At 36.6% G+C, this 283,843-nt stretch overlaps 1 protein-coding gene across 4 annotated transcripts; it reads right to left on the bottom strand.

Moving 5' to 3' along the window:
* Positions 1 to 62,290: 62,290 nt before the first annotated feature.
* LOC131431195 (EGFR adapter protein-like) lies at positions 62,291 to 242,669 on the bottom strand. Of its 4 annotated transcripts, none has more exons than XM_058596765.1 (6): positions 242,390 to 242,669; positions 201,103 to 201,167; positions 159,308 to 159,337; positions 73,331 to 74,255; positions 63,159 to 63,767; positions 62,291 to 63,004 (listed from the first exon to the last, which is right to left on the bottom strand). In XM_058596765.1, the coding sequence occupies exons 4-6, from the start codon at positions 73,604 to 73,606 to the stop codon at positions 62,813 to 62,815; spliced, it is 1,077 nt and encodes a 358-aa protein (XP_058452748.1). In that variant the 5' UTR covers positions 73,607 to 74,255; positions 159,308 to 159,337; positions 201,103 to 201,167; positions 242,390 to 242,669; the 3' UTR covers positions 62,291 to 62,812. The 4 variants fall into 4 exon arrangements, with proteins under 4 accessions (XP_058452748.1, XP_058452745.1, XP_058452746.1 ...); XM_058596762.1 differs by having other exon boundaries at positions 242,358 to 242,669; XM_058596763.1 differs by having other exon boundaries at positions 242,261 to 242,669.
* Between the last annotated feature and the right edge of the window lie 41,174 nt (positions 242,670 to 283,843).

Here is a 283,843-nt window from a genome sequence, read left to right on the forward strand (position 1 = left end):
AATGCGATTAGTGCATAAAAACATATACGTTGTCGCGATAAAAATGAAGTGAATGTTATTTTTGTGAAAGTAATTCGATTTCTATAGACGCGCCATTTTTTTGCTCCAGTTTCCTGGTAACGTAACGAAACATGAGAGAGAAATAAAATCGGCTCAGCAAGGCTGCCAAATAAGAGGTAGCTTTATTGGATGCAGACACATTTTATGCAAACTTGTAAACGAAAATATCGAAACTTTTCTTGTCACCCGGCCCATTGAGAGTCATTTTGTACATATGCGAGAGAGCATGGAGAGAAATGTAATACGTAGAACGAGACACGTGGTTATACGCGACCTACTAGCCTCAGCCCTTGAAGTAAGATCTATTCAAGTTAAAAGGAAAAATAAGAACAAAATCAAAATGGGTTTGTACATCCACGATTTTTTTTTTAATTTAGATCCTGCAAAAAAAAAACCAAGATAAAACTATAACAGTTAGGTATGTATTTTTATGCATTAAAATTTATTTTGAAATATGTAACGATTATAGTGTGAAAAAACGAAAGTACCCTCTCAATATCAGATATAGTAAAATAGACGTCAATCTTTAATTTGTAAGAAAATTTCCGTTTGCATGAATATTCGTAACAATATGAAAGATTGTTTCTGTTATTTCGAAAATCTATCTGTGCCCCATAAATCAACCCAAATTGCTACTTTCCTGGAGGAAGAAAAACACCGCCAAATCGAGCAAAGCACAACAAACTCGTACGCTGATGAGGCAAACAATTGTTCGTTAAAACCTGCCCAAGCGAACATCGGGAACATTAGGGAAAATCTTAATTCCTCATCGCCGTTTTAGTTCTTGACCCGCTGACAAAGCGTAGCGAGGACAAACAAACAAACATTTACAATGCGTCATAAAATCTCGCACAGATGCAAAAAGCACTTGGCATACGATGATACGAGCATTAGCTTTCGCGATGGAGATGGAAAATCATGAGCCCGACCCTGCCATGAGAACTGGTCCAATCTAGCGACCGGTCGGTGCCGGTTTCCGAGAAGCAACGACTTTTGAAACAAAGTACATTTTACCGTCCGAAATTTGCATACATTAGTGACAAAACCGACAGACAGCACCGGATAAAAGCTTGGCCACATAAAGCTGGCTTATCGTCAACTGGCAGCGGTTTTCCGTTTTGTTTATGAAAATCTTCAAAAACCTAATCTCCGACTTCGGGCTGTCGAGCAGCCCAGTCAACTCGGGTCCGAGGTTTCTCCTAAACAGTTCAGTTGACTCAGATGGACAGAAATCAAACCGCAAAATGATATAATATGGCAAACAATGTGACCTTTATCGAGTCACTGTTCATATTTGTGTCTGCGCTCATCCATCGTTGTGGAACATTTATGATAATGTCCCAGTCAGGTCACTCCTTCTCGACGGTCCATTGTCCCGGACTCGGGTCAAACAAGAAGCGTCAAAGTCAAATCATCCCTCAACCGGCTTTCTCTCCCGACGGGCGGCGACGAAGACGAAGGTTGCTCGGTTGCTAGCTGATCTTCCGAAGCTGTCATCAGCTGTATAATACACCGTAATAATGACAATAAACATGATCATCTTTTATACGGGATGAAATCCGTGCAACTGATGGCGTGTGGTTCCTCCCACGGATTCACTAGGCCAGCATCTGTGAGATGCTAGAGCTCGGTGTTTGCTGGCGCTCGAACGGTTATCGAAAAAGTGGTTTCGTTTTCGAAAGGATCATAATTTAGAATAAGTGACTATGATGGTAGCATTTGAGGTTGTGCACCAAATGAAATATTCATAAAGGATTTCTCTCTAGGATTTCGAGGGGGCACAGCTGTGTTGTAGTGGTTCCGTGTTCATATGGTTCACTTAATCTTGGAACCCGCTGATGGGAACGGGCATCACACGAGCCACGGCTAATGAACCGAAAACTCTGCCGAACCGTCGAAGAATATTCCATTGTTCTCGACACACTTGGTATCGCACAAGACTTCTTCGTTCTCAGCGATGTGGTTCAGGGTGTGGACTTTTACCGAAGCGACCACATTCCCCCCCGGCACGTCATACATCTTACAATGAAAATCAACGGTTCCACTATTGATAGAAAGGTACGATTCTATTGCAATAATAACTCATTAGCCATAAATCAAGAACAATATGCGGATGAGCAACGGCACTCCCATCCTGTAGGTGGTAGCGTAGAAGCGTATAAAAATGTACCTGAAACATCACCGCAGTGAACTTCTAGCGGGGGAGGCAAGTGAACCGTAAAAGAAGCATGTATCAAGGTCAGTAGCAAAGTCCATGGTGATTGGATTTAGCCTTGTCGAAGAGTTATCGGAAAAAAATTGTTGCTGGGGGACAGAATGTAAATTTGATTGATGATTGTATATGTATTTATCTCTTGCAGAGTACGTACAAAGCAAAACTTGTGCAGTACTTGTTTTCAATTGGGATGACTTATGGGTTCTGTTTCGAATTCAGAGTAAAGGATGTATTTGATAGAAAAAGTAAACAAATATTTAATCATGAAAATTACACCGGTTATCAGACTTTCTTGTAGTTTGCAGGGAATTAAAAACTTTCAATGAGTCAGTCAGAGGTTGTCAGATCTGGCCAAACCAGAGGTGATACCTTCTGTTTTCTTATAAATGGTAAAATGCGTTTCTTAAGGTATTCTTCCATGTAAATCGAACCGATAATTGTTCCGGAAGCGATGAAAAGAGCTCTTATTTCACAATTTCCACAAATCGCTTGCCGGAAAAGGAACTTCTTTGTTGATTTTGGTAATTTATCCATTCGATCCGGAACATCGAACTTAGTTAGCAAAAGTCGGCCTTGATGGAAGTTTCGGCATTTATCACGATGCAACATGGTTTGGTTTGTAAGGTTTCTGGAGTGGTTTTCCGAATCTAATTTATTTTTATTAACTTATATATTTATTGGTTAACAAATTTAATGAAATATTTCTTCGTTATTTATTCATATATTTCCTTATTTATTTATTTGCTTGTTCATTCACTAGTATATTGATTATTCACTTATTTATTAAATTATTAATTTATTTATCAATTTATTTTCTTATTCATTGATTTTTTCATTTATTAGTTCATTTATTCATTCATTTATCAAACTTGTAACTGTTTTTTATGCATTTATCTCCTTATATATTTACTTTGATATTCATTTACGAATTCATTTTTTTTTATTATTATTTATATACGATAAAAAAGGTTCACACATATTTTACCGTTAAATTTATACCAATTTATGTATTTGATTGTAGTTTGCAGGGAATAAAAAAACTACTAATGAGCAGGGCTTGTGTTGTGAATCCTCAAACGAACGAAGCAACAAAAAATACATCTGCTATGAACACTATGCTTGACATAGCAGAATGAGAGACCTATATTAGAGAGAAACTGAATGCGTGAGAGTATATGCTACTGAGCAGATCAATTCCCTTGCCTATAGTAAATTGCCTGTGCTCTCAGTTTCAGTTAACACATGAACTAAGCAATTACTGGCAAAGTAATGAAATGTAGGTTTCGCTCTCGTTAGTATTGTATGAAGGCCTTGCTTCACGGCGTGCTACATGACGCGTAGCAAAGTTAAATAGACAATGTTTGCGGTGTTTTCACAGTGTAGGTTTACAGAAATCATATTTGAACATAATGTTCGCATTCTAAGACCAAATTTGATCACATTTCAAACATACTTTAAACATTTTATGGCATAAATTTTGCATTTGAGCCCATTTTCAGAACGATCAATTTGTTTCTTGGGAGTTTACACTCTGTACATATCCTAGAAACATTAAAAGCAATGTTCTTTAAATTAATATTCATCGGAACTAAAAGTTATGAATCTAGTTTCTTCATAGGCATCTTTAATATAAGAACCATTCATCAAATGCTAACCTCGTGAAGCATAGGTCTCAGATAGCGGGCATATTCATGAACTAATGAACGAACGAAGCAGCTTTCCTTGCTTGGGTTGCGCTGTGAATTCTACCTGACATACGAATGTGTGTGAATAGCGCAGATGGTGAAACCATTTTGTTAATATTCGTTGATTCAATTTGCAAGCCCTGCTATGATTTATAAAACATGTTTTAAGAAATATCGTCTCCTATTTATTTAATTTTTTTGCTTTTATAGTTAATTTTCCCCCATATTAATTAATTTATTTTATTATATTATATTGTTCATTGATTTACTTTTTCATTCATTTAATAATTTTCTATTTTTTAATTTTTTTATTATTTATTTATTTATTCATTTATTCATTTATATATTTATCTATTTATTTATTTATCTATTTATTTATTTATGTATTAATTCTATTTCATACTTGTTAATTTAATTATTTGGTAACTGATATTTTTACTCATATATTCCATATGTATTTACGTTAACATTAACCTGCAGGTTCAGTTTTTTTTTAAATTTATCTATTTATACAGCTTTATGCTTATTTATTTAGTACTTAACACGTAATAAATTTATAAATTATGCAACTTATTTGTTTTTATTTGATTATTTATCAATTTGTTCACTTTTTCGTTTTTTCATTTATTCTCATGTATTTTTTTCATCTATTGATTTTTTGAATCCATTTCATTATAATTTAATTCGCCTATTTATTTATTTATTTATACATTTGCATGTTTATTTAGCCATTTATGTTTTTTTGATTACTAAATTTATTGATCCTTTAATGCATTATTCGTTATTCATTAATTTGTTTTTATTGAGGAGTTTGCTCACGTATTTATTCGTTTGTTGATTAGTTTATCTATTCATGTAATAATTTATTCATATGTTTATTCGTGATAATTGTATTTATTTAATTATTTTTATGTATAAATTCTAGTATTCATCAGCTCATTTATTTAATTATTTAACTTCATTCATTCATTGATTCGTTTACTTTTCAATTTTTGTATTTATACCTATTCATATATCTATTCATTCATTTATTTATTTATTTATTCATTGTTATTTTTAATATATTTTTTAATAATTTTATTTAATAATTTGTTTCTTTGTTCATATATTTAGTGATTTATTTATTTATTTATTTTCTCATTCATTCATTTATTTACTTGTATAATCATTTATTAATACTAAAAGAAAACCGAGCTCAGATAGAGCTTTTGAATAAATCCAATCAGTATTGTATATAATTATTTGTTTGTTTTTATACATATTGTTGTGACAGGTAGGAAACAGCAAACCGGATAGTACAAGCAGCAGGCTTCTTTAGATGGTCTTCACAAGACAATTGCTTAAAACTCAAAAGAGGCTTCAACACACAGATTTATTTCTTCATGATCTTAACTACGTTGTGGTTTAATTACAAGTGAGGTTTTATATTTTCGTATAACCCTATTCAACTAGTTTCCTATCTCAGAAATGATGTACTAGAATAGAAAATGCGCAGGGTATGATGCCATCTACTCTGTACTAAAACTCTCAAGCTTTATCCTACCTTAAACATCATCCCCACCTTGGAATGACAATTTCAATATTTATAATTCCAGTTTAATTTTGATTAACTTATAAATAGAGCAAATGGTATTGATATTTTATTCTAACATTTTTCAGGAGGAATTTAACTGCAACCTTCAAACAGGGTTCGTATTGTTGTTGTCTTTTTCTGCAGTCGATTCTGCGTGTGTTGATTCAGCTGTATCTACTGGCAACAAACAGATTTTCACGATCGGACGTTTTATGATGCCTTTACTAGTTCGTAAGGTTACTACACGAGTCAGATTGTCCTCTCCAGGATGTGTCTCCAGAATTCTAGCAAGCGGCCATTTAAGTGGTGCCTGAAATTCATCCACTACGAGGACCATTCGGCCCGGCTGAATGCAGATGTTCGCATCGCAAATTTTATGATCCCGTTGAAGTTCTAGCAAATATTCTGTTTTCCATCGGTGCCAAAATTGTTGATGAAGTTGTTGTAAGCGTTGATAGTGATCCAAACGACTACTTGGTACACAATGTATATCGGGGTCTGGCAACGTATGAATCGTGGATCCAATGAGGAATTGTGCTGGCGTTAATGCCGTAAGATCGTTTGGATCATCCGACATTGGCGTTAAGGGTCGTGAATTCATACTCGCTTCGATTTGGGATAAGACCGTTGACATGTCTTCAAATGACAACCGAGTGTTTCCTAGTTGACGATGAAGATGTGCTTTTGCAACCTTGACGGCCGCCTCCCAAAGACCACCGAAATGAGGAGCCTTTGGAGGAGTCATGTGCCAAACTATTCCATTCATGGATAAGTTTGACTGGATAACCTCAATCGCTTGTTCTTTCTGTAGCATGAGATAAAGCTCTCTTAGTTCGTTCCGAGCCCCTTCAAAGTTTTTTCCGTTATCAGAGTGGATATGTTTCGGCAAACCACGACGCGATGTAAAACGGCGAAGAGCAGCGAGAAAGGCAGACGTTGTCAAGTCAGAAACGAGCTCAATATGAACTGCTTTAGTTGAGAAGCATACGAAAATGCAAATGTAGGCCTTTGCAGGGGAGGCACGTTTGTGCAAGGGTTTCAAGTAAAGCGGTCCAGCGTAGTCGATGCCGGTGACTGTGAATGGTCTGCTTGGTGTGACACGAGAGACGGGTAGCTGACCAGTTTGTTGTTGTGCCGGAACGGGATTAGCTTTTACGCATGAGAGACAGTTTCTAACGATATTGCTTATCAATCGTCTGCCACGCACTGGCCAATAGTTTTCACGCATGGCTGCAAGTGTTAGTTGAACACCTCCGTGCAACATTTTTAGATGGTAATGCTTGGCAATCATTTGGGACAATGGATGAGAGCTGGGTAACAAGGATGGATGTTTGCAGTGAAATGTATGATCTGAATATCGAAGCCTACCCCCTACTCTTATCGTTCCTTGTTCATCAATGAAAGGATTTAGTGATCGTATTTGTGATTGTTTTGATACAGCTTTTGTAGTTCGTAGGTCTTTTATTTCCTGCTTGAATTCATCATGCTGGGCAAGTTTCACTAAACGCATTGTTGCATCTTCCAATTGTTCCACAGATAACGTTTTGTTAGAACCTTCACAATTGGACGGTTGCGGTAATGTTCGATTTCTTGTACGAGCATTGTGAATGAATCTGAGGCAATAAGCTGTTACATGGACTAGTGCATTGAAAGAAGAATATCGATTAAATATTGGGTTGATTGCAGTTTTTGTGTGAACGACAGCTGCTACGACTTTACGAAGTTCGATATTTTCAGTGAATAGCGGTAGATGCTTAATTTTCGGCCATTGATCTTTTGGAAGGTGCAACCATTCGGGGCCATACTTCCACAAGTCGCTTACCAACAATTCCTCTACATTTATTCCGCGAGAGATCAAATCTGCTGGATTAGTTTTACCGGATACGTGTCTCCATTGGTACCCGTGAGTGTTAGTCTGTACTTCCGAAACTCTGTTGGCGATGAATGTTTTCCAAGTATGTGGAGGTGCTTGAAGCCATTGCAGTGTTATCGTAGAGTCTGACCAGAACCAAGCATCTGACATATTCAGTTCTAAAGCTTTCATTACGTGCAAGAAAAGCTGAGATCCTATTACGGCTGCACATAACTCGAGTCTAGGCAGTGTTATGCGTTTCAGAGGAGCTACACGCGATTTGGATGTCAGTAGCTGAACCCGAATGTTGCCGTGTTCGTCGACAGATCGCGCATAAATGCATGCCCCGTAGGCAGACTCTGATGCATCCGAAAAAGTATGCAGTTCAACTTTAGAATTTGGCAAAAAGGCGTATCGGTCGGTTTTGTATTCAACAATTTTGTGTAGTTGTTTGTGATACGCATCCCATTTTTGTTGGACGATTTCTGGCACTGGTTGATCCCAATCGCTGTGTAGTAACCATAATTCTTGAAGTAACATTTTGCCACGAATAACGACGGGTGCAATTAATCCGAGTGGGTCAAATAATTGTGAGACGGCTGACAAAATTTTTCGTTTGGTATCAGCTACTTCCGTTCGTATAATTTTAGATCCAAATTGTAGTGAATCGGTGTTTGGCTCCCATCCTATTCCCAGGGTGCTTACTGATTCTTGGGGAGCAAACATGATGGTTGATTGCGTCCCGATCTGGTGCTGTTCAAGTCCCTTCAGTAAGTCGAGCTTTTTTGACGTCCACTTGCGCAAAGTGAATCCACCTTTGGAAAGTAAATTATTCAGTGCTTCACGCAACTGAATGGCTTTTTCGACAGTCTTTTGCACCTGCTAAGCAATCATCCACGTAGAATCCCTTTCGAAGAGTGTATTCAGCAATTGGATATGCTGCTCCCTCGTCACGTGCTAGTTGTTCGAGTGTGCGGGTTGCCAAGAATGATGATGGCGCTAGACCGTATGTGACTGTCAACAGCTCGTACGATTGGATAGGATCAGAATTATTGAATCTCCAGAATATGCGCTGATAGGCGGTTTCATCTGAATGTATAAGCACTTGTCGGTACATTTTCTCAATGTCTGCTACTAATGCCACGGGGAATGTCCGAAAACGAAGAAGTATCGAAAATAGGTCGTCTTGAACAACCGGTCCGACGCGTAGAGCGTCATTAAGGGAAAATCCAGTAGACGATTTGGCTGAACCATCGAAAACAACACGTATCTTAGTGGTTGTACTTGAGGTTTTCACGACGGGATGATGCGGAAGGTAAAAGCATTTTGCGGATGATTGCTTCTCAGGAACAACAAGCCGCATGTGGCCTAGCGAGATGTATTCATGCATGAATTGATGGTATGCGATTTTTAACTCAGAGTCCCGTGCCAATCGTTTCTCTAAATGTTTAAATCGTCGCAAAGCGACAGATTGTGATTCTCCTATCATTGCATCAAAATCAGAACGGCGAGGGTTTCGTACACAGTAGCATCCTGTAGGGTTTCTTGTAACAGTAGAACAATAATATTGCTCACATTCTCTTTCTTCCATAGAGTAATCATCTTTTGCTGATAGCTCCTCAACTCGCCAAAAACGTTCTAATTGTTCTTCCAACGTGTCTAAGCATACAGTCGTTATGTGACAATTAATCGTATTTGAAGATGTCACATTCAAATGACCAGAACCAGCTACAACCCAACCAAAGACACTGTCTACTATTTCGGGAAGTCCGCCTGATAGGACTACTCGTGCTGATGATTTGAAACACGCAAAAAAATGCGATATGCCGATTATCATATCGATTTTGCCTCGCTTATAGAAATTTGGATCCGCCATGAAAAGATCCTTAGGAAGGTTCCAGTCATCGATGGGAACATCGTGCTCGGGCATGTCCGCTGTGACCTGTGACAGGACAAGAAATTCAATCTCACGGGAGAAATCTTCTTTTCGAGAACGAATTGTCGTAAACACAGTGTCTGTTGCCCGCATTGTTAGTCCTCCTGGTCCTTGAAGTTGTATATTCACTCGTTTACGTTTCAGTCGAAGAATTTGCACCATACGATCAGAGATGAGGTTGGGTTGAGAAGCAGAGTCTAATAGTGCCCTGGCTAAATGCTCCTGGCCATAGGTATCGACGACACTAAGAACAACAGTCAGCATGAACACGTTTCCTACTTGCTTTGCTTGGGTGGAAAGTGCAGAATAAGAAACACTAGTCGTAGAAGTGTCAGTTATTATTGGTGTGTGATTTACATTACAGGTTGTCGCAACATTTGTTTTGACTGACATTTGTGGACGATTGCCGGTAGCGGTAAGGGTCTGAAACGGATTCTCTTTCGAAGTGCCTTCTGCATAACCCGGATGAAGAGTGGTATGATGATGTTTATCACAGGTACGGCAGCCAGTCTGACTGGGACAGTTACCGACAAAATGATCGTCACGCAAGCAGTTGAAGCAAAGTCGCTTCTGGTTGACCAACTTTAGCCTATCTTGTAGCGACATTCGTTTGAACTGTCTCCAAGGAATACCTGAACGACTGATGTCAGTTTTCTTCAATGAATTTTCTTCAGTAATGGCATTGGTAGTAAAACTCAGTGAAGTGTTTTTTTGCTTGTGTTTTGCGAAGGAGGCCGCGAATGATGTAGGTTTTATAAAGGCATTAGAAGTAGCCAACGACTGTGATGAATCATGGTTCACTAATGTCGTTTTCGCTTGAGAACACTGACACTGACCCAGGGCAGTTTCATCAAACAAACACTTTTCACGAAACTGTGTTGATTTAGCACTTAGCAACGGGGGTTTGAGCAAACCTGATATAACAACCAGGTTCGAAACTGACTCGATTTTCAGTTCAACAACGTTAAAACTAGGTTCGAAACTAGCTTCAAACAAACGGTTTGACAGCAGTTAGAGTGGAAACTGGGTTAGGTTTGGCATCAAGCGAAAACGACATAAGATGGACTCAAGCACGCGCATTCTTCGTTGAAGGAACTCGATCAAATTTGCATACGTTGGGTTTTCAAGAGTAGAAGCGTGATCCTCCCAGGACCGAAGTGTCTGATCGTGAAGTCTAGTGCACAGTAAGTGTTCTAATATTGTGCTCCAGGCCTCAGTCGGCTCGCCTAATTGCCTTAATACCTTTGTGTGTCGCTCAAATTCGTCTACAAGTCCATGTAAAGTGATGGCAGATTCTTCTCTCATTCTTGGCGTTTCAAGTAAGGCCTGTAGATGGCGCTTTTTGAGGAGATATTCATTCGAATAACGGGATACAAGGGCTTCCCATGCAAGTTGATAGTTTGCCGTACTAATTGATATCGACTCGATCACTTGGGCAGCATCACCTTTCAATGCAGCACGCAAATAGTGGAATTTTTGTATGTCGGCCACCTCTGTATTGGAATGAATCAGAGCGTAAAATGTATCATGAAAAGCGAGCCAATCTTGGTAGTCGCCAGCAAACTCGGGTAGAGAAATCGTCGGTAATTTTAAACCCACAAGACTAGAACCTGTTCGAGTAGGGGGATTTCCAGGGAGATCAACCATCGAAGGAGTAGAAGGTTTCTTAGAAATTAGGCCAGCTTTTATTCTGAAAAGTTTCGTCTCAAACTCCGAACGAAACTGCAAGTTGCTTACCATTCCTTCATCTTTTGTTTCCATTTCTTCCAGCTCTGTTTGTACTTCCTCAAGTCCCTGCCATAGCACATCCAGATTGTCTAGTCTCAAAGACAGTTCAAAGGCATCCCGTTCGGCCAGAAAACGTTGCAGAAACGTGTCAGTGCGATCAATTGCAGCAAGCAGTGTAGTTCTTCGTGCCTTTAGCTGCTGTTCTCTTCTATCGTTGCTCATGTTTTCCTTAACGTATAACGGCGAGGTTGGTAATCAGCACCTGAGAAAATAAGACCAGGTAGCACTGACGATAGAAAGAATTAGGCTTGGAAAGGTACTAACCTAAACCAAGGCTGAATATGCCTTGTACAAGAATATGTCAGCTCCTGCCAAAGGTGGCTCACGTGTAGATAGCAGCAAATCGTTTAAATTTATGGAAGTTGAGATATGCCGGTCGATGATCACGACGTTATCCTGTGAAGGTATAAAACGTTGTTGGAAAGCCAATTACCTGGTGGCTTTAAGAACAAAGCCTTGTATGTTATAATAGCGACAGCGTAATTGGCGAATTACATCCAAATCGAGCGTGATGGCGGTCGATTCAATAGCCGATGATGGCGTCTTATGAAGACTATTGTGCAAAACAATTTTCCAACCTGATATTTGATACCAATGGCGGCTGTCAGTTTCTAAGTTGTAGATTCTAGCTAATCCTGGTCACGGCACCAGTTTATGTTGTGACAGGTAGGAAACAGCAAACCGGATAGTACAAGCAGCAGGCTTCTTTAGATGGTCTTCACAAGACAATTGCTTAAAACTCTAAAGAGGCTTCAACACACAGATTTATTTCTTCATGAACTTAACTACGTTGTGGTTTAATTACAAGTGAGGTTTTATATTTTCGTATAACCCTATTCAACTAGTTTCCTATCTCAGAAATGATGTACTAGAATAGAAAATGCGCAGGGTATGATGCCATCTACTCTGTACTAAAACTCTCAAGCTTTATCCTACCTTAAACACATATATTTATATAATTAATAATTTTTTTCAATTTTAGTTTTTAATCCAATTTTGAATATAAATTTATTTATTTATTTATTTATATTTTTTTTAGAAGCATGGGAAAGTCTGTGGAAGCTGAGGTTTTAATTCTTCTTACTACGTTAGAACAACTGTTCTATATGCGACACATACTGGAAAATGTTTCATTGAATCCGCAGTTCGTTCTAGCACAATAGTTTGGACAAAAAAAAATTGAAAATAAGTGCACTAATTTTTCCCAGAGGCGACTGAATCGATTCTCACAAACTTATAATCAAATGAAAGGTAAAATCGTCTCATAAAATTTTTCTGAATTTTATGTGGATCCGACTCCCGATTACGGAATTACAGAGTGATTAGTGTAAAAAATCCAATTTAAAATTACTTCCTAATTTTTCTCAGAGATGGCGTGACCAATTTTAACAAACTTAATTTCAAATAAGAGGGCTCATGGTCTCATACAAAACTTCTCAGTTTCATCTGGATCTGATTTCCGGTTTCAGAGTTATAGGGTAAAGTGTATTTAAAATTTGATAGCGCCGAAACAAAAAACGTAAAAAAATCTAAATTGGCCTCTAAACTACTGAAGCCATTATCAGTAGGCAGCCAAACAAACCGATTCCGGCTATCCTGGTTTTTGGTTTTCGATTAACGGCGGGAGATAATAGACATATACTCAAGAAATGATTTCACTTGCTTTCCTCAGAGATGGCAGAACCAATATTCTAATTCTTAGGTTTAAATTAAAGATCCTACTGAAAATTTGGCATATTCTTCGAATTCAACCAAAACTAATACCGTCGTTTAAAGTACGATGTCAGAATCATAAAAAATCATCAAAATTTGAATAAAAACTAGTAGAGTTTGAACGAGTTAGTTGATGGCTATACGAACCGGCTGACTTCGATTATACCGTTTCTCGGATTTCGGTGCCGGAAGTACCTACAATAGTGGAACTCACTTCATTTTCTCCTGGATGGCCGAACCGATCAGAGGTCTGTTTCATTCTGTAGGTAATACTAGTTAATGAACAAAGAATCTCTTTGGTTTCTTTGAAGAATCGAAGAAGAACATTTTGAATAGAATACCACAGTATTATATATGAGAATATGATAGATATAAGAAAGATATCATTACACCACTAGGTGGATTCAAACCGCGTCTTCACAGCTATTTCCTTTAATTCCGGAATCGAAAACCGGAGACCGTTACGGTTAAAGCCGAATCGTTTAGCCTTCAACCAGAAAAGAAAAACAGTTCATCGGAACAGCTTTCAGAGCAGTTTCGCAAAGTTTTGACATTTTTCATTGTCACTTTGAATGACAGTTTGAACAGTTAGGAACCTTTTTATTTTAATTTTGAAGTATCGGATGCGGATTAAACTGTGCGAAGTTCTGTAACATGTTGATCAGTTGTCCCACGATGTCGAATCTTTTACCATTTTTCAGTGAAAGCTTAAGTATTCATTAACTAGTCTTCTCTGTTCAATCGAATAAATCATCCGAAATTGGTGGCCAACATGCCTACGTGCTGGCGGAATAATTCGTTAATGTTCGCAGCAAGCGCTGATTCAATCCACAAAATCACGATGCGTTTCGATACGGTTCCTGTGCCAGCCTGCTTGGACTCATCAAAAGACTGCGCCCATGATAAACTCATCGCGCAAATGTCGGGCAACTAATTATACCTTACGCTAAACTTACGTATCGGAAATGCCATATTTCTCGCTTACGTGAGCATGATGCTATAATTACAAGCTTCCTCTAGTCCCTATTCCCTTCTCCCGTACGCAGTTGCGTACACAACCAACAACATCAACAAGAACAACACTAGCAATAACAGCGTCCGAAGCTTCTTCGAATCAAGTAGAAAAAGGCAAGAAACAACGAACGACTGAAAACAAGCGCATTCTCCCATAAAAATGTCGAAAATCATCACGACACGCAAAACGCGCACCACGCACAGTTTTATGACAAATGGATTTCTTTTGTTTATGCTCGGCAGTATGCGCTTTTCAGTTTTCTTCGAAGGCCCCCTCCGGAACGGACAGAAACCCCGATGACGATGACGATGATGATGATGATGGGTGGGTTTGACGAGAAGCCACCCGATCAGGGAAGCAACCAGCAGAAATTGATTTGAATATTATACACACCAAACCGGGGCCGAACCCTAAAAAATCGCTCATTTCCTTCTGCGCCCGGCTCATCAACGGTTCCCAGAGGCGGAAAGTGCATGGAAGTGCGGTAAAATAACGATCTTCGTCTTGGAAATAATAACAATAAAACGACACAATCTTCCACGGCAAACGTACAAACGACGGCACGTCAGGTCATAAGTGCGCATCTCCTCCTCCTCATCCTTTAAAACTTTCGGCGCACCGCAACAGAGGCTGTCATCGTTGTTCCGCCGTGGCAGGTTCATCCAAGCTGAAAAACTGGAAACATCATCTCTAGACGGTCGTTTGTCATCGCCTTGGTTCTCGCGCGGCGCGGCTACGAGGAAATTGGGCGGCACACACAAAACAATGGAGATATATGCGATGGGGCCGGCCCAGTGATCGTAGCGAAGGGAGGTGGAATATTTAATTTGGAAACAATGAACTAATTTTTATGCATCAACGAACAGGTTGATGATTCAAGTGGATCGGTTTGTGTCGTCTTCGGAGCGTGGCTTATGGGATTTTCGGTTCCATTGGTGAGGGTGCTTTGCTATTCGAAAACTTCTTATTCTATTTATCAGGACTCTGTAGTGGAAAGCTACAGCATTGTACTAACGTTAGATAATAACAGTTTCATAATCTTTTCGAGCTCAGTATTAATTAGCTAAATACGGAAACAAACTCACACACTGATCTAAAAGTGAAAGGTACCTCGTCGTCGAGGGGCATCGATTGGAAATAGTTGCATCCGATAATACCCCCGTTCGATTAACCGGGCGGAAATAAATTGACACCTCCACGTTTTATATTGCTGTCCGATTATGACTTAATTAGCTGATATAGTGGTTTCGATTGCACTCGGGCACTGTACGGATCACCGTTTGGATCAGGTAGCGAAGCAATTAAAACTCATTTGCGTAAGATTCCAAATTAAGATATCAAACCGTTTGTCTGAGGAGCTGGAACCAACCCAGCTCGGATATGTGGCATGCAACGCCTCAATCGGGCAAGTAAAAAATGATCCAAAATATCGATTACAGAGACGATTCATTAATCAAAACTATCGCCTTTGTTTTCTTCTCCCGATCTTCGGGACTTTGGGAAGTGGGGCACGTTGTGTTGATTTCTGTGATATTTTTGCATTCCAACAAGAAGCCTGGAGTGCATCTCCCGATGGGTAGAAATTTTAATTTGAACATTTTTAACAATACACAAACATTCTTGTATTCAGTATTCAAACAATATCTGATCTGTAAAAAAATTTCCTTATGAAAAAATAAGTATCTTGGCTCTATAACAACTACAATAACAACCCAGTGTTTCCGAATCAGGTGCAAAAACCGATTCCATGTCATTACATCCGACTCAGGAAATCATTTAAAACTCATAATGAATTTTTAAATACATAATTAACTTTGAATCAAATTTCAAACTGGGAATGTGTTCAACTGCCCGAATCAGTGCAACACTTCAAAACACCTGTTGGATGTTGTTTGCTACAAAATAGTGTTGCATGACATTTCAGTATATAAGTTGACATCAGCGTGACTGTTAGTGACGCAACAGAGATAGCTTAACACATCGAACGCCAGAGATCAGAGTTTTACCAGTAAATGTGTACATTCTGCCACCTATTGGACAGTAGTGCAACATACCAAAATGCACGATTATCGGATTTTAAATTAGTACTGGGTAGATATTTACACGCCATGGACTGAAATGTTTTTTCTCTCATATCATGCGTAAAAAAGAAAGATTATCTGACTTTTATGATGGATTTAGCTTTTGCTCTAACCATGCTCTTCTGGTGGATGCTGTGAGAAATGAGGTGAGAATTTCAGATGTAAGAATTTTGCAGTAAATTCATATATTCGCCGTTAAAATGAATCAATCAACACACGGTGCAACACTTCAATGACAGAACTGCTACGTGATCCAGTGGTAGCCAGTGGTGGTAAATTGCGAACCGAACGCCGATGCTTCTGCAAATTTACTCAAAAATGTTCACCGAGCGTAAGCATGCGATAGGTTCGAAAACTATTCATTCCCTCGGTTAATGCGAAGGTGTTCTGTGCTCGGTGTTTGGCGAAGCAATCTGATTCGAGCCGTTCGGTTGGCGGACCATCGGCGAGGGCCGAGTAAACTGCGTTCGATACGATGGTTTGTTGATTTCAATTCTCGCATCCTGGTTTTGAAATTATCAATGCACACGTGATCAGCAAAAAATAAAATTGTTTTGTTCGATTGATAAATCGATCAATAGCAATTCAAATGGTATTATTTTGAACATTATCAGTGTGCGCAGGGTGGCTCGATATGGAAAATAGTAAGTTTTGGATCTTTTGCAAATTTTATGGTTTTGGTTATAGAATCTATAACAATAAGAATTGAATATTTTGGAACATTTCAGCAATCGTAGAGTGGCTCAATACGGAAAGGGATTTTTTTACTCTTGCAAATTCGATGTTTAATAAACTGGTGAGTCAATAGCAAAGAAAATTTAGTAATCTCAGGTATTTTCAACTGTGGCAGGTTCTTTCTTATAAAAAAAGTAGTCTAGTTCCCATCTTGGTTACCGAATGAATGTTCATTTATTTTCCGCATTTTGATTTTTATACAATGTGCAAATTTTCACTGTGTACGTGTAGGTTTGACGAGAAGTCTTGAGAATTGACAATTACATATATCGAAAAGGTTTTGGTAATGATTATATGGAGAAGGCTAATGTTTAATAAACATCGCTCGACCCGTAGCGATGGCAAGAACAATTGAAGTTATTTATTTTCCTTCGCGCGAGGCGGAAAATCCACGCCAGCGGCGCGCATGGTTTAAAGTGTTTATAATCATTGCGTTACTTTGCTTGTGCGCTGTAAGCAATTCAAGTGTTTAAGATAGGAGGACCGTTTTTGATACCGAGCATAATATCGGTCATATCGGTCTTACTCATGAAATATTTAAAGTTTATGATTTGTAAAGTGCTGATGCATCAAATCATAATACTGTATGTGCTACGATGTATGGCTGGTTTCCGTACAAAGTATTCTCAAGAAGACGTTTACAATGTTACTACATTGTGTCGAAATGAAATGAAATGAAATGTAATATTGAAATTGTTCTGAGGGTTTAACGTGGAAAACGTTGTGATTTTGTAATTCCGCCACACAACGAGCGTATTTAAATTTGATGTTCTATTGATTGTTGAATCAATAGCAGTTCAACTTGGATAATTTTAGACATGTTCAGAGAGCGTAGAGTGGCGAAATTTGAAAATTTTGATTTTTTTACTAATTCGATGATTTATTAAATAGTAAAAAATCTTTGGAAATTATCCGCCACCGTAGGGTTTTTCTATTTAAAAAATTGTAAATTTTTTGACTAATACCAATTCGATGGTTTGTTGATTGTTGGATCAATAGCAGTTCGAATTGAATAATTTTGGGTATTTTCGGTGAGTGTAGGATGGCGCAATATGAAAACTTGTAAATATTTTGGCTTTTGCTGATAAAATGTTTCATTTAATGGTGAATTAATAACAATTACAAATTGCTCATTTTTTAGATTTTCAGGGACCATAGGATGGTTCTATCTGTATACTTGTAAAGTTTTTGACTAATGTCAATTCGATGCTATATTGATTGATGAATAATAGCAGTTCAAATAAGATGATTTTCATGATGATGATAAGAACATTTTCAGCGACCATAGGGGGGTTTAAGGTCTGAGGATCACGTGGCTCGCTCAATTCCCTTTGCGCATCATATTTCTCTTGTACTCTCTCGTATATGAGCAAACTGTACCGGGTTGCCAGCTCAATGAATCATTCTGAAAATTTCACAGAACATTCTCAACTAAATTTCGAAGACATTATCAGGTGGGTTTTTCTATATTCTGCACTGTATCAAAGAAAATTTAATTTGAAACGGGAAAATAGCAAAAAAAAACTACCACTTTACGGTGGTACGGACACCCTCAGCTCTTAATATAAAAAATTGAAAATATTTTGATTTTCGCTATTTTAATGTTCAATTGATGAGCGAATCAGTAGCAGGTAGTATTACATGATTTTGGACGTTTCTAGCGAGAGCGAAGTTTGTTAATTTTGGATATTCTCAGCGAGCGCTGGATGGCTTAATATAGAAATAGTAATTTTTAAACTATTTACAATTCCATGGCAGCGGTAAAGCGGGAACCGAGCACCAATGCATTGTACATATTTGTTTAGAAATATTTTCCTAGCAAAAAAATGCAAAAGCTGTTCATTCGGTTTATGGTAAAGTTCGCTTGCTGTTCTAATATTCCAATTGCTATCATTTAAACATTGAATTAGCAAAAGGTAAAATATTCCCATATTTTTATATTAAGTCACTATTCGAACTTAATTCATTCTCCAATCAATAAAGCAGTGGATCTGCAAATTCAAATACTAACATTTTTCAAATAGAACCACACTACGCTCGCTGTAAATTGGAAATCCTATTGGAACTGCCATTGATTCACCAATTAATAGGACATTGAGTCGACATTAGTCAAAAATTTCAAAATTTTCCAAATAGCACCACCCTACGCTCGTCGAAAATGTCCAAAATTATCAAATTTACATTTCTCTTGATTCACTATTAAATGGAACATGAAATCAGCAATAGTCTAAATGTATACAAATTTTCATATTGCACCAATGTCCAAAATTGTTAAAATTTAATTGCTTTTGAACCAATATTTAATAAAATTTCAAATTAGTAAAAATCAAAAAATTTACAAATTTCCATATTGCGCCACCCCCGCTTGCTGAAAATGTAAAAAATTATCCAATTCGAACTGCTATTTATTCACTAAACAATAGAGCATCGAAATGAGATTAGCCAAAAAATTTCCTATTTTCCATTTACAGGCACCCTACGCTCGTTGTAAATGCCCAAAATTACTCAATTTTGATTGCTATTGACTCACCAATTTATTCAATATCGAATTTGTAAATGTTAAAACATTTTCAATTTATCATATTGAGCCACCCTACGCTCGCTGGAAATGTACAAAACTACCATTTTCTGCTAAGCTACCCAAAAACTGAAACGTCCAGCCGCAGCTGACAAAGTTCGGTTCATCCGAAGCAACCACCCATCTGACACCGGTATGTGAGCACCAACCATTCGAAAGTATACCGATTACGTTGAGCCCCTCGCGTTTCGAGCCCCAAACACTACGATGTTTTGATACTCATCTCGACTCTCAAATTGTGAAAATTATCTCCCACTGATGTCCCAAAACACTGTCTGCTGTATTTTAGGTAAACCGACAAGTTATTGTGAGAGAGTCGACCCAAAATTCACTCATGTTCGTACACTAAACAAAGGTAAACGCATAAAATGTATTACTGTTTGTTTGTTTACGTTGCAATCAGCTGATTTTGAAGTTCCGATTTTGATCTCATAAAGATGGCGTCGTGACAGGGGGCCGGAAGCAACAGCCTATAGTACTCGAATCGGATGTTCATGAACATACTAGTAACGATAGCCTCACAAACTAGAGCATCGGTTCCTTTGCCATAAGCATCGGTTTTTGGTTCGGCGATGCTTGCTCGAACGATGGTATCGGCAAATTTATACTCGCGATGGTGGTTCGCTTTTTGGTTCGGAACGAGCACGTTTTGCGTGTTCGACATCGATGCTTTACCACCACTGGTGGTAGCTTGAAATTGACAATATTAATAATTTACAGCGATGGCAAAAACATATCGATTTTCGATATTGAAACAATGGAGTCAAGTGAAATTATAATTTCATATGTTTATTTCGCTTGCGTAGTTTTTATTCAATGAAAAATATTCACACTTTAGTTCTAAATAAGTAAACCAGATTTTACCTAAAATTAACTTCCTACACACAGACCTTCTATATGGCGAAAAGTACCTTATATTAAGTAACTCTTTGCCAGTGTGTATGATAAACAGTGGTCAAGCAAAGTACAACTAATGAGCAAACTGATACTTTTAGCTAGAGAATAAAATAATGGTTAAAGAGTACATACAGTAAGTATTCCGAACGCATCTGTAAGTAAACTCCTACGCGTCTTCAACGTATTCTGATAGGGATCTCTAAATATCTTTGAACGTTCTCAAAACGGAAGGAAAATGCGGCGATTCATATTTAAGGTGTTTCGAAAAGAGATGGTCTAATTTTCCTCCCGTTTTTTAAAAGGTTCGAAAATTCTGTGAGACCCTAGAAAAATTAGCTTGAAGACGCGTTCCCTGGGCATGTGTCCACAAAAAGTACACGAGCATACGTGATGTGTATATAAGCACTATTGTTTGCAAGTATTCTTAGAATTAGAGATAGTATGACAATTTTTCACCTTTATCTACATAAAAATAATAAAATAGTTGAAGAACCCGACTTTTGATCGGAGATCCGGTGACCCCTGGTGTTATATACTATTCGACTCAACTTGGTGGGATCGGAAAATGTTTGTTCATAGATTTTTATCCGCCTAATTTGCTCGAAGATCATCCGATTTTTACAAACTTAAATACGTTTAAAAGCTAGTCTTGGAGTGCGAATCAATTTCGCAGATCTTTTGGCTGTCCATTATGTTTCCTAAGATATGATGATATAAATGAAGTAACCGAAAAAATGATCAATCTGAACGAATTTTTGTCGAAAGTCAGCCCAAATTCGTGTCAGGTGTTATTGTAATCAAAACAATATTTTAAGGAGACTGCTTGAACGACTATAGAAAAGGAATTATCACAACACTAGTTTTATCAAACAGAGGTGTTTTTGCCTTCCTCACATAGAAGGGCTGTGCAATCACTGTGAAACTCGACTTTCTGATATGTCATTCTATTTTAATAATTTATAATCATTTGTAGATCTATTTATTTATACGTGTGGATGACATTGAGTTTTAGCATCAAATATACTTTCTAGTTTTTATAGATTTCGATTTTGGTTCATAAATATATCTAAATTTTTCTGCGCCGTTCCAGTGAGTCCAGACCAATCAGACGACAGCGATCGGAATACGGTAGAAGATCATGCGGATTTTGCCAGGGAAGATTCCTCAGAGCGAATCGAACAAATCTTTTCTGCACGCGTTCAATTCGTAAACTCCAAGCTAGCTGATACGGGCTCCAAACTATGCTAGCATTTTCAAGTATAGGCCGAACTAGCGAGCAATATAATGCCTTCAAACAGTGAGGATCTTTAAAATCCCGTCCGATTTTAGCGATAAAACCTAATTGTCGAGTCGCTTTTGTAATTAGTGCAGAACGATACATATTAAAAGTAAGTTTAGAATCCAACAAAACACCAAGGTCATTAACACGATCAACTCTTCGAAACGTTTGTCCGTCAATTTTATAGTCGAAATGTAATGGATTCAATATTCGGTGGAATGTTATGACCTGACATTTTGCAATGCTGACTATAAGCCAGTTCCTTCGACACCAGGTAACGAATTCGCCCAGAAGCTTTTGAAGACGGATGCAGTCGTCAATAGAGCGTATCTCAAGGTATAGTTTCAAATCTTCGGCGTAGACTAATTTGCAGCCTCCACTGAGCAACAAAATAGCGTCATTAAAAAACAGCGAGAACAGAAGTGGACCCATGTTGCGGCCTTGAGGTACACCAGATATGTTAGTGAACGAAGCTGACACACAGGAATCTAACTTCACTCGTAAGACTCTACCACTTAAGTAAGAGCATAGCCAGTCAATGAACTGTGTTGCACCGAGACGCGATATCTTGTATAAAAGAATTCGGTGATCAACACGGTCGAACGCCGCTTTCAGATCAGTGTATACGACATAAATTTGTACTTTTTCCTCCAGACGCGAAATACAGGTCGAGGTAAAATCCAGAGGATTAGTGCTGACCGAACGCCCGGGCATAAAACCGTGTTGATCAGCGGAGATGTAACTTTTTGTACGAGTGAACAGCTCATTACTCACTATTATTTCGAAGACCTTTGAAGCAGTCGACAAATTTGCTATACCACGGTAGCTCCTTACATTGTTACGATCACCGGTTTTGTACACAGGAAACATGTAAGACTGCTTATAAATCAACGGGAAAATTCCTTGCTCAAAAGATTTGTTAAATATCATGCAAAGAGGCTCGGCTAAAACAGTTGCACAATGACTGTAGACTGCAGCGGGTATGCCATCTGGCCCCGCCGAGAATGATCGTTTCAATTTCTTTGCCGCTGCAACCACCATATATGGAGTGATATTAAAAGTATCAATGTATACTACAGGGTCCGGCACTCGAAGTGTAACCAACTTCAGACCGGTCGCGCAGCTGATGCACGGGCATCAGCTCTCTAGAAATTTTCTAAATGACAGTTCGGAGTTGTATTGTTTACATGCGCAAGAAAGCATTATGCCAAAAGTGAACGCGAAAAAAAAATCAGTGATGGATTTAAAACGTAATAGTGTGATTGCTTTATATTTAGATGGAAAATCACAACCAGCGATTGTTCGTGAGCTCAAACACCTTAAAGTGAATAAAGTGTTTGTTTATCGCACCATAACTCGTTACAATAATACTGGTAGCATCGCAAAACGTCATGGAGGTGGTCATCAAAAGACTGCAACGTCACGTGAGATGGTTCAAAAAGTGAAAAAGCGACGAAGTGCCAATCAAATGGCAAAAGAACTGAAAATATCCGACCGTAGCATCCGCCGCATACTGAAAAATGATCTGAAGGTCAAGCCTTACAAGATCCAAAAAGCGCATGATCTCACACCGAAGCAGCAACAAGTTAGACTTGAGAGAGCGAAGGAGTTGCTTCGTTTGGCCGGAAGCGGTCAATTTCCGAACATTGTATTTTCTGACGAGAAATTTTTTCCAATTGAGCAATTCGTAAACTCTCAAAACGATAGGGTTTACTTGACCGACCGTTCATACGAGAATTTGAGTCATCGATTGGCCACCAGGAGGCAGCACCCGCAACAGATAATGGTTTGGGCCGCTGTAACCGCAGATGGGCGCTCTCCAATCGTTTTCATCGAGCCTGGCGTCAAGGTAAATGCGACATATTATCGGGAAAATATTCTGGAGGTTGCTTTGAAGCCGTGGGCAGACAAACATTTCGGTGGCAGACCATGGACGTTTCAGCAGGACTCGGCACCGTCTCACAAAGCTCGAGTGAACCAAGAATGGCTGAAAAATAACGTTCCGAACTTCATCACGTTCACACAATGGCTCTCGAATTCACCAGATGCGAATCCAATGGATTATTCTCTTTGGGCCATTTTGGAGAGCAAAGTCCGAACTAAAAGATACACCAGTCTCGAGACGCTGAAAAAAGTTATTGTCCGCGAGTGGGCCAAAATACCTGCAAGTCACATTCGGGCAGCTTGCGATTCGTTTTTTGACCGTCTCAAGGCCATAGTCAAGGCAATAGGTGGTCATATCGAGCAAAAGTGAATTGATTCTGAATTTTGTATTATGTTTACATATTTTGTACTTTGAACCAAGTAAAAGTAATTTTCCAAACTGAATTTATGGCCTTTTTAATTGGTTACACTTCGAGTGCCGGACCCTGTAAGTTCTCAGGAACATCCAACGCAGCAACCTTAGCTTCGATGTCATATGCTATTTGTTATTCATAGTGAAGTTCACCCAGGCCCGTACCCAGGATTTCGTTTCGGGAGGGGCCCAAAGATAAAAATTAATGTTACTGAAGATTGCTTATGTACCTAATTCTCGGTGTGCCTTCTACGGGTGTTTTAAACAAACACTTTAAACTTTTCCACTGAAACTGTTATTGTGTTACATTTCTTTACGTTCACTGTCTTGTTATTTCTGCAACACATGTCTTAGACCTTCTAAATAATTATATATCTGTTTTTGATTTCGGGAGGGGCCCGGGCCCCTCGGGCCCCCCCTCTGGGTACGTGACTGAGTTCACCATTGAAGTTATTGAAAACTTGCGCATCTTCGATATTCAGGTTTCAAGAGATTGATATGCAATTAATGTTCATATTTTCGTTCATAGCATAAGCAATTTGGAGTTAGGAATTCGAAACTAACTTAGATAGAGTATGCAAAATATTGAAATAAAATAAATAAATTATAAAAAAGAATCATCATTTAACCAAACGCAATGAACAGTAATACAGTAATATTTTGCGAAATCATGTACTGGTGGTCATTTGCATTAGTTTTGTTGAAAGAATATTACTACACATGTTACGCAATGCGTGACAAATTTATAGTCACAAAGGTCAAAATTTCAAAATTTTCTGATATGATTTTTCCTGTTTTGTACTCGGATACGGTTTTGGTGATCATAACAGAATAACAAATTATCATCAACGAGTAAGTAATGAAAGCTTTATCCAGTTTTATCGCACTTGAAAGAAGTGCCATCCATTTATGTGCGCGAGAGTAGTTTGATTTTTATATTACATCGAAGATGCAATGTGAGTTTATGTAATAACAATTCAAGTGGTAAAAGTAGAAGATTATTGCTGTAATTCTTACTTTAGATCTAAATCATAAATGCTGGTATTACGAAAACGAAAAAGGTAGGTGTGTTATGTCAGAGGCATAACTGGATGACGTGAATACGAATAAAACCGGCACGCTTCCTTCACACTTCCGAATATCAGTTAGTTAGTCGAATGTGTGAATTGTGCAAGCTTGACCTTTCTTCACTACTAGAATTTCCGGCGAACGACCGTAACAAGGCATAAATAAATGATATATAAATAACTGGAGTTTAAAACGATACACCTATACCAGAGTACGAATGAGTTACATCAAGCATTCTAACAATTGAATATTACGAAATAATCTGAATAGTGGTATAGTTATAATGAAAAATGAAGACATAAAGACGTTAAAAAACTTCTTTATTCGATATCATTCAAAAAATACCCTTTAATCTAATGCAAATGTAATGAACAATAAAACATTGACATCACTTGCACACTCTGAAGTCAACAAAACGCATTCAAACCAATGCAATTATAAAGAGCCGAGAAAAATATGGGAAATTTTTTTATGGTCAGAATCTATCAGACTATAAACCTTCACTATACTGATTATATTCACTTCCGGTTTGCATATTTCGACAGGTAAGTAATTCTTATAGTTCTTTAGATAATTATAGCGAAATTATAGCTAACGGTTCAGTCCTACGTGTAGCATGCCAGAGGTAGTTTGTTGCTAGTCAGCAGACAGAAGGTGCTATAAAAAAAAATTTGAAGCTTCAATTGATACTCTTATCTTGTGTCGAGTTTGGATGAAATTCCACGTTATGTCGTTTTCGCCTGAGAAATTAGAGAAATTTAACGCTATAAAAATAAATGCGTTCATACAAAACTTGAACACAAGCTTGGCGAAGAGAAGCTTAAACTTCGAAATCCGTATCGCAAGTCACGAGTTTTCTTCTTTGATAATCGTTGATACCAACCATATCAGAAAACTTTAATTTTGGAATTACTTGTGTTTATGTCATAGAGCTGAAAATGTTATCCTAAATTGATGGTCATATTTCCGATGGCATGAAGCAAAAATTTTGGCGATACGTTAGATACAGCAAGAGATATTCACGACCAAAAACTTATCACTCTCGTAAAGGGTAAATTTTAAAAAGGCGCCCTATAGTAAAGTAAGTCGTATTCACGACAAAAGTCAGTTTCTCCATAGTCAATCCCATATAAACTTTAAATTTCGTGCACGAAAATATGGTTTCACCTATCGTGCTAAAATTTTGAATAGTTGTTATAAGGCCCGAAAGGAACACGAAAGGTTTAATAGAGCGAGAAAATAAATCTTTTCATCATTTTCTCCATACAACTTTGTCCCACTCTATGGTGCATCTTATGCAGTTTTAGTAGCATATAGTCAAGATCGCTAGTCAATTCTCGTTCACAGCACCCGGCGCGCATAAAAATCCATGCCGTGAGTCATAAGTCTTAAAATAATTGCGTATTATTTGATTTCTTTTAACCTAACTTCGAGTTGTTTTGAATGTTCTCTCTCTTTCGATATCGCCATTGTTGTCTAAACACAAAGAGCAAAACTACCTAACGGTGAGAGTTTTCTCTTGTAAGCTAAAATTAAGTAAACTGCATTCAACCTGAAATTGAGTCAATATGAGTCAACCGTTAAGTAATAATAACTGTCTGTTGAGTAGATATTATTCGCTTTCCAAAATATTTTTGCAAATGCATTAATAAAATTTTTTAGAAACCCCATTATCTACAATTAGAGTTCCGAATGGAACTCCGATGTTTAGCTTAAGGGGGGTAGGGTCTAAGTGATGAAAAAAATCATCATTTTTGCGATTTTTGTCTTTCTTATATAGAAAGGTTATGCACGCACTGTGAAAGCCGACTTTTGAACCGAGGCCCGGAGGACCGAGTCTCATATACCATTCGACTCAGTTCGTCGAGTACGCAAAATGTCTGTGTGTATGTGTTTGTATGTGTGTATGTGTGTGTATGTGCGTATGTGTGTATGTAACGTTTTTTTGCACTAACTTTTCTTGGAGATGGCCGAACCGATTTTCAAAAACTTTGATTCAAATGAAAAGTCTTGTGGTCTCATGCAAAATTCCTGAATATTATTTAGATCCGACTTCCGGTTTCGGAATTATGGGGTAAAATGTGCAAAAAATTGTGAAAATAAGTGCACTATCATTTCTCGGAGATGGATGAACCGATTTTCACAAACTTGGATTCAAGTGAAAGGTCTTGTGGTCCCATATAAAGTTCCGGAGTATTATTTGAATCCGATTTTCGGTTCCGGAGTTATTGGGGAAAATGTGCAAAAAATAAAATATTTGTTCTAATCTTTCTCATAGATGGCGTGACCGATTTTCACAGACATAGGCTCGAATGAAAGGTCCTGTGGTCTCATACGAAATTCCTGAATTTCATCCGGATCCGGAAATATAGGGTAAAGTGTGTAAAAACTGTGTTGAAAATGGGGAAAAAACCTTAAGAAGTTTTCTAAATCGACGTCAAATCTTTTCAATTTGATAGTTTTTATCAGAGATAACTTCGGAAGTGGAAGTCGGATCCAAATAATATTCAGGAATTTTGTATGGGACCACAAGACCTTTCATTTGAATCTAAATTTGTGAAAATCGGTTAAGCCATCTCCGAGAAAAGTTAGTGCAAAAAAAGTACGGGTGTGTAATGTCAGAGACATAACTGTATGTCGTGAAAACGAATAAAACTGACACTCTTTCTTTATACTTTCGAATATCAATTAATTGATCAATTGTGTGAATTGTGAAAGCTTCCCCCTTTTTACTACTAGAATTTGAAACGATACTCTTAAACTAAAGTGTAGATTATTTACATTAAACATTCTGACACACAATTAAATATTACGAAATAGTATAGTTCTTTATGATAAAATAATGGTGGTTCTGAAAGGAACCTTTCATTAATGGCTTCTAAGCCGGTGCTATGCATTTTATATTTCAAATAAGCAGAAAGTTCTACTACAAACTACAAGTGGTTGAAAAATGGGCCGTATACAGTATAGTGAAGAAAATTTTCCATAATTCTTTGGGTATACAATTATTGTTCTAAACAGAAATACACATAATTTTTTCGTCAATTATTTCGTTTCGGATTTAAATCTTGCAGTGAAAGAAGTTATCAAAATGCCGTACCAGATAAATTTCTGGCATTCAGAAGGACCAAATTGTGTAATTCTCTAAGATATTCTCTGATGTAGATATTTTATTTGAAGATTTCCTTTTATATTTGTTCAGTAGAATCTGATATGTACCTGACTACCTCAAAACCGTCGTCCGGATGCGAAAATGATGCGTGATGAATTTTCCTCATTATTTCCAAAAGTTTTAGAAAACTTTGTTTTTAAATTATTTTTAGGGTTTTTACGCTGTTAGGGGTTTTTCACGCTTGTAGAAAAAATATGTAGTTGGGTTAAGTACATCAAAAGACATTCGTGGTAAAGTTCTGCCAATTCTTGTACAGGGTAAATTTTGTAAAAGCGCCCCATAGTAAAGTTAGTCGTATTCAGGACAAAAGAACCGATTTGAAGAATTCTGGAATTAGGAACTGGACCTGAGCTCAAGAACTAGATTCAGAACATAGAACAGACTCAGAATTCAGTTGGATTATAGTAGACTACAATTTCAAACCTCAGTTCCGGAATCTTTTTCCAGAATCCAGATCAACACGCTGACTCTGAACTCTAAACCCATATTCCGGAACTAAGCTCTGAAACTTGAAAACGATTTCTCGCCACGACTACCAAAATGGGTTGCATAGAATGCAGTAAAATGTGGCATAATTCTTTGGGAGTATTATTATGATTCTTAAAAGAACCGAACCTTCTCCAATTGATAGTTTTTATTAGTAGACGGTCAAACAAACCGATATCGGTTATTCTTTTAAGAATCTAAGAAAATTATTTTTAAGAATACCACAGTATTATATATGATAGCATGATTGATTAAAACAGGTTTTTCAGAATTATCGTTCAACAAAATAAATTCAAATTTTTTGCATGATAGAAAGCATCATTCGAACAACCTTTTTTTAATTTTTTCGTGGAAAACTATTGAGAAATAAGTCGGTGAAGAGGTATTTTCGAGAACGCTTCTTAAAAATCATGATTTGCAGTGTCCACTGTATCCCTTCGCAGATTAATCAGAAGTGAACAAATTTAAGCAGCGTAGTTAGAGTAGAAGTTTTTCTAGACCCCAACGTTTCTGTTTGATTTTTTTAAATTTTTAGTGGTTGTTCAATGTGAAAACGAAAGAAACCGCCATTTTGTAGGTGTTAAACCTCCCCAAAGCAACGTACAACGAAAATGAAAACGTTGGGGTCTGGTTTTTTATATGTAGAAAGTGTGTGCAAAATTTGAAAAAATTGGTGCATTAATTTTTGAATGACGATGGACACGGACTTTCAAAACCTGCTTTCGAGATAAATGCGTTTAAAGTTTTTTGTCTATAAAATCAATGGATACAATTTATTATTCAAGGGAGCCCGCAGGTTTTAACATTTTCAAAAAATCATATTTTTTCTTTCAAAGTTTGTTATAATGAAACATTTTAAGAATGTTTTGTCAAGTTTTCAGGTCAATCGAAGCAAAAATCTTGGGCCTGTGCGCCGAGCTCTCACTTATTCGCAGTGTGAGATACGCAAAGATAATGGCCCATAACGTGCTGAGTTTTGTTCCGATAGGCTTGAAAATTTCACAGAATGTTCTAGAAATGTTTTACTATAAGAAAATACAAAGAAAAAAAATGATTTTTCGAAAGTGTTGGGCCCAACCCGCTCTTTAAATTTAGGTAGTTTGTGGTTCCGTGTACGTCAGCATAGCGGTGTAACAAACCTTGAGTTTTACCATTCACCACCAGAATGCGCTTTTTGGTAACACCGATCTCCTGCCATCTACAAATCAACGGATGGATAAGTAAATCAAAACCATTTCGTTTACACTGACTGCTGAAAGTCTTGCAAAATGAGTTTCGATTCCTTTATTCGTCTATTCGTACAATATTAACAATAGTGTAGTCGATCAGTCAATTTATTGTTGTCTAGAAGCTATTTTTTAACATCTGAATTCAACATTTAGAATAACTTTCTGGTTAAATAGCAATCTGTTGGCGAGAAAGATGTTTACTGCGCTCAATTTTATTACTTAAATCAATAGACTTTTCTCAGCTATTAATGAAATGATTTCTCTTTGTTTGCGAGTAAAGTTTCCGCATTTCAGTCTCATAAGGAATATGAACGATTTCATTATTATTATCTAAGTTCCACTAACAAAATGTTTAGGCTTGGTATTGTTGCATGAAATATCTGTAATGCACCGCAAATATTCCAATTTAACCTGAACGAATTTTTCACTATATAGGACAGTTATGCGGGGACTTGGCATATGGGACAAAAGATAAAAGGTGGTTTTTCCCCATTCCACTAAACAATGCCTTAATCAATATTGCAATTCGTTAGAAATATGTAATTCAATATAAATGTTACATTTTACTTCAGTTTACATACAATTTTTATGCTAGAATGCAACTCCGTCCCCTTCGTTGATCTGGAATTCCAAGCCCTGAGTTGTTAAGCATTTATTTACAGTTTCTTACTATGTTATAGAAAGAGATACCTCTTCATTCGTGCATTCAAACTTACCTTCAAGACTATCTTATTACAATTAGAAGATTTCGATCCCCGCCTGAACACTGCTCAAACAACTCAAATCGAGCATAATTAAAACTGCATCAAGTTAAATAATTATTCTAGCGAGATTGCGAAGGGGATGGAAACAACTTCTGCCAATGTCATTAGTACAACAATCCTGTTGAAACTGGAAATTTTGTTTACCAACTTTAGTGGAGCTTCAAAAACCCGAAAAGTTCTCAACTTTCCTTCCAAAGTTACTAGGAAAATTCTGCAAGTTTTGCTTCACCAGTTGGCGAATGAACCGTTTCCAGCCTATTTGTTTGATGCACCCGCGTTCGAAAGCCGGCAAACAGGAAACAGAAACGGGAAACCTAAGCGCAATCCCAGGTCACCTGAAATAACAACATCCGTTTTGGGCTGACGGACTGGGAGCGGTAATTTTAAATTATTTTCCTGGCAGTCTTGCAAGGGCAAAATGAAAATCATCAAATGAAAGTAGGCCATGGGAAAAAAACTGCAAAAAAAATGCAATGCGGAATACTTTAATAGATTTTTTATCGTCACGGTAGGCCTCAATCTCGGTGACCTAATTATGATTTTCATGTGACAAAACACAAACAAATTTAGCTCTTCAGGTAAGTGGTGTGAAGCTTAATGAGAGAATATTTTCTTTCTTATTAGAAAGCTACGCGTACAGAAGTGGATGAAATCACGGTGGAAGAAAATCACCTGTTGATCCGGTTCGCCCACTGGAATGGGAAACTCACCCTTTTTGCAACGTTAGAAGGATTTATTCACCACAGAAGCTGGAAAGTCGTATGCACACAAACACGTTTTCTCGCTTCGAACCGAACATACGAACGGGCAGGCTTCACATAACAAGTCATCCAAGTGCGTGAGGTAGCTTGAATTAGCCGCCCTCTCGTCGAGTTCCAGCAGGAAATTTTCAGCAGCCAGTTCACCACGTCAAATGAGGCATGCGGTGCACCCGCAAACATGCACTCGGTCAATTACATTGCGGTGTGGTTTGTCGGAAATTGTACCCACTCGGTGCGTTTGAGTAGCTAACGAGTTGACCGAGGTACGTGTTTCAATTCTTTCTGGTTGGATGTGTAAATCAACAATTCGTTGAGCACGCAGAAACGTGAATCCGTTGCGTAACTGTGCCAACATTCGGATCGACGGGTTGAGCAGAGTTGGAAAAAGTCTCACGGGTTAACAGTTGTGAAAGGCATTTTAAAACTATCAACTGGAAAATTGTACGCAACGATTCGAACGGCAAAATTCGATTGTCTGCTATAACTAAGTATAAGACCGCTGGGCTGGTTGCAAATATAATTGCAAAATATGATTGGCATTTTTAATTTTTCAATCTCGGGTCTCATGCCAGCCGGCGGCGGTGACGACTGTGCCACGATCCATTCCGTTTGGATTGATGCGATCCAATTTCCTGAGATGTTATCATTATTCGATACACAACAATATCATCATCGACGTCATCGTTGTCGTTGTTTGTTGTTCATGTAACTGTCTTACGGCTCTCTAGTTATATGTGCCATACTGCTGTGGGGTCCCTTCCTGCAGCTGCTACAGTAAGTGCGTTGCATGGTTCGATATGGGCTCTTCGTCTAGTCGTAGGATTTCCTTCTTCACGGCAGAACTTTGCTCGTCAATTCTCTTCCAGTAGCGGTAGCAACAGCTAGGAGCTGGAGGCACTGGTAGTGAATGACAAAGGCAATGGGACGACAATGCAGGCATTTTCAATAAAATGTATTCGAAAAGGAAATATAGATGATATTCTCTATCCCTTCCGGATTGCGAAAGGGCGCGGTGCGTTAATAAGTTGCTTTCCAAGTGAAAATAAACGTGTTTGAATTATTCATCTCAGTAATTAAATCAGAAAATATAGATTGTAAGACAAAAATAACACATAATTTATAGAACTCGATTTCTCGATTTTTCGAATTCTCGATTTCCCGATTTCTCGATTTCTCGATTTCTCGATTTCTCGATTTCTCGATTTCTCGATTTCTCGATTTCTCGATTTCTCGATTTCTCGATTTCTCGATTTCTCGATTTCTCGATTTCTCGATTTCTCGATTTCTCGATTTCTCGATTTCTCGATTTCTCGATTTCTCGATTTCTCGATTTCTCGATTTCTCGATTTCTCGATTTCTCGATTTCTCGATTTCTCGATTTCTCGATTTCTCGATTTCTCGATTTCTCGATTTCTCGATTTCTCGATTTCTCGATTTCTCGATTTCTCGATTTCTCGATTTCTCGATTTCTCGATTTCTCGATTTCTCGATTTCTCGATTTCTCGATTTCTCGATTTCTCGATTTCTCGATTTCTCGATTTCTCGATTTCTCGATTTCTCGATTTCTCGATTTCTCGATTTCTCGATTTCTCGATTTCTCGATTTCTCGATTTCTCGATTTCTCGATTTCTCGATTTCTCGATTTCTCGATTTCTCGATTTCTCGATTTCTCGATTTCTCGATTTCTCGATTTCTCGATTTCTCGATTTCTCGATTTCTCGATTTCTCGATTTCTCGATTTCTCGATTTCTCGATTTCTCGATTTCTCGATTTCTCGATTTCTCGATTTCTCGATTTCTCGATTTCTCGATTTCTCGATTTCTCGAACTCTAAAACTCTAAAACTCTAAAACTCTAAAACTCTAAAACTCTAAAACTCTAAAACTCTAAAACTCTAAAACTCTAAAACTCTAAAACTCTAAAACTCTAAAACTCTAAAACTCTAAAACTCTAAAACTCTAAAACTCTAAAACTCTAAAACTCTAAAACTCTAAAACTCTAAAACTCTAAAACTCTAAAACTCTAAAACTCTAAAACTCTAAAACTCTAAAACTCTAAAACTCTAAAACTCTAAAACTCTAAAACTCTAAAACTCTAAAACTCTAAAACTCTAAAACTCTAAAACTCTAAAACTCTAAAAACTCTAAAACTCTAAAACTCTAAAACTCTAAAACTCTAAAACTCTAAAACTCTAAAACTCTAAAACTCTAAAACTCTAAAACTCTAAAACTCTAAAACTCTAAAACTCTAAAACTCAAAAACTCAAAAACTCTAAAACTCTAAAACTCTAAAACTCTAAAACTCTAAAACTCTAAAACTCTAAAACTCTAAAACTCTAAAACTCTAAAACTCTAAAACTCTAAAACTCTAAAACTCTAAAACTCTAAAACTCTAAAACTCTAAAACTCTAAAACTCTAAAACTCTAAAACTCTAAAACTCTAAAACTCTAAAACTCTAAAACTCTAAAACTCTAAAACTCTAAAACTCTAAAACTCTAAAACTCTAAAACTCTAAAACTCTAAAACTCTAAAACTCTAAAACTCTAAAACTCTAAAACTCTAAAACTCTAAAACTCTAAAACTCTAAAACTCTAAAACTCTAAAACTCTAAAACTCTAAAACTCTAAAACTCTAAAACTCTAAAACTCTAAAACTCTAAAACTCTAAAACTCTAAAACTATAAAACTCTAAAACTCTAAAACTCTAAAACTCTAAAACTCTAAAACTCTAAAACTCTAAAACTCTGAAACTCTAAAACTCTAAAACTCTAAAACTCTAAAACTCTAAAACTCTAAAACTCTAAAACTCTAAAACTCTAAAACTCTAAAACTCTAAAACTCTAAAACTCTAAAACTCTAAAACTCTAAAACTCTAAAACTCTAAAACTCTAAAACTCTAAAACTCTAAAACTCTAAAACTCTAAAACTCTAAAACTCTAAAACTCTAAAACTCTAAAACTCTAAAACTCTAAAACTCTAAAACTCTAAAACTCTAAAACTCTAAAACTCTAAAACTCTAAAACTCTAAAACTCTAAAACTCTAAAACTCTAAAACTCTACTAAAACTCTAAAACTCTAAAACTCTAAAACTCTAAAACTCTAAAACTCTAAAACTCTAAAACTCTAAAACTCTAAAACTCTAAAACTCTAAAACTCTAAAACTCGAAAACTCTAAAACTCTAAAACTCTAAAACTCTAAAACTCTAAAACTCTAAAACTCTAAAACTCTAAAACTCTAAAACTCTAAAACTCTAAAACTCTAAAACTCTAAAACTCTAAAACTCTAAAACTCTAAAACTCTAAAACTCTAAAACTCTAAAACTCTAAAACTCTAAAACTCTAAAACTCTAAAACTCTAAAACTCTAAAACTCTAAAACTCTAAAACTCTAAAACTCTAAAACTCTAAAACTCTAAAACTCTAAAACTCTAAAACTCTTAAACTCTAAAACTCTAAAACTCTAAAACTCTAAAACTCTGAAACTCTAAAACTCTAAAACTCTAAAACTCTAAAACTCTAAAACTCTAAAACTCTAAAACTCTAAAACTCTAAAACTCTAAAACTCTAAAACTCTAAAACTCTAAAACTCTAAAACTCTAAAACTCTAAAACTCTAAAACTCTAAAACTCTAAAACTCTAAAACTCTAAAACTCTAAAACTCTAAAACTCTAAAACTCTAAAACTCTAAAACTCTAAAACTCTAAAACTCTAAAACTCTAAAACTCTAAAACTCTAAAACTCTAAAACTCTAAAACTCTAAAACTCTAAAACTCTAAAACTCTAAAACTCTAAAACTCTAAAACTCTAAAACTCTAAAACTCTAAAACTCTAAAACTCTAAAACTCTAAAACTCTAAAACTCTAAAACTCTAAAACTCTAAAACTCTAAAACTCTAAAACTCTAAAACTCTAAAACTCTAAAACTCTAAAACTCTAAAACTCTAAAACTCTAAAACTCTAAAACTCTAAAACTCTAAAACTCTAAAACTCTAAAACTCTAAAACTCTAAAACTCTAAAACTCTAAAACTCTAAAACTCTAAAACTCTAAAACTCTAAAACTCTAAAACTCTAAAACTCTAAAACTCTAAAACTCTAAAACTCTAAAACTCTAAAACTCTAAAACTCTAAAACTCTAAAACTCTAAAACTCTAAAACTCTAAAACTCTAAAACTCTAAAACTCTAAAACTCTAAAACTCTAAAACTCTAAAACTCTAAAACTCTAAAACTCTAAAACTCTAAAACTCTAAAACTCTAAAACTCTAAAACTCTAAAACTCTAAAACTCTAAAACTCTAAAACTCTAAAACTCTAAAACTCTAAAACTCTAAAACTCTAAAACTCTAAAACTCTAAAACTCTAAAACTCTAAAACTCTAAAACTCTAAAACTCTAAAACTCTAAAACTCTAAAACTCTAAAACTCTAAAACTCTAAAACTCTAAAATGCTTAATTTAAAAAAAAACTCTAATTGTGAAATTTTGACTTCGAAATTTCAATCTTCAGAACTTAAACTAAAACTCTAAACTGTAAGAAACAAAAACTCTAAAACTCTGTGAATTTCATACTCCAAGTCACAAACTCTTGATTTCTCGAATTCTCGAACTCCAAGTCCAACTCTTTATTTTCGACAAAACAGAAACCTTTTGTTGCTAAATGTGTATTAGTTTGTATTTGGTAATTTACGTATTACTTTTAAGATTAATAAGAATATAAATTGTTTAAAATTTGCATGAAAAACTCAATTTATCAATCAATAAACTAACAAACCAATACAGTTTCTTTTCATCTACTCTAGTAATTGCTAGTTCGGACGATTTTCCTTCTCGCAATACCCAAGAGGCAATTTGTATCGCTGTTATTGCCCGATCTAGAAGTAAATCAACTTCTAATTTGTACTTATAAACAGTTCATAGTGAGTACCGTTTCCATCCAAGCCGGAAAAGGATCAAACAACAATACTCCATGGAACCGATTTCCTTCCGTCGGATTGCCCACTGCCAGACCTACTGCGGCTGGAAGTGAGGAGCTGCTAGACGGTACGCTTATTTGGTTCGTTTGCCGTCTACTGACAAATCCCTCAATACTGTGTACCATATCGGCTCGGCTGCAGGGACGTGGGGAGAACCACACAGAAAAATGACGAAGAATTTCTTCCCCGAGACTGCAACGGATGTTGTTTTCAAGATTTTCACTTCGTTTCCGTTCAGTCATATTTGCTTTGTGCCCGAAACTGGTCCATCCCACAACAGTCAGTGCGCGACCGGGAGTAAATCGAGTAAAATACCCAACAAGCAGGAGCTGGTCGTTCGATGCCAGAGACAGAAGGGAAAAGTTAGGATACTTATAATTTGAAAACATCTCCCAGATGGCTAACGACGGCGGGTTCCACATGTCTGCGCAGTGTGGGTTGGATGCATTGCCGGGTGAAGCATGTAATGTGACTTGTAATGCTACGGAAATCGAAAGGATGCTCGTGCCGTGCAAGCGAACGTCAATATTATGATGTTCCCGTTTCGATTGACATCGAAACATAACCAAGCAAATGAGCTTCCATTGCTTCACAGAAAATATTTGAGATCAGATAAATTCCTTACGGTAGCGGTTATAAAATTTAATTATCAACCAATCATTTACTTTGATACTTTTAGCGAAATTCCATCAATCATTAAAATCTCCCCGACAGTTGACGGCAAGCTCGAGTGGGTCCTGTTCAAATATTACTAGCCGTCGAAATGTTAGCTTGTTAGCCGTACCTTCTACAATGGAATTCCTACCCGGAACACGAAAAAGCTATTCAATTAAACTGAAGTATGTCGGCCATACTTCTTCACCCCGTTGTGCAAGGTTCAGTGCTGAAATCGGACCGGAGAGCTGTCGACTTTGGGATCCGCATGCACCGGCACTTGGTCCAAACGGTAAAAGAGCGTTTTTCTTCCCCTCGGTTCACCGGTGAAGAGTTAAACAAGAAGACTCCGATGATGTTGACAGTAGCAATGACCAACGAATGTCTGGACGCAGACAGCGCCGGAATGTTTTCCTTTCGGTAAAAGCACTTCGGTCTGGAAATGTTTACCTAGGTTTTGGATGCGTAGGACGAACCGTCAGTCTAAAAAAAGGGGTCTTAGTATTGTTTGAAGCCGAAGATCGAAGTATGGTATTATTCGGGAATTTTAAATTATACTACAAATCCATTTTGCTTGAATCCTTGATGAAAACAACCTTAACGTGTCAATTATATTGCAAAAATTAATAAATAACTTACTTCGTCATCCATTCTAAAGTCATAAGTTTAGTTTTACTTTTTATCACTATCCAATAAGAAAGTGATTGAAATCTGAAGAAGACAGTAGGCATTAATACAATCGAAACCTTACCCTTATTCTACAGAGTATCCGTATCTTAAGTGGCCGACGACTAGCAGGACACCCAGGACTATATCTACTAGGTGAGGTAAGTCGAGCAACCTTGCTTAGAAGAGAAGTTCTTCTTAATTAGTGAAGTTCAAGAATAGCTGCCCGTTTCGCCAGTTCCGTTATGAAAAGTTATGCAATCATAATACAAATCGACTTTGCGAACCAGGTTGGAAGACCGATTTTCACGGCCCGATTTCCATAAACTTGAATTCAAAAAAGAGTCTCGTAGTTCCACAGCTTGCTGTTGAGTTTTTCGGAGCCAACTTCGGGTTCCGGAGTAACGAAGTAAAATGTGCTGAAAACTGGCAAATTTTCAAGGATACATTTTAAGACACGCGGTACACTGTCAGAATTATTGGGAGTATAACACATGGATCAATAAGTCCCGAGACTAACAATGGAAACAACTTTCTTTTGCAAAATTTTTTTTTATTCATCAACATAATCACCTTTTAGGGTGATACAATGATTCCAACGTTTTTCCAATTTTTCAATACCAGTAGTCACTGGGGGCTAAATCTGGCGAGTATGCGGGGTGTCTATGTTATACTAGTTAATGCACAAACAATCTCTTGGTTTCTTTCAAAAATCGAAGAGAAACACTCTGAATTGAATACCACAGTATTATATGAGATAGGCATCATTACACCACTAGGTGGATTAAAACAGGTTTTTTCATGCGGTTTCTTGTTTTGTCTGAGAAATGCATGAAACGTCGAGATTTGGTGTAATTCTGAAATTTGTGTATGTCTGACATTTAGAAAATTTTATATTTAGTAAAAAGAAAATATGTTTCGAGGTTAAACTATAACTCGACGTTTCATGCATTTCTAAGACATTTGGCATAAAAAAATCGAATTCGGAAATCTCAAAAGTCAAAATGTCGATTTTTTTTCGAATAAATTTTTGTCGAGCACCCACCAGATTTCGATGACGCCATGACTTTGCCAGCTGACTGCTGCGTTTTCGGACGCTTCGGACGGCTTTCGTCAGCTGTGCGCCACTCAGATGACTGCCGCTTCGACTCTGGAGTGTAGTGATGTATCCATGTTTCGTCCATGGTCACGTAACGACGCAGGAAATTTTTTTTTTTGTTGCGAGTAAATAGCGATAAACTGCTTTCTGAATCATCGACTCATTGCTGTTTTTGTTCCATCGAAAGCAATCGCGGCACCCACTTGGAAAAAACCTTTTTCATGCTCAATTTTTCATGAAGGATAGTAAATACACTTCCATATGATATCTGTGTCATCTCAGCAATCTCACGGAGCTTCACTTTACGATCTTTCATTATAATTTTTGTCACTTCACTCACATTTTCCGGTGTAACGGCTTCCACAGGTCTACCCGAGCGTTCCGCGTCATTTGTGTTGGTACGACCACGTTTAAACTCGTCGAACCACCGAAAAATCATTGCTTTTGATGGACAAGAGTCCGGATAACATTTTTCAATCCATTGTTTCGCTTGCACGGTGGTTTTACCCATTAAAAAACAATGTTTTATCAAAACACGAAACTCGGTTTTTTTCCATTTCTTAAACAAACTCCAAAACGATTTTACTCCAACCTCGATAACTCAGCTGTTTCTTGTCGGATCGACTTAAAATTTTGACCCGTTTCAAGCAAAGGTTCGTACTCTAGAAAGACGTGGTTACTGGTCTACTACGAGCGCCATCTCTGCTTTAGTCTCGAGACTTATTGATCCATGTGTTATATTAGTTCGGTCCGATTCCAAAAGATGGCTCTAGCTGGTTATGAATATTGAGTTTCAAGAGGTCAGACATCTATCATAAATATTCAGATCATATTGTATCGAGTTTTGCTTTAAGAAACTTTGTTTTTCACTGTGTTTTTAAGAAAAATTATGTATTAACCATGAAGCATTTGAACTCAGTGACTGAAAAAATCACTTCCAAAATCTTTATTTATGAAACAAGCACACACAAAACTCTGAACCAAGAAATTCACAAGCGATTTTTTTTCGTGGCAGCGAAACATGGTGACAAGTTTTCACTCACAGAAATATCACCAAAGAGATAATCGAAAGGGAGAAGAGTATTCGGTGATATTTCGATGTGATTCGTGCAAGATTCAATTATTTCATTTTTATCTATCAAAATATCTTTATTGAATAAATTCACAACTGAGAAATAATTACTGCGATATTGTCATCAAGTTTCGCTGCCACAAAAAAATCGCTTGTGAATTTCTGGGTTCAGAGTTTTGTGTGTGCTTGTTTCATAAATAAAGATTTTGGAAGTGATTTTTTCAGTCACTGGGTAGGGTGGTAGGGTGGAAACTATGAGCAACAATCAACAAACGCTCCAAATAGTGATGAAAGAGACGAAAGGCTGTTTTAATTTCAGCTAGTGGATTACACTGTACTCTTTAGATTGAATACAATAAAACGCTATTTAGCAGGAATTTAATTTATGGACGTAACAGGAGCGCAGAATTCTGCATGTATCCAACACACAACAGGCGCAGGGTTTGAATTGGCGATGCGATAACTACGCTCCTGTTACTTTTGCGAATGATATTTAAACTAAATAGCGTAATACTTTTCAATCATGTGTGTGTGTGTGTCAAATAATCTCACTAGGATTTCTCGGAGATGGTTGAACCGATTTTGACTAACTTAAATTCAAATGAAAGGTCTCACGGTCCAATACGGAATTCCTGAATTTGATCTGGGTCCGACTTCCGGTTTCGGAGTTAAAGGGTTAAGTGTGTTAAATATTGTACATCATCACTTCAAATCGGCGAAACAAAAACCGTAAAAAAATTCTGTACTAGTCTCAAAATTACACAAATCGGTAGCCATGCAACTAAACAAACCGATTCCGGCTATCCTGGTTCCCGGTCTCCGGTTCCAGAAGCACCGGAAATAGTGGTCATACATTCCAAAAGGGATCTCACTCACTTTTCTCAGCGATGGTTTGACCGATTTCCATAAACTTAGATTCAAATGAAAGGTTTCATCCGGATCCGACTTCCGGTTTAGGAGTTATAGGGTAAAGTAAACCGACTTCGATTATACCAGTTCTCGGGTTCTGATGCTGGAAGTACATGTAATAGTGAACCCACTTCGTTTTCAAATGGATGGCATAACCGACCAGAGAACAGTTTCATTCTCTATGTTATACTAGTTAATGCACAAACAATCTCTAGGTTTCTTTCAAAAATCGAAGAGAAACACTCTGAATTGAATACCACAGTATTATATGAGATAGGCATCATTACACCACTAGGTGGATTAAAACAGGTTTTTCCATGCGGTTTCTTGTTTTGTCTGAGAAATGCATGAAACGTCGAGATTTGGTGTAATCCTGAAATTTTTGTATGTCTGACATTTAGAAAATTTTATATTTAGTAAAAAGAAAATATGTTTCGAGGTTAAACTAGAACTCGACGTTTCATGCATTTCTAAGACATTTGGCATAAAAAAATCGAATTTGGAAATCTCAAAAGTCAAAATGTCGATTTTTTTTTCGAATAAATTTTTGTCGAGCACCCACCAGATTTCGATGTTTTATAAATTTTTAAAGACATTTGATAGTAATTTTTTTATAGTTTTGCACGTTTTTATTACACGGATTTCCCAAGTTACGTCCTAACAATTTTTTGTGCGGTACGTTTCGTAAGAAAAGACATCAGTGTATTGTTCATAGTTTGAACTTTATTCTCATGACTCAAATGTCTGAATATAGGATATCAGACTGGAATTTGAAATATTTAATTAATCCTGAATACTTACTGATTAAAGATATTCACATAATTATACTGAGGACCTTCTCCACCCATGATCGCTTTTTCCTTTTAGTTCCAATTTTAAGCCTAGCAACTAGTAATTTATTTATTAGCAATTTATTCTATTGAATGTAAGCTTGCTGGCTGGAATGCCAGTCTCGTTTCAATTGTTGGTATAATTGTCTTCTTTAGATCATGTATGATACGGTTATCCTTATGCTTTTCCATTTCTGTGTTACTCAACTAATAATTTTTCGCCAATGCGAGCATTCATTCTGAAAATAGCAACTATATGAATAAAGCCAAAATCAAAAGTTTTTGTAATATACAACTTACAACTGGTAAACGTTATATTTTGCTAACTAAAGTCTTTGCAATTTAATGTTTTCTTATTTGTTCTAAATTGATAATTCGGTGAACCATGCATTGAAGAGCCGTTTGTATCTAGCCTAGGCGTATTTTATTTGTATTTGGTTTCATCGTATCATAAACTGCTATTGAATTAGGTCTTCCGGTTCTGAAGTGTCATTGTAAAAAGTGCAAAAAATAAACGAAATTTTACAAAAGTGTACTTAAATTCATCGTTCTTGGAGATCGCTGCATCAATTTTCATAAACTTAAATTCAAGTGAAACGTCCCTGTCTCAAAGCCAGTTATGAAATTTAATACGGATTCGATTTCCAGTTTTGCAATAACCGGATAAACTGTGCATAAAAGATACACTTCATTTTCACAGGAGCCAGGACCGATTAGGACCATAGAACTGCTACTTATTTAAATTCTAATCTGACTTCTGGTTCTAGAATAACAGGGTAAAATGTGTAAAAATAAGCATGCAATTTTCCCCAAGACTACTGAAACGATTGTTGCATACTAATATACAATGTACGGTCTTTTTGGTTCCATAGTCTACTATTGAATAGTGACCTAATCTGACTTTCGTTCCAGATTATCGAAATAAAATTAGCAAACCGAAAAACAAATTGTCATGATCATTCCACCGAAAGCCATTTCATTGAAAGCCATTTTGCCGAAAGGATCATTTCACCGAATGACATTTCGCTGAAAAGGTAATTTCGCCGAATTTTTTAATTGTCTTAATATCATAATTGGAATTCATTCTAGATAAATCCAAATGAAAGATGATAATGTTTACGCTCGTTTTGTTGGCCTACAATCCAAAATATCATATATTTTACATAACGGTTAAATTCATTTCGATGTGATCGATCGATCCAGAGCCATGAATATTTTTTTTTAAATTGGTTCATGATCCTCAGAATGGAGTTTCCAAGAAAACTTGTTGACTTCATTAGCTACTAAGTATTAAAACATTTGCTTTGGTGTATCTACTAGGCAAATGATTGCGATATTTTCCGTTAACTACATTAGATATCTTTTCATTTGAGTGCAAATGAAAAGATATCTAATGTAGTTAACGGAAAATAGTTTCGTCACATCGTTTTTGTTCGTGTACTATCCGACCTTGTTACCGCTCGTTCGGACCTAACTAAAGCAAAGAAAAGAAACTAAAGATTTTAGTATACTGGGCAAAAGAGCACGGAAAGATATCCGTTACTGCTGTCATGATTAGAAAATCATGAAACCAATCATTTTAACTTCTCTTGAAACCATAAGCAAAAAGTCTACTCCCATGAAAATTAATCATGGTCCGAAAATGCATTAATTGAGGAATGTATTTTCTTTAGAGCTCGTAACTCCAATTTTCTATCCGGATTTCACTTTGAACCCTCTGCCTCAAGTGATGTGATGGATTGTTTAATAGATTAATGGTAAGACAAAAAGCAGACATTGAAAAGCATGAACTACTTAAAATTTTTACTTGATCCTGAGGCATATTCATTTTATAATTGTGTTGGTTTACCCACCAGCTGACAGAGAATTGACAACATAAAGACAATGAACCGAACATTGACGATGTTTTGAAAACAAAAAAAAAATATTCGATCCGCGGTATTTGCAAGAATTCTATATAGAGTATCTTTTTAAGAGGTTTAATTTACACGTGTATTTTCGTGCAGTTCGTTTATGTTTTCCCAATTCTGAAACAAAAAATCAAATCTGGAGCAATGAACGCAAGTAAACACGTTATTTTAGGTTTCGTGGTTGTTCAAAAAAATATATAAATTGTTGATGCTTCAGATTAGAAGAAATTCGTTGCGCTTTTCACTTTTTTGCTATTCAAATGTACATTATTTGAGACATTAGTTGAAATCGTATAAACAATACGCCACACACTTTCACATCATTCCATTTAATTCATATTTAAAAAACTTCATATTTTAAAACATAACGCCTGAATTTATGTTGCAAAGATTACCATCGTAGCAGAAACACGCCTGAAGTTATACCCAACAACGTCAAATGCGTTACGTTAAATTTCAACGAAATCAGAACAAATGGATCATGTTCCGAGAACTTTTAATCATGGTGTATTATCATAACATGAAAATATACTATTTTCCCCAAATCATGACTCGTTTTGCTCATTCCTTGAATCGGAATTTTGCCCGTGAGGCGGTTAAAAGTTTGTATGGGAAAGGCCACCGCTTCCGACGGCGGGTCGGCGGCCAACTCAGCTGGCGTCGTCTCAGCGGCTTTATGCCATCTTGGCTTCGGATTCGTGGAGGATATAAAAACTAATAAATATTTTGGATGAATAGCCAGAAATTATTGTTTTCTAATTAATAATTTGATGTATTCAAAATTACCCTTTCAGCAAAATGTACCTTCCGACGAAATGACCCTTTCGGCGAAATGACCCGCTCCCGTAAAAATATAACAAAAACTGCACTCGATTATCTTGAACAATTTTTTCATACTTCGACTCTAAAATAAATGTTGTAGCCCTCCACCTTGCAATTGAATTTTGTCAAAATCAAATTTCCCAGTTCGCTCGTACATCTCATCCAAGTCAGTCGATATAACAAAACCGCTTACGTTCGGAACAGAAAATACCAAGTACAGTATTGTGTAGTGAACAATAGAACGACCTCGACATGAGTGAACCAAACGAACAAAAGCTACCGCCGACACGAAAGAATACAATTGTTGTTGACTTCAGGCAGTGCGAAATTCGACCTACGATACGAGAACTTGAAGGTTTGCTTAAGGAGCAAATGCATCTTGACATTAAACGTGTGCATATACTTCACTGTAATAAGGCGAATAATGTTGTTTACATCCAGTTTTCTAAAGAGTTGGATGCAATTCAATTCGCAAAAGACAATAACAATGTGCACTATGTGGAGCACGAGAACATTAAGTACAACATTCCAGTATATATGTAACAGTTCGGCTGAAAAGTTCGTATCGTTTAATAGAAACACACATTTTTTTGCCAAAATTCGTTTTTATTATTCAACAGAATTGCCATCAGAGGCGATACAGCGATTATAGCGATCTTCCAACTTTTCGATACCATTTTTGTAGTACGATTTTTCCTTTGCCTCAAAATAGGCCTCAGTTTCAGCGATTACCTCTTCATTGCTTCTAAATTTTTTACCAGCGAGCATTCTCTTGAGGTCTGAGAACAGGAAAAAGTCACTGGGGGCCAAATCTGGAGAATACGGTGGATGAAGGAGCAATTCGAAGCCCAATTCGTTCAATTTCAGCATGGTTTTCATCGACTTGTGACACGGTGCATTGTCTTGATGAAACAAAACTTTTTTCTTCTTCAAATGAGGCCGTTTCGTCCTTCAAACGCTCTAATAACGCTATATAATAGTCACTGTTGATGGTTTTTCCCTTTTCAAGGTAGTCGATGAAAATTATACCATGCGAATCCCAAAATACAGACGCCATAACCTTACCGGCCGATTGTTGAGTCTTTCCACGCTTTGGGTTCGGTTCATCGCATGCAGTCCACTCAGCTGACTGTCGATTGGACTCCGGAGTGAAGTGATGGAGCCATGTTTCGTCCATTGTTATATATCGACGAAAAAAATCGGTTTTATTTCGATATAACAGCTCCAAACACAGCTCAGAATCATCAATTCGTTGTTGTTTTTGATCGATTGTGAGCTCACGCGGCACCCATTTTGCACAAAGCTTTCTCATATCCAAATATTCGTGAATAATATGTCCAACACGTTCCTTTGATATCTGTAGGGTGTCAGCTATCTCGATCAACTTCACTTTACGGTCATTGAAAATCATTTTGTGGGTTTTTTTCACGTTTTCATCGGTAACAGCCTCCTTTGGACGTCCACTGCGTTCATCGTCTTCGGTGCTCATATGACCAGTACGAAAGTTTGCAAACCACTTACGAATTGTTGCTTCGCCCGGTGCAGAGTCTGGATAACACTCATCAAGCCATTTTTTGGTATCGGCGGCACTTTTTTCATCAAAAAGTAGTGTTTCATCAACACACGAAATTCCTTTTTTTCCATTTTTTTCACAATAACAAAAGTAGCTTCACTTAAAATGCAATATCTCACAAACTAATAATCAGACAGCTGTCAAATTTATACACGTATCTTTTGAAGGTTGGTACTAACTGAAAATGGTATGGATTTAATTCTAGTGGCGCCCTCTCATAGAAACGATACGAACTTTTCAGCCGATCTGTTAAGATAGTGCTATAGAAGTGCGTGTGCATGATCTTCCCTCAAGCGTCACCGATTCATATATTCGCAAAACTATGTCCCAATACGGAGAGATTCTCTCTATGGATAAAGAAAATTGGAAGAATTTTTTCCCCGGTATTTTAAATGGCGTACGTTTATTACGCATACACTTGAAGAAGCCTATACCTTCTTAAGTGATTTTCGGTCAAGATTCCGTTCCGTTCAAATCACTTGTTACCTATGACAATCAGATGGCCACATGTCAATATTGCCAAAAAGCTGTTCACCACGGTAAGCCATGTGATAAACTGGACAAGGAGACAACTACACCAAAGGACAACGGTGCTTCCTTCACACCAACCCCAACCAACCCCAGTACACCTGTGACAGTCACCAACAACAATGAAGCATCCCCTTAAACGAAACCATCCAACGTATCCCCTATAGAACAAAGTACACCAGCTGCAGTTAACAACTTACCCTCCAACCAACCAGCAACTGCAACCAATGTACAACAAGGCGCATCTACAGCAAATCTCAACGATCACAAGACTACGATCAACAAGGACAACGAAAAGAAAATGGAAATCACACACAACACCGACGATGAAGCTGAGATAAGCCGCGGACGAAGTGACCCCCGATCCTCGTTGGATGGAAATGGAAACTCATCTCCCCCTAGAAAAAGGGTGACAACGAGATCTAACAGCAAAAAAAAATTTAAGTAACAAAAATGTAAGCCAATCGGTCACGTAAAGCTTTTACGCAAAAAGGCCAGAATAAAAATTTTATTATAAAAACAAATCTAATTTCCGATTCCCGATCAATGCATAGTGGTTGGAATCGATAAAAACGTGTACTTAATTCTCTAGCTGCTAAATCGTTGATCCGATATAACAGATCGGCTGAAAAGTTCGTATCGTTTCTATGAGAGGGCGCCACTAGAATTAAATCCATACCATTTTCGGTTAGTACCAACCTTCAAAAGATACGTGTATAAATTTGACAGCTGTCTGATTATTAGTTTGTGAGATATTGCATTTTGAGTGAAGCTACTTTTGTTATTGTGAAAAAAATGGAAAAAAAAGAATTTCGTGTGTTGATGAAACACTCCTTTTTGATGAAAAAAAGTGCCGCCGATACCAAAAAATGGCTTGATGAGTGTTATCCAGACTCTGCACCGGGCGAAGCAACAATTCGTAAGTGGTTTGCAAACTTTCGTACTGGTCATATGAGCACCGAAGACGATGAACGCAGTGGACGTCCAAAAGAGGCTGTTACCGATGAAAACGTGAAAAAAATCCACAAAATGATTTTCAATGACCGTAAAGTGAAGTTGATCGAGATAGCTGACACCCTACAGATATCAAAGGAACGTGTTGGACAAATTATTCACGAATATTTGGATATGAGAAAGCTTTGTGCAAAATGGGTGCCGCGTGAGCTCACAATCGATCAAAAACAACAACGAATTGATTATTCTGAGCAGTGTTTGGAGCTGTTATATCGAAATAAAACCGATTTTTTTCGTCGATATATAACAATGGACGAAACATGGCTCCATCACTTCACTCCGGAGTCCAATCGACAGTCAGCTGAGTGGACTGCATGCGATGAACCGAACCCAAAGCGTGGAAAGACTCAACAATCGGCCGGTAAGGTTATGGCGTCTGTATTTTGGGATTCGCATGGTATAATTTTCATCGACTACCTTGAAAAGGGAAAAACCATCAACAGTGACTATTATATAGCGTTATTAGAGCGTTTGAAAGACGAAATTTAAAAAAACGGCCTCATTTGAAGAAGAAAAAAGTTTTGTTTCATCAAGACAATGCACCGTGTCACAAGTCGATGAAAACCGTGCAGAAATTGAACGAATTGGGCTTCGAATTGCTCCCTCATCCACCGTATTCTCCAGATTTGGCCCCCAGTGACTTTTTCCTGTTCTCAGACCTCAAGAGAATGCTCGCTGGTAAAAAATTTAGAAGCAATGAAGAGGTAATCGCTGAAACTGAGGCCTATTTTGAGGCAAAGGACAAATCGTACTACAAAAATGGTACCGAAATGTTGGAAGATCGCTATAATCGCTGTATCGCCTCTGATGGCAATTATGTTGAATAATAAAAACGAATTTTGGCAAAAAAATGTGTGTTTCTATTAAACGATACGAACTTTTCAGCCGAACTGTTAGTGCAACATGGGCAAGTTGGTGATTTGCTGCACAATTGTTTTAGATATACCTAAAATTGTTCTATAGTGATTTTTTCGGTATTATCGTGAAACTCAACAGGTATAAGTTGCACATCCGGTTTTAGTATATTTAAAAATCTTTTTGAACATATCTAACATAAAAAACAATTGTAGAACCTCTTGAAATTTCTACAAGTTGCATTTGCTACTTGGGTGCTACACCAGTGGTATCGGTGCAGAAAAAGTGTAGCACTGGTGTAGTGCAATTTAAAAACGAAAACGACATTATAGAATTCATTCAAATAAATATACCTCGAGATTTGATCACAACAGAAAATGTTCAAAGCCGAGAAAAAAAAAATTGTCGAATAAATTATAGGTCTAACGATAAAAAGTTTTGGATATATGAAACATTTTCGTTTGAAACCCCTTAAAACAATTTTGGTACATAACTTTTTTCGCTATTGTTTTCAATATCTACTATGCTAGAGACAATTACTAAGAATTTAAAATTGCACTTTTTTGTTGAAGACTGTGTACGATTTGTCCTTTTCCTTAAAAAGGTATTTAACATTTTAACTTTTATATACATTACCTTTCAATCAATTTCAATCATTACACCATTGTACCAATGCTACACTAAAATAGTAAATGTTTTTCCTAAGAAAATGGTAAAAAAATCACTCTACATTTCGTTGTCTTATTTACACAATTCAAAAGAGCTACGTTACGTAGTTTTACAAGAAATATATGTATGTGCCTTTTGGTCTGCGACCCTGCTCCCTATAAGTAGTTAAAGTTAATCCATGTAAAAGCTAAAATGTTAAATAACTTTTTAAGGAAAAGGCCAAATCGTACACAGTTTTCAACAAAAAATTTGTAATTTTAAGTTCTTAGTTATTGCCTCGAGCATAGTAGATTTTGAAAACAAATGCGAAATAAGTTAGGTATGAATGTAGTTATTCACAACCAATTCCCGCATAACTATATGTAAAGGTCAGGTCTTATAGTGTCATAGACTGGGAGAAAATTTCATACGGATCCGATTTCCGGTTCCAGAGTAACGAATAAAAATGTGCTCGGTGTGTTGATTTTCTTGGACACAACTGAACCGATATGCGCAAACTTGGAATCAAATAAAATATCTTATAGCTATATGTTCCAGTCAATTTTATTGAAGATTATTGAACTGATTTTCGATTTTGAGTCCCACTTCTGGCTTAAGAATTACATCGTGCTAAGCGTTAGAAATTTTCGTACCGTTATATGCGACGACGCAAGCACAATCCGAAATCTTCTATAGCGTTTAGTGATCCCAGATGAATAGTTCTTCTAAAATTCGACGAGCAAAACAAGGACATGAAGAGAACAATAGAGGGTCAAACTAACTAAACAAATGTCGGTTTGGACTAACTTTCCTAGCCTAAGGAGTGTATCGAAAATAAGCTATCCACATCAAGGGGAGGACGCTTAGAACAATGTGCCAATCACACATTAACACAATGCGTTGGTGCATCTATCCAATATTGGCACTTTCGTTTTCATACAGTTGCACAGTTGCGGCACACAAAGGGCTCAGTTTTGACAAGTAGCTGTTCCATGGGGCACAGCATGGCACACTTAAACTCACAGTATATCACGTGTTTTTTAGAGGCACAATATAGTTTGTGTTAAGCGACTCTCCCCTTGATCCACATACATTCGTCTTGTTCAGATCACAGCATGCAGTGTGTTTGGCTGTTAGCTTTCGTATGTTTACTTGTTTGTGCGGTTGAAATTCCGCGTTTTCAAAATGTCGCGTATTGAAAAGGGAGTGAAAATTAAGGTTCTGGACACATGCCTAAGTGAGAAGAGTATTACTATGCGAAAATTGGCCAAGCGGTTTGGAATTCATCATGCCAGTGGTAAAACCATCATTAATAAGTTTGAAGAACACTATTCGTTCGATGAGCTACCAGGAAGAGGCAGAAAACCTGGTTTTTCCAACCCGAAACTTGTCCAGAAATTGGTATCTCTAGTCTTGAAGAAAAAATCAATGTCAATACGTGATTTGGCCAAAAAAGCAGGAACGAGTGTCGGAATGATCCAGCATATCAAGAGGCGAAATCACCTGAAGACCTACAAGAAGTAGAAAATCTCGAAACAAAATGTAGAACAGGAGAAGCGAGCAGTAACAAGGGTCCGGAAATTGTATTCGCATCTTTTGCAGTGTCCGGATGCATGCGTTTTGATGGACGATGGGACTTATGTAAAGGAGGACTCAAAAATCCTTTCAGGTCCACAATGCTTAACTGTCGTTGTTGGGGAGGATGTGAGCGATGCGGACAGGTCGATTCAAGTAGAGAAACTCGGTCGAAAGATACTGGTATGGCAAGCAATATGTTCCTGTGGTTTGAAGTCAACCATTTTTTTACACTACCATAACTATGAATGCAGAAATCTATCCATCTAAGTGTATCCAGGAGAGATTGCTGCCTTAATATAAGAAGCATAGTACACCTCCACTGTTTTGACAGAATTTAGCGTCGAATCACTATGCCAAAACCACTTTCAATTGGCTTGCTAAATAGGGTATAAATTTCGTTGAAAAAAATATCAATCCACCAAATTGCCCTCAGCTTCGATCCATCGAACGTTACTGGGCAATCGTGAAGAGGGTCTTCTGGGAACATGCAGGAGTTAAAAAAAATTTGGTCTAAGCGTCCAAAAAATGCGATGCAACACTTGTCCGGAACTTGATGAAGAGCGTTCGATCAAAAGTTCGAAAATTTTTGAAGGAATAACTTAAATTTCATTCGGTTTTCATTATACTCAAGTTTAACCTCGTACAATAAAAAATCAATTTTTAGTTTGAATAAATATCGTTTTTTATCATAATTTGAAAGAAAAATTTGTGGATAGCTTATTTTCGATACACTCCTTAGTTAACTGAATGTCAAACAAACCAAAATCGGATGTGTTCCGGTTCCGGAAGCACCGAAAACAATAATCACAAACTTCAAACTGAAACACACTGCCCTTCCTCAGAGATAACTTAACCGATTTTCACAAAATTTAGCTCAAGAAAATTGAAGAAACAGAGTGTTTGGAAATTTTAACCGTCATTTTGAGCAAATTTTCTGAATTTGGTTTAAAACTGTTCCAATTGGAAGGTTAATTTATTGGGCGGTTTCTTGATTTTATTCAAGAGTCAACGAAATGTATTTTGTAGAATAATATCTGATACGAAATTATGAGAAAGGTAAATTAAAAAAGAATTTTTTAGCAATTATCCACACTTTAAAGTTCAGTTTATTTTCCTATTGACCAGATATCGCAGCTTGTTTAATATTCAAAGTCCGCATTTCCACAATGTTTTGCATTATTTCTAGAACCAAGTTAGAGAACAATCTTAAAAGTACATAAATAAACTGTAAATATTGTAAATTACTTGATTGAACTATTTACAGCTGCTCTTTCGGTGGCATCAAACGAGGCTCCCAAGCGGAATCAGTAACCACTCCAATTCACTTCTGAGGAAATCAAATCTCAAAGAAAAGTGCCACCATTCCAAACCTTATTCATAGTTCCTGTTAACGAACTTTATCACTTCATCGTGCATCAATTTCTTCCGACAACATGGAAAATTCGAAACTGGAACAACTTTTCGCAGTAGTTGCTCCCGAACCCCGTACTTTGCCTCAAGTTGCTTCCACCTTTCAGGAGCTTCGATAACGGCATCGCAACATTACCGTCCGGTTTTTTGCAAAGCATTGCACGGAAGAAACAGGAAAAAACTCTTCATATTCGACTGAACACAAAAATTATGATCCTCAATTCCAAGCTATAACTTATCCATCGCCCTTCGATGGTGAGCTGGGAGGAAACGGGACTCCACATTAAAACACTACTGAAAGTTGTAAACAAAACTTCCCATTTCTGGAAAATTGCAACTGGAGGCTGCCTTTTTATCCGTTTCATAGAAACGGAAAACTGTTTCCACAGCCCGGCAAGCAAGGGAAGCCTTACCAGAAATGCCGAGAGAGAAAAAAAATGAGCAAGAAAATACACTTTGAAACTGAAAAGTGGTGACAACGTCTTCCCCCCGGTAACGTCATCATCATCACCCCTTACGGGCTGAAGTGGCATGAAAAGATTGTCGGTCGGTGTCGCTGCGGCGGAAAAGAAAAAGAGCGGTAAATTTTTCCTTCTTTTTTCCCGGACAGAATGATGAGGAAGCGTGGTGTCAGAAGTGATGATGTTGGCTGTAAGGCTCGTACGATTTTTTCTCACTTTCTTTGAATGGGAAGAGTTCTTTCTCTCCCCGGGTGGCGAAGCGAAGTAAGGTAACTCCGTCTTCATCCGACGCAGCATATTGGAAACCATATTCAAGTGTTGCACATTTAATGGCTTTGCTCTTTTTCGATTTGTGCACGTTCGCGGGTAAAGATTCGATCTGGCTCTGTCACCGTCAAATCGAAAGCATTCTTTTCTGAAATTACTTTGTCGTACTGAACGATGGTCCTTGAGTTGGTATCGAGTGTTAACATCAATCGCACCCCAGGAGCTGGCAAGTGTTTCTTTCATGATGCTGCAATGTAACATTCGGTTTCCGACCGCTTATCACTACTAAACATCCAATTTCAATCAAAGATTACTCGAAACTCGAAGGCAAAATCTTTTGAACTACTAGCAAAAGCTCATTATTCTTTCATTGACCTTTCAGCATTCCATCGGAGGAATGCGACAACTTCGAAGCGCATGTGTAATCCGAACTTCGATGATGGGGATTCCTTGCCAACAACGATTTGCATACGGCCATCAACAGGACACACCACAGGCACTTTTCATTATATCGGTCCATCGTCCTTCCGAGTACAGCACACAGTCATACGAGGCTGAATACATCAATAAGCTACACATTTCGCTGAACATCTACCCGTTCAACCGTGCCATCTCATTTCATCTGCCCTAGAAATGTTCTAGTGAACCCCACTCAACTCGGCCACGTCGTCCATGGGCTGAGGAACTAGTCAGTGTGTATGTGTGTCGGAATTTTATTGACTTCCAGTAACGTAGAAAATAAAATTCCACACCCAATTATGCCACACAGCATAGACTGGCCGGGGAGCCTCGCATGTTGCCAACTTCGTGTGGAATGTTGCTCAACTCTCTGCCCGTCAAGCATTCGGTCGGTCGGGTGGATAATTCAGCCGGTTCACTTGTTGCGCACATAAAAAACAAGGATGCTCCAAAGGCACTCCATTAACTTCAAGGAAAGGGTGCTCGTCGGGATCCTAAAGGATGTGCTGGTTCAACTGCTTCAAAGGGTTTACCATATAACAAAGTGTTGTCCCTCTCTCGAGTGATCCATCATCAATGACGGATATGTGTACCAATCGGGATAGCTAGGATAAGCTTGTCGTTTTTTTTGTTGTTGTTGCTGGTACTACATCTCCAGTAAAAAGTGATCCCAAACTTACTGTATAATTTCATAGTAGAATTATGTACCTTGATTTTTGCCAGACTCGGAAAGGCTCGAATAGTTTGAAAGCTTTATTATTCATTTAGTTGTTCCAGATTAAGTATTTTTTTTTGCAAATCATGATGTTGGACTGAGGAATTATTTCATTTGTTGATACAGTTGCAAAAAAGTTCAGAGGCAGGACTCGACCTGAGTTCTTATGCAATCCGTGCATACGCATTTTACCACTTCTGCCACCCTTAGCTGTAGTAGACAGAGTTCTACAATAACACCGAGTTGGTAAGCGTGCATCGTATTATGATTATTACTATCCTAAACTCTAACCTAGTATGAATATAACATTTCTGCAATATTATCATGTTGATTGTTTCCATAGACATCCTCCCCAGGAAAAGCCAATTGATGAGAAGAGGAAATGTGGATGAGTCACTTAGTTAACAAGAGGACAACGGCTCATCTGACACTTCCATAGGTGGTGCGGAGTAGGCTATTTAGATCATGCAATAAGACGCTAATTCAATCACAATCTGGACAGCTGGCTGCTGAGAGTTAATACTCTGTATAGACGAGTTTCGCGCCATATTGTATTCGGAATTGGCAGCACTCTTCCAGACTTTGTCACAAAAGGCTACTTTGCTTACACTGTTATAAACCATTCGACTCTGTTCGATGAGATCGAAAAATGTCTGTGTGTAAGTGTGTGTGTGTGCACAGTTTTAAAGATGTTTCTCTTCGCACATTTTTATCAAAGATGGCTGAACCGATTTGAACACACTCAGACTCGATTGAAACCAACTATTGCGTTGTAAATCGAAGTTTGAAGATCAACTGGCTGCCTCTTTCGGTTCCGGAGATATAATGGTATGTGTGACGTAACCGACAGAACGCGTTTTGCCTTTCTCATATAGAAGCTATACAATCACAGTGAAAATCGACTTTTGAACCGAGACCCAGTGAAAATATATGAGAAAATGCCCACTCAATTTTCTCAGAAGTTTCCAAACCGATTTTTACAAGCTAAGATGCAAATGAAAGGTCTTGAAATTCTTTAAAAAGTCCCCAAAAAGTTGATTCAGATCCAACTTCCGGTTCCGATATTACAGTGCGATTAGTAAAAATGTTCAATTTCAGGAGATTTTTTTTACAAGCGATGGCGAAACGAGGTGCACATTTTTATAAAATTGTTTGCCACTTTTAAATCTATATTAACTTGACATAACTATTTTCAAATTGTCTCGCCATGGTAAGTGTCGCAGCGCCAAACGAACAAAGCGTTTTTGAACTCCTTCAATTCGTATACGGCCGTACAAGTGAACAGTACAACGCCTTCAGACAATGAGGATCCATGCAATCCTTAGCAATTTTTGAAATGAAACCCAATTGACATAATGCCTTAGTGATTATAAGTGATCGATGCAAATCAAACGATAGTTTTTCATCAAGCTGTACTCCTGAGTCGCTCACCTGATTAACTCTGAGTCAGAACTGAGCCATCAATATTGTAGTCGAATGTTACAGGACTCATTGTTCGGTGAAACGTAATTATCAGACATTTTGAAACATTAATGAGTAGTTTGTTTTTGCGACACCAGTCAACGAAAAGCTGAAGTTGATGTTATAGTCGACGACAATCCTCCACAGTTCGAACAACTAAATACAATTTCAAGTCGTCCGCATAAATTAGTTTCAAACAATCTCCAATAGCAAATGAAACATCGTTGGAAAATAAAGTAAACAGTGGGACCCTTGCTACCTTGTAGATATCCTGAATTGTTCGTGAATTGCGATGATGTGTTACTATCTAGTTTCACTCGTAAAACTCTGCTAGAAAGGTATGAGCCAAACCAGGACATAAGCTGTGCAGAGAAGCCAAGACGAGATAATTAAAATTAAAAAGGGTTTTTTTTTCTATTTGCACTTTTTCAGAAAGTTACAGATAATTGAGCTCAAATGTATTAATACTGGTACTTCTGGTTTCAAGAATGCTGTCAAATATGTGCCATATGCGTTGAGTCTCACTTTTCTGAACTAACAAAAAATCACAATGAATTTATGTTAAAAATCAGCCCTAATTCGAATCAGATATTATCTTAACGAAAATTATATGCTTGAATGAAACTGTTTGAAAGACAAGAGAAAGGCTTTATCACACCACTAGGTGGATTAGGAAGAGGTTCTTCAAATGGCTTTAATCGAAAAATGGCAAATTCCTGAAAAAAAAATTTTTATAGGTGATTTTTACAAAATTAGACAAATTTTCCAATAAAAAAATTGAAAAAAATTATTTATTGGAAAAAGCTATTTAAAAATTAAAACCTATTTTAATCCACCTAGTGGTGTAATGATGCCTTTCTCATATTACTCATTACATCATAAATATAACCGTGAAATTCGAAAAAACAACTGTTTATTGAATAGGAATAGGATATTTTGTTCGGATATAATCTCACAAACTCTATAAATCCTGTTCAACCTGTAGTTCCGGAACCGAAAGTAGTATCCACAATAAATTAAGGAATTCCGTATGAAACTGTAAGACTTTTCTTTTGAATCTATAAGTTTGTGAAAATCTATTCGGCCATCTCCAAGAAAAGTGAGTGAGATCCTTTTTGCAGTTTCTAATCACTATTTCCAATTCTCCCGAAATCGGATTCAGATGAACGGAATAGCCGAAGTTGGTTCGTTTGCTACCAACAAATTAGAACAGTTTTGAACGTAGTTAAACTTATACTTACTATCTCATGCTTTATTTCGTTTAAACCAATTAAACTAAATCTAACGAAACGAACCTGCGTTTCTGTTACTACTGCGTGCTAAACAGCATGAATCAGCAGCATGAAACATGTAGTAGGATTGTTATTATTATTATTGACATCACTACACAACATGTACGAAATAGAGCAAAGCACACCTTGTTCGTTTTGTGTTTTCTTCTTCTTTCGGTGTTGTACATATTGTCACTCTATATGGCGATTTGAAAACTTTGACACTCATCGCCCTGTAACTGCGGAACCGGAAGTCGGATCCGGATGAAATTTCACAGTAGGTTTAAAGACAGAGTGAACTTTAATTCAAATCGAGATTTGTGAAAATCGGTTCAAGCATCGCAGAGAAATCGAAGTGAATTTAGTTTTAGGAGTTTTTCTTCTCCACTTTCAGTGCTCTCGGAACAGGCAAAGAGGGGACCAGTAGTGCCGAATTAAGTTTTTATGCCCACAAACTAACAAGCTCTGCAAACTAGAAGAATTTATCAGACAGTTTTATGGGATTTGTACCTGTTTTTAACCATCGTTAGTGGAAAAATACTAATAAAAATGGCAATTTTCCACTTATCACGCTTTAGTTCCGGAACCGGAAGTCGGATCCAGATAAAATGTTCCACAAATTTTTAGGATATTCTAAGACCTTTCATTTGAATCTAAGTTTGCGAAAATCGGTTAAGTTGTTCCAGAGATAATTGAGTGTAAACTTTTTCTCAAATTTTCACATATTACCATATAACTCCGGAACCAGAAATCACATTCGAACGAAATTCAATAGCAAGCTATGGGACCATAATACCTTTTATTTGAAACTTAGTTTGTGAAAAACGGTTCAGCCATCTCTGGAAAAAGTGAGTGCATATTTTTTTCACTTTTTTGGTACATATCATCCTATATCTCCGGAACCGGAAGTCGGATCGGAATGAAATTCAATAGCAGGCTATGGGACCATGAGACCTTTCATTTGAATCTTTGTTTGTGAAAATCGGTTCAGCCATCTCTGAGAAAAGTGAGTGCATATTTTTGTTACATACACACACACACACACACACACACACACACACACACACACACACACACACACACACACACACACACACACACACACACACACACACACACACACACACACACACGGACGGACACACACACAGAGACATTTGCTCAGTTCGTCGAGCTGAATCGAATGGTATATGACATTCGGCCCTCCGGGCCTCGGTTAAAAAGTCGATTTTCACAGTGATTGCATAGCCTTTCTATATGAGAAAGGCAAAAGGCGATTTACAAAAAAAACTATTTGGAAGAAATTTTGATTAGGTCATTATGTTTCCTAGCTACCGTTCAAAACTCAAGTTGGGCACTTTTAAGCAAAATAAGTTATTTGAAAAAAAAATACATTTCTTTGTCCATACTGATTTTTTTCTTTGTCCATACTGATTTTTTTCTCGGAGATGGCTGAACCGATTTTCACAAATTTAGATTCAAATCTTAAGGTCTTAAGTTCTTGAATTTCATTTGGATCCGACTTCTGGCTCGAGCATTACAAGGCAGGAAGTTTTCAAAATTTCAAACCGCCATAGAGAATAGTTAAACTTCTTCCAATTTGTACGTCATGATAGTTTATGGTCATATGAACTGTATATAATTATACTGGACCCGTCATTTATTTCAAACCTTAATTTAAATTGAAAATGCAGAAAATTTTGGAAATAGTTTTAAACTGTTTCAGTTTGTAAGTCGTATTATCTGATGGTTTAATGATCCAAATTTCACTATACCGGTATCCATTTTTCGGTTCCAGAAATTCCGGAAATAGAAGTCGAAATCTTTAAAAGGGTGCACTTATTTTATCAAATATGGTTGAACCCATTTCCACTAACTTTAATTCAAATATAGCATTGAAATGTAGTAGTATTATGCAAAAGAAGTCTTCAAAACTGGTTTCTAAATATTTTTAATTTGCAGTATTTGGAAGAATCTGGCTGCAAAAAAATGAGAAATAATGAATAATTTAATATTGGAGTTGGATAATAGAATCATATTTTAGTTATAAATTTGATGAAAATGTTGCTCTTAATGTTAGTAGGATCGCTACACTAGCCACACAATTACCCGGTACACCTACGAATCCGTTGTTGAGCCTGTTTATACTGATCGTTAAGGTTCTACTTACAATCGCAGAAAACCAGCCATTGTTGATAAATGCGAAAACAGTTTCCTCCGTTATTGGTTAAATAATCATTAAGAAAAAAACCTGTTTTAATCCACCTAGTGGTTAATGATGCCTTTTTCATGTATATAATACTGTGGTATTCTATACAAAATGTTTCTCTTCGATTTTTTAAAGAAATCAAGAGATTCTTTGTGCATTACTAGTATAACGTACAGAATGAAGCAGTGCTTTACTCGCGTAGGTCATCCTCAAGAAAATGAAATGGGTTCACTATTATATGTATTTCCAGAACTGGAACCCGAGAACCGGCACAATCGAGGTCGATTAGTATGGCCACCAACTATCAGGAATCTGAACAAATTGGCTCAAATGGCACGTTTCCCTTGATATTTGGAGATTTGTTCCATAAACTAACATGAAGTACAAACTCTACTATTTTTTTTTTCAAATTTTGAAGTTTTTATTCGATTTGGCCATCGTACTCTAAACAACGGTTTTAATTTTCGTTGAATCCGAAAATATGCATTAATTTTTTGTAGGACCATAAGACCTAACCTTTCATTTGACTTCGGAAACTTCGGTTCTGCTAACTCTGAGAAAAGTGAATGATATCCACTTTTGAGCATATAACTATTTTCTCCCGTCGTTAATCGAAAACCGGGAACCAGGATAGTCAGAATCAGTTTGTTTAGCTGTCTACTGATAATGGCTATCGATTTGTGTTGTTTTTAGTATAATTAAAAAAAAATACTTGTTTTGTTACGCCGGTTTAAGTGACGGTGTAAAATATTCAACACACTCCAGAACCAGAGGTCGCATCCGGATGAAATTCAGGAATTCCGTATGTGAGACCTTTCGTTTGAATCTAAGTTTGTAGAAATCGGATGAGCGGTCTCTGAGAAAATCGATTGCACGTTCATTTTGCACATTTTACCCCATAACCTCCGAATCGGAAGTTGGATCCAGATGAAATTCAATAGCAACCTATGAGATTACAAGGCCTTTAATTTAAATCTTAGGTGAAGAAAATCGGTTCAGTAGTCTCTGAGAAAATCGAGGGCACTTTTTATTCTTTTTTGCACATTTTACACTTTCGCTCCCGAGCCGGAAGTCTGATCCGGGTAAAATTCATTAGCACTCAAGGAGCAAGTGACCTTTCATTTGAATCTAAGTTTGTGAAAATGGGTCCAGCCATCTCCGAGAAAATCGAGTGCACATTTTTGTTACTTACACACACACACACACACACACACATGCTGCCGCTTGTTTGGCAGCCTTTTTGAGCCGATTCTATTTCTCTCTCATGTTTCCTTACGTTAAAAGGGAACTAAAATGGCGCCGCCATAGAAATCGACTTACCTTTACAAAAATAACTTTTCTCTTCACTTTTATCGCGACAACATATATATTTTTATGCACTAATCGCATCTATATTAAATGGTCGTCAAACGGTGAGATAACTAAGTCCTCACAAGTTCCTATCTCATGCCTCCCCGTGTGTCTATGATGACATTTGGTCAATAGAACGGCGTCGACTGGGTGCTATCGCCTTCTGCGTTAGTAGCAGAATGAGAGGGTGCGAAATGACTCATAAGTTAAAGCCCATCCTAAAGTGCAATGTTTATCATAGTATATTACAACATATGATTCTGTTGTTTATCACATCATGTATTATTATTATTATTATCACTATTATTATTATTGTTATCATTATTATTATTATTATTATTATTATTATTATTATTATTATTATTATTATTATTATTATTATTATTATTATTATTATTATTATTATTATTATTATTATTATTATTATTATTATTATTATTATTATTATTAGAAGAGCGTAACTTACACTGCCACATTAACTGTTATTTGCATCATAGCATATTATTTCATATATTATCGTCTTACATGTTTTTTTGTCTTTTATGTTATTATATATTATGTTGTATGGTATTATACTGCATTGCATTATATCATATTACATTGTATTATATTATATTATAGGGTTTATTATGAGTAGTACTATGTACCTCTGCGCAAAATATAAATTTGTTTTCCTTATAAGTTATCATTTTTAAAGTAATCTTTTAACTAAATATCAAGGTCGTCACAAGGTGAGTTTGGTCCTCACTGGTTCCTGTTTCATGCCAACACGTGTGTCTGTGGTGACAATTGGTCGATGGAATGCGTTGATGGCAGAATGAGAGGATGAGAAATGACATATAAATTCAAGTAATATTAAATCATAGCATATCGTAACATATCATTTTATTCATTCCATTAATTATTATATATCTCATTGTACTATATTATATTCTACTTCCTGCAGTATTACGAAGATAGAAGAGCATAACTGACACTCTACATTAACTGTTATTTTATATCATGTTTTATAATATATTATATTATTTTGTAATCTATCATTTTATGTTATATTAATTTCATTACACTATGTTTCAATATAAAACATTTATCACGGGGACGTAAAGGGGAGGGAGCATCAGGGCATCGGACGAATTGATGACTGGACGAAGAATTGTGGATAGCCAGCCCAAGTCACTTGAAGGAAACTTGTTTCCTTCTGAAGGTTTGAAATGAGTCTGACGCGCCCTTCTCAAACAAACCATCAGGCGGGTTCAAGCATGTATAGCGATATGCTTCATCCATGCACTGGATATTATGGTTGGAAGAGCATCTTTTATTCTCGCGGAATACGAGTAAGTGACTCTACTTACATATCCGCCCAACCCTTTTTGTTCGCTTTTCGGTAACAGCTATAGTAAGAAGGTGAATGGATGAGTCATATCGGGGCTACTGTAAGTCTACCCGCATCCACTGGCAAGTCCTTGAACTGATGGTAGCTTCACTTCACATCACACACTTCACATCACACTAATCGCATCTAAATTAAATTATCTAGACATTGTCAGGATAGATTTTTGATCCATGCTTTTGAAGGTGAGATATTCAATGAACAAGTTGAAAGTTTCCGGATTTAGCTATGCAATTCTTTCTTCAGAAAAAAATACTTTCCCAACCGCTAAAGTCAAACAATCATTCTGAAAATTCCACGGAATAATCTAAACTAATTTTCTAAGAGATTGTCAGTTGGGTTTTTTTATATTCGTCACCGTTTCTGAGAAAATCAGATCTGTGCTATTTAGAATAAAATGTTCAGTTTTGCATTTCTCGTTTAGAAAGGATATGCAATCACTGTGAGTTTCAAATTCAGGTATCGTACCATTACGCGAAACCGGTGACAGAGTGGCAAGAAATCATGAAACTGTGTCCTGTACATCTTCGAATTGGCTGCTGCGTCGGTCCGCATCGGAATGTATTATCCTGACATTGCTTTTTGAACCAAATCGGTGACCGATAACTGATTCACACCCAGTACAGTAATTAGTCGGTTCATGGATTCTTCACATGGAACACCTGCATGGGTATAAAACGGAAACAGAACTAAGGTACTAAGAAACAAACCACGTCAAATGCAGAAACTGTTTCTCCTTCGATAGAAAAACTAGATTATCATTAAATTATTTCTGTCAGTTCTATTTGCAGGAACGTGCTCCTTCTACCAAAAACAAAAACAATCAAATACTCGTTAACGGAAACCATTTGCAATTTCAGCTCTGCCAACTCGAGCAGGTACTTACCATCATCTAACCGAACAAAACGCATTCCATTGAATTGTCATCGAATAAAAAGCAAGAACAAAACTGTGCCACCCGAAAGCCAGCCAAGTCAAACACAGAAACAGGTACGTTTTCAATTCGACATAACTGTTAAGGTAATTTATTTTCAATTTCGTTTTTCCAATAGGACCATTCACCTTTTTCATTACGTGTCAGCTATAGTGCTTTATTCTAACCAATCTATCGCAATCCGCAGAGAACGAACAGAGCTTTTCACATTTACATTTAATTCTATATCACAATATCAAATGATTACAGTTGTATTTTCAATTAGGTAAAGGGGTTTCGATTGTAAACTTAGGCAACGCTGCGCATCCATGGTTGTCGGATTTTCAATTTTATTTTTTTTCGGGTTTCCATCGACTTCGAGAATAGGACTTGATAATATTTAGGGCACTTCCTGACACCCTGTCACCTCCACAGTTACGCCCAGGTAAGTAACGATCGAATGGGATATTTACAATCTCGTCAAAAAGTATCAAAAGTACCCGCCAACAGGGGATCCATTTCCACTCGGGCGGAGTGCTTTTTCAGGTTATTTTCTTTTTCTTTTTTTCCAAAGCCACAGTAAAATAAAATGGTTTACCATCATAGATCCAAATCGGAGAACAGTTTGGAGAACTCGTGCAGTTTGCTGTAGCTGTCATAATCGTCAACGCGCTTACATTTGATGGGAATGTTCTGGGGCCGGGGAAGCGACAGCGGAACCGGAAGCATTTCCGGCATCACCGAATGGTGCGTTATCAGTGCTCTCAGCGAGGAAAACTCCTTCGTAAAGCCCTGCGGAGTTGCAGAAAAAAAAACAGACTGGTTTTAGTGACGGGCACATTTCACCGCGCGTGAATTGTTATGTTTCAGTATCATTGCAAACGAAGTTCTAAGGGTTATTTTTGCTGTCATTGTCACGGTACGGAACGGTACGAAACTAACTCACCTTAATTTTGTACCCCCGTTCGGTTTTCAGTATCAGATAGTGCACCACTTTCGGGCCTGGTGGCGGAACGCGGAGCGACAGTGCGAAACAGCCCTGCTTCGTGGTGCTCCTCCGGACCAGAAAAGCACCGGGAGCTTGCTGAGTGAGCACCTCGAGTGAGATTTCCCGAGGCAACCCGGCTTGGAACCAGGACGCACTGTCCAGATCATTATCCTCGATGCTGTTCAAACTATCCGTTCGCTTGATGTTCGGTACGAATCGCTTCGGGCTCGAGTTGGCACTGTTAGTCTTTCGGATCAGCAGATTGCGCCGGAACTCGTACTCCACGTCATTACCGTGTCGCAGCATCAGCGGTGATGGCGGTGCCACCGGGTGTTGCTGCTGGTGAAGATGATGATGATGATGATGGTGGTGGTGGTGATGATGGGCGATGAAGGACTGTTTGCACGAATCGCCGAATTTACTCGACACGATTTGATCCAGACTGTAAATATCTTCCGCCAGGATGTTGTTCAGCTGCTTCTGCGGTGACGTCGGTGACGATTTATGGTACACCAGCGGGAGACTGTCTTCCGTCGAACGCAGGAAACCCATGGCGAAGCGTTTAATCTGCGATTGGGACGAGAACAGTGAAAAGTCAGTGGAAGGCAAAAAAAAACGTGATTAATCCACCTAGCAGTGGATCAATCCGCATGTGTTTTTTGCATGAATATTCTTCGGTGTTTAAATTTTCATTACATTATTTTAATGACCGTCGTATTAAGCGACAATTTGAGATTGTAATCACTCATTACTCTGTAATGTCGAAACTGCAAATACAATCGAATTTAAATCTAGAAGTGTGATAATCGATTAAACATGCCATGATATGTAAGTTCCACTTTAGAGTTTACGGTAATTTAAGGTACTTCCAGAGCCGGTATTCAGGAACCAGCATAACCCAAACCGATTCGTATGGCCATATGACGAATAAATTACAGTTTTGAGTACAACTTTTAAGCTTAATTGGATAAAATTCATTAATTTTTGTATGTATGTATAAAGCTAATTAATTTTGTATATAAGTTTAATTCAATTTGAATTTTTGTTTCTGAAATTTGATTAGGCTTTTTTGAGAAAACGATTGAGCTTTGAGAAACGATTTTATACTGGAACCGGAATTCTAAAATCGGTATGGCCGAAGTCAGATAAATTCACCTGAATAGCTGTATAGTTTACATTTGTTTCAAAATATTTGAAAATCAGTGAAGACATCTTTGAGAAATCATAGCACGAATTAAATTTTTAGGTGCCTTCTGAATCGACAACTGAATACCACTAAAACTGAAAAAAGTTAATTTTTTTTATCGACTATCCAAATCTGCTAACCCGATAAACCTGATTGATTTATGTGGAATAGACATTTTTATACTAATCACCCTGTATCCCCGAAACCGGAAGTTGGATCTGACTGAAGAGCAAGATGTTTTAAAGAATCTTGAAACTTTTCATTTGCATCTTAGATGATTCTTAGATTTCATTTGAATCTTAGATCGGTTCAGCCATCTACGAGAAGAATGAGTTACACAATTTTGATTTCGTTTCATATATCATCCTGTAGTTCCGGAACCAGAGGTCGGAACAAAACATAATTCAGGAACTTTGTTTGGGAGCATATGAATTTTCGTATGAATCTCAATTTGTAGAAAAGAAATTTTCAGAGAAAATTGAGTGAAATTATTTGTCACACACGCATTTGCTGATCTCGACGAACTGATTCGAATGGTGTATGGATGTTATGTTCTTCCAGCATTTATTGCTGTAAGTAGTTTAAAACAATATAATAAAAAAAAATCTGCCATCATCTGGTTTATATATGTCATATTCGAACGATTATGTTGCCAAAAACGATCCGTGCTAAAATCGGTCCGAGGCAAATGGTCATGAAAAAGGATGCTGTACACAGTCTTTTTGGTACTTAGAAACATTTGTATGTAACAGAATAAAAAATCGTGTTTTCCGTTGCTCCCAAGCATTGCTTTGTCATACAGCGCTCAAAACTTCTTCTGCTGGAATAAGGGAAAAAGTCGTTTACACAAAAATTTCGATATCTCCGTTAAAAATGGACGGATTTTAACAACCTATGGCTTGTTGGATAGGTATTATCGTGCGGAATCTAAGTCTGAAAACATATTCTGTTTTCAAGGTCAATTGTGACAGATACTGACAAAAAACTGAAAATTTTGACTTAAAACTTCGCATAACTCAAAAAGTAAACATCCGATCTCAAAACCATTCAATAGCGTTTTGGGTGACGGGGAGACCTTTCATTTGCGACTAGTTTGATCAAAATCGGTTCAGCCATCTCTGAGATCTCGACCTCTTAGTTGACAACACACATACAGACACACACATACAGACATTTGCTCAGTTCGTCGAGCTGAATCGATTGGTATATGTCATTCGGCCCTCCGGGCCTCGGAAAAATTTTCGAAAGTTTGAGCGAATTCTATACCTATTTTTTATATATATAAAAAAAGGTAAAAAACAGTCGTGGATTCCGAAAAATGAGTCAAAGCAGAACACTAGAGAATAACTACGGTTCGACGAGTAAAAATTCGCATCTAACGAAAATTATTATTATATTCACGATTTAGGAAAAGTACTGAAACCAAATGGTTGAATATTTTAATTTCGTTTTTAAACCCATTTCCGCAGAAGTTTCAATTTGAGTGATCTCAAAACTCGTCAATCAGCTTCTCGTGGTCTTTTAAAACGTTGTATAAGTTCTTTACCAGAGTTGTGGAAGGTTATGCTATTATTATGCATGATCCAGAAATAATTTTCAAAATTTTGAAACAGATTTCATTACGAATTTTAATCAACCCAGTTCGAAAAAAATTCTAATGCGATGCAAAGCCGTCATATATTTGGTGTATCAATGCAGGCTCGATTTTTTCAAGTAATCTTGTAATCGGTTAATTGTTCGAAAGAAAGTTTTTACAGGAGTAAATGTGTGTGGGCAATCAAATATTTTATAGTTACTGCAGTCTTTTTGTTTTCGTCTGATATTGAAATATACCTATGGTATTAAAGGTTACCCACATTCAACTAGGAAAGCACATTTCTGAAATACGAAGCGCCCTTTTAAAAACTACCATAAAAAACTATTGTATTCAATCAGTGTAATGATGGGAAAATATTATTGTTGTAGACTTTTTCCTATTAACAGAAAGCCCTGTTCGTCTTAGCATTGTAAAGAAATAGATTGTATGGCTGAACACGTTGCTTACAAGCAGTGCACAGTTACTCTGAATAATACAATGCATATTTTTATATTCATATCGACTTGTGTCTGTTGAACGTGTGCTGCAACTAACTCCTAGCGACAACGAGATGCCAGATTATCGCCCTTATTCTGAATAACGTCGTATCGATTTAACGATCGTATTCCATTTGTATTCCTAATACGCCAAGCAAAATCAAAGGTAGCTAGGATTCGATCGAACCACATTCGATCGAAAAATCAATACGTCGTTATTCAGAATAAGGGCGTATATGACAGCTTTGCCAGCAATAATAATTTAGAAGAATTACCACTACATCGAGATATGATTTAGAAGAAATACCATCAGCGGTTCCACTCGTTTCAGCATTCTCTCAACACAGTGATCAGGCGGATGATCTGAGGAATCAAAATGTAGAGTTATTTAATAAAGGTATTCCTGAAATTATAGCAGTTAGAGAGCTCAGGTCTGACAACTACCGTCAAAAAACAGTATCCAAAAATCGTTGAAGGCTAGATTAACAACTATTCGACCATCCACCACAAAATGAATCTGAAGAAGTTCAGACAGTGAAAGCTAAGGAAATCATTAATAGCTTGAAGGCTAAGTTTACCGAACCAAATTGCTCAAGAGATGATAAAATACGAATACTCTCAATTTTACCTAGTCTGTTCCAAATTTAATGTGAATAAATACACGGTCTCACTGGTAAGAGAATTGGTTAAAGAGCATGGAGTATTGGTGTTCCTAACAAAAAATGTGGCCGTCCATTGGATTCCGATACAAAACGTAAGGTACTGCAGTTTAAGAATACAAATATAAATCAAGATACCAACCAGAGAAAAAATAATAAATCATTGTAACCGTCATCTGTCTACACATTGTGATCGTCGTCATCACCGTCATCATCGTAGCATTGGGATGGAAAACGGACAGCAAGCCGATAAAACCGCGGGAAACTCGGAAGAGTGAAGATCGCAGCAGCGAATCACAGCAAGAAGTGACAGTGCGTTTCAAAGGCCATCCATAAAACTGATCCAAAGGGATCTTAAACCGTTCAGAAGATCCATACGAACGTTAGATTCTGTTCGGTGAGTCGAGTTGGGATCAGTGTGGCTTCCGTTTCCTTCAGTCGTACGGCGCGAGTGCAATAGACGGTCAGTTTTGGCAAAACCAAAGACGAGAATTACGACGCCACTACCCACGTATCGGCAGGATTTGGCGGGAAAGACTGATCAAGTAAAAAATCCCACTCGACTTCGCGTTAGACACTCGTGATAATCCAAGTGCACGTGTACCACTCTCCGGGTTATTTGTGAAACGCAGGCCTCCGTTCCAAATAGGCCGAGTTGCTGCATCATCTGGACACCCTGGCCATCACATCACTGTTCAATTGCCCCGAAGCTAGTGCCGTCCCGCCCGTCATCGCCCGCCAAGATCATCAAGTCGACCAACGATCATCACGGCCGCAACAGAGTGTTGAAAGGAAGTAATCGACGAATAAACTTTCGCAAGTAGAAAACAGAACATTCCTTATTTTATTCGGTAGAATAAAAGGTTTAAAAATTTCAATTGTGTGGTCTTTTGCTTTATACAAGCTGTGTCGTCCATTTTGTTTAGTTTTTTTTTTGGTGTAACTTGTTTCCGATTTACTCAGTGAGCACAGGTTGGGAAGAAAAGTTCGCCCAAAAATCAGCTAGTAAAGTGAAGATTCTCAAGGAGACCAAAAAGTTAAACTACCCTGAACTGGTGGTACGGTATTAAAGTTGCCACCAGTAGTGTATGTACAAAAACAATACGTAACAAAATCCACGTATAAACCGCAAAACTGAAAATTTCAAGTTTCAAAATTTTTTTTGATGCCAATTGTTTTAGAAATGCATAAAACGTCCAGATTTGGTGTAATATCAGAAAAAATCAGAGCTTTCACAAACCGTATGAAAAATGTCGCGGAAAAGACCTCAGTGTAGTTGAAGTAGGAAGATTACAATAGAAATACTAATTTAAATGTCAAAAAGTAACTGTTTCTTATCAGAAGAATACGAATTAGTAACAATATTGATTATTTTTAAATTTTAATTTTAATAATTTTAGCAGCCTCGTGAATTAATTGCATTTCCACAAATTTCCTATTATTCAACTTTCAACTAATTTTTTATGAATCTCGATTATTATTCGTTTTTCAAATCGGTTACATATACTGGATCATTTTTTGCCATTCATTCGATTAGTTTGATTATTTAATTAAAAAATACATCACTAATCGCAGTAGGCATGCTCGTCAAGCGCAATGTTTTTTCGTTCATATCAAAGTTGTGCTTTTTTTGTGAATTATAATGAATTTCAAACATTACGATTAGTAACCTTGCAATGTTTTTTTGACGCTATTGAAATTGTTCCATTTTCGATTCATTAAATACTATCGCTAGACTGCTCTTTTCTCATTCATTCACTCACTCATTGTGTTCTTTTATTTACGAAAAAAACTGCGATTGTAAGAGAAATAAAATGTTAGTTATTTTCCTGTATTTGATTGGTTAAAATTTGATACAACTAATCGAATTTTATTTTTTCTGAACTAAAATTTTTGATTTATTGTGCTGGCTGTTTAGCAATGACATTCAACACAAAGACCTACACTTTAAACGGAAAATGAAACGTTTCAATGAGGTGCCATTCGTGCGACTGAGCAATCCCAGCAAAGTAACCTGGATGCATGAAAACAAAAAAAAATGTCTCAATTATTCAAGCCTAAAACTTATTCCAATCAATATTGTTTTACTGCCAGTCTCTTCGGAATATGTTGCAATATAATGTAATTAAATATAATTTTCATTTGGAAGCCTAAAAACTGTTGTTGGGGTTGCTGTTTTGGAATCAGAACAATTTTTGCTTTAAAAAGGTACACACAGTAAGAATTAGTGTGATACAAAAACTTGAAATTATTTGCCTGCTAGTTGAAGATTGAGCTATTTTTTGGGTACTTCGATGTATAAATAAGAAATATTTATAAGGAAAAAGGGTGTTTCTAATCAACTAGGGGCTTTAGTTACACGTTACCGGTTTATTCCGGGCGCATATGACTGTTTTTAATATTTTTTGATATACATAAAGTTGAAAATAAATCAATAAGAAGCAGCAATTCTTGAATTGGACGCTTGCCACTCTGGAAAATCAACAACAATCCATGCCTTTAATTTCAAATCATTTTGTAAAGAGCTTCGTTGTTATATGGACATACGCTGTTTAAATTGTGGTAATTCGCTTTAATACCCTCAGATGAACTGTCAGGTTCATCAAACAAATTAGTAACTTCCTATCAGACAAAAAATTTGAATTCTCTTTCAATAAAATTCAATTTAAAATCATTAGATGTACATATGTATACCCAGGGTTTTTTGTCACTTCTCTCTAAGGTTCGTTCGTGCTTTTTTCGTAGTCGAAATCAGTTAAATTCACCCGAGGAGTGTGTAGACATCTTTAAGAAATTGTAGTGCGAATTAAAATTTGGGGGTACATTCCGAATCGAAAACTGAATACCGCCTAAACTGAAATAAATTTATTTCGTAATCCGACTATCAGCAAACCCGATAAACCTGATAATTTATGTGAAATGGACAATTTTATACTAATCACCCTGTATCTCCTAAACCAGAAATCGGCTCTGACTAAATTTTATAAGATTTTAAGACCTCTCATTTGAATCGTAGATGATTCTTAGATTTCATTTGAATCTTAGATCGGTTCAGCCATCTACGAGAAAAATGAATTGCATTATTTTATTTTCGTTTCATATATCATCCTGTGGTTCCGGAACCAGAAGTCGGATCCAAACGTAATTCAGCAACCTTGTTTGGGAGTATACTACTTTTCATATGAATCTGAGTTTGTAGAAAACGGTTTAGCCATCTCCGGGAGAATTGAGTGAAATTATTTGTCACACACGCATTTGCTGATCTCGACGAACTGAGTCGTCATGTTCTTCCAGCATTTATTGCTGTAAGTAGTTTAAATCAATATAATTATGGAATTACTTCCAACTCTAAAATGCTGATATCATCTGGTTTACATATGCCATATTCGAACGATTATGTTGCCAAAAACGAACCGTGCTTAAATCGGTCCAAGGCAAATTTTCATGAAAAAGGATGCTGTACACAGTCTTTTTAGTACTTAGAAACGATTGTATGTCACAGTATAAAAAATCGTGTTTTCCGTTGCTCCCAAGCATTTCTTTGTCATACAGCGCTCAAAACTTCTACTGCTGGAATAAGGGGAAAAGTCGTTTACACAAAAATTTCGATATCTCCGTTAAAAATGGACGGATTCTAACAATCTATGGCTTGTTGGATAGGTATTACCATGCGGAATCTAAGTCTGAAAACATATTCTGTTTTCAAGGTGAAATATGACAAATACTGTGAAAATTTTGACATAAAACTTCGTATAACTCAAAAAGTAAACATCCGATCTCAAAACCATTCAATAGCGTTTTGGGTGACGGAGAGACCTTTCATTTGCGACTAGTTTGACCAAAATCGGTTCAGCCATCTCTGAGATCTCGACCTCTTAGTTGACAACACACATACAGACACACACATACACACACACGGATATTTGCTCAGTTCGTCGAGCTGAATCGATTGGTATATGTCATTCGGCCCTCCGGGCCTTGGAAATTTTTCCAAAGTTTGAGCGAATTCTATACCTATTTTTTATATATATAAAAAAAGGTAAAAAAGTAAAAAATGATCAGTTTTGCAAAAATTGAAAAACAAAATGGCGGCATTTCCGCGAAAGTGCTGCATTTTGACGGCCGGAAATTCAGCTCCCGCAATTTTCGAGGTAGAACAAAAAAAAAACAAAACATTTTCTAATTTCATATTACTGTGTGCGTAGAGGTATGTAGGGTTTTTTATAATTAATTGATTTTCTGTGAAATGGCAGCCCTTTGAAAAGAAAAACGGTTGTTTTTTGCATCACAAAATTGTACATAAAAAAAATATTCACAATTTTTAAAAACGTACCTCTGTGGAGATAGCTATCGAGAATATTCTGTAAAATTTTTGAATCGATTGGACAAGATTTACTTGACTTATGTTTCCGGCCAGTTCAAAAAACGTGGTTTTGAGATGAACGCGTTTAAAGTTTTCGGTGCTGTAAGACCGTATATCATCGTATTTCCCGCTTTTCATCTTTTATAATATTATTTTTAAGATTATACATGATCTTTTGCAATGAAAAAAAAATTTCCGATTTTTTGAATATATTCTACAATGGTGTAACCCCTTAATTTTGAGAATTTTTTTCAGAGTTATCGTGCAACAAAATGAATTCAAATTTTTTGCATGATAAAAAGCATCATTCGAACAACATTTTGTATTTTTTTCGTGGAAAAATATTGAGAAATAAGTCGATGAAGAGGTATTTTTGAGAACGCTTCTTAAAAATCATGATTTGCGGTGTCCACTGTATTCCAGCGCAGACTGATAAGAAGTTAAAAAACTAAGCAGCATAGATAGAGTAGAAGTTTTTCTAGACCCCAACGTTTCTGTTTGTTTTTTTTTTTTAATTTTTGGTGGTTGTTAAAAGTGAAAACTACGATTTTTCACGAAAAAATTCGCCATTTTGTAGCTGTAAAACCTCTCCAAAGTAACAAACAAGGGAAAGGAAAACGTTGGGGTCTGGTTTTTTATATGTAGAAAGTGTGACCCCCCCCCCCCCCCCCCCCCCCTTTAAGCAATGAATAATTAAATTAGTTATATATTCTACCATCTTAGAATTAATTTACTAGGATACAGAATTCATATAGAAAGCAATGTAAACCCTTGTTTTGGGAAATATCGATACAGTTTGAGTAAACTTACATTTACCCAAATTTTGAGGCTATCACTCGTTTGGTAGATTTTGACCCAAAATTAGCTAGCGGCAGGTAAGAGTGTAAACTTTAGTGAAAATAGGTATGTGCACCTTGCATAAATTTGGGAATAAACAATATTTCCCCCCTTTAAAATCACTAAAATTTGTAGTTGGAATCGAGACTTGAATTATGATTCAATTTCAGATCAAAACAAGTTTTGTAATTAAGATTGGGAAGTTGAATAATTTTGATATATAAATTTGAATCGGGATTGATATTTTGAATCAGAAATTCGATTGAAATCAGGAATTGCCAGGTAAAAATTTCGACTGGGCTGCAAAAGTCTGTAAATCTGGTTCGGCGAGCAAAAACAAAGGACGGTGTGGTCATTTCAAAAGTCTGTAAACTCGGTTTTCAAAAGTCTGCAAAAAATGTCTGCAGCAGTATATACAAAATTTACATCTTTGCAGTCATATCTGTAGACCTGGCATCTCTGATTGGAACTGGAGGTCGTTATTTGGTTTGCGATTAGGATTGGGAATAGTAGAGGGGTTGTATCTGAGATTGAGTTTGAGCATGAGATTTCGAACTAAGTTCGTGGTTGGCATTGGTAATGCTTTGAGAATCGATAAGAAGATTGGGATTGAATTAATAATGGAACTGTGTAGAGATTTCGCACTAGAACTAAAATGTAGGTTTAGTGCGGGAAATGAACAAGGTTTTGTATGAGATTGAGTTGTGAAATTGAGTTGCAACTTAGATTGAGAAAAGTATAACCTTAAAACCAGAGCCAGAGAAATTTGATTTAAATTTTGAATTCGAAAAGGCATTCATCCAGATAACCTATTAATCATTTCAAATACTAATAATAATAGAACAAAAGGGCATTTTACCAGAAGTTTCCATATAAATGCTAGAATTGCCTCTTTAATTGGTCGAAATTTCTGTATAGTAAACAATTCAATGCAAATTCAATTGCAGTATCCAAAGAATTTCGCAATTGTGTAGAATGCAAGGATTATATAACAAAGAGTAGCAATACTTACCAGTGTCGGCTTCTCCCCGAACTTGATACAGTTGTTCATTTCCGTGGGTGAGTTATCGTCTTCCGAGGACGACGGCGAAGTGAACGCCAGCAGAGGATCAGCGGTGTAATTTACATTTTCATCGCATTTGTTATACTCGCGGTGGTCCAGTAAATCGTAGCTACATTTCCGTGAATGGTGCTTCTTCTCCGGCTGCCCTCCGTGCTCATCGCTAGCGTTATTACCAACACCGTCACTTCCGTTCAAGGTATCGTTAAAATACTCAACTTCCTGCATCTCACTGCTTTATTTTTTTTTGTTACTGCTGCTTTGCTCAATGTAGTTTATTTTGGATTTGGTTTTCACTTTCCCTGCTTCGTGTTTCAAATGAATATTTCTCTTCTCGACTTACTGAATTTTTTTTTTCGTTACTCTCGAGGGTTGGTCACTTCGATTTTCCCAACCACTTTGGTTTTCTATTAGTGTAACTCACTAGGACTGTCCGCTTGGTCGGTGTAATAAAATCCTTCTTTGCATCCGAGTTTCACCTCCGATCCCTTCTCATCACTACCTCACAAACCTGGTCTCTTTTATCTTCATTAATTTATTACTCACTATCATGCTAGCAACGGTCTGGGAACGGTCCAGAGCAGGTCCAGTCTTTTGTTTAAAATTTATTCGTTTTTGCCAGCAACCTGCTGATCCGTAGGATTCCGTAGGTTCGGGACCGAACAAATAAGCGGCTCGGGGTGGTCAACGACGACGAGGCAACCAGAGACGGGAGCTTTTGTTACTCATTCGTCAGGATTAAATTTGTGTCCATTCCTCCGGGTACATGTGTGGCTGTGTGTATGTGTGCCCGTACGTAGTTTGTCCGACGCCGGACAGCCCGCACAGGATAGATCAGATTGTGTGTAAGCTCGGGCTTCGCTACACTGTCAGGGATCTGCAAATGGAATAAATCACACAAAGTGAAATGAGAGACAAGCTGGAAAGAGATGCAAATGAGACTAAACGCGCTGATTTTAAAGTCAAAATATTTAATTTCGGTTCCATTACAGAAGGGGCTGACCGGAAGGAGTGGTTTAACTTTTCGAGAGTGATTGGTTTTAAAGGATTTTAGAGGGGTTGTGCTGGCGACTGATATCGAGTTCATGTCGGAAGAATTCATGTCGGAAGATAAATATGTTGAGGGATATAGAGATGTGAGTAGCAGTATTACTCTCACCATAAACAAATAGTTTCAGACTAACTTCAATGCGATCCATCAAGTTGGCTTTGATTTGTTACATATTCCCAGCCATGAATAACAACCGACGTCGAAAGTGCATTAGTAGATTAAAGAAAATCCACCAGCGTCTGCAATTAATCTTGATGTTCTGGTTTGTCCCTGTCGCAAAAGGAACTACGGCGAGAGGACGAGAAAATTCCCCCGGCTCATTTATCATCTTCGAGACAGTTGATGCCATCAAAAGAAATCAATGACAAAACTTATTCCCGTATATCTGTGGCATAAACTGGGACTGGCCTAGCTTGGGAAAAGCATCCGAATGCCATCTCTGACCAAGCGACGGCCCAGATGGAAGAAGACAGGACATCAGTTTCTACACAAAGCAGGAAGAAACTGATAAGAAGTAAACAGAAACTTTGAGCGATCGGTTTTTTTGTCTTTCCCTTCCTTGAAACCCCGCCCCGGTAACGATATGCTCTGTTCCTTGTATGGGATAAAAGTGCCTCAAGCTGCTTTGACATCGTCCGTAAACAGCCCAAAACAGGAAGAAAAAGCTTTCAATTTCCTTACCAAACAAAGCACCATTGCTTGTAGAAGAAACGTATGAGTGAGTTTTGGATTATTCACAGGTTTAAGCTGAAGTACTTTAATTCAATTATGCTCGTTGTTTGAAACTTTTTTTTTTCAAAACAAAACTGTGGGTCATAATCGTCATGACTTAGTAGCTGTTAGCTCTGTTAGCAGTCTTACAGGATAATCGCAGTAAGCGGGCGAAAATCTCCAGCCGAAGAAGCAAAAAAAAACACCAAGCTGACCATAGCAAGTCACAAAAAGTCAAACTTTTTCCATCGTTTATATTTTTTTTATTGTTGCTAAGCTGCTCTTCTGTTTATGTTTACTCCCACCGTTTTGTAAACCACCAGCGGGCACCACTATGAAAGTCTCCGTATAACTGAAAACGACAGTTGGGAAAGCTATAAAAAGGCGATTTATCCGCTCAGGCGATAGCGTAAAAAGGGCAAAAAAAATCGATCGATTGTTTGTCTGGTACGGAAAATTTTCACTAATAAGACCGAGGGGAGCGCAAAAGGACGATCATCGATAAAACCGGAAGAGCCATTGCATTAGTCATCCGAAATAAAATCCCATGAGTAAACAAACGACATCATAAACCGCAATTTGATAGCTGATCGACGTTTGACATTGATTCATTCATCATCGACTTCTTCTTCTGTCTTCTTCTGGCAAGGATGAGCTGGGAAAATTTAGGCGAAGAGAGGTTAGGGAACGACCAAATCTAAGATGGAAGGCAAGTTCATGGCTGGAATAATTTGGTGGTCTGTTTGATGAGTTTGTGCTATTTCCGACTGCTTCAGGCGTTGTTCAGTAAGGTAGTTAAATTTCATTAGAAAAAGCACTGGAAAGGTTAGTCGATTTCAATGTCATTTGATGGAAGCGCACGGTGATTTGAAACGAAATCTGCATAAGACGAGTAATTACGAATCAAAAATGGTAAAAAAAGGAATGGGTGTAAATCTTATCGCCATATCAAATCATGCTTCTTTTTCGAGTTCAATTCATACAGCAAAGAGGAAATATATTATCTCATCCTTGCCTTTAGAGCAAAGAGAATTTCGGGTCATTTCGTTTGACTTCTTCTATAAAGACCCCTTCATCGCTTTCCTCGTCACAGAACACCAGTTTGCTTTGATCTGCTTATCGCTGAAAACTGTCACTTGCGTCTTTCTGTGATCTTATACTGTTTTCGTTTATTGACCAGAGCAGCCCGAGACGTGACCCAGAGTCGCCCAAACAACTTTTGAGATGTTTGTTTTAGCAACCTGAGGTCGCTCTAGAGCGGATTCCAATCGCGTAGTTTCGCTCTGAAAATTTTCTCGGGTCGCACCACGCATCCAGCCGAGTTTGTTTATTTTATCTTTTTTTCATGAGTTGTTGTTTAGGGCGCGTAAAACGTGTTCGTTTTACTCGGAGTCAGTGTCGCCCGCGTGTAGGTTCTAAAACGAAAACGTTATTAGTTGGGCTCTGCTGAAGGGGCGGGTCAAACACTTTTGGAAAATCGTTTATTTTATTCTTTGTATTTTATTAGAGTAAAACATTTCTATCGAATTTTCAAGTCAATCGGAACAAAAGTCAGTAAGTTATGGGCCTTTATCTTTGCTTATCTCATACTGCGAAGAAGTAAGAGCCCGGCGCACAGGTCCAAGATTTCTGTTTCGATTGACTTAAAAACTTGACAAAACATTCTTAAAATGTTTCGTTATATTGAAATACAAAAGAAAAAATGTGATTTTTTGAAAATGTTAGACCCTACGGACTTCACAGAGAAATAAATTGTTTCCTTCGACTTTGAAAACAATAAAATTTAAACACGTTTTTCATAAGAGCGGGTTTTGAAAGTCCATGTCCATCGTCATTCAAAAACTACTGTCCCAATTTTTTTCAAAATTTGCACATGCGTTCTATATGTAAAATACCAGATCCCAAAGCTTTCCTTTTCGTTTTTCGTTGCTTTGGGAAGGTTTTACATCTACAAAATTGCGGGTTTTTTTTTCAAAAATCACATTTTTGACTTCGAACAACCACCAAAAGTTCGAAAAATTAAAAAAAATTCAAACAAAAACGTTGGGGTCTAGAAAAACATCTACTCTATCTATGCAGCTTTGATTTGTTGACTTCTAGTTAGTCTGCGCTGAGATACAGTGGACACCGCAAACCATGATTTTTAAGAAGCGTTCTTAAAAATAACTCTTCACCGACTTATTTTTCAATATTATTCGTATTATGCAAAACGTTTGAGTTTATCTTGTTGAACGATAGTTCTGAAAAAAAATCGCTATAATAATGTTCTTTTTTTATTTATTCAGACCCTACCTCCCCTAAACAGAAAAATATTAATGACGCAATCCCCACAATCCTCTACCATTTTCCGGAATTGGACTTTGGCCGAGTAGTTTTGTTTATCGTCACAATTTAAAGTCACTACCTTCTCGACAAACGTTCTCCGCACACTTTTATTACATTGGTGACTGAAAACGGTAACATTCAACTTGGCGAGCGGGTAGCTTGGATTTTTGCAATGCGCAAGCAAAATTTTGGGTCGGTAAACGACTGGACAATACGTAATATAGACCCCAAAGTAGTCCTTAGCCTTTTGTCCAGTAACTTCTGTCCCTACCTCGCCGCGGTACCGGCTGGGGTACGAGGAAAGATCGGGTAACCAACCCCGGTGGGACCTTGATCGTATGGGGGGGCCTAATAAAAAAAGATGAAAGTAGAAACATTCGCTTCGAGCTTTCGCGTCACTAGAACAGCAGTAATGTACAATTTTGAACTATTTTTCCTACGATATCTCATCTTTCTAATAAACAGATGGTTATTGGTACAACAGCTCAATGTACTTGAGAATTTTATCCGGTCCTGGAATTACGAGATGGTAAGTCTAGTTCGTTGAAATGTCAACTGCAGTGAACTGGTGGAGCGCAGCGATCGTTGTGAAGCGCGGAAATCAAGTAGAGACAGAATCTTCGAGGAGTTGAGGAGTAACCGTTAGTCAGCTTTGCCACAGCTTGATGATTTTTTCTTCGAGCTCCAGTGGATTCCTCCAGGCGAGGTTTCTTGGAGCAAGACGAACTAATCTTTTCTATACGCGTTCAATCCGTAAGTTTCATGTCAGCTGGTACGGATTCCAGATTAGTTTAGGTTTTTCCAGTATAGGACGAACCAAGGAGCAAAATGACGCTTTCAAGCTATGCGGATCTTTGAAATCCCGCCCGATCTTCCCGATGAAACCTAGTTGCCGTGTTGGCTTTGAAATTATAAATGAACGATGTAGATTGAAGGTATGTTTGGCATCTAACAAAACACCAAGATCATTAACATGATCAACTCTCTGGAGCCTTTGTCCATCCATCAATTTCATAGTCTAATCGAATTGTATTCAGTATTCGGTGGAACGTTATGGCTTGGCATTTCTCAATGCTGACAATAAGCCAGTTTCTACGACACAAGGCGACGAATGTGTCAAGAAAATTTTGAAGCTGGATGCAGTCGTCGATAGAGTGAACTTGAAGGTCCAATTTAAAATCATCGGGATATACTAATCTGCAACCAACACCGAACAGCGAAACAGTATCATTGAAGAACAGCAAGAACTAAAGTGGACCCATATTACTATCTTGAGCAAACTCCAGGTAGATTTGAAAACGGAGATAATACACAGGTGCCGAGCTTTATTCGCAAAACTCCACCACATAAAGACTGTCCCAGAAAGTATGGACGCAATTTGATTTCGCTGTAAATAATTCACGACTGTTAGATATTCAAATTTTATTCGATATATTGATAATATTAGACTACAAAAACAGAATATTTTTCTCAACATTTGCTACTTAGCCATTGTAGACTAGCTGGCGCACCTTCTTGCGAACGTTCCTCATTAAATTCCGTACAGACTTCTTGGCGACAAGTTTTGACACTTTTTTCCAATCTTTTTCGAACTGTTGAATGGTTTCGGCTGCCGAGACATGTTTCCTAAGATTTGCCTTCGTTAATGCCCAAAATTCCTCAATTGGTCGAAGTTGTGGGCAATTTGGTGGATTCATGTCTTTTGGGACGAAAGTGACAGTTTTGGTAGTACACCATTCTACCGTTGATTTCAAGTAGCGGCAAGAAGCAAGATCTGGCCAGAAGACAACAGGATCCTTGTGGCTTCGAATCATGGGTAGAAGTCGTTTTTGTAAACATTCCTTGAGGTTTTCGAAATCTTACCGCAGCTACAAATTGCTTGCCAGACCATAGCTTTCTTACCAAATTTTTCGACTTCAATCGATGTCTCGGACTAGTTAACCAATTGCCCTTCTCGCACCGTATAATATTGTGGTCCCGGCAAGGATTTGTAATCGAATTTCACGTAGGTTTCGTCGTCCATGATTATGCAGTTCAAATTTCCAGCAAGAATCGTATTGTACAGCTTTCGAACCCTCGGTCTGATCGATGCTTCTTGTTTCGGACTACGTTTTGGTTGTTTCTGCTTCTTATAGGTTGGAAGATTCAAACGTTCTTTAGCTAGAAGAACATTTGACTTCGAAGTGCCCACTTTTTTGGCCACATCCCGAACTGAAACCTCCAACTTTTGCTCGAACGCCTTCAGTATACGTTTATCCAACTGAGGGTTAGCAGGACCTTTTTTTCGACCCATTTTCGGTTTATCCTCAAAGGTGTTATCCTCACCGCACTTCCTGATTGAATTTCGCACGGTTTTTTTTCACTCACTCCTTCCATTTTTGCTATCTTTCTCAGTGACAGTCCGCGTTCTGTGCACCATTTGTACACAATTTTTCGACGTTGTTCTGCTGAAAGTCCACGCATTTCGAAAAAAAAACTAATGAAAACGAATAAACAACTGCACAAGTGGTTAGAGAAGAGTGTAAAAAATAGGACGCAGCCATAAAAATTGACAGATTCTGAACCATTTCGAAATGGGAGCGGTTTTTGGTTGCGTTCATACTTTCTGGGACAGTCTTTAAGTATATTATGTTAGTTTGTAAGTGTACCTTGTATTTAATTATAATTAACTAGCGGACCCCTGCAAACTTCGTAGCGCAATAATATTAGATTAGATGTAGAAAATCAAAACTACTTTTCAATTTCAATGACCATTGAAAAAAAAATCTTTATAATGCTCTATGATAATGACTCCAACCTTTTTATATCGCGGTAAACAGGACAAACCTTAAACTTTTTTCTGTACTTGTTCCTCGATTTTCCGCACTTTGTTTTGTTCTTTGTGTGCTTGTTTCTGTAATTTGTGTGTTTGTTCCTGTACTTTCTGTGCTTGTTTCAAAATTAGTTCCTGCACTTTCTGTACCTGCTTCAGTATTTTCTGCATTTGGTCCTGTAACTTCTGTACTCATATCTGTACCATCTGCACATTCTGTACCCTTTTCTGCACTCTCTGCACTTGTGCCAGTACTTCTTGTACTTGTTTCTCTCATTTCTGTACTTGGTTTTGTACATTCTGCACTTGTTCCTGTTCCTTATTCTTTATTTTTTCCTGAACTTACCTTAGCAAGAGAGTAAATCGTTCGAATAGGCAAAACATGTCGGTGAGTTTCCAAATCTCGGTTCCATCGATAATATCAGGTGTACAACTTTGCTTCCGCCGTTTTCCGATTGGTGGCTGTACCGGCTGAGGCTGGTTAAAATACATAGATGATAATGCCTTTAAAGTGAGTGTGCACAGTGCCTAACGAATTGTCATCGCCGTTTCAGTGACAGTTGTTCTTGTTTTCGTATTATTCACGCTCGAAAATGTCTGTTTATGTTCCCAATTTTCGCCATTTGCGGGAAGTTTTACTTTTTTGTTACAATTCGAAAAAAATGCAACTGAAGCGCATCGAATGCTTTCAGAAACTTACGGTGATGCGGCTCTGAGCAAAAGAACGTGTCGGGAGTGGTTTCAACGTTTTAAAAATGGTGATTTCGATGACGAAGACAAACATGATGGTGGAAGAGAAAAAACCTTCAAAGATGAATAACAATTTACTACAAGCTCTTAAAACCGGGTGAAACCATTACAGGAGATCGCTACCGAACGCAACTGATGCGCCTTAGTCGCGCGCTAAAAGAAAAGCGGCCACAGTATCAAGAGCGACATGACAAAGTCATCCAACACGACAATGTCGGCATCACGTCGCAAAAGTGGTCAAAAACTACCTGGAAACGCTGAAATGGGAAGTCTTGCCCCACTCGCCGTATTCCCCAGATGTCGCCCCTTCTGACTTCCATCTATTCCGTTCGATGGCACACGGCCTGCCAGATCAACATTTTCAATCCTTCGAAGAGTTGGAAAAATGGATTGCTTCATGGATAGCGTCAAAAAAGGACTCCTTTTTTCGAGCCCGGATCCGAAAATTTAAATTTTGGAAAAAACGGCGGAAGCAAAGTTGTACACCTAATAACAGAAGCAAACGGGATGGTTCGAGTACATTGGACGACTGTTCTCAGCCACTCAAAAGCAAATAATTTGAAATTTCGAAGTACTCTGGGTGAAAACAATTTGTATCGTGTTTGGGCCAATTGAAGACGTATGGACTCAAATAAATAACCGAACTTGCAATTTCAAGCGATTTACGAAATTTACACAAATTTATGTATCGGAAAATGGAAACCTGTATGCTGTTCATTTGGCGCCCTTTTGCACAAATCAGCTCGTTTGGCGTCAAACGATTTTATTATTAATCTAGTATTCATATTTTGCTCTACAGTCAGCTAGCATTTCACAACTCCATACACGCCAAACAATCAATCATCGGAGATCTAGCATGCACTGAGCGGAAATTTTCTAGTTTTTCTCTACTTTCCCGAAGGATTTTTTTTATTTACTATAGCCTAAAACCTCCGCATAAACGTCACTTTTCTAACAAAAAAAAATCATTTGTAGATTGGTCCACGCATACCAGAGAACATTAGCACACACACTTTTTCCGCTATTATTTTATATATATAGATTAATGAATAATTTGGATGTGATTATCTGTTGGTACAAAAGATGAGAAGGTTTTATGCCTACTGGAGAGAGAGACTTTATAAGTATCAACTCCAATGGGCTTTTCCCTGCTCCAAATAAATAAATAAATAAATAAACACACGAAATCGTTTTGAATTCATTGTTTTGAAAATTACAAAAGTAGTAAAAAGTGTTATAAATGGAATTTATGAAAAAATTCTCTGCCATTTTTTTTACGAAACACCTCAAACTGACGAACCGAAATTCCTTCCGAACGGAAAACTTTCACTTTCTTCGCGCCTGTTAGACGGAATCAAAATTGAAGGCGGGCAAACAGATCATCATCGAAAGGGGTAACGTGGGCAGAGAAGGCTTACCGATTACACGACCCTGTTCCCTGCGCTCACCGTTTTGTGTGGTTTTTTATTTTCCATCCACTGCCAGGCACTATGTCATGCCAACAAATTCGTGCAAATCTGGTGAAAGGACACAAATCCTTTCTGCCTGATATCGGTCGCATCGCATAGCGTGGGGGCGACACCGCAGTTTTAGTGCCGTCTTCATCGTCGTCGTCGTTAGACTTGGAAAAGCTTCGCTTCATACAAACCGACCGCCACCCATCGACGAGCAAGCGAACGAGCGAGCAAATGTTGAAATGCTAAACTGCTTCTCGTTATGGCACCGGTTGGACAGATCTAAGCCACCGACTTGGTGGGAGATAGTAATTCCTTGTGTGTTATTCTCTTGTTCCGGCGTTTAGCTTTTTATCGTCGGTTCGTGAGTAATAAAATTGATTAAATCGAGACCAATATGAAGTGTCTGTGCGGTGCGGTTAGCCTGCATTTGAGGGTGACTAGACGAACAAACTGCTCCGTTGATTGCGATAAGGCTAACCGGGACACATATCATCGGTCATTGATCCGATTGAGCGATTTAGTGATACACTGCTTCCATCGCTAGCAGAGGGTGATTATTTACTTACTTAGACGATAATTTGTGATGAGCGTAAAAGTTCTGCAATTATCCTCAATGATGGGACGGATGTTTCAAAATGGATCATTTTTCCCTCATAACTCCCTACAGCGGGCATTGATTCCACATGAAAAGCCAATGCCACCCGATTGCTGTCAATATTGAAGCAAACTTTTCTGGAAGCACTATCTAAGTGAGGTCAACAAGTTTAAAATGTTTCATCAAATTGAATCCATCCCATTCAACTGGTCAGATTATTACCACTCTAGCGAGTAGCAGCCAGTGGCTTTGGCTCACCGCCAAGTTCCATGTTGTCCGTGATTTTTCACGTTTTCCGGTTTTCCTGTGGAAATCCAACCTGCCGGGATTTGCCAGTTCATAGACATATGTGTGTGTGTTGAAACTCACCGTACCTACATTGGCCAGCAACGGGACGAGTTTGGCACAACTCTTCTCTCTGGTGAGCTGTGGGAAAATAGATACCGGATTTTTCCCGCTCGTTGCACTACCAATAAAGGCTTCCCTGTTTCCTCGTATTGACGAAAGCCGGTCATTGTTTCCTGGAAAACAGCAGTTCCCGGCAGAACAGGGAAGCAAATTTGATATAAAATATTGAATTTTATGTACTTATCGAAAATACAACGAAAACTTCATTGGAACTCTTTTATTACGGCTTTGGTTCGGTGGCATGTTGGTGGCTACACCGTCAGTTCTACGGCAACGTTGTTCACCGACCCCCCTCTTACTTTACAGAATTGAAACTGTGGTATCCCAAGACCAGTAAATTCGCATGATAAAAAGCTGTTTACAGAGCTGGCTGCATCGATAACACCCATCGAAAACCATTGCCTTCCCCCACCACCTCCATCGTTTGTTAACCTAGGTGGGTGCCATGTTTGCCGAGCTGCTAAAGTATTGTATTACTCTGCCACCCCCCTCCCACATCATTCACGTCGTTTGATGTTCGCTAGATGCAATAGGAAACTCATTCTTTTTTTTTGTTTGCTCTGCCCGCTGGGTCGAAAGTTGCATCCTGGTGTGGCTAGCTGAATAAAACTGACTTCATGGGAAAACTGATGTGTATCGTTTCCCCTTCCACCCCTTCTGCCGCACTTCGGCCGTTGTCTCATTTGTGGAATGGACGAAAAGACCGGAATCACTGATGGAAAAGGGCCGACATCAATCAGCGCCACACTACGTACGTGTGTTCAGTTACTTTGGCGGCGTTCCGAATCTAACCGGCGATGGTTAGGTTGATCGATCGATGATGAGTCAACAGCGGAATTGGAAAACCCTTCCATTTTGGGTTTGGGGTTCGATGAAGCAATTTACAGCCCACCGACAGTTAGAGTCAATCGCCATGAAGACAATGAATGTGGTTGGTTGGTTGGCTCCGTAATCGGTTCGTTTATCGGTTCTAAGATAATTAAAACATTTTTTTTTTTTTATTCAAGAATATAATGTTTAAGGCACACTGCTTAAGCTCTAAGATGCCAAGGGCTTTTACTAATTTTAATTTACGACTAACTTAAAACTAGGGTTGTATCATTGAGTAATGTCATATTTGGGTCGCAATGGTTGACTTTGGCAGATCCAGCCTTCAGCTGGTGATCGGCAGTGGCCGGTGAATTGAATATTTCATGAGAGTCTTCCATATGGCGTTGGTGAATGTTCATGTTGGCCGCATTCTTCGGTCCGTGTGGGTCCGCGGGAAACACCCCCAGGTTACGAATACCCGGCGGGTGGCCCGCATGCTGTTGGTAAGTTTCCGTGGGCGATGATGGTGTTGTTACAGAAAAAAATGAGAAAAAAAAATAGCGAAGTAAATATTGCGGAAAACGGAGTAAAAAGGGGATATGGGAATGAATTGACTAAAACGACAGAGATCTAATTAGTTGACATCGAGATGGTGAAGAGACGGGGAGGGGGGAAGCGAAAAGGTTGGTGACAGCACAAAGATCTTGTTAGTTCCGATGAAGATGGTGGACAGATGAGGAATCGGGATAATCGGCGGAAGTAAGTGTCGAACCTGCAGGTGAAGATTATTCTTAGCCACAGTTGAAACAACGTCGATAAATAGGAGGAACTTTCTAAGCCAGATGTAACAGATTACACTTGTATATTAATGTGTTTGAGAAACTCGTATATCAGAAGCATATATGAGCTATCCCGACTCGCCAACACATCCCGAACCGGAACTTCAGGCGGTCTACTTCGGGCCCTGAGGGATTCCAGTAGCTTCGACCTGGCGTCGCGATACTCTACGCACGACCACACGACATGCTCGATGTCCTGATAACCGTCGCCACAGGTGCAGAGCCCGTTCTCCACGATCCCGATACGCCGGAGATATGCGTTGAATGTATAGTGATTTGACATGAGCCGAGACATAACGCGAATGAAATCACGACTCACGTTCATCCCCTTGAACCACGGTTTCGTTGATACCTTAGGAATAATGGAGTGTAGCCATCGTCCCAGTTCGTCATTCGTCCATGAAGTTTGCCAACTTTCGAGAGTTTTCTGACGAGAAATACTGAAAAGTTCATTGAAGCAGATTGGTCTTTCATAAATATCACCTTCTAATGCGCCCACCTTAGCCAATGAGTCTGCCTTTTCATTTCCCGGAATGGAACAATGCGAAGGGACCCAGACTAACGATATTGAATAAGACCGTTCAGATAAAGTTCTCAAGTGTTCCCGTATTTTCCCCAGAAAATAAGGGGGGTACTTTCCTGGCTTCATTGCCCGGAGAGCTTCTATTGAGCTTAGACTGTCCGTGACAATGAAGTAATGGTCTTTGGGCGAGGTTTCAATGATCTCGAGGGTGTACTGAATAGCAGCTAATTCTGCGACGTAAACTGAAGCCGGATCACTGAGTTTGTACGAAGCGGTGATGTTTTGATTGAAGATACCGAAGCCTGTGGACTCGTTGATGTTTGATCCGTCAGTGTAAAACACCTTTTCACAGTTGACTGTTCTAAATTTATTATAAAAAATATTTGGGGCCACTTGAGGGCGCACGTGATCCGGAATTCCACGAATCTCTTCTCTCATGGAAGTATCGAAAAACACAGTAGAATCAGAAGTATCCAAGAAGTGAGCACGGTTGGAAACAAACGAAGAAGGATTATTATTCTGAGCCATGTAATCAAAATACAAGGACATAAAACGGGTTTGAGAGTTAAGCTCAACTAACCTTTCGAAGTTTTCAATCACCAGAGGATTCAAAATGTCGCATCGAATGAGTAAACGATATGAGAGATCCCAGAACCGGTTTTTCAATGGGAGAACACCCGCCAGCACTTCGAGGCTCATCGTATGAGTCGATTGCATGCAACCCAAGGCAATACGCAAACAACGATACTGAATTCTTTCCAGCTTGATGAAATGAGTGTTCGCCGCGGATCGGAAGCAAAAGCATCCGTATTCCATCACGGACAATATCGTTGTTTGGTACAGCCTGATCAGGTCTCCTGGATGGGCACACCACCACGATCCGGTTATTGTACGAAGAAAGTTGATTCTTTGTTGGCATTTTCGTTTCATATACCTAATGTGACATCCCCATGTGCCTTTGGAGTCGAACCAGACCCCGAGATATTTAAATGTGAAGACCTGAGCTATGTTTTCACCCCCTAGTTGAAGCTGTAGTTGTGCTGGTTCTCGCTTCCTTGAAAATACAACCAGCTCAGTTTTCTCCGTAGAGAACTCGATACCCATTTGAAGAGCCCATGTGGATAAGTTGGCAAGAGTATCTTGTAACGGCCCTTGCAGATCGCCAGCTTTGGGTCCTATAATAGACACAACGCTGTCATCGGCAAGTTGTCTTAGCGTGCAAGATGTGTTGATACATTTATCGATGTCGTTTACGTAAAAATTGTATAAAAGGGGGCTTAAGCATGAGCCCTGAGGAAGACCCATGTAACTGAATCGTATTGTCGACAAATCACCATGCGCGAAATACATATGTTTCTCAGACAATAGATTATGTAAAAAGTTGTTCAAAACTGGCGAAAGACCATGCTGATGCAGCTTCTCAGATAGGATGTTTATGGAAACTGAGTCAAAAGCCCCCTTGATGTCTAGGAAAACTGACGCCATTTGTTCCTTACGAGCAAATGCCATTTGAATTTCGGTTGAGAGCAACGCCAAACAATCGTTCGTTCCTTTGCCTCTGCGGAAACCAAATTGTGTATCTGAAAGTAAGCCATTAGTTTCGACCCAATTGTCTAGACGGAAGAGAATCATTTTTTCGAACAATTTCCGGATACAGGAAAGCATAGCAATCGGCCGATACGAATTGTGATCGGTGGCTGATTTTCCTGGTTTTTGAATGGCGATCACTTTCACTTGTCTCCAGTCATGTGGAACAATGTTGCCCTCAAGGAACTTATTGAATAAACTCAACAAGCGCCTTTTGGCGGGGTCAGGCAGATTTTTCAACAAGTTGAATTTCATTCTGTCTAATCCCGGGGCTTTATTGTTACATGACAAGAGTGCAAGTGAGAGCTCTACCATCGAAAACGGTGTTTCGTTTGTGTTTGGTGTCGCGGCGCGGGTGATCTTCTGTTCCGGAACAGAGTCTGGGCATATTTTTTTAGCGAAATCGAATATCCAGCGGTTGGAATATTCCTCGCTTTCATTCGTGGTGTTATGATTGCGCATTCGTCGGGCTGTGTTCCAAAGAGTGCTCATAGATGTTTCTTTCGTTAAGCCGTCTATAAACCGACGCCAGTAACCGCGTTTCTTGGCTCTTATCAAGTTCTTAGTTTTAACGTCTAACGCCGCGTAATTCCGGTAATTATCAGGTGTTCCATTTTTTCTGAATATTTTATACGCGGAGGCTCTCTCCGCGTTTAAATTTGTGCACTCTTTGTCCCACCACGGGTTGGGAGGACGGATGTTAGTTTTCGCGCCGGGTACACGTTTCGTCTGAGCTTGAGTCGCGGTGTCGAGAATCAAGCCAGCCAAAAACGTGTACTCTTCCTCCGGAGGAAGTTGTTGAGTTCTTTCAAGTTTCTCAGATATCGAGGTCGCATAGCTATTCCAATCAATATTTCGTGTGAGGTCGTACGAAACATTGATTGTCTTCGATGGTTTTGAGCCGCTGGTGATTGATATTACGATCGGTAGGTGATCGCTACCGTGGGGATCAGGAATTACCTCCCACGTGCAATCCAACCGTAGCGATGTCGAGCAAAGGGATAAATCCAGCGCACTTGGTCTTGCTGGTGGTGCAGGAATCCGTGTCATTTCTCCCGTATTCAATATTGTCATATTGAAGTTATCGCAGATATCATGGATCATAGCTGATCTGTTATCGTCGTGAAGACAGCCCCATCCCGTACCGTGTGAGTTAAAGTCTCCCAAAACCAACGTCGGTGCGGGAAGGAGCTCAATGATATCACTGAGTCGCCGATGCCCAACCGAGGCTCTTGGGGGAATGTAGATGGAAGCAATACAAAGGTCCTTACCTTTGATTGTAACATGACATGCGACAACTTCAATACCTGGTATCGAGGGGAGGTTAATTCGATAAAAAGAATAGCACTTTTTGATCCCTAAAAGTACTCCTCCGTAGGGATCATCTCGATCCAGGCGAATAATGTTAAAATCGTGGGAGTTTAAGGGTATTTCAGAAGTTAACCAAGTTTCGCACAATGCAAATGCGTCACATTTCAGATTATTTACTAGAAATTTAAATGAATCTATTTTTGGGATAATACTTCTACAATTCCACTGTAAAACAGTGATTAGATCCGTGACCTCGGTGGATGATTTAGCCATCGAAAGATACAATCGCTGAAAGAAGGGGCCAATTTGCAGTCAACTGCTTCAAATATGTTTTTACTGTAGGCATGAAAGCAATTAAAATGCTTCTAAGAGGGTCTGAAATATTGAAAGTTGTAAAAATCCACTCCACAACATCAGAAAACTTGATAAGTCCAGCACCTAGTTGGTTCTCTGGTGGATTTTTAGGGACGCTTGGGGATTTTGTAGTCCCTGGAAGTGGTGGGAATTCCATCTCGGAATTGAGTTTTCCGAGACCAGGAGCTTTTTGCTTCGGTGATTTTTCCCGATTCCCGTTAGCTGTAACTTTTCGAAGCCCTTCGGAAGACACCTTCGAACCCTTACTAGGTAGCTTATGAGAAGATTTATTCATTCTTTTCCTACAGCTATGAGGGACCGCTGAAGATGGACCTTCCAAAGGGTCGTCAGAATCGCTCTCGTCAGTCGACAAGCAGGCATATGGATTCGTTGTCTGTTTAGGAGGGGTGGCACTTTTAAGCATCTCTGCGAAGGAACGCTTGGAGTGCTCCTTTAGGGAACGCTTCATTCGATCACCTCGCAGTTTGTAAGCGGGACAATCAGAGAGGTCATGTGGACCCTCCTTACAGTAGAGACACTTTTCAGCATCCTTACCGCAAGAGCCGTCCGCATGAGCTTCCCCACAGTTAGCACAACGTGGCTTATTGCTGCAATGGGTAGCTGTATGCCCCAGTTGTTTGCAATTGGTACAATTCATTATCCGGGGTACAAATAAACGAACAGGCAAACGAACCCGGTCCAAGAGGATGTAGTTGGGCAAAGCAGTGCCGGCGAAGGTCACACGATAAGAGTCTGATTGGGGATAAGACTTTGTTCCATCCCCTGCGATCGATACTGAATGCAATCGCTTGCAATCCAGTATCTTGACATTCTTAAGTGAGGGGTCTTTAAAACAACCCGCCCCGTACTTAAGAATATCCTCGCAAGTCAAACTCGCATCGGTGACCACACCGTCGATTTCTACTTCGCGAGCGGGCACGTAGACGCGGTACTCCTGCGTAAAGGGATCCTTTTGAACAAGCTCATTAGCCTGTTTAGAGCTGGTAAACAGGACCCTGAGCTTGTCTGGCCGTATTCTATCAATACTTTTTATAGTATTATATCGCGAAAACATGTCTCGCGATATTTTTAAAATATTTAAATTTTTTTCTCTTGATTTGGTCCGGAAATAGACCGCGTAAGGCCCGGCCGGTAGTGCGAGCCCATCAGGATAGCTCTTTATGCGGGACATTTTACAGACAAGGGAAGTCTCCATTTGAACATCGGGAGCGGGGGGGCCAGGACTTAAATTAGACATGTCGCGGAACTACTTCCGCGCAGAAACAAGTAATTCGGGAGGAAATATAATGGTCAAAAACGAATAATCGAAGTAACGGTACTTAACTTAAGATCCAACGGGGGACACCAAGCTGGTCTTCGTCGGTCGGCGTATCGCCGCTTTGATGATGTGCAAAAAACCTCCGAGAGGAAAAAGCACACTTATTTATAATCCTCACACAATGGCTACTTGTTTATAATCCGCACACTTGGCCTTGATCGCCGAAACAATAACCGGCTAACGGTACCGTTTCGATCCACCGCTCACAATAAGGCACTGTTCTATTATATAATGCGAAAAAAACCTCTCAGAGGAAAAAGCACTATTGTCTATCACACAATATCGTTTCGATCGTCCGACCACTTTATCACACACACACAACTGGTTTTCAATGCTTTCGCAGTAAATCCAAATCACGTCCGTTCGCTCGGAAGGTTGAAACGGCAATGTGAATTAAAACATTTGCCGGCTTGGCAGTGAAGTTTTGTATGTTTCCGGACTACGATGTTTGGGTCATGTATTTTTAGACAGATGTGAATTCTTCGATGCATAATTTTTTTACATTTTCATGTTCCTTCCAAACTTCTTCATCTATAATAAAAAGCGAATAATTTTGTCCTAGTAATAATTAGCTGCAAATCAGGTTTATTGAACAGGATTGATACCAGGTGTACTCCTTAAAATTTCTGGTACATGGCTCAACAAGACAAATGGACCAGTTCCACTGTAACTATCGGGCTGATCGGACGCAAACTCGTGTTTCTCCAATCGTGTGGTGAATTGTTTTATTCTGTTATCAAGGTCATTCCGTATTCTATTGTCTGCATCAGTGAGGTCGAGTGATAATTCGAATTAATCCGTTCTCAAGGCCGGCTGTGAGCTTGTGTAAAGCAGCACTGCGTGTGGTACCGTTAGCCAGCGCCAGCTTGGCGCTGCGCATATATCGTTTACATATACATTAGAAACAGTGATAAATTTATATAGTGATAAAAAGAGAAACGTTTCATTGGACAGTGCAGAGAGAGACAGAAAAAAGTGCTTTTTTCTCAAGGAGTTTTTTTGCACTTCATCGAAAGGAATATTCAACGAATTCCTAGGACTGGACCTTGATGGCCGTTCGCCGTTTGAGAACTAAAGCTAAGTAATTTTTATTTCTTTTCTCTTTTTCCCTGTTGTTCACTACCACTACCTTTGACCTTAAATCTCTACCCGCACGGACACTTTTCCGTGCCATGACCACAGGCTTTAAATTGCCTGACCTCCCTTCAGATGACGGAATGGAGTCATCTGATACCAATAATCTTATACGTATAAAAAATTATCCCGATGGGCTTGCTCTTCCGGCCGGTCCGTATGCGGTTTACATCCGGACCAAAGCAAACGGAAAAAAATTAAACATCCTTAGATTATCTAAAGACCTGACCTCGCGATATTCTGCAATACAAAAGATTGAAGAAGTACGCCCAGACAAGCTTAGGGTCTTGTTAGCAAGTGCAAAACAGGCTAACGAAATCGTTCAATGTGAGCTCTTCACGCGGGAGTATCGCGTTTACATTCCAGCTCGCGGTGTCGAGATAGACGGCGTGATCACCGATCCGAGTCTGACTTGCGAGGACATTCTTAAACATGGGGCAGGTGGTTTTAAAAACCCCCTGCTCAAGAATGTTAAGATACTGGACTGCAAGCAATTGCGCTCAGTATCGATCGCTAAGGATGGGACTAAGTCCTACATCCCATCAGACTCATATCGAGTGACTTTCACTGGCTCGGCTTTGCCTAATTACGTCCTCCTTGACCGAGTTCGTTTACCTGTTCGCCTTTTTGTGCCGCGGGTCATGAACTGCACTAATTGCTAACAATTGGGACATACAGCATCCCATTGTTGCAATAAATCCCGTTGTATCAAATGTGGAGGAAGTCATGCGGATAACTCCTGCGGCGGAGACATTGAAAAGTGTCTCTACTGCAAAGAGGGACCGCATGACCTCTCGGCATGTTCCGTGTACAAACTGCACAAAGACAAAATGAGACGTTCACTTAAGCAACATTCGAAGCATTCCTTTGCTGAAATGTTGAAGAGTGCCACGCCTCCAGAGAATGTTCTCGCTTGTTTGTCAGCTGACGAGAGCGATGCTGATGATCCCCGGTTCCTTATAGCTTCAGAAAGAGAAGAAATAAATCTTCTAGTAAGCTCCCTAGTAAGGGTTCAAAGGTATCTTCTGGTGGGTCTCAAAAAATTAAAACAACTGGAAGTGATGGCAAAAAACCGGAAAAAAAGCTCCAGGCCTTGGAAAATTAAATTCTGAGCAAGAATTTCCATCACTTCTTGGGACTTCAAAACCTTCGAAAGTCCCTAAAGATCAGTCAGCAAATTTACCAGATACTGGGTTTGTTAAATTCTCTGATATCGTAGACTGGATCATGACTGCCTTCAATATTTCAGAACATCTTAAAAGTCTAATAATGGCTTTTATTCCTACAGTTAAAAAATTCTTGAAGCAGTTGACTGCAAAATGGCCCCTTGTTTCAGCGATTGCATCCTTCGATGGCTAAGTCACAATCACTGTTATACAGTGGAATTGTAGAAATATCATCCCAAAAATAGATCCTTTCAAATTTCTACTAAATAATCTGAATGTGACGCATTTGCATTGTGCGAAACTTTGATAACTTCTGAAATACCCTTAAACTTCCACGATTTTAACATTATTCGTCTGGATCGAGATGATCCCTATGGAGGAGTACTTTTAGGGATCAAAAAGTGCTATTCTTTCTATCGCATTAACCTCCCCTCGATATCAGGTATTGAAGTTGTCGCATGTCATGTTACAATCAAAGGCAAGGACTTTTGCAATTGCTTCCATCTACATTCCTTCAAGAGCCTCGGTTGGGTATCAGCAGCTCAGTGATATCTTTTGAGATCCTTCCTGCACCGACGTTGGTTTTAGGAGACTTTAACTCAAACGGTACGGGATGGGGCTTCTCGACGATAACAGATCAACTATGATCCATGATATCTGCGACAACTTCAATATGACAATCTTGAATACGGGAGAAATGACACGAATTCCTGCACCACCAGCAAGACCAAGTGCGCTGGATTTATCCCTTTGCTCGACATCGCTACGGTTGGATTGCAAGTGGAAGGTGATCCCTGATCCCCACGGTAGCGATCATCTACCTATCGTGATTCCAATCGTCTACGGATTAAGACCATCGGAGACAATCAATGTTTCGTATGACCTCACACGAAATATTGATTGGAAATGTTACACAAATTTGATATCTGAGAAACATGAAACAACACAAGAATTTCCTCCGGAGGAAGAGTACCCGTTTTTGGCTGGCTTGATTCTCGACACCGCGACTCAAGCTCAGACGAAACCTGTACCCGGCGCGAAAACTAATATCCGTCCCCCCAACCCGTGGTGGGACAAAGAGTGCTCAAAATTAAACGCGGAGATAGCTTCATCATTTATCGAGTTTAGGAAAAACGGAACACCTGATAATTTTAGAAACTACGCGGCATTAGACGCTAAAATGAAAAGCTTGATTAAAGCGGTTATTGGCGTCGATTCGTAGACGGATTATCGAGAGAAACATCAATGAGCACTCTTTGGAACACAGCCCGACGAATGCGCAACAAAAACACCACGAACGAAAGCGAGGAATATTCTAACCGCTGGATATTCGATTTCGCTAAAAAAGTATGTCCTGACTCTGTTCCGGAACAGACGATCATGCGCGTCGCCTCATCTAACAGAAACGAAACACCTTTTTCGATGGTCGAGTTCTCACTTGCGCTTTTATCGTGTAACAATAAAGCTCCGGGATTTTGTAGACCAAGTTTCAGGCTTTTGTAAATCGTATTTACCCATTTCGTATACTCTATTGTTTACTACATTTTATTTTCGTCGTCGACCGTAAGCATTTTTTTACTGTGTCGGTTGAAATTCAAACCCGTTATTAAATTCTATCCAAGTTCCACTTACGATTTCGGAATCACATTTTCGGAAATTTAGTTCCTAATGAGAGTTACTATAGTGCTATCAATTGTTATTGAATCTCTCTTGGATTCGACTTTCGGTTCCGAAATTTCAAGGTAAAATGTCAATCCGTCATTCAAGTGACGATGCAAAAATTAAAGAATTATAATTTCTCTTCTGTAAAACTCGGCTATCATTATCCGGAAGCATCGAGAAAGGAATAAAAAATCTTAGAAATGATTTAATTTTAATTTCTCTTACATTTGCGTCTATTGTTATACACCGAAACCTTAATTTACGAACTAAACGGGAACTTTTTACTCAAGTACGAACGTCTTTTTTTTGTTTCGGTTATAGAGGTTGCAACCTAAAACCCATATTAACCTAAAGGCCATTCGGGCCAGAAAAACTTTCTAATGCGATGTACGGGATTGGAAATCGAACCCAGATGGGCTGCATGAAAGGCATCGAATGTCCCATCATGCTATACCCGTCCCTACACGGAAAGACCGAAATCAGCATTTTGGCGAAAAAATTAGTTGGTTTTCTCATTTTAGTTAGTTATTTTTTGAGACAACTAAAAAAATCTTTCTTTTGCTAATTTAGGTTTTTTAATTCTAATTCCCTTAATAATAATAAAATATTTGTTGAAATGACTATATTTTTTAGTTGAATTTACCAATTGCATGTGCTGTCATTTCTTAGCTAAGGCACGCTTCATATCCATTCAACTAATTTTTTAGTTGAATTAGAGAAATAAAACGTTGTTTTCAACCAACATAAATGGTTGAATTGGTTTCTGCCATTTGCAGCTATATGGCGCTCTGTCACCGAAAAAACGTTAACACCATAATCACTACTAGCCACTAGATGGCATACGCGTACCGAAAAAAATTTCAGTCACGATTATCTTTTCTATATTGGCAGGTATAAATACGATGTTGTATTGGAGAAAAAGACATAAGCGAAACATAAACTTCTTTTTGAAAATTTTTCTTCTCAATTGCTGTTTTCTTCATTCGACTTCGCGAAATTGACTATCTCACTGAAAACTTTGAGCACTCGGAAAACAAAAACCCGATTACAAGTAGTACACCGGACAGCGTAGCCCAGAAGGTTGGAAGATACAAAAAACATCATTTGACATATACAATTAGAGTGCAATATTCGAAACTCACTTCACTGTTCCCCGTAAAAACATTATTACGCACAATCGCTTTAAATGCGCACAAATTCTGAAATACACTTTCCACTAAGAGTTTACGTCATTTTTACATATCGGTTTAGAAATTTATATATGGATATATCGTAACACATGCGAAAAACATCTAAAAAATTTGCAACCAGTTTCAACAAGACTGTCCCTTTTAGCTTTTAAATTGAAAAATTTAAATTTTTCTCATGAGTTTTTAGCTAATAAACTTGTTAATAAAACCAATTTCATTTTTGTTTTCTTTGTCCTGTCCTTCAGTAATGATGGTGTCAGATAAATAGAAACGAATTTTCTAATTTTAATAACAAAATTTGTTGTCAATGAGAATTTCGTACTGGATTGAAATATTGCTGGTTTGTGTCCAGAATATTCGCCAACTAAACACATTCTCTAAAAATAAGAGTTTTTTTCAGCAAAGTAAATTCTCAATTTTAACTAATTTTATAGTTATTTTGGAAATTTTGTTGTTAAAATCAACTAATTCAAAAAGAGTAATACGAATTAGGCGCAGAGCTAATTTCGGTCGTTCCGTGTACTGAACTTGTGGTTTGTGTGTGGCCTATACTCAGTAGAGCCAAGAAAACTTGTTTAAACCCATTATATTTACTCAAAATCTATATGCCATCCGATATTTATGGTGAAATAATCTATTGTACTTGACATTGTCATTTTGGTTTTCCAAATATCGACATTTTTTTCATTAATCATACAGTTTTCATTAATCCTGCACCTTAAATTCAATATTGATCAAAGTAAATGAGATATAAGGAAGAAAGAAGAGTCTATCATTTTTGATTTGAAGAAACGGTGTTTCAGAAGACATCTCCGTTCTTTTGTGTTTCATTACTTCATGGAAAATTTTGTTATATAAAAAAATATTGTCAGAGTTGAGTTGTAAGATTTCCGCTTTAGTAAAAAGACAATACTCTGTTATAAAACCGAGTATCTGTTGTAAAACAGAATTTGCAGAGGTCTTCTGATACACCATTTCTACGAATCAAAAATGAAACACAAGCCGCTAAACAAAGTAATAAAAACGAAAAGGAAAACGTTAAGTCTGGGTATTTTATATGTAGGAAGTGTGCAAAATTTGAAAAAATCGGTGAAGTACCTTTTAAATTACGATCTACACGAGCTTTTGTTTGACGGGGTTTTGTTCCAAATGACTTGAAAATCTGACAAAATATTTTTGAAATGTGTTACTATAAGAAAATACAAAGGAAAAATGTGTAAGATGCAGTTTTTGATAAATAAATTAGGCATTTCTTCAAATTGCTAGATTAAAACTCGTTTCAAGAGACTGTGCATCGAAACAATACGTAAATGCGTTCCTTCTTAAATTTAATCTGGAACAATATTTTGATACTTCCCGTTGGACAATTTAAAACCATCGCTGTCAAATGTGCAGTCTAAAACTGGACCAATATTTCATCTCGTCAGCGTAAACATAAGTGAAACAAATAGATTGGTTCATCTGTGCTGGTTTGGCAAACGAAACGCTCAGCAACCCGAACCCAACCCAACCCTACCCAACAAATCACGTCAGCAAATCGTTATCCCTGGTGGCAGGATATGGTCCCATTTGTCCACAACCCTCGGCATAGTTTCAGTCACTATTTAGTTGCCAGTCGCAGTCGTGTCCCTCCGAACTCGGTTGAACTGCGCGCACGCCAGCCTCGGCTCTCCCACTGGCTGCAGGCAAACAAGCAGTTGAAATGTGCACTTGCCTTAATGGGCCATATATTTTCAATTTGGTCCGCCTCGTCTGACTGGCCGCTGTCCGTTCGAGACAGTGCAATCGTTAGGGGATATAAAAATAAGTGCAACACACGGACGCGGACACGGTCGTCCCATTCCTCCAGGATCTGAGCTAGGAAACTAAGTTCGAATTTGCCGCCATCCCACTTAGACTGATGGTGAAATTCGTTGTAGCCCGTTTATTTTTCGGCTTTCTCACTTTTGTCTTCCTGTTATACACCCACAGCATATCCGGTGGACATCAGATCCGCTCGGTGCAACGAGAGACACGTTGGAGTGTGGGCGGGGGTATCGAGCTCAGGTTCCTTACGTCCAATGTTCTTGTTCGTATGTCCGGCCACTTCCCAAGGGATCTGCTCCGGTGGTTGTGTAAGTTAGTGGAACCTCTTCTTATCCGTTTCCTATATCTTAATTTGTTCTAGAGTTTTGTTCGCTATGGTCGTACTTTTGTTTCTCAACTCCCTTCGGATTGTTGGACGACTATACATACACTCCGGCAGCTGAATTTCCGACTAACATTGGAGACTGCATTCAGTTTTATTGGTGTGAAGTCGATGGCCTTTGTCTCAATTTTGAAATGGATTCGAGGAGTGTGGATTAGGACTCTACTGAATCTTTCGGACATCAGACAAAGCTTCGGGATAGTGCTGAAAGTTTAATTCTGTTGTGTAGTAATTGTATAAATAAAATAGCTTCGGTGCATTGATTAAATTCCGTATGGGACCGGAAGACCTTTCATTTGAATCTAAGTTTGTGGAAATTGGTCAAACCATCGCTGAGAAAAGTGAGTGAGATCCACTTTGGTATATATGACCACTATTTCTAGTACTTCCGGAACCGGATACCGGGCACCAGGATAGCCGGAATCGGTTTGTTTAGTTGTCTACTGATAATGACTATCGATTTGTGTAGTTTTGAGACCAGTTCAGGAAATTTTTTACGTTTTTTGTTTCGCCGGTTTAATTGACGGTGAACAATATTGAACACACTTTACCCTATAACTCCGGAACCGGAAGACGGACTCGGATGAAATTCAGGAATTCCGTATGGGACCGGAAGACCTTTCATTTGAATCTAAAGCTACGATCAGACTAGCCAGTTTATCTGTCACAGACAAGTAATTTTTCGGCAGTTTAAATTTGGTCTGGCAACGTGATCACACTATTCACAGTTAAATGACTGCAACAGTCAAGTTTGACAGCCGACAGTCAATACTTTGACAGTTGTTATGTTTGACTGTGACAGACTTTTTGAGCATGTCTGTATTGTGATTACATTGATCAGACACATAAAACTGGTTACAGACTTAAATATAGGGAGTGGGCTGTTTATTACAGTTTTTCTGAACACAGTGATCACATTAGAAGAAAGTTTTGGGGCAGAGTATTTTTCATGGAATATTGCATTACCATAAAATATCGATCTGGTCTCACAAACGTAAGTTCGTTGCGTTGCTACTTGGTGTGTTGTGTTTGGAAGCAATTAAAGAAGGAATATGAATGTGCTCCGGTTTTTTTACCGTTTTTATAAATATCAAAAATAGGTATAGAAATCGCTCAAACTTTAGAACAATTTTCCGAGGACCGGAGACGCATGGTGGATTGGTTATTATTTTAGAAAATTTCAAATACTGAAGTTTTCCACAGTTTTAAAAAATATGAAAGCTAAGCTCTTTGATGTATCCAAAAATCATTTATTAACCAAAGATGAAGTGAGCGTGTTTTTGTTAAAATGAAACGTTTATTTTGAATGAGAAAAAACTAGTCGAAACAGCGACCATCTTTCTGGCAATTTGTGGATACCTCGAGAATCAGACATCCGATTTTCAACTTCTTCGTAGGAATTGAAATGGTGCAAAGTTAATGCGTGGCTATTCAATCAAAACAAATTACTAAAAAATCCAGAGTGGCACCGAGATCGAAAGCGTGAAAAAATATGTTTCGCAATTGTTGAGTATTTGTCACGCAACAAATACATTTTCAATAGATTGTAAATGTAGTGGTAGATTTAAAAATCAAATGCAATGAAAATCCATAGAATCATCCTACCTCCGTAAATATAACAATTAAAGAGTTGGAATTTTGGGAAGGTTGTCTCCAGTTCAAGCTCTTTCAAATATGGTATAACGGTATGAATTCATTTTGGGGCAGATTCAGATTTTGACAGGTCCACAATTTTATTACCAAACGCTTTGTAATCAATTGAATTATCGAACTAATGAACGAACGATAAGCTATGGGAAATTCGCAAATATTTACAAAATCTAGAAAAAAAATTCAATTAAGTACATTTTCTGTAACGTTCAGCATTTTTTAATTTGGAGTAGTAAATACTTTTTTCACTAATTCATTACTTAATTTTTCATAATTATTTCATCCAAGTACAAAGCAAAACGTTCCAGTACTATGCTTCTGGAGATCCATTGCACTTTATCGTAAAGGAGGAGCTCGGAAAATTCAGTAGTAATTTCCATTAAGAATTCTACGAAATATGCGATAAGCTTCATTATTTCGACCGGAAATGACAACATTGACAACACGGTTCGGTGAGAAGTTAGTACACGTGGTTGAGAGATAGAAGTGAGGTCTAATACTCGTTAATCGATTTCGATCGATTTTAAGTACTTTTTTGTAAAATAAACAATATTTTTGTATAGAACTAAAGAGCCGTATCATCATATCCAAAGAGCCTTAGGCTATCCCGATTCCCGGCTTCCTGTTCCTGAAATAGTGGTCATACCTATACTCAAAAATGGAACTCACTCACTTTTCGTAGAGGTTGCTTGATCGATATTCACAAATTTAGGCTCAAATAAAAGGCCAAAACTCCTCAGCTTCTTTGCGCGGATGCAAGTGTTTAAAATTTCATTTTTGCCATTTCTAAAATTATAAGTATTTAAAATTTAAACCGTCGTTTAAAATACGATGGACGAATCATATAAAATTGACCAAAATCAATACAGTTAGTAGGTCATGTTGGTCATTCGAACTGACTTCATTTACACCGGTTGCAGAAGTACCTGCAATAGCAAAACTGTTTCATTTGGTTGGTTGTTGTTTGTGCTGATCGATTTTTTTTGTTTTCTTTCAAGAAGCAATAAGAATTATTTCGAAGAATACCACATATATCTCGGTTGATTTTTCAATAGGGCGTATAAGCAAGTGACAGTTTCTCTTTAATTACTCTATCTTTCGATTTTTGTGATGCGATTAAAAAGATTCTCTTTGATAACACTATTCTGTTTGAAAGTCGAAAGTTTCGGGTATCATTTCATGCAAAGAGTTGAGTGATAAACGTGGAAACCGCTTGGTAATTAATAGAAGAGAAAGTAAACAAAGAGAAACTGTCACTTACTTATACGCCCTTTTGAAAAATTAACCGAGATATGAGAATGTGAGAATATGAGTAATACGAGAAAGCCATCAATACACCACTAGGTGGATTAAACAGGTTATTCATTACTATCTGGATTCTACACATTAGAAATAATTGATCACGAAACCAACCCTCTTGGGGAAAACCACGTGTACTCACTTCTCACACTGGTGCTAGGACGTTTTGCTTTGTGTTTGGATGAAATAAACAAGTTTTTGGTTGTCAAAGAATCTGTGGCAGACAACTTCTGCACAACAGTTTCAGTAACAGTCAAATTTATCTGTACAGTCATCAACTGTTTGTCTGTCGACTATGATCACACTGTGATTACATTGTCACAGATAATCTGCACACTTTGACTGCATACAGATGGACAGTCAGACCGATTTTGATTGCTTGCAGACAACTGCAAACCGATTACACTATGATACAGTCAAACTGCACAAATTTGTGCAGATCAGTGCGGTAAAATTTCATTTTCAATCGAATAATATAAGATGAAAATGAAATTTATGGCCGCTGACAGTCAGCATATCCCTACTCATTCATTTGACTTTTGCTGCCATTTTCAAGTGAAGCTCCCGGAATTCATCGTCAGTTGAATAATCGTATGTAGTCATTTGAAGTTTGCTTGCTCAGTTTCGAGTGCCAAGTAGTGTAGCTCCTTCATTGCCTTCGCTCTTGGTAGTAAGCAAATTCGAACGAATAGAATTATAAATGAAGTAAAGTATTTAAAATGAAAACTAAAGTAAACAATTATTTTTTGTGTGTTCTCTGATTGATATTTCAGCTATCTGGTTTGTCTTTCATCTATTATCTTGAACCAATTCGAACATGAATTACATGAACCTCATTTGAAGGCCGCTCTAATATTATTGAAAGAGATATTTTGTTACTTCAAGAGATCAACTGACGGTGGTTAAACTGAGCCTCGATTGAAGAGAAACGAGTGATGAATTGAATGCTGCCCGTTCGGGCCGTCAGCAAACATTGTGTGTGTCAGAGAGTGAATTTAACTGCATTAGAGAGATCGTCAATGTGTTCCACATTCAGTTTCAATTGAATTGAATGAAGTTTTACAGCACTGGTGCAGATAAACTGGCTAATGTAATCGTACCTTAAGTTTGTCAAAATCGGTTCAGCCATCTCCGAGAAAACCTAGTGAGATTATTTGACACATACACACACACACACACACACACACACACACACACACACACACACACACACACACACACACACACACACACACACACACACACACACACACACACACACACACACACACACACACACACACACACACACACACACACACACACACACACACACACACACACACACACACACACACACACACACACACACACACACACACACACACACACACACACACACACACACACACACACACACACACACACACACACACACACACATACAGGCATTGCTCAGCTCGATGAACTGAGTTGAATGGTATATGACACTTGGCCATGTGCCAATTTTCACTAGTCGGTTTTTCAAGTGATTGCATAACCTTTCTATATGAGAATAGCAAAACGAATTTATGAAAAAAAAATCACTTCGACATGAAAGAAGGATTCAACTTATAACATTTTACGACAGGCTACAGGCACAAAAAAAACTGGACAGGTTAAATTTGGAATAAGAAAAAAATTGCTGTTAGTTCAATCCAAGATGCATATTTTATTCATTTAATTGTGCATTATTAGCCATATTAAAACTAATTACAGTTCTTTAATAAGACTGCCTGAAGAAACTATACGAACATGTCTGTACAGACTTCTTTGCAGCCGATTTAGATGCTTTTATCTAACATTTTCGATATTTTTCCGTAGTTGTAGCTTGTAGTTTTGTTTCATCAAGACACCAGACGCACCGTGTCACAAGTCAATCAAAACAATGGCAAAACTACATGAATTGAACTTCAAATTGCTCCTACATCCACCACCGTATTCGCCAGATTTGGCTCCCAGCGATTAAAGGCTGTATGCAGACCTGAAAAAAATGCTCGCCGGTAAGAAGTTTTGCACGAATGAAGAGGTTACCACTGAAACTGGAGTCTAGTTTGAGGCAAAAGATAAATCGTTTAGGCTGGAATGATTGCGTTGCCCTTGATGGAGATTACGTTGACGAATAAAGGTAATTTTGTTATGTGTTAGGTGGCTAGGATCTTTCGCTACAAATGACGCTATTCGCTATTTATACCCTTCCAAAACATCTTTGGCGTAATGGCAAGATGCCAATTCAGTCCAGAATAGTGAGGGAGCGTCATGGCTACATAGGCATTCTTTATGGTATATTGCTTTGTTTACTTTTCCGGTAATTATAAAGCTTTGGCTTGCTTGCCCACAGCTGCATATTGCCTACCAAACCGAATATTTCTTGGTGTTTTTTTTCTTCGTCCTGAAATGATTCTGTACGTCGTTCCGTTTCTTGGAAGTATGAAAAGATATTCTGGGAAGCTGCCTAAAGTCTTCTATGACATAAGCTTCATCGTCCACTATTACTCAGGAAAACTTCGTCAAATATTCTCGGCACAACTTGCGAGCTCGGATTTTAGCCGCCATATTCTGTTTATCATTACAGTTTGATACAGGTTCTACCTGTAACGACTACATACCTTGCCAGTGCTTGGAAGCCTTGCAGACATTCTGATTTTACTAGTATGTACCGAAAAATCTGGTCTGTTCTGCAATACTGGCTTCATCTTCGTGTACTTTTGGTGAAGGTCCTAAGATCCGTTTTTGTTCCGCTCCCAACATTCCTGGCTGTTTTTAAATGTGTATCGAAGGCTTGAAAAACGTTATGGACAGTGTTTGCAGGAAACAAAAAACTTTCTAACAGACAGATCGGGATTTTCAATGCGACCGCACACAATTGATTTTCGCACTTATGGCGTTTCTCATTGAAAAAAAAACTGGTGGAATGGATTGCTCTGGATTTGCACTTTCGATCAAAAATGACAATATAACACCGTCAAAAAATTGCACTTCTACTCGAAAGTGCAAAACCAGAGCAACCAGTGTTTTTCAATCAAAAACGCATTATTCTGCTTTCGACGCCATCTCAGATCCAAAAGCTAGTATTACCAAAAATTGATGAAGTATTTCCAGAGATATAGGGTAAGGGCTCCCTGTTTCATCTCAGCTCCTATTTCCATCTCATTCCTTCACCTCATAACTTTGAACATTAATCATACCTTATGATAAAAAAAGAACCGGAATTTTCATTTTAAAATTCCCGCGCTTGTCCAATCGGTAAACTTTTATTCTCTCAACGTTGGCAACACTTTTATACACATTCTGTCAAATTTTGACACATATCGTACGATTAGTTTTTGTTTGGCGTCTATACAAAGAAGTTGAAAAATTTTCGTGTGGCGATTTTTATAATGGATGAAAAATTAGAACAACGTGCGTGCATCAAATTTTGTGTTGCAAATGTAGTGTTCCAAAACGTTGAAAATGTTAGAAAAAGCCTTTAGTGAATCGTGTCTAGGAAAAACACAGGCATACGAGTGGTACAAACGCTTCGAAGGTGGTCGTACAAGCTTGGATCATGCCGCCCAACAACATCTGTTACTGAAGAAAACATTGAATCGGCGAAGCAAATCGTGTTGCAAAATCATTCTGTACCGATTAGAGAGATTGCTGTGTTGTTGGGCATCTCTTATGGATCAGCCGAACACATTTTATCTGATGTTTTGGGTTTGAAACGCGTCGCTTCTCGGCTGGTGCCAAAAACGCTGAATTTCATTCAATGTGCCGGCTCACACAGCGTTGGTTGTGTCGCAGTTTGTGGCCAAAAACTCAACCAATATCATCAACCAAGCACCGTACTCTCCAGATATGGCCCCGTGTGACTTTTTCCTCTTCTCCAGACTCGAATTGCCATTGCGGGGAACGCGTTTTGAGACCATAGAGACCATAAAAGAGAATTCGCTGCGTGAACTAAAGGCCATACCTTCGGCGGCCTATAAAACTTGTATGGAAAATTGGATCAAGCGTTTACATGCATATATTGCCGCAGGAGGAGAGTACTTTGAAGGCGATAATCAAGAAATTTATTAAAAATTGAAATTTTGCGTATTTTAAAAAAATTTCGGTTCTTTTATGATCATAAGGTATCTTTAAACGTACCTGAACAAAACTGTCAAACTTTTTCAAACATTTATTCTAGATTTTGCCACACTTTACAATTAAAAAAAATAGTTAAAAAACCTTCAACGATCGCTTTTTTCAATTAAAATGAACTCACTTATTGATTTAGGAACCACTTTCGTCTGAAGTTTTACAAATCATCATGTTTCTGGATATTTATTAATCGATTCGTCTCAAAACATGATCACTATTTCACATAATTACACCACTATTCAATGTTGGATGACTTTATAGTTAGTAATGTTCACTTTCCACTTGTTTATTCAACGATTAAAGACTTCTGATAAGCGATGAAAGCAATGAAAAATATGAGATGAAAATTTGCATTTTCACTTGATTGCGCTTTGTTTTCATCTCATTTCGTATCGCAAGGTTGCCAAGTTTTCTCATAATGTTAAATAAAAAAAAATATTTTATTATCATAAACAAGTATTTTTTGGTATCCGTGACATTAGTTTAGTTATATCATTGATATTAATACATAAATAAAACTGTTTCGGATTCTTATATTACCAAATAGAGCGTGTTAAATACTAATCAAATAACCATTGTGGCAAATCTAGTAGCACTGGTTTCTTTCCGCTATACGTCACCATAACACTGTTAAATGTGTGTGTTTCATCGGCTGTGCACAGAGATGCCAGATATTTTCATAGAAAATATGTATCTGCTCTATCTGTTTTCACTAATAAAAAATCTATACAATACAGATAAATTTGAATGAATGGCATCTCTGGTTCTGCATTTGGTTTTTATAATGGCTATTGGTTTTTATAATGGCTATTTATAGTAACAATTCTTTTTATGTTTTTTTTTCTAAGTTCTCCAAATTAACTGCAGAGTAAAATTTTAAATTTAAAACGAAAGGTACCAAAAACGATTCAACAATTGTGTTGTGTCATAGTTGGCATTAGGCCCTTTTTAAGGAAAATTCTGACATTTTGAACCTTAGAGTGTAATAGTGCAATATTTTGGTTTTGATTGCTGTCGCCATTGATAATTTATGGGATGAATAAAGGAGCAACGATAGGATGAATATAAAACCTTTGAGATGTGAATGTGAATCAATTCTCAATGTAGAGCAAGGCGAATTGAGCAGAAATATGAAAAAATCGTAGTGATTTTGGTGGCTTATTGAGGTTTTTAAGGTAACGTCCCTTGTAATAGGGAGCCCTTACCCTACATATTTAGGGGTGTTCAGACTATGTCACGAATAAGTCTTATTTCAACGACTTTATGCTAAGAGATAACTATTCAAAAGAAAGTACTTTTTATTGGAATGTCAAAAAATAATAATTTGGATAATAATTAGTAATTCCGGAGGATGAACCAAAATCCTATTAATTGAAACAACAAAATCTCGTTTTTATGATAGAAAAAATAATCTTCAAAATTTTGTGATACAAGTTCAAATTCAATAGCAAACCATCCGCAAACTGCCTATCCGCGATGTGCGCAAGTTGTTTCTTTGTAGATAAATGCAGCAAATGCAGCTGCTTCTTTGTAGCTGCAGTTTCATTCATCCTCTCGTAAACCATGGTACATCTGCTGATTTCACACTGGCATTTCGTAATTAGCTTTTAGCGTTTTCAATTAGTGCACAATGATACCACTTTGGCGTTTCACTGTCTCTCTCTCTCTCTCACTCTCGTTCGGAATTTGTGCTCCCTTCTATCAATGCAACTAGCAGCATTTCTAATAACTTGAATCCTCTTATTTCGCTTGATTGAATTCTGCCACTTTATCCGTCCTCGGCAGTGGATGCAAGGGACTTTCGAGTGCTCGGCAACTTGGCTTTCGTTTCGTTGATATCGTTTTACAGTTTAGCTTCTCTTGCTTTGCCGGAATCACGAATAGTAATTGCGAAAGAAAAAAACGAACGAGTGAACGAAATCCTGGTAGGGGTCTGTCAGCTCTTAGCCAGCTAAGATACAGCAAAAGGAAATTCTCCGCTGCACTCTGGTTGGCTGACTGGCTGGCTGGCTAAGGCTAATGATGCAAAGCCAGAAGCGGATCAGCGCACTCCATAACCGGTCCAGTGGCAGAAGGCAAACCTTTCAATAGTGTCTGTTTCCTTCCATTTTCATCACTAAATAGTATTTTCACTCGGAGAACATTCCGTCTCATCCTTAGAATGTGTGCTCCTGCGAATGACTGCCACGACGTCGGTTTGCTTCGTTCGCAAGCTTGATGAGCAACGCGGAAAACTGCAGTGGAAAATGGGTCCATCGAAAAAAAAAAATAAAACCGCCTGATAAAACGAGCTTAATCTCGGCTTTGTGTACGTTTGCTAGTTAGACTCTGCACTGACGGCGCGTGCCATTGACTGCTTTATCGGCAAAGGAATGGCAGAAGATTTACATTATGAAAGGAAAAATGTTGTGCTCTTTTATTGCCGGGTAAATGTTCGTTGAATGAGATTTAATTTTACTTTAGAAATACGACTTTCTTGAATGTACCTTGCACACACAACATAATTCAAGTCCGAATAACACCGTCCCGTTTGTATAAATACGGCATCTACTGCGTGGGCGGGTCATGCTTAGCTAAAGGCTTGTTTGTTCATCTTCGCATACGTAACATGTTGCAGTACAAACTGAATGCACAGTTCAATGGTCCTTTAGAGTACAGGAAATCTTCAAAACGTTGTAAGTTCACTTCTCAACGCACACACACACACACACACAACTACTTCCGGATATGTCAATGCAGGCTGGACTTAAATACTAGTGCCATACTTCAAAACAACTGCCAAATGCCTGTCCGGTTGCATTCCGGATATGACCACGCAAGTGAAACATGATTCCAATTTTCAACGCGGCAGACTGTACCGGCAATGGCACTAAAGCTGATGTTGCTGATGCTGATGACGACGATGGCGGTGATGAAAACGCCAGGGAAGTTGACGTTGATAAACATGCGGACGTTTTGCCACCCGAAAGTTAATGGAACGAAAAATAGGATTTGAGACCATCAGTGAAAAAAAAAGAAAAACGTGCTAAAGTGAAAAACTGCGAGATTAAGCGAGAAGTGGAGGAGCACTCAATGCTTTTGTAGAGCTTATGACTGATATCACAGACTGCTAGTGGTCGTGGTGGCGCCGGACCACGTTTGCCAGGACAGACCCGTCTTCATCGTTTCATCAAGAGAGAGGGACAAAAAAATGTCAATAGTAAAATTGAGGCCTTGGGGGGCTGCTTTCAAGCGGCATGCCTGAATATTTCTGTTTTTACTTTGATTATGAACATTTCAAACTATACACTTTTCGCCTTTTAGATATGGAAAAAATGGCCCAAAGAGTTTGAAGTTTGAACTCAGCCCGTACTCGACCTGAGTCCGGTTTTTCACAACTGTACTATGTCACCCCAGTTACGAATATCGATCCACTTGCAATTAATCATAAAGCAATCACTGGGACAGCAGGGAATGATGGTAAAGTAAAAATCCTTTTAACTCCGATAATTTATTTAAATTCTGAAGCCTATGTATTACAAAACCGTTGGATTTTGAAATGGTCGATCCCGCATTAGATTATAAAAAGCTTTTCATACTAATTACATTTTACAACGCAAAAGTTAATCTCCGTTGTGAGGATGGTCTATGTCAGAGGTCGGAAACCTTTTGAGCAGAAAAAACCACAAACGCTCTTTACATAATTTAAAACTTTTTAATAACCACAAAATTTTTTATTAACAAACAATTTATATTACTTGTATAAATAAAGTTTTTTACCTTTCTTATATAGAAAGGCTATACAATCTGAACCGATTTACACAAGCTTAGATTCAAATGAAATTTTTCATAGTCCCATATAAAGTTTCTGAATATCGTTTGGATCCGACTTCCGCTTCCTGAATTACAGGGTGATATGCACCAAAAATGTGAAAATAATGCATTAAAAATATGAAAATAATTCTTTCACTATTTCATCAAAAATATGATGAGGAATTTAGGATAATATTTTGAACCGTGTGAGATAACCTCAAACAACTCAAAAATTAAGTTTTCTCATAATTTGAAAACAATACGGAAAACTCTTTACATTCGCTTGGGGTTTTCGCGCAAGGACGACGATTTTGAGGTAGTTAGGCACATATCTTCAACTGAACGTTATAAAAGGGAAACCGTGGTCGAAAATCGGTCATATTTCTTGTACGTTGGATGGAAGCAGACGTCGGGGCAAGAAGACGCATTCAAACAGCGTCATCGGAGAGCGCGTGGTTGAAAACCTCAAACGCTCAGGTCGTAGTCCTCATTTGCCTTCCGGTCGTCAAGGCGAGAAGACGCATCAAACCAGTTTCGCATCATTTGGCACTGCGAGCGGAAGTGTTGCGGTATGTACGCAAAGCTAGTTTCAACTCAAACAAGAGCAATTGCATCATGCAACAGAGCTTTTGGTCGTTTGCATTGGAGAGAAAGAAAACGAAGAACGAAAAGTGGACAACATTATATAAAATCAGCCGTTCTAATGGCTCTGATTGTTATCGAAAGAACTATTAAGATTACTTGTTTGCAAATCGAAGGTAAAAATCACCAGTTTAGTGAAAATCCAAAAACATTTGATTTGTTTCGTGTATTTTTCGCTGTGCGATTGATCCATCCAAAAGGCAGAAATGAATCCTGTACAGCATCTTGATAGTTTCTTTCAATGAAATATGCAAATCCGAAATGAATTAATCGACGTCAAAAATCGTTTTAAATTCTAGTAGTGAAAAGGGGGAAAGTTTCACAATTCACACAATCGATCAACTATCAATTCGAATTCGAAAGTATAAAGAAATCGTGCCAGTTTTATTCGTATTCACGACATCCAGTTATGTCTCTGACATTGCACACCCTGTCATCAAATTCAGCTTCAATTTTTTCTATAACAGTACTGAAGTAATACGTGTCAACAGGTACACTGGTTTTACTGCAACATTGCTTTAGAAGTTGAAAATTAGTAACTCAAATTCTTCAAAATAATTGATTTTTCTTCTATGCAAACCGATTCTTTTGTCAAAACATGGATTGAGTTTTCTGTCTTTACAGTTTCATTGCGTATTCGTTTGTCGCATAAACCATCCCAGTTCTGAGCGAAATTGCTATCGAATGCTGCATGGTACAAATCTCCAAATAACAAGGGGAACATGCCACTTGAGTCAATTTGTTCTGATTCAGCTTGGGGTGGAAGCTCAGTTAATTCCAGTTATTTTCAGTCAAGAACGATATTTTATTCAACTTACTTAATTTAGCCTTACACATTTTAATTTAATCTCGTTGTCCGGTAAATTTAGGACGAAAACTTTCCGTAAATAGAAGAAAAAAATCGTTATCTTTTACTGAAATTAAGCGAGTTTTTATAAACTGATTAGTAGATCACACGTTGCACAGTGGGGAAAAATGGACCAAAAATGCGACAATTTTTTGGAGGCTTGATACAGCTGACCACAAAGCACTTTTTGTTGTGAAATGGTCAGTAAAACGATTCCACGTATTTAGAAAGACCTTTTTGTATTGTATTGTATTCAAGCTTAACTAATTAACATAAAACCGAAGTACTTGCAGAAGAGCGAATAGAGTATTTCTGATGTAAAAAAGTCTAACAAATCGATTGCGTATAGTTTGAATGACAGCAGCAAACTCGTTGTACCATTTTTCCCCATTTCTTTTCTAGTTATAATATTCAGTTGATATATGATTTCCAATCTGAAAGCAGATACAATACGATCTATCGATATTGGTTCATATTACATACAAAGCATTTGTGGTCCAATTAAACACAATGGGAATGACAGTACCAGCATGTTTAACCCGTTTCACCCCAATTAATATCAAGTCGTATTTCTGTTTAAACTGAGAATCGATTGATATTACGAAGAAAGACCTAAAAATAAGATTACAAATGGATTCAATGGCCGCACGACTCATGTTGTACCGTTTCATCCCAATTTATCCTTTAACTGAGTCTCAAGATTTCGCTCCACATTTGTAAAATTGATCGAATGTGACTGAGAATAAAACAAAGTTGCTAAGCTGTCTCTTCGATCGGCAGCAGAACTTTGGTAGCTATGGTTCTTGTTTTCATTTAATATTAGAAAAGAGGATAACACAAGACAAAATTGAGGTAAAGTAGGATCAACGGGCTAGTGCTGTCGTTCCCATTATGTATATTTGGATCACTGAAGTGTTTTTCGTAATATGTAAGTGTTTTACGTAATAGTTCGTATTGGATCTTCTTCCGGATTGTAGATCTATACTTATCAAAAGGCTCAATTTAAAAAAATGGGGTAAAACGGTTTAACATGATTCATGCGGTCGTCGAATCTATTTGTAATTTTACTTTTAGGTCTTTCTTCGTAATATCAATCGATTTTAATCAACCGAAATCAGCCTCCTATCGAAATACGAGATAAAGTTCACCCAGAGATACAACTTATGACATACACTGGGGATAAGAGGTTTAAACGGACTAGTACTGTCATTCTCCATTGTGTACTTCGATCACTGAAGTTTTCTGCGTAATATGGACCAATATTGATAGGTCATATTGGATCTGCATCGGGATTGTAAATCTGAACTCAACATAAAATAATATTTTTTGGGAAAATTGGGATAAAACGATGTAGCACGACGCATGCGATCATGGAAACTATCTGTTAACTATTTTTTGAGGTTATATGCGAAACATTGAACTGCCTTGTTTAACCATAATTGGTCCAAACACCAATCAGTAGAACTTTTTTTTCTTTAAATTCATAGAAGAAGATGACTGGGGGTAAAACAGATTACAGATTATTTGCTGTCATTTTAATTGAAAACAATCAATTTATCGAACTTATGAACATGTTAGGAGTTGCTTCCGATTAGTCGAATTCATTTTTTTTTTCAGAGTTTCACAGTTAGTCTTCGAAGTAAAGTCAGAAAAAAAGATAAATTGAAGAAAAACGGGCATGATAGTGAATTTTGCGGATCTTCTAACTATCACCTCGATTCTACGGTAATTTTTAAATAAGAAATATAAACTTTGAAAATATTTGCTCAAGTTTTTATGAAATTATTGAGTAAAGTCGCGTAAAATATTTGAAAATAACTTCCAAATACGACATTTTGAATCATACTTTCTAACATTTTCAAATTTCTTTTATTTCTTGCATTAAAAATACTTAAGAACTCGCACTTCAAATTTTGGTACCACCCTGGATATTTTAGTATTAAATAAATAATTTTTGAACGCGTGAAAGTGCTTCAGGTTTTTGTAAGTGTGGACGACCACAATATACCGCTTTTTTGCAATAATTAGGGTTCCGGCTGTTAAATAAGAACGGCTGTTATATACTGGTTAAGGTCTTTTTCAAGGGACAGTAAGTTTATTGGTTTTTATTTTTTTTATTCAATAGTATAATATATATTTTTAGGCACACTGCTTAAGCTCTAAGATGCCAAGGGTATTTCCTAATCTTAATTAACGACTAACTTAAAACTAGAATAGTATCATTAGATTATGTCGTCTAGAATTTTTGAAAAAAGCTTTTAGCTGGCGTTCGGCAGTGGTCAAGTTTACTGGTTATGAAACATATTACAATAACATTAAAACTGTGTGTTAACTCACTATCTTATCGTTCCCCGTCTAAAAATCGTATGCCCACGAACGATTGTTTACATAATAAAAAGCTTCTTTCGTCACTGTTTTAAAATATATAAAAACTTATGTGCGATCACCAATCATTTTTTTTAGACGAGGAACGATAAGATAGCGAGTTAATCCGTACTGTATTTTACAGTATTGTACTGTATTTTCGACCCAAATTCTGCGTACTGTTTTTTACCCCCAAATGTACTGTATTTTAATTTGTATTATATTTTTACACTGAAATGAACTGTATTTTTCACACTACACACTTTTTATAGCTTTTGTTGGACTTAAAATTGCTCTAAAAAGGAAATAAATAAAATGAGAGTATGCGAAGAAATCATTTCAGAATTATTTGCCTTTAATGATTTGTCTTGTTAAGGCGTAGAGCCGTATATAGCTAGTTTTACATTTGATCAGTATCTATCGAGAGAAACAGATTTACAAAATGATATACGATTACAACTGTGTTCGCGGAATATTTTTCGGTGTTTTAGTTCTCATGACATTAATTTAATGACCGTCGTTTCAAGCGGCAATTTTAAATTCTATTCACTCATTACCCTATAATGTCTAAACTGCAAATCGAATCGAATTTGAATCTAAAAGTGTAATAATCGATTGAACATTCCATGATATGTCGAAGTAAGTTCCACTTTAGAGTTATTCGCCAATATTTACGGTACTTCCAAAACCGGTATTCAGGAACCAGCATAAACGAAAACGATTCGTATGGTTATAAATTAATATGACGCATAAATTTCAATAGCTTTGAATTCAACTTTGAAGCTTTTTGGTATTTTCATCTTCTATATCTTTTTGAATTTTAAAAACTCATCACCCTGTAATTTCAGAATCGGAAGCTGGAATCGAATAAAACTCATCAATTTTGTATGGTACCATAAGGAACCGGAATTCGAAAATCGGTGTAACCGAAGTCAGTTAAATCCATTTCAAGAGCTGTATAGTTTACTTTTGATTCAAACTGTTTGAAAATCAGTATAGTCATGTTTGAGAAATCGTAGCGCGAATTAAATTTTTGGGTACCTTCCGAATCGAAAACTGAATACCACAACAACTAAAATAAGTTTATTTGGTTATCGACTGTCTAAATTTGCAAACCCGATAAGCCTGATTAATTTATGTGAAATAGACATTTTTATATTAATCACCCTGTATTCCCTAAACCGGAAGTTGGATCTGACTGAAAAGCAAGATGTTTTATAGGATCTTAGAACTTTTCATTTGAATCTTAGATCGGTTCAGCCATCTACGAGAAAAATGAGTTACAAAGTTTCAATTTCGTTTCACATATCATCCTGTAGTTCCGGAACCAGAAATCGGATCTAAACATAATTCAGGAACCTTGTTTAGGAGCTTGCGACATGTCATATGAATCTGAGTTTGGAGAAAACGGTTGAGTCATCTCCGAGAAAATTGAGTGAAATTATTTGTCACACACGTATTTGCTGATCTCGACGAACTGATGCGAATGGTATATGAGTGTTATGTTCTTCCAACATTTATTGCTGTGAGTAGCTTAAATCAGTATAATTATGGAATTGCTTTCAACTAGAAAATGCTGCCATCATGTGGTTTACATATGTCATATTCGAATAATTATGTTGCCAAAAACGAACCGTGCTAAATTCGGTCCAAAGCATAATGTCATGAAAAAGTATGCTGTATACAGTCTTTTTGGTACTTGGAAACAATTGTATGCAACAGTATAAAAATCGTGTTTCACGTTACACCCAAGCATTGCTTTGTCGTACAATGCACAAAACTCCTACTGCTAGAATAGGGGGAAAAGACGCTTACACAAAAATGTCGATATCTCCGTTGAAAATGGACGGATTTCAACAATCTATGGCTTGTTGGATAAGTATTACCGTGTTAAATCTAAGTCTGGAAACATATTCTGTTTTCAAGGTCAAATTTTTGACATAAAACATCGTATAACTCAAAAAGTAAACATCCAATCTCAAAACCATTCAACAGCGTTCTGGGTTCCCCGTCACCTAGTTTGATAAAAATCGGTCCAGCCATCTCTGAGATCTCGACCTCTTAGTTGACAACACACATACACACACATACATACACATGGACATTTGCTCAGTTCGTCGAGCTGAATCGATTGGTATATGACACTCGGCCCTCCGGGCCTCGAAATTATATATATATATATATATATATATATATATATATATATATATATATATATATATATATATATATATATATATATATATATATATATATATATATATATATATATATATATATATATATATATATATAAGGTAAAAATGCAAGCGTAATTTATAACCAATAAACTTACAGTTTTCCTTGAAAAAAAGACGAGTGGGTAAGGTCAGAGACATTACCGGATGACGTGAATACGAATAAAATGAATGATTCAGTTTCTTTGATATTAAGGAATCTGAATTTTGGACATGGATTTCTGGACCCAAATTTTGAAGCCGACTGCTAGAACTGAATTTGGAATCTGAATTCTCAATTTTGATGCTAGATTTCGGAACTGAATTCTGATGCTGAATTCTAGAAAGTAATTCTGGATTGCTGAATTGATGACTGAATCTGTGTTGTGGAACTAAATTCGAGACCAGGATTCTGGCACGGCACTGAATTCTCAACCTGAATCCTCGTCATGTACTCTGGACCTAGATTCTATAGCTGAGTGTTAGCTGCGGAAATCCGGTTCAGGATTCAGTTTTAAAATTCGGATCCCGAACTCAGCTCCGAAATTCAAATTAATTCAGTTCAAAAATCTTCAGATTCTATTTCCTGATTTCAGTTATTCTTCTAGATTGTAGAACTAAATTCTTGAACCAAATTCAAATCCTGCACTGAACTGAATTTTGAACATGGATTCTAGAGTGTATTTTTGAACTGAGTTCTGTAAATACAATTGAATTTTGAATCTGAATTATAATCCTAGAATTCAAACTGAAGTTCCAGAACTTCAGGTTCAGAACTCAGTTTCAGGACTCTGATACTGAATTTTGAACTCCGGACAGAAATTTTGAAACCTAATTCTGGTCCGATACACATCTTCAGCTCCAGAATTCAGATGTAAGCCCAGAGTTTATTTCTGAAATTTAGTTCTAGAGCCCAGGTCTAGAATCTATGATCTCAGTTACATAATCCAGGTGCAGAATCAAGTTCTAAAATTCGGTTTCAGCTACAGATTCAGAATTCTGGAACTCGATTCTGGCCTTGGATTGTGGACGAGGAATTAAAGTTAAGATCTGGATTGTGAAAATGAAAAAAAGAAATATTTACGTCAAAAAGCCGAGCAAAGTATGCGAAAATTTTCTAATTAGAATCTATCAGACTGTAAGCCTTCACTAAACTAATTATTTTCACTGCCGATTGGCATATTTCAATAGATAAGTAATTCTTAAAGTTCTTTAGAAAACATTTAGAGCCCTTTGAAGGGCTGATTTTGTAGACGGTTCCCCAACTTTGTTCACTTTTCGTTGTACTTTTCTCCAATGCAAAAGACCAGCAGCTAGATGACGCAATCGATCTTGTTTGAAGTGAAACTCACACTGCAAACGATGCACAAAAAAAACCGTCACGCAGCAGAACTGAATGCTTGATTCTGCATCTAGAACTAAATTCTAAAATTTTATTTAGAAACTTAATTACGGATACTGAAACTGAAACTGAGCTGTGCACCTCCACCAACCGAAATGATGCACTTGCTTCTCTTCTTTTTCAGTCAACTGCGCAGACAAGAATGAACGAAATACATCAAGTGTTAACCTTTTTTACCTATCCAATAGGTAACGCAGAAACGAAATGTTGCTTACTACATCGAAATCGTCGGCTCGGGTACGAGAAAGGTGATACCAAACATTTCAGAAAACTTTAGTTTTGAATAATTTGTGATTATGTCATACAATTGAAAATGTTATCATAAATTGATGATCATATTTCAGATGGCATGTAGCGAAAATGATGTTGATACGTTAGATACAACAAGAGATACTCAAGATCAAAAACTTATCACTCTCTCAGAGGGTAAATTTTTAAAAGGCGCCTCATAGTAAAGTAAGTCGTATTCACGACAAAATCATAACCAGTGGTCGAAACGTCGTGCAGTATATAACAGCCGTTTTTATTTAACAAACCGCTAAAACCGAAACCATAATTATTGCAAAATATCTGTAAGGTCGATTCATCATTTTTCACATTTTCTAAAAAAAATTACTGTTCATCTTGCGTTTCCATTGAAGCTCTATTAGAGGAAAACGCATGATGCTCAGTTCTAGTAGTTATGCACCTTGCGTTTCCATCTAATAGTACTTTTATGGAGTTGCATGATAGATTGTAAATTCATTTAAAAAAACCTCAAATTTCAACATGAAAACACCCAAATCTCTACTATTTCAAAATATGTAAACCTTCCAGAGCAGGGTTTCCCAAACTATTTTGGGTCATAGAACCCTTTACTAAAATTAACTTAGGCCTCAGACCCCATCAACAAATTCCTTTGAAAATTAAATTTCTTGCTTTTTTAATATTGAGGTAAAACACTTACGAATTTCTGCGGATGGTCAAATAAACACAACTTTTTTAGCGTAAATATTTCAAATAACAACTTATATCAAACAACAGGGGGTTGATTTCTAGACCTCGTCGACCCCCATAATCAGTTCTCGTTTACGTCGACCCCCGCAAAAAGGATATCGACCCCAAGGGGTCTATATCGACCACTTTGGGAACCCCTGTTCCAGAGTATGCCTGAAACATCCTTAATTTATTTGCATTTTTTTTCAATAGTGCGTTTGCTTCAAAAATCAATCAAAATCAAGATCAATAAAACCACCCTAGCTCCGTCAATATGGCAGTGAAAGGGTTGACATTTTGGAAAATTATCCCCTGAAGTGGGAAAATTGAGGCAGCATTTATAAAAACTTGTTGAATTTTCGATCAAATTAATAATCAGGAAGGACATTAAACTCATCAAAGCATCCGTTAGAGTTCACATCACTGCTAGATAGATTTCCACAGATCGGGGAAAATGTATTATCAAACGGTTTGTAATCAATTCAACTATCGAACTAATGAACAAATGATAAGCAGTTGGAAAATCAGTAGATATTTGCTGAATTCTGTAAAATATTCCAAATAAATAAAAAAATTTCAACCATTCGTCATTTTCTAATTCTGAATGGTTAATATTTTTTCATGGAGAAAACCACGATACTTTTGAAAAACAATTACACTTTATTGTTAAGCAGGAGCTCGGAAAATGGAGTTGTGTAGTAATAATGATTATTTTGAGAGGATTTGGCTCCAAACCACTATTTAAAAAGCGGCCTAGGATGACATGAGACTAATTTAGTTCATTTTATTCTGATGGACTGCCGTGAACTCTAAGCGTTCAATCGAAACATATTGCGCCCTGACGAAATTCATTAAGAGATTTTCGTGAATAAATTGTAATAATTTTGTTAGGAGACAATGAGGGTTTGATTCGTCCTTTAATGTTGTGTTCGAGATCACAGTCCTCTTTGCTACACTGTTTGTAGAATCAGCTGAAGATGATGACTTGGTGCATCTCAAAGGCAGCCAAAGAGTGAAACCATAATGACTGTGATGCCCGAGAAAAGCTGAACACGTTAAGTTTCTCCTGTTCAATTCTAAAGTATGATGCAGCGGCGTTTGGTAGCAAAGTTGAACACGATTTTTAATACTGTTGTATGCAATTGTTTCCAAGCACTTAAAAGACTGTGTACTGTACCCTGTTTCATGACATGGTTGGCACGATTCGTTTTGAATCGTTTATATGACATGGTATGATTTTATGCTTTGCTTCCATATGGTCACAAAAAATAAATTTGATTTTATAAACAAAACTAGGATTTCTGAACAATCTTAAACAACGTGCCATCTGATCACTTATGCGTTTATTACTATGAAATTGATCTCGTATTTAAGAATTCACTAAAAAGAAATGCGTGAAAAAGCTTATGAATCAAACCGAATAGTAATTTACATCGCAATCGTCTGTATGCAGAACATAGAAAAGGTAAATACTTATTTTGAAGCTCTGTGTAAATACGAGTATGTCTATGCATTTTGATGTAAATTAGAGGTGTATTCAGATTCATTATTTAATAAGAAGAAAGATGAAAGAAGAAAGAAGAAAGAAGAAAGAAGAAAGAAGAAAGAAGAAAGAAGAAAGAAGAAAGAAGAAAGAAGAAAGAAGAAAGAAGAAAGAAGAAAGAAGAAAGAAGAAAGAAGAAAGAAGAAAGAAGAAAGAAGAAAGAAGAAAGAAGAAAGAAGAAAGAAGAAAGAAGAAAGAAGAAAGAAGAAAGAATAAGGAGGAAAAAAAAAGGAGAAAGAAGAAAGAAGAAAGAAAAAAAAGAACGAGTAGAGAAAAAACAGAAATGAAACAAACATGCATCAAATGTTTCACTATCACCAGATTTGACCGATGCTTCAAATAATTAACACCAAACGCTTTTTCGGTCACGCTGAAAGATCAGACAAACACTCATAAAAAAGGAACAATATAGCGATTCTCTATTTTCTTAAACTGTTGTTTCTACTAAGTGACAATGCCCCTGGGTATTATTACAGAATAATGGGACCCATTCACAAGCAGAAATTTCATCCGCTGTCCCAGTTGCAATTTTTAACTGCCGCGAATCCCACGCGGATGCGATGGTGGGATTCCGCGAAAGTAAGTCACATTTTTTGCCGCCCCCTTTTCAGATAAGGATACAAAACACTATTTTCTCCTGCATGCCAGCAAGCGAAGAAAAGCCGGAAAATGCGAAAGCAAAGAATGCACAACAAAAAGTGATATCCATTACGAGAGCAAATCAGAAACAGCTGTGGAAGGTACTGTCGATGTACAGTCCGTGTGCGGTTGGGATGGTGGAAAATGCAGTTTCCCAGCTGCTACCACCCGCTGAAAACCGAGGCTCATGCGGCAGTATTGAAGTACTCATTTCCACCCACCGAACAGCGGATCGGATCGGATGGCAGAGGAATGGAGAAAGTTTTTTCCTCGATTCTTGTGCGAGTTTGCCTCCGTTCTTTTTCTACGGTGTGTGACAAAGGACCGATCCTAAAGCACACCGCAGCTCGGATCGGTTTGTGGGCGAGATTCTGCCGAGTTGCTGCCGGTTCCCATCTCGAAATCCGTTCCCGCTTTGGTCGAGCTTCTATCCACAAGCATTCTCGTTCGTTCCAGCAAGGCCCAAAACATGGAATCCATTCAGTGCGAGCTATTGTTCGCTTGCGGTCGACGGTGTGAGCGGGGTAGTTGGGACCGGGATTTTCCTACCAGATGAGAGTAGTTTAATTTATCATAAATACTGAATAGCAGATTTATTTCCTTCGTTTGCAATATCTCGTACTGGGATGTTTTTCCGAAAAGAATTTTTCCCACTCGACTATTTGCTGCCATTGTTTCGAGGAATGCTGGTGGTAGAGCAGTGATAAATCGTGGCTTTTTGTCGAGCAATATTGTGCATGACGATAAAGTGAAGGGTTTCTTTCATTCATCGGCCAAGGACAACAAGTTATTTGCGTTTTCCCGCTCAGAATTTCAATCGAATTATCTTTGCATGAAATCAAAATGGAAATTTAATTAAAATCATTTCATTTTTAATAAATTGGTATCAAACTGACTAACTCAATATGAGTGTACTACAATTTTCAAAATGCTTTCCAATTATGCTTCAAAGCTCCCGTTGTTCATCCTGAAAATATTACACCACCCAAAGCAACAGGAAGCAACACAAAGTTTTAGCCATAATCGTACCGAAACGTAATGATTTTTAATATTTATACCATATCTCACCTCATTCTGCCCTGCACCGTTTTGCAAACTCCAACGTATTCTGCTCCACACACACACACACTCACATTTAAACCGGGATCAGAACTCACAGAACTCTCCACCGGAAAAGTTTTTATGATTTAAAGCTTTTGGTCGAAGCGTGTCTCACTTTTCATAACGACTAGGCTCTTGTTTCGACCGTTCGAGAATGGCCAGGAAGGTGGCAGCACCCAACGGCAGCAACAGTGCGGTCCAATCTAAGCTCAGATTCAGCAAGCTGAACAAGTCATCTAGAGATAGGAAAACCGGAAACAGTCAGTGGGAGGCCAGCTTCCAGAAGCAACTTTTAAGGTTCGTTTTTATGCAAGAAAATCAGGATCACTGCGTGAATTCGGAGAAGAGAAGTTCGCCTTCCTGCAAAACTTTCTGCTCGGTGCTTGATTTTTTTACTTGAAACCGTAAGCAGAGCTTACTTTGGAATTGTCGGAATTCGATTCTACGTAAGTCAGATTAAAATTTGAAGTTTTTGGAAACAGTATCATACCAATTGTTTGATTCGTGCATCGCTCTTCAGTTCTGAAAATGGTATCGAAGCTAGAGGAACAACGCGGCATAATTTTGCTCACTCATCGAGAAAATCCGAACTACTTGCATGCCATAAGTAGATGGAATTGATGAATGCGCCAAAATCGACTGTCATCAACATAATAAATATATTCGGAGAACTACAGTCAACGTCGAAAAGAGTGAGTACATTCGTACTATGAAATAACGATTCAGGTAATACAAATTTTGTCGTAAACTTATTTCTATCATCATGGGTCGTCAATTTTATCAATTTAAAAAAAATGCATATTGATTGTATGATTCCTTCCTCTCTTTCACTGTTTCCTTCGTTTGTTAAGAATACTTATTCCACTCCCTCTTTTGAACATTTTTGTAACCCTCGATTAGTTGCTAGAAATATGCAGTATTGGACAAGAAGTACCATTTTTTTCATAAAATCTGATTTTTGCTATATATTTCCAATGTTTGGGGCACTTGCTACACTCCCTCTCCCTCAGAATAGCCTTATAATCTATTTCGATATGAAAGTAGTATCTGTACTATACTAATGTCTTTTTATGCGGTCTTTTTATATGCGACTTTTTTTATGCAAATTTTCAGAGTTATGCGGTTTTTCTTATTCGAATTTTCAGAGTTATGCGGTTTCCTTTCTGCGGGTTTTTTTATGCAAAGTTTCAGAGTTATGTGGTTTTTTATGCGAATTTTCAGAGTTATGCGGTTTTTTTATGCGGTACGTAAACTCGCATAAAAAAGACTTCAGTGTATTATATCACCTGTGCAATGAATATCTGAACTCTGAATTTCAAAAAGCACCTGTGAAAAGTTTGTTGATATTTCACTGAATTGTCATGGAATTATGTCGATATATACAAACAATTGGAGTGTGAGCTTTTTTAATAGTTGCTATCTTTTCACGCATATAAATATCCTTACGATCATCTCTTAGTTGTAATAAATGTCTGTGCCTGGCAAAAATGTCGAGTTCAAAAAAATTCGTTACATTTTTCCTAAAATTCTCCCCTTAAAACATCTCTTATAGCAACCCATGAACGGAAAGAATTACTTGTGCCAAGGTTGGTAGTAATCTATTGAGTTGTATCGGAGTTAAGTTCGGTCTTACAAACAATTTATCCCTAACCCCCTCCCCGCTTCCATTTTTAGAATCACATTAAACCACCTTTTTAGAGGCACTCATTACATCAATTCCCAACCAACACCTTTCAGACCATATTTGAATTCTATAAAATATATGTATGGTCTTCAAAATGTATCAATTCTCGTCAAATTAAATAAACTTGGTCAAAACCCCCCTGTTAAGGACACTTGCACACACACTCCTCCCTAAAAATGTGGCAAATTAGCAATCTGTTCAGTAGTTCCGGAGTTATACCATTACAAACATTACACCCTCCTTTTTAGAGGCACTTGCTACATCTACCCCCAATTTAATCATATCAAATATATTAAAAATGTTTCTATGGTCTTCAAAAACTATCAATTCTCGTCAAATAAGACAATTTTTTCATGACCCCCCACTGTTTAGGACATTTGCTACACACTCTCCCCATAAGATTATCGTTATGACCATCTCCTTATGACCCCCATGTAATCATATTTAATATATGAAAAATGTTTCTATGGTCCTAAAAAAGTATCGATTCTCGTCAAATTGGACAATTTTTTTCATGACCCCCCTGTTAAGGACACTTGCTACGCTCCCTTCTCAATAAACATACCTGTGCCAAGTTCGATAGCAATCCATTCAGTACTTTCGGAGTTATGTCGTTACAAACATAACCCCCTCGTTTTTAGAGGCACTTACTACACCCTCCCCCCACGAATATCCTTAAAATCATATCTAAGTTGTGCAAAAAGTATCTATGGTCTCTAAAAAGTGCATATTCTCGTAAAATTATAAAAATTTTATCATGACCCCCCTTGTTAAGAACACTTACTACGCTCCCTCCTCCCAGAAAATATTATTATGACCATCTCTGAAAAGCTAGAAGTACATGCAGTGCTGGAAACGGTCCCTTCACGTGACAGTTTTAAGTGAAATTCCTATGTTGGTACCTAAAACTGTAGATGTTTACTTTGAATGTCGTGTGCTGGAAACTTTCATGTTGCCTACTATTCGGGCTGTCGCACATGAATGTCGCACGAACCATACAGATGAAAGTCGCATGTGACAGTCATGAGCGAGCGCTTCATGAATGTAGTGGCGGCAGTCTTACTCGTGTTGGACGATGAATGTAACGAAAGAATGATAGTCCTCAATAGAATCGGCTGCATTTTGTCTTCGGTGCGAATTTCATTTCTGGCAATAAACTTTCATGAAGAAATCCAAAACGCCGTCATTAGTGATAGTTTTCATCTCGATACTGTTCCATGAAATGGTCAAATTTCATATCATTATTGCAAAAGGAGAACGTCAATGTCAACGAAAAAGCGCGGGTTAGGGTTGTCAATCAACGAAAATTCTCAATTTTTTTTTTTAAAAAACATGAATTAAATGGAAAAAGAAGTGAATATTAATCGAAAATCACAACATTTAAACATTTACTAGATGCATAGGGTTGTCAACTAGCGCCAATTTTCTATTTTTGAAAAAAAATGTAAAATAGCAATAAATAAAAAGTAAGTCTTTAGAGTACAAAATTTACTATATTAGTGTACTTTAAAAGGGCATAGAGTTGTCAACCAGCAAAAATTTACTACTTTTGAACAGTTTCTAGTTTTGTTTCAATAAAAAGTAAAGTCAATAGTTGAAGAAATTTACCAAGAAAAAATTCAAATTACTTTCGTAATAATCGAGGATGTCAACAAAATCCAGAAACAAAAAAAGTTTATGTAATTTAAAATTCATTACGTAGAATAAGTTGACGATATTTCAGATTTTCCACATAATTTTTATCTTATGTACATTATTCGACATAATATAATGGATATTCATATCGACATTTGTAACAAACCATAGCAATATGAGTATTTTTGGAAAGGATTTGATAAGTGGATGTAAGGAAACGACGTTAGAAGCCGTTTCAAAATCCAAGATGGCGGCTTCCGGCATATCGATGTTCGTTATAAACCATCACAATATGAGTATTTTTCGAATGGATTTGATGAATGGATGTTAGAAAACGACGTTAGAAGCCGTTTCTAAATACAAGATGGCGGCTTCCGGCGTACCGATGTTCGTTACAAACGATCACAATATGAGTATTTTTCGAACGTATTTAATGAGTGGATGTTAGAAAATGACGTTAGAAGCCGTTTCAAAATTCAAGATGGCGGTTTCCGGTATATCGATGTTCATTACAAACCATCACAATATGAGTATTATTCGAAAGGATTCGATGAGTAGAAGTTGAAAACGGTACTTACAGTCGTTTCAACATCCAAGATAGCGGGAATGAGAATAAGTTGCATTATCTTTTTGGTGCAAATTTCATTTTCGTTATAAACTGTCATAACGACGTATTCGTGATTGTTTTCATTTCGATACTCTTATGAATCTTATGTCGTTTTCGTTTTTAAATTGCACTACACTGGTGTAGCGAAAGCTGCACTGAAACCGTTCGTTTTTACCAATTACACTACACCAGTGCTACACTTTTTCTGCACCGATGCCACTGGTGTAGCACTCATCAAAAGTTTGGTGTAGCTCTGTGCAATGGAATCGTCTATTGTAGTCAATGGTTACTGTTTATGTTTTCGTCATTTTTGTTCGTTTATTAATACCTCAGTGTAGCACTGCACCGGTGTAGTGCAAATTAAAAACGAAAACGCCATTATATTCTTGCTGTTGAGGCGATCAAAACCGCAGTTTTGTGGTTTTTCAAAAAAAAAATTTTTTTTGGCACAAGCACACCAGCATGATGTAATCGCTTGCCTACTGCTGGTTGTCACTAGTATCAAAATTTTCGATCGTTCTGAATTAAATGCTAGCGAGTGATGCTGGTGAAGAAATTCAAGATATCGACAGAATGAAAATCTTGCACTTTTTAACGAAATTCATGATTTGTTCCGATAAATGGAGACAATATAAAAAATTAAGAATACAGATAGTAGTATTATACAGCAATATTAGTATATATTAATACAACAATAAATTTCACAACACATGCACATCCTGTTTAGAACGATTCAAGTAGGATTTCTTATTGTTTGTAATATGACAAATGCTGATTCAAAAATATTTTTAAGAAATAATAAGTTTGGAATGATATGTTATTGCGTGCAACGACTCTGTTTTTGAAATCCAAAGATAAATTTTAAGCAAAGTCGAAGTTTGCTGGGACAGATAGAAGAGTATACATTTAAAAACCCGAAAAAAAGAATTTTTTTATTGGTATGACTGTTGACAAGTGTCTTCTTATTAGACTTTATCAAAATATGCGACAATTTTCTTATTTCGCTCTTAAATCGAAATTAGATTATAGCAATAAAAAGTCCATTTGAAAAAGTATGATGTTTTTCTACTAAAAATCAAATCAAAAATAAATTCAATCGTATCGTGCAACATTACCTGGAGCGTTGCGATGTATTCTTAATATTACCAATTGAAATCGATTTACTTTCCGATTAGCGTGTACGTGTTTTATAACAGCAATAGAAGACATCATATAATCAAGATATTCAGCTCTCATATTTTCCGAACAAATCATTAGCGACATACTTTTTTGATAGCATGGTGCTGCCAGTCGTGTCCGCATCGTAACTCGTACATACAAGTAGATGAGAAAATGTAAAATTCGCGCGTGAAAATAACAGCACTGCATACAGGGCTTGTATTGTGAATCCTCAAACAAACGAAGCAACAAAAAAACACCCGCTGAGAATACTTTGCTTGACATAACTGAATGAGAGTCCTATATTAGAGAGAAACTGGATGCGTGAGAGTATATGCTACTGAGCAGACCAGTTCCCTTGTTTGGTAAATTGCCTGTGCTCTCAGTCTCAATTAACACATGAACTAAGCAATCCATGGCAATGCAATGAAATGAAGGGTTCGCTCTCGTTTGTACTGTACGAGAATGAAGAACTTTGCTTCACGGCGTGCTACAAGATGCGAACAAGGTCATACAGGCAATATTTACGGTGTCTTTTTAGTGTAGGTTTGCAGAAATCATTTTTGAACATAACGTTTGTACTCCAAGACCAAATTTGATCACATTTCAAAAATATTTCAGACATTTTATAGCATAAATTTTGCATTTGAGTCCGTTTTCAAACGATCCATTTTTTTCTTGGAAGATTATACTGTGTATATATCCTACAAACACAAGAAGCAATGTTTTTTCAATTAATATTCATTGGAACTAAAAGTTATCAATCTAGTTTTCTCATAGGCATCTTCAATATGCGAACCATTCATCAAAGGCTAACCTCATGAAGCATACTCATCAGCTGGCAGACATGTTCAGGAACTAATGAACGTACGAAGCAGCTCTCCTTGCTTGGGTTGAGCTGTGAGTTCTACCTAACATACGAATGTATGACATACACTTGACATGATATGTCAGCTGTTTTTCAAAGAAGGGCGAATCTTACATAAGTAAACAAATCGAGTTGGCAAGCGTTTAAATTATGCTGGTGTGCTTGTGCCAAAATACTGGCAGCCAACAGAAATGCAAACTGGCCATATCGTAGTCATAGGTCAATATTGGCATTCTTTTCCATTCAATTCATGTTTAAATTTTTTTTTGATGGTTGTGAATATTCGTTGGTATGAGCAAAATCTAATGATTTTCGATCCCTTAATCCGTAGTTCAAATATTATTACAATGTTATTTCTTCAAAAATTGTTTGCTTTCAAAAAAGTACTACGATTTTCGATCGTCTTCATAACAGCAATATAAGATTTGGAAGAATATCGAGATGAAAACAATTTATGAATTTCTTTATGACAGTTTATAACCAAAAACTAAATTCGCTCATTCTGCCCACCATCTAGGATGTTGGAATTACTGTAAGCATCATTTTCAAGTTCTACTCATCGAATCCGCTAGAAAAATACTCATATTGGAATGGTTTCTAACGAATATCGATACGCCGGAAGTCGCCATCTTGTATTTAGAAACGGCTACTAATATTGTGATCGTTTGTAACGAACATTGATATGCCGGAAGCTGCCATCTTGGATTTTGAAAAGGGCTTCTAACGTCGTTTTCTTACATCCATACATCCATGTAACGAACATCGATATGCCGGAAGCCGCCATCTTGGATTTTGAAACGGCTTCTAACGCCGTTTTCTTACATCCATACATCCATGTAACGAACATCGATATGCCGGAAGCCGCCATCTTGGATTTTGAAACGGCTTCTAACGTCGTTTTCTAACATCCATTCATCAAATCCATTCGAAAAATACTCATATTGTGATCAATTGTAACTAACATCGATATGCCGGAAGCCGCCATCTTGGATTTTGAAACGGCTTCTAACGCCGTTTTCTTACATCCATTCATCGAATCTGTTCGAAAAATATTCATATTGTGATAGTTTGTAACGAACATCGATATGCCGGAAGCCGCCATCTTGGATTTTGAAACGGCTTCTAACGTCGTTTTCTAACATCCATTCATCAAATCCATTCGAAAAATACCCATATTGTAATCAATTGTAACTAACATCGATATGCCGGAAGTCGCCATCTTGGATTTTGAAACGGCTTCTAACGCCGTTTTCTTACATCCATTCATCGAATCTGTTCGAAAAATATTCATATTGTGATAGTTTGTAACGAACATCGATATGCCGGAAACCGCCATCTTGGATTTTGAAACGGCTTCTAACGTCGTTTTCTAACATCCATTCATCAAATCCATTCGAAAAATACTCATATTGTGATGGTTTCTAACGAATATCGATATGCCGGAAGTCGCCATGTTGTATTTAGAAACGGCTTCTAACGTCGTTTTCTAACATCCATTTATCGAATCCGTTCGAAAAATATTCATATTGTGATGGTTTGTAACGAACATCGATATGCCGGAAGCCGCCATCTTGGATTTTGAAACGGCTTCTAACGTCGTTTTCTAACATCCATTCATCAAATCCATTCGGAAAATACCCATATTGTGATCGATTGTAACGAACATCGATATGCCGGAAACCGCCATCTTGGATTTTGAAAAGGGCTTCTAACGTCGTTTTCTAACATCCATTCATCAAATCCATTCGAAAAATACTCATATTGTGATCAATTGTAACTAACATCGATATGCCGGAAGCCGCCATCTTAGATTTTGAAACGGCTCCTAACGTCGTTTTCTAACATCCATTCATCAAATCCGTTCGAAAAATATTCATATTGTGATGGTTTGTAACGAATATCAATACGCCGGAAGCCGCCATCTTGTATTTAGAAACGGCTTCTAACGTCGTTTTCTAACATCCATTCATCAAATCCATTCGAAAAATACTCATATTGTGATGGTTTATAACGAACATCGATATGCCGGAAGCCGCCATCTTGGATTTTGAAACGGCTTCTAACGTCGTTTTCTAACATTCATTCCTCAAATCCATTCGAAAAATACCCATATTGTGATCAATTGTAACATCGATATGCCGGAAGCCGCCATCTTGGATTTTGAAACGGCTTCTAACGTCGTTTTCTTACATCCATTCATCGAATCTGTTCGAAAAATATTCATATTGTGATAGTATGTAACGAACAACGATATGCCGGAAGCCGCCATCTTGGATTTTGAAACGGCTTCTAACGTCGTTTTCTAACATCCATTCATCAAATCCATTCGAAAAATACCCATATTGTGATGGTTTCTAACGAATATCAATATGCCGGAAGTCGCCATCTTGTATTTAGAAACGGCTTCTAACGTCGTTTTCTAACATCCATTAATCAAATCCATTCGAAAAATACTCGTATTGTGATCGTTTGTAACGAACATCGATATGCCGGAAGCCGCCATCTTGGATTTTGAAACGGCTTCTAACGTCGTTTTCTAACATCCATTCATCAAATCCATTCGAAAAATACCCATATTGTGATGGTTTCTAACGAATATCGATATGCCGGAAGTCGCCATCTTGTATTTAGAAACGGCTTCTAACGTCGTTTTCTAACATTCATTCCTCAAATCCATTCGAAAAATACCCATATTGTGATCAATTGTAACATCGATATGCCGGAAGCCGCCATCTTGGATTTAGAAACGGCTTCTAACGTCGTTTTCTAACATCCATTAATCAAATCCATTCGAAAAATACTCGTATTGTGATCGTTTGTAACGAACATCGATATGCCGGAAGCCGCCATCTTGGATTTTGAAACGGCTTCTAACGTCGTTTTCTAACATCCATTCATCAAATCCATTCGAAAAATACCCATATTGTGATGGTTTCTAACGAATATCGATATGCCGGAAGTCGCCATCTTGTATTTAGAAACGGCTTCTAACGTCGTTTTCTAACATCCATTAATCAAATCCATTCGAAAAATACTCGTATTGTGATCGTTTGTAACGAACATCGATATGCCGGAAGCCGCCATCTTGGATTTTTAAACGGCTTCTAACGTCGTTTTCTAACATCCATTCATCAAATCCATCCGAAAAATACCCATATTGTGATGGTTTCTAACGAATATCGATATGCCGGAAGTCTCCATCTTGTATTTAGAAACGGCTTCTAACGTCGTTTTCTAACATTCATTCCTCAAATCCATTCGAAAAATACCCATATTGTGATCAATTGTAACATCGATATGCCGGAAGCCGCCATCTTGGATTTTGAAACGGCTTCTAACGTCGTTTTCTAACATCCATTCATCAAATCCATTCGAAAAATACCCATATTGTGATGGTTTCTAACGAATATCGATATGCCGGAAGTCGCCATCTTGTATTTAGAAACAGCTTCTAACGTCGTTTTCTAACATCCATTATTCAAATCCATTCGAAAAATACTCGTATTGTGATCGTTTGTAACGAACATCGATATGCCGGAAGCCGCCATCTTGGATTTTTAAACGGCTTCTAACGTCGTTTTCTAACATCCATTCATCAAATCCATTCGAAAAATACCCATATTGTGATGGTTTCTAACGAATATCGATATGCCGGAAGTCTCCATCTTGTATTTAGAAACGGCTTCTAACGTCGTTTTCTAACATTCATTCCTCAAATCCATTCGAAAAATACCCATATTGTGATCAATTGTAACATCGATATGCCGGAAGCCGCCATCTTGGATTTTGAAACGGCTTCTAACGTCGTTTTCTAACATTCATCCATCAAATCCATTCGAAAAATACCCATATTGTGATGGTTTCTAACGAATATCGATATGCCGGAAGTCTCCATCTTGTATTTAGAAACGGCTTCTAACGTCGTTTTCTAACATTCTTTCCTCAAATCCATTCGAAAAATACCCTTATTGTGATCAATTGTAACATCGATATGCCGGAAGCCGCCATCTTGGATTTTGAAACGGCTTCTAACGTCGTTTTCTAACATTCATCCATCAAATCCATTCGAAAAATACCCATATTGTGATGGTTTCTAACGAATATCGATATGCCGGAAGTCGCCATCTTGGATTTTGAAACGGCTTCTAACGTCGTTTTCTTACATCCATTCATCGAATCTGTTCGAAAAATATTCATATTGTGATCGTTTGTAACGAACATCGATATGCCGGAAGTCGCCATCTTGTATTTAGAAACGGCTTCTAACGTCGTTTTCTAACATCCATTAATCAAATCCATTCGAAAAATACTTATATTGTGATCGTTTGTAACGAACATCGATATGCCGGAAGCCGCCATCTTGGATTTTGAAACGGCTTCTAACGTCGTTTTCTTACATCCATTCATCGAATCTGTTCGAAAAATATTCATATTGTGATCGTTTGTAACGAACATCGATATGCCGGAAGTCGCCATCTTGTATTTAGAAACGGCTTCTAACGTCGTTTTCTAACATCCATTAATCAAATCCATTCGAAAAATACTCGTATTGTGATCGTTTGTAACGAACATCGATATGCCGGAAGCCGCCATCTTGGATTTTTAAACGGCTTCTAACGTCGTTTTCTAACATCCATTCATCAAATCCATTCGAAAAATACCCATATTGTGATGGTTTCTAACGAATATCGATATGCCGGAAGTCTCCATCTTGTATTTAGAAACGGCTTCTAACGTCGTTTTCTAACATTCTTTCCTCAAATCCATTCGAAAAATACCCATATTGTGATCAATTGTAACATCGATATGCCGGAAGCCGCCATCTTGGATTTTGAAACGGCTTCTAACGTCGTTTTCTAACATTCATCCATCAAATCCATTCGAAAAATACCCATATTGTGATGGTTTCTAACGAATATCGATATGCCGGAAGTCGCCATCTTGGATTTTGAAACGGCTTCTAACGTCGTTTTCTTACATCCATTCATCGAATCTGTTCGAAAAATATTCATATTGTGATCGTTTGTAACGAACATCGATATGCCGGAAGTCGCCATCTTGTATTTAGAAACGGCTTCTAACGTCGTTTTCTAACATCCATTAATCAAATCCATTCGAAAAATACTCGTATTGTGATCGTTTGTAACGAACATCGATATGCCGGAAGCCGCCATCTTGGATTTTTAAACGGCTTCTAACGTCGTTTTCTAACATCCATTCATCAAATCCATTCGAAAAATACCCATATTGTGATGGTTTCTAACGAATATCGATATGCCGGAAGTCTCCATCTTGTATTTAGAAACGGCTTCTAACGTCGTTTTCTAACATTCATTCCTCAAATCCATTCGAAAAATACCCATATTGTGATCAATTGTAACATCGATATGCCGGAAGCCGCCATCTTGGATTTTGAAACGGCTTCTAACGTCGTTTTCTAACATCCATTCATCAAATCCATTCGAAAAATACCCATATTGTGATGGTTTCTAACGAATATCGATATGCCGGAAGTCGCCATCTTGTATTTAGAAACGGCTTCTAACGTCGTTTTCTAACATCCATTAATCAAATCCATTCGAAAAATACTCGTATTGTGATCGTTTGTAACGAACATCGATATGCCGGAAGCCGCCATCTTGGATTTTTAAACGGCTTCTAACGTCGTTTTCTAACATCCATTCATCAAATCCATTCGAAAAATACCCATATTGTGATGGTTTCTAACGAATATCGATATGCCGGAAGTCTCCATCTTGTATTTAGAAACGGCTTCTAACGTCGTTTTCTAACATTCATTCCTCAAATCCATTCGAAAAATACCCATATTGTGATCAATTGTAACATCGATATGCCGGAAGCCGCCATCTTGGATTTTGAAACGGCTTCTAACGTCGTTTTCTAACATTCATCCATCAAATCCATTCGAAAAATACCCATATTGTGATGGTTTCTAACGAATATCGATATGCCGGAAGTCGCCATCTTGGATTTTGAAACGGCTTCTAACGTCGTTTTCTTACATCCATTCATCGAATCTGTTCGAAAAATATTCATATTGTGATCGTTTGTAACGAACATCGATATGCCGGAAGTCGCCATCTTGTATTTAGAAACGGCTTCTAACGTCGTTTTCTAACATCCATTAATCAAATCCATTCGAAAAATACTTATATTGTGATCGTTTGTAACGAACATCGATATGCCGGAAGCCGCCATCTTGTATTTAGAAACGGCTTCAAACATTGTTTGCTGACATCCACTCATCAAAACTTTTCATTTTATTATTCAATTATTATTTGATTTTTTTTTTCAAAAATTCCCTTTTTGCATTCGTTGACAACCCTACGCACCTTGACAAAGTTAAAAGCTACGGTCATTGTACCCCTCCACAGCAGCAATTTGAAATTCAACCATTTCATGGAACGGTATGGATATGAAACCCGTCACTAATGACGCCGTTCTGAATTTCTTCATGAAAGTTTATTGCCAGAAATGAAATTCGCACCGAAGACAAAATGCAGCCGATTCTATTGAGGACTATCATTCTTTCGTTACATTCATCGTCCAACACGAGTAAGACTGCCGCCACTACATTCATGAAGCGCTCGCTCATGACTGTCACATGCGACTTTCATCTGTATGGTTCGTGCGACATTCATGTGTGACAGCCCGAATAGTAGGCAACATGAAAGTTTCCAGCACACGACATTCAAAAAAAATGTCAGCAGTTTCCAGCACTGAGTACATGTGACAAGTTCGATAGCAATCCATTCAGTACTTTACTTACCTTTACAAAAATTTCTCCCCCTTTTTTAAAGGCAGTTGCTACATCCACCCCGCCATGTAATCATATCTAATATATGAAAAATGTTTCTATGGTCTTAAAAAAGTATCGATTCTCGTTAAATTAGACAAATCTTTTCGTGACCCCCCTGTTAAGGACACTTACTAAGTTCCCTCCCCCATTAAAATACTCTTATAATCATCCATATAACCATATAAGTTTGGTGGCAATCCGTTCAGTAGTTTCAGAGTTATGCCATTTTAAACATCAAACCCCCCTTTTTAAAGGTACTTGCTACATCCACCCTCCGTATGGTCATATCTGAGGTATGCAGAATGTTTCTATGGTCTTCAAATCGTATCGATTCTCATCAAGTTATACGAATTTTTCCATTACATCCCCTGTTAATGACACTTGCTACGCTCCCTTCCATGTAAAAAATATCACAAAGACCATCTCTGAAACGCAAGAAGTACCTGTGCCAAGTTTGGTAACAATCCGTTCAGTAGTTTCAAAGTTATGGCGTCACAAACATACAAACTTACATCCTTTTTTGCTTTCTTATATGTAAAGGCTATTCAATTACACTAAAGTCTTTTTTTATGCGAGTTTACGTACCGCATAAAAAAGCCAAGCCCAATTTCATCAACAACTGTAGATCCCAGCATAACTCAAGAAAACCATAATTGGTCTCAAACAATAACATCTCTTAATTCAGCCATATTCCATTTCTAGATTGTCTTTGACTGCGTTACGCGCGCGGGCTCAAACTTTTGTTGACAACTCATTTATTTTTTTATCTAAATCAACTCTAAAATACTAATAACAAAAAATCCATCATCATCATCATACCGATCATAATAACTTCCAACATCTACAAAAAATACGTCAAAATACATTCTTCTTCATTTTACATAATTTATAAGAAATCAAATTATAATAAATATTTTAAAATCGGTTCATAAGACAGATTTGACATGTGAAATACATAATTGTTTGAACTCATTTAGAGTTGTAGCACGTTTAATTTGTCTGGGTATCGAATTGAAAAAATTTATTCCTTTGTACAGTAGCGAATTCTGTGATCTGCCTAATAAAAAGATTGGTGTTCTTACATCTGATGCATTTCTGGTATTATATCTATGTGAATCACTTCCTCTCTCAACTCGATCACACAAATATCGAGGCAGCATACCATTTATTAATTCAAAAATTAACGCCATTGTTAAGTAATAAATTCTTTGTTTGACCGAAAGCCATTGTAATGCACTCAGCAGAAAAGTAGAGGAAGTGTATCTATTACATTTAAGTATCAATCGCATGACTTTATTTTGCAGTCGCTGTAATTGAATGATTTGTGTACCATTAGCAAGAAACAGAATGGATGGACAGAAGTCAATGTGTGGTGAAATGATTGATTTATACAGAAGAATTTTACTACTGATCGTTAAGTCATTTTTCAAACGATACAATACTCCGTACTTTTTGGCAATCTTCCTGATTACGTTATTAATGTGAGATTTGAATGTTAACTTTTCATCAATTACGACACCAAGATACTTCATCTCTCCAACGCGATCAATAATCTCACCATCAATTTCTACGATAGCATCATGTCTAGTGCTCGCAGGAGAAATAACCATGTATTTCGTCTTTGCGACATTCAATTTCAATTGCTTGAATTTTAACCAACGTGCTAGAGAATGTAGGTCTTCGTTTAAGTGTGCAACAGCTTCATTATAATCCTTAGATGCAATAAACAGAACCGTGTCGTCAGCAAATAAATTGATATCACAAAACCGTAAAACTCGTTTCATATCATTAATATACATAATAAATAAAATTGGTCCTAGGATACTGCCTTGAGGCACTCCAAGTGAATTATCTAGAGAACTAGACACAAAGTCGTTGAATACAGTCTTTTGTTTTCTATCATATAAATAGCTTTCAAACCATTTGTATGCTACTCCTCCAATGCCAAAGCGTTGTAGAGTTTGTAACAATAAAGGTCTTGAGATTGTTTCAAAAGCGCGCTTTAGATCCAAAAACACTACAAGAATAGTCTCTTTAACTTCGATTCTCTCTTTGCATTTTGCTAATACCAGATTCAAAGCGGTTTCGCAAGAATGTCCCTCTCGGTATCCCGATTGTTCCGGCATTAACAAATTATTACCGTTCAAATAGTTCATCAACTGGTCCTTAACTACATGTTCCAATATTTTCTCCAGCGTGTGCAACATGTTGATGGGACGGTACTCTTCGGCTTTATCCGTTCCAGCAACTTTGGGAATAGGAACCACTAATAGATGTCTGCTACTAGTGTGTAATATTGGTAAAAGACGGTTCTGCGGTTGATAAAAATTATAGCTATTTTATGATCAGTACGACCGAAAGAATAAACGAATGTCAATGAATTCAAATTTTTTTGAAAAAATATGAAATTTTCACATCCGGTAGTACAATCACACCGTGCCGGTGATGTAGTGATGTCAATATTAATAATAAAAATAATAATACTACTACATGTTTTATGCTACTGATTCATGCTGTTTAGTTTTATTTACATATGCAGAAGTAACAGAAACACAGGTTCGCTTCGTTTGTTAGTTTTTGTTTAATTGATTTAATCGAAATAGAGCATGAGATAGTAGGTCTAGGTTTATTTAGGTTCAAAACTATTCGAATTTGGAGGTCATATTGGTTGCTGGCAAACGAACCAACTTCGGTTAATTCGGTTATCTGAATCTGGTTTTGAAAGATTTTGAAATTGTGATTAAAAACTGCAAAAAGGATCTCACTCACTTTTCTTCAAGATGGCCAAAACGATTTTCACAAACTTATACATAGGTTCAAAGGAAAAGTCTTACAGTTTCATACGGAATCCCTAAATTTGTTCAATTTCGAAACTGAATTTGAGAAAAGAATTCTGCAAACTGAATTCATGAAATAAGTTCCGATTCAGAAGTGAGTTTGAAAATTCAGGCTTAAATTTTTTTTTCGAAAATCAAGATCTAAAATTAATAAGCTGAGTTTTGCTTCTGAATTCAGAATTTAAATTCCTAAACCTGAATTCTGGACTCGTATTCCGAAGTCAAGAAATCTATTCCTAAATTGAATCAAGAAACCAGTTGCAAAAATTCGATTCCAAAATCTGGAATTAGTTCCAGAACTTTAATTTTAAGTTATGAAACGGACAAAATCGGATCTGTTCAATACTGTTCACAAATTGAAAAGGTGATGCTAGTTTATATCCAAATAAACTTTTATATTTTCATTCAAGACTCAATTATGCTTTTTTTAAACGCATTAGTAATTCTTCTAAAATATGAGTAGCAAGAGAAGCGATAAATTCTTCACCCACCTTTAGGTGGTTCAAAACAAGGTTTTTCGTAAATTCCGATCGATTTGAGCCTAGACATAATGGAACATACTTAAATGCAAACATACATTAACTTTCATATATCTAGATAGAATAAGCATTATTGGGTGATTCGAACAATTTTGTGTAGCAGTTTTTGTTAAACTAACGAGTTTGCAAAAAGGTAATACATATTTTAATACTAGCTGAATGACTTGGTGTTTCGGGAAGATAAGGCCGAAAAAAATTCTCGAAGTTGTCCCGCTTAATGAAATACTCTGAGTGTAGTGAAACATAACTAAGGCGGCAACCCGGTTAAACAATACTTCGTACAAGTTCAGATTGGTCACGGTAAGTATCCCATCTCAGATCTCACAATAATCATAATTTTCATGGTATTTAATGGTATGGAAGTTATGCCGTTTCAAACATTACACTTGCTACCCTCCCTCTTTATAAAAATACCCTTTTACCATCTCTGAAGCGCAAGAATTACCTGTGCCAAGTTTGGTGGCAATCCGTTAAGTGGTTCCGGAGTTATGGCGTTACAAACATACAAACATTTCTCACTGTCTGAATAAAAAAATAATAACAAAACGAGCTATCATTGTAAATTTATTCATTACTTTACTATTTCCAGCAATTCTTGCAACATTTCACAATTCATTATGATAGCTAAATAAGCAATGATAACAAAATAAACTATAGTTATGATATTGGTTTGCTCTTCCCTTATGATCGGGTAAACCAGTATCCAAGAAATTTAGCTAGCTCTTGAAATTGTACAGATTGCATGGTGTATTTCTATATAATTAGCAAATTATTTCTTCCGATTAAGATCTTCTTATTCGTGTATTTGTATCTCTATCCGTTAGTTTCCGCGTATTTCATTTCACCTGAACAAATTCTGCTTCTAATTATGTTTAGTAAGCAAACATAATTTGTCGACTGATAAAACTAATGTTGTTTAATGATTTTTATTGTTTTATGACTATTTCTGTTGTTCAAAGCATTTCTAGTTCCAGCCTCCAGCCAATGACTGTGTCAATCGAATTTGTTGTCGGAATAAGACGGTTTTTTTTCGGGACGAATAGAAGCCTTCTGGTTAAACCTTCATCTACGGTTATCCTGCAAGACATCGACTGTACATATTCGAAAATCTACTTCAAAAGACGTTCCCCTTCTATGGGATCAAATGCAAAAGCATGACAAAGCATGGCCGAGAAATACGAGCAAAGAGCATCGTCGTTCGGAAACGAGAGAAATTTGTTTCTCGTCTTGACAGACAACAACCACCTCCGACTCATTCCCACCCGGGACACCGTTTCCCGGCACCTGTGCCAGGACAAGAACTTCAAGTACAGAAGCAACTATTGCTGCATAGCTACGTTTGAGATACCACCCACCTCCCCGGGGCTGCAAAGCAAACCGGTCGACTGTGTATCATCGCCGTGGTAATGGTGATGTTTATGACAAAAACTCTTGTAAACAACACCTTGCGAACAGCCTGACAACATCCGGTTGAATCGAATTTCTGTACGGTGATGATGGTGACAGGAGAAATGATGATCGAATACCACATGTGGGAACAAATGCTCGTGTTTTGGGATGCCAAAAAAATAATGGATAAAATATATTGCCCCCCTCAGTCTCATAATCCATCGAAACATTATCCACAAATCTCTCGTAGAAATAAAGGAATAAATCACGATCCGTAAATAAGTACAAAATTAGCCGAGGCTGGCGATTGTTCGAAACCGCACTCCCAAAAATCAAAAGTCAAACTTTGAAGTACGTGGTTGCAAACAAGCGTCCTTCCACTTTTTCAACTTCGTTTCAGTTCGGTTGCCAGGCTTAAGGAAAAACCGACTGCTGTCGCAACAAGGGATACATTTCCGGCAAAACTTGCGATACGTATGGTTCACCGATCGCCTTCCCGTTATTCCAGAAAATTAAACTCGAAAGCATTTGCCCCTCTAAGTTACAGCGTCTAACCATTCCGGGAATAAGTTACGAACCCAACCATAAACCAAGCAACTAACGCCGAAACGGAAGATAAAATCGAGCGGAAAAACAAACTTTGACTTATGATTCTTTCCGCTACTACACCGACTACATACTTTGCGCCGCACCGAAAAGAAGTTACATTTTGATTCATTCCCCTATCAGGGTTAAAAAGACACATTGTACTGCTGTAGAGAACAATGAAAAAACAAAATACGAAGCTCGTCGGAGTAGGAATTATTATAGTCCGCCAACCCAGCCTACCCTTTCCGGAACCTAATCGAGCACGATAAGGTTTTTTTACGACAATTCTCCATATGAAAGCAACAAAAAGCTCCCCATGGAAAGTTTCGCTTCGTTGTCTGTCTAGTGGCTGGCTTACTATTGGTAGGATCGGTGGTTTAGTGCAAAAGTGCAACCAACCGAAACCGCCATAGTTCGCGGGTGGAATATTTTATTATCATGTTACACTGCTTATTGAGCTGAACGCCCCCTCTCTCTCTCTCCCTTCGGCCTCAACCAACCCACACGTATTTCGGCTTGACTCTCCAGTGGAGAACTTTTCCAGCAAAGGGCACTGCCAGACTCGACGCGTCCAACTTTTAATCTACATTATTCTGATTACTTGCCAGTTTTTAGTGATGCTCCGATGCGCTTCCTTTTAAAGTTTCTCCCGTTCCCCCTCTGGGAACGCGTAAGGACTCCATCAAACTTCTTCCCTCTGTACCGAGAGTACGCTGTTATAAGCAAAGGGAAGCTGCTATAAAACTACGGATTTTATACTGTTTGTCTGCTGATGAGGCTGCTGTCTTCGTTATGTTGCATGGTAAGCGAATTAATTAATTTGTTAGCACCAACATGTTGATGATAATTTCTCGCTGGGGTTTGAAACAAATGGGCGAATGTCTGAGGCGCCAGAGAAATTAGTTTCCTTCACAGACGATAACGAGTTGAACGGTTTGTTGTTGATGTTTTCTCATAACTAATTGGAAACATTAGGAATCATTTCGGGATTGTTGGCTAATAAAAAAGGGCCTTGTTTAAATTTCTTCTTCGACTTTCCATTTCAAACTGCTAGTGAAGCATTGTAGGTCAACTTGAAGGGATAATACCGACAAACAATAGAAGATAAACTGCTAAATTGCACTGGAGAGTTAATGTTACATCTACATAGAGAAGGGAATGACGATAATCGTCGATTACTCATGCCAAGGAGGTCGAAACTTTATTAGAAGTGGACATAGGGTAAATAACACTAATTCTTTTTATATGCAAGGATGCGTACCGTATAAAATAAGAGACCGCAACTTCGGAAATCCGCACTAAAAATCACTCAGTTTCGGAATTCTGCAAAAAAAATTTCATAACTTTTAAGATCTGTCAGGCCCGTACCCAGGATTACGTTGTGGAAGGTGCCCTCAGTGAAATGAGCTAATGTCACTGAAGATTGCTTATAAGGAGTGTATCGCAAATAAGCTATCCACAAATTGTTCTTTCAAATTATGATTAAAATGATATTTTATTCAAACTGAAAATTGATTCTTTATTGTACGAGATCAAACTTGAGCATAATGAAAACCGGATGAAATTTAAGTTATTCCTTCACGAATTTTTGAACTTTCGATCGAACGCTCTTCATCAAGTTCCGGACAAGTGTTGCATCGCATTTTAGGACGCTTGAGCCCAAATTTTTTTAAATTCCTGCATGTTCCCAGCTGCCTTACCAGTCCTTCTTTAAAAAGCCTCTTCACGATTGCCCAGTAACGTTCGATGGGTCGAAGCTGGGGGCAATTTGGTGGATTGATATTTTTCTTAACGAAATTTATACCCTTTTCCGCAAGCCAATTGAGAGTGGTTTTGGCATAATGAGCCGACGCTAAATCCGGCCAAATCAGTGGGGGTGTACTATGCTTCTTATATAAAGGCAGCATTCTTTTCTGGAGACACTCAGATCGATAGATTTCTGCATTTATAGTTCCGGTAGTGTAAAAAATGGTTGACTTCAAACCACAGGAACATATTGCTTACCATATCAGTACCTTTCGATCGAATTTCACCACTTAAATCGATCTGTCCGCATCGCTCACATTCTCCCCAACGAAGACAGTAAAGTATTGTGTGCCTGGAAGGGTTTTTGAGTCCTCCTTTACATAAGTCTCATCGTCCATCAAAACACATGCATCCGAACACTGCAAAAGACGCGAATACAATTTCCGGGCCCTTGTTGCTGCTCGCTTATTCTGTTCTACACTTTGTTTCGAGATTTTCTGCTTCTTGTAGGTCTTCAGATGATTTCGCCTTTTAATACGCTGGATCATTCCGACACTCGTTTCAGTTTTTTTGGCCAAATCACGTATTGACATTGATTTGTTCTTCATGATTCGAGATACCACTTTCTGGTCCAGATTCGGGTTAGAAGAACCAGGTTTTATGCCTCTTCCTGGTAGCTCATCCAAAGAATAGTGTTCCCCAAACTTATTAATGAAGGTAATGATGAATTCCAAACGCCTTCGCCAATTTTCGCATAGTAATACCCTTCTCACTTAGCCATGTGCCCAGAACCTTAATTTTCACTTCCTTTTCAATACGCGACATTTTGAAAACGCAGAATTACAACCGCACAAACAAGTATACAAACGAAAGCTGACAGCCAAACGCACAGCATGCTGTGATCTGAGCATAAAAAACAATCGCAAATACATGCGTACAACACAAATGTATTATTTTCGATACAATCCATATACATAATTTACACCTTTCACCAACGTTTTCAACAGACATTTTAATCTTTTTCTCTGGAACTATCATTATTAAGTATTTAAATAAAATTTGTGATGCCAGTTTTATCGCACATGTAAGAAAACCCTTCCAAATGTCCATTTCTAGAGCACAAAAATCCACAAGAATTGTGACTCGATTCTTACTTCGATTCGTGGAGAACGGAAAACATCTAAATTTGTAGGTTGACTGTTCAGGGCTTAGAATGAACAGATTTCGGAATCAGGTTCCAGAAGTAGCGGTCTAAAATTCCAAAACGAAACTCACATCGATTTCTCAGCGATGATATGAGGTTATGGAACAGATAATAGTTCGAGGAAGCCAAATCAAGTGAGCAAGGTGGATGGGCAAACAAAGGGAACCCTAAACCGTTGGTTTTAACCATGGTAGCGATGCTCATGTGCTTCGTGTAAGGCCCTTCCATGCCAATTTCAGTATTTAATCGCTCCATCAATGCACGCTAATACTTATATACTCAAAAAGTATACTATGACAATTAAATAACACCGGCATCGTGATCTTTCCGACCTATTGAGCCTTCATTTCAGGCACTCGTTCCACTTCGAAGCACGACTTCAGTCCATTATCGGGTAAACATTTTATTCTCGGATGTTTAATGATAGATCCAACCAAACATGTATTCGAAGTGCACTTGCGTTCGTCTTTTAGTCCTAAATAAATATGTGCGAAATCCAGAGCACAGTGGTTTAAAAGCGCAATTTCACGCTCAGTATTGATAACTCATAGAAACGTGGTTTTTGAGGTACAGTATTTTCAGCAAAGTTGCTCAGAATGATAGACGTCATCTTTTAGCACATGTTGTTTATATGATTAATCCCCCTAAAAGTGAGATAGAAAATTTTATTTTTGATCAGGGCCAACATAGGGTTGTGCAGAAAGTTATTTCAAACAAATTTGCTGAAGGTACTATTTTCGTAAATTGAGTGTAATTTATGATATAATGTATGTGGTGTCCTAAAACCAGTTTTTGTTCGAAAACACATATATTTTCAAGTTATATGAGATTTTCATATTCTACAAAGTTTTTTATCATTAAAAACTACACAACTTTCTCAAACATACTATGATGCTATCATTTCAATTTAATGAAATAGAACCATTTTTCAAGATTTTTTAAACAAAATTCCATCACCATCATGTCTATCACCAAAAGGCGCAGAAAGGTGCAGATGAGACTACTTACATATTAAACTACTTCAAAAGAGCTTTCATCCGCTGAGCTCAGCGGATTATGTTGATCCGGGGGTTTGCGTCAGCATAATCTGCTGACGCACTGATGAGTCGAAGACGAAACGTAAACTTAATTTAAAATGGTTATGTGCACCTAGCATAAATTTGGGGGTAAAAGCAAGCTTTTTCCCCTTCAAATTATCACAAAATAACTGCTTCGAACAATACATTGGGCATATCTATTGTGATGGTGATTACCTACAGCTCCTATGATTGATATTTATTGTTCGATTTTAAACTATATTCGGAGTATGAGCAATGAGTACGGATCAGGGTCATTTCGCCGAATGCCATTTCGCCGAAAGGGGTCATTTCGCCGAAAGGGGTCATTTCGCCGATTCCTGCAATTGTTCTAATATCGTAATGATTTAAAATAACGACAATTAAAAGATGATAGCGTTAACACCAGGTGTATTTACCAAACAAGTGTACGTAATATTTTCCGTTTACTTAGTGAAAATGAAAAAAAAAATCTAATGCGGCTTCACCACATCATTCTGGTTCGTGTGCTTCCCGACCTCGCTACCGCTCGTTCGGCTCAAACTAAAGCAAAGAAACCTAGCTATCAGTAGACCGGGCAAACGAGGCGGTTACAGGTTTATGTGAAAGAGGCCGCCGCTTCCGACGGCGGGTCGGCGGCAAACTCAGCTGTCGTCGCTTCGGCGGCTTTGTGCCGTCGAGCCATTTTGGCTTCGGTTATGTGGCTGCACCACATCAATTATTCAGAAGACATGATAACACAAAAAATAATAACATGATGTATTCGAAATTACCCTTTCGATGAAATGTTCAATTCGGCGAAATGACTCTTACTTCGAAATGACTCGCTCCCATGGGTACGAATAGCCGAAAAAACAAGATAAATGAAAATAAGATTTCAAAACTCCCAATTCAGGAATTCGATGTTGATTTCATGACAGTACAGTGCTTGCCTTGTCTGGCTCAATTTCTGCATCAATCTGCAACTCCTTAATTTGTGCAACGCGTTTCGGTTAATCTCTGACATTTATCAATTCCTTTATCGTTCCAATAATTTTTTTGAACAAAATTACTTGCATTATATCTATGTATTACATCCATATTCTGCGATATTTGTATATGCGAATACAAATCTGTACTGCAGAATTAAATAAACTCATCCTGAAATACGGACTGGGTATTTTTAACGGGGGAATGAGTGTGTTAGTGGCGCTATCATGGCCCATGTGACTACTGTGTCAACTAACGGGATATTGGAAATAATCGTGAGAATGATTCAAGAACCTCATTTCAGTGTCATGTCTGTTTTTCTGTGCTATGAACTTATGAACCAAGTAAAAATCAGTTCCATTAGGGCTGTGAACCATTTCGGGAATGCTTTTAACTTTTGGTTAAAATTTGACATTTCCATAGTAATTTTTTACCGAGTACCAAAACTACAGCCTAATCCAAATTTTGACGGATGAAAAGTTATTTGGGTTTATTTTGCATTGAACATAATTATATCACTAATAATTGCAATGCAGAGAACGTAAAAAGAACTTCGAGAGGAACTTACTTCATTTAACAAAATATTGAAACTTTTTATTAGGGTAAGGACTGAAAGTATAAAAAAAACTTCACACAAGTTTACATTTTACTGAGCTCAAAAACAGGAATTGGTCTGCAGGACTTTTTTTTGCTCTTGATCGGAGTTATTTTTGACAACGAGTGAAGTAAAAATTATTCGCGAAATGGTTCACAGCTTAAGTGCTATAGATTTTCATGAACAGTTTTATGATTTTCTCAACTTTGCTCTAGGCATTGTATTATTTTTATTACATACTACGGTGGGCAAAACATATTAAGACTTTGTTCATAATTCAAATTGGTCTCCCCGAAGCAGTCGTTTGGGTGTGCTGAATAGCCGAGAGACTTAATGGAACTTCTTTGTTGAATAATTTCACTCATTGTATAAATTGCACTTTTAATACTTCAGAAAACCAGACGTACACTTAAAACAACTTGCACACGAAGTCTGAAGCGCACGCTCGTGTGTGTTGTTGCTACTAGATCGAGAGTTGTGTACTTCGTAGAACCAGCTCGAGAGTCGACTGGTGTGCCGGCTCGTGTGCCAGCTCATGTGTTGACTCGTGTGCAGGATGGTGTGCTGACTTTACTGTCCGCTCTTGTGTTGTCTCTTGTCACTAGTGGGGCTACACAAATCAATACTATTCTAAATCAAAATAATTAGCCGGTCTCACATGAGGCTATATTACTGTCAATACTCGACATTTTGATAATGCTATTAATGGTGAATAATCGTGTGAATTCAAATGGAATTCACGTACTGACGAAGGATTGACAATACTGAATATTGACTATAACACTGTCTCGTATAAGGGACACGATTGACCATACCGCTTCAATATAATATTCAACTGGCATGGAATGTTTTTTGCTCAAATAGCCAGGCCTAAAAGTTCAAATAGTTATTATATAGTCAAATTCGTAATACCGTGTACGTTCGAATCAGTCACACTTTCAAACATCGTACACGCATAAGAACAACGTCAATCCAACTCTAAACCATCAGTTCAGGTACAGACATAAGTTGTAATGAAAAATGTTTGAAATCATCTGCTATTGACTTGTTTTTACGCTGATTTTGTGTTATCATTCTAGCTTACGTTCGTATCGATCATTCGACGAACACGAATACGAACAAGTCAGTTTTGAATGCGATTTCTGTGCAAAAGAAGGATCATCACCGCAGGTATTTTTTCAGGAAGCTTCCAAGCATAAAAAAGTGACGAATGCTTCACAGTAAATAAATTTCGTTTGAAGATTAATTTTATGCAAGTCGGTAAATAAAATTTTGAAATTAAACTTCGTGCAAAGTAAAAACAGCATTGAAAATAGCAGTCCGAACAGTAGTACCTTCGAAAAATATGTGGCATTTTTCATGCAGTTTTGTCATGTTTTCGTTAGTCTGCATATTAATTACATTGTAAAATCATGTATTTAACATAAAATAAAGCATGTTTACGTATGGCGTATTTTCCATAAAATACCTAATAGATATGGTAAAATTTGATGCGTGGAAACTTTTAATCGCGCATATGTGCAAAGACTTGCCAAACAAAAATCAAACATTTTACTATGACTGCTATGCTTTCTGAATGTTTTATTTAAAAAAAAACAAATTTATAATTTGATTAAAAATCACCTTAACATTCGAAAATTGATTCACCTGTCGTTTGAGTCAATTAAACGAAAATGAACCCAAACGTAAACTTCTGCACGTGTTACCGCTGTATAATAAATTCACGTTACATGGGTAGTAATACTTTTCAAGCAGCATCATGAAACATGCTTTGTGATTGGATTGTTATTACTGTTATTGTTATCAATATAACCATTTGTAGTCACAGGCGATGAATTCGGTTGTGTGTTAAAAAACGCAGAACGAAATTGAACAAAGCACGCTGTGTGCTTCGTTCGCAAAAGCAGGGGTGTTGTAGCGATGCCGGTACACATTGCATAGTCATTTTGTATGACGGTTTGAAAGTTTTGACACTTATCGCTATATTATTTCGGAATTGGAAGTCAGATCTGAATGAAATTGCACAGTTACGTATCTTCAAAGACAATGAGAGCTTTAATTTTATTCAAGATTTGTGAAAATCGGCTTAACAGTGGCTGAGAAATCGAAGTGAGTTCCGGTTTTTGATTATTTCCTCACTATTATTGGTGCTTTCGGAACCGAAAACCGGGGACTAGTATTCTCAAAGTAGATTTATATATCCACCAACTAAAATATCTGCCAACTAGATGAAATTATCAGTGAGTTTAATAAAAAAAATGCACCTCGTTTCACCATCACTTGTGAAAAAATATTCATGAAATTTAAAAATTTGGATTGATTTTTCGGGAACTTTTTATAGAATTTCAAGACTTTTCATTTGAATCGTAGTTTATGGAAATCGGTATAGGAATTTCCGAGAAAATTGAGTGTGGATTTTCTCATAAATTTGCCCATATTACCTCGTATTTCTGGAAAGTCGGATACACCCTTTCGCTTGAATCTATGTTTGTGAAAATCGTTTCAGCCGTCTCTGGGAAAATTGAGAGACATTAATCGTTACATACACAGACACAGTGTCTTTAAAAGAAAACCTTCTTTTTTAGCTATATTTGAGCTACGGTGCCTTTTGCGAATTCATTTAAAAATACTTTTATTCTTAACGATTTATTAATTTTTAGTTGATTTGACATATCAGGTGTACAACTTTGCTTCCGCCGTTTTCCGATAGGTGGCTGTACCGGCTGAGGCTGGTCAAAATACATAGATGATAATGCCTTTAAAGTGAGTGTGTACAGTGCCTAAGAAGTTGTCATCGCCGTTTCAGTGATAGTTGTTCTTGTTTTCGTATTATTCACGCTTGAAAATGTCTGTTTATGTGCCCAATTCTAGCTATTAGAGGGAAGTTTTACTTTTCTGTTACAATTCGCAAAAAAATGCAGCTGAAGCGCATCGAATGTTCTTAGATTCCTACGGTAATGCTGCTCTGAGTAAAAGAACATGTCGGGAGTGGTTTCAACGTTTTAAAAACGGTGATTTCGATGTCGAAGACAAACATGGTGGTGGAAGAGAAAAAACCTTCAAAGATGAACAACTAGAAGCATTGCTTGATGAAGATTCGTGCCAAACCCAAGAAGAGTTTGCCGAATCGTTGGGAGTCAGCAAGCCATTTCAAACCGTCTCAAGGTCCTGGGTATGATTCAGAAAGAAGGAAACTGGGTGCCGTACGAGTTGAAACCGAGGGACATCGAGCGCCGTCTATTTGTATGCGAGCAACTGCTTCAAAAACAAAATTGTAATGGGGTTTTTACATCGAATCGTAACCGGTGGTTCGATACGATAATCCTAAACGTAGAAAATCATGGGGAAGGTGTTAATTTGTATTTTGGTGGGATCAGCTCGGTGTGATTTAGCTCTTAAAACCGGGTGAAACCATCAAAGGAAATCGCTACTGAACGCAACTGATGCACCTTAGTCGCGCGCTAAAAGAAAAGCGGCCACAATATCAAGAGCTACATAACAAAGTCATCCTTCAACACGACAATGCTCGGCCTCATGTCGCAAAAGTGGTCAAAAAGTACCTGGAAACGCTGAAATGGGAAGTCTTGCCCCACCCGGGTCCTTCTGACTTCCACCTATTCCGTTCGATGGCACACGGCCTGGCAGATCAACATTTTCAATCCTTCGAAGAGTTGGAAAAATGGATTGCTTCATGGATAGCGTCAAAAGAGGACTCCTTTCTTCGAGCCGGGATCCGAAAATTGCCGGAAAGATTGTCGCTAGCGACGGACAATACTTTGAATAATACATCTGTAAGCACTTTTCACAATGAAGTTTTTAACTTTGGAAAAAAACGGCGGAAGCAAAGTTGTACACCTGATATATTGATGAAGCCAAATGAATGAGAAACTCCCAGATGATTTTTTGGGCAAAGCTATGCTCCCAGACAGCACTACAATTTTTTTTATATCAGAAGGGAATCTTTGTCGTAAGTCTGAATACCGATCTTGAAGGATCGTAGTGCAAGCCATGCAATGACGCTGTACGCTAAGAATCGACTAAAAAGTCTGTAGAAACAGAATGATCAAAGTATACAAAAAGGAATATAATGCCAAGACTTTATAAAACTACATGATGAAAATGATCTAAAGATTGCGCTCATGATTTGCAGTTATGATGCTGTAAAATGTATACTTGTCGAGAAAGTAAAATTAGGCTTTTAAACCATTGTGTCAACGTTTCTTGTTTCTTTTCACAGTTTTTCCTTCTTCTCAACAAACCACTTAGCTGTTAAAAAAAATTCAGCAATGTGGGTGCTCTTGAACGAGTGCACAAACCAAAAATAGCATGGCTTTGCTTGCAGGCGAAACTCATTTCGATGAACTACTTTCACTCCTTTTGAACTTTCGGACTACACTGAGGTATTTACTAAAACCTGTCACTTTTCTTGTTGAATTGATAAGCTAGAAACTGTTATATTCAAGATGCTCGAAAGGAAAGTGATATAAATAGAACTACCGTAAACAGTGCACATGTACGGTTCGCGAATGATTTCTCGGTATTCTTTCAATGGTAGAGCATTTCCTCGCATTGAGCTAGGTGAAAGGTTCTAGGTTTCATTAGTTGAATTGAGCAAAGCCTCGGCATTACCTTCATTTTGTGGAATTTGACCGTCTGTTTCAACAGACTTCGCAGCCAATTCATAGCGTACAGAACCATTACATTACAGGTGCTATGATCCTACGTAAAATATGAATTCTTACAAGTCATGGAATCTACACCTCTCGTTAATATATGTTTCAAATTAGCAATTTTAGCATCGCTATAAAAGTAATTATGAACATTTTCACTACTACTACTAGCACTACTCAATATGTCCATTCAGAGCCGAAACCGTCAAACTAACTAATAACACGATGTAATGCAATTTACTCAGATTACTACATCGCAATTTGTTTGAAATATTGCACATTTGAAATTCAGAATAAATGATTGGATACATTGAAGTGGTTCTTTCGAAATTATGTTCACCTGCCAATGGAAATTCCTGTAATTTTGTCAAAATACTTTGAATTACCACTAGTGGCAGTTCGTTGGAATGAAATACGCTTAAAATAGTTTCATCATTTACCACACCCACTTGAGCTGACAGAAACATTTCCAGCTCATCCCGGACTCACATTAATATTGAGCAAAATTAAATTCCTCTCTCGCCAGGTATCCAACATAATACCGAGCTGTCAGCAAAACACAACTTCCATAGTATTCGACATATATTTCACTGAAGTATCCTCGGGGGCCACCAGAGCTCCTGGGTGGCACATTCCTTTGCCGTGCATTCGGAAATATAATATCACCCAGCGAGACAAGGCGAAACCATCTTCACCGGCCTGATGCATTGGGTGCTGCTGTTTTGTACCCCAGCCAAGATATCATCTCCCAAACGAGAACTCCTACGAGAAGAAGGTAAGGTAGGTGCAAACATAAATTTTGCCTTTGCAAGATCGCGGCAGGTGGGAATGTAACCGCATCTCATCGCCGCTGGGAACTCAGATGGACGAAGTGAGCACGATCCGCCTGGCGACGACAGTTAATAATGGATCACCATCATTTGCATGCATCATCATCGTAGTCTTAACCCTAAATCGTCTCGCCCTTGCTCACCCACAGACCCCCCTCCATCCTCTGTCCTCTTCCCCCTATATACGGTTCTATCTAGTTACTTTAAAAGCGTACTTCTCGAAGAGTTGGCATTTCTGGAGGACTTTGCTTCACATCTGTGTGCTGCCATGGGGCCAGAAAACGGAAAATTTTCCTTCTGGAGAGCTCATTTTCCACCCACTATGAACATTCAGGCGATCCGTCTCCCCCTTTCTCGCTGCTCGGGTTACCACCTCACTTTCCCGGATGTCTTCCGTCATGCAGATGAGCACAATGGAGCGGAAAATGTACGAGTTCGTTTCCAGTTGAAAGGAAGAGTGTCATAAATGGGAAAAGTTTTCTCCTGCATCAAACTTTCCGCTCTGGCGCTCTTCCCTTTCCCCACCCTGGGCGGCTGCTGTTCGAAGTTCGAAGTGAGCCTGGTGTCTTCTTTTGTGTGATTTGTAGCCGGAATCTGAATTTCATTTCATTTCGCTTTGATGGGGAACATTTTTCCAATTATCTAGATATATTCGCAGCTGGTAGGCAAAACAGTTGGGGGTGATTGTGATCGGTTTGTGTATCGTTTCATAAATTGAAGAATTTATTTGTACATTGTATTGTGATTGAAGTGAAAAATAAGTTTTTTGTAATCGTTCTAGTGAGGGAATGTATTTATTGATCTCCAATAAAATACTTTCATCTTTCAAGCATAACGTGAACTCAACCCAGGCTGATATAATGTGATGTAATTAACATTATGCGTTAAAATAATGGTTTGCAGCTTTGAAAACTACCTTTACGCCAATTGATGATAACAGTTTGCTAAAATACACAATGATGGGAAACTTTCAAGCCATCGATGTATCTTTAACAATTATTCAAACAAACAAAGCTCGATATTATGGTGATATTTTTCACTTCACTATTTTGTATGCGTTTTAAGTGGAAATCAACGAAGACAAGAGACTGTATATTTTACATATTTTTTTACATCAACAAAGATCAACATGAAATAGATAGCAAAGCGAAGCCCTGGTATTACATTCGAGGTCGGCGCTTGAACTTGAACGACAACTGACCTCTGAGACTTTCACCCTCTGCATTGAACTGGAACCCGGGACTAGAAATACATTCAGGGTCTAATTTCCATCCGGTTAGCCCTGGTTGAATTAAATGAATTTAACTCATTCGTCCCGGGTTGGCGGTTAAATGCATAGGACGCTGGTCTTTACAAGCCAGTTGTCGTATGTTCGAGCCCCGACCTGGAAGGATTCTTAGTGTCAGTAAGATCCATAGTACTAGCCATGCAATGATTCTGTACACTAAGAATCGGCTGCGAAGTCTGTTGAAACAGAAAAGCCAAATTCCACAAAAGGAATGTAATGCCAAGACTTTGCTTTTGACTCATTTCCTAATCAAGAATCAGAAATGTGTTCCAAAATGATAAAGTAAAAGTAGTAAAGTAGAGCAACTAAAACGGCCAAACTTGGTCAAATGGCCAGGAAGGTTCTGATAAGCTTTTGGAGGGACAGAAAACTAAGGATTTAATTCTAGCGATGAATAAGTAAGGAATTGACTTCAAAAGAAGATTGCAAAAATCAATTATTAGAGTTTTTTGTTGACCAATAAGGGCGAAGACTTCTATGAGAGAGAAAATGGCGAAGCTACTCTTAAAAAGTCTGTGTATAATTTTTACTGAATTCGTATATTTCTTACAGAATATATTAGTTAAATATTTGAATATTCGTTGTTATTCCACATAGAACAAATTGTATCGAAGCCAAGTAGTACGGGTATCAAAGAGGAAACGAACAGAATTTTTAAGACAAAACGCAAACGAGTAATTTTTCGTCACAATACGATTGTAGCCTTTTTTACCCGTAACACTGGACGACCCCATAATTGAAAATTGAAAAATAACTTCAGTTTCAAGGGATTATTAAAGTAAATGCATGCTTTGACTTATGGGATCCCTGTACAAGTTACATGATTTGCCAACAATGGTTAAGTGATAAACACATACTTGTGATATCTTAAGTGATCTTCCTGTACGAAAATTTTAAAACAAAATGGCTGACATTTTTCTAGCTGATTTGTATTTCACGTAGGTTTACTTCCAAAACTCATGTTATACTTACTATTGACGTTTCTTTTTTGGTGACACAAATGAACAGACTTAACATTTCTTAACGCTCTCTATAGGAGACATTTTGGGGCATTTTGAGCATACTTAGTTCTAGTGTTCTATTGATCACAGAGAATAATGGAATGTGCGAACGATCACTTAAAATCAAGCTTCAAACCCGTAATCGATGATTTGATCAAGATTAGGAATAATTGTGAATGCCGATTATCAAAAGAATCACTGTTGAATAAACTTTAAAAAAATACTGCATCAACAATGCAGAACACTTCCATTTCATACTGGTTTCAGTAATTTTCATGCTTAGTGCTCATGCATCATTTCATGAAAATTTTATATGATTTTTCAATGCTCTAAACCAGGGGTTCCCAAAGTGGTCGATATAGACCCCTTGGGGTCGATATCCTTTTTGCGGGGGTCGACGTAAACGAAAACTGACTATGGGGGTCGACGAGGTCTAGAAATCGACCCCCTATTGTTTGATATAAGTTGTTATATGAAATATTTACGCCTAAAAGTTATGTATACTTGACCAACCGCAGAAATTGGTAAGTATTTTACAGCAATATTTAAAAAGCAAGAAATTGAATTTTCAAAAGAATTTGTCTGGGTCTGGGGGTCTGAGGCCTAAGTTAATTTTAGTAAAGGGGTCCATGGCCCAAAATAGTTTGGGAACCTATGCTCTAAACGATGTTCACATCATGTAGCCAATACGAGAATTCCAATTAGCACCTATATGATAACATGTAGCTTTTTACCTGACAAGTAATTTACTAGTATGCTTTATGATAGAACCGAAAATTGCTGATGATACGTTGGTATCAGTGATACAAAGATATTATAATGAGCACGACAACTCATTCGTAATAATATTTAAAGTACGGTACAGTATTCTTTATGTCTAAAAGCGAACCATTTTCATCAGATGAAACAATCCCCGTGAAATCACAACAAAACTATCATGGTTCCTACATTTAAAAGATATTCGAATTACGGAACAATGCAAATTAATTGACCACAATCAATCAATCTCCACAAGTTGCTATTCCATCATTGAGCAGAACAGCTATGCTGCAATTACTTTTTCATTCCGAAACGGTTATTTTGCAAGAGAAAAGCACGAGTTCGCCAAGAAAAAAGAAATAAGATGCCATAGGATAGGCAGCCGCGCTAATGTGCACTCTTTATTTTCCGCCAAGGAATTAATCCTTATAAAGTACTTATTATCGCTGTTTTGTGTACGAGTATAGCAGATTTGAATGATAGAGATTTTAGTAAGCTAGGATTTCTTATTAGGCAAGTCAAGCGAATAGATCGAGGGTACCAAAGTAGTTCCAATTATACCAGATATAGTCAACCACCAGAACGGATTAAAATCTTAGGTCATGGGTTTTATCTTGTTCGGAAGTATAGCTGGAACTACGAGCTTCCACCCATTCCACTATTCCATAATTTACAAGTAGTTTTCTAAAACTTGTATCGAAAGAATATGTATTTTAATTGAAACCGATTTGAATAAATAGATTCAGTAAGACAAAGCTTGCCATAGATATGATTTATAATACTGTGTTACAGATTAAACATTAGTTAAAATTTTAAACGCTCGTTCGCTTAGACAACAAGTCAAATCAACGACCTTAAATTTACAGAACATACCTGAAAATCAAAAAACCGTTACAAATGCCACGCCTAATTCTTCTAAGGCACTTATTTCTTCGAATTAAAAAAAAACAGATACGCCTGCCAATTCGTCTTCTAACGAAAACAATTTATTGACAGGTAGATCGACCTCGTCATCATCTTCTTCTAATGTCAGTTATGCTAGTATAACAGGTATAAATCTACCACTTAATTCTTCTAATGTAAATAATCAAAACACAGGACCGCCTTGCAGTTCATCTTTTAACGACAACAATTGATTAATAGGTAGATCGGTCATATCATCTTCTTCTAATGGCAGTCTACCTACAAATATTCCTTCAATGCCATTCGCTTCTTTAAATGAAGTTGATTTAGGCGATATAACTGAAAATAAAATAATCTAAAATGATCTATCAACTTTTTCAAATGATCATCCGAATGAATTCGACTTCTTGACTTTTTGAAGCATTTAAAATCGGATGGCAATTTGCAAATAATATTATAATGAATTTAAAATTTAACAGTGATGTTAAATAATTATTTGAATATTTTAAAATGGACTGCTCGATCTTTGAAATCGAGTGCAGATGAATTTTATAATTTTCTCAAAGTTCATAAAATTCATATTGCCATTGTGACAGAAACTTTTCTTGAACCAAGCAATCCATTGTGACAGAAACTTTTCTTGAAAAGCAATCCACATTATGTGGTTCATCAATTTGACAGGTTTACTGGAATAGGTGGTGGAGTTGCCATTTATGTCCAACGGCAAATTAAACTTCGAATTTTACCTTCTTTCAATACTAAAGTTATTGAAAGCTTGGGAATCGAAGTTGAAACCATTCATGGAATTTATTTCATAGCTGGAGCATATTTGCCATTCCAATGCACCGGCGAACAATTAAATTTCTTTAAGGCGATTTTCAAAAACTCACAAGATATCGACCGAAATTTTTCGTAATAGGGGACTTAAATGCTAAGCATGTCCAGTGGAATTGTAGGCAAAATAATAGTAATGATACTTCATAATCAACTCTCAGCTGGTTACTTCACAGTTCTTCATCCCAGTAATACGACTTGTTTCTCTTCCGTGAAAAATTCGTCTACAATTGATCTGGTTCTAACGGATCAAAGTCACATTTGTAGTGAACCGATTACACAAGCTGACTTTGACTCAGATCATCTTCCTGTAACATTCAGACTTTCCAACGAAGCTATAATTAATCCAATTAGTTCTATATTCAACTATCATAGAGCTAATTGGTTGGATTACAGATCTCACATTGAAAATCATGTGGATCATGAAACTATTTTAAAAAATTCTGCGGACATCGACACAGCAATTGACAATTTGAATCATTACATTATCGAGGCTAGAAACCTTTCAGTTCCCAAAGCTCAAACTAAATTAAATTCTCCTATCATCGATGACAATCTTTAACTGCTCATTCGGTTGAAGAATGTTCGTTGACTACAATATCAACGTTCTCGTGATCCTGCTATGAAAAACATAGTTAAAAATTTACAGAAAGGAATTAAACATATATTTACTCTTTTGCGAAATGAAAATTTCGCTAAAGAAGTTGAACAAATTCTCCTACACACTTAAATCGGATTACCGACCTCAGCTGTTCAAATCTCGGTAGGTGATTTTATCGGTAAAATTCACGTTTTATCACTGCGGTACCTTGAGGTACTGCTGTCAACAAATGTTCATTTGTGCTGATATATCAGTAGAATAGAAATATTCGGTAATTCGGCTGTTCAAAACTCGTCAAAAGCGGCAAGAATTACCGAACGAGATTAAGTGTGTAAGTCCTAATTGAAAATGAAGTCTCAATGAAATATGATCAACTCAAGTGTTATTACAAAATGACATTACAGAGACGAATTTCGATAGAATTAAGTCAATCATTGGAAAACCTAAAAACTTAAAGGCTCCTGGTAAGGTGAATCTTTGATAGTCTTATTAAAAATCTTCCCGATGTTGCCTTGAGACTCTTGGTTAAAATTTTCAACAAGTGTTTTTCATTAGCTTACTTTCCGAAAAGATGGAAAAACGGTAAAGTAATTCCCATCTTCAAACCTGATAAAAGCCCAGCAGAAACATCAAGTTATCGACCAATTAGCTTACTTTCTTCTATCAGTAAACTTTTTAAAAAAATTATCTTGTTGAGAATGATGTCTCATATAAATGAGAATTCAATATTTTTACCAGAACAGTTTGGATTTCGTCATGAACATTCAACTACTCATCAACTTGTCAGAGTAACGAACATGATAAAAGCAAATAAATCTTCTGGGTTATCCACTGGAGTTGCTTTTCTGTACGTAGAAAAAGCATTCGACAGTGTTTGGGACAAAGGTTTAATAGCAAAAATGTCTGATTTCCAGTTTGCTATTCATTTAACTGATCGAACTCTTCAAGTTAGCTATCAGAATTGTAAATCTGAACTGCTACCTGTACGAGCAGGTGTTCACTTCTGATCTTCCAAGTCTTCCGGTTGGTTGTCAGAAATCGCTATTCTGTGACGACACAAGTCTGTTAGCCACAGGTAGAAATCTAAGAGTGATCTGCAGTCGCCTACAAAGAAGTTTAAATATTTTCAGTGATTATCTGTCTAAATGGAAAATTAAACCAAATGCAGCAAAAACGCAATTAATTATCTTTCCTCATAAGCCAAGAGCTTCTTATCTTAAACCAAACAATAATCACATTCTCAAATTGAATGGCTTTGAATTGACATGATCTGATCAAGCTAAATACTTAGGTTTAACGTATGACAAAAAACTCACTTTCAAAGATCACATTGAAGGAATCCAGGCAAATTGTAATAAATATATTAAATGTTTATATCCTCTTATAAACAGAAATTCTAAGCTCTGTTTAAAAAAATAAATTGTTAATTTATAAATAAATTTTCAGACCATCCATGCTTTGTGCAGTACTAATTTGGTCAAGTTGTTGTTCCACCAGGAAGAAAACGCTTCAAAGGATTCAGAATAAAATTCTGAAAATGATTTTGAAGCGTCCTCCCTAGTTTAGTACAAATGAGTTACACAGACTCACAAATATAGAACCATTAGATGTAATGTCACATAATATTATAAGCAAATTCCGACAAAAATCTATGCAATCTTCAATTGAATCGATTCGCTCTCTGTATTAGTTAGTAAGTTAGTATATAAGTTCTTTTTCCCCATTACACAATACAAGTAGGTTTAGAATTCTCCCTACACAAAAATCTCAGAATTGCGGAAGCAAATGATGTCCTCATGGTAACAACCAAATCGTATATATAATAGGGCTGAAAAGTCACCACTTGTGGCTGAAAACCCAATTAAATCTTAATAATTTAATTTTAACTCATATTCCAATAGATAATTATTAAAAAAAAAACATTAGTTGTCAGTTGACATACAACTATGTTTGATATTTGTCGCATTAACTTTTGCAGCACCTAAAACTGTGATTTCATGTATATACATGTATCAAATTGTTTTCTGGCGGCCTTTTTCCGAATTGAATTATAAAGTTTAATGTTGAATGTATTTTTTAGACGTATCGGATTCAAGAGATTTAGGATCTGCAAACTTGATGCAAGATTTCAGATAAATTAATAATATCTGTTCAATCCGGTTCCTGATTGTTCTATAGGATCGAGTGAAGCGCAATGTTAGGAATCTAGGAAAATTAGAAGCTTCAATAAGCGTAACACACTTCAAATAAATGCATTAATATACCCTCATATTCACAAATACGTCTTAAGGAACACGCGCGATCAATCAACGACGTTGATAAATTTGATATTCAAGAGCGAACATTTATTTTCAGAAACTTCGTTCTAGATTTCATGTTTGTTGTTTTAACTGCATGATGCTTTCTTCGCATTCCATAATTTTAACCACTCGTTTGTTCAAGTTTGTTCAATTTTTTCCATATATTCGTTTGAGCTCGCCTTGAACGATTAAAATATAAACTTGTGGTTAAACGGTGTATATTCTAATTCGTTTCCTGGATTTTTGAAACATTTTTCGGAAGCAGTCAAGTGAAACTCGAGAATCGTCCGTAACACTCGTTTTGAAACTATATTTTCATGTTTACTATGAACCAAAAACAAACCTTTAAAAACCAAGCCGTTGCCAGTTTTACTTTTTTTTCAGCACCAGTCAAGACGAAACTGTATAAAAGGCTAGGCTAAATTGATCTTTCGGTGAACCAAATAAACGAGATCCGTTTGTATAGGACCTAGGGGTATTATTATTTGTATATGGATTACCCTCTCTTGAGAACTATGATTGCACCTTCATCATAATAGGTTTCTATTAATAATAATAGAAGTAGAGATGGGCAATCCGCTCGCGAGCGGTTCAAAAGAACTAAGCTAACTAAGCTCCAGTAGTCATCGCATATACGAAATCAATTAGTGTAAGATCTGCTTTATCTGTTTAACAGATCGACTTAAAGAGTAAGATAGAAATATGTGAATTCGCTTTCACGTTGCTATAACCGAACCGAAGTAAAGGTTTTGTATCCGAATTCTAAAAACTTAGAGAATCGTTACCCTATGCGACTATGTTAGGGTTTCTCTGAATTAGCAAAGAATTTAACACATGTTTACAAAAAATCGGACCAGATCAAGCAAACAGCAAAAATATCGATTTCCAAATTTCATTAACTCTCGCACATCAGGCCCATTACAACTTATTTCATATACAGTTTGGTTGCTAACAACATTCGCTGTGAATCCATCCAAATCTCAATTAGATGCTAATTTTTACTAAACCTAATTAACATGAAAACAAACTTTGGAGCGAAACGCCCCGGGCCTAGCAATGCCGATAGCAATATGAGCTTGCCTTAGCCGCCAATAAACTCGATCAAAATCCCCTTGAAATCTTGAATCCCTCACGCAAAGTTAATTTCCAAAATCAGGTTCTCAGAATTCAATTAGAACTTTGTGTGTATGTGGGAGGTGCCATGTTCCTCGGAATTGCTTCTGTCGCAAGGTGGCACACGGTAGCACGGGAAGGAGTGTTACGATGGAGATATCAGCTGTGGCACGTGTTTACCGGTGAAAATTGAAAATAAATTTCCATCGTTCAAATATCGATGGAACGAAAATTCGGAAAATTTGCAAACAACACCCCATTTCAATACTATCACGACAAACTGCCATCCTCTATATCAAATACAAACAAGCTTTCAATTGGTTGTCAACTCGATTCTGGTCCCCGCGGTTATTCCTTTCTCACCCCAACGCGTGCAGGAAACCGTTTTTCAAGAAAACGTTAAAGTTCTTATCGAATTATCTCCACCAATAAAAATTCAGCCTCAGCTCTGTCGCTCATATCCAGCCTAGCTTGGAGGGTGCATTACCTCATAGTCTGCACAGAATTGACCAGCACTGGTAAAGGGAGTGGAGGAGTGGAGGGGAGAGTAAGCAGCAACCAACCGAGCAGTTACAAGCACATTACAGCAGTTACAAAATACGAAACTTGCTCCATTTACCGACCCAGCCGGCTGCAAAATGCGCAGCTCGCCGCCCCGGAAACTTCCTGGGCTGGTCCCCGTGTGGTCTCTAGCCGGAGAGTACAGAGCAACAGTACGAGCAATCGATCCGATAAACGGAAAAATTTGCTAGCGTGGCGAATTTGTTTGCCGCGCGGCATCGGGAAGCGGAAATCGAACTTGAAGCGAAGGAAGAAAAAAAAAGTTTAAATTGTGTTTTTTTTTTCCTTCCCGGTCCTTTTGATTGGGGACGCGAAATAATCATCTCCTCGAAATTGGAACTGGGGGAGGGTGATTACAATAGATTGTTATTTTCCTGTCTATGATGGGGAGTGAGCAGTGTGAGGAAAAGATGCGAGGGAGATTGGAAAAAAAAATTTTTTTTATACCGTTGAAATAAAAAGTAGCGTCTCGGAAAGATACTTCTTATTGGGAGTTGGAAACTCACATTTATTTTAGTTGGGTAATTAAATGATTCAATGCGTCTATACTCACCAATTCAAGATGCCGGTTTCCATAGTTTGTCTGAAAATAGAAAAAAATATATTGAAATTGAATACATCGTCTTAGTTTAGCTAGTTTCTGCAACCCCCAAAAATTTATTTATTTCGTTTGTTCCGCTATGACGTGAAGTCGGTATCAATTTGATTGGGGTTCGGGTGAGATACAAAAGACAAAATAATTCTGACTCCCGACCAAAAACTCGCATGCGAGTGCATTTCAGAAACGTGTTTATTCAAGCTAATGCAGAACTAAGGGTAAACTTCTTGGATCGATTTATAATTACTATTCTTTACGTTTCGTCTTTGACTCGTCAGTGCAGAGCAGTTCAAATTGAACTGCTTATTGCAAACTTAAACAGTTCAACTTGAACCGCTAAGCAGACGTAAAGTTAATGCTACTTGCAAAACACTTATTCAGTTGGTACCGAAGTACCACGTCTTTCCTGACGTGCCGAACGAAAAACGTTGTTTTCGGCTTATACTGGCCGATTCAGGTATGGTCATTTAGGGGTTAGCCTATGTTTGTGCTTTGGGCACATAACCGTTTTTACTATTCTTTACGTTTCGTCTTTGACTCGTCAGTGCAGAGCAGTTCCTGAACCATACCTGAATCGGCCAGTATAAGCCGAAAACAACGTTTTTCGTTCGGCACGTCAGGAAAGACGTGGTACTTCGGTACCAACTGAATAAGTGTTTTGCAAGTAGCATTAACTTTACGTCTGCTTAGCGGTTCAAGTTGAACTGTTTAAGTTTGCAATAACGAGTCAAAGACGAAACGTAAAGAATAGTAAAAACGGTTCTGTGCCCTAAGCACAAACATAGGCTAACCCCTAAATGATTTATAATTGTTGATGCAAGCCAGATAAAATATTACATCCAGAGAACAAAATAAGAGCCCGAAAGTGAACGAAAGCCGCTACGAGTGCTCAATGAGTCGTGAAAGTCATGGAGTCGATTTACTTGGATTGTCATGTTTCTCGAAAAAAAAACATCTAGTATTATTTAAACATTGCTGAGGCGTTTTAAGACTAAAATTACTTCGAATGTGCCTCACAAAAACAAACAAAAGAAAAACATACAAGACGTAATTATGACCAAATTAACGATTTGGAGCTTCAATTGAATCCCCATTCATCTTATTCGCCCGAGTAGTCTCCCTCGAACTATTATCTGTTCTTAAGCATAACAAAATGTGTCATCAATAACGGATCCTGCTTGCGCGATGAAATTGACAACGCCTTGGACTTCCGGAAAATTGCTTCTAGGATGAAACCAAAGAGATGCTAAATCGCTTTCAACAGGAATTCCTCTCGGATAGAATAAAATTAATATCTATTTTTTCTCATTTGGTCTATTTGCCTTTCTCATATATACAGTCCGCCATCTAACATTTTTGCCTTTCTCATATAGAAAGGTTATGCAATCACTGCACTATGGTCCGAAACAGGAAATTAGCGTGACAATAATATTTTCACTGCCAAATACTAGTTTTTTGTAGTTCGTGTCTTCACAAAAGTTGTTTGTAATCAAATGAGGCTCCTTTTGATGAAAAATGTTACATTACATAACTCTTAAACGCCTCAACGTATCAACATACTTTCTTCAGCAGAATAATAGTATCAAATTAGTTCTACAAGTGTTCCATACATTGTCCTTTCGAGAAATGAAACACACGAACAAAAGATCTTATAGTTGTTTTATAGAAATTTCTTTCTACACCTTTTCCGGGATATAATTCCAGAAATACCGGAAATAGTAATCCTCTTTCCAGAATAAAATTAGTACAAATTTCTTAGAATAGGGACGGGTATAGCGTGATGGGTAAGTCGATGCCTTCCACGCAGCCCACCTGGGTTCGATTCCCAACCCCGCATATAGAGTCATACATTTTTTCTGACCCTAAGGGGAGAATGACCTTAAGGTTAAAACCTCTATAACTGACACAAAACAAAATTCTTATAATAAAAAATGTAACAAAGGTATCCTTACACTTCTAAGTGGATTAAATCAGATTTTTCGTTTAAAAAAACCTGTTTTAATCCACCTAGTGGTATAATGATGCCTTTCTTATATCTCACATATTCTCATATATAAAAATGTGCGGTGTTCTTCAAAAACCTTCTTCGAATCTTAAAATAACAAAAAGGTTTGTTCATAAACTAGTATAACCTACAGAGTGAAACAGTACTCAGGTTGGTTAGGCCATCTCTGCGGAAACGAAAAGAGATACTTCCGAAACCGGAGTCTGGGAACCGGTATAATCGAAGTTAGTTCGAGGAAAGTGATTGGGATCCGTTTTTGAGTCTATGGTTTCAATCTTCGGTCATTCATCAAAAACCCAAGAACAAGGAAAGCCAAATTATTGTTTGGTCATCTACTGACAATGACTACCGATTGGAATAGTTTCGAGGCAAGTTAAGAATTTTTTTACGTGTTTTGTTTTGCCGCTTCAAGTGACGGTATCCAATTTTAACACACCGGAAATTGGATCTGGATTCGGAAGTATTGTATGAGACCATGAAACCTTTCATTTGAATCTAAGTTTGTTGAAATCGGTTACGCCATCTCTGAGAAAAAAGATGAAGTAATTTCAAATAAGATTTTTTTCACTAATCACACTTTAACTCCGGAAGACGGATTCAAATGAAATTCAGAAACTTCGTGTGGGGTTACAAGACTTAGATTCAAATGAAAGATCTTTCAGTACCATAGCTTGCTATCTAATTTTACCCAGATCGAACTTCCGGTTCGAGAGTAACGGGTTAAAATGTGCAAAAACTCAGATTCAAATGAAAGGCCCTAAAATCCCAAAGCCTGCTATTGAATTTTATCGTGATCTGACTTCCGGTTCCGAAGTAATGGGGTGAAATGTGCAAAAACATAGAAAACGGTCATACGTTTTTCTCAAAGACCGCTCAATTAATTTTCACAAACTTATATTCAAATGAAAGGTGTTATGTTCCAAAATGCAAGCGTAGATTTTTTTCCGGATCCGACTTCCGGTTTCGGAAATACAGGATTGAGTGTGTAAGAATTTGAAACCCGTCATTTTGAGCGCTAATGCAGAAAACAGGAAAAAATTCCTTTAAGTTTTGCTCAAAATTGTCTCAATTTGTAGAATTTGTTAGTTGCTGGTCAAATGAACTGATTTCAGCTGTTCCGGTTCCCAGTTCCCGGTTCCTTCATTTTCTCAGAGACAGCTGAGTAGGTTTTAACAAATTCAGACTCAATTGAGAGGTTTTATGTTTCCCTAGACTGCTATTTCATATTTTCCCGATCCGACTTCCGGTTCCGGAATTACAGGATGACATGCACTAAAACTATGAAAAAAATTGTCACTCACTTTTCTCAGAGATGGTGTGACCGATTTTCACAAAATTAGATTCAAACGAAAGGTCTTATGGTCCTCTAGCTTGCTATTGAATTTTCCGGTTACGGAATTGCAAGGTAATATGTGCAAATCTATGAGAAAATGCACACTCAATTTTCTCGGAAATTTCTTAATTGATTGGAGCTAAGATGCAAATAAAATTTCTTGAAAATATTTAAAAAGTCCTCGAAAAAGTTTATCCAGATCCGATTTTTGGTTGCGGTATTACAGCGTGATAAGTGAAAAAAAAAATCAATTTCAAGAGGATTTTTTCTGAAGTGATGGCGAAACGAGGAGCAAATTTTTATGAAACTCACTGGGAAAATCATCTAGTTGGCAAAACTTGCTGGTTAGTGGATATATAAATTTACTTTGACTACTAGTCCCCGGGTTTCGCTTCCGAGCGCACCTGTGATAGTGAAGAAAATCGTCAAAAACGGAACTCACTTCGATTTCTCAGCAACGGTTAAAACGATTTTCACAAATCATGATTCAAATTAAATCCCTTATTGTGTAAAACAAAATACTATGCAATTTCATCCAGATCCGACTTCCGATTCCGAAATTATTGGGCAAATAGTGTCAAAACTTTCAAACTGTCATACAAAATGATGCAAACCCGGTACGCATCGGTACGGAAGAAGAAAACACCACCGCCTAGCACACAGTATGCTTTGTTCAATTTTATATAGCGTGCAGAGTTGCCACATTTAAATCTATAATAACAATGTGCAATTTACGTCACTAAAATATCGCTTTTATCGCAAACGACGTTTTTACAGTATCCACCGAAATTGGGTTTGACAGACTTTCATTGATTCCGGCACGAGTTTCAGCCGCTATTTTGAACTGATTTTGATTGCACACCAATAAAATGTGTCCATCTTGTTTATTTTTGTCGGTCAAACAAACCGCTTCAACGTGGCTTCAAATCCACACTCCATCAACAATAATTTTTTTTTTTTTTTTTTGTTTCGATTATAGAGGTTTTAACCTTTAGGTCATTCGCCTCTTCGGGCCAGAAAAACTTTCTGACCCTATGTGCGGGGTTGGGAATCGAACCCAGGTGGGCTGCGTGAAAGGCATCGACTTACCCATTACGCTACACCCGTCCCCCTCAACAATAATTTAAAATTTCACCAATCGTTTTACCCACTTTTTTCAGCACAAGTGTTTGTGAGCATTCCTTTTTTCGAGCCATTTTCTTTTCGAACCATTTACCGCGGTCACGATCGGTTTTGTGTGATAAATAATGACGGGAATAAATTTGACAGTTCTAATCAGTGCATTAAAACTTCATTCAATTCAATTGAAACTGAATGTGGAACACATTGATGATCTCTCTAATGCAGTTAACTTCACTCTAGACACACACAATGTTTGCTGACGGCCCGAACGGGCAGCATTCAGTTCATCACTCGTTTTTCATCTATCGAGGCTCAGTTTAATTACCGTCAGTTTATTTATTGAAGTAACAAAATATCTCTTTCAATAGTGTGAGAGCGGCCTTCTAATGAGGTTCATGTGAACATTCGAATTGGTTCAAGATAATAGATGAAAAACAAACCAGATAACTGAAATATTAATCACAGAATATGCATAAATTAATTGTTTCCTCCTTCAGTTTTCATTTTTAATACTTTACTCCATTTATAATTCTATTCGATCGAACTTGCTTACTACCAAGAGCGAAGACCAAGGAAGGAGCTACACTGCTTGGCACTCGAAACTGAGCAAGCAAAATTCAAATGACTAGGTACGATTATTTAACTGACGATGAACTCCGGGAGCTTCACTTGAAAATGAGCTTGAGCTTGAGCTTGAGCTTGCTTGAGCTTGAGCTTGAGCGACCACCCCTGGTTGCTACTCCGTTACTGATCGAGATTAGCTGAAATTGAACAGGGAGTTTCTAGATGATCCGACCTGGGACTGGTAAATCATCCTTCAATGTACATCTTTTGATAATCCCAGAATTCATTGATCAGTACCGGCGCCGGCCAGGCCCGAACGTAGATCGTCTAAGGAATGGGAAGGGATGTTAGTCCAACACTTGTTGTTACTAGAGGCCGTATATACTACTGCGCACTCCACAAGTGTCACGGGAGAAGGATATTTGTTAGTAAAAATTTCAGTATTGGTATTATTCGCGCGCGACTCAGTATGTTCCGGTTTCAAGATGCTCGGATGCACCACTAAACTCACTGACTTCCCGAGTGAACGTTTCAACAATATCCTATATAAAAGTCCCGGAAAGTCTTGATTCACAGCTCTTATTCGAGGAAACTGAAGAAAAATTTGCAACACTATCGCGCAAAGAATAAAAATTTCCCTATTTTTTAATAAATGAGATTACGTGATACAAAATAAACGAGTGAATAGGATTTAGACAAAATAGTTGATTTATTGCATTGTTTATTTGTTTATTTGGAGCAGGGAAAAGCCCGGTGGAGTTAGTTTCTGTCAAACTTGCTCTCCTACAGGCATACAACCTCCTCATCTTTAACATCAACAGATTACAATCATCCAAATGATAAATTCTAAACAGTTCTTATAAAATCATTTTAAATCACCAAATAAAGGTCAACAGATTTCATGAGCGTCTTGATTTTGTATTATTTTCGCTTTATTATTTTAAATATTTATTAAAATTATTAATTGGTTACATTGGTTGATCTGGGCAGCCGGCAGCCGAGAAAAATTATAATTTATAGTTTGAAATGATAATATCAAGTGTTTTTTTACTATGTATTCAATATACCGATATATGTCATCTCTGTTATTAACTTTGTAATATCAACGGATTTGCGCAATAGTTGATTTTTATCATTCAATTAATAATCCTGAAAGACAATCAATAACATGGAAGAAGAAAACATTCCAAATAAAACTATTCTCCGAAGCTAGACGGAAATTGATAGGTTGAATGAAGAGATAATTTAGTAAAATAGAGTAATCAGAAGTGAAGCATTGAAAATATTTGATAACTGAAAAGAAAAAGAAACTCCTGCATTTGTCGCCTTTCACGACATGGAAGCAGGAACCCAGTGGATCTATTCTTGGTTCATTTTTTTCCGCCGGATTCCACACGGCATCTAGGCTGGTACTGTCCGGAGAGAGCTAATAGGTACTATCAATCTCCTAGTGGGCCCCAGCCCCTTCCGGGAGCTTCACTTGAAAATGGCAGTAAAAGTCAAATGAATTAGTAGGGATATGCTGACGGTCAGCGGCCATAAATTTCATTTTCATCTTATATTATTCGATTGAAAATGAAATTTTACCGCACTGGTTCTAATGCGCGCAGAACACAGCAGAGGGCGCAAAGAACCGCCCGACGCGCGTTCACATAATCCAGAATGACTGTTCAAGACCTGGTGCCCATTTTGGAAATGTGATGTGTGTTAGTGTTGATCAGTCTAGATTCTATTTCTTATTTAAAAATTATCAAAACGAGAACGAGTCATTGCTTGAACATCCGTTATTTTGTTAAATAGTGCGTCAAATTATTAGTGCTCAATTCAGAGAAAAAAAATAATATCATGAAATGAAAGATCAGTAGCAGAAAGAATAAAATGCCTATGTAACAGCTTCTCATTACCTTTAAAATAAGTGTAGTTTTTGCACTTACCATCAAAATGCAGTTACGATACGATTGGAAAGGACGAACGAGTTCGGTGGCAAGCAACCATCCTCCCGTGACGGTACCATTCACCAGAGAAGGGCTTGTAACCGAACAATGTACCATCAATGTTTCAAAATAGCGAACCAACTGGAAAGCCCAAACAAACAACTTCCACAAACTAACGGCGTGCACAAACAGGCACTAGCAAGGATAGGCATTCCATTCATCAGTGCGACTACCGGCCACAAACCGCTGGCCGAGCAGTAAACCACCTACCCACCCATCGCAAACAATTGTTCACGCAACATTAAATCAACCGCAGAAGTTGGCTGCTGCAGATAATCACTCCTGGGAAGAGGAAGCATGCATAGAAAAGGAAACCAGAGCCGTAGTCGGCCGGCCGTCTGTAATGGACCTGCTACAATGGCCAGTTGGTATCTCCGTATCTTCGCATCTCCGTCTCGAAACCAGTGCTTCTGCTGTGACGAGATGAAAGCAGGATAACAATAATCCATCTTACCTACCTCGACAGCTAAGCCCATGCGGATCTTGTTCACTGCCGCTGCCGGTTACCGCTACTCGCTCGGTAATGTCGGAATGAAAAGTGTCAGTCACTCAGTCAATCAGCCGACAATCCTAGCCCGAAGCCCTGCTAACGTAATTTCCTAGCTGATACCGTCATCGGACCGGGCGGGGTCCCAACTGCGAGCGAATCCCGGAATCCATTTATTTACAAAACAATTAGTGCTGTCAGTATCAATTTATCTCGAACATGAAAACTTAATTCCGTTAAGAAGGCTTGGTTGTACAATAGTCGATAGAAGTAGGTGGTGGATAGAAGGCGAGACGTTGATTTCACAAGTTATCCCTTTCTCGGGGAGGCAACAACTAACTGGCTGTGACATTGAATCCGCTTGAGCAAAATAAAAACATACACTCATCTGGCATGCAGTTTGAACGGGGAACGGAAAACATGCCGTCAGCAGTTGCGAGTCCTCAGCCGAAAAGATAAACATTACCGCTTTCGTAGATCACCAGCAGACATGGTGAGAAGTGAAGATTGCACTGAAGAAGAAACAGTACAAAACCGGGGAAAAACACTGCTGCCAAGGAAATGAAAGAAAATCATTTCCCCTTGAATTTTGCTTCTTCTGGTGTCGAGCGGTAGGGAGGGATGACGGGGCGGGGAATGTTTCAGGGTAAGTGCTGACATAGATTCCCTCACCCCTGCCTGTACCGACCGTGACGGATGCAGCAAACTACAAACGGTCTACCCTCATTTCATTCATTATTAAACGAAGTTGAACCGTGGAATCGGTTACTGTGCGGGTTCGGGTTGGATACTAAAATTGTTGTGGGAACTCTCGCGATTCGCTGATCTTCTCTCAGCTTTCCGATCAAATGTTTTTCAATTTCAGTTTGATTGGCCCAAACAGCAAAACCAACATCCCAACCATCACGGGACAATGAATCTTCGGTTCCAGCAACCTGCAGATACTTTCCTGCCCAGCTGCAACATTACAGATACGAAACATCTTTCTCTTCTTCCGTAACAACCGGTAGCGAATGATGCCCACCATCTACAACATACCTTGGCATTGTTTCCGATTCTCAAATGTCAAATTAAGATAAGGATATTTCGAGCATGACTGCGCATATTACCCATTTCGGATGCTGGGCTGCGTTAGAATAATACGGACTGACGAACAAAGGCGTAAACGAACGCAACGCTTTTGCCATAAAACGCGAGGACGTACCGCGACGGCAGGAGCATCGACAGCAACAACAACAACAACAGTAACAGCAACAATAGAACGTTTGTTGATGGGTGGGTGGGTTGGTTGGTTTCCTTGCGGCTGTCGGACCAGTGATTGTCTGGTTTGCATAAACGTCATTATGAGATGCTGTTTTTGTTGATATGAGTTGAACCCCGAATGTATACAATGTTCAAGAGTGTGCACGTGGAAATGCCAGCTGGCTGAGTGGAGAGCAAGTTTCAGGAGGAAAATACCGGCAATCTCAGTCGGTACATATTATGATTGTGGCTTTCTACTGCATGTCGGCTCATATGCGGCTCGTGTGTGCGCGGGAATCAGGATATTTCCTCCGAAATGCCAACGCTGACAGCGAAGATAAACCCCCCACACGCTCGGCACTTGCACGGGAATGATGACAAAGGCTTTGTCTTGTCATTTTACCCAGTCAGTGGCACCGAATGCGATAAACAATGAGATTGTTTGTCTAAATAAAATACTGCGCCGGCTGATGTAATGTGCTCGTGTGGAAGGAGGGCTTCGCTGATTGCGCATTTGTTCGTTCAGAATAATTGGCCGTCGGAAATAGTCGAAACGGGCAACGCCGGCTTTCAATTAACAAAATCCCCGTTGTTGGTTAGATCATATTTCAGCATGAATAAATCGGCTGATTTTAGCTGACAATTGAACTAATTATGCACTTTTATTGACACTTCGGTTATGGTCAATTTACTTAACATTTTGTATCACTGGAATCAATTGACTGTAACTTTGACTGAAACTACTGTTTGGTCTTAATACTTTGAATACTCTCCCCAGGTTGCAACTTAAAACTTTAAAATTATCGGCTCAACTGACTATTTACCAAGTTTGGCAACCGGTCAACAAGGTGGCATGAGATAAATGTTCATTCTTACTTTAATGTTCATTCTAAGTTTTAAAAATAATCTAATTATCTATGGATCAGTTTAAGGAGGCAGAGTGAAGAATTTTGAACCAAACTTTGATTTCGACTGACCCCAAAATCGCAGTTTTTTGTGAAAATCGAAGAAATATGAATTAAACTAAAATCGAAACTCCAAGTTTTGGTATTTGTCAAATTCAAACATTTGAATTTATTTTAAAGGATTATAAAACCCTGTTTTAATCCACCTGGCGATGTTATGATATCTTCCTCATATAACTCATGTTTTCATTAATGAAGGGTGATTTTTGGTTGATATCTTTTTGGCAACACTGTTTTTGACAGATCACGCGTGCACGCTTAAAAATAGTTACTCAAAAATGAGTAGGATCTCACTCATCTACAGAAAAAGTGGAACAACTCTAATTTAGAGTAACTCCTAAGTTACTCAAATTTGAGTTCTTCCACTGGAAACGATATTTGGATAAAATCTACTCATTTACTGAGTAATACTTTATTTGTACATGTACCAAAAATAGAGTAACTATCACTCAAATTTTGAGTGAAATTTTATTTCACATATACCAAATTTGCAAAAAAAAATTCCTCCTTTTCTGAGTGTATTGTATTAAAATATTAAGTAATTGAACTCAATACTATATCAAGTGGTGGTTGCTTGGAGTAGTGTGTCAATCGCAAATTAACATACATGTCAGTTATGCTCAGGCACCAATCATACACTTATTCCTCATAAATGACATTTGAGCATATTCGGTTTCATTCTAAAGCACAACACGGAGTTTATCATTGCGGTTTTTGCAGACACAACACCGTTTGTGTTGAGCGACTCACCCTCGAAATACGCGATCTCACTAACAAAATATACAACCTGTTGCTACAAATGGTTATTACAACTTTTAGACTGATCTTGCGAATAGTAAAAAAAAACGAGTTATTGCGTTAAACTCAAATTTAGAGTAGGAGTTACTCAATATCATTGATGATAACTACTCAATTTTTGACGTTTCCATGTATCATTTGAAAATGAGTAACTAGTACTCAAACTTTGAGTAACTTTTTCTAAGCGTGTGGGTCGTGTCTTGTGCCCAGAGATGCCATTTATACAGATAAATATGTATTATACAGATTTTTACATACTCATACAGATTTAATACAGAGTACAGATTTTATACAGGTTTCCTCAATTTAATACAGATTTATTCAGATCTCACAAAAAGTAAGAAAGAAAAAATTAAACTTTTCTGTCTGAGCTATCTTTTAGTGTTTGATTCCAGTGACGAGATAAAAGTCTGTCAATCAATGGACAAATCACAAATTGATATGGAAATGAAATGAAATTTATTTATATTATAATTTGAAACCAATTTGAACTGATATTCAAGGAAGTAATGGCATCATGAAACTTTACCGTCAAACTGAGAGCTGTATGACCCGACTTGACGTTGCATATTGGGCGTAGAAATTTTATGTCAAATAATGAAGTCAACAATTTCAAACTAGATAAATATCTCGGTTGATTTTTCAGAAGGCAATAAAAGCACATGACAGTTTCTCTTTGTTCACTTTCTCTTCTATTAACTACCAAGCGGTTTACACGTTTATCACTTAACTCTTTGCATAGAATGATGCCCGAAACTTTCGACTTTCAAACAACTGTGAAATCCAAGAAAATCTTTTTAATAGCATCACAATAATTGAAAGAGAGAGTGAAGAAAGAGAAACTGCCACTTGCTCTTACGGCCTTGTGCAAAATCAACCGGGGTATATAGAATTACAATTCAATTGTTGTGGATAAAAAAATAAAAAAAAACTATGAAATTTCGTCGTTGAATATTCTTGTGAGCGCGGCAATGACTGATTGAATCTACCATCCTACAACCACGTTATATTGGAATAACATCTTTTGGCATCATTTTGTGGTAAGAATTTCATTTTATTAGTGAATACAGATTAATACAGATTTTTTATACAAAGCAATACAGATTTTCTATGAAAATATTTGGCATATCTGCTTGTGCCGTTGTCTAGCTTGTTCAGTTTGGTCCAGAGCCGGTGAAACATATTAAGCCCAGGTGGGTAATTATTCGTACCGGAGAGAACGACCCACTATTTTGAAGTATTATTTAGTCGATTTTTAAATAGTATTTTGTTTAGATATAACCTTGCATTAGACGCGTAAATTCGAAGCTTGAAGCGTTTTCGATATTTATTTAATTTAATTCTCAATTTATTGGGTAACTAAGGTTAAACCGGAAGTCCGAAAATACCTATGTTGTAAGGGTTTTCAAGGAATATCAATGAACCGGAAGTCGCCATCTTGGAATTCAGAACCACCTCAAACATCGTTGTCCGACATGTGCTCATAAAACTCGTTCCGAAAATACCCATATTGTAAGGGTTTTCAAGGAATATCAATGAACCGGAAGTCGCCATCTTGGAAATTGATGCTGCTTAGAACATCCTTTTCTTGTAAATACTCATAATTTTCGTTCCATAACTATCCAATATATTATACATATCTAATAATACATATACATAAGGAAAACTTTGTTTACGTTGAAAATTCCAAATAACGTAAACTTTTTTTACGTCATAATTCGATTTACCTAGTCCCGATTATTACGTAAATGGAGGTTTGGGTGAAAGACATCGTTACACCACTAGGAGGATTAAAACAGGTTTTCAATCTAATTCTATACATCCTAAAAATTATCCTTTATTACTAGGAGATTCTCCAAACAACTTTTCCTTGAATATTGAATTGGAACAAAAAAGTTTTTATGGGCAGACATTAGCATAACCTTTTCAATTTTTAACAGTTTCGATCCATGTTAATAAGTTTGAAATAATTTGAAAAAAACGGTTTAAAGTTTCCAACACATCTCACCCTGTTGTTCCGGAACCCTACCGGATCGGGGAAATCCTTCATGAAAAGGGTCTTACCGAACTTCTCGATAATATTTTTGACACTAATGTAGTGCACTTTCACCCGTTTTGCAATTTCGTTGTACGTGACACCACTTTCTGAGCACCAAGTGTGCAGAATTTTCTTTCGCGTTTCCGGATCAATTCGACTCATCATTGAAACGATAAACCGTACCGAAACCAATCGATTGCGCAGCTGTTATTGATATGTAAACAAACATGTCACCGCAAAACACGCTGCAAAAAATTAAGCCATTTCAGAGTAATAACTGTTTGAATGTTGCTAACTACTTATCGATACACTCCTTATATCCGGAACCGGCAGCCACATCTGGATAAAATTCAACATCAACTAATAGAAACGTAATACTTTTAATTTAACTCTGAGTTCCCGAAGATCAGTCCGATCTAAGTAATTCGTGTGATTTTCGGTTTGGAGCATACGACCACCTTCCCGATGCTTCCGGAACCAGGAACAATCATCCGGTATACTCAAAATCAACGTTTTTGGTCATCAACTAACCATACCTGCCTAACTGTAGAGTTATACGGCTATTTGAATGTATTTGGTTTGATTTTTCTGTATCATGTATAAAAATACGCTCCAGAAAATGAAATTTTTATACTTATCAATTTGTAATTCCGGAACCAGAAGTCGTACCTATCCGGAAGAAATTCGGAATGGTTCTTAGAGCCTTTGACCTTGAGAACATTGGATAAGTGGTCTCTGAGAGAACCGAGTGCACTTTTTTAGTTCGTTTTACATATTTTACTCCGGAACCGAAATGAAATTCATTAAAGACCTATGGGTTTCTGAGCCATTCAATTTGACTCTAAGGCATATAATTTGACTCCAAGTTGATAAAAATCGGTTGAGCGGTCTCTGAGAAAATCACTAACTTTTCTGATCTATTCTAATGGTTTCTATCATTGTCGTTGTTACGCATGAGAATGTATCGGAAAATGTATAAACAACATTGAAAAATGCACTCAATCTACAATCTTCAAAGTGGAAATAAATGTATTTTTTCATCCTTATTGTAGAATGATGATGATTGGTAAGTGAGTTGAGCATTAGTATGGAATTGAGTGAAAGTAACAAATGTTTGAGAAAGTACCAAGCATTCTGTAATGCAATCTAAGAAAGAGCTTCATGTTTTAGGACTATATGTTTTTATATTTCATAATATTAAATGCATGCTGCTTAAGCTCTACGATGCTGGGGGTAAAGAGCTACATTTAACATGCAACGAAACTACTAGGTGTGTAGATTTTTGGATGATGTTGTCAACGCCGTTTGCGGCTCCCAAAGTTAGCAAGAAGGACATGATTCGATCATCATATGGTCAAATTTTAAATGCAAAAGATATAAGATTTGATCAGTAGATCGCTTCTCTTTAGTAGATCAAAGTGTCATATTTGTTCTAGCATGACAGAATAAGGAGCATATCCATTTCATTGTTCCCCTCATGTGTATTGTTGTTTTTTTTGTCAGACATCACCCATGGTCTCAAGGTTGTACTAATGCCCATGATGTTGTTGAATTTTATACTATTACCCTATACGACTACTTTTTATCAGGAGCTTACAGTTGAAAACCTGCTTCAATCCACCTGATTGTGTAATAATGCCTTTCTTTCGTTTTTCAAAAAGTCTCATCATCATATTTTTTATTTTTTTGATATTTAAGTCCCTCTAGCATTCAATAGAGCAATTCGGTTCATTATTGTGACACTACATTCGGAAAACTAGAAACAATGAAGAAAACAGAATTTCCAATGTGAATAAAACACTGTTTTTGATGTGGAACACATCTTTATTTTCTATATAGAGGTGCAAATCAGAAACTCAAGGAAAAATACACGTAGAAATGTGGTCAGGTTTTAAACACTTACAGCTCAGTATTTTTTGTATCACTTATCAATATTTTTTCACTTTTAGATTGGAAATATATCCAAGATTCGATTTGAATGTATGAAGCCACGTATTTTCAATAACAAAACAAATCGATGCAAAAGTGAAGCTGTTGGAGGCACGCGAATCTATAAATAGAAGCAAAATTATAGCTAACGTTTCAGTCCTACGCGTAGCATGCTAGAGGTAGGTTGTTACTAGACAGCAAGACAAAAAGTGCCATAAAACGATTTGAAGCTTTAATTGGCATGCTCTGATATTGAGTCATGTAAGCTCGAATGAAATTCCATGTTATGTCGTTTCGCCTGAGAAATTGACAACTACCCTAGGGTAAGGTAAGGGTCGTCGTGCAACGTGTCATAAGTCGATCGTTGCGATGACTAAATTTCATGAATTGAAATTCAAATTGCTTCCTCATCCGCAAGATTTAGTCACCAGAGATTATCTTTTGATCTAAGCTTTAAAAATAAAGTTTACTGCAAAAAGATCGCCTAGACTGAAGTGTGTTTTAGATCAACAAGAAGTGGGCGGGTTTTGAACACCGACAGCTTGAGGATTTATTCTAATTGGTTGTTATTGAAGTCAGCATATTTATTCCTAGTGGGAAAGTAAAGTAATTCTAAAAATATTTGGTAAATGTAGAGGTTAAGAAACTTTTCAACATGTATTATTTTAGGTGCACTTTAAATCAGTTTACCGAAAATCCAAAATATTTTCACACAACACAGCAGTAGTCAAATATAAAATCATAATTAAGCCTAATTCAGAAGTAATACCTTTTCTCTCTCTCTCTCTCCAAATGAGCTACCCCTAATTCACGCGTTGCTGCGTACCCCGGCGTGATGCTGCTGAGGCGCAAGGCTGCATAATCGGCTCGTTGCTCATCAGCTATCACTTGGCTGCATGGAAGGCAACCAAGACAGAATGATGGAAAACTCCATATTAAATGAGACATTCAACTCCCTTTTCATACGGGCGTTTGAGTCTAATCCACTTACAGCCACTGTGCATAGCTGTAATTATAATTATCATCCATTTCCTTCCACCCGAACACCACCGAACTTCCACACTCTGCGTCGGGACTTGAGGCCCGGGGGAAGGTCCGTGTACGAGTAGTCCTTTATGAAGAGGTTCTTCACATCTGGAAAGCTCTCCTTCTTCTATAGGGTACTCGTACGGTTCTCACCCGCTCGTGGTCGGTTTTCAATCCATACCGAGGCACGGTTTCTCTTCGGCAGATGATATTCAATTAAAGTCAAGTTGAAAGACTCTGCCCCACCCACCGCGCTTATGGCCGGGCCGATGCGATGGCAGCCAATGGCACCATACGATGGAGATTACTTCCCAACCTCCCCAACTCCCCTTTGTTCTCAGGCAGGCAGGCGATGGTAAGTGAACGGTAACCTCAATGATATGGGACTGACGTATGATGAAGTAGATAATGAAAACCGCCAATTCAATTTTCACACAACAATAGCAGGGAGCGTACATCATAAAGCATTTAACTAAATTGAATATAGAATGCCACACTTTTCCAAAGAACCCAACCAATGTTCTAGTCGATGGTTTAACTATATAATGTGCCCCAGATTGATACAATGGGTCGGAGAAGTGGATCTGCTGGTTTGATTGAAGCACAAGTCAGTCGGCGGCCGCTGGGGTTTGGATTAAATACAGATAAAGATGGATGCAAGCTTGGATGGGGATGGAATGGCTGGTTTTGAGCCTGACATACAGAATGGTACTTCGCACGGAGATGACAATGTTGCAGTTCTCATATGTAGTTTATTTATTTATTGGTTCTGACTAATTGCTCTAAATAAATGGAGCTTTTTATTATAGTTTAGAAACTTGCCTGAAACAAATTGCAGACAATCGCGTCACCAACAGTACGAAATCAGAAGCCAGATAAAATAGAAGATAGATTAACAAGATCTGTAAACCAATCTGTCTTCAATTATCAAAATCTGCAATCTCTCCGTTTAATCCTTTGTTTCAATAAATGTAACGCAGAGGCTTTGCTTCATAACAAGCCTCTACTAAAGAGCTTCATAGAATGGACCATAGCACTCACAATACTCTTCTATAGTTTTTACCTTCCTCCCTATGATCGCTATGGAAACCGACTTCTGCAACAAAGAAAACATAACCTGCTCGACTCACTTCGTCGAGATCGTAGAATGTCACTCGATTTTCGCGAATATAGTAAAAACTATTGTAAAAAACTCAAATTCAAATAAAATGGCTTAAGGTCTCTTTTTTATTTTTTTATTCAAGAATATAATGTTTAAGGCACACTGCTTAAGCTCTAAGATGCCAAGGGCTTTTACTAATTTTAATTTACGACTAACTTAAAACTAGGGTTGTATCATTGAGTAATGTCATATTTGGGTCGCAATGGTTGACTTTGGAAGATCCAGCCTTCAGCTGGTGATCGGCAGTGGCCGGTGAATTGAATATTTCATGAGAGTCTTCCATATGGCGTTGGTGAATGTTCATGTTGGCCGCATTCTTCGGTCCGTGTGGGTCCGCGGGAAACACCCCCAGGTTACGAATACCCGGCGGGTGGCCCGCATGCTGTTGGTAAGTTTCCGTGGGCGATGATGGTGTTGTTACAGAAGAAAATGAGAAAAAAAAAACAGCGAAGTAAATATTGCGGAAAACGGAGTAAAAAGGGGATATGGGAATGAATTGACTAAAACGACAGAGATCTAATTAGTTGACATCGAGATGGTGAAGAGACGGGGAGGGGGGAAGCGAAAAGGTTAGTGACAGCACAAAGATCTTGTTAGTTCCGATGAAGATGGTGGACAGATGAGGAATCGGGATAATCGGCGGAAGTTAGTGTCGAACCTGCAGGTGAAGATTATTCTTAGCCACAGTTGAAACAACGTCGATAAATAGGAGGAACTTTCTAAGCCAGATGTAACAGATTACACTTGTATATTAATGTGTTTGAGAAACTCGTATATCAGAAGCATATATGAGCTATCCCGACTCGCCAACACATCCCGAACCGGAACTTCAGGCGGTCTACCTCGGGCCCTGAGGGATTCCAGTAGCTTCGACCTGGCGTCGCGATACTCTACGCACGACCACACGACATGCTCGATTCCCTGATAACCGTCGCCACAGGTGCAGAGCCCGTTCTCCACGATCCCGATACGCCGGAGATGTGCGTTGAATGTATAGTGATTTGACATGAGCCGTGACATAACGCGAATGAAATCACGACTCACGTTCATCCCCTTGAACCACGGTTTCGTTGATACCTTAGGAATAATGGAGTGTAGCCATCGTCCCAGTTCGTCATTCGTCCATGAAGTTTGCCAACTTTCGAGAGTTTTCTGACGAGAAATACTGAAAAATTCATTGAAGCAGATTGGTCTTTCATAAATATCACCTTCTAATGCGCCCACCTTAGCCAATGAGTCTGCCTTTTCATTTCCCGGAATGGAACAATGCGAAGGGACCCAGACTAACGATATTGAATAAGACCGTTCAGATAAAGTTCTCAAGTGTTCCCGTATTTTCCCCAGAAAATAAGGGGGGTACTTTCCTGGCTTCATTGCCCGGAGAGCTTCTATTGAGCTTAGACTGTCCGTGACAATGAAGTAATGGTCTTTGGGCGAGGTTTCAATGATCTCGAGGGTGTACTGAATAGCAGCTAATTCTGCGACGTAAACTGAAGCCGGATCACTGAGTTTGTACGAAGCGGTGATGTTTTGATTGAAGATACCGAAGCCTGTGGACTCGTTGATGTTTGATCCGTCAGTGTAAAACACCTTTTCACAGTTGACTGTTCTAAATTTATTATAAAAAATATTTGGGGCCACTTGAGGGCGCACGTGATCCGGAATTCCACGAATCTCTTCTCTCATGGAAGTATCGAAAAACACAGTAGAATCAGAAGTATCCAAGAAATGAGCACGGTTGGAAACAAACGAAGAAGGATTAATATTCTGAGCCATGTAATCAAAATACAAGGACATAAAACGGGTTTGAGAATTGAGCTCAACTAACCTTTCGAAATTTTCAATCACCAGAGGATTCAAAATGTCGCATCGAATGAGTAAACGATATGAGAGATCCCAGAACCGGTTTTTCAATGGGAGAACGCCCGCCAGCACTTCGAGGCTCATCGTATGAGTCGATTGCATGCAACCCAAGGCAATACGCAAACAACGATACTGAATTCTTTCCAGCTTGATGAAATGAGTGTTCGCCGCGGATCGGAAGCAAAAGCATCCGTATTCCATCACGGACAATATCGTTGTTTGGTACAGCCTGATCAGGTCTCCTGGATGGGCACCCCACCACGATCCGGTTATTGTTCGAAGAAAGTTGATTCTTTGTTGGCATTTTCGTTTCATATACCTAATGTGACATCCCCATGTGCCTTTGGAGTCGAACCAGACCCCGAGATATTTAAATGTGAAGACCTGAGCTATGTTTTCACCCCCTAGTTGAAGCTGTAGTTGTGCTGGTTCTCGCTTCCTTGAAAATACAACCAGCTCAGTTTTCTCCGTAGAGAACTCGATACCCATTTGAAGAGCCCATGTGGATAAGTTGGCAAGAGTATCTTGTAACGGCCCTTGCAGATCGCCAGCTTTGGGTCCTATAATAGACACAACGCTGTCATCGGCAAGTTGTCTTAGCGTGCAAGATGTGTTGATACATTTATCGATGTCGTTTATGTAAAAATTGTATAAAAGGGGGCTTAAGCATGAGCCCTGAGGAAGACCCATGTAACTGAATCGTATTGTCGACAAACCACCATGCGCGAAATACATATGTTTCTCAGACAATAGATTATGTAAAAAGTTGTTCAAAACTGGCGAAAGACCATGCTGATGCAGCTTCTCAGATAGGATGTTTATGGAAACTGAGTCAAAAGCCCCCTTGATGTCTAGGAAAACTGACGCCATTTGTTCCTTACGAGCAAATGCCATTTGAATTTCGGTTGAGAGCAACGCCAAGCAATCGTTCGTTCCTTTGCCTCTGCGGAAACCAAATTGTGTATCTGAAAGTAAGCCATTAGTTTCGACCCAATTGTCTAGACGGAAGAGAATCATTTTTTCGAACAATTTCCGGATACAGGAAAGCATAGCAATCGGCCGATACGAATTGTGATCGGTGGCTGATTTTCCTGGTTTTTGAATGGCGATCACTTTCACTTGTCTCCAGTCATGTGGAACAATGTTGCCCTCAAGGAACTTATTGAATAAACTCAACAAGCGCCTTTTGGCGGGGTCAGGCAGATTTTTCAACAAGTTGAATTTTATTCTGTCTAATCCCGGGGCTTTATTGTTACATGACAAGAGTGCAAGTGAGAGCTCTACCATCGAAAACGGTGTTTCGTTTGTGTTTGGTGTCGCGGCGCGGGTGATCTTCTGTTCCGGTACAGAGTCTGGGCATACTTTTTTAGCGAAATCGAATATCCAGCGGTTGGAATATTCCTCGCTTTCATTCGTGGTGTTATGATTGCGCATTCGTCGGGCTGTGTTCCAAAGAGTGCTCATAGATGTTTCTTTCGTTAAGCCGTCTATAAACCGACGCCAGTAACCGCGTTTCTTGGCTCTAATCAAGTTCTTAGTTTTAACGTCTAACGCCGCGTAATTCCGGTAATTATCAGGTGTTCCATTTTTTCTGAATATTTTATACGCGGAGGCTCTCTCCGCGTTTAAATTTGTGCACTCTTTGTCCCACCACGGGTTGGGAGGACGGATGTTAGTTTTCGCGCCGGGTACACGTTTCGTCTGAGCTTGAGTCGCGGTGTCGAGAATCAAGCCAGCCAAAAACGTGTACTCTTCCTCCGGAGGAAGTTGTTGAGTTCTTTCAAGTTTCTCAGATATCGAGGTCGCATAGCTATTCCAATCAATATTTCGTGTGAGGTCGTACGAAACATTGATTGTCTTCGATGGTTTTGAGCCGCTGGTGATTGATATTACGATCGGTAGGTGATCGCTACCGTGGGGATCAGGAATTACCTCCCACGTGCAATCCAACCGTAGCGATGTCGAGCAAAGGGATAAATCCAGCGCACTTGGTCTTGCTGGTGGTGCAGGAATCCGTGTCATTTCTCCCGTATTCAATATTGTCATATTGAAGTTATCGCAGATATCATGGATCATAGCTGATCTGTTATCATCGTGAAGACAGCCCCATCCCGTACCGTGTGAGTTAAAGTCTCCCAAAACCAACGTCGGTGCGGGAAGGAGCTCAATGATATCACTGAGTCGCCGATGCCCAACCGAGGCTCTTGGGGGAATGTAGATGGAAGCAATACAAAGGTCCTTACCTTTGATTGTAACATGACATGCGACAACTTCAATACCTGGTATCGAGGGGAGGTTAATTCGATAAAAAGAATAGCACTTTTTGATCCCTAAAAGTACTCCTCCGTAGGGATCATCTCGATCCAGGCGAATAATGGTAAAATCGTGGGAGTTTAAGGGTATTTCAGAAGTTAACCAAGTTTCGCACAATGCAAATGCGTCACATTTCAGTTTATTTACTAGAAATTTAAATGAATCTATTTTTGGGATAATACTTCTACAATTCCACTGTAAAACAGTGATTAGATCCGTGACCTCGGTGGATGATTAGCTTAAGGTCTCTTGTAAAACATTCCTAATTATTCCGAATCTAACTTCCGATTTTTAAGTTAGAGGGTTATGTGTTCAAAACATCAAAACAATTATACTTAATTCGATAATTTTAGACTCAAATGAAAGCTCCTAAGAGTCCATAAAAAGTTTTGACAAAGGCTTCGGAATATAACTTACTTGACAACCCAAGTAACCAATAAACATTAAAACGATGTCGTTAAAAACTTATCAGTCCTACATGCCAGTAACAAAACTGATATACACTGAAGTCTTTTTTTATGCCAGTTTACGTACCGCATAAAAAACCGCATAACTCAGAAATTTCGCATAAAAAACCGCATAACTCTGACAATTCGCATAAAAAAAATCGCATAAAAAACTTGATTTCTGCACTAGAAATGTTACTACAAAACCCAAAGTTCAAATGTCAAAATAGAATTACCAAAAATAGCTTTACTAATTCTGTAAACATATGAGGTTTTTTATTAAAAAAAATACCCGACATAATTTCTCAGGAAGATACCAATTTTGTGCTGGTGATATTGACTCCGGTAAGATGCGCAACGCGAAATAGAAATCGTTCTGCACTTCAGCAGCGGTCGTTATCGCTCATCGAAATGGTTTCGAGAACCGAAATGAACGCTATAATTCACAATTATGGCAAAAGGCGAATTATCTCTGCCCTTTTAGGACTACAATAATAAATTAAACGAAGAATTAATTCGATATTCTCACAATTTAATCATTCGATTTTTTAAATCGAGTTTAGGGGACGGGTATAGCGTGATGGGTAAGTCGATGCCTTTCACGCCGCCCGCCTGGGTTCGATTCCCAACCCCGCACATAGGGTCAGAAAGTTTTTCTGTCCCGAAGAGGCGAATGACATTAATGTTAAAGCCTCTATAATTGAAACAAAAAAAAAATCGAGTTTCATTGAGAGCAAGCGTCGTCACTAACACACTAAACGCTTTGTCTTCGTATGGGTGACGTAAGAATGTACGCCGTGCCAAAGTGAATATTTTTGCATGAAATTCACCGAAATCATACAACAGTTTATGAAAATACATAATTGATATATTGTATTGTGGAGATAACGATGAATAACTTTGTTTTTTGATTGCTAAATCTACAGGTATGAACGAAAAAAGTATATCGTTTGCATATTCGGAAATCCAGAAAGGCCTATGATCGATTTTGTGTCTCATTATTGAACGTTTCCGATTTGACGGTTTGTGATTCAATTCATGTAAATTATCTGCCAATTTATTCGGAATGGTTGTGTTTTAATTTGAATTTCAACGCAGTGTATGTTTTCCTATGTAGGGGAGAGTGTTCGGTTACCGGCCCCCTTTTATTTTAAGCTCATAACTTCTGACTTAGTGCACATTATGCGGGCATCTATACATCAATGGAAAGCTAAAGTCTCTAGCTAATAACTGAATAAGAAACTAACGGCGTTTTCGTTTTTAATTTGCACTACACCGGTGCAGTGCTACACTGAGGCATGAATAAACGAACAAAAATGACGAAAACATAAACAGTAACCATTGACTACAATAAACGATTCCATTGCATAGAGCTACACCAAACTTTTGATGAGTGCTACACCAGTGGCATCGGTGCAGAAAAAGTATAGCACTGGTGTAGTGCAATTGGTAAAAACGAACGGTTTCAGTGCAGCTTTCGCTACACCAGTGTAGTGCAATTTAAAAACGAAAACGACATAAGTTGATTCGTTTGATTGAAAAAATATTATTATCAATTTAGTAAAGCGATAAATTTTGGTCATTTCAAAAAAGGTGTTCGGCTACCGGCACCCCAAGAAATTTCACTAAAAATGGAAAAATATATGTAAGGACTGCAGTTATTCAAAGAAAAAACATATTTTTTTCTTTTTGGGAAAGCCGGAGCATGTATGCTGTATGAGCAGCTAGGTCTTTAGCCAAAACTCTGACTTGCTTTGTCTCGACAGTAGCCTGCATATCACTGACAATTTTTCACGATTTGTCGAAAAAAATGGGGTGCCGGTAATCAAACACCTTAGGGTGAGGGTATCCGAAATCGGTAGATATTTTGAAAATGACAAAACAAATCTTTGCTTGCGACAATTTTGATAGCATCCGGTATTAAATCACGAAATAGATCGATTTCACCTCATAAATATTCAAACTACTCACCTTTCTGATTGTTTACTTCTTATGTGAATTGATCCTCAATTTATTATACTATAAAAAAGTCAGAAAAAACTTTTGTGTTGATTTTCACGCAATTAAAATTTGTTTTGAAAGCAGCAAAAAGTACAAGCGTCTGTTTGCTTCGGTATTCTGCACAAAAAGAACATACTGCTATTACACACACATGATGTTTGTCGGAATGACGCTATCTGCTTTCTGTCAAAAGTTACGGTGTGCTGGCAATCGAACACTGCCGGCAACCGAACACCTTCCCGTAAGTTTAAGCCAATCAAGAAATACAAAAGACTTTAAAAAACAAATTATTTCTCATACGATAGAGAGCAGACTATTTCTGTGTCTCTATCTTTGAGTGTTTGATGGTGCTTCGTAAAGATTTTGTGTTTTATTTTATTTTGTTTGAATATCTAGGCTCTCTCTAATTATTAACGGTTGCTTGTGGCTAAGTTATTGAATATCTTCTACAAAACAAATCAATATATCGATTGAAAATTGTTGTCATAACCCGAGTAAAGTCTAACATCAAAACGAGAACAAATTGAAATCTGATTATGATGGCAACATCAGATTGAAATCCTAATATGATATCGACTCAGCAAATTTTCAATTAATATCACATTATGTTATCATTTTGCTGTTTAAAGGCAAAAGTTTAGTGAAACTCAAAAAATGAAAATATTAAAATCAACAACTTAGTGAATCCATTGAAATTGAGCAAATTTCAAATGACAACACAAAAATACAAAGTTAAGTTTCAATGGAAGAATTATTCCTTCAATCCTTTGTTGCCTTTTACAAAAATGCTTTGACATCCTGCCGAGATCGTGCAGTTGACCGCAATCATAACCGCGAAGAAACGATTTTTTCCAACATTTTTTCAACTTTTACGCAAATAATGCTCTTTCTTTTTAACCACGAGAATATTAGCGTCAAACCACACGTCTGTGAGGCATTAGATAAGTCGGCGATCATCGATACCACGTTTGTCTAAAGCGGGTCAATCTGAATAGTGGCTTTGGCATTCCCATCTCGCTGATCGTCTGCCGTAGAAGCTTATTTCAGAAGTTGATATGAGAAATATAGTTGACGTCATCGATTTCCTCCTAGATACGTTAAGTATTCGGTATTGTAACAATTTTGGCGTTCAGTTAAAAAAAAATGTTTTGATATTTGTAATCATACGACGTCGCGAAATTCATTCCAAAGTTTTTAGACCATTATTTTCAGTGCATCCAGAAATCGGGGACCTGGATGGCGAAAATAATCTACTCGCCAAACCCGTTCTGAAAATACACATAACTTTATATCAAACAGTGTGGAAAATTCATTGTTTACGAAGTTCGAACATCGAACATTGAATGTCTCTGATTTCAGAACCTAGAGCCAGGCCCGTACCCAGGATTTCATTTCGGGAGGGGCCCAAAGACTAAAACATAATGCTACTGAAGATTGCCTATGTACCTAATTCTCGTTGTGCCTTTTACTGCAGTTTTTAACACACACTTCAAACTTTTCCACTGGAGCTGATATTGTATTACATTTCATTACGTTTACTGTCTTGTTATTTCTGTAACACATGTCTGAGACATACTAAATAATTATATGTTTTTGATTTCGGGAGGGGCCAGGGCCCCTCGGGACCCCCCTCTGTGTACGTGACTGCCTAGAGCTATTTCTTAATAATACTTTAGTGGTTTAGAGGAGCCACCAAGAAAATATATGTTTAATTTGTATATTCCTAAGTAGTCCACAAACTGTGTTGAAGACATTTTTCAAAACAATTCTCATTTCTTGTTCTAAATGCTTAGAACTTCATACATGATTGTATACGCTCGATACTATGAGAAGTATTTTATCAATCATCTAATAGATCTTGGAACTTTAATACACTTTTTTAAAGAAACCGTCTAACTAAAACTTCATAATTTTGAGTCACAGGACTAATTCTGCATCAGATGATTCTAAATTAAAAGTCTACACAAGAACTAATAATTTACTGAAGAGATTCTGGTTCAATCTGTGGTCAGAAGCGAGATAAACGTTCATTGTCCCAATTAGTCGAAAAAACCAATGATCTGGGATACCTTACTGCCGGATTCCTTATTCACGTTTCCTGTGTTGTAGAAGACTTCACTGTAAAACGTTCGGTCTTCAGAGCCTTTAAATTCGTATTTCAAAGTGATTACATGTGCAAGTCGTGTGAGATCAAGCAGATAACTCAATTTAATGTTATAATGTTTGAATGCAACAGCTTTGGATATGAGAAGGACAAAGAGAACATTTTCATACTGTGCTCAAATAGCCAAACTGCTATTCACGTTGGATGCGGGATGGAAGCGACGCAACGAGTGTGCATTGACAGAAACTACCTGCATACAATTTGGTGAAACAACACTGCTTGTCATATGACCGAACATTTTCCATCTACTTATAGTTAGCGCTTACAGTCCATAGCAATCGCAAAAAGTTCGCAATCACATCACCTAAGTTCGAAACCGGATTCTCTCCGCGGTAGTGTGGGGAGATTGCAAGAAATCTTTTTTCTTGTTTGCGACTAATGGAGATTGCATACAATCTTTTTTTCTTGCTTGCGAGTAATATCGCCTACATGTATACTATCCCGGATCTTTTTTGGGTGTTCTATTTTTAGATTATGCTCGTGACGTGTCATTTCGAGAAAATCGACATCATATTAAGTTTTCAATGTGCTTTCACTGAGAGCAAAACTAGTTTCCAGTTTGATGTCACGCAGCATTTTTTTTTGCTTTCGATTTTGATCTTTTAACCGTTAAAACGACCAAAACGATAGCAAATTAAGTAATCGATATATACGAACAGCACAACATCAAATTGAGTTTTCTTTTTAATCTCACACTCTACTCGGAAAGCTTCCCTAACATAGATTTCGCTAGCTACTTCGATACGGATCGGTAGTATAAATGTTTCCCTCTTATTATGACAGCGTTTGATTGCTGTGAAATGGATAAAAGGAGGGTGGGTGATGTTAGAGACATAAGCGGATTGACGTGAATACTAATAACATTAGCTAGCTTACTCTGAAGCTGAACCCTTATGAAACACGATATCAACTCCTGCAAATGACAATTACAGGTTAAAATTATTATTACAATACTAATAATAGGACCAACATAACATAACGAAAGTATAGGAAATAATAGAAATAGTTCTTTATATTAACGCATACGCTATCCAAAATAATAAACATTTAAACTAGAGTTATTTTACAATTCAATGGATATATTATAAGGAGAATATTATTCCTTGAATTTAGAACCAAGAATAATTATAAAGAATCGTGATCTCTACCACTAATATGATTCCGGTATTGTAGTAGTATTGTAGTGGAATTTGACTTTCTGTTTCAACGGGTTTCGCAGCCGATTCAGAGTGTACGATTCTACTGACACTACGAACCCTTCCAGGTTGGCGCTCGAACATACGACAACTGGATTGTAAGACCAGTGCCCTATGCATTGAACCGCCAACCCGTGTCTTGTACACAACCCTGTAATTTCCCAGTTGAACCTTACCGCATATACCTGAGCGCAGTGAAATATGTCCGATTTAAACCTCATTATGATTTTGTTTTATGAAAATTCTAAAGCAGTACTATCTAGTCGAAGTTTGCAAAACCCAATTCTTGGAGTAAGATTAACTGGATAAACAAGATCGTTTCCGAACTTTCATTTCAGATAGTTGGTGAAGCTTTTAATTAGTTTCAGAAAGTTGTGCTTCTATTCAATCCATTATATTCTAAGATATAATGAGAACTTTTTTTTTCTTCGCTGCTTGATAAATGAATGCATTTTAATTTAGTTTTACATCGATGACGGGTTTCAATCAAGTTTTACATTCATCTGATGTTTATTTCATATTATTATTGAATTGTAAATTTCATAACTTCTTTCTGTGCAGTGCAAAAACAGAACAAACGAGTCTTAAAATTATTCCAGTTGGTCAGCCTTATATCTTCACGATCAAACGAACCTATTTTGGCTATTCCGGTCCGGTTTCCAGTTACGAAAGCACCGGAAATAATAAGAAAAAATTGTTTTGATGCATTAAGCGGTGTTATGATGTCTTTCTCAAATTATTAATTATCTTTTATATACTACAGCAAGAAACGTTGAGGGAATACATATTTAAAAAAATGAAACTCAGTTTTGAAAACTTCTTTTGCATAATGCTACTACATTTGAACTTAAGTTCGTGAAAATTGATTCAACCATATTTGAACAAATGTAGTGAACTTCATTTCAAAGATTTTGACCTCTATTTCCGTGATTTTCGGAATCGGAAACTGAATACCGATATAGTGAAATTCGGATCATAAATTATCTAATAATGTAAACTTAAACAGTATTGAGTATAATTTGAAAGAATTTCCAGAATTTTTTGCAACTTTGATTTAAATAGTGGTTTGAAGTAAATTAGGTCTCCTGTATAAGTAAAAACAGGTCGTATGGCCATAAACTAACATAACATACAAATTATAACAGTTTCGAGCACAACTTAGAAGACAATTTTACGATTCTCTATGACGGTTTCAAAATTAAAAAACCTATCACCTTGTAACGATAGAACCGGAACTTGAACTTGAATATTTTTATGGGACTAGCAGACCAGTAAATTTGAGTTTGATTCTATGCTAATCACATAGTTACTTATGAAAAAAAGTTCCCTTGGAATTGGTATTTTTATCCTAAACTCCCTATTGCCGGAAGCGGAGGTTGGATCTGTATAAAAAAACGGGATATATTTATGGTATCTGAAGACCTCTCAGTTGAATCTGGGATGGTAAAAATCGGTTTAGTCATCTTCAAAAAAAGCTACTGATAATATTTTCATTTTTTTTGTCATAGCACCCGTAAATTCAAGAACCGAAAGTCGAATCTAAATGAAATTCAGGAAGTTTGTATGAGATCGCAAGGCCTTTCATTTGAATCTAAGTTTGTGAAAATTGGTTCAGCCGGCTCCCCGAAAAAAATGAGTAACATCATTTTTACTTTTTTTGTGCATATCACCCTACAATTTTGGAACTGGAGGTCGGATCCAAATGAAATTCAGGAACTTTGTATAACATCATAAGAAAATTTAGTGACAGTATTTGCTTAGTCCTACGAGTTGAATCAAATGGTATATGACATTCCGAGCCTCGGTTGAAAATTCGGTTCTCACAATGATGGCATGGCCTTTCTATACGAGAAAGGCAAAAATATCAGAATGAAATTTACTCATTATTCTTAGAGATGGCTAGACCAATATGCACAAATTTATGTTCGAATAAACGGTCTTACAGTCTCATACAAAATTTCTGATATTTATCCAGATCCGACCTCCCGTTCAGGATTTACGGTTTGAAGTGTGTTGAAAATTTAATTCCATACATTTGGGATCATGCAAAAACGAAAACTCGCTGATTGGAAGGCCACGTCAGAGAACAGTTAAACGAATCGACATCGGTTACACCCTCGGGTTCCTGATCCGAATTCCACAAACTTATGTTCAACTGAAAAGTCTCATGAATCCATTGGTTTCAATTGAATTTTATTGAGATCCAACTTCCAATTACAAAGATACAGAGTGAGGTGTTTTCGACATTGCAGAGTGAGGTGTGCGTATTATCTTGCCAAAACGGTTAAAATTCTTCTAAATTTCATTTAAAATTTATGCAAGATAATGGTCAAACGAACTCTCTTGTTTTTATTCGAGAATCAACGAAAAGTATTTTGAAGAATTTGACTCTGCAGAAGGCCCAGCAGTAATACCAGGAGGTATTCTCGAATGAATTGTAAAACATTATTACCACTATATGAACCTCAAAATCGTTCTAATTCACAATCATCTGTCAAACTACCGGATTTCGGTAGTTCCTTTATAAATATTACTGAGCATTCCTTTTTATTTTACTGACAAGATTTATTTTTTGCCTTTTGTCTTTGACTCATCAGTGCAGAGAAGTTCAAATTGAACTGCCTAATGCAAAACTCGGCAGTTTAATTTGACAATCTGACGCAAAGTTTCTACTATTTGCAGAACACTTTATATTTTGCAACGGAGTGCAATGTCTTTACTGACGTGCCGAACGAAAACGTGCTTTCGACTTTTTTCTGGTCAATGCAGGTTTGGTCATTTAGGGGTTAGCCAAATTTCGTGCTAGGGCACATAACCGTTTTTAATATTTTTCACGCTTCGTCTTTGATTTATCTTTAAAGAGCAGCTCAAATTGAACTGCTTAATGCAAAACTCGGCACTTCAATTTGAACCGCTTAGCAGACGTAAAGTTTCTGCTATTTGCACAAGATCTGTTTTTTTAATTCATCAAAAGATTTTCCAATTTTCAGTGAATCTATTAACTATAATGAAAAACTTCAGTAAGCAGTATTGACTTCTCCGGTGAGTATCATATCTGTCAAATTGTAAAAACTTTGTCTTCCATCGAGAAAATTGTACGCTCTGAATGCGCAATTTTATGTAATTCCTGTAATTTTTTATGGTAAGCAAATTTTTCATTATTTATATTTTTAGTTTATATTTGAAACTTGATATTTGAATTCTGTCATATGGCAGGTGATCACGTACTTTATGCTACCATCAACGATGATAAATGATATGAATCGTAGTTATATTAGTATAAATCATTGTAAAATAGTGAGTACTTAATGGGTTAGTCGATGCCTTTCACGCAGACATACATAGGGTCAGAAATCTTTTCCTGCCCGAAGAGGCGAATGACCTAAACGTTAAAAATTATATAATCGAAACAAAAAAAAAACTTGATGGTTGAACATTTTTCAATGCTTATTTTTTAATTTATGTGCTTTCCTAATTTCACGGTTTTCAGTGAAATTTACCGAAGAACAATAATAATTCACGACGCTCAATTATTTACGGATTATTTGTAAACTTGACCGAGAGTCGATAATAAAAGAAGAACAGGTCAGTATAATTATGACAGCAGGATGTTCAGTGCAACTCTACCGAGCATTCAGCAAATGGAACCTTTACTGAGTTGATTACCGAAACTTCAGCTGCTTGAAAGTCAGCAAGCATTTTTCCGACATCCGTAAAAATTAATTGGTGTGTAGAGCCGGCGAGAATTTTAGTGAATAATAATCGCACAAACAAAATTCGCAAGGGCAAGCAATGTCGAGGTTTTGAGTATTTCATATTAGAATATTTTCGTGTTGAATTCATCGGCATTTTGTTGGTTTTTGATATTTTTAAAAACCTTATCTTCGAAATCACACCGTTGAATGAATGACTAGAGACTCAGTAGTAAAAAGTAGCGTACAAAAATTGATGTAAGACAATGATACGTTTTTGTAACAATAATACTTAAAATAGTTTAAAACATTGCGATGAAATATAAACTCTACAGTGATAAAATCACCACACAATAATTAAAACTTTAAAATTAAACTGAACACACGTTGCTCCGATCAGAAGCAACCTCGACTGACGTCCGAAATCCGTACCAACTCTTACGAAGAAGCGCCTGGCGTCTCCACTTCAATTACCACCCATTAATTTATCATAATTGCACCCTGGAAACACGAGGATGCATTTAATTATGGCAAAAGCTGTGTTACTTAATGACCCCGTTTTTCGGCAAAATCTGCCGCACACGGAGTGTGTCTCGGGGGTTCTTGCGCCAGTGGACCTCTCCGGCGCAGCAACCAGACCGGTTTGCGATGGGTATCCCAACAAATCTAGCACGACTGCAATATCTCACCCCTTTTTTCTTCGCCCCACGGTATCACGACAGGGCAGCAAACAACCTCGGCAGCAAGACGAACGAACGAAACATGACCGTTCATAAAATCACGTCCCGGTAATAAATACTTGATGTTGTTTAAATTTCGGAAGTCACCCGACTTGAAAATGTTCGGCTGCTTTGGTGGGACCCTTCTGGGGAAAGCTTTATGAACCGGTAATTTATTCAATGTTCGCCGAATTTTCCACTGCTAAAGGATTCAGGATTCCGCTGAAGGTTGCGATTTCTCAAATATTTTACAATTTTGAAACAATCCTAAATTCGAAAATAATCATCCCCGAATCAATGGTGTCCAGTCGGGTTTTGAGACTCACGAACGAAAAAAAAACACCGTGAACACATCATAATTTATATGCATAATCATAATTCATTTTTTATGCTTCTTTCCTTTTCCAACCGAATAACGATGATTGTTATTATGATGGCAAGCGCCATAATGATGGCGCTGGTGATGATGTTGTTATTTTCTGTTCCTTCGGGATTTTTTTTTTTGCTCCCACCTACTGCTCTGACAGACAAACAGGCAGGCAGCTATTATGTTGCCTGAGCACAATAGGGCTTGGAGTGGTATTCCGGAGCGGTGAAGGCGAGGGGTGTCTGAGAGAGGCGCCCAAAGCGGAAGCCGGTGAAATCCCGGTTGACGGCGATGGTTTTGCTGCTACCCCCGAAAACCGCGTGTACCGCGTGCGTCTCTAAGTAGCAGCCGGTTGCGGCAGCAGAAACCTGCCGAAGAGGAAAATCGCCAGACAAAGCATAATGATTTTGGATATTTTCGAAATGAAATTGATATTAATTATATTAGGATTACGAAGATTGAATATGGGGGAAGATTCTTTTCTGCCAGCGCAGTTCTAAGACTGCCTGCTCGCTAATGATTACGTGCTTTTGGAAGCCGTATTTTAGAACTAAGGTGACTTCATAGGCTATTGGAAAAATACAATTACGAATACTTTAAAGGTGGTTCAAGAGCAGTGACTGCACCAAAACGTTATATACATTTTGCAATCCCGACAAATTGAGTCGAATGATATATATCACTGGACTCAAAAGTGATTGTATAGCCTTTTTTCTATGAGAAAGCAAAACTCCCAAGGAACGAAATTCGCTTAGATTTCTTAGTAATACTTAATCCGATTTTCACGAACTTATGTCGTTTTCGCTTGAAGCCGGAACTAATCCAGTTCCAAGCCTAGCTGTTGCCGAATTTATACATTTTGAAATCTATTTCGCTAAAAAAACATTTCACCGAAAGACATACAAATATCCTTATATTGTATTCAAATTGTTTTGAAATAAAGAAAAATTAAAAGCATAAGTACTTTAGTTTTGTTGACTAAATATGGTACATCTGATATGTTAAATTTTAAATTACAATAAAAACATTTTCCATGCTTTTTCCCAGAAAGATTACTCTCCTGTTTGAGCTTTCCTAATTGGTTTATTAACCAAAAAGGAAAAAAACAGGAAAGCTAGTTTACTATATTAACTACAAATCATCAACACATTCATTTTTATGTAAGAGCAAATTTGTTGATACTTTTGCGTTAAGGTGACCGTGGACAGAAGCCAAGGAAAATAAATGTAAAAGTATTGGTAAAACAATACTTTTTCATATAGTAATAGTATTTGTGAGTAGAGAGGAATGAAATAATAATATTTGTGTGCTGAAAGGAGTACAGGTGCAAGAACAAAATGTAAACATTTAAACTTTTCAAATCACCTAGCAGAACAGAGTGGACTTATCTCATCTTCATCTCATTCTGGAGTTAACAAATTGCAATCATGCGACCAAAAGAATTGTGCCAAAGAAGATAGTTTACTGTTTGCCCTCGCTTGATTCTTGGCATTTTTCTTACAAGTAAAAGTAAAAAGCTGTTACATAGATGGATTAAGTATAGTAACACGAAATCAGAACAAATTCTGTTGCAATGGCTTTTTATATTAATTTTAATTTTTAATACGAAGCTCCCATATTCAAAAAATACAAACCAACAAATTCTACATTTTCCGTTTTGTCGACAACATCATCGTTTTCGGATAGGCTCACCCAGAGAACAGCCAAATAGCACTTGATGAGAGGGCTTGATTTAAAGATATAATTTCATGTATGGACGAAAATATTTGAGAACTTAACCTATTGATACCAAATTATTGGATCCAGTACAGTTTCTGAGTTCCGTGGTATTGTTTTGAACCGGCACATCTGGCAGTTCTTCCACTGTTTGAACTGATGAGTCCCGCACATACTCACACTGAAAAGATTGCAATACTTGAACTGTTTGTTTATTTTTTGCATTCCATAGCGACGATAAATAAGACAACAGGGTTGCGGATAACTTGGAGGGGAAGCAATGTTTGAAATGGAAATAAGGGAAATGTTATAGTTTTGATCGATAATTTTAACTATATCAATTGAAAATAATGCCATGTTTAGTGCATTGCAAGGTTTTTTTTCTATAATTATGTATGGCATCACTGCCAATATAAAAGGGTGGTATTACCAATACTAAAGCAGGCCGGCAAACTAATTATCGTGGATTTTCGGAAAATTTTCAAAACCAGAACTGTGAGTTATTCAAAGGTTTTATAATAAAATGTTTAGATCAGACGATAGGTTTACCGGTGAAGAACAACTCAAAACTGTTTCATAAAGCTTACTTATGTCACGGAGCTATAAACAGCAGTTGAAATCTTGAGGTGAGTAAAAAATAATAACATTCTAAGAAGAAACCTTCTAATGAAGATCCGAAAAAGTTTTGCACAAATCAGAGTTGATAGTTTATCGTAAACATATATCAATACTATGAGCGATTATTTCACCAAATTGCATTAGCGATTCTACGCAACATATTTACCCCTACGCGTAGAAAAAATGTGTTTCATGGTTTGTTTACATCAAGAGCAGGGCAAAATAGCGGAAGGTGGAGAGGAAGGGTAGGTGGTTTCTTGGATGCCATTTGTGGCTCGCTTCCATGGTCACCTTAATCTGACGCAAGTAGTACAATAACAAATGCAGCTTCATCGCATCGATTTTGTTCAAGTGCTGTCCGACTTCGCTGGCGCTCGTTCGAACTTAACTAACTCAAAGAAACCTTGGTTTAAGTAGACCGAAAAAGCGAGGCGGTAGCAGGATTGTATGCAAAAGGCAGCCGCTAATATTGTATTCGGCTCAAGCGGGCTCTTAACTAAGAACCGCTGCTTTATATTACCCGATTTTTATCAAAAAAAAAATCTTAACGTTCCTCATCAGAAAATCGTTAGCCAGCAATTATTTGTTTTCAATACAAAACTTCAATTGCCACAATTATTTCAATAAAAACCATTTGTTTTGTTTTGAATATGTGAACTTAACGACACTTTCAAAGATGTCCTTTGTGAACATACAATTTTTAAGTGAAAAACCTTAAGATAGTTCACATGATGAAGGCCCAAACCAATGATCGAAACGTCAAACAATGTAAAACATGACGTTCATTTTAGACGAATTTCGCGTCAACTCGAAAAAGTTGGGGTAGCACCCTTTTTGTTTTAAATTAACTTTTCTGGACAGATAGATTTGTCACAGAAAGTCATTTTGCATACTTTGTTTCCCCAAAATTGATCCAGACTGTTCATTGAAAAGGGCCAAACTTCTTCATAATTTTTTTTCAAATGGCTATAGCCGAAAAATAACAAATCCCACAAAACTGTGTTGTGTCAGTAATTACCCAAAAAACAGACAAATTTTTGAATAAAAATAGGGTAACGGCTCCCTATTCCATCAGAGCTCCTATTATCATCTCATCCCGTCACCTTATTACTTTGAACATGAATAATATTTTACAATCTATCTGAAGCAAACTGTGAAATGTTTTAGAATGATTATAAAAGCTAGTTATCTCATAATGTTACAAAACAAAAAATGGTTTTCTTCTTCAAAATATCATCGAAAATTATGTTTTTGGTATCCGTGACATTAGTTTAATTGTATTATTGATGTTAATATTTCAATAAAATTGTTTCGGCTTCGAATATTACCAGAAAGAGCGTGTTAAAATACTATTCAAATAACCATTGTGGCTAATCTAGTAGCACTGGTTTCATTCCGCTATATGTGAACATAACGCTGTGAAGTGTGTGTGTTTCATCGGCTGTGCACAGAGATGCTAGATTTTCATAGAAAATATGTTTTACTTTGCATAAAAAGTCAATATCTGCTCTATCTGTTTTAAATAATATAATATTGTTAATCATAATCAATTATCTGCATAAAAGATTTCCACTTCAACATGTGATTTGTCCGTTGATTAATAAACTTTTAAAAAATTTCTGCAATCAAATACTAATAGATACTCAGAGAGAAATGTCTATTTTTTACTTTTTACTTTTTATGAATCTGTACAAATCTGTATTAAATTTAGGAAATCAGTATAAAATCTGTACATTGATTTAAATCAGTATGCGAACGCAAAAATCTATACAATACAGATAAATCTGTATAAATGGCATCTCTGGCTCTGCATTTTGTTTTAAGAAGGGCTAATGCCTAAATAGTAACAATTCCGTTTTTGGTTTTATTTAAAGTGCACCAAAATAACTTTGCAATAAAATTTTAAATTAAAAAAAGGTAACGGAAAGGACCGAAAAATTTTTAAACGTTGAAATGTCTTGGTATTACATTCCTTTTGTGGAATTTGGCCTTTCTTTTTCAACAGACTTCGCAGCCGATTCTTAGCGTACAGAATCATTGCATGGCTAGTACTATGGATCCTACAGACACTAAGAATCCTTCCAGGTCGGGGCTCGAACATACGACAACTGGCTTGTAAACCAGCGTCCTATTCATTGAACCGCCAACCCGGGAAGTTCGAAATGATTTCAAACTGGTTCTAAAAATATCGTGTGTTGTCTCATAGTTGGTATTAGGCCGTTTTTAAGAAGAATTCTGACATTTTGAACCTGGTAGTGTAATAGCGGAATATTTTGTTTTGATTGCTGTCGCCATTACTAATTTATAGGATGAATAAAGGACCAACGATAGGATGGATAAAAATCCATTGAGATGAAATTATGAGCAGAGTAGTGAACACATCATAAGTGTTTTTAGCTATTTCATGAATATTAGTTAAATTCTCAAGAAATGTGAATCAATTCTCAACGTGGAGCAGGGTGAATGAAGCAGTAATATGAAAGTTATAGTCATTTTAGTGGCTAAATCGGGGTTTTGAGGCGACGTTCTTACAAACGAGATGAAATAGATGAAAATTCCTAATCGAGACCAACACTGAGGAAAATAGGTCCTCTAAATTTTCGCAATTGGCCTCTTAAGTTTTCTAAAATTAATCCAGACTGTTTTTTCCAATTGAAAAGGTTCTAATTGTTTTTTTTTTTTTTTTCAAAGCAAAAAATTACTAATCCTACAGAAAAAGATTTTACTAGTTATGTTTACAATACACTATTATATGCACTTCCGGCACCGGAACCCGAGAACCGATATAATCAAAGTCGGTTCGTACGGCCACCAACTAACATGACATACAAACTCTACTAGTACGCACTCTAAATTACGATTTTAATATTTGTTGCATCCGAAAATATTTTAAATGACGGTGTACAATATGAACACACTTAACCCTATAACTCCGGAACTGGAAGTCGGATCCGGATGAAATTCAGGAGTTCCGTATGGTACCGGAAGACCTTTCATTTGAATCTAAGTTTGTCAAAATCGGTTCAGCCACCTCCGAGAAAACTTAGTGAGTTTGTTTGACACACACACACACACACACACACACACACACACACACACACATACACACACATACACACACACGCATACACATTGCTCAGCTTGATGAACTGAGTCGAATGCTCGGTTTTTCAAGTTATTGCATAACATTTCTATTTGAGAAAGGCAAAAATATCAGTACAGCACAAGAAATTTTTTTAGTTAGTTTAACTTTGTTTTCTTTTTGAGTAAGGAAAACTTTTTTACAAATTTTTGCCTTTCGCATATATAAAACTAACTTTGTAACCGGTTCATCTCGACAAACTGAACAATTGTCTGTGGGTGTCTATATGTGTGTATGTAATGGAAATGTGCACACGACATTCTCCGAGATGGCTGAACCGATTTTCACAAACCTAGATTCGAATGAAAGGTCTCTTAGTTCCATAGGCTGCCACTGAATTTTACCCGAATCGAACTTCCGGTTCAGGAGTAATACGGTGAAATGTACAAAAAAAGAAACAAAGGTGCAAAATAAACTACAAAAGTGCACTCGATTTTCTCAAAGACCGCTAATCTAATTTACACAAGCCTAGGTTCAAATGAAAAATCTTAACACGATTTATAACACTACCAATTCCCATTCGGATACGACTTCCGGTTCAGCGCTTACCATGCGCTTAAACAAATTTCGGCCACAATATATTTGTACTCTGTAAGATATTATTTACTAAATTATGAATTCAGCGTAATAACCGATTCGGTAAAAAGTTCTTCGGTAAATGGGTTTCATCTACACTCTTTACAAAAAAAAGGTCTTTACTCATGATTTATTAACATGTACTTTCAACTTTTCTATCAATTTTTGGTGTTTATTTCAGTTCAATAAACTGTATATCGTTTTATCATATGGCCATACAAATTTTTTTGGCTTTTTCGATATCAGAAATAAAGGATGATTTTCTCCGATATCTTTTTCACAACACAGTTTGTGACAGCTCACCCATGAATCGTGTCATGTGTTAAAATCTCCGGCATATCGGATTTCCCTACCATAGACGACGGTTTTGAAGAAGTAAGCGATGTATCAAAGAGAGAGCATCGCTCTGATTGGTCAATCGATGCAAGCTGTTGGAAGTACGCGAATCTTTAACTAGAAGCGAAATTATAGCTAACGTTTCAGTCCTACTCGTAGCATGCTAGAGGTAGGTTTTTGCTACGAGCTAATAAAAGTCATTTTCATTGACTGAAAAATAGACGAAAATGACAAGAAATTACTGTCACTCTCAGCTTCGCTTGCAAACTATGAGAACGAAATCCATGTTCAGTCAATGACATAATCGGGACAGTAGTTTTAAAATTATGTTTTTTCTTTCATTTGCCCTTTCAGTCATTTGCAGTTTTCAGTGAAAATCCCATAGTATGCAGTGTCGATATTCAACCAAAGCTGTGAGAATTGAAAATGACAGAAAAAGGTTTCACAATAAGTTTTACCTGTTGGTGCTCGAATTTGTAGTAGTTTTGGTTTCCAAAGAAGTTCTGGGATGTAATTACTTCGATTTGCCATATTTTAGTCACTTTTTATAGCCAAGCGTCACAGATTTTCAATACATCGATGAAATAATGAGAATTGAAATTCTGTTTTTGCTACCTGAAGACGTTAGTTTGGTTTCGTCTTGTCACAGAGGAAAGAGTGACGTCTCTCTTCGTTTGTTCTGGTGTCGGTCATTTACGAATGAGACAGTAAAACATTGAAAATGAGACTGTTGGAATGGTTTCTTTCATTGAGAATGCGTGACAATTTTAAGCTCTGGTTGCTAGACAGCAAGACAAAAACGTGCCATAAAACGATTTGAAGCTTTAATTGGTATTCTCTGATCTTGCGTCATGCAAGCTCAGAATTCCATGTTATGTCGTTTTCCCATGAGAAATTTAAAACTACCCCTGGAAAAATTTCGAGTACTTAAGATATATTTTAATTTATATTAGATGAAATCGATTGATAATGAGAAATAGTTTATCGCTTTAATTAAAATCGCAGAATGGTAGAATGGTAAAAAAACTGCTTGCATAAAAAACTTGAACACAAGCTTGGCGAAGAAAAGCTTAATGATCGAAATCGCAAGTATGTACAAAGATATAATTGCATACATTTGGGATGTTAGTGTAATTTCGTTGGCTATAAAACAAATGATGTTCGGTGTTGGTTCGGATTGATTGATCTTTTTGATTGTAGATCATTAGAAAAATGGGTTGCCTTATTCCACATCAATGGCTCGAATAATCCCATGGGGTTGATCCTTGTAGTTTTATCAAGAAATTGTGTTCAGCGATGAAGCTCATTTATTTGTTGGATGGATACGTGAGCAAGCAAAATTGCCGCATCTGGAGTGGAGACCAGCCAGAAGCATTACAAGAGCTATCAATGCGTCCTAAAAAAAGTCACTGTTTGATGTGGATTATGGGCCGGTGCCATTAATCGTTAAATACCGGCTGATATGTTGGAGAGAGTGTGCCTTTCAAGATGGTGTCATATAATCAATGCAAGTCGCCAAGAATACGACAGCTAAAACCTCAAATATGATTACGTGTTGAAGGATAACAGAACCTACATCAAAACATACTTTGAACAGCTTTCCGGACAGGAATATAATACGTCAAATAAGTGAAAAAGAAGCAAAGATTTTTAAACACATTAAGCTTTCAAAGTTCGTACGAAATAACTGATATCTGTTCCAGAGGCTAGAAGAACGACATTCACATCGCGACTGGGATCATCGATCAGGAAAATCATGAGCTAGATTGCTTTCGGAAACATCTGTTTCTTTTTCTTGATTAAACAATTTTGCCGTTATGATTTAGCATCTTGCTGTTTTCGCAGGAAATGTCATGAATTGGTACACCGCTGACAATGTAAAGAGTGAGCTCAAAGATCAGAAGCCCATTAGAAACATATTGGGTTCAGGTCCAGCGGAACGTCAGGAAGCCAACCAATTCGCTTTCGCTATACAAAAAGCTTCACAGTTCGAAAAATTCTTGTGATTTTACATCTTATCAGATGCACACAAATGGAGCGTCATAATTCACACAAATTTATATTCAAGAACATGTAAAATTGTGTGATTTGAAATTTACATGGCTTTAAAACAAAAGGAATAAAAATCAAAAAAACGACATCAACAACGCGGCTTGAACCGAAAAACATTAGATCACAAAGCACACCAGTTAGTCGACTGAGCCACAGAAGCACATATGTGCTTGGCTGGTAAACCGTGCATATAAATTCATACAGTCTCACTTGCTAGCCGAGTGCAAATTACACTCGGAGCCAGTAAATTTCTGCACGAATGGAATAATGTGTCATTTGAGAAGTTCAGTAGTTATGAATTGTATCGTTTGAAGAATTATGTCATCTGTAAAATTCATTATTTCTTTCTGTGTTGATTGAATGTGTTTCTTTTTTGAGTATGAATCTTGGTATGAAATGAAATTAAGAAAGAAACATGATTTTAGTTTTACTAAAACGCTTGATATTCTTCTTTGACTATTTCTTGATCCTAAAGCCCTCTAACGGTTAGGTCCATAGTTTAGATAGTTTCATAGCCTGTTCTAAATTACATCAATTTAAGAAATACATGAAACAGAAAACCATCACACTAACAAGTGGATTAAAACAGGTTCGTTTTTTTCACAATCGCCACTCACCGAACCAGAAAAAAATTAATCAGAGAAAATTCGTTCCCCTCTTCTAAAAAGGCGCCAATCAATTTCCAGACCGCCTTGTTGTCACCGTACTCAAACGACAACAACAAAATCTTTGTCGTGTACTTTTCATACTGCTTTTTTTATCCACGTTTTCCTGCTCATTTTGCGACTATGTGAGGAGAGTTTCTGCCGCTGACAGGATGTCATTTTCACTGTTTACCGATGATAAATTTCCGGAATACTGACAGTGTTACCACGTCGATACAGCTTCGAAACCTCGGGTCTCGGGTTGTTACTTGGTGCGAGGCATCTTGAGTACCGAACTCCCAATGTTGGATAGATAAACCAGCAACGGTGCGGTAGGGAAAAATATTAATAAAAGAAATATCCCCACTTTTGCAGTTCGTCCGTTTGTCTTGACGTCAGACGTCCGATGTTTCGTTAAATGTCAATCAATTTGAATGGAAAATTATATAAAGTAAAACCTTTATCAGACAAACCATGAATCCCAAGTTATTAGGTCCGGTTAGTAATTCGTTCTGGATTTTTAGGAATGGACAAAGTATCTCGTTAACAAATTCATAAATTCATGTTACGCAAGTTATTCCTTGTAACGAATCGTGGTGAGTTTGCGATTCACAATTCTATGCTTTCCCCTCGGCCTCGCTATGAATACTGTTACTGACATAGTGCAGATATACATATTGTTCCCGCACTTCCTTCTGTTTTCTGCTGCCGGGGCTCGATATCTTGGCTTCCGTTACTGCAAACAATAGCCGTGCGGGGACCATTCAGAAACCCCACTCTCTTACGCAACGTTCAAGTTGCGAAACCAGAAAATATTCATTTTTCACAAGTCATTAGAACCGGCAGAATAGCACAGGCCCTTCGAGGGGAGATTTTCATCTTGCCATTCAGCATCCGCTTGTCCGTTCAGCACTTTATCATTTGTAACTGCAATGAAGTTCTTATACGATACGCTTTAATTCATTTATCTTTCGATTACATCACTTAGTGCTAGTTTCCTCTCCGCATCCGGGAATCCCACAATTACTAACCTAATATGGGATGAAGATGTTGGAAAAGTGGTACTCGAACATAATAAGGAAGAGAGACTGCTTGCTAGAATTAATTGCGGAAAAGGTTTTTCCTTTCTGGTCTACCTCGTGATTCATCGTGGCTATAATTTCCCGTACGCTTTGCGTTACCAGGGTTACAATCTGCCCTACCCTCGTTTAGAAGAAAAGAAACATAATACAACGCTAACCTTCAAGATTTTGCCCGGTAGTCCAGTTAGTTGTGAATTGTGAACAGCTTTGCAACTCGAACAACCTAAATGAATATAAAAAATAAAATCCAAATTAGGGTCTGCAGTACGTGAAAATCATTGGTGTAGGGAATTTAAATTAGTTGAAAAAAAAAAATTTACGAAAATAACTGACAATATGCAACGAGATGCATGCAATGAACAGAAATCTTATGCAACATACATACAGTATTTTGGGAATGTGGTACTCCTCCAGCATTAAACAAAAGAAAGATGGATGGAAAATATCAGAATTTTGCACTGATCTGTTTTAGCATCCGGTCTCTATTGTGTTCAAAATTATCGTAATTTTTGTATCGCTTCAAAAACATTTGGGATAGAAAAGCATCATTCGACTCATATGGTACCCGATTTCCAATCATTAAGTTCCAATGCTTTCAAAATAGCTCATGAAATTATGCAGACAGCTCTGCTTGTAACAGGAATAAAATTCGCAATTCAATAACCACTTTGCATACCCGGGATCTGATCGGTTCAATCCTTGAAAATGCATCAATTGTTTTGATTACATATTATATTTTGTGGTGTACAGCCAATAGAATTGAAACCTGAGCTGGTTTTCTTAAAACTTACAACAATTTAAGCAATTACCAACAAATTATTTGATTCTACAATGTACAATTTACTACAAGTTATTTAATTCTACAATGTACAGCACTTCAAGGCTATTTTAACAGACTTCGTATCCGAGAAGTAAATATTGGCATGACTATAGCTACGATCCCATTGAAACTAAAAATCTCCCCAGCTCAAGCTCGAGCTCAAACATACGACAACTAGCTTGCAAAACCCGCACCTGACTCTTTGTACCACCCATTTGTACTATTTTGATTTTGTTTGACACATGAGGTTTAATATCTCAACCGGAAATGGTAGTGGTGTGAATTTTTGGTATTATTGGTGTTTTGGATATGTTTGGTATATTTGGATTTGGTCTTTTTGGTATTATTTGTATATTAGGTGATTTAGGTACTTAAGGTAATTAAGGTATTTAAGGAATTTAAGGTATTTGAGATATTTAAGGTATTTAAGGTATTTAAGGTATTTAAGGTATTTAAGGTATTTAAGGTATTTAAGGTATTTAAGGTATTTAAGGTATTTAAGGTATTTAAGGTATTTAAGGTATTTAAGGTATTTAAGGTATTTAAGGTATTTAAGGTATTTAAGGTATTTAAGGTATTTAAGGTATTTAAGGTATTTAAGGTATTTAAGGTATTTAAGGTATTTAAGGTATTTAAGGTATTTAAGGTATTTAAGGTATTTAAGGTATTTAAGGTATTTAAGGTATTTAAGGTATTTAAGGTATTTAAGGTATTTAAGGTATTTAAGGTATTTAAGGTATTTAAGGTATTTAAGGTATTTAAGGTATTTAAGGTATTTAAGGTATTTAAGGTATTTAAGGTATTTAAGGTATTTAAGGTATTTAAGGTATTTAAGGTATTTAAGGTATTTAAGGTATTTAAGGTATTTAAGGTATTTAAGGTATTTAAGGTATTTAAGGTATTTAAGGTATTTAAGGTATTTAAGGTATTTAAGGTATTTAAGGTATTTAAGGTATTTAAGGTATTTAAGGTATTTAAGGTATTTAAAGTATTTAAGGTATTTAAGGTATTTAAGGTATTTAAGGTATTTAAGGTATTTGAGGTATTTAAGGTATTTAAGGTATTCAAGGTATTTTAGGTATTAAAGTTATTTAGGGTATTTAAGGTGTTTAAGGTATACTAGGTATTCGAGGTATTTTAGGTATATTAGATATATCAGGCATTTTAGGTATTTTTGGTATTTCAGGTAGTTCCGATATTTTTGGTATTTTTAGTATTATTGGTATTTTTGGTATTTTTGGTATTTTTGGTATTTTTGGTATTTTTGATATTTTTGGTATTTTTGGTATTTTTGGTATTTTTGGTATTTTTGGTATTTTTGGTATTTTTGGTATTTTTGGTATTTTTGGTATTTTTGGTATTTTTGGTATTTTTGGTATTTTTGGTATTTTTGGTATTTTTGGTATTTTTTGGTATTTTTGGTATTTTTGGTATTTTTGGTATTTTTGGTATTTTTGGTATTTTTGGTATTTTTGGTATTTTTGGTATTTTTGGTATTTTTGGTATTTTTGGTATTTTTGGTATTTTTGGTATTTTTGGTATTTTTGGTATTTTTGGTATTTTTGGTATTTTTGGTATTTTTGGTATTATTGGTATTTTTGGTATTATTGGTATTTTTGGTATTTTTGGTATTTTTGGTATTTTTGGTATTTTTGGTATTTTTGGTATTTTTGGTATTTTTGGTATTTTTGGTATTTTTGGTATTTTTGGTATTTTTGGTATTTTTGGTATTTTTGGTATTTTTGGTATTTTTGGTATTTTTGGTATTTTTGGTATTTTTGGTATTTTTGGTATTTTTGGTATTTTTGGTATTTTTGGTATTTTTGGTATTTTTGGTATTTTTGGTATTTTTGGTATTTTTGGTATTTTTGGTATTTTTGGTATTTTTGGTATTTTTGGTATTTTTGGTATTTTTGGTATTTTTGGTATTTTTGGTATTTTTGGTATTTTTGGTATTTTTGGTATTTTTGGTATTTTTGGTATTTTTGGTATTTTTGGTATTTTTGGTATTTTTGGTATTTTTGGTATTTTTGGCATTTTTGGTATTTTTGGTATTTTTGGTATCTTTGGTATTTTTGGTATTTTTGGTATATTTGGTATTTTTGGTATTTTTGGTATTTTTGGTATTTTTGGTATTTTTGGTATTTTTGGTATTTTTGGTATTTTTGGTATTTTTGGTATTTTTGGTATTTTTTGGTATTTTTGGTATTTTTGGTATTTTTGGTATTTTTGGTATTTTTGGTATTTTTGGTATTTTTGGTATTTTTGGTATTTTTGGTATTTTTGGTATTTTTGGTATTTTTGGTATTTTTGGTATTTTTGGTATTTTTGGTATTTTTGGTATTTTTGGTATTTTTGGTATTTTTGGTATTTTTGGTATTATTGGTATTTTTGGTATTATTGGTATTTTTGGTATTTTTGGTATTTTTGGTATTTTTGGTATTTTTGGTATTTTTGGTATTTTTGGTATTTTTGGTATTTTTGGTATTTTTGGTATTTTTGGTATTTTTGGTATTTTTGGTATTTTTGGTATTTTTGGTATTTTTGGTATTTTTGGTATTTTTGGTATTTTTGGTATTTTTGGTATTTTTGGTATTTTTGGTATTTTTGGTATTTTTGGTATTTTTGGTATTTTTGGTATTTTTGGTATTTTTGGTATTTTTGGTATTTTTGGTATTTTTGGTATTTTTGGTATTTTTGGTATTTTTGGTATTTTTGGTATTTTTGGTATTTTTGGTATTTTTGGTATTTTTGGTATTTTTGGTATTTTTGGTATTTTTGGTATTTTTGGTATTTTTGGTATTTTTGGTATTTTTGGTATTTTTGGTATTTTTGGTATTTTTGGTATTTTTGGTATTTTTGGTATTTTTGGTATTTTTGGTATTTTTGGTATTTTTGGTATTTTTGGTATTTTTGGTATTTTTGGTATTTTTGGTATTTTTGGTATTTTTGGTATTTTTGGTATTTTTGGTATTTTTGGTATTTTTGGTATTTTTGGTATTTTTGGTATTTTTGGTATTTTTGGTATTTTTGGTATTTTTGGTATTTTTGGTATTTTTGGTATTTTTGGTATTTTTGGTATTTTTGGTATTTTTGGTATTTTTGGTATTTTTGGTATTTTTGGTATTTTTGGTATTTTTGGTATTTTTGGTATTTTTGGTATTTTTGGTATTTTTGGTATTTTTGGTATTTTTGGTATTTTTGGTATTTTTGGTATTTTTGGTATTTTTGGTATTTTTGGTATTTTTGGTATTTTTGGTATTTTTGGTATTTTTGGTATTTTTGGTATTTTTGGTATTTTTGGTATTTTTGGTATTTTTGGTATTTTTGGTATTTTTGGTATTTTTGGTATTTTTGGTATTTTTGGTATTTTTGGTATTTTTGGTATTTTTGGTATTTTTGGTATTTTTGGTATTTTTGGTATTTTTGGTATTTTTGGTATTTTTGGTATTTTTGGTATTTTTGGTATTTTTGGTATTTTTGGTATTTTTTGGTATTTTTGGTATTTTTGGTATTTTTGGTATTTTTGGTATTTTTGGTATTTTTGGTATTTTTGGTATTTTTGGTATTTTTGGTATTTTTGGTATTTTTGGTATTTTTGGTATTTTTGGTATTTTTGGTATTTTTGGTATTTTTGGTATTTTTGGTATTTTTGGTATTTTTGGTATTTTTGGTATTTTTGGTATTTTTGGTATTTTTGGTATTTTTGGTATTTTTGGTATTTTTGGTATTTTTGGTATTTTTGGTATTTTTGGTATTTTTGGTATTTTTGGTATTTTTGGTATTTTTGGTATTTTTGGTATTTTTGGTATTTTTGGTATTTTTGGTATTTTTGGTATTTTTGGTATTTTTGGTATTTTTGGTATTTTTGGTATTTTTGGTATTTTTGGTATTTTTGGTATTTTTGGTATTTTTGGTATTTTTGGTATTTTTGGTATTTTTGGTATTTTTGGTATTTTTGGTATTTTTGGTATTTTTGGTATTTTTGGTATTTTTGGTATTTTTGGTATTTTTGGTATTTTTGGTATTTTTGGTATTTTTGGTATTTTTGGTATTTTTGGTATTTTTGGTATTTTTGGTATTTTTGGTATTTTTGGTATTTTTGGTATTTTTGGTATTTTTGGTATTTTTGGTATTTTTGGTATTTTTGGTATTTTTGGTATTTTTGGTATTTTTGGTATTTTTGGTATTTTTGGTATTTTTGGTATTTTTGGTATTTTTGGTATTTTTGGTATTTTTGGTATTTTTGGTATTTTTGGTATTTTTGGTATTTTTGGTATTTTTGGTATTTTTGGTATTTTTGGTATTTTTGGTATTTTTGGTATTTTTGGTATTTTTGGTATTTTTGGTATTTTTGGTATTTTTGGTATTTTTGGTATTTTTGGTATTTTTGGTATTTTTGGTATTTTTGGTATTTTTGGTATTTTTGGTATTTTTGGTATTTTTGGTATTTTTGGTATTTTTGGTATTTTTGGTATTTTTGGTATTTTTGGTATTTTTGGTATTTTTGGTATTTTTGGTATTTTTGGTATTTTTGGTATTTTTGGTATTTTTGGTATTTTTGGTATTTTTGGTATTTTTGGTATTTTTGGTATTTTTGGTATTTTTGGTATTTTTGGTATTTTTGGTATTTTTGGTATTTTTGGTATTTTTGGTATTTTTGGTATTTTTGGTATTTTTGGTATTTTTGGTATTTTTGGTATTTTTGGTATTTTTGGTATTTTTGGTATTTTTGGTATTTTTGGTATTTTTGGTATTTTTGGTATTTTTGGTATTTTTGGTATTTTTGGTATTTTTGGTATTTTTGGTATTTTTGGTATTTTTGGTATTTTTGGTATTTTTGGTATTTTTGGTATTTTTGGTATTTTTGGTATTTTTGGTATTTTTGGTATTTTTGGTATTTTTGGTATTTTTGGTATTTTTGGTATTTTTGGTATTTTTGGTATTTTTGGTATTTTTGGTATTTTTGGTATTTTTGGTATTTTTGGTATTTTTGGTATTTTTGGTATTTTTGGTATTTTTGGTATTTTTGGTATTTTTGGTATTTTTGGTATTTTTGGTATTTTTGGTATTTTTGGTATTTTTGGTATTTTTGGTATTTTTGGTATTTTTGGTATTTTTGGTATTTTTGGTATTTTTGGTATTTTTGGTATTTTTGGTATTTTTGGTATTTTTGGTATTTTTGGTATTTTTGGTATTTTTGGTATTTTTGGTATTTTTGGTATTTTTGGTATTTTTGGTATTTTTGGTATTTTTGGTATTTTTGGTATTTTTGGTATTTTTGGTATTTTTGGTATTTTTGGTATTTTTGGTATTTTTGGTATTTTTGGTATTTTTGGTATTTTTGGTATTTTTGGTATTTTTGGTATTTTTGGTATTTTTGGTATTTTTGGTATTTTTGGTATTTTTGGTATTTTTGGTATTTTTGGTATTTTTGGTATTTTTGGTATTTTTGGTATTTTTGGTATTTTTGGTATTTTTGGTATTTTTGGTATTTTTGGTATTTTTGGTATTTTTGGTATTTTTGGTATTTTTGGTATTTTTGGTATTTTTGGTATTTTTGGTATTTTTGGTATTTTTGGTATTTTTGGTATTTTTGGTATTTTTGGTATTTTTGGTATTTTTGGTATTTTTGGTATTTTTGGTATTTTTGGTATTTTTGGTATTTTTGGTATTTTTGGTATTTTTGGTATTTTTGGTATTTTTTAAATTTTTGTTTTTTTCGGTATTTTTGGTATTTTTGGTATTTTTTCTATTTTTGGTATTTCTGGTATTTTTGGTATTCTTTTTATTTTTGGTGTTTTTTGAATTTATGTTTTTTTTTGTATTTTTTCTATTTTTTGTTTTTTATTGTATATTTTTTTTGGTATTTTATTATTTTTGTTATATTTTAATTTTTTGTATTTTTGGTATTTTTTCTATTGTTGTTTTTTTTTTGGTATTTATTCCTATTTTGTTTTTTTTTTGTTATTTTTGATATTTTTGGGTTTTTTGATATTTTTTGTTATTAACTTGCAAAATGCTCTGACCCATTTGTAATATTTTGATTTTGTTTGGCACATGAGGTTTGAAATCTCGATCGAAAATGGAAATAGTGTGTATTTTTGGTATTTTACATATATTTAGTTTTATTGGCACTTCTGATATTTATAGAAAATTATTGAATTTTTGGAAATTTTGTTGCAATTCTAGCAATTTTTATAATTTTTGCAATTTTTCAATTTTGGCGAATTTTCAGAGTCATGCGTTGTTTTAAAAGTTTTGCGATTCACCTCTTTTGTCCTAAAAATGCACAAAAAGTTGGGACTGGGATTTTATTCAAAAAAAAAATGTTATTATATAACAATAGATCTCGAAATTTTATGTATTTCTGAAATATTTGGCAAGGAACAAAATTTTTTCGATTTTCGGCAAAAATTTCAATCCTGATGATTCACAAATTTTTAAGGCATCTGACGACATAATTTTGTTTTCCTTTTTTTTGTCGTTTTTATTTTTCCTATGAAAGTTATGCGTTTTTTTTTGTGCGAATTTTCAAGGTTATTTGTTAATTTTTTTGCGAATTTTGTGAAATTCGTGGGCTGGAAAAATGACATGCGCATGAGAATATGTAATAATGTATTCGCACGACATTTTTTCAAATTGATTTCCTCGGTAGATACTAGTCAGATTTAAAGCTAGCAAAAAGCGGCTCTACGTCTTAACGAGACTAAAACAAATCATTGAATGTTATGGTTTTTTTTTATATACCACGCTTCCCCGCATAAGAATAGACTTGAGTGTTTAGCAAAACGCCTCTTCGATTATTCTTCATTTGATATGAATGCGACTGTTTTTTAAGCTAAAGAAGTTACAGTGAAAACATTTGGTAAACTTTAGGTTTGTAAAGGTGACTAGAGATAAGTGATGAGGAGGTTTTATGTTTGCTAGAGAGAGAGAGATTGCCAAATTTCATCTCCACCGGGCTTTTCCCAGCTCCCAAATAAATAAATAAATAAGTAAAAATAAATAAATAAATAAATAAATAAATAAATAAATAAATAAACAAACAAGTAGGAAGCATTGTTTTTGTACTGTATTTCTTAACTCTTCTTACAACGATGGTGCGATTAAAAATGCGCATTTTGTTTGCATGATGCACAACAAGTTTCTTTTTTTTGATATGTTTAACAGCAGTAATATTTGTTAACCTGAGACCGGATATGAAACTGCTCAAATAAATAAAGAGATGGCTTTTTGGTCAATTGGTTTCTCGTCAAAACATTTATTTTTCGATAAAGGCCAACGTTTCGAAAATTATACCTTTATCTTCAGGGCAAAACGACTACAAATATTTTTCGTCAAGTATGGTGTAACATTTATAATAGTTGGTTGAAAAACGGCTACTCTACAACAAGCACTTTCCACGCACATCGACTTCGATTGATGATCAGTGCTGTTACACCATACTTGACGAAAAATATTTGTAGTCGTTTTGCCCTGAAGATGAAGGTATAACCTTCGAAACGTTGGCCTTTAATGAAATATAAATGTTTTGTCGAGAAACATAATTGACCAAAAAGCCATCTCTTTATTTGAAACAACATTAGCTGGTCGCACCCGCATCAAATAAACTGCTCAAATAAACTCATTGTTCAGTCAGTCAAAAAAAACGAAGTGAAACCTAATCCTTTCAGGGTTTTGCAATTGCGTTTTATTGCAAAAACGTATGAAAGTCGTTTGCCTAACATGTCCAACAGAAATAACCATTCTGTAGCAATTGTGAAACATCCCAATTTTAATAAGTTTTTTTTTTTTTAATAAGGGTTTTATCTAAAGGAACGTTATGTTTTAAACTTTGTTCCTTCGATTAGTTTTTAAATTCTTGCTGAAGAATTTATTTTTTTTTTTTGATGATGTATCTGCACTGTGTTCAAATGAATTTCTACAATTTCTCATTCGCCACCATTTTTCTTTACAATTGACATTTTCCAAATTGAAGCTGCTTAGTAAAAAAATTTCATATTTCGAATTTCACTCTTAAAAGTCTCGAGAACAGCTGTATCTAGGAAAGAGGTCACCAGGAGTAAATGTAATACTTTTGAGTTTCAAAACCATACTCATTAAAAACACGAAGCTATGAAAATACCAGAATACTGTATTGCTGAATTTTCTTTATTTTTAAAAATGCACAATTTCTGCTGTTACACATTTTTGGTTTAAAGTTTCAATTGAACATTCACAATTATCAGTAAATCTTAAAAATTTCGAAAAAGCGTTTTATTTTGTTTCCCTGTTTATGTTTTATAGAGCCCAAACGATTTTCACAACTTCGGTTGCGGTATTATTTCGTGTTCCAAATTACGTTTCTAATTCTAATGCAATAATACATGCGCCTTTTTAACAATCAGTCCCGAGTCAAATTGGTTCATGACTGCAAAACAAACAGTCTTATCCAAATCGAAGAGATTCGATCCTGATATATTTTCACTTCTCTTGTTGTTAATTTTTGGAATTGCTCTACTGCCACGAATTGGGTTTGGAGATGCATACTGAAATATTGTATACAATTAAAACATATTTGTATTGCTTACTTGAGGTTTCCATTAGTACCGGCATTCGTATTACAGAACATTATAAATTAGTTAAACTCCAATTCATTTATTTGATGTATTGAATTCTCTAGAAGTAAATAGCTATCCTGTGAATATTTAAAGTTTGCAAGATTTTTTTCTGGCAGTATCTCAAACATTTAAAGCCCCGCAATCAATCATTTTCGTCTGTAGTCACTAGTATCAATCTAACCAAAATTTATTTACAGTAGAGTTTACCGGCTTTGCTGTCTCCGTAATCCTCACAACCAAACTTCCGTAGGCAAATCCTCGGCAGAGGCTTTCCTGTTCGTTTCCCACTAACTCATCACAAAACCGTCTCTTTTATGAAGCAACCGACCGACGTCTCGATAAAATATGGTTCGCTGCATGAGAAATAATAATCCCTTCTTTATGAACCCGAAGCCCCTGCCAGGCTGCCACTTCTCTGTTCATTGCCAAATATTCCCCCCAAAAAAAAACGGATGCTTGTCACATCATCATTCAATACGAGGAAGTCTCAACCGATCCACCAACCCGCGTAGAAAGTGAAAGGGTTCCGACAGTCAGCACGAGATCCCACGTTGAAAATAATCCAACCACGGTAGCACCGATCCCCTCCGTGAGGCTCCTGCGGTCCGCCCCCCCCTGATGCAAAAGGAATGTAACGAAATTCGCTTGGATAGGCCCGTCTACCGATGATGATATTGTAACGGTTACCTTTCGCAAAACCGGAGAATTTCTCGTGCTGATCAAACCGACTGACTCTGAAGTGCTTCCAACGGAAGATAAGTGCTAGGACGAGCAATGGTATGAGCCTTTCAGGTAAGCCACGGACGCGGAATCGCGCTCGGCGATGGTTAGGACCTAAACGCAGACGGGTAGGATATCGCGAATTGTCTTACCGCGGAGAACGATGATAGCGTAATTCCTGTAATGCCTTCCATAAACATCACGTCCATCGCTTCTGCTGTTGCGTCCCGGTACCGTCGGGAGTCAGTCGGGAGCAGGTGCGGTAGTTCATATTCGATTCGAATTTCGTGTTTATTTATACATATTTGCATAGCAAGAAAACGCGGAAGCAATGAACTTTTCCGCTGAAGTGAGGTTCGTGGTTTCTTCGTCTGAATGTCATTCGGAAAGTACTGTGATCTAAATTCGGGTTTTACTTAATAATCGAATATTTTGTCGTAAACTTTTATTATCGATTGCAAGATGAAATGAAGCAGAAATCAAGACGAATCAAGAATACATCAGCGATATATCTGAACTTTTCAGTGCAAAGACCCCAGAAAATGATTATGGCATGGAAGAACCGAACGACTGCGCCATTAGTTCCATTCTGTTTTTTTTTTTGCATTTTTCAACCAAAAAACAAATCTTTTCTTTCTCTTCAGAATCAATTGACTGAAAGTATTAGAAGCACCCACGTCTGAATCTGTATGCAGCTTACACATGATAATACTGCTAGCGAACAACGCCATTTGAATACCAAACAGAACTGCGGAAATCCGTGGCGTTTGTTTTTTGTTACACTGTTCTAGTTTCTAGAAAGGCAGGAACTAACTTTTTTCCACGGATCATCCAAACAACTTTGCAGGGAAACGCGAGTAGCACACCACCTGGCACCATGCGAAAAGTCAACATGGAAGAAAGTGATTATGAATTTTTATGACCTTTAATTCAGTCTTCATGCACCAACCCCCCCGATGGATCCCCTCAAACCTCCTCTCGTTCCGTGGAGGTAATCGTGATAGTTTGCTCCTCGCAGCGGACAAGACATCGTGGCGCAGTTTTAGTTGGAAAGTTTTACGTCACGTTCGGGGTTCCGTTGCGTGGCGCATACGATGCACGGTTCTTGGTTGGCCGTAACAAAAACCAACAAAAGCAACTGCAACCAACGGGGACCGGATAGTCATAAAAAAATGCTACGAGACAAACGGATGGTTATAAAAAGTATCGCTCCTAGTCGGTGTTGGATTCGTTAGTGGGTGGAAATTTACACTTGTTCTCCGTTCTATTCGAGTGTCTGCTTGGTTGCTGGATCACGAAAAGACCATGCATGGCGACGGTCATCTGGAAGAGAGAACCGATTGGATGAATACGCACCGAGCGTCGTGTTTGATAAACTGTACGAATGAGAAAAGTTAGATTTATGTTACGACTGCTGCTGGGGGTGGGAGGATTGATGACGCTAAGGCTGGACAGCGAAGCATCAGCAGGATTTTCCTTAAATTGGTCGCACTTTTGATGGTAGACGAAATGGAAATGAGTCTGCGGATGTGTCTGTTCCATTGTGTATTTGCTTTCATTCATCAGAACGGACAAAAACTGCAGCAGAAAAAAAGTGAAATTCATCTGTACTTTTTGACATGAAGGGATGATAAATTTCGTTCATTGCTTAGAGACACTGTACGAGTGACATCGTCATAATACCGATGATTTTTTTGGTGTTGGGGAAACTACTGACGAACATGCTGAGTTCTGTGTCATTTTTAAGCAACAAAATTTCGAATACAGAACTTCTACTTTATAATACTGAGGTTTTGATGTGGAACACCCCTTTATTTTCTGCAAATTAGAAACTCAAGGAAAAATACACGTAGAAATGTGGTCAGGTTTAAAACACTTACAGCCCAGTATATTTTGTACCAATTATTAATATTATTTCATTATTTGATTGAAAATGTTTCTATGATTCGATTTGAATGTATCAAGCCATGTATTTTCAAAAATAATGATTGAAGTTTTGATTAGTAGCGAGCAGTGTCCTATTTTGTCTACTAAAAATCTCCGGCAAATCGAATTTTCCTGCCATAGACGACGGTTTTGAAGCAGTAAGCTATATATCAAAATGAAAGCATCGCTCTGATTGGTCAATCGATGCAAAAACGAAACTGTTGGAAGCACGCGAATTTATAAATAGAAGCGAAATTATAGTTAACGTTTCAGTCCTACGCGTAGCATGCTAGAGGTAGGTTGTTGCTAGACAGCAAGACAAAAACGTGCCATAAAACGATTTGAAGCTTTAATTGGTATGCTCTGATCTTGTGTCATGCAAGCTCGGATGAAATTATATGTTATGTCGTTTCGCCTGAGAAATTGACAACTACCCCAGGGTAAATGTTGAGTGCGTAAGATTAATTTCTAATTTATATAAGATGAACTCGATTGATAATGAGAAATAGTTTATCGCTTAATCCGAAATCGCAGAATTGTAGAGAAACAGCGCTATAAAAATCACTGCTTGCATACAACTTTCACACGAGCTTGACGAAGAGACGCTTTAATATCAAAATCCGTATCGCAAGTATGTACAAAGACATAATTGCATACATTTGGGATATTGGTGTAATTTCGTCGGCTATAAAACAAACAATGTTCGGTGTGGGTTCCTAATCAAGATCAATCTAGATAGACTCACGTGCAATAGCGGATTCAAAAGTGTGACGATTGATTGAACTGCTTGATTGTAGATCATTAGAAATTTTGGTTGCCTTGTTCCACATCAATGGCTCGAACAACCCCATGGGGCTGATCATTGTAGTTTTTAAGTAAGTTCCTTGTTTTTAGTCCCTCGTTTGATTACCCCGCATTTCTTAAACTGATGTTTTGGACCGAATCCCGAAAATGTTATGCAAGGAACATCCGGGTTGTGTTCTGCATGTAAACTTTTCGAAACAGTAGTCTTGAATTTCCCAGCACACTATGGAGTATTACAAGGTAGTTTTTTTAACACATGGGCTGAAAAGTCCCGGGCCTAGCAGAGAGAACACGATTTTTTGGTTCAAAATTAACTATATTCATCAACGTAATCTCCATCAAGAGCGACACTCTGACATTTCAATAGCACTTTTGTAGCACGACTTATATTTTGCCTTAAAATAGGCCTCAGTTTTAGCGAAAACTTCTTCATTCGTGCAAAATTTCTTACCAGTGAGCATTTTTTTCAGGTCTGCGAACTGCCAGTAGCCGCTGGGAACCAAATCTGGTGAATACGGTGGATGTGGAAGCAATTCGAAGATCAAGAATCATAACAATAGATTACTTGATCTTTGTTTTTCGAGTATATTTTACTTTTTGCACAACTTAGATATGATTATAAGGATATTCGGTGGGTAGAGGGTGTAATAAGTGCCTCTAAAAAAGGGAGTGTAATGTTTATAACGGTATAACTCCGGAACTATTGCACGAATTGCTATAAAATTTGGCACAGTAATTTATTGCTCTGCAGAAATAGTCATAAAGGTATTTTTATGAGAGCGGGGGGAAGCGTAGCAAGGATCATTAACAGGGAGGGGGGCGGGCATGAAAAAATTCATAAAATTTGACATGAATCGATAAGTTTTGAAGACCATGCAAACATTTTCCATACCTTAGATATGATATATAAGAGGGGTGGATGTAGCAAGTGCCTTTAAAAAGGGGGATGTAACGGCATAACTCCGAAACTACTGAACGGATTGCTATCGCACTTGGCACGTATGCTTTATGCTCTTCAGAGATAGTTGTAAGGGCATTTTTATGGGGGAGGGAGCGTAGCAAGTATCCTTAACAGGGGTCATGAAAAATTTATTTAATTTGACCAGAATCGATACTTTTTGCGCAACTTATTTATGATTATAAGGGGATGTAATGTTTGTAACGGCTTAACTCCGGAACTACTGAGCGGATTGCTATCAAATGTGGCACAGATACTTATTGCTCTTCAGAGATGATCATTAGAACTCTCCAGGGGGAAGAGTGTGGAGCAAGTGTCCTTAACATGGGGGGAGGGGGTCAATGACGAAATTAATATAACTTGAAGAGAATCTTTAGACTAGAAGGAGGGGTTTTTGAAAATAAACTTCTATCATCCATTTTTTGTAAAACAAGAGAGTGGCAAAAATTCAAGATCGTAGTAGATAGTATTGCTGTTGTTGTTAATTTGAATGGTAAACAATTTTCTTTTAATAATTTCAAAAGATCTGGTTCCATTTTGCCGGGGAATCCAAAGAACTAAGGGAAAATAATATATATCTGTCTATGAACGCGAGTGTATTTAAGTCTCAGCATAACTGCGAAACAAGTAAACGAATCGTCTCCAAGTTTGGCACATGTACCCAAGGTTTGAATCGATATTTTTTGTAAAGCACAGATATTTTCTACACTACTCAGGGTTATCATGGAGGGGATCTGTAATAAGTTCACTGACAAAAAGGAAGTTAAATCAAAATAGATTAAAGGGTTATTTTGAGGGTGAGGAAGTATTGCAAGTGGCCCGAACATGGAAAGTGGAAGGAAAATTGATCGGGGTTTAACATGGGGGGAGGGGGTTAATGAGGACAATGTGCATTTTTTATGTAAATTGAGAAAACTGTCGACTCAAGGTGATGGAAATAAGTTTACAACAACATTTGTATTAACTGATAAGTTTAAACTTATAAAACCGATACATTGAAGAAGGATGTAAGTAACATTCCGAAATACGTATCTGTATTATAGCGTTTGAAACACTTTTGTGAAAATAGTGACTGTGAAAATAGTAACTTTGTGAGAGTGTAATTAAGGTGTGCTTCATTGCAATCAGAGCATCAATGGGGAGGACAATTTCTAGAATTTTTCGGCCTTACCTTCACGAAACATTTCCGAGCAACGCCGGGTAAATCAGCTAGTTCAATAATAAATAACTGAAATACAGATTTCAATAATAAATAACTGAAATATAGATTTTCGATTGCATTACACCTAATGCTTGAAAATATGACTTGTTTTTTGAAGAAGCATTTCTGAAATGCGAAGACTTGCATTGAAAATCATTTCCTCTTGAGCGAGATGAACGGCGTATAAAATAAGTCCGTAGTGCGTCTCTGCGGTATTACGAACAGCACAGCGTGCAAAACAATTTCTTGTTTTGAGTTTCCCTTTTATGCAAACACACACATTGAAGAACGGAATCCCTATGAAAACCGTCACCTAATGTACGCGAAGCTGTCGAGGAAACCACGATAATGGCTTGAAAAACATGGACGTTGCTCGTTTTTAGTTGAAATTTCGACCACCGATTATCTAATATCACTTGACACAGCAACCTGTTTACCTAACAATCCGAATTCTACGGTCGAGTTGGACATTCTAGAGGAGTTGAAGTCTTTATCAACAAATATTGCTGGAATCCAAATTGCTGACCTGACTCATGCCCCAGTTTGGATGACGAATTGAACTGTATAAAACCCGACTATTCTGGGTGGCGTTTATTAGGCACCAAAAAGGTATGGAAAGCTGATTGGAGTGAGTACGACGCACGCCAATCTAGGTTCCGACGTCAGCAAAATGAGGCTGACAAGTCAAGAAGACGCAAAAAGCGAAATTCAAGAAAAAATTACAATAACAGATGCAATACTCTTTCAACGCATCATTCATCTACAAAACGACATTGTAATAACATTATTAGTCACAACATGAATAATAATTGCAATAACTATAATAACAACAACTACAACAACAACCGAAATAATCTTCCACCTGATAGAATACTTCTTGCTGCAGCTAAGAATCGATTTTCGGGACCACCGACAAATTACAGACCTATAATTAATTTTCAAAGAGGATCGACGATTAATCCTTATCGAGAGCACAACCTGCAACTAACGATGCCAAATCAAATGTCTGCTGAATGTTTGTCAACTGATACGTGCGTGGCGTGTCGTGCTCAACATATGTGTTTTTCGGCATTTTTGACGCATTACCCAGAAGAAGAGAATAATGACAATATTATCATAAGTCAACAATCATGTTCAATAAGATCTCCTCATCTAGCGTCGTCGACAGAAATCGTAGCATATTGTCAATCATGTAAAAAATCTGCAAAACTGTTATTTAGATTTTTTATTTACTAATATTCACGATGATTTTTGTGTAATCGAATCACCAACTCCATTGTGGAAAAATGAAGCTTTTCATACAGCATTCGAATTCTCAATATTTATACATCAGATTAATAGACCCGATGACTACGAGTATGAGGAGATTTTCGATTACCACTCAGCAAATTATTATAGTATTAGTCGTAAGCTACGAGAAATAGATTAACAAGAACTCCTTAGAAACGAAGGAAATGTCGAAATTTCAGTCGATATTTTCTACGCACGGCTGTACGACATAATAAATGAACATGTCCCATTAACGAAAATTAGGCGACAAAATAATTCAAAGTATCCTGTTTGGTATAACGAGCATATTAGAAACCTAAGAAATCGAAAACAAAAAGCTCATAAAAAGTACAAAAGAGAAAATAATAGTGACAATTTATCGAATTACATACATATCTGTGACCAGCTTAGTTTAGCAATTGATACTGCATTCAAAGAGTATAGCTCAAGAACTGAACAGGAAATAAAGTCTTGCCCAAAAAAATTCTTTAGTTATGTTAGAAACAAATTGAAATCAGAAAACTTTCCGTCAAGAATGTATCTACAGGAAAACATTGGTAATAACTCACAAGAAATTTGTAATCTTTTCGCTAAATTTTTTCAACAAATCTACACGAAGTTTTCTGAAGACGACCGCGATCGTGAATATTTTAATTTCTTTCCAGAGTTTACTGAAGATATTAATGTAAATCAAATCGAAGTGCTAGACATAATAGATGCCCTAAAAAAATTGGATGTCTAAAAAAGTGCCGGACCTGATGGGATTCCACCCATATTTATGAAAAAATTATCATTAGATCTGGCAACCCCTTTGTGCTGGCTTTTTAATAAATCGCTTCAGTCTGGAGTTTTTCCAGACGCGTAGAAAAACTCTTTCCTTATACCAATTTTCAAAAATGGGAAAAAACAGACATATGCAACTATCCGGGATTGCTATTCTTTCTTGCATTCCGAAGCTTTTTGAAGCGATCGTTAATGACAAACTCTTTAGTCAAATAAAAAATAGAATTACTCACATGCAACATGGATTTTTGAAAGGACGTTACACTACTACTAATTTGCTTGAATTCATCCACTATACCCTGACCGCTATGGACAAGGGAAATTACATTGAAGCTCTTTATACAGATTTCAGCAAAGCATTCGATCGTGTTGACATACCCATGCTTATGTTCAAATTACAGAAATTGGGAATCTTACCAGGTCTTCTTAATTGGTTGGAATCTTATCTAACAAATCGTCAACAAATTGTAAAATTTAAGGGTAAAAAGTCGAGCCCCATTCACGTCAGTTCCGGGGTCCCCCAGGGATCTCATTTAGGTCCTCTTTTATTTATCTTGTTTGTTAACGACATTTCCTTTCTTTAAAAAAAAAATAAAAATTCTAATATACGCAGACGATATAAAACTATTTTTAGAAATAGAGAAAAGTGAGGATGCCAAGGTTTATCAAGAAGAAATTCTTTCTTTTTATACATGGTGTAACAAAAGTCTTCTTCAACTAAATGTGAAAAAATGCAGTAGAATAACATTCAGTAAAAAACGAAATACACCTGACTTGATACTTACTCTTGGAAGTCAAACAGTTCAAAAATGCGAAAGAATTAGGGACTTAGGAACAATACTAGATTCTAAAATGACTTTTGTTGACCATTATAATACAATCATAAACAGAGCCAATTACATGCTAGGATTCATAAAACGATTTTGTTACTGTTTTCACGATCCGTATACAATTAAAACATTATACATTGCCTATGTTCGGTCCGTACTAGAATACTGTAGCTTAGTTTGGTCACTTTACTTAAGCACATGGGAAGATCAGTTTTTGTTATTTGCACTTCGTAAATTAGGTTGGACAAGATTTCCTCTTCCATCCTATAAAGCCCGCTGTATGCTGATAAGTATTCAAACATTAAAAAAACGCAGAGAATTTTTAATGGTCTCATTTGTAAATGACATTGTCTCGAATCGCGTAGATTCCAGTCAACTCCTGTCTAAACTAAATTTTTACATACCATCTCGACGTTTAAGAAATCGAAATATTTTTATTACAAACCACCAGCGAACAAACTGTGCAAAAAATGGGCCAATAAATCAATTGATGGCTGTATACAACAAGCATTCAGAAGCAGTCGATTTCACTATGTCAAAAAACAAACTAAAGCAATATTTCAGTTCTATTCGGTAAGCCAATTATTATTATTTAACTCATAATAAATTATACATTATTTAGTGATCTAGTTAGAATAGTTTACTAATTCAAGACGATTATTGTCATTATCCTTATGGTCTACTTTTGATTGACGACAAATAAATAAAATAAATAAATAAATAAACATATATTGCTTTACCCACTCAAATCAATGCTCCCAAAGTTTTTTTTTACTAAGCCATCTCTGTTTTGCACCGAATTGTCACTGGCGATGAAAAATGGATTTATTTTAAGAATCCTAAACGGAAAAACATGAGTGAATCCGGGACAACCATCAACACCAACTGCAAAACCAGATCGATTCGGCAAGAAGGTAATATTCTGTGTTTGGTTGGAATCAGAGCTTTTAAAACCTGGTGACCCTGTTAATACTAATCGCTACAGTCATCGAATGATCAATTTGAGCCATGAATTGATCAAAATACGTCCAGAATGGGCTAAAAGACATGACAAAGGAATTTTTTTACACGACAATGCACCTGCACACAAAGTAAACCCGATACAGGGTACAATCTAAGCACTTGGCATGAAATCTGCTACCCGACCCACCGTATTCACCAGACTTGGCCCCTACCGTCTATTATTTGTTTCAGCAGTACTTCAGTTCCTACGAAGTAGTCGAAAAAAAATTTTCTGATCGGTTGGCTTGAAATGACGAATATTTTCGTTGGCATGGTATCAAAAAATTGCTCAAAAGATGGTCAAGATTTGCAGAAATCAATTGTTTGATTTTATTTTGTGGTACGAAAAAATCTAGTTCACTTCTACCACATGTCCGAATATCACCAATAGCTCTGATAAATTTCTTGACCAAATTTTGTAAGCTTGAGTAACCTGAACATATTTTTTTCACATTTAAAATAAGTTCAGGACATATAGCTAATAAATAATGGTCAAATTCATTCATACAAAATTTTAAAAACATGATAAAAGATGTTGCCCACTGTGCCAAACATCGTTTCACCGGATAGCTGGATATCCGTTTCAGCACAACTGGGAATGGGTGTTCGGTTATCGTTTCGCATGTTCCAGAATCCTAATGAGACAACCTTTGATTACAAATGTTTGAGCTGGATAAACGGTAGTCATGTTGCCGGAATGATGGTGGGCTACACCCCGACCGACCGACCGAGCAGGGTACCGTTCGGTGGCTGCTATTTCAATTAGCATAATATGACCAGCATCGCCATTTTGTCAACGAAGCAAAATTTCGGTGCATCTAGATAAAGAGAGATACCAATATCACATTAGGTGCAGTAATCAGGGTATTGTACCTATTTTAACCATTGGTCTATTTTCTACTTTGGAGTTCTCCGCTTTGTGATAATTTTCAAATTAGTAGCAATTAATTTTCCTGTTTCCAAAATTAACTCAATTATTTTTCAAAGCGGCTAGACAATTAATAATGCAACGAATAATAATAGATGAATGAAAGTGGATTGTTCCCGGTTAAATTTAGAACTGCCGTTACTCTTCCGAACTAGCTACCGATTTGTTGTCTGCCACGCGATACCCCCCAAAACAACTACAAACCAGTTCAACGTCGAAGGCCTGTACTCAAACCCTCAAACCCCTGCAGTCACCATTCTGTCGGTGCACCTAAACTGAGGCCACCAACAGTAATTATTATCTATGCAAACATCTATTAAAATTTTAATTCATCATCACATGTGCTTTTGGGGAACGATGCTTTGTACGTACTGGGAATGGAGCGGATGGCGGAAGAAGGGGACAGGCACCATTTTGTACAAGTGCAATCACAGTGCAGTATTCATATAGGATGATAGTCTTATTAGAAAGGTCTCAAGTGCGGCAAACGGAGTTGCATTCCGAAAAATATTTGAATCTCCAAAGGTACGAATGCGGAGTAACAGCTGCATCCGAAAATACTCACACTCGCTGCTAAAGACTTCGGGAAGCCCTGCACATATGCAGTCATTACAGAAATTTATTCATATGATGGAAGAGCTTTCTCCAAAATGAATGAATGTAATATGAATGAATGGTTTTGGGTCTTCCTTTAGCCGCCGCACTACAGACCAGCGAACACGTGGCGGCCGGGCTCTTGCAGTAAGTTATCACAGCAGTTTGCCGGATCCTGACTTTGGCACTTTGTACTGTGTTTCGGAATTGCAATCATTCCGGGATGGCGTTTCTCCCATGCGCCGTGGTGGTGTCGACTTGGTGTTGGCTGCAGCTGGCAAATAGTTTCGGCAAACGTGTAAACTGTGCCCCGAATCGCAGTCCCAAATCCCGTACAGACACTCTACGTGTGGCAGAAGGAATGTCATGTTTCCGGTGTAATAAATGACATTGAAAGTTGGATGGCTTCAGCAGTCGCAGTAGCAGGTGCCATATCTACAGGAGGTCACATTTATTGTTTTGAAAACTACTATGATCAGTATGGTGTGGTGACAGTCACTCAACGCAGTAGTCATGTGTCTTGAACAATTACGATGATTTATTTTTCGGTTCTTTGCTTCGGCTTTCGATTGTATCACAAAGTAATGTCGTTTTCGCTTGAGATAACTGAAATTGACCCAGGGTAGTTTCATCAAACAAACACTTTTCACGAAACTGTGTTTATTTCGCACTTAGCACCGGGGGTTTGAGCAAACCTGATATAAAAACCAGGTTCGAAACTGACTCGATTTTCAGTTCAACAACGTTGAAACTAGGTTCATAACTGGTTTCAAACAAACGGTTTGACAGCAGTTAGAGTGGAAACTGGGTTAGGTTTGGCATCAAGCGAAAACGACATAAGTAATCATAGAGGCCTCAACGCTATCTGTGCTATAGTAAACATTATTATCAATTTCTCATCTCATCAAATCGTATTCGGAGTTTGCAGCACTTACTCAGATTTTAATAAAACTTTCTGAACATATAGACTTTGTCACAAAAAAAAAACATTTTGTATACTTTGCTTTTCCAAAATTGATCTAGACTGGCTTTCGAAAAAGGTCAAACTTTTTTACCTTTTTTTATATATAAAAAAATAGGTATAGACTTCGATCAAACTTTAGAAAAAATATTTCCGAGGCCCGAAGAGCCGAATGTCATATACCAATCGATTCAGCTCGACGAACTGAACAAATGTCCGTGTGTGTATATATGTGTGTCTGTATGTGTGTTGTCAACTAAGAGGTCGAGATCTCAGAGATGGCTGGACCGATTTTGATCAAACTAGTCGCAAATGAAAGGTCTCTTCGTCACCCAGAACGCTATTGAATGGTTTTGAGATCGGATGTTTACTTTTTGAGTTATACGAAGTTTTACGTCAAAATTTTCAGTTTTTTGACAGTACCTGTCACACTTGACCTTGAAAACAGAATATGTTTTTATACTTAGATTCCACACGGTAATAGCTATCCAAAAAGCCATAGATTTTTAAAATGCGTCAATTTTTAACGGAGATATCGATATTTTTGTGTAAGCGACTTTTCGCCTTATTCTAGCAGTAAAAGTTTTGAACGCTTAATGACAAAGTAATGTTTGGGAGCAACGTGGAACACGATTTTTTATACTGTTACATAAAACTGTTTCTAAGTACCAAAAAGACTGTGTACAGCATCCTTTTTCATGACAATTTCCCTCGGAACGATTTTAGTACGGTTCATTTTTGGCAACACAATCGTTCGAATATGACATATGTAAACTAGATGATGGCAGCATTTTCGAGTTGATAGCAATTCCATAATTATATTGATTTAAACTACTTACAGCAATAAATGCTGGAAGAACATAACACCCATATACCATTCGAATCAATTCGTCGAGATCAGCAAATGCGTGTGTGAAAAATAATTTCACTCAATTTTCTCGGAGATGGCTAAACCGTTTTCTACAAACTCAGATTCATGTGAAAAGTGGTATACAAGGTTCCTGAATTACGTTTGGATCCGACTTCTGATTGCGGAACCACAGGATGATATGTGAAACGAAATTAAAATAATGCAATTCATTTTTCTCGTAGATGGCTGAACCTATCTAAGATTCAAATGAGAGGTTTTAAAATCCTATAAATCATCTTACTTTTTTGTCAGATCTGACTTCTGGTTTAGGAGATACAGGGTGATTAGTATTATAATGTCCATTTCACATAAATTAATCAGGTTTACCTTGTTGGCAGATTTGGATAATCGATTACCAAATAAATTTATTACAGTTTAAGCGGTATTCAGTTTTCGATTCGGATTGTAGCCCCAAATTTTAATTCGCACTACAATCTTTCAAAGATGTCTACACACTCATCAGGTGAATTTAACTGATTTCGGCTACACCAAAATCAGTTAAAATCAGTCATTTTCTCAAAAAGACCAAATCGAACTTCAAAAAGCGCGTGGGTAATGTCAGAGACATAACTGGATGTCGTGAATACGAAAACAACTGACATGTTCCGTAACACTTCCGAATATCAATTAGTTGATCAATTGTGTGAATTATGCAAGCATACCCCTTTTCACAGATTTAGCAAAAACAAACAAGCCTTCACTTGATCTCGATTACTGTGAATTTCACACAGCGAAAAGTGCACAAATCTAATCAAACTAATGTTCTAGATTTGCACTAAACTGAGGATATTTACCTTCGATTTGCGAAGAAGACATCCTAATAGTTCTCTAGAAAACTTTTAGAGCCATAAGAACGGCTGATTTTGTGTGATGATCTCCACCGTTGTCCCCTTTTCGTTGTTTTTTCACAAATACGAACGACTAGCAGCTGTGACGTAATCGTTCTTGTCTGAAGCGGAACTAGCTTTGCAAACGACACACAATACATCTGCTCGCAGTGGCAATAGAATCCAAACTGACCCAATTTTTGTTGAGAGGTTTGATTTTACCTGATTTCGTTTGTAGCTTTTTCACTAATGGGCGGTTCTAATGGCTATAAAAATAGCAGCATATAGAATTTTAATTTCGATATTTCATTTCGGATTTGCATTTCATTCAAAGAAACTATTAGGATGCTGTACGGGATTCATTCCTGCCTTTCAGAAGGACCAAATTGTGGAACTCACTACGATATTAAGCTTTAAAAATACGAGATAGGCAAACACGCCGTATGAATTATCCTCTTTGATACTCGTTTATACCAAACATTTCAGAAAAGTTTAATTTTGAATTATTTGAGATTATGTCACAAAACTGAAAATTTTATCATAAAATTGTGATCATATTTCCGATGGCATGTAGCAAAAATTATGTTGATTCGTTAGATACAACAAGAGATATTTACGATCAAAAACTTATCACTCTCTCAGAGGGTAAATTTTGAAAAGGCACCCCATAGTAAATGTGTCGTATTCACGACAAAACAAAAATTCAAATTAAAGGACTTAAAGTCCCATACAAAATTGATGAATTTTATCCGATTCTGGAATTACAGATGATGAATTTTTAAAATTCATACCGATATAGAAGAAGTGAATTGTTTGGCGTATTAATTTATGGCCATTTGAATCATTTTGGGTTATGCTAGTTCCTGAACACCGGCTCTGGAAGTACCATAAATAATGACGAAAAACTCTAAATTGGAACTTACTTTGACATCTCATGGAATGTTCATACGATTGTCACACGTTAAGATTGAAATTCGATACGATTTGCAGTTTCGACATTACAGGGTAACGAGTGATTAAAATCTCAATTTGCCGTTAATAAAATTAAAATAATGTCATGAGAACTAAAACACCTAAGAATATCCATGCAAAAAACACATGCGGATTGATAAAAAAAAGGTATCATCTCACTGCTAGGTGGATTAATCACGTTTTTACGTTTTATTTTCAAATGGCTAAAGTTAACACAACGCCAATTTTCAAAAAAAAAAACAATTTTCGATTTAATTGAAATTTTATTCTAAGGATACGTAATTATAATAAACGAACTAGTTCTAGACGGTTTAACTCATAGGAAAATTGATGGTTTTGGAGTGCACTGGAAATCGAGTTTACTTATTTGGTGATAAGAAATAACTCACTGTCGAGCTCTTCTATGAGCTATCATAAAATTATGTCGTTATCTACAGCACTTTGAGCAAACTTACATTTACCTAAATATTGAGGTTCGCGGACATTCACTTTAGGTGATTTTGAGTAGGTTTTGACTTAAAATTAGCTAGCGGCTGGTAAGAATGTACATTTATGACACATTTGTTAGAGACTGTTATAGGATTTATTACACTGTAAATCGAGTTTACTTTTGGCATTAAAAATGCCTTACTCTTCGCTATACGAGGCTGGGTGTCAATTTAAAAAATAAAAAAATTAACCGCGTAACCGTTTTCTGCCATAATTTGGAACACTTTTAACGCAGTCATTTGTTGATGAATTTGTATAATTTAACAATCAATCGTTTCGGTAACTTTATGCGGTAACGTCGTGTAAGTATTTCAATTGAAAAATTAGTTTGAATTGACCTATGTTTTCACAAGCCAATCACAGTCGCAGTCACAGTGCGTTAATGATGTCATCCTTTCGTCCGATTTGCGAAGTATGAACTATCGCAGAAAAGGGAATCTATAAATATATGTCAGAATACATTTCTGCTCGTAGGCCGGTGAAGGTGTTTGAGTCAAATCCGTTCATCGCTGGATAGTCGCTTTTGTATGTGTGCGGTGTGTTCAGTATAGTATAGTAGTATTATATTTTGAATCTCCGGTAACTATCAGGCCAGTTTAGAATTATCGGCGATAGATTGTTCGGATCTTATTTGAAGCGCTTGTATCTCGGAAATTTGTTGATGGATTTGCTTCATTTAATTGATTCGAATGCTTCAATATTGTACGCTTAAAAATGTTTAAAATTGACAACGGATCGTGTGCATACTGAAATCTCCATTTAAATACTAACAAAACAGTGGCGCGCAAATAGATTCAGTATAAAGTTTTGATAAAGATAATTCTTTTTCATTAAATGTGGTTAAACACAATGAACTATCTCTCAGCATAAGCCCTCAGACCATATTTTCTAACCAAACAATAATCGTGTAACCTAATTGAATAGCTAAAATTTAATTTAGTCTTATAAAGCATAATATTTTTGTCTAATCTTGCTCATATAAGAATCCCAGACTAAGTGTAATGAAAACAATGCAATGCAAATCGTTATGCATTATCAATTTGAACAAGTTGTGGTCCCATCAGCAACCCAAGTAGCAATTCGCAACTAGTTCTGATACGACAAAGTCCAAACTATGTTGAAACAAGAGCACGAATATGTTTTTTATGTTAAACTGGTTAAAACATGGTGACAGCAATGTTTCATCATAACATAACTAGTTACGAAATAGTTATTTAGGTTTCCAATCATAACATCTTCGTGTCATATTGAATTAAATATAATTTATAAGCTATCGTTACTTAATCCAAACATATCTTTAATCACAACTATGCTTCTAGCTACTAGTTGAAAATAAGTTTATTTGACTTCAATAGTAGCAACCCGTAACTAGTTTTGATACCACTTAACCCAACTGTGTTGCAACAAGAGCATGAACATGTTTTTATGTTATACTGGTTAAAACAAGGTGACAGCAGTGTTTCTTTATAACGTAAACATTGAACTAACTATCGTTTGTAAGTTATCGTTACTTGATTCTAACATATCTTTAATCACAGCTATGCTTTTAGCTACTAGTTGAAAAAAGGTTTATTTTCCGTTGCGAAACCATTATAAATACGTAAGCGTATATGTAAATCGTTACTGTCAATTGATGTAGTAATAACTTAGATATTATAAGATTATAACATATAATTTCTTCATTGATTCAGATAGTTATCGGTAGGTTTTCCCAACGTTATGATAACGAAAATGCAAACAAAACAACCTTTGTTGGCTTGAATATGGCGAACACAATATGGAGTCTCAAGAAGTGTATGAAACATAAATAAAACCAGGATATTACTTGTTTCAAAACTACTTTTTGCCGAAAATAGTGAAAGGCAGAATAGTCATTTTTGTTCTATGCACTGTCATAAACACGAAGAAAATAATATATGGATTGAACATCGATTGTGATAATATTATAGTTCTCATGATATATGAATTTAAAATGATGTGAAATCACTCTACTTGGAATAATTTTGAGCTTTCTGAACATAGGGTTATTATTTTGTTTATTTTTTATATCTTTATAAACAGATTTTGATTGAAGACGCATAAAAACAGTTAAGTAAAATTGAATTCCGCTCGACAAATTTTGGATCGTTGTGAAATTAGTACCTTGTATCAAGTTTGTGACTTAAAGTACTCTTCGCTTTTTTATTGAAGATAGAAAAGTATTCTGGATTCATTCAATGTTTATAATGTCGATGGTGACTAAGTTTCAACTAGTTTACTTAGAAACAAGTTATTTTCAAGTTATGAAAAGATAAGTTATTTAAGTATGGCATTACAACGTAACGACAACTTATTTTTAGCCGACTTAATAACTAGTAGAAACTGTGCTTTTTGAGTCATGCAAGTGGTTAGATGTTAGTAACAATCACTCAAATATCTGGTTGCAAACTAGTCACAAACACGCTAGCGTAACAAAAATTGTTACTTGGGAATGAAACGTATCAAAAGATTCAGAACTTCAGTATGAATGTGTAGCACAGACACAGATATATAAAATTTTTAGATGTGATATCATACAGTATTAAATATAAACTCAAGATAAGCTGATCTGTGATTTTACATGTATGGTTTGAGCTCGGGTCACCGCCAGTTTCAGTTAAACTATCATTTACATAAAAACAATAAGCGTTTTAATCATATGAACAAAATTAAGGAATTCGGTTGAGTATGCATTAGTTCCTAATACGCAAAAGTGAATATCAATGAAAGTTACAAAATATGTTGTGAGGACTATATCACATGTTTGCTTCCTTGTATTGTTGCCATAGTATTTTCAGACACTTTCCGAAGATTATCGTCGCTTTTTAACGAAGGATCAATAAAATTACTCTATTACTGAGTTTATTGATTCACGGTTACTGATATGAAATCGTTTTATTTGTCCAGGTTTATATCTTGAGATTGTTCGTATCCAAAATTGATCTTTTAAGTAACTATGAAATCATTATAATTGACTTCCATTTGAGGGATATTTTTGAAAATTTTTTTCATGTAAAAATTTGTGGAAGGCATCAAAATAGAATAGAATCAATTATTCTGAAAGAATCCAAGTGTCAATTTCATCATTCGCAAAAAATCTGAGCGCTTAAAGTAAAGTAAAGGATGTAGGGTTTGCATATAAAAACTGCCCCCAAACAGAAATAAAATTGATATAAACTGTTTGAAAGGTTTTCTTAACGTTTCGCCTTCGGCTTATCGTCGCCTAAAACAGTTCAATTTGAACCGCTGAGCAGACGCACTAGTTTACACTATTTATGCAACGACTTTTCGGATATTGCACCGAGATGCAATACCCTTTCTGATGGCTAGAACGAAAACGGGTGACTACTGGTCGCCGCAGAGTGTGAACATATAGAGGTTTTTGGTTTGTACATTAAAGCACATATTTTATTTCAGCTTTCTTCACGTTTCGCCTTCGGCTCATCATTACTTGAAGCAGTTAAGATATTTGAAAGGGTTTGTATTGGAAATGATTTTCCCAAAATTTGAACCCTTCAACTGCCATATTTTCGGAGTTAGGGTGGTTTTCATTTTGTTTAAATTTTTCAAAAACTTCTTTAGCAAAAAAAAAAGAAAAAATCAGGAATATTGAAGGATTTATGGGAAGCCTTTCTGATTTTTTCAAAATTTTTCAAACTGTATTTAATGTGAAAAAAAAATGTTCAAAATTTTCGAAATTTTTGGTACCACTCTAGATTTTACACCAAAAATAAATCATTTATACGTACATTAATCTGTATCATTTTTAGACTTTTGAAAATGTGGACGGGCATAATTTTAAACTTTTAAAAAATGTATCATACTAAAAACCACGCGCCTTCATCAAATTATCATCAGATGAAGACGCATGGTATTTAGTTCTAAAATCATGTATCACATTCTCTTAGAACTAAGTAGCAAGCATTTCCATCCAAGAATATCATTCCTAATATTATTTACACACGTACGCCTGGCTCGATTAAGCTAGCGATAATGTAGTGAAACAGTTCGTTTGCACGCATCAGCGAACATGTTTCCAGCGGACGGTTGCATGTCATGAGGAAGGAAAAGTGACGGAAACATGAATCAGAACTAATGAATTGACAAATATTTAGTTTTTAGTATACGGTTTAAGTTTATATTTATGCACTAAAACGTCATTTTTAGCCCAATTTTGAAGATATCTAAATCGTCATCTTCTATGACGGTTTGAATTTTAAAGACTCATCACCCTAAAATTTCAAAATTGGAAGTCGGAATCGGATAAAATTCATCAATTTTGTATGGGATCATAAATTTATGTTAATTTAAATTTTTTATTATGTAATTCGTTTTGACCTTCTTTTAGCTTCTCTATTTCTTACACGAAATTCGGAAATCAGTGTAGCCGAAGTCAGATAAATTCAGTTAAACCATCTCCGGGAAAATTTTTTTTTCTATTTTCCACACACAAATTTGTCTATATCGACGAACTTCTTCGAATGGTATAAGAGTGTAGGTAGTGGTGTTCTTTCAGCAATTACTGTTACAAGCAGTATAAATCAATAAAAGTATGAAATTGTTTTGAATTTTAAAATAACTGCCATCTTTCTAATACTTATGTCACGTTCGAACGATTATGTTGCCAAAAAAATAACCGTGCCAAAAAAGGGGTGCTGTGCATAGTCTTTCAGGTTCTAACTTCTAAAAAACAATTGCATAAAACGGTATTGAAAATCGTGTTTCACGTAAACCTCCTACTACTGGCATAAGGGAAAAAGTCGCTTACACAAAACTATTGATATATTCGTTAAAAAGGAATGGACTTTGGCAATCTATGGCTTGTTGGATAGCTATTACCGTGTGAAATCTAAGTCTAAAAAAATATTTAGTTTTCAAGGTCGATTGTGGCAGATATTGTCAACAAATTTTGATTTAAAACTTCCTATAACTCAAAAAGTAAACATCCGATTTCAAAACCATTCATCTATGAGATCTCGACCACTTTGTTGACCACAAACACACACAAACATTTGCTCAGTTCGTCGAGCTGAATCGATTGGTATATGACACCCGGCCTCGAATTTTTTTTCTAAAGTTTGTGCGAATTCTATGCTTATTTTTTATATTTATAAAAAATGTAAAAAGTGGTAAAATCTGATGACTTATTAAACATTCAGAATTTGCTCATATATCACTGTGGAATTCAACAAAACACTTTTATTCAACTCTTGAGAAAGAATGTAATAGTTAGAGTATCATTTTACAAGACCTAGAAATTGAAATAGAATATGAACCAGTTTTTAGAATTTCTTACGTTTCAACAGTAGACCATAGGATCTTTCATTTAAAGCAAAGTTTGCGACAAGCGGTCTAGCCATCTCTGAGCAAAATTAGTGAGAATATTCAAAACATACAAATCAAATTATCCTGGGGAAGAGGGATCCTAAAAGCAACCTAATAAACAGAAAGCCACATTTGCACAGTTCGTACCACACTGTATGATTGGTTTGATTGTGGTCCCTGATTATAGTTTTTTTTCAAATCCAAACCCCACCCGTATCTAATTAAAAAGTACGGGTGTGCAATGTCAGAGACATAATTGGATGTCGTGAATACGAATAAAAACAATTTTCTTTCTTTATCTTTCATAATATCGATCGTGTAAACTAAACTAAAGTACAGATTAGTTACAGTAAACATTCTGACACACACTTAAATATTACGAAATAACCAGTATAGTTCTTTATGATAAAATAATGGTGGTTCTGAAAAGAACCTTTTATGAATGCAAAATGCCGTACGGGATTAATTTCTGGCATTCAAAAGGCCAAATTGTGTTATTCTCTAAGATATTAAACACTATTGCGAATCTTGCACTGCGAAAATTGCACAAAACTAGTCAAATTATTCTATATTTTACTACACTGATGATTTTAATTTCCGATATGGAAAGAAGTAATCTTTTTATTTCTTTAGACAACATTTGGAGCCATAAGGACTGATTTTTCATAATGTTCCCCATTGGCCATTTTCCAGTTGTATTTTGCTCAAATTCAAACGACCAGAAGCAGGATGACTCGATCGACTTTCCGACTTCTTCTCCTGACGACCGAAGTCCAAATGAGACATTTTTTTTGCATAAATATCTGTTTATTGATCTTATTTTTCTGTGTATTACACCAACGTTTTACAGTACAAGTGTTTTGACCCTTTGGCATCTCATCTTTGTTGTTCATACGATTCGTTATTAATGATAGGTGTTTTGGTTACTTTTGTTTAACATACTAATGTTTAATCTTCATTTTTATTTTTTTTTAATAAAATGTCTACCTACTTATTACTATCCCTAACCTAATACGTACAAATTTTGAATTATTTGTATTTTAGAAATTGAGCATCTCACTTCACCTCAATTTTGAACCCGACCCGTACCCGTCAAGTTCGTTCTCTAAGGAGCACCCACAGGCCATACGTAATCATTAATCCAGTTTACCTCTGGTCACTCGCAGGGTAACCGCATATCTGAAATTTCAAATTACACCGACTGAAAATATTGACATGGCCTTGTAGTTGTACACTCAGTTAAAAGTTCAATGTATGTACTTTTTCAATTGGATGTCATGATATTTTTACTGTTTCAATTTGATCATATTTCACTTCGCTTTCCTTCATATTATCAAATCAGGAACGACACTTCGGTCTACTTTATGTGGTGAGGACATAAAATTCAACGTAGTTTGACATACATGAAATCACTTGGAAATTCCTTACTCAAACCGGTTTGAATTCAAATATGGCATCTGAATTAGGGTAAAAATTGAAGCAAACATGATTTTGGAATTTCAAAGTCTGTGTTTTTGCAGTGTACTTGTTACAGAATACGTAAATCATGATGTAACTTACTAAAGAATAACTTCTGCTGTAGTGATCGATTTCATTCGAAAGTTATTATCCATTTCTTAATTTCATCAATAGACTGTGGCTCGACTTTTATTTGTGTTTTATTAGGAAGACAATATGGAATAAATGTACTAGATATTCGATGGAAAAGCGCTCGAATAATTGGAAAATCCTTCGATGTAGAAACTTGTCAAAATTCTACGGCAGAACTGCTTTTCACAAAACATTCTAGAGAGCACTAATATTCGGTTGAAGTTTAATCATGTGAAAAATTTCAACTTTTATCCTGTCAATGCACGATCCCTAATATTTATTTGAACCAGACGCATAATTTATGTTCCATTCGCCAAAGCATATCCTCCAATTTGAATAAACAGTCTATGGCCAGGACGCAAAATTGTTTGCGTAACTGAAAAACCCCCAGTCCACTCGATGCAAGTTATTAAACGGATTCCCGATGCGGCTTCGGGCGGTTCTGATTATCGTGACTGATCGTTTTTTTTTTTGTGCTCTTCAGTCACAATTCGCTCGACTGAATCAAACAAATTGCAAGCAACGACAACAACAAAAAAATGCTGCCCGAATTTACCCACGAATTCGGTACGTGATGTGTTAGCGCGTGAGGTGACTTCACATCTCAGTAGAAAACAACATTTAATAATACATTACACAGATCCGGCTGTCCCGCAGAGTTTCCGCAACGCAACGGAATCAGTGCGAAACGATATCACAGCATCCCGTTGGAAATGGTAGCACAAAACGCACCGGTGCCGAACCAGTTCCGGGTGATATGACAACAATAAATTTACTTGTTCTAATGAATCGGAACTGGTTTTCTGCACCGAATTATGAAAAATACTATTTAAAGCTCTATAGCAACTGTAACCGGACAAAATGTCTCGTTTCCAACGGCATGTGATATAACAAATCGACTGGCGCTCATCACACAGCTATATTATTCATGGACTCCGTGGTTACTACCAGTAACGAGTCTCGGGGAAAAAAAATGGAAATGGAAAATTTGCCAACAGTACTCGAGCACGCTAATGCCTACCTACGAATGTGGAGAGCCGTTTTCGTTATGTCGTGTTGGTTTTTTTTTTGTCCGTTTCATTGTAAATGACGCCACGAGGGTTGATGGTTGAAATCTCATTGAAAGCATTTGAAGGTCATGTCGTGTACTCGAAAGCGTAATACGAGCTGGCTTTAACCCATCCCTATGGGAGGATATCATTATGAGCACTGCGAAATTAAGCAAACCCGGGAACTCTGTTTCGTCTATTTTTTCTGCTTATCAATTTCATTGAACATATTTGAAGATAAAATGTAAAATCTTTCCATACTTCATTATATTAGATAATCATACAAAAGATGGCGCCACCAGTAAATTTCGAGCAGAACTGTCAGATTGCATGTGTCTTAATGAAAACGAGAATATCTATATATAACATTGCTCCGTTATATTGATGCATTGCCCTTATAATGACAAAGTTTGAGTCAAATAAGTGTCATTTGAGGAAAGCAAATTTAATTTTTTAAATTAAAAAAAAACTGCGGCTAAGGTTCCTCGTATATTAGTAAATCGACATGTCGTGAGTTTTCCGGACGATTCATAAAAGTTAATTTTTATAATCAACACAAGGAGCACTCCGCTTCTTTTCGAACTGAAGAATCTTTACTATTTGAGAACCCGTTCCAGAAGAGCTGCCAGATTCATCGGGGTTCATCCAACAGATTGGCAACCGGGATCAGGGCCATTTTGCTGAAATCCATTTTTACGGGAGCGTCATTTCACTGAATGTCATTTTGCAAACGGATCATTTAGCTGAAATTTATATAACGTCGAATCATACAATTGTCTTAAAGTTATGGAAAGTGATTTCAAATAAAATAAATTGAACGATTGTGTCCACATCCCCATTTCCCAATGTTTTTTTTAAGAAGTTTGTTGATTTTATCAACTACAAAAATTAATTAAATTGTGGTGTGCTTGAAACAACTTTTCCTTGACTATTGAACAAAAACAAGAAAGATTTTTTGTCTAGAAACGAACTATTTTAAAAACACCACACCCTGCAATGCCGGACCAGGAAATTAAATAATTAAATAAAACCATTCATTAATTTATAGGTTTATAAAAATTGACTCAGCCATCACTGAGAGAATGAAACTTTTTGCCTTTCTCATATAGAGAGGCTATGCAATCACTGTGAAAATCGACTTTTTATCCAAGGCCCGGAGGGCCGAATGTCATATACCATTCGACTCAGCTCGACGAACTGAGCAAATGGCTGTGTGTGTGTCCGGCCGTGTGTGTGTGTGTTTGTGTGTGTATGTAACAAAAATATGCACTCATTTTTCTCAGCGATGCTAAACCGATTTTCACAAACAAAGATTCAAATGAAAGGTCTCATAGTCCCATAGCCTGCTATTGAATTTCATTCCGATCCGACTTCCGGTTCCAGAGATATACGATGATATGTACCAAAAAAAATGAAAAAAATAACTTCGATTTCTTTGCGATGCTTGAGTCGATTTTCACAAATCTTGATTTGAATTAACGTTCATACTATCTTTAAAGCTATTATGAAATTTCATCCGGATCCGACATCCGGTCAACGAGCAACTTTGCACGACGAAGATTGGAAAGTTTATGTCACTGGACTGCTGCCAACCAGGCTCTACCAATCATCATATATTGAGTGTCTGAGAGCCGATCTGTCGTCACTTAAATTCTCTTGTTATTATACTCACCAGGACGCTCATTGATTGCCGATGCGATTGATATTATCTTCATTTCTCCTGTCACTGCTTGATTACGATGTGACTAAATATTAATCAAACAGCATAAACCTTGAATCAAATTCATGTACACCAATAAACTACGAAATCCAATGACTTTTTACAAAGAACAATGAACTTTATCAATTTATGTTTATGTTAGTACTCTCATGGAATTTTTGTACGTCAACAGGGAATAGGAGAATGAGGGAGAGAACAAAATGCGTCACCTGTCTTTGACTGAGTATACTTCTACTTGGTCATTGAACTATCGAGTATCTCATTTGACAGACACTTTGATCGTACCGATTACAGTTAACGATGATTTTAGTCAGTCTGTCAAGGTCATTTGACATGAATGACAATTTGCAGCTCTGCTTCCGGTTCCGCAGTTACGGAGCGATGAGTGTCAAAGCTTTCAAATCGCCATATAGAGTGACACCGAAAGAAGAAGAAAACACAAAACGAACAAGGCAAGCTTTGTTCTATTTCGTACACGTTCTGTAGGGATGTCACTTTTCTTGAAGATGGCCAAATAGATTTTCACAAACTTATAGGTTCAAAAGAAAAATCTTACAGTTTCATACGGAATTCCTTAATTTGTTGTGGATACTACTTTCGGTTCCGGTAAACAGGATTTATAGAGTTTTTGAGATTAGGTCCGAACAAATTTTCTTATTTCTATTCAATAAACCGTTTTTTTAAATAACTGTTTATTGGAATATGAGTTAACATTAAATTATTAAGATTTAAATTGGGTGTTCAGCCACAAGTGGTGACTTTTCAGCCCTATTATATATATGATTTGGTTATTAGAATGAGGACATCGTTTGCTTCCACAATTCTGAGATTTTTGTGTAGGGAAAATTCTAAACCTACTCGTATTGTGTAATGGGGAAAAGGAACTTATATACTAACTTACTAACTAATACAGAGAGCGAATCGATTCAATTGAAGATTGCATCGATTTTTGTCGGAAGTTGCTTATAATATTATGTGACATTACATCTAATGGTTGTATATTTGTGAGTCTGTGTAACTCATTCGTACTAAACCAGGGAGGACGCTTCAAAATCATTTTCAGAATTTTATTCTGAATCCTTTGAAGCGTTTTCTTCCTGTTGGAACAACAACTTGGCCAAATTGGTACTGCATAAAGCATGGCTGGTCTGAAAATTTGTTTATAAATTAACAATTTGTTTTTTAGACAGAGCTTAGAATTTCTCTTTATAAGAGGATATAAGCATTTAATATATTTATTACACTTTGCCTGGATTCCTTCAATGTGATCCTTGAAAGCGAGTTTTTTGTCATACGTTAAACCTAAGTATTTAGCTTGATCAGACCATGTCAATTCCAAGCCATTCAATTTGAGAATGTGATTATTGTTTGGTTTAAGAAAAGAAGCTCTTGGCTTATGAGGAAAGATAATTAATTGCGTTTTTGCTGCATTTGGTTTAATTTTCCATTTTGACAGATAATCACTGAAAATATTTAAACTTCTTTGTAGACGACTGCAGATCACTCTTAGATTTCTACCTGTGGCTAACAGACTTGTGTCGTCACAGAATAGCGATTTCTGACAACCAACGGGTAGATTTGGAAGATCAGAAGTGAAAAAAAAAAATTATACAAAATTGGAGCTACGCTCGAACCCTGCGGAACACCGGCTCGTACGGGTAGCGATTCAGATTTACAATTCTGATAGCTAACCTGAAAAGTACGATCAGTTGAATAATTGAACAAATTGATAGTAGTTGAATGTTCATGACGAAATCCAAACTGCTCTGGTAAAAAAATTGAATTCTCATTTATACGAGACATCATTCTCAACAAGTTATTTTTTTCAAACAGTTTACTGAAAGAAGAAAGTAAGCTTGGTCGATAACTTGATGTTTCTGCTGGGTTTTTATCAGGTTTGAGGATAGGAATTACTTTAGCGTTTTTCCATCTTTTTGGGAAGTAATCTAATGAAAAACACTTGTTGAAAATTTTAACCACGAGTCTCAAGGCAACATCGGGAAGATTTTTAATAAGATCATTAAAAATTTCATCATTACCAGGAGCCTTCATGTTTTTAAGTTTCCAAATAATTGACTTAATTTCATCAAAATTCGTCTCAATAATGTCATCTTGTGAAAACACTTGGGTTGAAATATGATCATATTTCAGTGAGACTTCATTTTCAATAGGACTCACAACGTTCAAATTAAAATTGTGGACACTCTCGAACTGCTGAGCAAGTTTTTGAGCTTTTTCGCCATTTTTAAGAAGTATTTGATTTCCTTCCTTGAGAGCAGGAATTGGTTTCTGAGGTTTCTTAAGAACCTTAGAAAGTTTCCAGAAAGGTTTAGAATATGGTTTAATTTGTTCAACTTCTTTAGCGAAATTTTCATTTCGCAAAAGAGTAAATCTATGTTTAATTTCTTTTTGTAAATCCTTAACTATGTTTTTCATAGCAGGATCACGAGAACGTTGATATTGTCGTCGACGAACATTCTTCAACCGAATGAGCAGTTGAAGATTGTCATCGATGATAGGAGAATTTAATTTAGTTTGAGCTTTTGTCCCAGGTTGGCGGTTCAATGCATAGGACGCTGGTCTTACAAGCCAGTTGTCGTATGTTCGAGCCCCGACCTGGAAGGATTCTTAGTGTCAGTAGGATCCTTAGTTACTAGCCATGCAATGATCCTGTACACTAAGAATCGGCTGCGAAGTCTGTTGAAACAGAAAGGCCAAATTCCACAAAAGGAATGTAATGCTAAGACTTTGCTTTGAGCTTTGGGAACTGAAAGATTTCCAGCTTCGATAATGTAATGATTCAAATTATCAATTGCTGTGTCGATGTCCGCAGAATTTTCTAAAATATTTTCATGATCCACATGATTTTCAATGTGAGATCTGTAATCCATCCAATTAGTTCTATGATAGTTGAAAATAGAACTAATTGGAATAATTATAGCTTCGTTAGAAAGTCTGAATGTTACAGGAAGATGATCTGAGTCAAAGTCAACATGTGTGATCGGTTCACTACAAATGTGACTTTGATCCGTTAGAACCAGATCAATTGTAGACGGGTTTTCCACGGAAGAGATACAAGTCGGATTACTGGGATGAAGAACTGTGAAGTAACCAGCTGAGAGTTGATTATGAAGTATTTTACCATTACTGTTATTTTACCTACAATTGCATTTAAGTCCGCTATTATGAAAAATTTCGGTCGATATCTTGTGAGTTTTTGCAAATCGCCTTTAAAGACATTTAATTGTTCGCCGGTACATTGGAATGGCAAATATGCTCCAGCGATGAAATAAATTCCATGAATGTTTCAACTTCGATTCCCAAGCTTTCAATAACTTTAGTATTGAAAGAAGGTAAAATTCGATGTTTAATTTGCTGTTGGACAAAAATGGCAACTCCACCACCCATTCCAGTAAACCTGTCAAATCGATGAATCACACAATGTGGATTACTTTTCAAGTTGACATTTGGTTTAAGAAAAGTTTCTGTCACAATGGCAATATGAATTTTGTGAACTTTGAGAAAATTATAAAATTCATCTTCACTCGATTTCAAAGATCGAGCATTCCAATTTAAAATATTCAAATAATTATAATATTATTTGCAAATTGCCACCCGGTTTGAAATTTTGAAGTGATGAAGTCGAATTCATTCGGATGATCATTTGAAAAAGTTGATCTTGTAGGTAGATCATTTTATTTTCAGTTATATCGCCTAAATCAACTTCATTTAAAGAAGCGAATGGCATTGAAGGAATATTTGTAGGTAGACTGACATTAGAACTGCCATTAGAAGAAGATGATATAGCCGTTCTACCTATTAATAAATTGTTTTCGTTAGAAGATAAACTGCAAGGCGGTCCTGTGTTTTGATTATTTACATTAGAAGAAATAGGTGGTAGATTTCTACATGTTATACTAGAATAACTGACATTAGAAGAAGATGATGACGAGGTCGATCTACCTGTCGATAAATTGTTTTCGTTAGAAGACGAATTGGAAGGCGTACCTGTTTTTTGTTTTCAATTCGAAGCAATTAGTGCCTTAGAAGAATTAGGCGTGGCATTTGTAATGGTTTTTTGATTTTCAGATATGTTCTGTAAATTTAAGGTCGTTGATTTGACTTGTTGTCTAAGCGAACGAACGTTTAAAATTTTTTCCTGACAGGACATTTCAAATAATTGGATTTATGATTTCCATCGCAATTTGAACATGAAAATTTATCAGTGAATTCATTCATTGGACAAACGTCTTTCGAATGCGATTTACCACAATTCAAACACCGTATATCCATATGACAATTTTTGGTTCCATGGACGAAGCCTTGGCAACGACGACATTGCGTTAAGTTTGCAATACGATTATGCCGTTTATAATGTTCCCAATGAATTTTAATGTGGGAAATGAAACGTACTTTTTCTAAGGTTTTCAAATTGTTTATATCACTTCGATTGAAGTATATTAGATAAAGTTCATGGGAAATTCCAGAGCGTGGTTGAGAAGTACCATTCGCTCTTTTTTTTTTTTCATAAGTATTACTTGGGAAGGGGCAAAACCAAACAATTCTTTTCGTTCATTTTTAATTTCATCAGTACTTTCAAGACAGTATCAGCCTTTCGAGATAGCCTTGAAGGGTCTGTCTGATTTTATATCATATGAATAAAATTTATGAAGTTTCTCGGACAAATATCGAATAAGACGTTCGTAATCTTCCAATCCATCAACCAAGACAGGACATTCTCCTCTTCGTCCGATTTTAAATGAGACTTTTAATTCCAGGAGGAAAGTAGAAAGCTCAATCCAGAATGCTTTGAATTCGGAAATCATCACCGTCACTGGTGGCATAGATTGTTGTTTCTTCCCAGATTGACAAGCGTCCATTTAGGGAATTTTTTAAGAATTTTCTTCTATGTCGCTACAATCGGATTCGGAAAAAATCTCGTAAATATTGTTAGACGGCATAGAATCAACGGAAAGGAAATCCGTCCGTTGTCTTTTATTTTTACATTCGTGATTTACAGATCGTGAATGTAATTAGAAAAATGTTAAATAACGGATTGTGATTTATTCCGTTTTGAATTATTTTTAGCCCTAGGCTTGTTGCCTTTCCGGTTGGACGCAGGCATTTTTGAAATGAATGAAATTTGAAATTAAATTAACTAGGCTAAATTAGTCTTCGTTTAGACTCTTAGTTTGGAAAAGTCTTGATAAAGACTGATTTTGAGATAGTCTCAAAAAGACTGATTAGTTCGAAGAATAGTTCTTTGAATAGCTAGCCTAAAAAAAGGCTGATTAATTTCTTAGTCACTCTAATATCACCCTTTGTATAGCCTTGAGAAAGGCTGACTAATTGGTAGTCTTAAAAAAGACTGTTAGTGATTCAGATAGCCTTGAAAAAGACTGAAGCCTTGAATCAATGAAACTCTAGGTAGCCAGAAAAAATTTCCAAGAGCCAAGAGCTATACGCGTGCGGTGCGAACGACTGTTCAACACCGACTGTTTCAATAAACAGTTGTTTTTGCGAATTTCACGGTTATTTTTATGATGTAATGAGTAATATGAGAAAGGCATCATTACACCACTAGGTGGATTGATAAAAATTTTATCACCCGCTGCACTGCCTTTTACCAATATAACACACTAGTAGCAGACATACGTAACCGTTTCGTTCGCTTTCTAGTGTGTGAGAAATAAAACAAAGCACGCATCGTTCGTTTTGTATTTTCTTTTTCCATCGCAACACAACGTACCGGTTTTGTACATATTTTCATTCTATATGGCGATTTGAAAACTTTGACACTCATCGCCCTGTAACTGCGAAACCGGAAATCAGATCCGGATGAAATTTCACAGTAACTTTAAAAATAATATGAGCTTCAATTCAAATCTAGATTTGTGAGAATCAGTTTAAGCATCACAGAGAAATCGAAGTGAATTCTATTTTTGGTGTTTTTCTTCACTACTTTCGGTGCTCCCGGAACGGGAAAAGGGGGGGACCAGTAGTGCCGAATTATGTTTTTATGCCCACAAACTAACAAGCTCTGCAAACCAGAAGAATTTATCAGACAGTTTTATGGGATTTGTACCTGTTTTTGTCTATTGTTTGTGAAAAAAATACTCATGATATTGAGAATTTGCCACTTATCACACTTTACTTTACGGAACCGGAAGTCTGATCCGGATAAAATGTTCTAGAAATATTTAGGAAACTAAAAGACCTTTCATTTGAATATTAGTTTGTGAAAATCAGTTGAGCCGTTTCAAAGAAAATTGAATGCACATATTTTCCATTATTTTTCATGTATTAATTATTTTTCAAGGAGTATCACTGTATATTTAAATTATAGCTTAATGTTTTTACAGTTTATATAAAAATAAAGAATAGTGAAGTAACTTTAAACTCATTTCCTTTTACAAATTTGTGCATGAAATAAAAAGATGTAAATTTTAAAAATATTTTTACTTGTTTCACTCATACTCATCAATTGTTGGATAAACAAAATCACTTCGCTAATGTTGGTCCTCATTTTTTTGATTCCAAAACCATCGGAAGTTTAGGGCAGAAAAAATCTATATCAATGTCAACATTTTTAACATTTTTCTCATAAGCTCAAATTAGTCCACACTATAGGAATTCCACAGCCTTAAACAAGATTTTAAATTTATTTACTCTTCGGAGTTAATTTGTTATGATTGAAAATATTTCTGGATTACCTACAGGCATGTAATTGGTTTGTTTGTTCAAACCAGTCACGGATTAATGATACCTGTAATCAGCAGTTCATATAATAGAGCGGACTAGGACACGAAAAAAAATCAAACTGATAGTCACCAATCGAATAATAATAAATTACAACTGTTGCGTTCGTATACTTTTTGGTTTTTGAGCAAATAATAAAAAAATGTTTTGCAAACTGTGTGTAATGGAGAGTGGGATGGAAAAGCTGTTCAAAAATTAGTTTGCGTGAATGATAATAATGACTTCAACCGTAAAAACGTAAATAAATTAAATTCATACTTAGCGTAAATAACAGTAAATAATGGCTCATCGTAGTTAATCTACTATAGGTGAATCAAGTCACTGATCCCGGCATAATTGGACAATCAAAACATACCAGCTAAGCAGTATCGAATCACGTTATCCTACCCGCCTTCAAACAGTTTTCCAATTCACGAATACTCCCACTGAGAACATCCAACACCCCACAAGTTTATGTTTGTATCACTACTATCAATATTCACAATTTATAACACTTAAAAATTCCTCGCTATTCAACAATCAGCAATAAACTAATACTGAAACACGTCTTATTCGAAATTAGCCACGAAATCACAGACAACCGAAATTTCCACGCAATTCCAGCTCGAGTAGGGACGCAACAGTCTCTTAAACGGGTACAGAAACTTTTCCGATCCGATCACAATCACGCTCGCCAACAAACTAACTGCAAACTGATTTCCAGCGGTTGAAGTTTAATCTTTTACCAGGGGAAAGCCCCGTACGGATTCAGTGCATCCCACAAACCAATCGCTTCCGTAGAGAAAATAAGCAAAGCTTGGAAAAGCTCTCGAATCCTTCTCTTCGGAAAATTCTCTCACCAACCAACAGAAGGACCACGTGGACCGAGGATTCTCTGTTGATGTAACGGAAAACAGATGTTCCGATAGCAGCACCGGCAAAATAAACCTCCATCAGCCATGTCAAGGATTCTTATGTTTACGTTTGAGAAGCCGGTAAACACAATCGAATGCGCCGAAGCCGTGAGCGTCATCAGCCCGAAGCTTTCTCATTCATGTTCAAATAAATCCATTCCACAGTAGGCCATGCTCCCACTCGGGGACTCACTCACTCAACCGTCCGGCTCCAGGCAAGCCATGAGTGATAGCTGCTGCTGGTGTTATAAATTTCTTAACACACTGACGGCAGCCAATATGTGCAGGAAAACGACAGAAGTTTACCAATTTGCGATACAGGAAAAAAAGGAACCGAAAAAAGAGCATCGTGCATGCTCCTTTATTGACTGACTGGAGATTAGCTGGGAGGGAGCGAGTAGTCGACAGAATTTACCGAACAAGCATGTGAAAATGACTGAATGTGGAAATGTCCATACGGGAAAAACGGAAAGGACTCGGGTGAGGTTCAACCGAAGGGTGACACTGGATGGGGGTCTGGTGTGGGTTGAAAATTTCCTCAATTCAATTTCCTGAAGCCGCCCGACAGCACTCACAAGGAGATGACTGAAAGCAGAAAGCGTGTTGAGACAAGTGGGTGCTCCACTTGTTTTCAAGCTTGAGAGCATTAAACAGAGTCTTCCGAAGGTTGACATCCTTTCCGTGAAGTGTTACACTTTATGATGCTGAGTAAATGTGAAAATTGAAGGCAGTAGTGTACGAAAGAGGTTTCCATAGATGGCTGTATATCTAGCGAAGGGATCGAATTAAAACATGTATTATAAAATTGGACAGGAAGCCATTAGGATGCCGGTGAAGTGTCACCTGGCAAACTTTCGAAGAATTTATTATTGTGACCTTTACTCCATTGCCTCATGGGAAATTTTGTTATCAAACATGAAAAGATTGTATATCCTGGGCTTGATCAAATTATATACATACTGATGTATCATAAAATCTAAAACACTGACTCCTTACTTAGTAAAAATACAATTCAATGAACTGCCAAATCATTTTCAAGACCAATTTCCGGATTTTAAATTCAGTTTAGCTTCATTGATCCGAACCACCCACTAAAATTGATACATTTTCGAAAGTAACAATTTATTAAAGAGCTTTTTAAAGTTACATGGTATTATATCACGAACAGCACTCCGCTGCCACCTGAAAATCATGAAATAAAATAAAAATCATACACAGATCCTCCACACACCCACACACACACACATACACTCCCATTTACATGTCCACTCGTGGCGATTCTACGATGATGGAACGAGTTACTTGTGCAACAGCACACACACACAAAAAATGCATATTTTCACATTTGGAAACAATAAGCGAAAATATAAAAGCTCATTATGCATAATTGAAGTGGCTTTCATTTTGCGCCCCATTTGCAATCTGGCTTGCAGCACATGCAGGTCTCGTGTGGACAGGAGTTTGGAGATGAGTCTCTCGTCGCGGTCCAACTTCAACAACTGGGTGTTGAGTTACGTAAAATGCATGTTTTGTTTCAACCCCGAGAATGCACCTTCACATAAATTGCGAAAAATTATTACGCTGGAAACGTGGCGGAACCATTTAATTATGGGCATTAAAAAGCGATAGAACGCGATTGTCTCTGCTGATTCGTGGATGATGAACGGAAGCATGGAAGTGTAACCTAGGTTTTAAACTGGTAGGTACAAAATAATAGCAGAATAAAATTCATCGACCATAATTTTTTTTTAATGAATGAAACTATAACTGAAAAGGTTTGTTGAAAATGTAATTTTTATGGGTTCCCTAATTAATTTAAGCTCTTCGGATAGAATAGAATAAGAAAAATTGTGATTTGTCAATTAAAGACTGTCCCAGAAAGCATGGACACACTTTGATTTCATTGCAAATAATTTACAAGTGTTAGATATTGAAATTTTATTCGATATACTGATAATATTAGACTACAAAAACAGAATATTATTCTCAACATTTGCTGCTTAGCCATTGTAGACTAGCTGGCACACCTTCTTACGAACGTTCCTCATTAAATTCCGTACAGACTTCTTGTCGACAAGTTTTGACACTTATTTCTAATGTTTTTCGAACTGCCGAGACATGTTTCCTAAGATGTGCCTTCGTTAATGCCCGAAATTCCTCAGCTGGTCGAAGTTGTTGGCAATTTGGTGGATTCATGTCTTTTGGGACGAAAGTGACATTTTTGGTAGTATACCATTCTACCGTTGATTTCGAGTAGTGGCAAGAAGCAAGATCTAGCCAGAAGACAACAGGATCCTTGTGGCTTCGAATCATGGATAGAAGTCGTTTTTGTAAATATTCCTTGATGTATATTTCGCTGTTCATTGAAGCAGTGGTGATGAAGGGTTTCGAAATCTTACCGCAGCTACAAATTGCTTGCCAGACCATAGCTTTCTTACCAAATTTTTCGACTTCAATCGATGGCTCGGACTGGTTTAGCACTTGCCCTTCTCGCACCGTACAATATTGTGATCCCGGCAAGGATTTGTAATCGAGTTTCACCTAGCTTTCGTCGTCCATGATTATGCAGTTCAAATTTCCAGCAAGAATCGTATTGTACAGCTTTCGAACCTTCGGCCTCATCGATGCTTCTTGTTTCGGGCTACGTTTTGGTTGTTTCTGCTTCTTATAGGGTCGAAGATTCAAACGTTCTTTAGCACGAAGAACTTTTGACTTCGAAGTGCCCACTTTTTTGGCCACATCGCGAACTGAAACCTCCTTCTTTTGCTCGAACGCCTTCAGTATACGTTTATCCAACTGAGGGTTAGCAGGACCTTTTTTTCGACCCGTTTTCGGTTTATCCTCGAAGGTGTTATCCTCACCGAACTTCCCAATTGCATTTCGCACGGCTTTTTCACTTACTCCTTCCATTTTTGCTATCTTTCTCAGTGACAGTTCGCGTTCTGTGCACCATTTGTATACAAATTTTCGACGTTGTTCTGCTGAAAGTCCACACATTTCGAAACAAAATAATGAAAACGAATAAACAACTGTACAAGTGGTTAGAGAAAAGTGTAAACAACAGGACGCAGCCATAAAAATTGACAGATTATGAACCATTGCGAAATGGCAGCGGTTTTTGGTTGCGTCCATACTTTCTGGGACAGTCTTTAAGTAACTAATACGATTATCACCCTCCTTCTTGTTCACGTCCGTATCGACCATACGACGAACGGATACTTTCGAACGAATATGAATGAATTCGAACACTCATTTGCCACAAAACATTTAAATATCAGTAAACTTTTTCAGATACATGCTAAGCCATGATTCAATCAACTTAATTCTTGTGATTAACCATATGCGAAACGCTAGAATGAATACCAGTTTAGTTTCGAGAGATACGTGTATTCATCAGTTTAATGTTGCAAATCAACCGTTCGAATACTTTGAAAACAGTTTAACCGATTTTCAACAAATTTCTTTTCGAATTGTGATTGCATGGTGATTTGCAATCAAATGTTAAATTTGTTTTTGAGATTAACAATGCCGTACTCTTCATTATACAGGGCCGGGTGTCAACTAAAGCTTTAAAAATAGCTGCGTAACCTTTTTCTGTCAGAATTTTGAACGTATATAACTTAGTCAATTGTTGATGGATTGGTATAATTCATCAATCAATCGATTCGGAAACTTTTAACTTAAACATGTATGGCAACGTCGTTTCAGTTTTTCAATAGCATACTATTGAAAAATTGGTTAGAATCGACCTAAGTTTCCATCCACCAATCCCGGCTGACCAAAATGATGTCATTCTTTTGATTTTTCGTGCACGGCCGTCAGTTCCGATCGTTGGTCTACTCGTATAATTTCATACAGTAGAAGATCTGCTTCGTTCGGTAGAGAAGGCTTTGCGTCATGCATCAAAACACCGCATCGTTTAAATGCAAAAACCGGAAGCATTGAGCGCAAAAGCCAGACACGGACTTTGCAATGAGAAAATCGTTTAAAAACAGTTTTATTGCAAGAACCGGACAAAAGTACCTTGAATGCAAACACCGGACAAAAACTTAAACGGTTCTTCCGAAACAAATCTTTTTGTACGGTTTTTGCAGTCAAAGTTATTTTCGGCCTACTGTCGCTGCGGTTTGAAGCATGGGTCGCTAGTGTGATATGGGTGGCGTGATATCTAAGTTCATTTTCATTGAGTCCCGTCTTGTTACGAAGGAAAAATCGAATGTGATTTGATAATTATGTCAACTCCACTTTATAAATTCTAATGGAAACTCTTTACAATAAGTTATTAGAGAGTAATCATTATTATGTTTAAGTATTAATTAAACTTGCAAGAGTCAACATCATGCAGCACTGCTTGTTCTAATCTATAAAACCTGTTTTAATCCACCTTTCTCATATCAATCATACTATCACATATAGTACTGTGGTATTCTTCAAAATAATTTTCTTCAATTCTTGAAAGAATAACCGAAATCGGTTTGTTTGACCATCTACTGAAAGAAACTATCAATTGGAGAAGATTTGAGGTCGATTTTGAAATTTTCCCTTTTCCGTGATGGTATAAAATTTTTAACACGCTTTACCCTATATTTCCGGATGCGGAAGTCGGATTCGGATGAAATTTAAGAATTCCGTATGGGACCACAGGACCTTTCGTTTGAACCTAAGTTTGTGAAAATCGGTCGCTCCATCTATGAGAAAATCTAGAAAACATTTTCATTTTTTTGCACATTTTACCCCATAACTCCGGAACCGGAAGTCGGATCAAAATGAAATTCGGGAATTTTGTATGGAACCTAAAGAGCTTTCATTTGAATAAAAGTTTGTGAAAATCGGCTCAGTCATCTCCGAAAAAAGTTGGTGCACTTATTTTTACAATTTTTTGCGCATTCTACCCCATAATTCCGGAATTGGAAGTCGGATCCAAAAAATATTCAGGAATTTTGTATGTATTTGACCATAAGACCTTTCATTTGAGAGAAACGGTTGACCAAGAAGTCATCCAGAATTTGTATGGAAGGTTCTGGGGCTCGGTCTTTAGACTGTTTGTATCGTAAATTTATTGTAGAGGAGGATCCGTTTCCGTTGTCCCCGTTTTTATGCGAACTGTTCATGGCAAATCTTGGAGAAAGTTTCGAAAAACAAGGATTATTACCTAATCGCTGGTGAAGATACGTTGATGATATTTTCTGCATCATTAAACGTGATTGTTTAACAAGTTTTTTTTTGGAAATTATTAACAACCTTCATAATAACATTAAATTCACTTGTGAAACAGAAAAGGAGAATAGTTTACCTTTCCTAGACATTCTTACCCGGGTAGGTGTAAATAGCAAACAAAGATCAAAATAATAACAACTTTTACCATCATATCTTGGTTTGATGTTTCTGTATTATCACAGCGATACTTGATATTTTCGTGATATTGCATCCAAGGAATCAAAATATTATACAATATCTGTTCAACATCAAAATTAGTTATAATATCTTATTTCGTTATTGATGCGCTATTCTAATTTCATTAAGTAAATTGATCCAGTAGTTCTATCTTCAAATGAAATACTATTGATTAAACTGCATCAGAATCAGATATCGGAAATACTAATGATATTACTCTATTCTGAATGCTAGAATATAAAATAATTGAGAAATTCATCTTCTATAAATATTTTGTTCCTGGTTTCATATTACAATGACAGAATTTAAAATTTTGTTGCTATTTTCTCATGCAAGTTTTGTTATGATTTTTGATATTTTAACTCTTATTTCAAACTAAATAATGTTAATTTCTACCATTGAGATGTTTGGTTTTAATAGCAGAATTTGTTATTGGTTTGCAAATCACTTCTACCCGGGTATCGTACGGGAAACCAAAAACCTATATTTTGAAATATATAGGAAGCCGACCAATAATTAAGCTTGTTGAAAAAACAATAACTTACGACATTGACCGAACCAACAGAAAATTTAAAGAGAATTTCAGTAGATTTCAACCCAGACATTGCACATTCGCTCAAATCCAAACTGAAAAAGTTTGGTTTGGATGTAGTTTTCAGCAGTAAGAACTATCAATTGAAATCTGTATTAGGATCGACAAAAGATCATACAAAAAATTTGAGAATATCCGGAATATATCAAATCTCGTGTTCTCATTGCGAGAAAAATATATTTAACAGGCGAAAAGGACTTTGGAAACTCGGTTTAAAGAGCACATGTTCATGAAATTTCTGCAAATGACATAAAAAGGTGTTGAAACAAATTTCCAACCTATGGAAATTAGACGTTGCAGAAAGTTTAGAAATATATAAAAACAATCAAGTTCGTTATTAAATCACGACCATGGCAACAAATATTCCTGGCTCTTCAAGTTGCTACCTAAACACAAAAAAAAACAAACATAGAAAGTACATAAACAGCTACTACCTGAGTTTAATCTACCTACATTACTACAAAAGACACAGCACAGCAAACACAGTCCGTGTTCGGCTTTTGCGCAAAATGTTTTTATCAAGTTTTTGCATTAAAAAAAAACTTAAACGGTTTTTTTTTTAAATTAGGTTGGCCTTTGCGTTGTGTATAGGTGCAATGTCCTGCTGTCTGCGGCACACCGTGTTCGCTTGAGTATCTTATATATCATCCAGCGATTGAAGAACCGAATCAGCGTGGTTACCGGTTCTTTTGAAATATCTCATGTATGTAGCAAATTTTTGGTCGATTTTGTCGTGAATACGACTTACTTTACTATGGGGCGCCATTTCAAAATTTACCCTCTGAGAGAGTGATACGTTTTTGAGCCTGAATATCTTTTGTTGTATCTAACGAATCAACATAATTTTTGCTATATGCTATCGGAAATATGATCACAATTTTATGATAAAATTTTAAGTTGTGTGACATAATCTCAAATAATTTAAAATTAAACTTTTCTGAAATGTTTGGTATAAACGAGTATCAAAGAGGATAATTCCTAAGGCGCGTTTGCATTTCTCGTATTTTTAAAGCTCATAGCTCAGTGATCTGTGAAAGGATTTATATAATCTAACTACCAATAGAATCGAAATTTTTCAACTTAAACTTGTATAGCAACAGCATTGAAGTATTTCACTGTTTCATTTGACCCATATCAACACCAGCCAATCAGAACGCGTTCTGAGGAAGAGAACAAAATATCTGCTGCTGTAGAACAAATCGTTCGAGAAAAATGTTCCGAACAGTGCTTAATATCGTAGTGAGTTCCACAATGTTCCTTCAGAAAGGCAGGAATGAATCCCGTACAGCATCCTGATAGTTTCTTTCAATGAAATGCAAATCCTAAATGAAATAATCGAAATTAAAATTCTATATGCTACTATTTTTATAGCCGTTAGGACCACCCATTAGTGAAAAAGCTACAAACGAAATCACGTAAAAAGAAACCTCTTAACGAAAATTGCATCAGTTTGGATTCTATCGCCACTGCGAGCAGATGTATTGTGTGTCGTTTGTAAAGCTAGTTTTGCTTCCGACAAGAGCGATTATGTCACAGCTGCCAGTCATTTGCGTTGGTGAAAAAACAACGAAAAGAGAACAACGGTGGAGAGCATCATACAAAATCAGCCGTTCTAAAGGCTCTAAAAGTTTTCTAAAGAACTATTCCTCAAAAAAAATCCTCAGTTTAGGGCAAATCTAGAACAGTTTGATTAGATTTGTGCACTTTTCGCTGTGTGTTGGTCGTGACAATTCAAAGCACTTTTCAGTGCTACAGATCATTATAGAGAATTAATTGCATTTACTCTTTCGTACCAAAAGCATCAGATTTATCCAAATAGAAGTAGACAAAGTTTGCACCGCTACTAACACATTCAATTACGAATCACGCAATGCAAAAATGAAAGTGTTGATATAGAAAAAATTTTTATACTAGAATGGGTGTCGTTTGGAAATATGCCGTGCGAAACTGGGTTGCACATATACAGATTAATCTGTATTTTTATTATATAAACCTATACTGGTTATTTAATAATATTTAGTTGTGTTTCAGAATGTTTATTGTAACTAATCAGAACTTTAGTTTAGGTACATCGTTTCAAATTCTAGTAGTGAAAAAGGGGAATACTTGCATAATTCATTCAATTGATCAACTAATTGATATTCGGAAGTGTTAAGGAACATGCCGTATTCACGACATCCAGATACGTCTCGAACATTACCCACCCGCCTTTATGCTTTTCTCATATAGAAAGGTTATGCAATCACTGTGAAAACCGACTTTTGAACCGAGGCCCGGAGGGCCGAGTGTCATATACCATTCGACTCAGTTCGTCGAGTACGCAAAATATCTGTGTGTGTGTATGTGTGTATGTAACGTTTTTTGCACTAACTTTTCTCGGGGATGGCTGAACCGATTTCCACAAACTTAGATTCAAATGAAAGGTCTTGTGGTCCCATACAAAGTTCCTGCATATTATTCGGATCCGACTTCCGGTTCCGGAGTTATGGGGTAAAATGTGCAAAAAAATGAAAATATGTGTTCTAGCTTTTCTCATAGATGGCGTGACCGATTTTCACAAACTTAGATTCAAATAAAAGGTCCTATAGTCTCATACGTAATTTCTGAATTTCATCAGGATCCGACTTCCGCATCCGGAAATATAGGGTAAAGTATGTTAAAAATTATATACCATTACTGAAAAGAGCGAAAAACCGTAGAAAGTTTTCTAAATAGACCTCAAATCTTTTCCAATTGATAGTTTTTATCAGTAGACGGTCAAACAAATCTATTTCAGTTATTCTTTTAAGAATCGAAGAAAAATAATTTTGAAGAATACCACAGTATTATATATGACAGTATGACATTGATATGAGAAAGGCATCATTACACCACTAGGTGGATTAAAACAGGTTTTTTCATTTACCTTGAGTTAGAACGCATGCAGGTAGTAAAACCTTACAAGTAAGGATAACAAAATGGTTATTCATGTTTTTTAATCGAACGTATGATTTAAAAGTGTTCTATATACTCGGATTAAAATTTGCATAAACATAAAGATTTGATTTAGGTGGTAAAACATTAGCAAATAGATTTATAAAATCAATTTCGTTTATAATTTAGCAAATAATATCCCAGATTTTAAAACAGCGCCCAACCTAATTCTTTGAATCGCCAATTTGATCAAGTAGTTTTTTTTCCACCAGGAGTAAGATTCGGAATAAAATTATGAAAGTTATCTTATAGCGACCTCCCCGGTTTAGTACAAATGAGTTGTACAGACTCACTTATATAAAATAATTTGATGCAATATCAATCTTGTATGTGACACGTAACCTTAAGAAGATGATGGAAACCCACATCGGACTGAAAGCTGAAGCTAGGCGTATCGGACTGGCCATAAATACGTCGAAAACAAAATACATGAGAGGAAGAGGCTCTAGAAAAGAAACACAACGCCTCCCACGACGAATATTGATAGACGGTGACGATATCGAGGTGGTTGACGAGTTCGTGTATTTGGGCTCACTGGTGACCGCCGATAATGACACCAGCAGAGAAATTCATAGACGTATTTTAGCAGGGAATCGTGCGTACTTTGAACTCAGAAAAACCCTTCGATCGAGAAAAGTACGCCACCGCACGAAATTGACCATCTACAAAACGCTCATTAGACCGGTTGTTCTCTATGGCCACGAGACCTGGACTATGCTGGCAGAGGACCAACGCGCCCTCAGTGTTTTCGGAAGAAAGGTACTGAGGACCATCTATGGCGAAGTGCAGATGGAAGACGGAACGTGGAGACGGCGTATGAATCGCGAATTGCAACAGCTGCTAGGAGAACCACCCATCGTACGGACAGCTAAAATCGGACGTCTACAATGAGCTGGGCATGTCATAAGGATGTCGGACGACAGCCCAGTGAAAATGGTTCTTGAATCTAATCCGACTGGTACAAGAAAAAGAGGAGCGCAGCGAGCAAGGTGGATCGATCAAGTGGAGGGTGATCTCAGAAGCATCCGTGCCTTGAGTGGCTGGCGACGAGCAGCCATGGACCGAGTCATGTGGAGACGTATGCTTGATACAGCAAAGGACACCCCAGGCCTATAGCTGTTAAGTAAGGTAAGAATGCAATATCATATAGTATCAAAGAAAAACTCGAGATAAGGTGATCTGCGCTTTTACATGTATCATTTTAATAGGACCCATCGAGAACCTCGGTTTATCGCCAGTCTCAATTCGATTATTATTTAAATCAAAACAAAAAGCGTCTGATCGCTAAATGCGTTGTGACTATTGTGGAGGATGTAATATACGTAGAATAAAATATAGAAATATTTAAATATAAATCCTAAGTCAGCTTTATAAAAAAAGATAGATGAATAAACGAATAAATAAATGTTCGAATGCTTCTGTTCATCGCCTTAACATTCTGTCCTGCGATAAATATGTATATTTGCATCCTCAACCTTACCCTTTACGTTCTTGGTGTAGTGGTCTTTGAAAATTCTCCAAAACGGAAATTGCGGAAGCATTCTAAAAACAGAGAGAACAAAATAAAACGATGTTAATTTCCCTTCGTTTCCTTGACAATGTTGCCATGGCAGTCCTGGTGTTTGCTTGGGCTTGATTCAATGATTGTGCAAGAATTTGCTGAAAATATTGCAGCTCTTAAAATTTCGTCATTCGTTCGACGACATTTGCGCTAGACGGTTCGGGCTGAAAAAAAAAATGGAGAGACGGCAATACACCAAATCGAAATTAGCTGGTGGTCACGGCAACTATGACAATACTTGTTCATATATTAATAACATCAAGTTACAATATGATAGAAATCGTGGAAATTTGCTGCGTATCAAGTGGTTAATACTTAATCAAATACAAAACATGTGGGAAGGGTTAAAATATCAGATATTATGAAGAAATCCATTTGTCAGTTTTATCATTAGCAAACAATTCAATCGTTTAGAGTAGATTAAGGTTCTAATCGGTCACGTGAATAAGTTTTTAGTTCAGTGCATCCACCATCATCTTTATTTGTGTTTTTATTATGGGAACCTTTAAATTTTTTCATTTTTAATGTAATTGTGCTCGTTCGTGTCTTGCATACAACCTTGTAATTTTAATGTGGAACACATTTTTGTTTTCTATATAGCGGTGCAAACTAGAAACTCAAGAAAAATACACGTAGAAATGTGGTCAGGTTTTGAACAATTACAGCTCAGTCAATTTTGTATCAATTATTAATATTATGTCACCATTTGATTGGAAATATTTCTACGTATTGATTTGAATGTTCATAGCCATGTATTTTTAATTTTATATCATTGAAATGTTGATTAATAGCTAGCAGTGTCCTATTTTGGCTGCAAAAAATCTCCGGCATACCGGATTTCCCTGCCATAGTCGACGGTTTTGAAGGAGTAAGCGATATATCAAAGGGAAAGCAGCGCTTTGATTGGTCAGTCGAAGCAAAAGCAAAGCTGTTGGAAGCACGCGAATCTACAAATAGAAACGAAATTATAGCTAACGTTTCAGTCTTATGCGTAGCTTGCTAGAGAGGTAGGTTGTTGCTACACAGCAAGACAAAAAGTGCCATAAACGAAGCTTTTATTGGTATGCTCTTATCTTGTGTCATGCAAGATTGGATGAAATCCCATGTTATGTCGTTTCGCCTGAGAAATTGACAACTACCCCAGGGTAAATTTTGAGTGCTTAAGACTAATTTCTAATTTATATAAGATGAACTCGATTGATAATGAGAAATATTCTATCGCTTCAACCGAAATCGCAAAATGGTAGTAATGGTAGAGAAACGCTATAAAAATAACTGCTTGCATACAAAACTTGAACACAAGCTTGGCGAAGAGAAGCTTAAATATCGATATCCGTATCGCAAGCATGTACAAACATTTAATTGTATACATTTGGGCTATTGATGTAATTTCGTCGGCTACGAAACAAATACAAATCACGATAGAGTCTATATTCTGGGTTCGCGTGTTCGGTGTTGATTCCTAATAAGGATCAATCTAAGCAGACTCTTGTGCATTTGCGGATTTAAAAGTGTGACGATTAATTGAAAATGTCAATCATTGGAAATTTTGGTTGCCTTGTTCCACATCAACGGTTCGAACAACCCCATGGGCTCAACCTTGTAGTTTTTTCACAATGTGTCATATTTCGAAAATTAACTAAAACAAAATATGAAAAGACACATAAGTTAAAACTCAGAAGCAAATAAACGAAACTACGAAACTATATTTTGATATGTTTACGTTTCGTCTTTGACTCATCAGCACATAGCAGTTCAAATTGAACTGCTTTATGCAAAACTCGGCAGTTCAATTTGAACCGCTAAGCAAACGTAAAGTTTCTGCTATTTACAGAACACTTTTTTTCTATGCATCGAAATGCAATGTCTATACTGACGTGCCGAACGACAACGTGTTTTCGACTTTTTCTGGCCGATGCAGGTTGGGTCATTCAGGGGTTAGCACAATTTTTGTGCTAGGGCACATAACCGATTTGGATATGTTTACGTTTACGTCTTTGAAATTGAACTGCTTTATGCAAAACTCGGCAGTTCAATTTGAACCGCTAAATAGACGAAACTATAATTTACGTTCTGTTAGACTTTTTAATAACTTTAACCGTTTTGCAATTATTCTTTAGAGACTTATAACATATAACAGTTCAGGGATCATCAAATTCTGCACGAAATTAAACTATTAAATTTATCATTTTTTCTGCAATTACTTGTTAGTATTTGAATTCAATTGAGATGTGTAAAAATTGAATATTTTAACAATGTTAAGCAAACCACCACTTCAATTCGAACTGCTGAGATGAATTGAACTCAATTTCTCGTTTTGGTTGAATTGATCACCGAAAATTGAAAATATGCTGCTTCGAACATACATTTGAATTGCTCTGTAATCAATGAAACTGGTATTCGAAGGGGAAAAAAGGGATTAACCTCTAACTGACTAACGGTTTCAAGTACTAATCAAAACAAACCCTAAGTAGCAAAAAGCGAATTCCAGCATTGAATGCGAGCAAAAGGGAAATGCAAATTTGAACAATTATCTGCAGCATGCACTAATCTTTTACCCAAACTGTGCTCTCAACAACCCAGCTAGTAAACAAATCCTGGCCAATGAGCCCCAGCTGGAGCGCCATCAGCGGCTAGCATCATCATCATCATCATCATCTTATTCATTCGAATCGTCGAAATCTGACTGTGGAAACCCGGATTTCCTGGACCTCGCTCTATCTCGGCACAGTCAACGGGCTCCGGACCGAAAGGGATGAGATGCGAAAGTTTATCAGACGGAAAAGATTTTGATCTGATTCATTCTGCCACCCCGGAGGAGGTCTAGTTGAAAAATACGAGAACCAACCCAAGTGCCTCTCGTTTTGCTTATTTCTTCGAGAGATCAACGACTGTTGAAAATGATGAGGTTTTCCCTATTTCCTTTCGCTCGAGAGCTTCGGGTTTCTCCTCCGTCCCAAAGTGGATCACTAATAGACCGAGGCAAACCTGAAGCACACAAAAAAAAGTTAATTAATGCTAATGGTTTCAGCAAAAACGGAAGAGTCCAATGTAAAATATGTTTCCGTCCGCAATCGGCAGGGACCATCGTGTTCCGATGAGAGGCCAAGCCAAGCCAAGCCAAGGTTGGAATGGTTGGGGCTCCATTGGCCGGATCGTTCCGTTACCGATGTCGATGGTTTGTCGATTCGTTGGCTGGGCCAGCAAATCCACTTCAAAGTGGACGGAGGCTTATCAATTAAAAATCTTTACGCCTGTTCAGCCGTAAAACGACATTTAAATTCAACGGGAGTAATTTATCGATGTGGACACTGTGGCCTTGTGTTCCGTTTGCCGTACGTTTCCAGCCTCAATGAATAATACTGGGGTTGGTCTGATTTTCCCATTGTTGTAAGCATCGGTTTATGACGATATGCAATTTGAACTTGTTGGAGGGAAGCTAGAAGAATACTGCTCGGATGACCCTAGCTCAACATCCTACTATTGAAATCCAGCAGCATCATATGTATACCGACAGCCACCGAGAAAAATCAGCTCTGCTCTGACTCATGATCTATGGCACTCTCGAGTTACATCCAGTATTGCACGGTGGTTGACCAGTTTGTTTTTAATTAAAACCCCTATCTGGAAGTGCAATCAAGAAATATACATTGTTGAGTTCGTATGAAACTGGTGCAGCAAAAACTAGTGCCGTACGGTTGCGGTACATAAAATAACAAATCTATTGAATTTGTAATTTCCAAAGTGAATGCAAATATGTAAAAGGCTAAATATGTTTCGTGTCGACTAATCGGCTTGTCGTCTATCATGCTCTATCATATCGGATGGTGGTGCGATTGTGTGTCAAATGGCAGGCTGGTTGTATTGTCCTGTCCACTCGAATGCAATTAATTACAATCAATTTATTTTACAATATAGTTGGAAAATGTTTCGATTGATTAACGGTCAGCTTTGATCACTAGTGTCCTTGTTTATCCTGTAATCAGTGGCTTGGTGATTGGAAAGAGTTGCAGTGGTTTTATGGATTGTTCACAACAGTTGTACTCGGTCACTATTTGATGTTAGCATAGTCAGGGTCGATAGCTTCGGAATGAATAGGCAAACTAGAGTCTTCTTTAATCCATGATCGCTGCAAGAAGTGATTTAATATGTAATGAAAATATTGAAGTATGGTTTAAGGAACTAGTATGAGTTTCGTCTTCGACTCGTCAAAACAGACCAGTTCCAATTGAACAGTTTAGTTCGAACTTAAGCAATTTATTTTGATTTTGATTTATTACTGGTCTAGTTAAAACTGCACTAAAACTGTGAACCATGTGACGGATGGAAAGTTATTCAGTTTTATTTTGCACGGAAAATAAAATGACAGAAAGTGAAACAACCACTACTTGGCACTATTTGGAGCACGACAATATCAAGTAGAAAAGATTACACTGTAGAAGTGCGTGTGCATGGCCACATATCAATATTGTCAAAAACTGGACTTGAACCTCAACTCAATCGCAAAACCATGTTCAACTAAACCAAACACCGGTAAACAATATTCGTGCATGCACCGGCGTTCTGGTTTCTTCGACACAATTGGAAACACGTGCTCGTGTGTGCACGCTGCCTATGGAATGTTTTGTGTTTTCGAAACCGAGCTCAGTGTCGGTTTTCGTTTTCTTTATACAGCGTGTACGAAATCCAACAAAGCACGCTGTGTGCATCGTTCGTAAAAACGGTGTTGTGCTTTCCTCTCATCAGCCTGTAATTCCGTAACCAAAAGTCGGATCCGTATTTAACATCAGCCTATGAGACAATAAGGCCTTAACTTTAAATCAAGTCTGTGAAAATCGGTTAAACTATTGCTGAGAAATCGAATTTCTTCACTGCTATTGGTGTAATCGGAACCAGAAACTTGGGACTAGTAGCGTCAAAGTAGGTTTATATATGCATCAAATAACAAGATCGGCAAACTAGAAAAATTTACCAGTTAGACCTCAAGGCCAAAATCTGTATAAACGAAAAAAAAACTAGTTTCTAGTAGTAAATTATAAATACAATAAGGACTTTGAGAGGTTTGGTTGCTGATAATCTTTTTGCTTCAAATGCACATAAAAACTAGGAACAGCGTGAACTTAAGTGGAAAATTCAAAGTGTTCGTAATTGGAAATCCTCCAAGTCCACAACAGGAGTGTGTATTTAATATTCGACTCTTGTATGCTGATGAAACGGGAGCGGGTAGTTTCACGGAAAGCCATTTCGCCGAAAGTTGTTTCACGGAAAGCCATTTCGCCGAAAGTCTTTTCACGAAAAGCCATTTTGCCGAAAGTCGTTTCGCCGAATGCCGTTTCGCCGAAAGTTGTTCCGCCGAAGGGGTCATTTCGCCGAAAGGGTTATTTCGCCGGAAGGGTAATTTCGAATACATCATATTATTATTATTATTATTATTATTATTATTATTATTATTATTATTATTATTATTATTATTATTATTATTATTATTATTATTATTATTATTATTATTATTATTATTATTATTATTATTATTATTATTATTATTATTTTGTGTTATTATGGCTCCTGTATAACTGATGTGGCGCAGCCACATAACCGAAGTGAAGATGGCTCGTCGGCATAAAGCCGCCGAGGCGACGCCAACAGAGCGGAGGCCTCTTGCATACAAACCTGTAACCGCCTCGTTTGCCCGGTCTACTAAAAACTATGTTTCTTTGCTTTAGTTAGGTCCGAACGAACGATAGCGAGGTCGGACAGCACACGAATCAAATCGATGTGACGAATTCGCATTAGATATTTTTTCACTTATTAAACTGAAAATACCACATACATTTCCTTGGTAGATACACCTATGCAATTGCGTTGATGCTTAGTGGCTGATTGTCAACAAGTTTCTCTGGGAACTCTGTTCTTAGGTTCATGAATCAATCTTTATTCAAGAAGTACAATTGTAGGTCAACAAAACAAGCGTTAACGTATGATCATTCATTTGTGTTTATTTAAAATCAATTCCAATTATAATATTAAGACAATTGCAGGAATCGGTGAAATGACCCCTTCGCGAAATGGCATTCGGTGAAATGACATTCGGCAAAGTGACCCATTCGGCTAAATGTCATTCGGCGAAGTGACTTTCGGCGAAACGGCTTTCGGCGAAATGACCCTGACCCGATGAAACAACTTCATATATCTCACATTGATCGGTAAACAAATTGAAATTGTATCAGTTGGGGTTTTTTATTGATTGAGATTGAGTTTCGGGTTTTTATTAACAAATTGAAACTATATGTTGGTCCTAAAAACTCGCATTATTATGAAATTATTTTTCCACATTTCCGACAACTCATGAATTTCGCACGAAATAATAATCGTCTTTTGAAGTCTAAAAAAAATTTGATTTCTTCGACTGAAATGAAGCGACTGGACTGGACTGTTGGACGAGTGAGTCAGAATTTCGTAGTTCCTATTATGCAAAGGTGGAAATATCAACATAAAAAAAACTAGAAGAACGTACCATTTGAGCCAATTAGTTTTGATTCCTGACTGAAGCCGCAGCAAGTAGCCCAAAGTTATTTTAATTCCAAAATACTGACTCAATTCTAGTCTCTTGATTTGGATGATTTTTAAAGATTTCTAACTCTACTGGTGTCGCCCTCTTTTGTGAAACGTCGCAAGCTTATTTTTATAGTCTATATGTTTTCGTGAAATAAGCTGATATATGAAAAAATAATAAGCTGATGAAATGAAAAAATACCTTCTTTTTGGAGTCTATATGTTTTCGTGTAATAAGCTGATGAAATGAAAAATTACTTTCATATGAAATTCCGTTTCGAAGAATTCGTTATGAAAGTATCTCAGTAAAATGCGCAAAACGCAAAATTCAAGCTAAAGCTGCGGTAGTGCCAGAATCAAGTTTTTCTGAAAGAATAAATAAATCTTTACTTCAATCCCAAGTAGCGAAAACAACTTATTGAAATTTTAACTGGCGCATGTTGTACTAACAGTTATATAAGTTCTGTCTCTCTTTATTTACTTTCTCTTCTGCTAATTACTATTTATTTTCACGTTTAAGTGTCTAACAGACAACTAAATGAAGTTGAACGTGCTATCGCCAGAACTCGTGAACTAAACATAAGAGAAATACCAATATTCCGTAAATCTATCACCATTGATTCTACCACTAAAACATAGGTTAAAGGTTAAGAAACATTTATCGAAGGTAGTAACAGAGAACAGGAATCAGGGAAAGAAAACTTCAGCTTATAATCTAAACAACATCACTAGACAAAGAATGGACGATAGGGGCTGTCCATAAAAGATGTCACGCTTTTTTTTGACAATTTTTGACTCCTCATCCCCCCTTTGTCACAAATTGTCACAGAAGCAAAGACCCCCCACCCCCCCTATGTCACATGTCACGAAATCAAAATAAATAAAATTCATCTCAATACATTCTCAATATGTATGCAAACCATACAAATATGTGGGCAAAATCGATTTATTACATGCTGTTATTAGATTAAAAAATATCCCTAAAACTACAAAATCATCGGAATTATTTTATTAATATCAATTATATAAATTAACAAAAGTATTTGGTTGGAATTGATGAAACATTTAAATCATCTGTTTTATTATATCTAGCTGATCTTCCGTCACACAATGGGTAGTGATTTTGAGCTGAAATGATTCTTGATTTATGTAAGTTCAATCATTGGATGATTCGATAAGCTTTGATGTTGGTGGAGGAAAATCACATATGATCAAGATAAGACATGACATGATCTACGTCTGAAATCGTTGATATCCAGCCCTTTTTCAAATGGAGTACAATTGAATAAACTGCATCAGAATCAGATAAGAGAAATTCTTATGATATACTAATATCAATACTAGAAAATCAAATGACTGAAAAAATTGTCAGTGCATAACTTAAGGTGAAATGTAGCGTCATAAAATGCGCGCAAAATTTTATCCGCTTCAGTTGAACGAACCGTCGCACAAAGCATACCAAGAAAAACGGACACATAGAAACAAGAACTTTTTTCAATGATTGAGCGCAGTGGGCTTACCTCTCGTTATATTGGCTTGTAAAGAAGACTGGACATAATGGATTTTTGAATCCTTCACACTTTGAATATATGCTAATTCAATCGTTATTATTAGTAATTACTCTTACACTAGAGCTATAAATCATGAATAATTATGAATGACTAACATAAGGTTATATGTATATGTATTGACCAACTTGCTAACCATGTATATGTCTGTTGTTTTTCAATGTTTATCACATTGTTTGTATCACGATAATACTTGGTTTGTATTTCATTTAGTGGCTTGTCAATGATGAAGTTATAGTTTTGCTATAAAAATTGCTACAATCTAAAATAATACCTGTTATACGATATCACACAGCCAGGCTTTATTGCTTCAGCAATATCAATGCATTGAACTCAACAGAATTGGACATTATTAGCATTATAAATGACAGTTATTTAGAAAATAAACGATTTCTTACAATACCCATTTTATTGTATTTAACTCGTTTTTATTTCAACACAAAACCCAATGCTGCATAAATTCGCGTCATGTAATTTTTGCTCACGATATAATGCCACTGTGCCCACCGTGCATTTCTCACACCACCTCAATACGAAACAGAAGCGCGCAACAATAAAAAAAAATGCGGAAAGTTTATGTAAACTTTTTCAAATTTTGGTTGTTTTAGCTAAAGCTTTCCAATTTTGAGTTGCATTTTCAGATTCTTTGTGAAAGTCTGCAACAAACACTACTTTTCAGTTCCAAAATCATCCTCGTGAAACGGAACAGTAACCGTTTATACATTTCAAAAACCAATTACGGCTCGGCAAAGCAAAACTTCAAAATTCTAAGAATACTTAGTTATGATAAATTTGATTTCGAAAACTTAAGTGTTCTTGGTTTTTCGAAAATCGGACTAGTTTTTGAATGATTGATCAAAAACGCGATTTTCGCATTCCGTTACATTTCACCTTAAGTTTAACCGTTTGAAGGCATCTTTTTCTTTTTTACTCATATTAGGCCAAATTTATTAATTTCGCTAATTTACTCGCTCCTCCGTGCACTTTTGCTGATCACAACAGAAATGAGTTCCTGCATCATTCATTTCCGAATTTACAAGAAGAAGCTTTTACATCAACAAATACACGTTTTCCTATAGAATGTAAACGTTTATTGTGGAGATTTTTTCAGGAAATAGGGCAAAGCAGTAATATAATTAGGTATTTCAAAAATGCGCTCATTGAAAATATTGTACGTGACATTCCAAAAACCTGCCTCCCCTCTCCTTCCCCCTGTCACAAAAGGGCACGTTTTATGAAACATATGGACGGACCCATATCAAAAACAGGGAATTCTCAGACCATATCAGTAAGCTAGATAATTATTCTAAACCTTTTTGGAAATTGTCTAAACTTCTTAAAAACAAGCCGAAACCTCTTCGTCTGGATGACTGTTTGCTCATAACACCGATTGAAAAAGCTATTGCTTTAGGTCAACATATTGTCAGTTTCCACCGTCTCGGTCAAAACATTGTCAGTCCTCATGGAACTACTGTTTTAGCCACTGTCGAAACTGTTGATAGAATGCCTTCTATATTTGCTGCTAATCACAGAAGAAGAATTGAAAAAATCCATCAAAAGGTCAAAAAATATGAAAGCTCCGGGTGCGGACTCTATTTTCAACATAGATCTCAAACACCTCAGCGTTAGATTTTTTCAACATCTTGCATCTATTTTCAATGTTTGGTCCTTAGCTACTTTCCCTCTAGTTGGAAAGTGTCCAAAGTGATCCCAATAAAAAAGCCTGGAAAGGATCCCACCTGTCCGAAGAACTATCGTCCGATCAGTCTCTTATATTAACTGTCCAAAATGTTCGAAAAAATAATCCTGTCCCGTTTGTTAGATTTGCAGACACCAATAACACTTTTCCTGAAGAACAATTTGGGTTTAGAAGAGGTCGTTCTACTATTCACCAGTTGGTCAAAGTCAATAACACTATCTCAAGAAATAAAGCTGTTTCGAAAACATCTGGCATGATTTCGTTAGACGTTGAAGAAGCGTCTGACAATGTCTGGCACGATGGCCTAATTCATAAAATGCATCATCTCAACTTCCCAACCTATCTAGTCAAAATAGTAAAAAACTATCTGTCAAACAGAAGTTTCGAAGTCTTTGTTAACAGCTTATCATCGGATAATTTTCTTGTTCCCGCTGGTGTTCCTCAAGGTAGTATCCTTGGCCCAATATTATTCAATATTTTCACGTCAGATATTCCGGCACTTCCGGGTGATGGCGTACTCTCACTGTTTGCCGATGACACCTCCGTCATCTACAAAGACCGCGTAATTCATACATTACTAAAACTTGGAACTAAAACTCAAGTTGTCATATTTCCCCACTCTAAATCTCCCCGATATTTCCCACCTGTGAATAACAAAATTAAAATAAATGGCTCTGAAATAGATTGGTTGCATGAGGCAGTTTATCTAGGACTGACCATGGATAGCAAGTTTCTCTTTACGTCACATGTGGATAAAATAGTGTTAAAATGCAACATTTTATTGATATCTGTCTACCCATTGATTAACAGAAAATCTAAATTATCAAATCAAAACAAACTAGCTGTTTATAGGCAAATAGTTTATCCAGTCATTGAGTATGCAGTTCCAGTTTGGAAAAATTGCGCAAAATGTCATAAAAATAAGCTCCAAGTCGTTCAAAACAATTTTTTTAAAATGATTCTGAATCTACCTCCATGGAGTAGAACTTCTTACGTACATACAAATGCTGAACAAGAAACAATCGAGCAGAAATTTGAAAACACACACACAATAAATTCAAAACTAAATGTTCAACTTCTGAACATGCCATTATTAGAGCGCTTTACAGATAGAGATAGGTTAGGTTAGTTTAGGTTAAGTAGATAAAAATATGCAATTTCAAGGATATAAATCCAGACATGAAATAAAAGTCACTAGCAATTTAGGACTGAAACAATAAGAAAGAAAAAAACTGAAGCATATACTAAGCAGATAATACAATAGATGTAAAGCTATAAACTGTATCACTAAAATATTGTAGCCACTGTATATAAATGTTGACAAAAAGTGGATAATAAATAAAATATTCAATATAAAAAAACAATGTTTAACATATGCGGTTTCTCCATTGTTGTTCGATTGTGTTTTCCGTGCAACGACAGGTAGTTTATTCATAGTAAATAAAACATAAGAAAGACTGAAAATTATTCTTTTTGTCTTCCAACGACTATTTGAAATGTTCAATAATTAAAAGTAAGACATGCGAGACAACTTAATGTCATTGGAACGAACAAGAAAATTCATTCCAAAAGCGGTATTACTTATTTCAAGGTAAAATAAATCGAAAATGTATTATACCATATGCGCAGAAACACATTTGGCGACTCATGCAATTAACCAGAGAGAAATATTTTTCTTTCATAATTTGTACAAGACATGGTACATAATGTATTCTAAAATAATCAGAAAATCGTTTTTCAATCGAATATTACGTTAAATTTACCAATGGTTTGTGAAAAAATCCTTCGTAAAGTGAAATGAAAACTACAATAAACATTTGCGCAATCATTCACTACAAGCCGTAAGATTGTCAAAGAAAAAGATGAATAATCCAAGCATAGTTTATCTACATCACTTTAACTGTCGTAAAACGCGACTGGGTAGCAATAACAAGCTTCAACATGAAAACGACTATCCCTTGCTACCTGAGCTGTTGTAAGTCAGTTAGAAACCGAACAGATAAAACATTTTGACCTGCAACCCTCGTGAGGCAAACACGTTCAAACTTTCGTGTCTAGTGACTGGTAGGTAGCAAAGATCACTATAAAATACATCAGCAGTAGAATATTTGTCAAACACTCTTCGATCGCCTAGTGAACAGTGAACATTATTACAGTAGTGTGACAGTTAAAAGAAAATGGGTTGTACCGCCAGTCGTATCAGCAATCTGTTAAGCACCGACGATGTACCGTCATCCGATTCGACCGACAGTTGCACTTCTGCACTGTCCGATCAGGAGCTACGAGATGCCGAAGTGCCCTGCAGTTTTCCGAAGCAGCGTCCGTCGCGATCGAGGAAACGTTTGGTGGAAAATAACAAACAGTTGAATAATTCCGCTGTGAATGTGTCATCGAGTAGTTCAAACAGTGTTATCGAACATGCCGTAGAGGACTTTGAGATGGAGCGGATCCTGCTGCGGCGCAACAGAAACATTCCGATCGGTCGCAGTTCGAGTCCCGATCGGCGCTATTGTGAACACTGTGAACACGGTCACGCAAAACTGTGTTGTTTGTACGTGGGTGACTGCAGAGATGACATGAATGGATATTCGCAATGGAAGAGACACCTGGACAAAGCAGTGGTCCGATCTGGACATTTTCCACGCATACCGGAAGCTGTTTCAGGAGGTGGAACTCCAAATTGGTTTCCTAGACATTCACTTGGCAAAAAGATGGACATCGATCGTCGAATGGTGGAACAAAGCAGCCCTAGTTCGCAAGTGTCCATCAAGGCATATTTCTTGCCCATGTTACTATTCGGTAGAACTTACAGGATGCTGGAAGTGCCGAGGAAAAAGCTTTCTCCATATCAAATGTACGTACGGCAAATGCAGGACGAAAACCGATCGAAGGATGGTAGCCAACCGATTGCAGTAGTGCTGAAACCAAGCCATGAACTAATGAACAGAAGTTTGCCGAGTTGTTCCACCACCGAAAGGGAGCTGCTCCTACCGGAATCAGTTTCGCTGCCGATGACTCCTGAAACTCATCTGGCGGAAGTGTTCCAGAAAATTCCACCCTGAAACCATGTGCGAATGTGCTGATGGCTTTGAACTACAGACTACAGATTTTGGCTATGGAATTAGGCCTCTGATTAGGTTATCCGGTACGCGTGTGTAGGTTACTGATTGGAAAGAATGTATTTTGGCTTCTAGAATAAGATTATACATTATCATTAATCATATACAAGCTATAAACGAGGAGAGACTTGTGGTCTCTGCAATAAAATGTTGTTCTGTTATGTATACATTTTTTGTTTTATTCTTTTTTTTTTAGTTATGATATTCCCTTCTTATATCTATCTGAATGAGTATCGTGCCTCGCAGTTCAATTTGAATCGCTAAGCAGAAGCACTATTTGTGCAACACTTTAATAACAACGCACAGGTACAATCTTTTTTTCTGACGTCTCAGGCGAATTACGACTGCTTAACTGTTCAAATAGAACTACTAGGCAGAGATGGAAGTTCAATTCGAACTGTTTTAAGCACTGATGAGCCGAAGGCGAAACGCGAAGAAGTCAAAACAGAATATGTGCCTTTTGCACTAACCAGAAAACTCCAAAATGTTCAAATTTTTAACAATACATTTACGCATTACACCATTTTCCTCTAGCCGGTGTAGCTCGGAATCTGTAAATAACTGTAAATAAATAATACAACAAAAGTGTCGAAGAAAAATTTCTAATAAATTCAATAGTAAGGACGCCGATTCAACAACAAAATCTAAGTTATTCGAATATCATTACGAGTTAAATTGTAGTTTTTTATGTTCAGAATCGTATTATGTTGTTTAAACAACTATTTATCATCGGAAACATAAATCTGGAAAGATATCTAAAGTTTTTTTTATTTGGTAACTCCTTTTCTTTGTAATTTACATCAATGAGATCAACAACAATAATGGACTATAAGGTAAAGTTTTTTTTAATTAAAAAAAAATGGAGAAACATTGTTTTTGCAATTTGATATTTTTGGATAATTTTCTATTTCTTGAAAATGTGTTCGACAGTTTTCATCAGTGTATATGTTTAGAGTGCTGAATAGGATTAATTGGCAACATAATTTCTCCGGTTGAGAGATAGCTACGGTTTCGGGCTCCGTGTCTGCGGTAACATTTTCGCGGTTTTCATTACATAATTGAATTCACATGTCGGTTTTTCAAACTGTTTTCCCCGTTAGATACTGATCAAATTTAATAAGTTTTGGGTTAGGTAGATCCAATTTTGGAAGAACAAAAATTAAGTTGGTCTGTTTGAATATTCTGGCGAAGTTGAATGACCATAACGTTGTATCTAATCCAGCCTGTTTAGTTCACTCACCACAACCAGTACACCCAAACCTCCTTTACGAACACTTTTTATACGTTACTTGCTTTTACGTAACTCTTTTTACGAACCAAATCCCAAATAACGTAAACTTTTTTTACGAACCTACTTCGTAAAAAGAGGTTTTGGCATACATCGAAAGCGATTTCCAACTCCATTGAAACTACTACAATATGGGTATTTTATGAACGGGTTTAAAGAGTACATTCCGGAAAATGATGTTTGAGGTATTTTGGAAATCCAAGATGGCGACTTCCGGTTGATTGATATTCCTCGAAAACTCATACAATATGGGTATTTTCGAAACGGGATTTATGAATACATGTGAGAAAACGATGTTTGAGGTGGTTCTAAAATACAAGATGGCGACTTCTGGTTTATCGATATTCCTTGAAAACCTTAACATTATGGATCAAGGAATATCAAGAAACCGGAAGTCGCCATCTTGAATTTCAAGACTTTCTAAAACATCGTTTTCCGACATCTACTCATCAATTCCGTTCCGAAGATACCCATATTGTTAGGAGTTTTAAGCAATCTCAATAAACCGGAAGCCGCCATCTTGGATTTTGAAACGAGCCCAAACATCATTTTCTTGCACTTACTCTTCACATCCGTTCCGAAAATAACCATATGATGCGCGGTTTCCACATTAATTACACAAAACATTTTTTACGAACCAAATCCCAAATAACGTAAACTTTTTTTACGAACTATCTCTTTTTACGAATTCCCGTTTAGTTCGTAAATGGAGGTTTCGGTGTATTTTATCATTATAATTACTAGAGGAAAGTCGTATAAAGCGTCCCTGTCGGAAAAAATGCTAAAACGTAGAAAACGTATAATAGTTCGTTGTTATTTAGTAATGCTAAATTTAAGCAGTGCTAATGTCACTATTCATGGTTTAATTGACGCAAACAAATTAAACCATATCTTTGATATTGATCATATTTTTCATAACAGTTTCTCTATGGACACAATGGCTCACTGTCGGTTTAGCAGAGTGAATAAAAAACGAAACCAAATAAATTTGATCAGCGTCTCACGTGGAAAAAATATTGAAAAATTGACATTCGAATACAATTATGTAATGAAAACCGCGAAAAAGCCACCACAGAGACGAGACTCGAACCCGTAGCTAGCTCCAATCCGGGTAAATCGTTTTACCAATTAAATTATCTTGCATGGGAAACACTAGAAGAAATAGCCTAATTGAGCAAAATATCCGAGCATGTTCAGCTGTGCTCGGGCGCCACGGCGTTTATTTGTAGTCACATCTACAATTCCGCCAGTTGTTTTCAGCCCTCAATTGGTCTGTTTGTTAGGATATTTCACATGCAGGGTAGCTTAATTGCCAAAACGATTTCCTCTGATATGAGCTAGCTACGGGTTCGAGTCCCATATCTTCGGTAGCCTTTTCGCGGTTTTCATCACGCAGTTGTATTTGCATATCATTATCATTAAATCTGTTTTCCTCGTTAGATACTGATCAAATTTAAAACTAGTTCAATACTGTTCCACGCCTTGACAATACTCAACAAATCGTTACATGCAAATAATTATAAAATGATTTATTTCCATAATCTCAATATTTATTTATTTATTTTTGATTTTGATTTAGTTTATTTATATTTGATTTTGATTCAGTGTATATTTTCGTGTTGGTTGAGACATTTTTCTTTTTTTAATCATCAAAATTTCGCTAAATTGTTGTGACGCGCTCTGAACAAGAATGATTAAAGAAAAATTTGTAGTTTGCATGTACGTACATTCACACTACCACAAATCGAAATTCGATGCGTTAATGACTCAAAATTCTGTATTATTTTCTAGTGTGAGAAATACAGTACATTTCAGAGTAAAAATACAGTATAAATTAAAATACAGTGCATTTGAGGGTAAAAAACAGTATGCAGTATTAGGGTCGAAAATACAGTACAATACTGTAAGATACAGTACAGATACGAGCATTAGCCATAATGCATCGACGCTATTGGGCATAATGTCTTTCATTGTGGGGCCTTTTATACGATTCCTAGGGCGTTATATCCAAGGCAAATGAAAAACAAAAAGTTTTTCTATCAACCAACTTACATCACCTCTACCAGAATCAATAATAATTATGATTCTAATAACTATTAAATTAGATGAAATTCAGAATTTACTTTGCTGAAAAAACTCTTGTTTTTAGAGAATGTGTTTAGTTGGCGAATATCTTGGACACAAACCAACAGCATTTCAATCTAGCAAGAAATTCTCATTGACAACTAATTTTGTTATTAAAATTTAAAAAAATGACTCTATCTATCTGTCACCATCACTGCTGAAAGACAGTACAAAGAAAACAAACATGAATTTGGTTTTATTAACAAGTTTATTAGCCGAGAACTCATGAGAAGTATCAAAGCAAAACAATCCATTAAAAATCTAAGAAGGATAGTCTTGTTGAAACTGCTTACAAATTTTTTTTATGTATTTCGCATGTGCTACGATATATCCATATTTAAATTTCCAAACCGATATGTAAATATGCCGGATAGTGTATTTATCTAGAATTGGTGCGCATTTGATGCGATTGTGCGTAATAATATTTTTACGTCGAACAGTAAAGTTAGTTTCAAATTTTACACTCTAATGTCAAACGAAGTTCGTTGTATCTTACAATCTATATTGCAACTGGTTGTAGTTTTTTCAGCTGAAGGCTATATCGAAACAAAAAGAAAGGTAGGTTTTCTATCAATAAAATAAGATTCTTCACAGTTTGTGTAGAATACTCGTAGTAGGCGGTTGCTCTTCTCTGTGACTTATTATTATTTCATGTTACACGAAGAGAAATTGAGCATGTTTAAAATAACAAAACAGTTAGTAGTTTTTAAATTTGATTTTTATTCATTTCAAGCTAGAATATGATTGTTACAAACCAATTTCTCCCTTCAACAAAACCAATGATCTCTGTTTGATTTGAATTAAAATTTTGGTTCAACCAAACCAAAAATATAATTGTTCCGATTGAGTTTATTGTTGAAATAAACTAACAATTTTTTACATGTCAACATTTCATCCAATTTTTTTTAGGAATGTTGAGTTAATGTTATCAGCAATGTCCTCGTTGACACAATCCTGCTATACCTTCACATCAAGAAAAAACTTGGTTCAATTTATCTATGATATTATTTGTGTAAAGATACAAATAAAGTTTACTGTTTAAATGAACCGCGTTAGTTTTATTTCATATAAACCAGAACAATTTTTCCACGCGCGTATAAACCACAGCATTATTGTCTCCTGCGGAAGAAGTTTGTACGCGTTTCTTGAGTAAAATTAGATCTGCTTCTTTCTTTTCCTAAGGGGTTTCCAACAATACAAAATTGATGATAAAGTATATTTTAAAAATTTGCATAACATTACATAACACATTTTCATTACAAAAAATATTTGATGCAGGTTCTCTGTTTTGGTCGGACTGATGGAGCACCGAATCGTTTGGATGCTATAAAAATTAGAAAACAGGGCTTTACAGCGGTATGTGAATAATTCGATCGTGTAGCAACGGAAATGACGAAACGATCAAATGTCTTAAAAAATTTCAAAATAAAAAATAATTGTTTTCTAGAAATTTTTAAACCAATATAAATCGAAATAAAAGTAGTATAAAATATAACCTTGTAAATTAGTTTGAAAGAAATCATTTTATTTTTAAAAACAAACAAAACTGTATGATTTCAACAAACAAAAGCGTTAGTTGAAATAGCTAAATTTAAGCTAATTTTTTCAAACTAAAAAGTTTGTGAATTTAAAGCGCAACAATTCTGTACTTCATCTAAGGTTCGTTCATTCCTAACAAATTTTTCAAATTGAATTCACTGTGAAATTGTTTGCCAAGAAATTGACAGGAACGCACAAGTGAAATATTTGTTGCTTTTATCAAAATGTCGTTTGAAACAAACTAACACACTGAGTAAAATTGATTATCATGTTTAGTAGTTTCAAGCAGCAATATTTTCTATATCAAACCAGATTATCTTTTGTCACTATTTTAACAAGGGTAAGTAAGCAGAAGGCTTCTCGTATCTAAACTTTTACCTTCTACCAGAGGAGTCGAACTTAGGCATCTTAGCGATACGAGTCATCCGAGTCTCTGATATGTCAGAAAGTAAAGGCAAAGGTCGTTTGCCATTTACTGTCCGAACTGGCACCTACACTACCTACACTCAGGCAAATTGAGTAGTGAAAATCATAAGGCAAATCTTATGATGCATCAAAAATCACCATTTCATAAGATTAATATGAAACATATACCTCTGCAATATACATCTTATCTATCACTGATATAGTTGCCATAGAAATTTCGCACGATGTTCCTAAAAAAAATTGGATGAATTCCATAAGGCTTTTTTTGGAATGGCAATTTTCGTGACTTCATAAGGCGATCTTATGATTCGCATACGATATTACTGTGGCTAAAACCATACGAAATCATTATGAAATTCCATATATTTTTTGCCTGAGTGTAGGAAAGACAACCGCGAAGGCAAAACTCTTCTCGGTAGTAGTGTGCCATCTAGTGGCTAGTAGTCATTACAATGTTAACGGTTTTTCGGCGACAGTGCGCCATATTGCTGTAGATTTCAGAAGCCGATTGAATGGGTTGAGCTTGGTTGAAAACATCATTTTATTTTTCTAATTAAACTAAAAAATTAGTTGAATGGAAATGGTGAATTCAACTAAAAAAATAGCTATTTCAACTAATATTTGTCAATATTGAGGGGATGACAATTAAAAAATCTGAATTAGCAAAAGCAAGATTTTTTTAGTTGTCTCAAAATATATCTAACTAAAATCAGAAAATCAACTACACTTAGGTCTTTTTTTATGCGAATTTTCAGAGTTATGTTTTTTTTTATGCGAAGTTTCAGAGTTATGCGGTTTTTTGTGCGAATTTACAGAGTTATGCGGTTTTTTATGCGGTATGTAAACTCGCATAAAAAAGACTTCAGCGTATTTTTTGCGAAAATGCTACTTTCGGTCTTTCCGTGCAGAAACGGATTTTTTTCCTTGTATTCTAGGTTTATATATATTGTGTTTAAAAAAATTACTAGCTTGTTCAGGTTGTCATTAGGAGCCATTCGAGTATTATATTGTTCATTATCGGTAGATAGAGGCATTGTACATTAATATTTAAACTACAAAATTGCTCCGAAATTACACCACAATGAATTACTTTTAATTTCATTTAACTCCCTCTATATTCAACAAAAATTACATTTGTTCAAAAATGAAATTGTTCAAAAACAAACTCTAAATTGTTTAAACGAGGCTTAAGCCGGGTATAAATAAACGATATAATAAAAAATGGTTTATCATTCACATAGTTTTTAACTCATGGAGTTGGGCAAACAGGGTTTTGTATGAAGGCTCTGTTTATATTATTATTATAATTAATAACAATAGATACGAACAAAAATATAAATATAATGTAAATCAAATTTCAACTGAATTTTCTGGTTTTCAATATATATTTATCGAAATAGCGAAGACTTCTTTACACAGAAATATGCCTATTGAAAAAATTTTGCATTCGTTTCAATGGTCGAAAAATTGAATTAAAGGTGAAGTTGTTCTTTCAATCGTGTATTAAAAATCGGCTCAATATCTAGAAACAAATCATCCTGAACTTTGTCCGAGCTAAAACAAGATTTTGAGGATTTCGAAAAGTATAGGAGAGATTGTGTAAGATTAGTGGGTGTAAGCAAGTTATACCGCTGACAGACATGTGATTTCCGTACAATGATTTCTGTACAACGTTGTACGCGTACAACGATGAGGTGACAGACATGTTTTGCGCACAGAATGAATGTACTGTGAAACGAAAAAACTCAAAATTTAGCTTTATTTCCCAGCTCCGACGATCGATAATATATAAACCGAAAATTTTTGTGGTTTGAAGATTATTACTAGCAACTAATTTATGACCGATATAATCTTGTCTCTCTGTCTTAGCTATTAAACTATTTGTGTGTGAGTGTTCATTGGATGACAGTATCACTCATATCATTGTTTAAATGTAATTAGCATTAGAGAAAATTAGATGTTCATAATTTTGATGTTCTACCGTAACATTCACTGAAAAAAAATAAAAAAACAAATATAAATATAGAATGGAGGAAATATGAAAGGCTTTTAGAACTAATTTTCGGAACACGAGTACTATTTTTTGCAACGACGCTGATTTCTACCAAAATGGTAGTGAATCACTAAATTTTGTTTGTAAATCTTACCGACTTTTGCCAAATCCGCATAAATTTCAAGATGTTCAGTCATAATTCCTTTTTCACCCGCATATTCACGATAAAAATAAGAGCGCATAAACTATTAAGATTGAGTCTCAAAATAGTAAATAAATCTAAGATATTATTAGCATGTAACCATCAGAAACGGCATGGCACACACATATTTCAGAAAAATTCTGTCAACGTAACAGTTTATTCATCACGAAATTTTCATAAAAAGAATTATGTTCATCATAAAACTGAATTTAAAACCTTCTTGAATTTTAAATCATTCCGAAATAGATTTGACATAGGTTTGATGCTTCACTTTGCTTCATAAATCTTATGAAAAATGGTCTACTACACTGGAATATAATCTGATAATGGTTTTATTAGGATTTTGAGAAGTTTAAAGTTGTTATGCTATATTTATGAAGTAACACTGAAAACTATTACAAGTATTTCTTAAATTGAATATGTAACTTGGTACGTTTTCTGCTTCAATTTACTCACACTGAAAGACATGATTCGCTGTTCTCTCTATTCATGCCCAAAATTAGACTCTTTCTAAACAATTCAAAAACAAGTTTTTTTTCCATCGGACGGCATTCAACCCGATGACACAAGACGAAGTAATAAGAAGATTTAGAGTTTCCAGAAGTGAATATAGGGGACCAATGTTATAAATGGAATTTCGATAGGTCATCAATAAACAGGATGATTACACAATTGGTTTATTCATGTATTGGATATTTATCGTTTATTATTACCACATGTGCATTCAAAATATGAATCATTATGTTTTCAAATTCTTTTAAACAATAATCTTACTTGTTATTGAATAGAAAACAATTACTCAATAGTGCTGATTTTTTGTACAAATATGAGTAAATTGTTTTCCTTATTTGTATTTCAAAACTTCACCTAATGAATGAATATTTCTTGGTTTGACTGCTTTTTGAAAACATGCTGCAAAGTATATAAGTTTTATGCTGCTTGTTAGCATTTTACCGAGATTTTTTTCAAAATATGACGATGGTTGTTTATTATTTGATGCTCAGAAGAAGGAAATATTGTTTCATGAGTTCACCATCGCTCGCCAATGGCGCTGGTAGCAGTAAACAGTGATGTGATTTTGCGCTGTACAACGATGAATGACCGTAGTACGGAAATCACCGTTGAATCATGATGCTCGCGTGATACCACCGTGATTCAGGGTGACAGACATGTGATTTCATGGTGTACAGTGATACCGATATCACATGTCTGTCATAAGCATTAAGGAGGGATTGCGTTGGACTAAAAATGGGTAGAACAGATTGTGCGTGTTTAGCAAGTTTAGAAAAATTTGCAGGGATCAAAAGAGTTTAGGAAGGGCCATGCGATATTAGCTTAGACTTTGTCGTATAAGATCAGTTTATACGTTTGAGTTAATCCAGAGCTTAGAATGATTTGCCCCTTGGTTCAGATTATCATATTCTGCAGTTTTATTGATATAGGAAATGCACAGGTACAAAAGTTTGTCGGTAATTAGTGCAATCGCCACATATAAAGGATATTATTACCATTCAATTTATTACCAGGATTGCTCGGTATTATCACAACAAAATGAAACACAAATGATAGAATTTGAATGGACTGTATTTAACAATTGTTTTCTTATAAGCTATAATAAATAATAATTCTATTCGATTTCCTACTTGAAAAACTTGCTGCACGGAATTGGTCGATCAACGATAAAGGATGAACCCGTCTTCAGTCCACCCGCAAGCTGTTCGTTTGCTAGCCCTAACATAATTTGTACAGATAATCATTTGCAGAACGATCCTACGAGCTTTCATCCTGGTTTATCCTTCGGTAAGTTTTCACGACATGATGCTCTTTCGGTTTCGGTTTCTGAGATCTTATCACTGGGGGTGCGACCGTTACGTCCGCACTTTCCAGATTGTATTCCAGTGGACTCGGAGAAAATTTGGCTGGCATCCAGACGATCACTTGGGGACGCTTGCCTTCCATCTGCTGTTGCATGTACAGTTGGTAAGGAGTTGGCCGTTGCTCCGGCAAAATCTCCAGATCGTTGTTTAGCTCATGAAGGACGGTTAGGTGGTAGAAGATTTCACCGGGGCTTCTGTCGAAACTCGAAGATGGTCGTTTCGTGTCGGTTGTCCTGACCAGCACCGAAAGCTGAGGCAATACTGGATACATTGACGTCGTCGATGGAAACCAGTTCGGCGTACTGCCGGCAGAAATGGCTTCTGGTAGAAAAGGATAATCACCGGGGGCTATGGCCGTATGTTCCAGGTGATCCTTCCAACGAGGATACATCACCAAATCGTCCACACTATCCTCAGGGTAGAGACAGCATTTTTCCTTATGATTATGTTCGCAATGTTGACAACTGTCCCGTGTGGGACTGGAACTTCGTCCGATTGGCACATTTTTGTTTTGTTTCAACATTTTTTTCTCCATGTGGCAACTTTCATCCGACTGCTTGATCTTGGTAATTTTCTGTTCCACTAGCGAACTGTTGTGTAACTTCGTCGGATGCCGCGACACGCGTCCCGTCGGAAAGCAGCAAGGCATGATGTCACTGTAATCGATCACGTTCGTACACTCAACACTCCGTCCGGCTAGACAGGCCGCGATCAACTTATGCACTGGTTCTTTCTCACCGGGTTGACAATGACTGCCGCTAGCTCCCATCGTTTTTTCGTATTACTAGTGTCGGTTTCACTGAATGAATGAAGTACTTGCAAAGGATAGCAACAGGATTTATGTGAAAGAGACATGCCTACCTGGTGGGAGGCTATACCCACTCTGCTTACCAACGGCGGAGGGTAGCATGTTTTCCTATGATAGCCGTTTGTGTGTATGTGTGAGTCATAGGGTTTTTTGAATGACTGGAGTTTCATTCATTATTGAATTGGGTTTTTTTGTCGCAAAAAATACATTCATGGCTACTAGCACAAAATAAACAAATACCATACTCTACCTATTGCCGAACGCGTTCTAGCGTATTGTTCTACCTGTATCAAGAGTTTGAGAGAGTTAGAAAAAAGCAGAACATTGTAACAACATGATGTTTTATACTTTGGGAAAGATTAATTGAATAGGCGTATGTACTAATTGAATGCATAACTTTTCTTGTTAGAACCTTAACATTGATTTGAGAAATTTGAGTTTCCTCATATTCAAATCGAAGTTGAAAATTACACTCGCATCCAACGCTTTTCCCAATGGAATCGCCATAGTTGCAAATAACAATCAGTCATGGAATTGAAAACTCAGTACGTTAAAATTAAAGTATAACAGGGTCACTGGTGCCAATTCCTTTCACTATGAACGAGAGCAAATGAAAGCTAGATTATATTTCTAAATGACTTATTGATTGTAATGAAGTTTAATGCTCAGTTTTTGCTTGGTATGCTTCAAGTCTTGGTAACATTATTTGGTGCCAGTATTCCAACAGCAAAATAGAGATTCATTACGTTCTGCAAACGTAAACCTAAATTAAACAATCTAAATATAACGGTTTTCAATCATGCCGGAAAAAGACTCGCTCAATCAATGCAACTGATGCAAACTTCCGGTTTGTAATACATTCCATAAGTGGTCTTTAAACAATATCGAGAAATCTTGATCTTGATTCGTAGGAAAAAGTTTTCAGTTTTTTAAGATAATGAAGTTTGCTTTATTCAGAACAAATTAGTTTATACTTCGTAATAAGACAAAACCAGTATGCGATGTCCTTCTCATTTTATTAAAAAATTGAAGTTTTCGTATATCTTTCTCCCTTTTCAGGAACAGTAGTTTCCAGAGAATTGTACTGCCCATACTTGCATATCAGTCCCATGTGGAAATTCGGCATGTCGAGAAAAAGACGATCATAATTTTATTTCTGAATTATTTTTATGTATTGTGCTACCTAATATGCTAAATCATGATATTATTACCTGAAATATCGGTAATGCACCTTTGCTATTCCAATATTGCAACAGATGAAATTATTGAAATTTGCTCTGAATGGGACTGATATGTTGATATGTTTTTCTTGTAGTCCATATTCTTGTAGTCCATATAAAAATTCCCAAATTCGAACCACGAAAACCACTTTGTGCATGTTTGCTCAGCGTCATATTTTCGTCATTTTTCATTTTACATAGTTTAATAAGATACATTAACATATTAAAAACCTACTATTATTAGTAAAGCGGTAGTATTCAACCAAATTTTATTTTGTACTTGTGTTTGTGTTCTTTCATAAAGTCAAAAAACCTAAAAAAGATAAAATGCAGAGCATTTTCCAAAAATTAGTATTTTTGTTAAAAACAAAAAAAAAACTATATTGATAGTTACTCTTCCATCTTCAATCATAGTGCAATAAAATACATCAATTGTATGTTACAACATATCAGAAAATAAAAATATTAATATAAGCCATTCTGGAGAAAATTGATGTTTTCAAGATACAGGGTGATTTTTTAAGAGCTTGAGAACTTTTTTAAACAATAAAACGCATAAAATTTGCAAAATCTCATCGGTTCTTTATTTTAAACGTTAGATTGGTACATGACATTTACTTTTTGAAGATAATTTCATTTAAATGTTGACCGCGGCTGCGTCTTAGGTGGTCCATTCGGAAAGTCCAATTTTGGGCAACTTTTTCGAGCATTTCGGCCGGAATAGCCCGAATTTCTTCGGAAATGTTGTCTTCCAAAGCTGGAATAGTTACTGGCTTATTTCTGTAGACTTTAGACTTGACGTAGCCCCACAAAAAATAGTCTAAAGGCGTCAAATCGCATGATCTTGGTGGCCAACTTACCGGTCCATTTCTTGAGATGAATTGTTCTCCGAAGTTTTCCCTCAAAATGGCCATAGAATCGCGAGCTGTGTGGCATGTAGCGCCATCTTGTTGAAACCACATGTCAACCAAGTTCAGTTCTTCCAGTTTTGGCAACAAAAAGTTTGTTAGCATCGAACGATAGCGATCGCCATTCACTGTAACGTTGCGTCCAACAGCATCTTTGAAAAAATACGGTCCAATGATTCCACCAGCGTACAAACCACACCAAACAGTGCATTTTTCGGGATGCATGGGCAGTTCTTGAACGGCTTCTGGTTGCTCTTCACTCCAAATGCGGCAATTTTGCTTATTTACGTAGCCATTCAACCAGAAATGAGCCTCATCGCTGAACAAAATTTGTCGATAAAAAAGCGGATTTTCTGCCAACTTTTCTAGGGCCCATTCACTGATTTGCAAGCGTTGCTCGTTAGTAAGTCTATTCATGATGAAATGTCAGAGCATACTGAGCAAATAATAATGCATGAAAATCATAACCTCAAAAAATCTGAGCAAATACTAATGCATGAAAATCCTAACCTCAAAAAAATCACCTTTTATAAGGAAAGTTTTTCTTCTTAGTGTATACATTTTCCACACAGGTTTAATCATTATTTGAAACATTAGTTAAAGCTCCTAATCAATCACGAAATAAATAAAAATACACAAATTAAGGTGAAATGTAGCGGAATGCGAAAATCGCGTTTTTGATCAATCATTCAAAAACTAGACCGATTTTCGAAAAACCAAAAACACTTAAGTTTTCGAAATCAAATTTATCATAACTAAGTATTCTTGGAATTTTGAAATTTTGCTTTGCCGAGCCGTAATTGGTTTTTGAAATGTATAAACGGTAACTGTTCCGATCCACGGAGATGATTTTAGAACTGAAAAGTAGTGTTTGTAGCAGAATTTCACAAAGAATCTGAAAATGCAACTCAAAATTATAAAATTTTAGCTAAAACAAACGAAATTTGAAAAAGTTTACAAAAACTTTTCCGCATTTTTTGTTATTGCTTGCGCGCTGCTGTTTCGTATTGAGGTGGTGTGAGAAATGCACGGTGGGCACGCACAGTGGTTTGAATCGACAAAAACGTGAACTTAATTCTCTAGCTGCTAGACCGTTGATCCAATATACATAGTTCCTTTGGAGAACTCATTCACAAAAATATTCCTCGTGATTTGAATACAATAAAAAATGTGCAAAGCCTACTACGATAAAAGTTCATTTCAACAACTTTTTTGCCTTAAGAGATAGAAAATTGATGTCTTCTACAAAGTTTTAGAACTTCTAACGAGAAAAAACTTTGCCGAAGAAGCTATAGGTCTAACGCAAAAAGTTTCGGATATATGAAGCATTTTCGTTCGAAACCACTTAAAATCAATTTTTTGTACATAACTTTTTTCGCAATTATTTTCAGTGTCTACTATGTTCGAGACAATTACTAAACACGCAAAATTACACATTTTTGTTAAAGACTGTGGACGGTTTGGCCTTTTCCCTTAAAAGTTATTTAACATTTAAACTTTTATATACACTAACTTTAACTACTTATAGGAAGCAGGGTCGCAGACCAAAAGTCTAATACATATACTTTTTGGAAAGCTTAAATTAAGTAATATAAAGCTACGAAGTGTGTAGCGTGGCCTTTTTAAATTGTGTGAATGAGACAACAAAATATAGAGTGCTTTTTTGACCATTTTTTAGCAAATACATTTACTAAAACGACTATTTTTGGTACACTGAAAAAAATTATTAAATTCACACGATTTCTAAATAAATAGTACTATGAAATGGAAACCATCCTCGATGTTAAACTAAATTGGAATACATTCCAATTCCGGTTTATTTATATTGACGCTTAGCTTTACTTTTTTTTATTCAAGAATATAATGTTTAAGGCACACTGCTTAAGCTCTAAGATGCCAAGGGCTTTTACTAATTTTAATTTACGACTAACTTAAAAAGCTTTACTTTTAATGTATATTGAAAAATGAAGCACAGTGAAGTAACTTTATATTAAATTTCCTGCTCCAAATATGCACTGTTTGTGTTGGTGAGAGCAGCACTGCATATTATTTTTAAGAACACAAAAGAGTTGGTTGATAATACAAATGCTGGAGCATTTGGTCGATGATAATATTACAATAAAACGTTACAAGGTTCAACGTTACATACAGGCGTACACTGTAAAGTATCGAATCAAATTATGTAAATTATGAGTCTAGACATTTTTTTAAAAGCGAAATGCCTGAACTTGAGTATGAAAACGTGCACAGACTAAGAATAAAGAATAATAACAAACAAAATCAAGTTTGTTTGGTTTTATGGAATTTGTAACTAATCTGTTGCCTTACTGCAATTCTATTACATTTTCTACTGAAGTCGGTAATATCTCGCGATTTTTTTGTGATAACGGTCATTAAGACACCTATCAACATTTACTTTGAAGAGTAATTCCGAAAGACTCGGTACTCGCTGAGAGTAAGTCATATTAGAAAGTTATAGTGAAAAGTTTTCTCTTTCGGCTGGTGTTAAAACTAATGTACTATTTTTTATACCTCAACTGCGATTTCTTGCAAAAGTTGTTGCCTAAAGGTAACATATCGATCGATATCACAAAAAACGCGTGATATGAAGATAAACATTTTTATTAATGTACGTTTTTCCTAAGGAAATGGTCAAAAAAGCACTCTATATTTTGTTGTCTCATTCACACAATTTAAAAAGGCTACGCTACACACTTCGTAGCTTTATATTAATTAATTTAAGCTTTCCAAAAAGTATATGTATGTGACTTTTGGTCTGCGACCCTGCTACCTATTAGTAGTTAAAGTTAGTGTATATAAAAGTTTAAATGTTAAATAACTTTTAAGGGAAAAGGCCAAACCCCGTGCACAGTCTTCAACAAAAATGTGTAATTTTGCGTGTTTAGTAATTGTCTCGAACATAGTAGACACTGAAAATAATTGCGAAAAAAGTTATGTACAAAAAATTGATTTTAGGTGGTTTCGAACGAAAATGCTTCATATATCCGAAACTTTTTGCGTTAGACCTATAGCTTCTTCGGCAAAGTTTTTTCTCGTTAGAAGTTCTAAAACTTTGTAGAAGACATCAATTTTCTATCTCTTAAGGCAAAAAAGTTGTTGAAATGAACTTTTATCGTAGTAGGCTTTGCACATTTTTTATTGTATTCAAATCAAGAGGAATATTTTTGTGAATGAGTTCTCCAAAGGAACTATGTATATTGGATCAACGGTTTAGCAGCTAGAGAATTAAGTTCACGTTTTTGTCGATTCAAACCACTGTGGCACGGTGGCATTATATCGTGAGCAAAAATTACATATAAAATTATGACGCGAATTTATGCAGCATTGTGGTTTTGTGTTGAAATAAAAACGAGTTGAATACAATAAAATGGGTATTCTAAGAAATTGTTTATTTTCTAAGTAACTGTCATTTATAATGCTAATAATGTCCAATTCTGATGAGTTCAATGCATTGATGTTGCTGAAGCAATAAAGCCTGGCTGTGTGATATCGTATAACAAGTATTTTTTTAGGTTGTTGCGATTTTTATAGCAAAACTATAACTTCATCATTGACAAGCCACTAAATGAAATACAAACCAAGTATTATCGTGATACAAACAATGTGATAAACATTGAAAAACAACAGACATATACATGGTTAGCAAGTTGGTCAATACATATACATATAACCTCATGTTAGTCATTCATAATTATTCATGATTTATAGCTCTAGTGTAAGAGTAATTACTAATAATAACGATTGAATTAGCATATATTCAAAGTGTGAAGGATTCAAAAATCCATTATGTCCAGTCTTCTTTACAAGCCAATATAACGAGAGGTAAGCCCACTGCGCTCAATCATTGAAAAAAGTTCTTGTTCCTATGTGTCCGTTTTTCTTGGTATGCTTTGTGCGACGGTTCGTTCAACTGAATCGCATAAAATTTTGGGCGCATTTTATGACGCTACATTTCACCTTAATTTAACATTCCCCAATATATATTTAGCACCCACAGAGTATTCGTTAAGCCTGCACCTTAAGGGCTGAGGACAGTACCGTAAAGTGGAAGGTTTTTTGCTATTTTCCCGTTTCAAATTAAATTTTCTTGGAAACGGTGCAGAATATAGTAAAACTCACCTGACAATGTCTACGAAATTTAGTTCAGAATATTCTGTTAAATTTTCAGAATGATTCATTGAGTTTAGCGGTCGTGTTGTATTTTTTTCTGACTCAAGAACTGCGGAAAATTGAAACGCCTCGGAAATGCACACCTCTACTTGTTCATCGAATATCTCAGCTTAAGGCTTGTATCATAAATCTACCGTGACAAAGTCTAGATAATTTAGTTTAGATGCGATTAGTACATAAAAACATATATGTTATCGCGATAAAAATAAAGTCTTGTATTTTTCTGTGAAACAAAGTCAGTTTCAACGCATCCGCCATTTTTTTCCCTTTGGTTTCCTGATAGCATTCTGAAAAAGGAGAGAGAAATAAAATTGACTCGACAAGGCTGCCAAACACACAGACATTCAATCTTTGTGAAAGTTGAATATTTTTCCATTGTTCATAGGAATCCATGTAATGTCCAACCCATACGATAGATTAATGTGATAACACTTCTCATCAAAATAATAATATGTATGCTGGTAACCCGGTACAGTTTTCTCATATACGAGAGAGTACAAGAGAAATACGATGCGCAAAGGGAATTGAGCGAGCCACGTGGTCGACTTAAAACTCAACACGTGACCCTCTGTCCACAGACCTTAACACTCGGGTTGGGATTTTCATCGATTTTTTTCAAAAATTTGTAACTACTGAATAAATTGACCGATCTTGATGCATTTGGTGTCAGAAAAAACCGGGTATTCTTTAATTTCATTCTGCCTTAATCGGTGTTGATATGGTCCAAAAACACCGGTGTTATTCCAGATCGCTTTGGGGTAAGTCGGTTTTGCCATTTGGGGTATTCTATCTAAAAAACTAAAAATGTATATGGGAACAGTTCTGGAACAATCTGAAATGTGCAACATTTACTAAAACGCATCAATTTGAATAAACTAATCATTTGGCCTACCATCCCAGATTATTTCGTATTC

This window comes from Malaya genurostris, chromosome 2 (genome assembly GCF_030247185.1).
Source record: "Malaya genurostris strain Urasoe2022 chromosome 2, Malgen_1.1, whole genome shotgun sequence".
In the NCBI taxonomy this organism is placed as follows: domain Eukaryota; kingdom Metazoa; phylum Arthropoda; class Insecta; order Diptera; family Culicidae; genus Malaya; species Malaya genurostris.

Bases quoted from the DNA above. Each gene is read 5' to 3' on its own strand.
- LOC131431195 (XM_058596765.1), bottom strand. From the start codon at position 73,606: ATGCAGGAAGTTGAGTATTTTAACGATACCTTGAACGGAAGTGACGGT. The intron at 63,768-73,330 runs GTAAGTATTGCT...TCCCAATCGCAG, and splicing joins TCGGGGAGAAGCCGACACTG to ATTAAACGCTTCGCCATGGG. The intron at 63,005-63,158 runs GTGAGTTAGTTT...GCAACTCCGCAG, and splicing joins AACGGGGGTACAAAATTAAG to GGCTTTACGAAGGAGTTTTC.